Here is a 288,358-nt window from a genome sequence, read left to right as displayed (position 1 = left end):
CGAGACTAGGGTATGATTACTCTCTGTAGGCTACTAGAGAAAAATATTAAGTTTACTTTTGAGGTACCCAAACCTGGTAATATCTGGTAATATCTGGTGAGAAGTACTCCCATCTACTATCCACTGGAGCTGTATATAGACTGATGGGTATTGCTTTTTTGCCCTGACTAATTGAGCAGCTCCTGATATACCGATACTCTGCTGTATAAATATAGAGTAGTATTCAACAGAGTACACTCTCCTCCAAACTTAATATAGACTTTATTGAATCAACATACATTTGGACGGACACCATATGATTACATAGAGGCTATGTGGGTCTGTTATTAATTGTATATATTTATATAGGAACTAGGGGTGTTTGTTCCTAATTGCGTATACCTACCATTAGAGTCTATTAATAACAACTGTGGCCCCACGTCTATTAGCCGGGATATCCACAAAGCCCTCTATGTACGTAGGGCTAGGGTGCTTGAAATATCTGTCTTAGTATAGATTATAATATATACCGTATCCTAACTTAATACTATACTTCAGATATTTCCCTTGTCACCCCCATTACTATTGTGGAATACCCATACTGCATCCACCCAGTTTTTAATTCACTTATAATTTACACGAGTTTTTCACTATTTTTACACTATGTTTCTGTTTTGTCCGTAAGCGGCTTAATAAAGGGTATATCCCACAATTATTTTGACTTTAAGTTCTGAGATATCATTCTGTGGTATAGACACCCACCTGGTTCATCTTTGTGGGTGTTACTATCTCACTATTAGTCTTCTTTTTTAGGTAATTAACTCATTTACCATAGCCAGAGGTGATCAGTCTCCTTTTCCAATCTCTGGTAGTCCTTTTGTTCTCCCGTCTTGTAATGTATACACGGCTTTTCAAGTGAATTAACTACCCTTAATGTCCCTGTTCGGGCGCCAAATTGTTTTGGATCAAAGAAAACTTTTATTATTTGTCTATCTACACCTTCCAAATTGATTGATGAATGCGTGCACGCTTTCCCTAGAAGTAATTCACACCGGAGACAAAGTTTCTGATCAGTGAAATACGAAGGAATGCTTTATTCCCCAGAGGGGGGTCTCCTTCTTAAAGCAAAAATACGTCACAGTTTAAACATACAATATCAATTCAACAATTGGTTAACAGTCAAAAAGGGTCCCACCCTACAGGATGTGATGTCATCATTACAGAGCTCTTCCCCCCATATTCCAGCTCTGGCTTGGATACATAAAGAAAGGGGAAGTGAGTAGTTTCTTTGTTACTTTAACGGTGATTCTCCATTTTGTTGCACGTGGAATTGGCACAAAGGAAGTGGGGGAGGAGTTAGCAAAGGAGGCTACCTATTAACACAAGGATGTGTAACAGAATGTGTAACAAGAAACTTGCAGAGGAAATAATGACTGAACCATAAAGGGGGAAGGGAATATTTACTCTAGCAGCCAGTTTTAACATAGTGAACACAGAATAAATAGACATTAGTAAATATCTATTTTGGTTTAATTCTTCTGTCCACAACAAAACCAAACACAATCTCCCTCCTTCCTTGGCAGGGGAGTACTTAATAGCACTGGTAATTGGCAATCCTTTTCAGGTGAGTTAAATTAGGATTCAAACTCTGGAACTGGACTTCTCACCTGTAGGTTCCAAGCAACTTCCAAAATGTGGAGTGGAGCACTGGCCCACCCTACTCTCCAAGTACTCCACCCCAGGGCCCAAATATACACATATTTAAAGTGCAACATTCATTATAACATTACACATTTCCCTGGGGCTAATTACACAAAGTAGGAACCTTGCAAAATCTGGGGAGGTATATAGATTCCCTCCAGCACAATTCCTTGCTTTCGGTCACACATCCTCCCGCCCAGCTCAGACCTATTGGGTCGAGCGACCATGGACATTAGCGAGTGCATCCGCGAAAGACCATCTGCATTTCCCTGTTTACTCCCAGCCCTATGCTCTATGGAGAAATTATAGGGTTGCAAGCTAAGGAACCAGCGGGTTACTCTACTATTTTTCTCCCTGTTTTGGCTCATCCAAGTAAGGGGTGCATGGTCTCTCACTAGTCTGAATTTTCGTCCCAAGAGATAGTATTTAAGTGTGTCTACTGCCCACTTTATAGCCAGACACTCCTTCTCAACAATGGAATAGTTTCTTTCTTGGGGATTAAGCTTCCTGCTTAAATATAATATGGGGTGCTCCTCACCCTGAATTTCCTGAGAGAGAACAGCACCTAGTCCTACATCAGAGGCATCTGTCTGTAAAATAAATTCTTTAGAAAAATCAGGTGTTACCAACACTGGTTGGGCACAAATGGCTTCTTTAAGCTTTCTGAATGCTTGTTCAGTCTCTGGGGACCATTTTACCACTACTGGAGCATTAGCTTTAGTAAGGTCAGTTAATGGGCTTCCAATTGTAGCAAAATTGGATGTAAATCTCCTGTAATAGCCAATGAGGCCAAGAAATGTTCTCACCTGTTTCTTAGTCAGTGGCCTCGGCCAATTTCGTATGGCTTCAATTTTAGCAACTTGGGGTTTCACTAGTCCCCTACCAATAGAGTAGCCCAAATATTTTGCTTCCTCTAGGCCAATTGTACACTTATTGGGGTTAGCAGTTAAGCCAGCATTTTGTATTGAGTTAAGGACAGCCTGTACTTTTGGAAGGTGAGATTCCCAATCCTCACTGTGTACTACAACATCATCCAAGTATGCAGCTGCATAGCGCAAATGCGGCTTTAGTATTCTGTCCATCATTCTTTGGAATGTGGCAGGGGCACCATGCAAGCCAAAAGGCAAAACTCTGTACTGAAATAGGCCATCAGGAGTAGAAAATGCGGTCTTTTCTTTTGCTCGCTCTGTGAGTGGTACTTGCCAATAACCTTTGGTTAAATCTAGTGTAGTGAGGTACCGAGCTCTCCCAAGTCGTTCTACTAGCTCATCAACTCTAGGCATGGGGTATGCATCAAACTTAGAAATAGCATTCAGTTTGCGATAATCATTACAAAACCGTACTGTATTATCAGGCTTTGGTACCAGCACAATTGGACTGCTCCAGTCACTTTGTGACTCCTCAATGACTCCAAGATCTAACATTTTCTTAACCTCTGCTCTGATAGCTTCTCTGCGAGCCTCGGGTATTCTGTATGGTTTGAGATTGACCCTTTTTCCTGGTTCTGTCAAAATGTCATGTTTAATCACACTAGTCCTTCCTGGGACTGGGGAGAATACCTCTTTATTTAATCTAATAAACTCCTTAACTTCCCTTGTCTGGTGTATTGACAGGGTCTCTGAGATATTTACTTCGGGGTCAATATTACACTTATCAGGGAAGGTTGAAGCCTCTGTAGTAACCAGAACTTCCCTTTCTTTCCATGGTTTTAGCAAATTGACATGGTATATTTGCACTTCCTTTCTTCTACCTGGTTGCCTTACTTTATAATTTACCTCTCCTACTCTTTCAATAATCTCATATGGCCCATGCCAAGTTGCCAGGAATTTGTTCTCTACTGTGGGAACCAGGACTAATACTCTGTCTCCTGGTTGAAATACTCGAATTCTAGCATTCTTATTATAGCTATTCTGCTAATTTTGTTGAGCCTTTTGCATGTGTTCTCTGACTATTGGCATAATGGCTTCAATACGTTCCTGCATCTGAGTTATGTGTTCTATTACACTGCGATGTGGGTTTGCTTCTTGTTCCCAAGTTTCCTTTGCTATGTCAAGTAATCCCCTGGGGTGTCTGCCATATAATAATTCAAAAGGTGAGAAACCCGTAGAAGCTTGGGGTACTTCTCTAATGGCAAACATTAAATAGGGCAATAGAAAGTCCCAGTTTTTCCCATCTTTATCAGTTACTTTGCGCAGCATAGCTTTTAACGTTTTATTAAATCGCTCAACCAAACCATCGGTTTGTGGGTGATAAACAGAGGTTTTGAGGTGTCTAATGTGAAGGAGCTTGCAGAGTTCCTTTGTAACCTTGGACATGAATGGAGTACCCTGATCTGATAGGATCTCCTTGGGAATCCCAACCCGGCTAAACATCATCATTAACTCTTTAGCAATGGACTTTGCTGAGGTTGTGCGCATAGGTATTGCCTCAGGGTAACGGGTAGCATAGTCTAGTACTACTAATATATACTGATGCTCCCTACTGGATTTTACCAGAGGACCCACAAAATCCATAGCAATACGTTCAAAAGGCACTTCAATAACAGGCAAGGGTACTAAAGGGCTACGGTAAGCCGTAAAGGGCACAGTGACCTGACATTCAGGGCATGACGAACAGTAGTTCTTGATAGCTGCGATTACTCCAGGCCAATAAAATCCCCTCAAAACACGCGCTCTTGTTTTGTCAACCCCTAGGTGACCCCCCAAAACATGGCTATGTGCAAGGTTTAACACAGTGCGCCAATAGGCTTGTGGTACTAACAGCTGCTTTGTAATAAGGGACTCTTTTTTCTCAACTCTGTACAACAGATCATTATCCACTTCAAAATAAGGGTAAGTAAGAGAATTCCCTGGATTGACAGGGGATCCATTCCTTATAGAAATATTATTCCTGGCTACCAATAATGTTGGGTCAGACCACTGTGCACTTCTGAAGTTACCAGGCCTAACCTCTAAATCAGCTAACTCTATATCTGGTTCAGAGCTTCTAGAAGGTCCCGCATTAGTTTGTTCTGGGTTTTCACCAACTAATGTTTTTATAGGGGAATGCTGCATATTGTTAGGCTCATCATCATGATCTCTCTCATCTGCCAGAGTATTTGCAAAAGGAAATTCATCATTCTGTTCACCTGATGGGTTTTCAAAACATGCCCATAGGTCTAGAAAATGGGGAAAATCCCTTCCAATAATCATCTCATGTGCCAGTTTTGGTACCAGCCCCACTCTGCAGTTTACAGTACCACACTGGGTTTTAACAAGTATATCTGCAGTAGGGTAGTTATGTATATCCCCGTGCACACAAGCAATATCAACTTTTCCAGAGTTAACAATATGAGTATCCTGTAATAAGGATTGGTCTAGAAGGGTAACCATACTCCCTGAATCTAGCAATGCCTGTATATTTTTTCCCTCCACATTCACGGTACACCCAGGGTGACTATTCAAATAACCATTTTTTTCCACAGAACATACAACCTGTGAATAAAGTGCAATTCCTTCCCAATTATTACCAAAATTACACTCCATTGGTTCAACTTTTTCAGGACAGTCTTTTGCAATATGTCCAAAGTTTCTGCATTTAAAGCATTTTATACCATAATTAGTACTTTTTGATTCATTTGTAGGCTCTTCCCACCTCCCAAAGTCTTTTTCTCTTTTAACAATGTCTCTTGGGTAATAAAACCCTGTTCTCTCATCAAAAGACCCCTTTTCCCTGGAACAGTCTTACCAGATTTGCTGGGGCTGTAGGTTTTCAGATTCTTGGGTCTCTCTTGGCCAGGAGGTTGAAGCAGTTCTCCCGCTGCTATATACCGTTCAACCAATTCAACCAATTGGTCTGCTGTTTGGGGATTGCTCTGACTGACCCACCGACGAAGTCCAATAGGTAAGCCTCTTAGGAATCTTTCCATCACCAGTTGCTCCACAATGCGGCTGGGTGAGTTGATCTCTGGCTGCAACCATTTTCTGGCAAGGTGCATCAAGTCAAACATCTGTGAACGAATCGCTTTATCCAGGCTGTAAGTCCACGAATGAAATCTCTGGGCACGGACGGCTGTTGTCACCCCCAGGCGTGCCAGTATTTCTGCTTTCAGCTTCTTGTAGTCACTGGCTTCCGCTGGTTCCAGATCATAGTATGCTTTCTGGGATTCACCAGTAAGAAATGGTGCTAGCAGACTTGCCCATTCCACTTCCGGCCAACCTTCTCGCTCAGCGGTTCGCTCAAATGCCATCAGGTAGGCCTCTACATCATCTGTGGATACCATCTTTTGCAAGTAGTGACTCACTCTGATCACCTTTGGACATTGTGGTGATTCTGTGGCATCCCTGGCCAGCCTTTGTGATAGACTCTGGATCTCCTGCTGTATGACACATGTGGCATGCTGCTGCTCCTCTCTGAGCAATTGATGAGCTGCTGCCTGTGTTGCTTCAACTTGCTTGAATAAAGCATCTGTATTTTCCTTTTGAGCCAGTACAAGCTGCTGCAGTATTGAAATGCTCTCTTGCTGTATTGCATTCGTCTCTGCAGTCCTCCTGTTTGTCTCTTGCTGTACAGCAGTGGACTGGAGCAAAGCTTTCATGACATCCTCCATTTTCTCAGCAGTCTCTTTCTTCCTACTTACAGACTTTGCCGTGTGCTGCCCGCATTCTCCACCATATGTGACAAAAGTACTCCTTTCCCTTGGTACCTTGTCCTGGGATTGGGGTGTTACACAGTCTTTTCAGGCTTTAGAGACACTTCACACGCTGGATGAGGTCAATTAACTTGCTCTTTTATTGAGGTTCCAAAATAAATGCACAGTAAGGTATAAAGGTAACAAAAATATATAAAACAAAAGCCTTGCTCTTCTGAGCACTAACTAAACAAAATAATCAGCTAACTGGGTTGGATGGCTTGTCCATTTCCCAACATAAACATAAGCATAAACAACCTTACTGTTTCAGGGTTTTCAGCTCTCTGTTTCCACTCACAGAAACCAAACACAATCTCCCTCCTTCCTTGGCAGGGGAGTACTTAATAGCACTGGTAATTGGCAATCCTTTTCAGGTGAGTTAAATTAGGATTCAAACTCTGGAACTGGACTTCTCACCTGTAGGTTCCAAGCAACTTCCAAAATGTGGAGTGGAGCACTGGCCCACCCTACTCTCCAAGTACTCCACCCCAGGGCCCAAATATACACATATTTAAAGTGCAACATTCATTATAACATTACACATTTCCCTGGGGCTAATTACACAAAGTAGGAACCTTGCAAAATCTGGGGAGGTATATAGATTCCCTCCAGCACAATTCCTTGCTTTCGGTCACAATATATATATGAGAGAGAGAGAGAAATAGATAGATGGATAGCTAGATAGATAGATGTAGATAAATATAACACAAAGCTCTATAGGTATTTATGAGTTTGTCTGTCTCTTTATATTTATTTATAATAAACTGGTGATGACACGATATGATAATATGGTGAGAAAATGTTTGTGTGTTGGATGTATGTTCTAGTGTCTGAATGCTGTATATGTAGTGTAACTTAGGTTGAGTACTTCTTGGGCAGGCAGTGTGGGCGTGTCATTGCTGATTCTCATAGAGAATCACTGGAGCATGGCCATTGGTGGACAGGCATTGTGGGCATGTCATTTCTGATTCTCATAGAGAATCACTGGAGCATGGCCATTGGTGGACAGTCATTGTGGGCATGTCATTACTGATTCCCATAGAGAATCACTGGAGCATGGCCATTGGCGGACAGTCATTGTGGGCATGTCATTACTGATTCTCATAGAGAATCACTGGAGCATGGCCATTGGTGGACAGTCATTGTGGGCGTGTCATTACTGATTCCTATAGAGAATCACCTGAGCATGGCCATTGGTGGACAATCATGGTGGGCATGTCATTACTGATTTTCATAGAGAATCACTGGAGCATGGCCATTGGTGGACAGTCATGGTGGGCATGTCATTACTGATTTTCATAGAGAATCACTGGAGCATGGCCATTGGTGGACAGTCATTGTGGGCATGTCATTACTGATTTTCATAGAGAATCACTGGAACATGGCCACTGGTGGACAGTCATTGTGGGCATGTCATTACTGATTTTCATAGAGAATCACTGGAGCATGGCCATTGGTGGACAGTCATTGTGGGCATGTCATTACTGATTTTCATAGAGAATCACTGGAACATGGCCACTGGTGGACAGTCATTGTGGGCATGTCATTACTGATTTTCATAGAGAATCACTGGAGCATGGCCATGACATGAAATCTCATGAGGAGTAGCAGAAAATCTGATCACAGTAAAGATTAAAACAGGTACTTCACATAAAAATGTCAAATTGAAAAACAGGTACTTCTACTTGACAAGGGCCAAACATTGATTGCTAGACAACTAGCTTAGATCATCTATAAAGTGGCAAGTCTTGTGGGACATCCCTGGTATGCAGTGGCTCGTACCTACCAAAAGTGGTGCAAGAATGGACAGCCAGTGAACCAGTATCAGGGTCATGGGCGCCCAAGGCTCATCGATGCACATGAGGAGTGAAGGATAGCTCGCCTAGTCCGATCACACAGAAGAGATATTGTAGCTCAAATTGCTGAAAAACATAATGCTGGCCATAATAGAAAGGTGTCATAACACACAGCGCATTCCAGTAGCCACAGACCAGTCATAGTGCCCATGATGACCCGTGTCCACCGCTGAAAGCTCTTTCACTGGAGACGTGAACATCAGAAGTGGACCACAGTGAAGAAGGTTGCCTGGTCTGATGAATCACGCTTTCTTTTAGATCAGGTGCGTGTTTCTCATTTATCTGAAAAAGAGATGGAAGCAAGATGCACTGTGGGAACAAGGCAGGTCAGCGGAGGCAACGTTCTGCTGGGAATCCTTGGGTCCCTGGCATTCATGGGTATATTACTTTGACACGTATCACCTACCTAGAGGTTGTTGCAGACCATGTACACCCATTCAAGTCAATGGTGTTCCCCGATGTCAGTGGCTTTTTTCATCAGGGTAAGGCACCCTGCCTCACTGCAAAATCATGTTCTCCACAGACAGTCATGCATTTCTGGGTGGGCATGACATTGTGATACTCTATGCGTTTTGTCCTAAAGGTAACTTTGTCAAGACAATACATTATTTTCTTTCTCAGTTTTCTGGTTTATCAACTCTTTTTGTAAATTTTTTTGGTTTCATGTGTGTTTTTCTGCCAACATACCACTACTTTTTGTTTGATGGGGATTACTGTCTCTAGAGGTGTGGTGCGGCCATAGGTGCAAGATTGGCCCAATGCTATGACAATATTTTTATGGGTTGGTGGGATAACATCCACGTCTCTAATGATGCATATCCCTTTGGACGTTGTTTTACTTTTTTTCTGCTACATAAATGATTTGATTTTCATGTGAAGTGATGTGGAATATGAGGCTAGAGAATTTGTCAGTTATCTGAAGCGTCATCTTTGTAACCAGGATTTTATTTGAGTTTGGGATAAAGTATAAATCTCATATTTGGACTTCAAACTAAAGGTGACATTTAGTCAGAGAGGATTATCACTAAGTTTTTTGTAAACCTTTTTCGGGCAATATGCTTTTAACAACAGACTTCTGTTATCCTAGCCTCTTGTTTAATGGCATCCACAAGAGACAGTTTATCCATTTAAAGAGAAACTTTTAGAGAGAGGAGAATTACCAGAGTGAGGCCTTGAGCCTTGTACGTCGTTTTGAGGCTAGAGGGTATGATAAGAGAATTGTTTTTTGGTCTAAGAGACTTTTTTACGCCAAGAAGGTGGGATGGAACATCAGCAACAGTGCTTCAAAGCAGAAAAGTTTAAATTGTTATTATGATGCATGGGGAGTTCAGTCACCTAAACCATTGACAGGTCCTATAGCATTAGGAATACACATTTTGTATTCCTAACGCTGTAATGTTCCTTTTTTTTAAAAAATAAACGCACATGTGGAACCCATTATTTTACCATCACTACAGTGTGCCGGAACTCTGTACTTTACACCTTTACATCCTTACATAGACAATGTTGGTAAACATTAAAAATTCCCACCTCTAATGATGTTGCTACATGACACCTTTAAGAAGAAGAATTTAATCCGTGAGCCAAACTGCTTGCCATTTCCCCATTCCTAATAAATTTAAAAACGTACTTTCAACAAACTTATCTAATCCGTAAGTAGCACCACTAAAAAGTACAAGTACATTGAGCTTTATTAACTTACTATTGTTGTTTTTTTTTTCTAAAATCTCACAATCTAGTACCTCCTACATTAAAACTGAAAATCTACTGGCTGAGGTTACCTACCTACTGAGAACGTAAATTGTAAGGCTCGTAGAGAAGTCTCATTGAAATGTAAGTACCATTTGTAGGGTTGTCGATTCTGAGATAAGCTGGTTTTGAGCTTTTACACTCTTTATATAATTTTTTATTCATATAATTTCATCCAGTATGCCATGTTACATCTAGCGTACTTTGCTTTTTAATCCAAATCACTTCATTTAAGCCTTCTTAAAAACCTATCTCCATATATTGTAGTCCCTGTTTTCTATCACTCTCTACTGCCACATTCAATGAGGAATCCATGCAATGTTGGTTATAACATATATGTGTAGTATATAATGTTTATACTTAGTAATTAATACAACATTTTTTTTATATCTATCTACTTTTCAATTTCATATTTTCATTTTAAGGGATAATTTTTACATATATACTAGACAGCTGTACAATATTCTACTCATCCACATATCACTATGGTTCTGAATTATTCACACTTGACTAGATTTTTCATCGTACACTATGTAACTGCGGTTTCCCCTGCATTTTCATTCAAAATAAATTATCTCAGATCTTCGTATTTTCAGATGCTCTTGGAATCTCACGGTTGAATTTGCAAGCATTGGGTTATAAATATAGCTGAGCAGGAACAGAATGTGACTCAACCTTAGAATATGTAATGATTTGATTTTGAAATGTCCTCAGCTCAGCAGTAGGTCTCCAGATTACATGCAGTTATCATAACACAGGTATCCCCTGCAGTTTTATCACTTCCCAGAGGGGAGTCTTCCAGCAAATGACAAGGTGATAGGATTGAAGTTATCAGTGTAGGTATATAATAAGATACAGGGGCTCTGACGAACCAGATTGGAGATTTATTAACTCATCAAAGCAAATGCAACTTTGTTATTACAAGTTAAAATAAGTTTATTTCCTTATGACACATCATGCCCTATGTGTAGTTTGCAAAAGAAAAGAAGGTTCAGGCACTCTAAGACTTCAAAAAGGCACATTTATTGCAACCCGAATGTCCAACAGCAACATTTCGACCAGAACGGTCTTTTTCAAATTCTGCTCGAAAAATTACTGCTGAACATTTAGGTTCCAACACATTTGCCTTTCTGAAGTCGTGGAGCTCCTGGACCTTCTGTTCTTTTGCAAACTGTATCTAGGGACTTGGTGCTGGTCCCTGATTTAGTTGCACTCAAGTCCCTTCAAATGGATGAGGGCACGAACTGGTTTGGCTTTTGATGCCCCAGGTGTAGAGCTCATCAGCCTCCCACAACTGCCCCATACACAACCACACAAAGGATATTTAATCTATCAGAAAAAAATAATAGACTTGTACATAGTGAACAAAAATCAGTTCTTCCAAATTACGAATTGCTGAAATTCTTTTTTTCAGTATCCAAAAATTTGGGAATGCAATCTGGGCAGCCAATTTGGTGCTTATTACTGTGCTGACTTACAGAATCGCCATACACAATATCAGCCATTTTTCCAATGCCATCTCAGAGCTTCCAAAAATATATATCTGGATTAAAAAAAAAAAATTGAAAGTGAGAGAACTTTTTTAATGGGAACAGGAGTCATTTTACGTTGAAAATAGTGTTTTTTCCCCCAAAATAGTATTTTTTCCTCCAAAATTTAATGAAAATAGTATTATGAAATACCGTATATACTCGAGTATAAGCCGAGTTTTTCAGCACATTTTTTGTGCTGAAAAACCCCAACTTGGCTTATACTCGAGTCAATGTCTGTATTATGGCAATTTGCATTGCCATAATACAGACTGGGGCTGTGGGGGCTGTCAGAGAGTTTACTTACCTCTCCTGCAGCTCCTGTCAGCTTCCTCCTCCTCCGCGCCGTCCGTTCAGCACCTCGGTCAGCTCCCACTGTAAGTCTCGCGATGTGAAAAAAAAGTTTAAAGGCATATCACCAAATTTCTTGGCCAGCACTTTTCGTGCAATGTCTTCTGAATATATAGATGCTGATGCCAGCAATTTTCATGCTCACATGGCGGTGTAATTATACAGGATCTTCTGGTCTAAACAGATATAAATCCAAGCAAATAGAATACTATCGGTAGACGCAGCTTCGATCCCTCTGCCACTGGAGGATTTAGAGGAGTTCTGATGACTGTTATATTTCAGGGAAAGTATTTTTATTTTTTTAACTGTGTGTTTTTACATGTTTGTTTTTTTTAGTGTTTTAGACTATAGAAACCCATGATTAATCAATCAGGAATCCTGTAGCATATGAATTATACATACTAAAGGACAGCATTTTCGTACACTGCCGTTTAACATGATAACTTTATCACGGCTATTCATTAAAGTGTGAATTTAAAGTGAATTTAAAATTTAAGATCAAAATAGCCGAACAGGAAACATTCTCTAAGTCAGCTATGCTTTCAGTTTGGCTACTTTGCCCTTGGATTTGAAATTCACCAGGATTTCAACTTGAATTATCACTTTATGTGAATAACCCTGTATGCGTGTTTAGGATATAGATATGCTTTCATGAGGCATGACAGCCCCCGGTCGCTATGTGATGCCCTACATCAGTGGTTCCCAAACTAGTCCTCATGGCCCACCAACAGTTTAGGATTTATGTATTTCCCTCTTTTATTCCAATGGAGATACTAACAAAACCTGGACTGTTGGTGGGTCTTGAGGACTGGTTTGGGAAACGCTGCCCTACATTATTTGTTTTCATTTCTCTTGAGGGTGGAACGCAAGATGCGTTCCAGGTGCCGCACGCGCATGCGCGGCATGGGGGTCGCGCAATCTTTGGTATATTCATAGTTGGATGCATTGTGGGATCCACACACTGCTAACATCCTCATTAAATGAAGGATGTTTTCCGAGCGCCGCCAGCGCATGCGTGCTAATTCAGACACGCCATCTTTGCCCCATCGAGGTGTGGTACGCACATTGCGTTCCACATGCTAGCTTTACCTGTCAGGGATAAGGTAAGCGTCTGTTGTTTTGCTTAATCAGTAGGGGGTCCTTTCCACGAGCTGTGGTTATTTATTTAATACATTCGGTTTTGTCTATTTTTGTCATACATTTTCCTTCTTCTGTAGCAGCAATATTTTATGGATAGCAGGAACTGCTATAAGTTTTTTGTTTTTTTTCCATGTATTCTGACTAGTATATGCTCATTCATCTAAATATGTGTATTCTGAAATCTGTCACTCTCTCTCATTCTGTAATCTTCTCTGTCAATGTATATATATACTTTATTCCAGATATATATACACACAATCGGTCCATACATATATACTTTTTGTATACTGGTTTCCTTGGCAACCATGATCATGTGATTATGATTGGGAGGATCCCAATCATTGTGGGTGGACACCCATTACACTCAGGTGTTTATAATTTATTTTTGGGTGTATAAGCGTGTTTTCTAGCCTTTTAGAATAGGCTCCCTTGATAAAGGCACTTTTTCTGATACGTTGGGGGCTCTTTGGTTGATTTTCTCCCTCTTCTCACTATTTCTGATTTTGTTTGGTTTTATGGTATGTATTACTAGCCGGGTTGTTTTGTTTAGGTATCTGTTTGACTTTGCATTAGTAATAGTACTATTGTATACTTTTTGGATGGAACTGCAGAGCATCCTGTATATTTCTTATACTATGATTGTGATATTTATGCTATGATTTTCAGATATGCATTGTGGGTTACCTGTTACTGTGGATCCAATTAATAGTGTTTTTTTTTTTGTTTTTTTTTTATTATGATTGTGCTCCTTATTCATTAGTATTATCAGGAAATAGATATGGCCAGTCGATGTGAGGCTCTGGCCATGCTGCTTCCTAAAGTGGGCAATGTTAAAGATCAATTTATTGTTTGGGGATCCTCATGAAATGGAGCTGAGCATATTTTTTACAATACATTAAAAATAATAGGTCACTTCTGGACTGGAGTGTCCCTTTAATATGTAACAATTGGAAAGTCTTATCCACAAGGAACATTGTTAAACAAATTGCAAAAATGCCCCCACCCACTGGCATTAGAGACACAGCAACCCTAAATTATAGCATAGATCTCTATACAGAATTCAAAATTATGTGGAATTAGTGGATATCATAATAGATTGAATTTTGTGAGTATTCAAGACACAATAAAACATTGCTTTATGCACATTTTGGAGTGGGTTTGAAACCTTATTTTTTTTTGTACTACAAAACAAAAACAAAAAAGTCAAACTACCTCTCTATCCATTTACGTGGTAGAAGTTTTGTTCTGGGAGTACTGAGACTAGGAAAGTAACGCCACTAGACAGTGGCGTCTCCAGCATTCATATTTAGGGGGGGGGGCACATGGGTAGCCAGGGACAGAAGTAGGGGGGCAATTACAAAACACACACACACACACACACACACACGTGGAGAACATTTAAAAGTTAACAACATTCCGATTTCCGGCACCTGGTTAAATATGCTAAAGTCTGCTTTAGATATGCAATTGTAACAATATCTCATGATGCCAGAATTGTTACAAAACTAGTTTATTTTTTTTATTTTTATTTTTTTTAAATATGTATTTTTAAAATAATTTATAACATGCAATTTGAAGGGAATTTAAATTAACACGTCTATATAAATATTTCACATACATAGAAAATGGTCACTTAACAGTGTATTCTTTACACTACAGTTTAAGCATTTTAAAGTGACACAAAGTTATATTTTGAAATGCTAACTCAAATGAATTTTTCCTGTAAGAAGAGCAGATTTAGCTCTACTTCCATGAACAACTAAAAATGGTTGGCACTAAAGTTTGTGCCCTGACCTATAGTTGGTGAATACTATACCAACACAAACTAAAATGACTTGTTTCATTCTCATGCTCACAATATGGAATCCTGGTTACATACATATCATTTACTCAAAAGCTGCAATTAAAGTTCACGTTACTTACAGTAGTAGTGCCACTGTCTGGAGTGTCTGCTCCGCTCACTCAGTCCCTCTGCACATTGCACTCTCAGGTAGGTAAGGTTTCACACCTTATGTGGGGCCGCACTGCAAACTGTCTGCAATCTCTGGTAAGTAAGGTGACACTGTCTGCAATCTCAGGAGTAAGTGCCACTGTCATACATCTCACTGTCTGCATTCAGGAGTAAGTAACCTTTGTCACACTCACACCACTCACTGTAATCAGTGCAATTAATTCACTTTTCTCAGAACCTAGATGTGGCAGAGGCCGTCGGCCTCAATACCTGCTCCTCTCTGCTTGCTCTGTTCTGCCTCCTTTGCTCTTGCTCCTCTATGTTTGCTCTGCTCCTCTTTGCTTGCTCTGCTCTGCCTCCTCTCTGCATGCTGTGCTTCTATTTGCATGCTCTGCTCCGCTCCTCTCTGCTTGCTCTGCTCCGCTACTCTCGACTTGCTCTGCTTCTCTCTGCTTGCTCTGCTCCACTCCTCTCTGCTTGCTCTGCTACTCTCTGCTTGCTCTGCTACTCTCGACTTGCTCTGCTTCTCTCTGCTTGCTCTGCAGTGCTGCTCTCTACTCTGCCTCCTCTCTGCTTGCTCTGCTCTGCCTCCTCTCTGTATGCTGTGCTTCTATTTGCATGGTCTGCTTTTACTCCTCTCTGCTTGCTCTGCTCCGCTACTCTCGACTTGCTCTGCTTTCTCTACTTGCTCTGCTCCGCTCCTCTCTACTTGCTCTGCTCCGCTCCTATCTGTTTGCTCTGCTCCTCTCGACTTGCTCTGCTTCTCTCTGCTTGCTCTGCTCCTCTCTACTTGCTCTGCGCTGCCTCTTCTCTGCTTGTTCTGCTCCTCTCTGTTTGCTCTGCTCCTGCACACATATTGCCTAATACATACACACACACTGCCTAATACATCCATCCATACATTTATACACACATATTGCCTGATACATACACACTCATACACACACACTGCCTAATACATCCATCCATACATTTATACACACATATTGCCTGATACATACACACCCAAACACACACACTGCCTAATACATCCATCCATACATTTATACACACATATTGCCTGATGCATACATCTATACACATATATTGCCTAATACATAGATCCATAAACGCACACTGCCTAATACATACATCCATACACACATACTGCCAAATGCCAGACATTCCAAGTCTCCCGGTAGTTCAGGGAGACTCTCGCATGTTGAATGCGGTTCCCTGACACCCGCAGATCATACACAATATCCCGGAAATCACACACACAATCAAATAACTTCTGTGCATGTCAATATGTGTGTGTATCTGTGTATCTGAATGTATGTGCCAGTGTGCGTTTCAATGTGTGTGTCAGTGTGTATGTGCCAGAGTCTGTGTATGTGCCAGTACACATATCTGTGTGTCTGTGTGTGTTGGTGGAGGGAGGCGGAGTGACCGCACATGTGCACGGGGGTGGCGTAGTAACTTGTGAAGCCACCTCCCTGAAATGCATTTTTGCATGTTGGGATGTCTGTAATACATACATTTTACATGAAATATATAATTTCTAGCTGTGATAATATTTTCATTCATTTGGTGGGATTTTATTTATAATATTGTGGGATTTAATTTATAGTAATGGGTTTACGTTAATTAATGTTACAGTGAACCTGTCTGACAGGTTCACTGTAAGAAAAAAAAATGTCATTATAATCTATCAAATGTATTATAAATATAATTGGTCACATAGTCACTCGCACACAATGTCAATTACACACTCTAACATACACTCTTACTGAAGTATACACACGTCACACACTCTCACTAACACACATTTATTAAGTATATACACAATGTCACTGACACACTCTCACTAACACACTATTATTAAGTATACACACACTGACACACACTGACACATTATTATTACGTATACACACGACATCACTGACACACACTATTAAGTATACACACAATGTCACACACTCCCACTAATACTCACTATTAAGTATACACACACACACAATGTCTCACACTCTCACTAACACACACTATTCAGTATACACACACACACAATGTCTCACACTCTCACTAAGACACACTATTCAGTATACACACACACAATGTCTCACACTCTCACTAACACTCCCTATTCAGTATACACACACACACACAATGTCTCACACTCTCACTAAGACACACTATTCAGTATACACACACACACACAATGTCTCACACTCTCACTAAGACACACTATTCAGTATACACACACACAATGTCTCACACTCTCACTAAGACACACTATTCAGTATACACACACACAATGTCTCACACTCTCACTAACAGACACTATTCAGTATACACACAATGTCTCACATTCTCACTAACACACACTATTCAGTACACACACACACAATGTCTCACACTCTCACTAACACACACTATTCAGTACACACACACACACAATGTCTCACACTCTCACTTACACACACTATTCAGTATACACACACACACACAATGTCTCACACTCTCACTAACACACACTATTCAGTACACACACACACACAATGTCTCACACTCTCACTTACACACACTATTCAGTATACACACACACACACAATGTCTCACACTCTCACTAACACACACTATTCAGTATACACACACACACAATGTCTCACACTCTCACTAACACACACTCTTACTGAACTATACACACACAATGTCACCCACACCAGTTTAGTCACACTTTATACACACACACAAACATACACAAAATCAGCCCCCTTGGGCTCCATGTGGGCCATACCTGTGCTAGGGCTGTGGAGGAGGAACCATTCTCATTTTACTGCTTGCTGGGCTCCCTCCATGTCATTGAGAGCCCAGCCCCTGAGCAGATGGATCCTGCAGGCAGGGGAATCCCCCTACCTGTAAACACGGACAGACACTGGAGGGAGGCGGGGGCAGGAAGCAGGCTGTGCTCACTGTGCACTGCCATCCTGCTCCCCCTAGCAGAAACAAAGGTGAGACTTCCTGCAGGATGGAGCATGGTTCCTCCTCCACAGCACTAGAAGTCTCCCCTTCAGTGAGCACAGCCTGCTTCCTGCTCCCATCTCCCTCCAGTGTATGGTCATGTTTACAGGCAGGGGGATACCCCTGCCTGCAGGATCCATCTGCTCAGGGGCTGGGCTCTCAGTAACATGAAGGGAGCCCAGCGAGCAGTAATTTCACTTTCAATTGGGGGGGCACAAAAGGGGGCACAGCCTGATCTAGGGGAGGGGGGGGCATTCCTCCTGAATCTTCACTATCTGGCTAGATCCTGTCATGTGGCCCGTTCTTACCTCCGCGCGACTGGTTGAGATTCCCTTGCTGATGGCAGTACTTACATCCAGCGTACTTACAGACACCAGCTGATACGCGGACGAGCTACTTAAATACCCTTTGGGCAGCAGTCAGCAGATGAGGACTTCATCTGAACAATAGGGGTGGAAATGTCACTGTCTATTCCACTGCTACCATCTAAGGCCAGAGAATGGTTCCTCAATAATAATACATAGGTGAAGACATGCCAGTGGGCAATGGGTAGTGGGTAGTGGGTATGGTATATATGAGGGGGCATGCCCGTTTCCCCCCAGTCCCCACCCACATGCAGAAAGGGGCTAACTGTCTGACATCAACAGGAGAAGCTTACTTGGTACTTCAGGACAGGACTAGAACACTAGGAATTATGTGAATTAGTTGTAGGACGTGGGAATGGTTTGGCTGTCTGTATTAATTTTATAATTGAAGTCTTTGCCTCCAGGTTCATGGCACGTAGTAAAGGCCAAATTTAAATAAAACAAATATAAATGGTGTATATAAAATCTAAAAATAAAAAAAATAAATATGCTTGAAAATGATTGAAATATGATAACACGTAGAAGCTATGGCAGATATGTGCTGCTCCATTAAGGACCATTAGCTTTATTTCCATGGGGCATGGGTGCGAAATGAGTAGCACTATATTTGCTCACTTCCTGCTGAATATGTGATACTTACAGATAACGTCATTCCAAATAAAAATAGTCTGTTCAGTGTCCCTTGGCTTAAAGAAAGGTCTGTTATCAATGCTGCCATCTATTGATATACATTATGGGCAGGCTCGGATTGGTCATCAGGCCATTGGGCAAACAGGGCAAACAAGCCCTAATTATGGGTATGACATTTTGCCCACAATGCATTTCACTATTATTGTAGTTTTCTTAATCACATGCTCCCCTTGTTACCTAGCTTTTTTCTTCTCGCAATTATTTGTCATGGAAACCATCTTAGTCCTAAGCAAGGGGATATGAAATTAAAGTTACCATGGAAATGGCACAGATGATTTAGATATCTATATGTGTAGAAGCGTAAAAAAGCATTTCATTATGCTGATGCAATTAATATATTTGTTAAAATATTTTACAGGTGAGATGATTTTACGTATTAATATACAAACTACTCAAAAAGCTTTTCTTTATGTTTTGGTTACTTAATGTGGGCTAGTTAGTCATTTTAATTAGTACTAGTTATCCAATATTGCAAGAGTTGCCAAGATACTCCCAGGTAGCATGTAAAATAATCTGAACACACCCAATTCAGTCCTGCTTGTATCTTTATATATTTTTTTTATATTAAATGACATGTTTGTTTTACCTGAAGTTTTGTTACACAACAGCTGGATTGTCAGGAATAGTTTGTTTCCTGCTTTCCCAGAGGTTGCAAAATAGAATATACACACATCGACACACACAGACACATACAAACACACACACTCACACTTACACATGCACTGACTTGCGAGGGCTCCCTTCCAAGCTTCAGTCATGACACCTGCATGGGCACTGCTGCCAATATTAATCCTTTCCATTTTGCCATCACCTTCATTAATATGCAGTGTGAGGTTCTGAGAAAAGCTAGACACCTTGAGTTTTATTCGATAAAACACCAGATTATAGTGAGCTAAAACCTGAATTCAAATTTTAGGCTAACGCAGCCAAGCTAGTACTATAACTGAGTTTGTGAATATTTCCAAATAAGCTATTGTTGCCTAACTTTTGTCAGGGCGTTTTTTATTCACTAGAATTGGTTGTTTAGTAAATAAATAACTTTTTCTCTGTCTCTTTCCCAAAACCATTGCTCACATATTTTAGTAAGTAGAAAAGAAAATATTTAATGGAAGCAACTGCAAGCCATGTCTGCAGACCAGGAGGCGCGTGGCTCCAATCTATCTTTAAAAAGACGGTTAAATGCATAGGGTTTTTTACTTATGTTTAGACAGGGCTAATGCGAGGTGGCAAAAAAGATAGATGGGATTCTCCTCCAAGGGTGAATTTGATATAATTGATTAGTTGATATGATATATTTGCTTAAGACCCTCTCGAAACTCCACCCTAACTCATTTTATATCCAACCCTTAAAGGGACACTATAGTCACCTGAACAACTTCAGCTTAATGAGGTTGTTCAGGTGAGTGCTACAGCTACCCGGAGCCTTTTTCTTGTAAGCACTGTATTTTCTGAGAAAATGCAGTGTTTACATTGGAAGCTTGGAACACCTCTTGTTGCAGTCAATCAGACGGCCACCAGAGGGACTTCCGAGTTCAGAGGCCCTAAAAAGGCCTCTCGTCCGATGCATTCTGGGTGAATGCATCAGACGGGCTATCAGCACACAAAGCACTGTGAACGCGCTTTGTGTGCTGACAGCCTGTCAGCACTGCTGTGGGCGTGGCTTCAGCTGACAGCTTCAGCTTCAGCTGACAGCTGAAGCCCGAACCCACAGGGGCGCTTACGGTCCACAATAGTGGTTGAAGGGGGGGGAGACCTACTCTCCTCCCCCCCCCCCGGCCCCCACCGCTGTGCGGCGGGTGGGGGCCCTAAAATTATCAATAAGGGGGGGGACCTATTGTCCCCCCCCGGCCCCCACCCCTGAGCGGTGGGTGGGGGCCCTAAAATTATCGATAAGGGGGGGGATCTACTGTCCCCCCCCGGCCCCCACCCCTGTGCGGCGGGTGGGGGCCCTAAAATTATCAATAAGGGGGGACCTACTGTCCCCCCCCGGCCCCCACCCCTGTGCGGCGGGTGGGGGCCCTAAAATTATCAATAAGGGGGGGACCTATTGTCCCCCCCCGGCCCCCACCCCTGAGCGGTGGGTGGGGGCCCTAAAATTATCAATAAGGGGGGGACCTATTGTCCCCCCCGGCCCCCACCCCTGTGCGGCGGGTGGGGGCCCTAAAATTATCAATAAGGGGGGGACCTATTGTCCCCCCCCGGCCCCCACCCCTGAGCGGTGGGTGGGGGCCCTAAAATTATCAATAAGGGGGGGACCTATTGTCCCCCCCGGCCCCCACCCCTGTGCGGCGGGTGGGGGCCCTAAAATTATCAATAAGGGGGGGACCTATTGTCCCCCCCGGCACCCATCCCTGTGCGGCGGGTGGGGGCCCTAAAATTATCAATAAGGGGGGGACCTATTGTCCCCCCCCCGGCCCCCACCCCTGAGCGGTGGGTGGGGGCCCTAAAATTATCGATAAGGGGGGGGGACCTACTGTCCCCCCCGGCCCCCACCCCTGTGCGGCGGGTGGGGGCCCTAAAATTATCAATAAGGGGGGACCTATTGTCCCCCCCCGGCCCCCACCCCTGAGCGGTGGGTGGGGGCCCTAAAATTATCGATAAGGGGGGGGGACCTACTGTCCCCCCCCGGCCCCCACCCCTGTGCGGCGGGTGGGGGCCCTAAAATTATCAATAAGGGGGGGACCTATTGTCCCCCCCCGGCCCCCACCCCTGAGCGGTGGGTGGGGGCCCTAAAATTATCAATAAGGGGGGGACCTACTGTCCCCCCCCGGCCCCCACCCCTGTGCGGCGGGTGGGGGCCCTAAAATTATCAATAAGGGGGGGACCTATTGTCCCCCCCCGGCCCCCACCCCTGAGCGGTGGGTGGGGGCCCTAAAATTATCAATAAGGGGGGGACCTATTGTCCCCCCCGGCCCCCACCCCTGTGCGGCGGGTGGGGGCCCTAAAATTATCAATAAGGGGGGGACCTATTGTCCCCCCCGGCACCCATCCCTGTGCGGCGGGTGGGGGCCCTAAAATTATCAATAAGGGGGGGACCTATTGTCCCCCCCCGGCCCCCACCCCTGAGCGGTGGGTGGGGGCCCTAAAATTATCAATAAGGGGGGGACCTATTGTCCCCCCCGGCCCCCACCCCTGTGCGGTGGGTGGGGGCCCTAAAATTATCAATAAGGGGGGGACCTATTGTCCCCCCCCGGCCCCCACCCCTGAGCGGTGGGTGGGGGCCCTAAAATTATCAATAAGGGGGGGACCTATTGTCCCCCCCGGCCCCCACCCCTGTGCGGCGGGTGGGGGCCCTAAAATTATCAATAAGGGGGGGACCTATTGTCCCCCCCGGCACCCATCCCTGTGCGGCGGGTGGGGGCCCTAAAATTATCAATAAGGGGGGGACCTATTGTCCCCCCCCGGCCCCCACCCCTGAGCGGTGGGTGGGGGCCCTAAAATTATCGATAAGGGGGGGGGACCTACTGTCCCCCCCGGCCCCCACCCCTGTGCGGCGGGTGGGGGCCCTAAAATTATCAATAAGGGGGGACCTATTGTCCCCCCCCGGCCCCCACCCCTGAGCGGTGGGTGGGGGCCCTAAAATTATCGATAAGGGGGGGGATCTACTGTCCCCCCCCGGCCCCCACCCCTGTGCGGCGGGTGGGGGCCCTAAAATTATCAATAAGGGGGGACCTACTGTCCCCCCCCGGCCCCCACCCCTGTGCGGCGGGTGGGGGCCCTAAAATTATCAATAAGGGGGGGACCTATTGTCCCCCCCCGGCCCCCACCCCTGAGCGGTGGGTGGGGGCCCTAAAATTATCAATAAGGGGGGGACCTATTGTCCCCCCCGGCCCCCACCCCTGTGCGGCGGGTGGGGGCCCTAAAATTATCAATAAGGGGGGGACCTATTGTCCCCCCCCGGCCCCCACCCCTGAGCGGTGGGTGGGGGCCCTAAAATTATCAATAAGGGGGGGACCTATTGTCCCCCCCGGCCCCCACCCCTGTGCGGCGGGTGGGGGCCCTAAAATTATCAATAAGGGGGGGACCTATTGTCCCCCCCGGCACCCATCCCTGTGCGGCGGGTGGGGGCCCTAAAATTATCAATAAGGGGGGGACCTATTGTCCCCCCCCCGGCCCCCACCCCTGAGCGGTGGGTGGGGGCCCTAAAATTATCGATAAGGGGGGGGGACCTACTGTCCCCCCCGGCCCCCACCCCTGTGCGGCGGGTGGGGGCCCTAAAATTATCAATAAGGGGGGACCTATTGTCCCCCCCCGGCCCCCACCCCTGAGCGGTGGGTGGGGGCCCTAAAATTATCGATAAGGGGGGGGGACCTACTGTCCCCCCCCGGCCCCCACCCCTGTGCGGCGGGTGGGGGCCCTAAAATTATCAATAAGGGGGGGACCTATTGTCCCCCCCCGGCCCCCACCCCTGAGCGGTGGGTGGGGGCCCTAAAATTATCAATAAGGGGGGGACCTACTGTCCCCCCCCGGCCCCCACCCCTGTGCGGCGGGTGGGGGCCCTAAAATTATCAATAAGGGGGGGACCTATTGTCCCCCCCCGGCCCCCACCCCTGAGCGGTGGGTGGGGGCCCTAAAATTATCAATAAGGGGGGGACCTATTGTCCCCCCCGGCCCCCACCCCTGTGCGGCGGGTGGGGGCCCTAAAATTATCAATAAGGGGGGGACCTATTGTCCCCCCCGGCACCCATCCCTGTGCGGCGGGTGGGGGCCCTAAAATTATCAATAAGGGGGGGACCTATTGTCCCCCCCCGGCCCCCACCCCTGAGCGGTGGGTGGGGGCCCTAAAATTATCAATAAGGGGGGGACCTATTGTCCCCCCCGGCCCCCACCCCTGTGCGGTGGGTGGGGGCCCTAAAATTATCAATAAGGGGGGGACCTATTGTCCCCCCCCGGCCCCCACCCCTGAGCGGTGGGTGGGGGCCCTAAAATTATCAATAAGGGGGGGACCTATTGTCCCCCCCGGCCCCCACCCCTGTGCGGCGGGTGGGGGCCCTAAAATTATCAATAAGGGGGGGACCTATTGTCCCCCCCGGCACCCATCCCTGTGCGGCGGGTGGGGGCCCTAAAATTATCAATAAGGGGGGGACCTATTGTCCCCCCCCCGGCCCCCACCCCTGAGCGGTGGGTGGGGGCCCTAAAATTATCGATAAGGGGGGGGGACCTACTGTCCCCCCCGGCCCCCACCCCTGTGCGGCGGGTGGGGGCCCTAAAATTATCAATAAGGGGGGACCTATTGTCCCCCCCCGGCCCCCACCCCTGAGCGGTGGGTGGGGGCCCTAAAATTATCGATAAGGGGGGGGACCTACTGTCCCCCCCGGCCCCCACCCCTGTGCGGCGGGTGGGGGCCCTAAAATTATCAATAAGGGGGGACCTATTGTCCCCCCCCGGCCCCCACCCCTGAGCGGTGGGTGGGGGCCCTAAAATTATCGATAAGGGGGGGGGACCTACTGTCCCCCCCCGGCCCCCACCCCTGTGCGGCGGGTGGGGGCCCTAAAATTATCAATAAGGGGGGGACCTACTGTCCCCCCCCGGCCCCCACCCCTGTGCGGCGGGTGGGGGCCCTAAAATTATCAATAAGGGGGGGACCTATTGTCCCCCCCCGGCCCCCACCCCTGAGCGGTGGGTGGGGGCCCTAAAATTATCAATAAGGGGGGGACCTATTGTCCCCCCCGGCCCCCACCCCTGTGCGGCGGGTGGGGGCCCTAAAATTATCAATAAGGGGGGGACCTATTGTCCCCCCCGGCACCCATCCCTGTGCGGCGGGTGGGGGCCCTAAAATTATCAATAAGGGGGGGACCTATTGTCCCCCCCCCCGGCCCCCACCCCTGAGCGGTGGGTGGGGGCCCTAAAATTATCGATAAGGGGGGGGGACATACTGTCCCCCCCGGCCCCCACCCCTGTGCGGCGGGTGGGGGCCCTAAAATTATCAATAAGGGGGGACCTATTGTCCCCCCCCGGCCCCCACCCCTGAGCGGTGGGTGGGGGCCCTAAAATTATCGATAAGGGGGGGGACCTACTGTCCCCCCCGGCCCCCACCCCTGTGCGGCGGGTGGGGGCCCTAAAATTATCAATAAGGGGGGACCTACTGTCCCCCCCGGCCCCCACCCCTGAGCGGTGGGTGGGGGCCCTAAATACAAAGGGGGGGGGGACCCTAGTTAACCCTCCCCCCCCCCCCCCCCAAAAAAGGTAAAAAAAAACTTACCATTCGATGTTTTCTTTCTTCTAAAATCTTCTTTCTTCAGCCCAAAAAAGGCCAAATAAAAATCCATAATAACCGACGCAATTAAAAAAAAAAAAAAAAAAAAAACGAGCGCAAAAAAAAATAATCCATCTTCACCCATGGAGGGCTCCGCGCAGACTGAGCTCCGCAGGGCGGGGGAAGGCTTATAAAGCCTTGCCCCGCCCTGCAATTATGCTAAGAACACTCAGATTGGTGGGTTTAAGCCAATCAGAGTGCTCTGTGTCATTTTACAAGCGTGGGAAAATTCCAAAGAACTTTCCCACGCTTGTAAAATGACACAGAGCACTGTGATTGGATGGCTTGAAATCCATCCAATCACAGTGCTCTGTGTCATTTTACAAGCGTGGGAAAATTCCAAAGAACTTTCCCACGCTTGTAAAATGACACAGAGCACTCTGATTGGCTTAAACCCACCAATCAGAGTGTTCTTAGCATAATTGCAGGGCGGGGCAAGGCTTTATAAGCCTTCCCCCGCCCTGCGGAGCTCGGTCTGCGCGGAGCCCTCCATGGGTGAAGATGGATTATTATTTTTTGCGCTCGTTTTTTTTTTTTTTTTTTTTTTTTAATTGCGTCGGTTATTATGGATTTTTATTTGTCCTTTTTTGGGGCTGAAGAAAGAAGATTTTAGAAGAAAGAAAACATCGAATGGTAAGTTGATTTTATCTCATTTTTTCTTTTTTACAGGTTTTTAGTTAATGGTCCCCCCTCATTATTTTTAGGGTGAGGGGGGTAGGTAGGGAGATTTTTTTTTTGGGGGGGGGGAGGGTTAACTAGGGTCCCCCCCCCCCTTTGTATTTAGGGCCCCCACCCACCGCTCAGGGGTGGGGGCCGGGGGGGACAATAGGTCCCCCCCCTTATTGATAATTTTAGGGCCCCCACCCACCGCTCAGGGGTGGGGGCCGGGGGGGGACAGTAGGTCCCCCCCCTTATTGATAATTTTAGGGCCCCCACCCGCCGCTCAGGGGTGGGGGCCGGGGGGGGGACAGTAAGTCCCCCCCCTCATTGATAATTTTAGGGCCCCCACCCGCCGCACAGGGGTGGGGGCCGGGGGGGACAGTAGGTCCCCCCCTTATTGATAATTGTAGGGCCCCCACCCGCCGCTCAGGGGTGGGGGCGGGGGGGGGGGGACAGTAGGTCCCCCCCTCATTGATCATTTTAGGGCCCCCACCCGCCGCTCAGGGGTGGGGGCCGGGGGGGGCAGTAAGTCCCCCCCCTCATTGATAATTTTAGGGCCCCCACCCGCCGCACAGGGGTGGGGGCCGGGGGGGACAGTAGGTCCCCCCCTTATTGATAATTGTAGGGCCCCCACCCGCCGCTCAGGGGTGGGGGCCGGGGGAGACAGTAGGTCCCCCCCTCATTGATCATTTTAGGGCCCCCACCCGCCGCTCAGGGGTGGGGGCCGGGGGGGGCAGTAAGTCCCCCCTCATTGATCATTTTAGGGCCCCCACCCGCCGCTCAGGGGTGGGGGCCGGGGGGGGCAGTAAGTCCCCCCCCTCATTGATAATTTTAGGGCCCCCACCCGCCGCACAGGGGTGGGGGCCGGGGGGGACAGTAGGTCCCCCCCTTATTGATAATTGTAGGGCCCCCACCCGCCGCACAGGGGTGGGGGCCGGGGGGGGACAGTAGGTCCCCCCCTCATTGATCATTTTAGGGCCCCCACCCGCCGCTCAGGGGTGGGGGCCGGGGGGGGACAGTAGGTCCCCCCCTCATTGATCATTTTAGGGCCCCCACCCGCCGCACAGGGGTGGGGGCCGGGGGGGGACAGTAGGTCCCCCCCTCATTGATAATTTTAGGGCCCCCACCCGCCGCACAGGGGTGGGGGCCGGGGGGGACAGTAGGTCCCCCCCTTATTGATAATTTTAGGGCCCCCACCCGCCGCTCAGGGGTGGGGGCTGGGGGGGGCAGTAGGTCCCCCCCCCTCATTGATAATTTTAGGGCCCCCACCCGCCGCACAGGGGTGGGGGCCAGGGGGCACAGTGGGTCCCCCCCTTCTTGATAATTGTAGGGCCCCCACCCGCCGCACAGGGGTGGGGGCCGGGGGGGGACAGTAGGTCCCCCCCTCATTGATCATTTTAGGGCCCCCACCCGCCGCTCAGGGGTGGGGGCCGGGGGGGGACAGTAGGTCCCCCCCTCATTGATAATTTTAGGGCCCCCACCCGCCGCACAGGGGTGGGGGCCGGGGGGGGACAGTAGGTCCCCCCCTTATTGATAATTTTAGGGCCCCCACCCGCCGCTCAGGGGCATTCAATGCCGCTCTATGAAGAACGCGATTGGTGCAGCGCGAAGCCGTCCCATTGGGCCCCGCGATTTCGTCATTTTGACAAAAAAGGGGGCGCGGCCGAGCGGGGAGCTCGGCGCTGGAACGGAGGTAAGTTTTTAATGTAACAACACCGATTTTTTTTTTTTAATGAATGAAAGTTCATATAAAAGCAAGAAGGAAGGCTGGGGGAACCTGTCTTTCTTGCTTTTATATGGTGACTATAGAGTCCCTTTAACCGTTGACATATATGAATCACTGTAACGGATCACCTGGCACCCCGACTTGGTACCTCCGTTAATGGATGCTCCTAGTGCTTCCTGAGGACTCCAAGCACTCTGGCAGACACCACAATCACCGAATCCGAGAAACCTTTTAAATTCTCCCAAGAATATGAATGCTGTAGACCATTGAATAGGAACCATACGAATAGGCTTGTACTCCTAGCAGTCAACTGGAACAGCACTCAATAAATCCTTCCCCCCAATAATGAGACGACACATCACTTTGAGGGTAAAACAGGAACTCTGGACTGGCTCATCCAGCCTGGCTTTTATTACACTAATCCACATACAGGCCACACCCAGGGGGAGGCATAAAATAACCAATCACATACATGGTTCAGCCCACACATCCCCTCCCCTCAGATAACATTAAACTCAATTATCCGGTACACTTTTTCAGCCAAGTTCTGGATGTACCCCAAAACCCGGGGGTACACCTTTAAATCCAGCATCGCTGGATAGCCCTTATTCAGGGGGACAACATATCCAAAATTCAGGTAATTCGGATGAATGGTTCGTGAGATATGGGGTTCCAAAGATTTGACCGACCGCATGGGTAAAGTATCCGAAAACAGTTCCATGCATTTTGGCCCTGCGGTCGGTCACAAACAAGGGAATGAAAACAGGCGAATTGCCTGTGTTATAGAGCCTGGAGAGGGTTTGAATGAATTCCCTTGTTTATGGGGGTCTTTCTACCGAACGGCGGGTCATTCGGTAGTTTCCATACGAATTTCTGGAAGTATGGAGGTCTCAGCGGTGTTTGCCTAGTCAAGTGTCCGATTTTAGTTCCAGACACTCGACGGCAAAACACCGCTGTTCGGTAGTTTAAGATGGCCGCCGCCACGTGTTTGTTTCCCGAATGGCGGCCACCCAGAGGACAAAGACCACACTGCACTGATTGCCAATTACCTGTTTGCAACATTGTTGCAAACGGTAATTGGAGGCACACTCATTCCTGGGTGGTCTGGTTGTTCGGTAGTTTCACTCAATATACTGAATGGAGTGATTCTACCGAACAATCAGATGAATGTTGCATACAAATCACCCAGGATACACTTAACACATCTATAAATACATATATAATATTACAGGCAGTACACTCGAATATGCTTCACAGTCTTAAAGGGACAGTAGTCCCAAAAGTCCCAATATGTCCATAGATGCTGTTAAAAGGGCCAGTAGCAGCAATATACAGTACAATATGCCCCAAATAACCCAGGGGCCATAGTCAGTAGGTAGGAGGCTAGCAAACAGGCTTCTCCAGGGCCCAGTGGCGAGGTTGGTTTCGCCACATTTCTCCCCTTTTCCAAACAGACTAACAGGGTACCTGACCTCTTGCCGGTCAGTGCCCTTGTTAGTCCAGCAGCCCACCCACAAAACAGAAACAGCAGTACAGCCCACCCACAATAAATGGTTACTACACCTGAGTAATGGAAAAACTTGTCCAGGTCCAGGTGCCTCACCCCGGCTGTGTGGGGGACTGGTAGGCTGTTTTGGTGGGTTGCTGAGTGGGCAGAGACCAGCGGTACTCTGCCCTGGTGCCAGCACTACTACAGGAGTAGTCTGGTTGGAGCCTGGTTGCTGGAGACCGACTGTCTCCCCTTTAGCTGCGCAGCTCTGCTGCTGGAGACCGACTGTCTCCCCTTTAGTTACACAGCTCTGCTGCTGGAGACAGACTGTCTCCCCTTTGGCTAAACAGCCCTGTTGTGGGGGGGCAGGACCGACCGTCCCTACCCCCTGTGCTGGAAGTGCAGAGACCACGGTCCCATCTGCACAGGTGTGGGGCTTACAGTCTCCCCCTGGTACATTAAGCTGCCGCTGGGGAGAGGTGGTAACCAGCTCCTCTCCCATTAGAACACTCTGCCCATTGATGATCCGCCGCTGGGGAGAGGTGGTAACAATCTCCTCTCCCATGCCTACTTTCAGTCTTTGTGGAGGGAGACCGACTGTCTCTCCTCCCAATTCAGTGTCCTGCTGCTGGGGAATAGAGACTGGGCTCTCTATTCCCAAAAAATCACGCTGCTGCTGGGGGGTAGGACCAACTACCTCTGCCCCCTGTAACTCAGCCTTCCGCTGGGGAGGGAGGACGCTGCTCTCCTCTCCCTGCACTTCACACTGCCTTCCCGGCATATCACTCTGCTGCTGGGGGGTAGGACCAACTACCTCTGCCCCCTGTAACTCAGCCTGCCGCTGGGGAATGGAGACTGGGCTCCCAATTCCCTGCAATTCACACTGCCGCTGGGGAATGGAGACTGGGCTCCCAATTCCCAACAAATCACACTGCCGCTGGGGAGGGAGGACGGCCCCTTCAGCTCCCTGTAACTCACACTGCCGCTGGGGATCTGGGCCGACTGCCCAGCATCCCTGTAGGGCCGGTAGAGAGACCGCAGTCCCATCTCCACCTGCCATCGGTGGGTCTTCCCAGGACCAATCCGCGAGGCCCCTCAACATTTGTGAGTAAGGGCCACCTGCTTCCCCACCTGGCAACTCTGGCTGCTGCTGGGGATCTGGGCCGGCTGCCCAGCATCCCGGTGGAGTGACCTTGGTCCCATCTCTACCTGCCTGTTGTGGTTTCTCACAGGACCAGTCTATGAGGACCCCCACTTCGGGTTCCTCCCGCCGCCTCAGGGAAAGACGGCTAACCTCCTCGGATGCAGCCTCTACCCGGCTGCTGTAACGCTCCTGCTGCTGAGCATACTTCCTCTCCTTCGCCAACCGGAATTCTCGGTCCAGCCTTGTGTTTCGCTCAGCCATGACCTGGTTCCAGATCACCCGGCGTGTCTCCATGGGTATATCATCCCCATACTCAGCCACTCGCTGCCTCACCTCGGCCAGCCAATCATCTCCAGAGCCAGAACCTTCCATACTTGTCTGCTCCCAGGGGCGCTGCACGACTGCTAGCGTTGCCCTCAATTTGTAAATCCAAACAGTGTCTCTGAGCTGCTTTACCTCACACTAGGACGCCATCCCACCGCTGCCACCAATGTAACGGATCACCTGGCACCCCGACTTGGTACCTCCGTTAATGGATGCTCCTAGTGCTTCCTGAGGACTCCAAGCACTCTGGCAGACACCACAATCACCGAATCCGAGAAACCTTTTAAATTCTCCCAAGAATATGAATGCTGTAGACCATTGAATAGGAACCATACGAATAGGCTTGTACTCCTAGCAGTCAACTGGAACAGCACTCAATAAATCCTTCCCCCCAATAATGAGACGACACATCACTTTGAGGGTAAAACAGGAACTCTGGACTGGCTCATCCAGCCTGGCTTTTATTACACTAATCCACATACAGGCCACACCCAGGGGGAGGCATAAAATAACCAATCACATACATGGTTCAGCCCACACATCCCCTCCCCTCAGATAACATTAAACTCAATTATCCGGTACACTTTTTCAGCCAAGTTCTGGATGTACCCCAAAACCCGGGGGTACACCTTTAAATCCAGCATCGCTGGATAGCCCTTATTCAGGGGGACAACATATCCAAAATTCAGGTAATTCGGATGAATGGTTCGTGAGATATGGGGTTCCAAAGATTTGACCGACCGCATGGGTAAAGTATCCGAAAACAGTTCCATGCATTTTGGCCCTGCGGTCGGTCACAAACAAGGGAATGAAAACAGGCGAATTGCCTGTGTTATAGAGCCTGGAGAGGGTTTGAATGAATTCCCTTGTTTATGGGGGTCTTTCTACCGAACGGCGGGTCATTCGGTAGTTTCCATACGAATTTCTGGAAGTATGGAGGTCTCAGCGGTGTTTGCCTAGTCAAGTGTCCGATTTTAGTTCCAGACACTCGACGGCAAAACACCGCTGTTCGGTAGTTTAAGATGGCCGCCGCCACGTGTTTGTTTCCCGAATGGCGGCCACCCAGAGGACAAAGACCACACTGCACTGATTGCCAATTACCTGTTTGCAACATTGTTGCAAACGGTAATTGGAGGCACACTCATTCCTGGGTGGTCTGGTTGTTCGGTAGTTTCACTCAATATACTGAATGGAGTGATTCTACCGAACAATCAGATGAATGTTGCATACAAATCACCCAGGATACACTTAACACATCTATAAATACATATATAATATTACAGGCAGTACACTCGAATATGCTTCACAGTCTTAAAGGGACAGTAGTCCCAAAAGTCCCAATATGTCCATAGATGCTGTTAAAAGGGCCAGTAGCAGCAATATACAGTACAATATGCCCCAAATAACCCAGGGGCCATAGTCAGTAGGTAGGAGGCTAGCAAACAGGCTTCTCCAGGGCCCAGTGGCGAGGTTGGTTTCGCCACAATCACATTATTCATAATAACACAGTATTTAACCAGGAGAGGTACATTCAGATTATTTTGGTTTCCAAGTACATCCTGGGGATGTTACTAGTGCCCAGCATCCAGTTTATGTTACTATTACCCAATTTAAAATCTTTGAATGAATTTAGAACATTGTATATACTTAAATTTATAATCCCCACACTTGCTGTATTAACGCCACACCACTCTGTATTAAACCTGTACCTGTAATATTGTACATGTATTGCAACTACTGCAATACCCCTACAATGTTCTATGTAATTACCTGTAAATATAGTGCATAAAAATGGCAGTCACAAATTTTTATTTTTGAGGTTTTCTCTCTAAAAATGACAGAGGAATCAGGGTTATAAATGATAATTTTTAAATTACAAAGTAGTCATTTCAGGACCACATTCAGGACTTCAGCCCTTGGGATTACATATTTCACATTGTTATACAACACTATAAATTATAGTTACATCAGATTGAACAGTGCAACATAACACTACAATATACATTACACAAACATTCTATTTGTTCCAATTTTTGCAGAACTCATTTTTATTCATTGGACGTTCAGGTACATACAAATAACTTTTATTTATCTGTGCATTCGCATTCAGTGGTCAATTATGGAGTCATTTTTACAAGACGTACATAATTGTTTCTGCCGTAAGGGTGGAATTCACTGTTATCTTGAATGTCACTTTGCTTCCTTGACAATGTCTCTAGAATTTCTGAATTACTTCAACTGTCATTTGTGATAAATATTCTGAAGTGTTATATTCTATGCATGTTAGAAAAATAGTTTTATAGTTGTCCTGGAGCGTTGTTTAAAACACCTGAAATAGCTGACTGCTAATGGAGTAAGACACACTCAGCCCGAGCTCCTAGGCCCCAACCTGTAAAGCCCCGATGTATCAGCGCTCCACAGCTGCAAAAGCCACCTAATTATTGGGAAAAACAAGCGGCAAACCACTACGAGCCTGTCCAGTGCGACCCCGCTGAGACAACAGCCCAGCCCGATGGACGAGTTCCTCTCCATGCCGCATGGCCTCCGAGACACCGGAGACACTGGCGCGTCGGCCCCTGATTCCCCGGGTACCAGCATGGCAGACTCGATCCGGGACACAGCCGCCCCCGAAGCCCTCTCCCAAATATCCGCAGACATTGGCGCGATATCCGCAAGCATGATGACCCGCAAGGATAAAGGTGAAATGGTGGCAGAGCTGAGGGCCATAATAAGGGAGGAGATTGCAGCGGTACGCACCGACCTCACAGCCCTGGAGCAGCGGGTGGACGACCTGGAGACAGACAGCCTGCAAAACGTGCAATGCCAGCAGGCCACAGTTCTGGCGACCACGAGGCAAGGTAATATCCTCCTTGATCTCCGCCGTCAGGTCGAAGACCTTGACAACCGTGGGCGGCAAAACAACATCAGGATAAGGGGACTACCGGAGGTGGAGGGAGAGGTACCACAGGAACTCCTCGCAGGTCTGTTTGCGCAACTGCTTGGAGATGCTGCTCCAAGCGATTTTGGCATTGAAAGGGCTCATAGAGCATTGCGTGCACCTAGACGAGACGGCCTACCAAGAGATATAATATGTGCCCTGATGTCATTCCCGCTAAAAGAAACCTTAATGCAGGCAGCTAGAACCCAACAGCACATAACTTACATGGACGCACAGGTCTCCCTCTTTCAAGACCTGTCCACGATCCCCCTGGATGCCCGTCGGGCCCTGAGACCGCTTACCCGACTATTGCAAGAGAAGAGGATCCCATATGAGTGGGGATTCCCATTCAGCCTTCAGGCCCTAGTGGGGAACGTATGGCACATCATCCGCTGGCCAAATGACGTGCCATGGTTTCTCCGGTCGGCCAACCTACCTGCTGTCACGGTGCCAAACTGGATCTTGGAGGGCCCCCCGGCACGAGCAGCAGGCCCATCAGAGGTGGCACACAAGCTACACCCAGAACCCAGGCCACAAAGACGCAGAGGAGGCCCTGAAAGCCCTGTGGAGTAACTGCTATCACGAAGCACCGGTCCATGAACATCCGGGATGAAGCAGGCCAAGCCGGTGCAGTGCTCAGCGGAATCCAGACTCTGCAGACCAATGCCTCACAACTAACCCGACAGCATCAAAACAGGGGTATGTACTGTCATGAACTGCCACCAGATAGCCATAGTTGGGGGGTAAGGGCAGACAGTAGGTAGGTGGGGAGGGAACGGGCTCCATATTCTGGAGTCAATCAGGGGAAGTGTCCCAACTAGATGGCCCAACTATCACGGGATGAGCATGGGGGAATCCCTCAGGTTGGGTGGGAAGAACAGCCAGACGTGGATGGGTCTTTGTGTCAGCAACCCAGGGACCTAACACAGGCCAAGGACAACAGGCCAGGCGAACTGATGCTAAAAAACTCAGATCGGGGTCGGGTGGGAAATCGCAGGGTGGCTGAGGTCTACCGGCAGGCGGGTGGGGAGGGTCGGGAGAAAGCTGGGAACTGGTACCGGGTATGGCCTGTCTAGCAGGCAGTTTTTTCTGAATAAAGTTTAATGTTTAAAAGTTGACGCACACCAGGGCCCCCCTGGACCAGAGGGCAACCAACCACAGACTGCACCCTGCCACACTATAACCGCCAAACAGACACACTACAAAACATGAGCTACGAAGGTAGAGCAGGCATCATAGCGAGAGAAAACCTGGCCGAGGGGCTAATAAAATAACGACGGAGATTGCCACTCTGACGTAACAGCATGGGCAGGCACACAATACTTAGCCAGGAATACAATACACAGCACAATTGAGATAACGTATCCCCAGGAGACGGAAACACGCCTCAGATGAGAGAACCCACGGAACACTGACCTGAACCACCCCAGTATACACAACACGCACTAGGGGATAGGGACAAAGACAGGATATGCGAATGCCGCCCAGCGGGAGACAAACTTAACCGAACCTCCGGATAGCCCGTGGAAGCCCGGGCCCGGACATAAAGTTGGAAGACCGGGGAGGAGGGAGCCGCAGGAGACACTAACCGTAGCAAATGCCGGACTAGGGCGCACAAACAAAACTAGAGCAGCGAACTAAATAACAGGGCACAACACGCCACATCGCACTGGGAAGGCATGGGCAACTTGTGCCCTCCCAAAAACTGAACACGCACTGTTAGGACAACAACACTCACACCAAGCATTTTGTGTGCCGACGGAGGGGAGTGAGTACCGATCACTACAAAACCTGACACCACCACTACTGTAAGTGACACCACAGGACCCCACTGAGACAGACCCACACTGTAAATACAACCGGTGTTCCAGACGTTGGGAATATAAACCCGACACAGGAACAACAGCACCCGGTACAGGGTCGACGTCACACCCATACACCCGACGGGTCAGATAGACCCTACACCACAACGCGACTATCAGACCTCCCTATACCCATCGGCGCCCCATACCCCAAAACCGGTGCCGCTGCGGGGGCGCCTCCTCGTCGGGATGGCAGCCACACAGGGATTTGTCCCGACCCAACTGACGTATTGGTCTAACAATGTCCAGGGACTCAATGCACCTGAAAAGCGGTCGCACCTGACAAGGAGACTATAGGCCGCAAGAGCGTCCGTGGCGTTCCTGCAGGAGACGCATCTCAGAGGGGGTGACGCACCCAAGCTGGAGAACCGACGATTCCCACAAGGATTTTACGCAAATCACCCACACGCTAAAAAAGCGGGAGTGGCGATTCTCTTTGCCCAGACAACACCATTCCATCTCACGGCATCCCAGGTGGACCCCAACGGCAGATATATTTTCTTAAAAGGCACCATCGCGGAACACACCTACACTTTTGTGTGCCTTTATGGCCCAAATAGAAAACAACACACCTTCTTATCCCGGACACTAGCCAAATTGGGGGAATTTAGAGAGGGCCTCCTGGTCCTGGCGGGTGATCTAAACATACCACTGGACCCGCGCATAGACACCTCCAGAGGTCGGACTGCGGTCCCCGCACACTGTATACGAGCGGCACAACGATCCTTACAAAAACTAGGATTAGTGGACTGTTGGAGGGCATGCAACCCAGAAGAGCGAGACTACACCCACTACTCAGCAGTCCACGCACATTATAGCCGCATTGACTATATATTCCTGACACAAGAATATTTAAACCTCCTACACGAGGCACAAATAGGCATAATGGACCACACGGACCACGCGCCACTGCTGATCTGCACAAGCTCCCCACTATACAAACCACGTGAAAAACAATGGAAACTAAACAAATCCTTATTGGACGACCTGGAACTTACGACGACAGCAGCCCAAATCCTGACTGAATACTTCACAACTAACGAAAATCCAGATACGGCACCATTAATGCTCTGGGAAGCACACAAATGCGTCATCCAGGGCCACTTTGTCGCTGTGCGCACTAAACGCAAAAAAGACCGAACAATCCACATCTCAAACTTAACAAAACAAATAGCCGAACTTGAAGGGGAACACAAGAAGGACCTTGACGAGGGCACATATCTACACCTAACGGAGGCACGTCAGGAACTGAGAGCCATACTGTCACAAGGCATACTACACACCGCAAGGAAAGCATCCAGATATTATTACGAGCACTAACAAAAGTGGTAGAATGCTAGCGAGGATGCTACAGGAGAGACGAACAGCACGACCCGTTCACAAGATACGCACAAGCAGAGGAGACATCACACTACTCCCAGATGGCATACTGACCGCGTTCCAGGCATACTACGCTGAGCTGTATGACCAGACACGATGCCGAGGGGACCGGGAGGAGAGGCAACACCGGGAGCGGATCACCACATACCTTCAAAGCCATGTTGCCCGAAAGCTCACCCCAGAACAGGAAGCAGACCTAGAACTACCTCTAACAATCGAGGAACTAGCTGGAGCACTGAAATCAACAAAAGCACACAGGGCCCCAGGTCCGGATGGACTGCCCGCCTCATACTTATGCTCCTTCAAAGATATCCTACTACCACGACTCCTGACCAGCGTTAACTCAATACGAGAGGGAGGCCGATACCATGAAGACACCCTGAGAGCGACAGTCACAATCATACCAAAGGACGGCAAAGATCCAACAAACTGTGCCAGCTATAGGCCCATCTCGTTGTTGAATGCGGACCTGAAACTTTTCGCTAAAGTGTTGGCACTCAGGATGGCCCGGACGCTTCCGGATCTGATACACCCAGACCAGGTCGGATTCGTTCCTGGGAGGGAAGCCAGGGACAACACTATACGGGCCCTCAACACCATCCATGTCGCCAACACTGGCAAAAAGGAAATGGTGCTGCTATCCACTGACGCCGAAAAAGCGTTTGACAGGGTGGATTGGATCTATGTCGGAAACCTTGAGACACATGGGATACGGACCACACCTGCGGAACTGGGTGGCTGCACTATACACCTCGCCTACAGCACGCATACGGGTAAATGGAGCACTAACTAGCTCGTTTAACATCTGCAAGGCACACGCCAGTGCTGCCCCCTGTCCCCACTCCTGTTTGCCCTCACTCTGGAACCCTTCCTAGAGGTGGTGGGACGGGACATGGGTATTACGGGGTGCCGCGTGGGAGGGAGAGAGCACTGTGTAGCGGCATATGCCGATGACATGCTCTTTTTCCTAGAGCAGCCCAGAACATCTATTCCAAACCTCCTAGAAGCATTCCGGCAATACAAGGGGATATCCAACATGAAACTCACCCTGGATAAATCCGAGACGATAATGCTCATGCGAGACACAGCCCTCCAATGACATATCCAAACGCAATTCCCCTTCAAGATATGCACAACCAAACTACATTACCTTGGGGTGTGGCTCCCGAAGGACTTAAAGGGACACTATAGTCACCTGAACAACTTTAGCTTACTGAAGCAGTTTTGATGTGTAGAACATGCCCCTGCAGCCTCACTGCTCAATCCTCTGCCATTTAGGAGTTAAATCCCTTTGTTTATGAACCCTAGTCACACCTCCCTGCATGTGACTTGCACAACCTTCCATAAACACTTCCTGTAAAGAGAGCCCTATTTAGGCTTTCTTTGTTGCAAGTTCTGTTTAATTAAGATTTTCCTATCCCCTGCTATGTTAATAGCTTGCTAGACCCTGCAAGAGCCTCCTGTATGTGATTAAAGTTCAATTTAGAGATTGAGATACAATTATTTAAGGTAAATTACATCTGTTTGAAAGTGAAACCAGTTGTTTTTTTTTCATGCAGGCTCTGTCAATCATAGCCAGGGGAGGTGTGGCTAGGGCTGCATAAAAAGAAACAAAGTGATTTAACTCCTAAATGACAGTGAATTGAGCAGTGAAATTGCAGGGGAATGATCTATACACTAAAACTGCTTTATTTAGCTAAAGTAATTTAGGTGACTATAGTGTTCCTTTAACGCAAATCTACCAAATGAATTTCGCGCCCTTACTCGCAACCCTGCAACAGGACATAAAACGCTGGACAACTCAATATATATCATGGTTTGGCCGTATAAACGCCATAAAGATGAATGCTATGCCCCGAATGCTATACTTGTTCCAGACGCTACCCACAAGTCTCCCGCGAGCGTTCTTCCAGACACTAACGACAACCATTCGCTAGTTCGTCTGGAATCAGAAACCAGCGCGCATTCGGAAGACGACCCTAGAACGCCCAAGGAGCAAAGGAGGCATGGGACTGCCGTCAATTTTCACGTACTATCAGGCAACACACCTGCACAGATTGGTCGACTAGCCCCAACACAAAGCAGAGGGTGAACTTGGAAAAACAACAAGCCCAGGGAAGGATCCCCACCATACTGTGGCTGGGGGAAGCAACGTACAAGGGACTGAGTACGGGGAACCCGATGATAGATGCCACATTGAGGGTATGGTGTGGGATTCGCTATTCCAAGAAGCTCACATCATCGCCCAACCCGCTCACGCCAATAACTCATAACCCAAAGCTGGCTGGGGGATTGAAACCTGCCGACCTAAAGAATTTCGGAGCAACGGACTGGGTTCACATACACCAGTGGTGCAACGGAACGACTCTCAAGTCCCTGGCAACGTTAATGCAAGAACGCAGACCTAGCAGCCTAGACGAATTCCGCTACCACCAAGTGAAAACCTACATTGCCACTATAACAGGCAAGGCCCACCTACATCGCCCATTGTTTCACCTGGAACAATTATGCGCGACTAGACAGCACCTTACGCATGGGGTCTCGCACCTATATTCCAAACTACAAAACAACGGTGACAAGAGCCCGTTAGGCTTTACGGAAAGATGGGAAAGAGAGACGGGGACAGAACTCACGGAACCCGAATGGCTTAAAATCTTCCAGCTGACGCACAAAGGGACCATAAGCACAAAGTTTCAGGAATGCAATTATAAAATACTGACGGGCTGGTACAGGACACCAGACATCCTCCGTCATGTACACGAATCAATCCCTGGCGAGTGTTGGAGATGCGGCACAGAGGAGGGCACCGGCATCCACATTTGATGGACGTGCTCCCCTATCGAACCATATCGGCGAAGAATACATCAGACGATCAAGGACATCACGGGAACAGACATCCCCTTCCAACTGCTGCCAATGCTGCTCAACCACACGCACACACCCCTGAAGATATATAAACAGGGCCTTATCATACACCTGCTCACTGCGGCAAAGTCGCTCATCCCACTACTATGGAAGAGCACAGCAGCACCCACCCTACAACAATGGGTAGAGAGAGTGGAAATGATTTAAATGATGACAGCCTCCCTGCAGGGACGTTTGGAAAAATGCACCCTGACATCGTTTCCGTGGATGGAATATACGTCACAAGGAGCAGCGAGAGACACCACGGCGGGGTCCGGGGGTGCACCTGCACCGGCACAACCACCCCGACAGACAGATGAACGACCTGATACGAATAACTCCCCCAGACACAACTGACCCATTCGCCCCCCCACCCCACAACTCCCAAGACTATAAAAGACCCAGGGAGACGCACCCCCCCCCGAAGGCACCCACACCAACCCTCAACACTACATTGGGAGAAAACAGGCCGCAGGCCGACTCAAAGGAAGAAGGTAACTGGCGTAGGGAGGCCAAGAAAAACGGGGGGGAAAAACACCAAGGCAATGAACAAACAGACACACGTGAAGTAGAATTACAGAGCATAACAAAGACACTGGGAGACAGGTACCGTCTTCACACCTGACACGCGGCTCCACGGCCGACGAGAGACGATTACTGCCCAAGATACCCCGAAATAGACAACTCCCAGACAGGCCTAGGAAAGCCAGAACCGACGAGGTTGACGGACACACCGCACAATACGCATTTACATGCTGGACTTACGACACAACAAACCGCAAACGACCAAGATGTGGTCGCCCTGACAATTAGAGATAACTACAATACATCTTTCTGGAAAAAATTGACACACTGCAACACATACGTAGCACAAACCAAATAGCCCACCGCGACAACATAAACTGTACACTAACCTAACCTACCCCATACCTACAAATGAAAACACTAAGGTCACCATTAAACCACGAATACGCCAACCGCAGACCCTGACGAAACTCAGCTGTAGCAAAAAAGGGCCTGAACACTACTGACATTACACCGGTAATGCAGGCCGATATCAAAATTCAACGACACACAGTTTGAGAGCCTAACAAAAAATGAACCTTACTGTCCTCGCGGATGTACAATCATAAATAAGGACCGTTAACAAAAAAAAACTAAAAAAAAAGGGTCACCAGGAGGCTCTGACTGTAACTCAGTGGGCTTTCACAAGAGATAAGATAGACCACGGCTCCAACCAACATAGCACAGTTTAATAACACACCTAGAACAGTTGTTCATTTTGTTTGAGCCCCCACTATGAGCACCTTGTTGTAATATCTAATGGTTTGACTGTGAATGTTGTTGTCGCAATTACAGACTTCGCTAATGTTGTACTAAATCGATAATATGTATACCATAACATGAAAAAAGAAAAATAAAGAATGTAAAAAAAAACACCTGAAATAAGGATAATATAAAAAAAGAAAAATATATATTTTAAAAAAACTAAGTTAGTGAAAGCTGTTTTATATGCTACAAATAAAATCTTACATTATAACCAGCAATATTACTAGACAAATTATTAAAATTATTAAAATCGAATAAAGAGCCAAAATATTCACAGGTGCTTCTTATTAACTAAATAAATAAGGAATAATTTTGTAAACTAAAAGACAATTACTTTGTAAGGTTCTTATAGGAATGTTATATTTTTAATTTAGAGCTGTATTTATACCTCAGCATAGTAGGCACCTGCCTAAAGGTGCATGCCCAAAAGGAGAGCTACAGGTCTCTACTGGTAAAAAGCCACCCCAGTCGCCCAAGGTGTGTAAATCAAGCCTGCGTAAATCTGTGCAGTAATTGCTGTGTTAAGTCTGAACAAGAAGTGATATTTGTATGGCCCTGTCCCCTCAGACTTAACAAAGTGACCTCCGACTCTGGATTCTTTTTAACAAGTTTTTTTTCTGGAGGAATTTTTGCTTACATGCTCTCATAATGTATACCGGACCCTTTAAAGGACCACTCTAGGCACCCAGACCACTTCAGCTTAATGAAGTGGTCTGGGTGCCAGGTCCTTCTAGGGTTAACCCATTTTTTCATAAACATAGCAGTTTCAGAGAAACTGCTATGTTTATGAATGGGTTAAGCCTTCCCCCTATGTCCTCTAGTGGCTGTCTCATTGACAGCCGCTAGAGGCGCTTGTGTGCTTCTCACTGTGATTTTCACAGTGAGAGCACGCCAGCGTCCATAGGAAAGCATTGTGAATGCTTTCCTATGTGACCGGCTGAATGCGCGCGCAGCTCTTGCCGCGCGTGCGCATTCAGCCGACGGGGAGGAGAAGAGGAGGATCGGAGGAGGAGAGCAGGAGGAGATCTCTCCGCCCAGCGCTGGAAAAAGGTAAGATTTAACCCCTTTCCCCTTTCCAGAGCCGGGCGGGAGGGGGTCCCCGAGGGTGGGGGCACCCTCAGGGCACTCTAGTGCCAGGAAAACGAGTATGCTTTCCTGGCACTAGAGTGGTCCTTTAATGTAGCTTTGCTGTATGTTATTTTATAATTAATGCACATAAAGCAGCCATATGTATAATTGGTCAGACATACGGTGTGCTTGCAATTTAAAGGTCTAAAATAAAATCCCAGTGCACAGTTTTGAGATGCTGTTTGCTGTCAGCATCATGAATGTACACTTGATTATTATTATTATGTTATTTATATAGCGCCATCAAATTCCACAGCGCTTTACAATGGGTGGACGAACAGACATGTAGTTGTAACCAGACAAGTTGGACATATAGGAACAGAGAGGTTGAGGGCCCTGATCAATGAGCTTACATGCTAGAGGGAGTGAGGTAAAATGACACAAAAAGGTAAGGATAGTTTTAAACTAGTGACAGTTGAGGAAGAGGAATCAGTCAGGAGCTATTAACAGTTCAATTGATACGCTTTTATGAAGAAGTGGGTTTTTAACGATTTTTTGAAGGAGTGGAGACTGGGTGAGCATCTGTGAAGAAAATTTACTTTATTTCAACATTTTCTTCTGTATTCGTGTGTGTTCTCCATTTGCTGTATAAATATTGGTTATTAGTTCAGCAGTTTGAAACTACCGAATACCGACCACCCTCCTGGCTTGTTAAGTTCAAAAGTACCGTCGATTAAGTGTTCCTTGGGTGGCCGCTGATCGTATAGCCGAATGCCACGTGGAAAAGAAAATGGCGGCCATCTTGTTCGCACGAGGGGAGTCAGCGGGACTTGGTTGTTGAGTGTCTGGAACTAAAATCGGACACTCGACCTCACGAACCACCGCTGAAACTACCGAACACCAGCTTCTCCCACTTACCGAACAGCCAGAAGAGCGGCATTCGGTAGTTATGTTCGTGCAGATAAGGGGAACAATCGCTGCTATGAGCCAGGATGATCTATTCGGTATTTTGCTCGCTTTTCACCTTTTTCCTAATTGACCGACCGCACACGCTGAATTTGTGGAACTGTTTTGGGCAGGAGCCTCGTGTGTGGTCGGTAAAACATGACCTCCACACTTTTCAAGAACCCCTGAACCGATCTGGGTGAAATTTAGATATGTTTGTGGGGATACCTTGTGGGGAAAGGGGTGTTCTAACTTTTGGGGAAAATGTGTGCCCTTTGCCTGGAGATAATTGATTTATTCCTTAACTTATCTCAATATCTCCCAGGCAGAGGGAAGGCGTGTATTAGTGAAATACTGCATAATGATTGGTTAATGTATTTGTTTGCTGTGGGAGGTCCTCTTGCAGGAGGATTTCTCATAAAAGCCAGCCTGTTTTCAATAAAGATCATTCCTGTTAAAGCCTTCATGAAGTCTAGGCTCATGTTTGGGGAATATTCTATTTGCTGGGGAGAATCCTCTTGGAAGCTGTATTCATCTCTACTATTCCTCTACTCCCTGCTGTAGCTATAATCACTTAGGCTCAGCTGTTGGGAAAGGAATAGAAGACCGCAGTACCATAACCACTGCAGGTCTTAACAGCATCTAACGGAGGAGAGAAGCGAGTTCCACAGGAACGGTGCAGCTCTCGAGAAATCTTGAAGGCGAGCATCAGAGGTGGGAGTACGGACAGAAGATAGACATAAGTCTTCAGCATATCGTAAGGGCCTAGACGGGACATATTTGTGTATAAGGAAGGATAGATAGGTGGGAGCAGCAATATTTAGAGATTTGAAAGCAAGAACCAGAATTTTAAATTGAGCTCTATATCTTATAGGAAGCCAAGGTAGGGACTGACAGAAGGGTGAGGCGTGGGAGGTGCGGGCGGACAGGAAGATATGCCCTCGTATAGCATTAGATATAAGATTATCCCCTAGAGCTATATTAGACAAAGAAAAGACTAACAAGGTGTCTTGCAGTATTTATTTTAGTACAGTATATTATAGTATTGCATAGTAGTAGTATGAATTTAAGGCAAGGCCACTGATTTTTCACCTAGGAATGGGTCAAACTAATGTGAATGTAAATGGCTTGGTCAACTACCAATAGTTTAAAATCCACTGTTCTAGGAAAAGCTGGCTATAGAGAAAAAGCAAGGCAGGATTATCCATGATGTGACCATGGGCTTCCACCTAGTATTGAGAGCTTAGAAATGGGCCACACAACCAAATATTTGCTGGGTCCCACTCACCATAACTATGTGAATGATGGAAAACTGCCCTCACACCAGTTTACTGCCTGGGACCCTGTGGGATCTTGACTGCTGACTAACCACCAAACCCCACTCCCGTTGCCCCAATAAAACACATGAGACTTTAGTATGTTGGATAAGGGCAACGGTCACAGCTTTATTCATTAACAAATGCAAGCAACTTCTTAAACATTGTCATCTGTTGGGATGCTTCACCAAAAGACAGATATATCCTTTTGAACCATGAGTCCGGTGCAGCCTTCCCCCGCCATCAGCTCTCATAGTGGTGTTTTCATCATAGTGGTGCTGCTTTAGAGACCTAGATTTAAACAAAATATGTATATCATAAAATGTAACACTTAGAAGAGTCTAAATGACTGTATGATTTAAAAAAAAAAACACACACACTTTAGTGTTTGGAATAAAAAAATGTATTCCTAACACTAAAGTGTTCCTCTGCCCCTGCGGTGCTCCACGTTCATGAAATGATTAAAAAAAACTCTTTCATTCACTTACTTGATTCCTTACGCTCTTTCTCCTATGACATCGGCCGATGGGGGGACCTACTGCGCAAGCATGGCATGTATTAGGCCTTCCCCACAGGAAAGCATTGAATTCAAGCTTTCCTATGTGGTGTTGCCTGATGCTGTTATGTTTGATAAAGATTTCTAATATTAGTGACACTTTTTGTCAAAATGTGAGCATTTAAAAATCTCAGAGCTTCAGTAAGCCTCTCCAAAATAGCTGCACATTGTCTATCAAATATACAGCAGTGGTCTACAAATTGTTTTAGACCAAGGGACACTGCAAAGGGAGAAAAAGCTCCAGGTCACAACCGGTTCTTCACTTCATCAGCAGTTTACTTTTCATGAAGGCTTCATGGAGAGGTATGCACATTGACTTAATAGTTTTATTTAATTGCCAATTGAAGATTTAAAAACTAAATGTAAATGGTTGCATTACGTGCCTGAAGTCAATGGGACAGGCACACTGGTTGAAAGCCACGGCTTTACGGAATTGTTAGTGCCAAATCTGCAGAGCAGTCCATGTTGGTAGGGTTATTAGGGATCATATAGTGAGGTTAATTTGAAAGCTCATTGGCTTTTAGTTGGTGAAACTCACAGTTGCTTTTGTCCAATATAACTCTGGAAAAAAGAAACATGAAAAAATCAACGCTGTCTGAGTACCTAAGCAAATCAAGAAGTGTGGATAGGTAACGGAGTGGTAAATATTTGAACAGAGACGTTTGATGATGTAGCAGTCAAGATAAAGTGGAGAAGCGAGAGAAACACGGGCAGATAGAATGAAGACAGGATATATCACCCGAAGCTGAGTAGATTGAAGAATCACAATGCGCAGGCAACAAATGGTTTAGATGAAGAGGGTCACATAGTGTGTGTAGGCAGGAATGGAAAGGAAAACATGAAGAAGGTGGAATGTTACGTATGCTATAAAGAACAGATAATTAAAATCAATAGCATTTGAAAGAAATAACAAAACTGAGAAGAGGTCACAGAGTAATAAAGATGGAGTGAAGAACAAAAAAGAGAGAGACAATAGATAGATAAGTAGATAGAAAGGCAGACAGACAGACATAATGTCTTCATAACATGAAGATTCCAAGGTTGTCTACTCAAAAGGATTAATTACTGTGATAATAAAACATTATTTGATAGCACTAAATAAATATATATATCTTAATATATATCTTAATAAACAGCAGTATAATCTATTGAGCAACCATCCAGTTTAGTACAAATTTAGATGCATGTAGTTTCTTTTCCTTGCAAAATTATTCGCAAAATACGTCATTGTCTCTATGGCAACATTAACTGGCATCTTTTGTCTTCGATTATAAATTACATCAAACATGCCTAAAGGCTTAAGCTAATGTTGTGCAGGTAACGAATCCATGAATTGTTCAGTTTAACCCCAGTGTGCGTGTACGATATGCTCTGAAATGTCCTACATTGAATAATAGAAGTGGAATGTTGAAAATGCATTAAACAAATATCAGTTTCACTAATTTAATATTCCGATGGACTCATTAACCTCAGATTGATGAAAAGCTGCTCGTTCTATAAATAGCGACAGAAAATTGTTACTTAATCGACTGCTGTCTGAAAAGCCGTATGTACAATACCAAATCAGCCCTAAGCAATGATCTACTAATTATTGCACAGAATGTAATGTGCTGTCAGGAAGCCTTGATGGGAAATTGACTTAACCCTTTGAGTGCCAGAGGTGGTGCAATTCTTAACTTTTCTTTTTTTTATTAACCTTCCGTTACTCTAGAGCTAAATCATTTTAATGAGGGAAGGTTAAAGCAACCCACTACGCATTTTTTTCCCAGCTGGCAAATGTAGATAATTATGGAACAAGTAATTTTTTTTGCATACCAAAAAAAAAAAAAAAAAAAAAAGTGCGCAGGATACACATATTTGTATTATCCTACATTCGTGACTTTTTGCCACTTTTCAGGTTAATTACTAAAGGGATTCTATAGTGGCAGGAAAACAAAGTCGTTATTCTGGCACTATAGGTTTCTACACTACCCCCTCCCTCACGTTTCCCCCCTCCCACGGCGCTGAAGGGGTTAAAACCCCTTCAGTCACTTACAGTCTAGTGGCAGACAGCCACTAGAGGAGGAGTTAACCCAAGCAGGAAATTATTGCAGTTTCTCAGAGCATTGTACCAATTTAATGAGCTGGGTGCCTACAGTCAGTGGTATCTCCAGGATTCATACTTAGGGGAGCATATAAGGGGCCAGTGACAAAAGGATGGGGGCAGTTATAAAACGTGTGTGTATATATATATATGTGTGTGTGTGTGTGTGTGTGTGTGCATACATGTATGTATGTGTGTGTATATATATATATATATATATATTTGTGGTCGGTTAATATCGTATTGTGATTGGAATTGAGTCGGTGCGATGTGCCAGAACCGACGTAGGGGGTAGGCCTGTAAAAGAGGGCCCCCCGAATGGATTGTATAAGAGGGAGAGGTGGGTGGGGTGAACAGCGTGCGTACGGCAAGGTAGGAAGGGGGGAGTAGCGTTTATATAGTAACGCTAACTCCTCCCACAAATACAGGCCTTCGGCCTTAAACGTGTGGTCAGTTAATATCGTATTGTGAAATACCTTGTGATTGGAATTAAGTTGGTGTGATGTGCCAGAACCGACGTAGGGGTAGGCCTGTAAAAGAGGGCAAAAGGAAATGCAAGAAAACACACTTATTGCAATATAATTATCCCATAAGATTCGTTTGCCTTACCTCTTATCCGTTAGAAATGTTTCTGTATAACGTTGCTGATTCCAATGACTAATTATTATGTATACCGGCGTACTACTACTGGATGCTGTACTTGTTGATAGGATGTTCTAAATAGGAGCCAGAGGTCTCAACCTAATCTAATGCAAGGAGTATTAATGTAGAACCACATTAAGAAGTAGTTAGCGGAATATTTATTAGATCAATTGTCTTGATTGTCTGGTTTGAATATTGTCGTGACATGAGGTAGTGTCTGTGCCTTTGTATGAGGGTTTGACTGAAAGGTGGCCAAAAAATGTAGAAAAGACTACAAGTTGTAGAAAGAGAAGAGACTGGAATGGGTTAACTAAAAGAAGTGCTCCCAAAAGCAGTCTCTATACCCTTAATCAAACTGCTCCACCAGTATGAAGCAACAAATTGCTAGTCATAAAGCAAAAATAGAACTAAAGAAATTACATTTTAATAACCCCTCTTAGGGGAACAACATGTATATATAACCAATGTGAAAAGTTTGTAAACCGTAATGAAAACAAAAACTTAAAAAATCTAAAATAGGTACATCTGCGATATAGGCAGTAGTTACACTCAATATTAGGTGGCCACTAGATATGACTGTGTCAACAGCTTCTTTGTTACAAAGTATTTGTGAACCAGCAACATAGAATATGAGGTATGAACGAAACAGAAAAGAAAAACAATGTATCTTGCTTAATAGATTGATGTGCATATAATTGCACGTATGAAAATGATCTAAAGAGGATAGCCCCAGCAGGTATATACACTGTATTTATTTCAGCTCTTGACAAAGGCGCACGTGGGCGCCGAAACAGGCGTTCAGCAAATCTTAGTACACTATGTACTCTACTTAGGAATCTGCTTCTTTTTAATTATTTGATTAAGATTGGGGGGTTTCCTTTTTCATCTATTATTTAGGACGACTATATTTAGCTTTTTGCTTTCATAGACAGCCGTTTATTATACCTTCTAGTTTTCCTAGTATAGATAGGCAGAAACGGTGTAGTGCATCGATACTTGGTACACTTTTCTACTTAGTATCTTTTTCATTCATTCAGCACCCGGTACCTAGACTAAATGTTGGTTCTATTTTCACTTTATTCAATTCTCCTTGCAGTGTAGCATTAAGAGTGACTTAGTATTTTCATTTATTTTGTCCGGCCGGACCAATTATACCATTAGTCTCTCTTTCTCAGCAAGGCATTTTTCAGTCGTGCCTACCATTGGGGTACTTATGGAGCATACTAATCAGGGTTTATTATTATTTTTCTGACCACTTACTACCCCTAAGGCTCCTGCCACCAACTCTATGCACGATCGATTTTGGAGCTCCCCAATAAATTACAGTGTATATACCTGCTGGGGCTATCCTCATTAGATAATTTTCATATGTGCAATTATATGCACATCAATCTATTAAGCAAGATACATTGTTTTTCTTTTCTGTTTTGTTCATACATCATATTCTATGTTGCTGGTCCACAGATACTTTGTAACAAAGAAGCTGTTGACACACAGTCATCTCTAGTGGCCGCCTAATATTGAGTGTAATTACTGCCTATATCGCAGATTAGCAGATGTACCTATTTTAGATGTTTTTAAGTTTTTGTTTTCATTACGGTTTACACACTTTTCACATTGGTTATATATACATATTGTTCCCCTAAGTTATTAAAATTTAATTTTTTTTTGTTCTATTTTTGCTTCATGACTAGCAATTTGTTGCTTCATACTGGTGGAGCAGTTTGATTAGGGTATAGAGACTGCTTTTGGGAGCACTTCTTTCAATTAACCCATTCCAGTCTCTTCTCTTTCTATAATTACTTTTGGGTTATGCCCTCAATACCCTGCAACCAATACACCCTCAGTGATTGATTTTTTTGATCATTCATTTTGGTTGTACTTTTCTTAAGACTAGAAGTTGATCAGTATGCCTGTGGATGTTGTGTTCCACTGAGTCTAGGAAGAATGTCACGACTCGTCGTATGTATCTTAGTGCAAACGAATAATGCTATAGGTGATAACTTGTTGTCGAGCCCCAATAGCCGGGTGACCAGATGGGGATGCTGAAATGCGGATTATGCTCGGGTGTTGTCAGTTGGGTGAGGTGACAAGTGAGGCCCTGCTAGTTGCCAAGCGGCTGGTGAGAGGCTCTACCTATGATTTGGGCGTGGGGCTCAAGCCACTAGCGTGGTGGCGGGGTGGCGGCCTCTCGGTGACAGTAAAAGATCCAAAACGTGTGGCCGTGTCAGGTGAGGCCCTAACTATAAACCCGATAGGTGGGTGAATGTGAGGCTCTAACTATGATTTGGCCTGAGGGGCGAAAATCTCTGTGTTGAGATTGAGGAGTTTGCCTCGCGGACCAGCTACGTTGTACAGCTAAGGCCAGCTCCTAACCCTAGATAGCCAGTTCTCTGACCCTAGACGGTGGCTTGATAAGGGGGTAATGTAACGTGCTTGGCAAACCCAAGTTGTGGTTAATGATAGGTACCTGGAGACTCCCAGTCGGAGAAAGAGAAAAAGAAGGGAGGGAAAGGAACTGTGGTCGAGGGAAAGTATAGTGCAGTTCTTGGAGATATAGCTGATAGTACAGTATCCTTAGACCCTGAGGGTGCTGAAGATTCTCGTGATGGCTGCTATGAATTCCTGAAGGGAGATGTAGGAAGGCGTTGTGCCAAGAAAGCGTGATAGTACCTGACGGAGAGAGGAGGGTGAAATTAGCAAGGTAGTGAGTAATAGGTCGAATGTTATGGATAGTGAGTTTGAATGAACGTATGACGAGTTGTTGAGTGAAGCAATATGCAACAAAAGTAATTTGCAAAACTAATGTATAATTTTTTTTATATTAACCTTTTGGGCTGCTTGGAGGTACAGGTGATTTCAATTAGGAAACTGCAGTCTGAGTCAGACAATAGGCAGCTGTTGAGGAGAATAGCTCTCAACATATTCAGGCAGCCACATTATACTCCAACTAACTGTTAATATAACTCGAACATAAGGCTTATCACACTCAGTGCCTTACATGGTGCTGATTGTGATGGGAGTGGTGATCCATGTGGATAGCGCAGGACCCAAACGGGTAATGAAGCATATGCTGTATGCGCAAGGCATTTTTTTTTCTTTTTTAAATAATTCACAGGAATTAGATCATCCAGTGAATTACAGCATCCTAATCTAAATATAGAAATATAAACGTATATATCTCTAGCTACCTCATTAAAATGAATCCCACACGTTTGATAAGGGACTCAATATGAAGGGGTTAAGAGGTAAATGGACTTTATAATTATTAATCAGGCAGGGTGAAGCTAACTTGTGACAGCTTGTGTAAATGAATATTGTAACGGCGTTTGCCTGTTCTAATTCGTTCAAGTGTTTTAGTTCGTGTGAACAAAAAGAGGGGGAAAGAAAAGAAAAAAAAGTATAATTTGATTGAAAATTGTCGAACGGCAAATAGCCCGAACGCGGCTGCTTGCCAATTACCTTGGCGTTCCTATGTTTGCACGAAAGGAGGAACGGGGAGGATGCCAGGAAAAATACACAAAATTCACAATCCAGCGCACTCACTTATTTACTAAACAATGATTTCAAATCTTAAAAATAAGGATGTAAAAATAAAAAAACGTGATGAAATAACAGAAATCCATCTTTGCCCCGTAAGACCTGGGGACTGTGTGTGTAAGAGTTATGAGAGCACATAGCGAAGCCAACATGTCAAGTCCTTGTTACTCTTCATGTATTAATATCTTATCTGTGTTAAAAAAAATACAAGATTTTGCATTGCTGGTGTGATAGATTTTGACAAGATGACTGTCGTAAAATAAAATGCAGTTGCTGTTAACCTACAGTGTTAGTGGGAGTTTTTAAGTGTCTCTTCCATCAATTTACATTGGAATTTCCTCATGGGACAATGTGTCAAATGTGATTTCTGACGCTGTGGCAAGCAGTGACTTCAAATACGTCCACATAAAGCAAATATTTTTGACACATGGGCCATTTCCTTAAAATGATTTGACTTTAAAGACTAATTGTAGAGTGTGCTATTGTAGTATGCCTATAATCTTAATTTTAGTATTGACAGGAGGCAAATATTTTGCTTAACTCCCTTTACCTTACATCCATAGCAGCACAGATCAATAAAAAAAACCAATAACAAATCAAAGTGGAGAAAAGGTAATATAAGACTCTGTCAGTATAAACACCTCCTCTTTTTGTGGTGCACAAAAAAGGTAATGTAATAAACAGAGTAAAAAATAAACATTAATGACATCAAAGGTATCTGTTGAACTAGACAACACGTCATAGAACAAGGATCGAAAAGAACTTGTAAAATCGATCTTCAACCAGACGATAATGAAGATCACCCTGAAACAAAAAAGAAATATGTGAAGCTTCTCTGAATTCACGATAGTTAATCATAGTAGTATCAAATCAATATAATAAGCAAGTTGCATAAAAGTATAACAAATCGTAAATATACTGATATAACAATTAACGCTAGTACTAATATAATAAGCACATCCTAAAAAAAGGACATTCCATTAAAAACCTAATACACATCGCAACAATAAAAACCTAACAAAATAATGAAATATAAAAACATAATGTAGAGAAAGACATAACAGGGAAAGAAAGAAGCCTTCCAAGCGCGGGAAGTGAAGGAAAATCACTTCCTTTCATTAATAAAATTAAGATTAAGCAGTGGACTAGGAAGCACCTCTAGTGGCCGTCTGAGTGACAGTGTTCCTAGGCAGCAATGTAAACACTGCAGTTTCTCTGAAAAGGCAGCATTAACAGTGCACAGCCTGCAGGGATAAGTTATAGATGCCATGACTTTCATTACACTTTATATTAAACTGTAGTGGTTCTGCTGACTTAATAAGAGGTCTTTCTCTCCCCTGTTAATTAACTCTCCAGCATAGACTCCTGTGCTGAAGTCCTACGTTACAGGGAGAGCAGGAGACACAGGCTCAAGATGAGTCCCCCAAGCCCCTTTCACATGTCTCCTTACGCTGGTCCCTTTGACTCTTTCCCCACCAGTGGCGGATCCAGGGGGGGGGCAACGGGGCAATTGCCCCCCCCGAGATTCTCCCCTGCCGGCTAATGCAGGGCTGACATTGCCCAAGTGCCAGCCCTGCATTGTGCCTGCAAACCGGGGAGGGAGATGAGTGATCTCCCTCCCCGGTCCGCAGGCACATTACTGACAGCCGACCGGCAGGGGAGGGAGAGAGGACCCGGGAGCTGTTACCAGCCGCTCCTCCGGGTCCTCCTCTCGCGAGATTTGGAGCGTTGCCGCGGTTACCACGGCAACGCTCCAAATCTCGCGAGAGTGAACTCTAGCCCTGGAGCGCGGGCTAGAGTTCACTCCTACCACTGGGACCACCAATGAACCCCACTGGACCACCAGGGAACGAAAGATGTCCCCCCTCCTCCCAGTAAAGGTAAGAAGGGAGGGGGGACATAAAGTATATATTAATTTTTAATTAAATGTAAAAAAAAAAAAAACACACACATTAAAAAAAAAGCCCCCCCCCATCCTTTTTCTACACACACATTGCCCCAGCCCCCCATACACACACACATTGCCCCTGCCCCCATACACACACACATTGCCCCTGCCCCCCATACACACACACACACACACATTGCCCCTGCCCCCCATACACACACACATTGCCCCTGTCCCCCATACACACACACATTGCCCCTGCCCCCCATACACACACACACACACACATTGCCCCTGCCCCCCATACACACACACATTGCCCCTGTCCCCCATACACACACACATTGCCCCTGCCCCCCATACACACACACACACACACATTGCCCCTGCCCCCCATACACACACACATTGCCCCTGTCCCCCATACACACACACATTGCCCCTGCCCCCCATACACACACACACACACACATTGCCCCTGCCCCCCATACACACACACACACACATTGCCCCTGCCCCCCATACACACACACATTGCCCCTGTCCCCCATACACACACACATTGCCCCTGCCCCCCATACACACACACACACACAGCCCCTGCCCCCCATACACACACATTGCCCCTGCCCCCCATACACACACACATTGCCCCTGCCTCCCATACACACACACATTGCCCCTGCCCCCCATATACACACACATTGCCCCTGCCCCCCATACACACACACACATTGCCCCTGCCCCCCATAAACACATTGCCCCCATATACACATACACTGCCCCCCATACACACACTGCCCCCACACACATACATTGTCACACACACACACTGCACCCCTGACATATACTGCCGCCCTCACGTACACACTGCAACCTTCACACACACACTGCTAATACACTGTCCCCCCCACACACACACACTGCACCACTCACACATTGCACCACTCACACATACCACTGCTCCTCTGCCCTACTACAGCCCCATTTCCCAGAGGACCTCAGGTAAGTTGTCAAACAGTTCTTAAACAGTTTGACTACTTACTCTGGGAGGGGGTCTTGGCATTATTGGCACTATAACCACTACACTGAGCTGTAGTGGTTATTGTGTCTGCATTATTTATTTAAATAATCTACAAGTGCCCCTCCCGAGATCAGGCTCTGGATCCGCCACTGTTCCCCACAGCACCTCTCTGTATCTCATTCACCCCTTTCCCAGTGCTACTGTGTGTCTCTTGTTTGCCTTCCTCTGCCGCTCTGTTTGTCTTTTGTTCCAAAATAAGGTTCTGTGTAGGGCAAAAAACTGTCCTTGAATACAGTTGCAAATACAATCTGAACATGGAGAATTCATGAGGTTGTTTTTTTCCTCTAATATGTATAATGTAGGTATACTGTTGCTTCTGGCAGCAAGGGGATTGCACCATCTTTCATCTTTGATGTTTAGTTATTGTGCTGGCACATGTGTGCAGGAAAACAGCCCATTTTGCAAAGCACAGAACCACATAACCTTAGAATATATAGCAATCATTTTTACATCCATCAATGTTTTGGAAAGTAGCAATTTAGAAATGGAAAAACTAATTGGACACTGTTCAAATCATATATATATATATATATATATATATATATATATATATATATATATATATATATATATATATATATATATATTACATTAAAATTATAAAGTTATTTGAGAAAGATGGTTCTACTAAATGTTACTTTATGGCTTTCTCTGTCCGTTTGCCATCTTCATTGTTTGGTTTCTGTTAAAAACTGGGGAGATAACTAAGCTAAATAACTTTTGAGATAAGATAGATAAATCTTAGGAACATACATCCATCCCTATTAGTAAAATCTGTAACTTTTATAGGGCACTGCCCTAGATTCTGCTTGTAGAACCTTCGACAAACAAGTTCCTTTCGTCCACATTTCGTATGTCCTCCATCACAGTCCTGCTTCTTCTCCCTTTATCTCAGCACTACTTCATCTCTCCCTTTATCAGTACTCTTCATATATCCTTCATATTTCCCGTCCATGCACAAGTCTAGGAAAAACTAAAGTAATCTACAAGATGAAGTATAGCATATGTGGCGAAACCAACCTCGCCACTGGGCCTGTTTGCCCGCCTCCTGCCTGCTGACTATGGCCCCTGGGAGATTTGGCCCTTTAAATACAGTATTTAGGCATATTGTATTTTATTATGCTGCTGCTGGCCCTTTAAGAACCATCTGGGGACATACTGTGACTTTTGGGAACAATGTCCCTTTAAGATGGTGTCCCCAGACTTATTTAGGACAATGCTCCTTTAAGACTTTGTCCCCAGTGACCCCAGACTGTTAATATACTGTGTTCCTGGCTTTCGCCCACTTGGTTCAGTAAATGGGGCTTACTGAACCAAGTACTACACAGGCGGACCACCCAGAAGTGGAAGTGTGCAGGCAATTTACCTCCCAGGCTGGGAGCCTGCTGTAGGTAAATTGCCGACCGCTGGGGGGCCGCAGTTTGTGTAAACGAACACGTGGCGGCGGCCATCTTTATTTCAGCTGAAGTTTTACCTTTTCCAGACTTCAATACATTCGACAGTTCGAACACCGTTCGACAGTTCATTTGACAGTTCATTCAAAAGTTCGACAGTTCGAATGGTTGTCGTTCGTCTGTTTTAACTGACTTTAACATGGGAAATAGACTGACCACACAGCCTGATTCTCTGAAACTCTTTTGGGCATGAAAATGTGCTTGCGGTCGGTCAAATAAGACTTTCCCTTAACTTTTTAACCCCTGAACCGATTGCCCTGATTTTTGAGTATGTGTATATTTCAAGCATGCCTGTTCTGAGAATGTATGTTTTATGTGAATGGCATTTATATCTTGGAAGTTATTAATATTTTGTAAAAACTGTATTTCTCTGCCTGTGATAACTATATTAACCATTGTGTTCAGTAATCATATCACAGTAAGAGGGGAGGATTTTGTGTGGGAGTGTCTGTGTGTATTGTACGGGTTGATTGGTTGAATTTCAAAACCATGTGGGCAGTACTATGTTTATGGATTGTGAATAAAAGAGGCTGTATGTGCCAGTACAGTCAGTTCTGCTTGACCCTCAAACGAAGTGTTGTCTCGTCATTGGGGGAATTGGATGGTATGGTGATTGCCAGGAGTGTAAGCTGATTGTATGCTTTTCCTGTCCAGCGGTTTACAGCATTCATCTGTTTGAGAGCATCCGTATGCCTCGCCGGTTCGGTGATTGTGGTGTCTGCTAGAGTGCTTGGAACCCTCAGGAAGCGCTAGGAGCATCCTTCAATGGCGGTACCCAGTCAGGGTTCCAGGTGATCCGTTACAGCGTAGATATTTTTAAAAATTGTGAAAGTAACCTTCTCAAAAAATCAGATCCTGATACATCAAGATCAATTAATAAGAAGAATTGGTTGGAGAAAAGACAGAACTATGAATTATCGACTCAATGATCTCATTAATTTTTGTACACATAAAAAAATACTTTAGTGCTTACAAAAACATGAACATGAGGCATATTGGAATTGGCCTCTCTATAAAGTTTTTTCATGTTTGGTGTCAGCCTTCTTGTGTTGTAATGCCACAATAAATATTAAGTATTCATCTATGGAGAAAAGCTTCAAACATTGTCCCTATTCAGAGTTAAAATTCATTGTATGGCATAGACATTGCTAGGGGATCCTTGATAGTTAAAGCTGCAAGGTTTGGATTTGGGCTTAAGCCCCAGATATTTCTGGAACCTAAGAACACCTGAGGCAGACACACTTGCTAAAATAATTCTCTTTGCATGGGGGGCCCAACATAAATATCATATAAAGTCATGTTTAGCAAATTTAAAAAGGAGCAGTTTGAAATCAAAGTGCTAAGGGTGTTTGAATGAATTTGAACCTTTATTACTATCCAACTTACTCCAAGTGTGACATTTAGCCTTCAGGTTTGCTCCAGTGCTGACGAAATAAATATGGTCTGTATAATGACATCTTTCAAATAAGAGTACAAAACAAAAAAGGATCAAAACAGAGATTTGCAAATTGCTGTACTGTAACTCTCCCAATCCAAGTGACAGAATGAACAAATGAAAATGTAAATCGGGGGCGTGTCTGGCTTCCGGTGAGAGCGGACGCATGGCATAGGAGCTCCGCCGATATCCCGACCTTAAGCGCATAATTGCACGGCATTCAGCGACTACTTAAGCGAAACCCTCTACCCTGGATTCACCGGAGTATTCTGCCACCCTAACATGGCTCCTCCTAAGCAGATAAAGTTGTCGGACATGACAAAATCGAAAAAAACGGACCGTCGCAGAGAAGTCCAAGATGGCGACGATGCATCCAACTTCTCTGATGGACCTTCAGACTGCGAGCAGAGTTCTAAATATTCTGAAGCTCCGATAACGGAACGCAGTCTTCATAAAATGTTACAAGAGCTCAGAACTACCATTAATGCAGATTTTCATCGAATTAACAGCGATCTGAGAAAGGAAATTTCTAACATCGGTGACAGAACAAACCATCTGGAAAATAAAACTGATGAGCTCTGTTTGGCACATAATGAAGTGGTGGACAAAGTTCAGAAATTGTCAGAAGAAAACTCTTTATTAAAAGACAAGCTTGCGGACATGGAGGATAGGTCTAGAAGGCAAAATATCAGATTCAGGGGAATACCGGAGGATGTTACTCAAGCTGCATTACCAGCTTACATTTTATCTATATGCAAAGCCCTGGTCTCGGGCCTACCTGATTCCGCGTGGGCTTATGACCGCATGCACAGACTCCCAAAACCTGCTCGTCTATCTAATGAAGTCCCTAGGGATGTCATCGTAAGATTTCATTATTTTGCACATAAGGACACCCTACTAGCAGCGGCGAGGAAAACCACACCTCTTCCAGAACCGCATCAAGAGATTGCCCTTTTTGCTGACTTATCAGCAGCCACGATGGAAAAAAGAAGAGGATTTATAACAGTGACTAAAACGCTACGGAACAACAACGTGGCTTACAAATGGGGATATCCCACGAAATTGATCATATGGCGACAGGGCCGCAACCATATAGCGATTGACCCGGCGGAAGGTATGAAGTTGATCGTATCCTGGGGACTATGGTCTGAGACCCCTCATCCCCAAAATGTATCGAACAATGCCTCCCCAAGAAAACTTCAAGCAGATTGGCAAATGGCGAAATCACCAGCCGCCACTCCATGACCCTTTTTGCTCACGTGTGTCTACACATGGACATGTTGATAAGTACCCTTTGTGTAATGCGTTAATTATGTACTTGAGTATATTGCTTCATTATGTTGTTATACGCCTGCATATCACATAACGGGTCAGAGATAATGTTAGTGTAAGCTCTGTAAATTTTATGGCGTATTACTGTGCCATCATGTAATATGCTAATATTGACATGGTATATATAGGTTTCGGGAGGGGATGCACACTAACTGGCTAGCAGTCATGATTGACATGTACACTGTAACTACGGGAGCCCTTCCTTGTTCCCTTCTGTTGGAAGTACCCGATGTGGTTGTCTTGTATGTGACTTGTATTACCGGTCCCCCGGAATACCTTTCTTAATTCTGACTTTAGAATAATTTGATTTGTGAAGCATAGGGTACAGGAGGATAATTTTTTTTTTTTCTGATGCCTAGTAATAGCCCTCATAAGGTACGGAGAACATGTCTGTCCGTAATAACGTATAATGGTTGCTTAAAGTTTCCTTAGTAGAATGGAAGCTGTATGAGCATTAAACCCTGATACAATCTATTCCTTCCAGTGAGGGAGAAGATTTACACTTCATGTATATGGGTATACTGCAATTTGTGGGGTATTTCCTCTCCGGTGCTAGGGCTCTGGTTCCGGGGATCGTTATACTGCCGTGAACTGAAAGATCACTACCAATACAGACACACGCATCCTGAATGAGCAGCCATGATATACGAGGCACTCAGATAACTATGCCGAATGCTGCTATTGCCACTCGGCGTAACAGTATAATACATACATGCATGAAGAAACATATCCTGCGTACTATATACATTTTTTTTTTATTTTCTCTTTCTTTCTATTTTTATTATCACGGTTGGGATAACAATATCACCCGTTTAATGCGAGGGTACCACTATACCATTCCCGTGGAATGTTCAACGTGCAATTGTATTAGGCAGCAATTATAAGGTGACATAGGTCGGGTGGAGCCCAAAATCCCCCCCTAGGTCGTCATGGGATATGTTCTTGCATATCCTGTGGAGGACGGTTTAAGTGAAACCCATCATGGGTTTCCAATGTTTATACTTATGTTATTGTTAATGTTTTTACCCCTTTGGTTTCCTCCCTCATGCCCTCCCCCACCCTTTCCTTTTCCATGTAAGAGCACTTTTGATAGCACAGCACCGAAACCTCTCATGAGCCTTGAGAATACCTACGGCATAGGAAATATTGAGTGTATTTCTGTTTCAATTTGTATCCATTGCTTCCAAATTGGGCGATGCTGCACACCTCTAATGATGCTCTACGCTTGGTACCGTGTTAAGATGCCACGATTGTCCATATTCCCACTCTCTATAAGAAATTAATGCCGCCTAACACACTACAAATCCTCTCCCTTAATGTAAAGGGTCTCAATAGCCCCTACAAGCGTAAGCAACTGTTGAGGGACATGCACAAAGCAAAAACAGCGATTGTCTGTGTCCAAGAGACGCACCTCGCGAAACATAACCCCCCTCAGATTCGCTCTTCACTGTATCCACAAGTGTATCATGCTTATTCACCAAACAAGTCCAAGGGTGTGGCGATTTTTTTTCACAAAGATTGGCTTTATACAGCCTATAAACAACTCACTACTCCAGATGGACGTTTATTAATTTTAGTAGGCGAACTCAATGGTATTCAATTAACTGTGGTGTCGCTATACGCTCCTAATGAGGCCCAATTTTCGTTTCTCAACAAAGCTATCAGGAAAATAAATTCCGTCAAACAGGGCCATGTTATCATTTGTGGAGATTGCAACTGTACCCTTGCACCCTCTCTGGACATACAACGCGTTAACAATAAACCTCCCAATAAATTATCTATTCACTATAGTAAGCTATTCTCTAAACTTCTCTTTGAACAAGATCTATTTGATACTTGGAGGAATTTATTCCCAACAGCACGGAATTATACATATTTCTCACAGGTCCATTTAACATATTCTCGTATTGACCTATGCTTAGTGGATAAGCAAACCCTCCCACATCTTCTGGACCATTCCATTGGGCTTCGGACATGGTCCGATCATGCCCCAATCCTGATCACACTAGCAGTACCACATCCTACATCGGGGAGAGGTAAATGGCGCCTGAATGAAACTTTACTTGACAATACGGTAAACATTCAATACATTTCCACGGTTCTGGATGATTATTTTACTGTTAATTCCACGACAGATACCACAGTTGAAACTCAATGGCTGGCTCATAAAGCAGTTGTCAGGGGCCACTTTATTAAATTGGGTTCCATAGCTAAAAAGAGTTATGTATCTAAGGAGTCCGCACTTCGCCAAACCTTTCAGAAACTAGAGGATTCCAACAAATTATCCCCATCTAGGGCAATCACACGTCAAATCACCAAAGTACAGCAAGATATTCATCTTCTTCAAACACAATCTTATATCATTCAAGCGCGTAAAACTCGACAAACATTTTACATCTCAGGTAATAAGGCAGGTAAAATATTGGCTAGCCAACTGAAAGCGAAATATCTACAAACCAAAATTCCATATTTATACTCCAAAGATCACGTAAGAATCTATAATCCGGACAAAATCGTAGAAGAACTAGCCAGCTTCTATGAAGACCTTTATAATCTTAGCGATAGCTCACACACTACAACCCCTACAACATCAGACATATCACAATATTTATCTCGAATCGTACTCCCTAAAATATCATCACATCATAGCAGTGTTTTAGATGCCCCCTTCACTGAGATCGAAGTGGCTAATACTATCAAGTCATTACCAAAACATAAAGCACCTGGACCTGACGGCCTCTCTAATTATTACTATTTAACAATGGCTTCACATCTAACACCACACCTTACAAAATTATTTAATACAATTAGATCAACAGGTAAATTCCCGCAAGAGATGCTGGAGGCCTACATTATTACATTGCCTAAACCAAATAAACCACCAACAATATGCAGTAACCTTAGGCCAATTTCGCTACTTAATGCCGATGTTAAGTTGTACGCCAAGCTGCTTGCCAACAGGATCCGCCCCCTGTTGTCCGAGTTAGTCTCGGAGGAGCAGGCGGGTTTTGTTCCTGGCAGGCAGGTTGGGGATAACACCAGATACTGTATGGACTTGATTGATTGGGTCAACTCTAGGGGCGCATCGGGTGCCTTGTTGGCTTTGGATGCGGAGAAGGCATTCGATCGCCTCAATTGGAGTTATATGTCCGCAACTTTGACGGCCTTTGGTTTCTCCAATTCTTTCCTTACTAGCATCATGGCCTTATACTCCGCCCCGTCTGCCAGGGTGTTTAGTTCTGGTTTCGCATCTAGGAACTTTCGCATTACTAATGGCACGAGACAAGGGTGTCCCTTGTCGCCTTTAATATTCATTTTATGTTTAGAACCCCTAGTTAGGACGATAAAGCTCGATACGGCATTACCCGGCGTTATTACTCCAGCGGGAGAAAAAAAGTTAGCACTTTTTGCAGACGATGTAATCATTTTTCTAGCCAATCCATCTGCATCCATTCCGCATCTATTACACACACTGACCACATATGGAGGCGTCTCCTATTATAAAAATAACGTGAACAAAACCCAGATATTACCTATAAGACTTGATACACCTATGTTGAGTGAACTGAAAAATACATACCATTTCACATGGCAGTCTAAAGCAATCTCATACCTTGGCATCAAACTGACACACTCTAAATCCCTAATTATTAAGGAAAATCATATAGCGGTATTACATAAAATTTCCAAACAAATGGAGTCTTGGGCCACTCACCATACATCATGGTTTGGCAGAATAAACTCTGTCAAGATGATGATTTTACCACACATACTATATTTGTTCAGGACGATACCTATCGCTTTACCCAATTCGCTTATTAAACGGTTCCAAGGGGTGATTAACGCTCATATTTGGAAGAAAAAACCCCCACGAGTCTCCTTCCACTCCCTATGGCATCCACACAAGAAGGGTGGCCTTAATGTTCCTAACATCCTGTTCTACTATAAAGCAACCCTGCTGTCGCAAGGCCTCAATGTTATATTGGGCAGTCACAAACCAGTATGGATGGAACTAGAATCCGCATGTGGAGGTTCGCATTCTCTCTACAATGCACTATGGTCATCCACCCCATTAACATCAACCTCCTCGCTCCCGGCATCACACTATCTTACAAAATCTTGGTCCGCGTGGAATGTAGCCCTGTGGCCAAGAACAGAATTACTGTACCTCGCACCATTGTCAGCCCTGACTGCACTTTCTCCCGATCTCCACACATCTAGATGGTCGTCCCTAGGAATCACTCATGTACATCAAATGTTTAGCCCAGATGGCATCCATCCTTTCCCAATATTGCAGGAACGTTATAATTTGCCTTCAAAAGACATTTTCATGTATTTGCGTGTCAAAAATATATTGGCATCACAATCGATAAGGTTCATCGATCCACTGTCACTTAGCAAGTTAGGAGCACATTGTTACCATGCCAGATTAAGTCGTCCTTCCTGCAAAACTCTATCCCTGTGTTATCTGCTGTTGTCTACTAACCACGACTCCCCCAAGCTACCATATATGAAACAGTGGGAGACATCGTTGGGAATTTCCCCAACACTTTTAGAATGGGAACAAGCCATTACATACACTAAAAAATCCTCGAACTGTGTTATACTTTGGGAAGCCTACTTTAAAGTGTTAATGAGATGGTATTTGGTTCCGTCCAGGATTCACAAAATATACCCCTTATCTTCACCAACCTGCTGGCGTTGCAATGCTGATGTGGGTTCCATAGATCATATATTTTGGCATTGTCCAAACTTGCAAAACTTTTGGAAGGCCATACAATCAACCATTCGGGCATTAAGTGGGATTACTCTTCCGCTATCTCCGGAGATTTATCTACTCCATATTATCCCAAACTTACGTGACATACCGTCAAGAAATGCAGTGTTAAACATTTTAGTGGGTGCAAAAATTAGCATTGCATCCCATTGGAAAGAAGTTATATCTCCCTCACTGAAGGATGTTCTACACAGGGTGCAGGACATATATCACCATGAACTTGAGTGGGCGAAAGGGGGAAATAATGCACACTTTTCGCATACATGGCAAAACTGGGAGTCCTTTGTAGATTCTCAGGCTCTGCTGTAATTACGTTGCACTTGGAGTTATAGGTCGGGTGGGATGCAACTCAGGGACTAAAATTCGCAAGGTATTCCACATTCAGTAGGTTATTTTAATGTAAGTTGCTCTGATATTCTCCCAGGCTTTTTCTAGCCCATACACAACACTTATGTAAATGACTATGCTATACCATATTGTAGCGCAAATCACCACGTATTAAACTGTGACTATCGCTCACCCCCACCTCCCATTCCTCCCCTTTTCTGTCCCTAGGGGTGTTTATGTCTTTTTTAACTCTTATTTTATGCTAATGTTTATAATATGTTGTTCTTATCCATGATTAGTATATGGTTCACAGCTACTGGCTACAGCAGCAGGAGAGCGTGGGTGGTATGGTCACAATCCTACCTATGAGAATCTTAAGACCATGGTCACAGCTCAGTTAATTCTCTGTAGCACCACAATACCAAGCAGCTGGATGACCACCTCGTTTATCAGTGGTCCAGAAATGTACCCACAGTGGACTTTCATTTTCATTATTTTTATTTATTTTAAATTTTTAGCATTGATACTCGCTCTCCTGGTGCTGTGTACTGTGTAATAGATGCATACGTCATGCAGATACTTAAGATGTGGAAGTGGTTGGCGGTTTAAAGCAGCTGTGTCCACAACATTGTACCAGATGTCTAGCTCTCAAGGATATGATAGCAATATTTCTACATGGGTATCCTCATATATTTCTAAGGCGTTAGACGGTTGTGTTCCCATGCAGATGGTAAATATATACAGTCCTGTACTTACGTGATAAAACAGCACTGGCACTGTACATGTTATCACCATATACTGTGTACTACTTTGTGTATTACTTTGGACTATTCTGAACAATATTGTAATGCAATGTATGTTAAGTTGACTCTGTATTGTCACTTTTTTACAAAACAATAAAAAACTATATATTGAAAAAAAAAAAAAAAAAAAAATGTAAATCTTCAATATTAAAGTGTTGATGAATTAATTCATATTTGCTCTCGACTCTGTCACATAATCCAGATACATTTACAAACTGAGGCATAAATGACATTGAAAAAAATTCAGTTTATGCATTTTACTAAGGCATTCTGAAAGCAAACTTCTGTATTGCTCAGGGATTTGGTGAGAATAAACAATGTGATTCAAATTATTATTAAAATTTTATTAACCTGACTATTTATTAAGGGAACTATAAATAAATTGTTTTTTTTAATTTGTAATTTTAGTGGTAGATAAAACAGTATATTAATCTTTACTCCTGAAAAGGGTAGAGATAATTAACTTAGTGGTGGTTCCTCCGGAACCTTGAGACATATGATGCCCGCGTCAAGTTAAGATTTGTCTGTTGGGGGAAAGCATAGAGGAGAAGAGAAAAAAGACGGACTGGGGAAGACTTTAACCCCTTAAGGACACATGACATGTGTGACACATCATGATTCCCTTTTATTCCAGAAGTTTGGTCCTTAAGGGGTTAAAGGACTTCCTAAACGACAGGAGGTTGGTGGAACCGAGGAAAGGATTGCATTGCATGTGCGTATGGGGAGATTACTGTGACTTTGAATGGAATTCACCAAATATTACTTCTTATTTTGACCATCGAATTGGATGAGAAGCAAAAAAGAGAGAACAAACAAAACACAATCACAATAGACATTTGCAAATTGCTGTACTGTAACTCTACCAATCCAAGTGACAGTATGAACAAATGAAAGCTTATTCACTCACTCAAAAGCATTTAATCTCTTAAAGATTTGAATGGTGAATGATTGTTCACTCTCCCTGGGGCACTCAAAAAGTTGACACTTTTTGACATAGCAGGTTGACAAATTATTTACCCATGAAATGAAAAAAAATCAAACACATGTAAAATGCATTAATGAACCAAAAATTTTCAGTTTTATTTATTTTTAGCAAATGATTACATTCATATAATGTCCCCACACCCATGTGTTTAAATATTTGTTTAGTGCATGTCAGGTCATGAGGCCCATATGTTATGTTACAGTAATAAAAATTATAGCCGTTGATAATAAAAATAAAATAAAGAGGTTATACACTTAGGCATGATTTTGTGTTCAATGTATAATATTGTATATACTATTCACTACATTGATAAGTATATCATGATATCCATTTTTTCTTAATATCCATGAGCTTAAACCACAGCCATAGTCTATCTAGCCTTAAAGGGTTGCCAAAGATGAGTTTACAATAATACCTGGGGTAGACTGGATAATGGTAAGTAAAGACATATATAGATATACTGCATATCTATATATCATATCTATATATATATATATATATATATATATATATATATATATATGTATATATATATATACATACATACACACTCACACACACATACAATAAGCATAAAAAGATAATATGTACGACTATATAACTGATTTAATGACATATAGTTTTTGCAACTTCTGGAACAAGTACAGACAATTGATTCTCTGCAAGTTTTCATATTCCATGGAACTCACACTTGTTTATCTAGTTGTTGGCATTTTTTCTAAGTTGCATAAATACAAATATATAACATGATGAAATAGCATTAACAATTTGGCACAGTTATTCGAGAAAGTGTTTATTTTAGAAGTTATCAACCAGCTAAACACACATTTTTTTGGGTCTGGAAAAATAAAATGCTACCAACATTTAAAAACAAGGGAAGACATCCAGATTTTTGTTTTAAAATAAAGCATGTGAGTGATTACCTAATTTAGATTATAATTATTAACAGGTTTAAAATGATAATAGGTTTATGGATAGAGATGAGCAAACTGGTTTGTACAAATTTTGAAACAGCCATTTTCTATTTTATTTTATGGAACGTCTTTTCCAGTTTTTCAGTTTTTATGTGCTTTCTTTTGGGATTTGTTCACTCACATCAACCAAAAGGAAAACTGATCAGAAGGTTTCAGATTCCATTTTTAGTTTTGTGATTTTGTAACCATTAACATCTTTAAGGGTCAAATGAAAGTTCTTCCATAAACTGTACATTTGTGCCCATTTGTACTATATCTAAAACCGAACCGTAAGAGGTTTGCTCATCTCTATTTATTGTCAAAATGTTGAAAGGTCATAATATAAGAATGTACATATTTCTGGATTGAGTCAATAGTCAACATACGTAGGGCCTCTCCGAGTTTCTGGTATTTGGGCATTAGCAGCCTTACAATAAAAAGTTAAAATCCGAGACCCATTTATCTGTGAATTTCTTTCATTCGGGGAATTGCATAGACCTTTAGCACTGAAACCGAACCCTACATATATTTTATTTCAAAGTATTTTCACCCATAGTTGCAATAAATAGGGATGAGACAGTGACTCTTATAAGACTAATAGTGGAAGAGATATCGATACGTCCTGTATATATGTATCTTGTTTCTAAATAGTGCATTCCACATTCAGTATACTTAATACACATTTGGTATACCACAGTTATGGTGTCTAGTCTACTGCTAAAAATAATCATTGCTTTAAATCTCCAGTGTGAGCGACCACCTAAACAACTTATCAGAAGATTTAAATTATTATAAAATTATCCATCATTATTAGCCTGCTCCTCCGCTTTCTTGCTGGAAATAATAGAGTTAGGATGGGGATAACCCATAGAAGGTTTTCTCATTTATCGCTAAACTTCCCTTCACTGAACTAAAATTGCCCCAACTTTTTAAACTTACAACTTCTAAAACAAATTTCACTCAACATAAAGCACAAGTAATACTCAACTTTGATAAATATAGAAATTAAATGTGAAAAGTAGGTTACAGCTACACTTATTCCAGGTCAATGCGTTGGTCATCCTTATTATGGCATCTGAGAGGAAGGTGACATATTGCTTATGTAACATTGACCCATTAATATAAACAATCAAATATTTACTTTTAATGTTAATAATCAAATATTTACTCACATAGTTGAAAAGTTAGGAAAATGACTGTGTGTGAAAGCTAGGTTCAATATTGCGTCAATGAAGGCTAGAAAGTCAAGATAATAACTTATGGGTTTTCATACTGTCTTGAATTAGAGGAAATCTCTCCCTGAGAAATCTCTGTTCATCATTTCTGCACTAGAATATTATTTTTGGGAGGATTTCTTAAACTTCCCATTCCAAGAAGACCATGGTACAAGTTTTAGTAACATTCTTGACTTACCTTGGTTTGCGTAATAATAGACCAGAGAGTGGTAGAGGAGTTTATTCTCGAAAAAGCAAGTTTGTGGAATTGAATGCAGAATTGCAAAACTTAAGTCAGACAAAATATATCCAGGTTGGCACAACGTGCCATAAATCCCTGTATAGTTGATAAATATTTCAAAATGAAATCCCTGGGCTATAACTTTATAAGCCTGCAGAAGAAATGCTACGGAAAGAGTTAGCAGCAACATCTGAAATCAGTGATACCTGCTAGCAGGTGTTTATGCAATCTAAAGGTTGCCCTGGTCATCGGAATCGATAACGCCCCATTATGCATGTACTCTAGCTTGCCCTAATATTACCCTTTTGGGGTGGCAGCTGAAAGCAGTAAAGTGCGATTTGTTGTTTGAGCAATGAAAGGAAATACATTTAAAGACTTTTACACTATAATATATTAGTAACATTGTTCAGCATCTGTAAGACCTCCAGAAAGCTAAATAAACCAAACACTCAGTGGGTTCCAAAATTAAGAAGAAAAAAAAAAGGAATACTCTAAACTGGAAAAGGGACCAGCAAAGGCCTAAGTGCAGTGGCATGCAGAGTACTCCTACCCCTTCCTTCAATCCAAGATTTCTAGGAGTAAGAGGATGACTAATTATTACCTAGTTGCAATAAAGGAAGATGATGCTGACTCCCACAGTCCTAACATTGATAGTATCATGGTGTCTCCAAGCACACAGATCCTTTCAAAAAGACCATGCAACCATCTATCCTAATTTAAGTAAAAGTTCCAAAATCTGGGGTTTGGTTGTAGATGGCATGGAGTTTGAAGATCCTTGTTCACCTAAACGTTGTGTTCTGCTAAGAAACAGGAAAGTCAAGAGGTCAAGATAGACAATAGAGAGAGTGTTCAAAGTACTCTGACCCTTTTGGACAAAGGGAGAATGTAATCAACTCCCTGTTTGATCCCGAAGGTAGAGCAATAACTTGTTGATGTCTACGACTGCTGAAGGGACTGCCATTGTAAAAAATGGCATTGAAAAAAAGTCTATTACATTTTTTAATGTCTTGTAAAACTTTTGTTGATGCTAACCAGCACTGGTTATCTTCTGGTTTACCTTAAATTAGTGGAAAAGGTAGTAGACTGTGCATTTGTAGTGTTTACTGTGCATTCGTACACAGTGAGAATATGGGTGTTAAATGCCACAGCAAAAATAAAAATATAATGGATTGCAAGCCAAAATAAATGTGTGTTTTAACACCAAGACTTCATTCTTCCCCATTCTCATGAAAGTTTGACGTGACAATATTATAAAGTAGATTAAAAGGTTTGCAACAGTTAATTTCGTACCTAGTAAGTAATTACATTGTTAAATGATTCAAAATTAATAATAGTTAAATGCTTCACCATGAATAAAACTAATCAGAATTCCTACAATATGGTTAGTTTTAGTTATTGATAAATTGGTACAAGAGAGCACACACACACACACACACACACATATATATATATATATATATATATATATATATATATATATATATAGGTGATCGTTCACATGGCTGCATTATCATGGCTTGTACAGTATGTTAAATGAATTATATTCACATCAGGAAGCAAGGTAATATAAATATTTGATTAGATACCAGTGAAAATTGTTTTGGAAAGCACAATGTTCTACTGAAGAATAAAATGTCTTTACTACTCGTTATATACATATCTGTTACTGATCCGGATTATATATATATATATATATATATATATATATATATATATATATATATATATATATCTCAACATGTGAATATAAATGGTTTAAAATGTTGTCTTTTCTATTCTAATATAGCAGTATTTAAAAATTACATTCAGGTGCTATGGTGGGAATAGGGCAGTTGGTTCTGTCATGTACACTCTGCAGCGTGAGGTCATACATGTTACTAAGTACATTAAAATCTGGAACGTGATGAAAGTTCACTGGAGGACTGAAACATTGACAAAGCTTATAGTATGTAAATACAAATAATTTTTACTTATTGAACACAAGTCCACTCAGTGCTCTTCATCGGTTTATATGTATTTTTGTATATATATATATATTTTTTGATCCATGGCCTTATAGATTATGAATTTGCTGTTAAAATAAAAAATAAAATAAAAAAAACAGCAAAAATGGTTTAGTTCCTTATTGAAAACTGAGATTTATAGTATGGCTGGATAACACTTTATAAATGATACAAAACAATGATCTAATTACTTTCTAAATCAGTTGGAATATTCTTAATGTTTAGTCATTGATCATGATTCTACTGCAAGATTACACATCGTGATGAGTATACACAGTTATGTAACTACGTGATCTTCATTTCACTGTGGAATTGTTTATTAAATCTTGATCAGGTAGACCGCATTCAGATTTCGTGAATAATTGTGGCGTTCACAGGCGGATGAGTAAATCATGTGTACATAACAGATGAGGTCTAAAATAGCTAGTCCATTTTCATTCCTCATCGTCCTACAGAAGAGGTTATGAATTTAATCGATGAGTTGATGTTCTACGAGAATGGGATTTTGGCTTTTCGATGATCATTCATTAACAAATGGAAACATCTGAAAATAAATCATAACCTTTTCTGTCGCAGTTTGTTCTCTATGTCATAAATACTTATATGATCTAAACAATGATCACCCACTTTTTTTGAAAACAAATCAGAAAATTATTATTATTATTGCCGACGCAGAGCTCTTAACTGTTGTGTTCTTCTTAATGCAGTTAAACAGAAAGATTCTCTGCACCCCTATCGTGACCCAGATATGGGTTTGTGCTTCTTTGAAGAGTCTTTGATCTGCAGAAGGTTTCATACACTCGTTTCCCTAAGATACATAGTGCCGATGTTGTACGACACCTTTCTCATTCTAACAGATGTTAAGGAGTGCTTTGGCTGTTTTTGACTATTCTTGTCCTCTAGGAAATAACAAATCCCAGCAATTTCCTTTGGAAAGTTTTCTGGAAGATCCTCACGTGAGCGGGGTTCGAAGTGAAAATTTTCTTCCCCCTTTAAAAGTCTGGAAGAATAATAAAAAAAAAGCATGTTTTTATTAACAGCACTAAGAACTAAGAACAATTCAGAAATATTAAATAATGAGCGAGGCTTGTTAAGCTTGGAACAAAGAGAAACATCAGAGGAAAGGATGACAAAATAAACCCCACTGGGAGAAAGTTAGAGAGGTTATCATTAAAACAATATGCATATAGAATTATTACGGATCACCTAGTTTCAACGGATATTCCCAGCAACACACACATTTTATGCAACGTTGGACTCAAAGTAATCTTTACAATTAAATCAGTGTAGTGTTTATGTGGTCTAACTCACTGTGGTCTACTCAACTGTGAATTGTGATGGCTTAAGTTTTAAATCAAAACTAAAATACTGATCTTCTAAATGACCACTATTTAACCACTTAGTGGCATACCCCTCCTCAGATGCTTACCCATAAACCCAATCAATCTCACTCTCCCAGACCCTATGCCCATGCCTAATAGTCCAGTGTTTAGCAGCACACATGTTTAAATTACGCCATCAATGCAGATATAGACACCCCATGGATATATTATTGTGGAGTCACCAGTTCACAGTGGTATTAAAGGAGCACTCACTATAGCATCTGAGCATCTAAATTAAGTTGTTATGGTGCCAGGAGGCCCCCGGGCAATCTCTTACTTTAAGAGGTTAAACATTTCTCTCACAGTTTAATTTCAAAGAATGCCTTCAGTGCCTTCATCTCCAAGTCCCCCTGACAGCATCCAGGTTCAGGCGCCTCTGATTGGCTAGATGCTGATGCTCTAAGCCATTATTCCCCATTCATAAAAAAGGTGTGCTGTAGATCGGCTCTAGAGGCAACCTTTGTGGTTAAACCGTTCAAACCTATTAAGGTAAGAGAGTGCCTGGTAGCCTACTGGGACCATAGCAACTTCATTTAGATGAAGTTGTTATGGTGCATGAACTGTTCCCTTAAATGTTTTTTTGTTTTTTTTTGGGGGGGGGGGGGTTACATTTTTACATACACATTGTAATTTAGCTCATCATTGCATATATTTGATGTGTGACAAATTAATAATCTCCCAAACTGCACTCAAACTCAGGAGCTACAACAATCCCACCCCAATAACACCTTTCCCAGATGTATGTGACAACACAAACCCAAATTAAAAGTCTGCCTGTTTCAGGTCTGTTTTTGGTCACATTTTGAGTCATTTTAGCAGAAACACAAATTATAACTACTCCATAAATATAAATCTTACATCTCAGGTTCTATTTGGAGCATGGAACCTTATTGAATAGCCATGTCTGAAGTTCCAACATATCAATGACACGGGGCACACTGCTCTGCAGCAGACTCATGTTAGTGGTAATACGATCCAACTGTAAAGACTAGGTGGATTGTAACTCCTATCATTATATCAGGCAAAGTCTGGCTGAGAATTATGGGAGTTGGTCCACGCAGGTATTTCCTAATGCTTAGCTTCCCATATAATCCTTGGACAACCTTAACCTAAATTCCCTAACCTTCTGCCTTTACCAGAAGGATTCCTCAGGGTCTGTAAATGTTGCCATCAGCACAGAGAATCCCAGTATACACTCCGCACAGTGCTCTGTGAGTACACTGTAATGTGTGATAACAGCATAAAAGAGTATATTTCACTCCCTGCTATTGACTTATACCATGGCAGGCTGTCAGAACATTCATATCTTATCATACACAGCGATTGGTGCAAAGTAAGATGCAAAACCCAGCACAAACCATTCTCTGTTTTGGGCAATCAAGCTGGAAGTTGTAATTCTCCCCCACATTGGATGCTCACTGATAGCACTGCTAAGTAGTGTTTGAAAACAGAACATCATAGACAGTAATTTAAAAGGCTTACTTTGAGTGATGGTACTCAATTCACACCAAACCTGTAGTTAGTAAAGCCACTATCATTATGAAGATTAATATCATATATTCATATATTGTTTTATGCAAAGAAATTTTTACTGGCATATTGTATATGGACCACTTTTGTGGGCACAGTAGTCTGATATACACCTTACAAATTATTTTCTGAAACTAGTGGGCAGAAAATTGTATATATTTGTTTTTCCCATAGAAAAAGCCCCGCTTCGCCCTTTAATGACCAACCAAATGTTCCACATTGCTGTTATTACAATCTGGCCCCTTAAGATCTTTTACCAGCCTGAAATATCCTGACTATTTGTATTATTAACGCCAGAGCCCTTCGGTTGTTAGCGAAGTTGGTCGTTTTATTTTGGAATAGGATCCATTAAGGATTCACAAGGAGCACTAACAGGGTGATACACTAAAGTGAGAATTGTCTAAAATTCTAAGTGAGTTTCAAACTGAAGGTCAAAATAGTCAAAAAAAAAAAAAAAGGGTCAGCTATACTTCCAGTTCTACTGATGTGGCCTTAAATTTGAAATTCACTTAAAATTTTCGAACAATTCTAAATAACACTAATTGTTATGATGCCATACACTGTCTTTGGTTCTTATGGGGTTAAAGAGGTATTTATACTCACACAGTCTGTTCACCTGATTTAAATAAAGACATTGGTGTATTAAACTAGTATTCAATATTCTGTTATTAGTTTAACTATTGTATTTAGGAATGAAGCCCCATACTGTCTCATATGTTTCTGCTGTTTGGTAAGGGAAAGGTATGTTTGGATTTGAATCCATTAGCATTTTTTTCTCTATGAATAATGCATTGCCCTTTTTATTATTTAATTTTTGTTTGTCGCACATTTACTATGCGTGTTTTTCATTGCTGAATGATCTGATACACACATCTGTAAACAGATGGGATAAATATGCCGCCACTCATTATAAGCACACTGCGTCTATAAAAGACTGAAAGTTGGTAATTTTGTAGCAAAAAAATTTTTTATTCATTCATAAAACTGAAACGAACAAAAAAATTAATTGCTTGCACAAAATGTTGCCCAACAAGCAATTCATTCTTCTTTTCATTAGTTTAATTTGTATTTGTTTATTCGTTATTTGGACACCTTTTTCTGGAGGGGAATCTGGTAAGTCAAAAAAATTAATGAAGTCAAAAAAGTATAGGAAAAAATCTGTGTCTCTTTAATTTTGTAATAGGTTTCAGTTCTGCAGGGCCTCTCCTCCCTCGTTGGTAGCTGTCTGGAGAAACTTACTTAAAACGGCACTGTCATAGACACATCAGTTTTTCTTTTAACGCCCCTCCTGACTGCAATACATTTTATTGTCCCCTCGTCATCCCCTAGGCCTCGATTTTACCTTTTTTGAATCTAGATCCTGAGCATGGCCATCTTTGTGTAGGCAGATGAAAACCCAGCTATTTTCTAAGCACTGTTGACCTAATTGTAGCTTGTACCAGTAGAAAAAAAAACAAACCTTTGGAACTCAACTTGATACATCAAGAGGCATCAGATTCAAGTCTGTAAATCTGCCCTGAATTGTTGACTAATTCAGAGGAAATTTCATTGCAATTCATCTATTGATAAATAGGAAAATGTCTACAATCCTCATACCATGATATTTAATTTTTCATCCAACTGGCATATAAGAAAAGTATACGAATTCAAGGACAATTGCTGAATTGTCACCTGAATTGTAATGAGTGAGGAGACATTGTAATTGAGTGAGGAGACATTGTAAAGAGTTTTTTTTTTATATTTTAAATCTAGGTTAACTACCGTGAACAAATTATACAATGTATCCGCTCATTTAGCTCTTAGAGTTTGAGAGATTTCCCAAAAGAGCAGAATAGCTTATTAAATAAATTAAAATAAAATCACAAAACATTTAGATGTCTTTTGATGGCAATCACCATTTACAATTGTCTTCAGTGTCTCCTTCTGAGATGGGAATTGTGCCCCCTGTAGGTATAGCCAGGGGCGTATTAGCCGCGAGGCAAACAAGGCATTTGCCTTGGGCGGCATTTTCCAGGGGGCGGCAAAAAAAGCCGCCCCCAAATGCCCAAGGCAAATGCCTTGCGGCTAACAGACATGCCGGCGGGCTGCTGGGCGATCGGGCGGGCGGCCGGCCGGCCGGCGAGGGAGCACTTCCCCTGAGCTGTCTGCTCAGCTCCCTCGCCAGCCGCAGAGTGAGGCTGGGAGGCGGAGCCGGAATATGACGTCATATTCCGGCTCCCAGCCTCACTCTGAGGCGCGCGAGGGAGCTGAGCAGACAGCTCAGGGGAAGTGCTCCCTCGCCGGCCGGCCGGCCGCCATGCAGTGCCACCTGATCGCCCAGCAGCCACTGGACCACCAGGGACGAAGAGACACCCCCCCTCCCCAGCATTCCCAAAGGTAAGGAGGCTGGGGGGGGGGGGGGGGTTAATAAAAAAAAAAACGTGTTAAAAATAAATATAAAAAAATGTGTTAAAAATAAATTTAAAAAAAATGTGTTAAAAATAAATTTAAAAAAAAATGTGTTAAAAATAAATAAAACAAAAGTGTTAAAAAAAATGTGTTAATGTGGGTGGGTGAGTGTGTGTCTGTGTCTGTTAGTGTGTGTGTCTGTTAGTGTGTGTGTCTGTTAGTGTGTGTCTGTGTCTGTTAGTGTGTGTGTGTGTGTCTGTTAGTGTGTGTGTCTGTTAGTGTGTGTGTCTGTTAGTGTGTGTGTCTGACTGTGTGTGTCTGACTGTGTGTGTATGTTAGTGAGTGTGTGTGTCTGTTAGTGTGTGTGTCTGTTAGTGTTTCTGTCTGTTAGTGTTTGTGTCTGTGTCTGTTAGTGTGTGTCTGTTAGTGTGTGTGTCTGTGTCTGACTGTGTGTGTATGTTAGTGAGTGTGTATGTTAGTGAGTGTGTGTGTCTGCTAGTGAGTGAGTGTGTGTCTGTTAGTGAGTGTGTTTGTCTGTTACTGAGTGTGAGTGTGTCTGTTAGTGTGTGTGTGTGTTTCTGTTAGCTAGTGTATGCGTATCTGTCAGTGAATGTGTGTGTGTGTATTTAGTATGCGGGGCGGGGGGAAAGGTTGGGTGGGGGTGGCGCGGGAGGAGGGGGGGCGCGGGGGGAGGGGGGGCGTCTGAGTTTTGTCCTGCCTAGGGCAGCACAAAACCAGGATACACCACTGGGTATAGCACACTTGCTACTGGTTTGAGGCATAATTCTAAACATCTGTAATGGTGTACATTATGTTAAGACACTGACTTCATTCCAAGTGCACAAATCCATCCATATAGAGAGTTATTACTGGTAACTACAGAATAGCAGAAAGATATTATACCGCAGGTACATTTTTTTTACAAAAGTTTCCAGTAAGAGACATTTCCGGCGAGATAATGTTTATGTTATGACGCTCAGAAATAATAGATACTGTTTAACCCAATTCACAACCAACATGTGTATTCATTTTTGATTGGCTTGGTTTGTAATGCAAATGTCTATGCATGTTGGCAGAGTGACTATATAAACTCCCTATGTGAAACTTGATGCTCCCAGTGTACTTACGCTAAGCCCCATGCACCCCAGTTCTAAGTGTATGTGTCTCTTTTACCCATGCCCCAGAGTGTTTCTTTCCTCAAGCATGCCTGGTATATGTGTCTCTTTCCCCCAGCCCCCACTGTCTCTCCTTTCAACAAGCCCTCAATGTATGTGCCTCTTTCTCACAGCCTCCAGTGTGTGTCTCTCTCTCCCAGCCCCCACTGTATGTGTCTCTCTCTTAACCCAGTCCCCAGTGTATGTGTCTCTTTCCTCGGGCCCCCATGTGTGTGTGTCTCTCTTAAACCAGCCCCCAGTGTGTGTCTCTTTCTCCCAACCCCCAGTGTGTGTGTGTGTTTGTGTGTGTCACTCTTCACCCAACCCCCAGTGTGTGTGTGTGTCTCTTTCCCCAACCCCCAGTGTGTGTCTCTCTCTTCACCCAGCCCCCAGTGTGTGTGACTCTTTCCTCCAGTCCCCGCGCATTCTGGCGCAGGCTGGCATGGCGCCTGCACATTCCAGCCGAAATCAAGCGTGACACTCACCCCTCACCGCAACCACGAGGAGGGCACAAAATGGCCGGCGCAAAGCGACCACAGCAAAGCAAACTTTCCTGTCCACCCCAACAAGCCCGACCGCAATCTCGCTTCACCACTCGGAGTAACAAATCTCCTTCTGGGCAGGGAAGCATACCGGAACAAAATCCGACCCACCGTCCACACACCCAAAGGAGCATCGGGAGAGCAAGGCTCCAGAGGGTCCACGGTCCCCCCACGTATGGGAAAGGGACCCGAGGACACAGGGAAGTGCCCTCCACTACAACCCGGGCTGGAGGATCCGAGCAGGTACAGCCCCATCATGACAGCCGGTCGGGACGGAACCGACCAAGGAGTCCCCGCAATACACCCACAGCACCCCGGAGATCACTTACCCAAGAGACTGTACTACTCTGCAAGCAGTCGACCATAGCAGCTCCCAGCCAGACACCTGCATCACCTGCAACACCCACGCACAAGCGGGGCATCGGCTGAACGGGCCACACTGGTGAGGCTCCAACCCTCCAATGCGAGGAGAGGGCAGGTCAGAGGACTGACACGCGAGCTATGCATACTCAGAAGCCGGGACTTTCTCCTGCAGACACCGCTGACCAGGTCTTGCCTAGTATGCACCCCTCAGATGCATCTGAACTAATGCTACCTTCTGTTAGTTTATATTTTAGGTTTGCATATATTACATGTTTAGTTAATGACAGTTTGTCGCTGACTTAATGCCATGCCTACAAGGAACCGTGTTTCAGCCAGCTAGGCAGGGTAAAAACCGACCTAATTGCATGTTAGAATTAAAGCTTGTTGATAGACCGAAGCAGGGTGACTCTACCGTAACCCAACTCAGTGGATGGGCGATGCTAGCGATCAATCAGAATGTTTCTGTACCTATAGTATGTTGTTAGCCTATGTTTTCCATTCCTAATAGCCTAAACACCTACAGCATAAAGCGTCTAGACATAGCTATGTAAACTTAGGGATATAACTGTTCAAGCCTGTTTATAGCTTAAATACACTACTGATAATAATGCTTGAAGAACATATCTCCTAATGCTGATACTTGCTAGAATGACTTACCACGACTTACCATGTTTTAAAAATGTTAAAAATGTGCTTACACTCCAATGCCACATATGTAGAAACCTGCGATATTGCTGAGATTATGTTTGCTGTTGTGGCAACGTATATCATCTTGTCAAACCATGCACAAAAAAAAAAAAAAAAATTCCAAAAAAAAAAGTCATTAGTATTCATGTTTTTAAAGAAGGGTATAATTATCCATAATTTGAGCAATTGTTGGAGTCTCACAGCTGAAGGGCACACTATTGAAAGCAGAGTCTTCTAGAACTGTTGTTTCTCTTTGAATAATAATAAATAAAATAAATCGGATAATCTCACAAGCTTGTTTTTCATTTAAATTAATAGGCTATGTGTGTTGATTCTTCATTTTTAATGACATACAAGTGCCAAAATACCATAAATACCAGTTTCTGGGCTTTTGTATTACACGTCCAAAGACAGGTGACATTTAAATAACAAAAATTAAACTATGCCATGGTAACGATCTATAGTATTAAATATTTTAAATATAAACAGAGCAGTCAACATTCTGAGCTTTATATTATAACACATTAGCCATACCATTAACATTCCAATTTAAAGTCTGTAGTATTCTTGACGTGCATATCCAATATAAAATCAGAAACATTATCTTGCAAATTTTGTAGAGGGTTTTTTTTCTTTTTGCGATTATTACGTCAATATTACAATATATTTCACAGGAGAGCAGCACTATTGCAATGCAATAGCTGGGCAAACTGAGCTAATGGCACTCTTACTGGGCACCGTCGGTTTTGGGCAGTCAAGATTAAGGCTGCATTATGTAAGGCACTGAGTATAAAATGAGCTATGATTTGAAACTGTAAGAAATTTGATCTCTGTCAAATGAGTCTCACTTTTCTGTAAAGCTTGGAGATGTAGGGGAATGTATTGTCTTTGTCCAATGTTTGTAATCTTTTTGTTGCAGAAAAATGTTCTGGTAGAACAAGGCCGCTGTTTCTCAGCAGTCATGGTTGTGTCATTTCCAAGACAAATCGGTGAAAAGTACACAGATGGAAATGTGTGCACACTTTTGATGCCTAGATCATAACGTAAAAAAAAAAAACGTCTGACTCTAAAAAACATGAATAAATATCATGATCTTATACTTTATTTACTTTTTATGTCACCAGTGTCTTTTTTAACAGACTCTAAATTGGACTAAAAGTTTTTTTCGTTTAAATAAATAGTATAATTTTTTTATTTGAAATATGGTATGGACAGCTAACACATTAATATAGGATAACAGAGCAATAGGTTGAAGTTGAGTTTTGTCACTCTGCACAATTTTAAGTTTTAATTTGTCAGTTCAACATTTACCGAAATATTGGGGGACAGACAATTGGAGACTATATATTTTTTTCCTATCTTGCAGTATTCCCAAAAATGATTAAAACCATTTAAATGAATGGTTGAAATAATTAATACAAGGATCAATAAAAAATAAATAAATAAGTATATACAATAACAGTAAACTTGGGATGGAGGTGGGGGTGGGGGGGTAAGGAGACTCAGGTTTTTTTTTTGGGGGGGGGGAATAAACAAGATAACACAAAATATTTATGATGACAAGAGTACCAAGACCTGAAATATAGAAGCACTAGCAAAATTATATAAGGCAGGTACATGTCTGAAATAAAAAAAAAAATAAATAAATAAATAATAAATACATATTTTTTTATAAATAAATGGTAATTTTTAATTGCAACCCTAAGAAAGCTTTGCAGATGAATCTTCCAAAAAGTAGTTCTCTGTATGTAATGACCACACACTGTAAGTATAGTTTACACTAAACTTCTGTGATATGGAGTGCATTGCAGCCTGCAAAGAATGTATGCAATGCTCTCAAACTGATTCATGTTCTATGATTCACCACTGGCATTTCTCCTAAAAATGTAGTGGAAGGATGGGGGATAGAGGCATTTGAAATTGATCTGCAGAAATTGAGACAGATTTTAGCCCTAGTAGAGAAGTAATGAGTAAAACCATTACTGGAGCAAAGAAGATGGTAAGCTGACATGTATGGACTAAATTCACTTTTTCTTTTTTTTATTTTGTCACCTAAAATAAATATCATTTATGACCCAGCTATGTACACTAGACAAAAGCCAGCTTGCCTAAATATTGTTTCATTGTTTCACCACCAGTGTAGAATCCAAACAGTCTACAGGGCTGTTTTCAAGAGTGATGCTTAGCTACGTCCTCTTACACCCTCTTTATTACAGAACTTTATCTCAACACTTGAAAAGAGAACATGAACAGGAAAAAAAATCCTGATATTTTGTACTGTAGGCAGTGGTATGTAATTGCTGCAGCTGGAACTGAAAGGGCATTTTGGCATCCGTGCAGTGGCGTAGCGTGGGTTGTCAGCACCCGGGGCAAGGCAAGTAATTTGCGCCCCCTAACCCGTAGATTTTAGCACTCGAGTCTCTTCCACTAGATTAGTTAAAGAAACCCTTACCCCCCAAGCACATGTATTGTTTGTTATGAAAATACTTATGTAATTAAAGTAAAATGCCCTCCCACCCGCGCCACCCCCACCCAACCCTTCCCCCGCCTTCTAAATACACACACACACACATTCGCTGACAGATACGCATACACTAGCTAACAGAAACACACACACTAACACACACACACGCACTGACACACACACGCACTGACACACACTAACAGACACACACACTAACAGACACACTCTAACAGACACACACACACTAACAGACACACACACACACACTAACAGATACACACACACACTAACAGATACACACACACACACACTAACAGACATACATACACACACACACTAACAGACATACATACACACACACACACTAACAGACATACATACACACACACACTAACAGACATACATACACACACACTCTAACAGACACACACTCTAACAGACACACACACACTAACAGACACACACACACACTAACAGATACACACACACACACACTAACAGACATACATACACACACACACACTAACATACATACATACACACACACTAACAGACATACATACATACACACACACTAACAGATACACACACACACACACACACACACACTAACATATACACACACACTAACAGATACACACACACACACAGACATACATACACACACTAACAGACAGACATACATACACACACACACACACACACTATCAGACACACACACACTAGCAGACACACACACACACACACACTAACAGACACATACACACACTAACAGACACATACACACTAACAGATACACACACACTAACAGATACACACACACACTAACAGACTTACATACACACACTAACAGACATACATACACACACTAACAGACATACATACACACACTAACAGACACACACACACTCTAACAGACACACACACACTAACAGACACACACACACTAACAGACACACACACACATGCATACACACACACACTAACAGACACATACACACACTAACAGACAGACATACATACACACACATTTTTAACACATATTTTTTTTTAAATGTAACCCCCCCCAGCATCCTTACCTTTGGAAATGCTGGGGGGGAAGGGGGTTCTCTTCCTCCCTGGTGGTCCAGTGGCTGCTGGGCGGGCGGCAGGCTGGCGAGGGAGAACTTCCCCTGAGCTGTCTGCTCAGCTCCCTCGTCATATTCCGGCTCCCAGCCTCACTCTACGACGCGCGAGGGAGCTGAGCAGACAGCTCAGGGGAAGTGCTCCCTCGCCGGCCGCCCACCAATGCCGCCCGCCCAGCCTAGCAGCCCGCCGGCATGTCTGTTAGCCGCAAGGCTAACAAGACATTTGCCTTGGGCATTTGGCGGCGGCTTTTTTTGCCGCCCCCTGGAAAATGGCGCCCAAGGCAAATGCCTTGTTTGCCTCGCGGCTAATACGCCCCTGGCGCCCCCCCAGATGTTGTGCCCAGTGCGGCCGGCCCCCCCTGCACCCCCCACGCTACGCCTCTGCATCCGTGTACCTAGTGCATCTTACGTAATGGATACAAATGTGTATACACACACACACTCTCTCTCTTGCATTATACACAAATATACACACTTGGCTTTGTATTTAATTAAACGATAGACCAATATCTCCCAAGTGTCCCTATTTGGGAGGGTCAGTCCCAATTTTGAGCCCAAATCCATCTGTTTCTATTTACTATCCTAATGTCCCTCTTTTCTAGGAGCTCCATATTGTTTGTGTGTCTGAGTGTATAACAGAGCTCCACAGCAATAATGCTCACAGTAATGTGTGTTTAAAGTGCAATGAATGTGTTTAGAAGTCAGCCTGTTTAAATAAATAATAAGTAATATAAATAAAAATATATTTTAAATTTATTATATGCCCTGAGAATACATGCTAGGCATAGAAAAACATTCTCAATGTATCCTCCATTCTAAAGAATTGAATGGGCACTGCTGCTGATTCTTGTAATATCACATTAGCCCACATGGTCTGACATTGAAATTGAAACTCAGGCAGGTTAACAGCAATTGACAGGTAACACATTCTGTCTATTAAAGCTGCTCTTCACTCTACAGTTTGTTAAATATTACTAACATCTTTAGTCCTTGTATCCCAATCCACATTTGAATATCATCGTATCCCCTATCTTGTCAGAGAAAAAAAAATCCAGCTTTCTCCAGACATTAAAATGCTCAAACACATGGGTGCCAATTTAGTCTTAAGATTGAAGCACTGGTGCCGTCTAAAAGCAATACCAGCAATAAAGTATTATAGGTAAAAAAAATGTTATTTAGGTACTGCCTAATATTTAAATATGAAAAAATGCACATATTTATTTTTCTTAACCCCTTCAGGACGGAGTCAATAGTGCACGTTCTGATCAAAACAAAACGTAAACAAAAACTGGAATTTGCGCTATATGTCTGTTCACCCGTAGTTCCCCTCTTTCAAATTATGTGCACCCACACTTATTATATATCATTTTGTTCAGGAGAAACAGGGCTTTAATCTATCATTAACTATTCATATATGGAACATCATTTATTATGAATAAAAGTAAAAAAAAATTGAGAAAATAAGATTTTTTTTTAAATTTGCATTTCCGTCTGACATTTTAACTGTGAATGTCATAATACTGTTAGGTTTTACTGCAAAAAAAATGCACATATTTGTAATCAGCGATGTCTCACGAGTACAACAGTACCCCCCATTAACAGGTTTTATGTTGTTTTGGAAAGTTACAGGGTCAAATATAGAACATTACATTTTCAAATTGAAATTTGCCCGATTGGTAATGTTACCTTTGAGACGGTGTGGTAGCCCAGGAATGAGAATTACTCCCATAATGGCATACCATTTGAAAAAGTAGACAAGCCAAGGTATTGAAAGTGGAGTATGTTTAGTCTTTTTTAGTAGCCACTTAGTCACAAACACTGGCCAAAGTTAGCGTTAATATTTGTTTTTGTGTGAAAAAAGCAAAAAACGAATATTTGGCCAGTGTTTGTGACTAAGTGGCTACTAAGAAAGACTGGACATACCCCACTTGCAATACCTCGGGTTGTCTACTTTTGCAAATGGTATGCCATCATGGGGGTAATTCTCATTCCTGGGCTACCATACTCTCTCAAAGGCAACATAACCAATCTGGCAAATTTCAATGTGAAAAAAATGAAATGCAAGCCTTATATGTGACTCTCTAACTTTCCAAAACACCATAAAACCTGTACATGGGGGGTACTGTTATTCTCAGGAGACTTCGCTAAACACAAATATTAGTGTTTTAAAACAGTAAAACATATTACAACAATAATATAGACCATAAAAGTGCAGTTTGCTTGTAAAAAATGCAAAAAACGTCACTTTTACTTAAAATATCATTGTTGTAATACAATTTACCAGTTTGAAACATGAATATTTGAGTTCAGCGAAGTCTCCCGAGTAAAACAGTACCCCCTATGTACAGGTTTTATGGTGTCTTAGAGAGTTACAGGGTCAAATATAGTGCTTGCGAATTAAATTCTCTGCACTTTCTCCCTGTGTTGTCAGGCATGTCAATCAAATTTTAATTAATCAAATCACATAATTACGTTAAAAGATTATTTAAATATACATGTAGAATTTTAATATATATGCTTTTATAGGTATTTAAATTCTACGTGTATACTAATGTAATCTTTTATGTAATTATATGTATTAATCTATATATATATATTTTTGCGGTTATTTGTATTTTATATATATATAGATATATATAGAATGTCATTCTAAGTGTATTTTGTTACCGATATATATATATTAATAACAAAATACAGTTAGAATGAAATTACATATGCATATATAATTTATATTAAATTTTGTTTCAATATTTTATTTATTTATTTTATTATTTTATTTATTTATTATTTTAATTATACGTATTTATATATAATATATATATGTACATCTATTATATATATAATATATATACATATTATATATATGTAACGTCATTCTAAGTGTATTTTAATATTAATATATATACTTATATTAATATTAAAATACACTTTGTATGACGTTACATATATATAATATGTATATATATTATATATATAATATTTATACATATTATATATATATAAAAATATATTTAATTTATTTTTACACTTGTCTTTTATTTATTTTTTATACTTCCCACCAGCAGGGGGACTGTCTGATATTTCAAACAGTCCCCCTGCTGGCAGATCCACAGCCAGCTATAGAGGGCCATGTGATCGCTCTTTGAGAGCGATCACATGGCCCCCGGGGGCCTGATTTGCCGTGGGAGGGCTGCCTGGGCTGTGAGGCAGTCCTCCCGAAGCGGATCGCGGCGGAGGTAAGTACATCTTACCTCCTGGGGCTGCAAGCCGTTACGGCGTGCTATGCCGTCATAACGGCTTTAAAGCCCACTTAACCCGTGACGGCATAGCACGCCGTAACGGCGTTAAGGGGTTAACAGACATTTTAAACGTGTTCTACATACCATTTTCTTAGTTTATTGGATTCATTGCCCTGGCGTTATGCCAAGATTTTTGTTTTTATGATGGCATGAATTTTTTTATAACAAGTAAAATATCAGACAATAGACAAGCTTGATGCACTATTGTTTTCTTTTATCTGCTGTCTAAATGATGTCTTACTAAAATTTAGGATAATGAGAAATTGTTCCTTAAGTGCAACAATCAGCAGTGAAATTAGATTGGTTTCCATGGTGATTGTTCTACTTTTGGAACCTTAGTTCTAAATTTAACATAATGAAATACAGAAATGAACACTTCTGTTTACGGAGAGAGAAGTACTTACTGGTACGTCGTTGGGCTAATGTTGATGCGACGTGGATGGCTTCCGGACTCAAACTTGCTTGCCAAAGTGACATTGTTACCAAACAGACAATATCGTGGCATTCTCACACCAACAACCCCGGTAAGGACAGAGCCAGAATGAATTCCTATCCTCATCTGAAGGACAAGAAAAAAAAGTTTTAAGTAAAAAAATAAAAATAAAATGCAACCGATTTACATTGTAACTGTAAGATAAGTGAGTATCTCCATACTAAGAAACAAATACATTCAAGAATTGTTAAAAAAAATATTTCTGCAGTACAAATTCTATAGATTATTACGTTGATAATGTGATATGTGCCTGGTCTGGCTATTCAGATGAGTGACATGATGATCTTGTATGCTGTGGCACATTAGCCCAATAGGTACAGTTGTCAGTCGGTTATTATTATATTATTATTTATTATGTTATTATTTATATAGCCCCAACAAATTCCGCAGAGCTTTACAATGGGTGGATGAACAAAGATGTAGTTGTAACCAGACAAGTTGGACACACAGGAACAGAGGGGTTGAAGGCCATGCTCAATGAGCTTACATGCTAGAGGGAGTGGGGTGAAGTGACACAAAAGGTAAGGATAGTATTAGACTAGTACTGCAAGAGAGGAATCAGTCGGGAGATATTAACAGTTTCATTGATAAGCTTTTAAGAGGAAATGGGTTTTTAATGATTTTTTAAAGGAATGGAGACTGTGTGAGAATCTAACGGAGGAGGGAAGTGAGTTCCACAGAAACGGTGCAGTCCTCGAGAAGTCTTGAAGGCGAGCATCAGAGGTGGGAGTACGGACAGAAGATAGACGTAAGTCTTCAGCAGAGTGTAAGGGCCTAGACGGGACATACTTGTTTATTAGGGAGGATAGATAGGTGGAAGCAGCATTATGTAGAGATTTAAAAGCAAGAACCAGAATTTTAAATTGAGCCCTATATCTTACAGGAAGCCAAGGTAGGGACTGACAGAAGGGTGAGGTGTGGGAGGACAGGAAGATGAGCCTCGCCGCCGCATTCATTATGGACTGTAATGGCGCAAGTTGGGAGCACATAAGACCACTGAGAAGCGGATTACCATAGCCAAGGCGAGAAAGGACAGTGGAATGGACCAGCACCTTAGTCACATCTGGCGTTAAGTAGGGTCAGATGCGCGTAATGTTTTTGAGATGGAAGTGGCAGGATTTGGCGATAGACTGAGGTGTGAAGCAGAGGTCTGAGTCAAAGAGAACACATAGGCAGCGATCCTGCATGGTGGAGCTTATGGTAGCACCGTTGACTTGGAGGGAATCAGACACAGGAGTAGCAACACTTGAGAGAGGAAAGACCAGAATTTCAGTTTTGTTCAAGTTGAGTTTAAGGAAGTGGGCAGCCAGTTAGAAATAGCAGAGAGGCAGTCGGAGACACTAGTCAAGTGGGACTGGGAGAGATCAGGAGAGGACAGGTAGATTTATGTGTCATCACAAAAACCCATCTGCCATCTGGTAGCACTTTAATATGGCAAATAATTTACCCAATAAGTAATTGAGTGCTGTTTTATGCAATCTTGGATATATTCCCCTAGTCTGGCTATTGCTGCTGACACGTTTTGCAAAGTTAAGGCTGCAAAACAGTTATCAGTCAACCAAAGAAACTCTGTAACATTTGCAAACCATGACTTTGATTTTATATATATTTTTCCTTTATCTACGGAAGTCACCATGAAAGACTATGGGAATTTTTGCAGATTCATTATTTGAAATATTTTTCCAACCGTTTGGGATCATTTGAAAAGCTTATCCCCCAAAAATTAAATTGACGCCATTGCAAGAGATATCCGAGGGTTCACTGATATAATAATATTGTAACTTTATGAATCAGTAATTCATATTTAAATAGCGACTCTAAGCAACACAAACATTGCAAATTTCTGTAGTGTTGCCCCTTTAAGCGCTACATCTCTCTATAGTGAATATGGTGCAATGAGTTCTTGTGTCTACATTTCTGTCAAACAATTTTTTGCTCCTTTTGCCAAAAGTCAGGCTCTTTCAAAAACACAAGACTGATTCGTCAGCATCCATTCAGACAACGCAGAAATTAAACTTCTGCATTATCTGCTAAAAGCAGTGATGGACTTCCATTTCTGGTCTACCCCGATCACCTAAACTGGTCTGATTTCAGTAGTCTAGACAAGATTATACTCACTCGGAAAAAAGGAATATTTTTATAAATCTCCCAAGTTTTTATCCACTAATAGAAATCAAAGAAGAGGGAAGCTAAGTTCTTAAAACGATTAAGCACCATAGCAACTAAAAAAATCAGCAGGGAAAATTCCATTCCATTGTGATGTCTCTGACTGTAGAATTTTGCATTTATTTTTATTAACACCATTTACATTTTCTTCCTCGTGTATGCAATCCTCCTTTTATTGGGTAGAAACTTCTAAAAGGGAAGCAATCGCCATGGAAATCACAGGAGGTAAAAGGAACATTCTACTGGTTTCCATGTTGATTGCCCCATGTTCATAATTTTGCTCCATGTATCTATTAGTGGCACTTTCAGAACCTTTCCCACCAGTATGTGAGCAGGGGATAGCTAATCTGGAAAACGATTCTGGAGGTTACATGTTCTAGTGGGAGATACTTGTGTGTGACTCTATTCAGTGTAGAATGTTTTGGAATATTTCAAAGGTATTATTATATTCATAAATCCAAAAAAAAAAAAAAAAAACCCACAGTGCTCTGGCATTAAATATTAAATGTCAGTGACAGCGAAAAGTTAATAGAAAACTTGTTCCACTTGACACCAGAAGTAATGTTTTCAGCTTAAACTTTAATGTGTAAAACTTAAAGCCGTCTACACAGGAAAAATGCAACCAGGATGATATTTATTTATTGCAGACGAATGGATCATGGCCTTAAAGGGAAACTCCAGTGCCAGAAAAACGATCCGTTTTTCTGGCACTGGAGGGTCCCTCTCCCTCCCACCCACCAATCCCCGGTTACTGAAGGGGTAAAAACCCCTTCAGTCACTTACCTGGGACAGCGGCGATGTCCCTCGCCGCTGTCTCCGCCTCCGCGACGCTCCTCCTAGTGATTACGTTGGCCGGTGGGCGAGACTAATCTCGCTAAACGGCCGAGGAGACCTAATGCGCATGCGCGGAAATGCCGCGCATGCGCATTACGTCTCCCCATAGGAAAGCATTGAAAAATCATTTCAATGCTTTCCTATGGGGTTTTGAGCGACGCTGGAGGTCCTCACACAGCGTGAGGACGTCCAGCGACGCTCTAGCACAGGAAACCTGTGCTAGAAACAAGGAAGTGACCTCTAGTGGCTGTCTAATAGACAGCCACTAGAGGTGGAGTTAACCCTGCAATGTAAATATTGCAGTTTATGAAAAACTGCAATAATTACACTTGCAGGGTTAAGGGTAGTGGGAGTTGGCACCCAGACCACTCCAATGAGTAGAAGTGGTCTGGGTGCCTGGAGTGTCCCTTTAAATTTTTAATGAACACATCAGTTATTAGTACAGCTTGATGCCAAATGGACAAGATGGTATTTAACCATGTATTGATATATTATAATTAAATTGAGTCCACTTGAGGTTAGCAAACTTGATATCACAATGGTAAAGGTATAATGATGAGGGACACAGTACCTGTTCTCTTTCATTTGAATCTCATAATTGTCAAGGATTATCCTACTTTCTAGCATCGAACACTAAAGAAATTGCATTAAAATACATAGTTATTTCAGGTTTATCCCCTTCCTGAGTCATTGTTTGCCCTCAATGCATATACAAAGATTATACCAAATGTAATGAATAGATTGTTTAGCTGCCAGTCCACAAAATTCTGCATTGACAAAATAACACATCCTTTTGGTATACTGTATATAGATTTTACAGCAAACGCTGATGCCAGCCATTGATTATGGGGATGTAGTATATGCACCTGCACCGCAAACTCACCTTAATAAACTCAATACATTGTATAACTCATTCTGACGACTTGTGCTACAATGTAATTACAGGACCCACCATTGTGACATGCTAAAATAACTAAACTGGATGTTGCTGGAATCCAGACGCACCCTTCATCTTTCCAGCCTTGTGTTCAAGAGCTTTTCTGGGAAGCTCCCACCCTACCTGAGCAGAATGCTCTCCTTGGCTGTTCCCACCTCCTATAATCTCCGATCCAGTGCCAGTACTTTATTTAGTCTTCCACAATACAAGGCTCGATCCTCCTTTTCCTACAGAGCACTGCAATTATGGAACGACCTTCTGCACGCTTTCAAATCTTCCCCCAGTCTAAAATCCTTTAAGAGATCCCTCTCTACATACCTCAAAACAGAATGCACCTGTCATGCTTGATTATATATTTCCTTCCTGTTCTATGTTAAGTTTTGAATATATTGTGTATTAATATTGTTTTTGTATTTTATTGTACCCTAATGTATCAACGCAATGTTTTGTGGACCCAGGACATACTTGAAAACGAGAGAAATCTCAATGTATCTTTCCTGGTAAAATATTTTATAAATAAATAAACCTAAAGAACTTCTTTTATAGTGAATGTATACGTATTTAGCGGACAATGCTAACTGTCTCAGATAAAATGGCAAAAGACTTCAAAGACAAAAAAACAAAAGATGAATTGAAAAAAATTACACAGAGTAATTACAAACGGTTATTACAAATGAATAACATAACATATACTATAGAAGTCTTAAAACCAGGGCAATGAAAATGCATCCTGCCAGGTATACTAGTTTGACTTTATTATTAAATTCTCCATGAACTAATATAAAATGCATCATCAGCCTTAATATCTAGCATTGAATATAGGCGATGGAAAATATATTGGTTTTGAGTTGGTGTCACATATTCATCCACTTATAGAAATGTGGTTAATTACATTTACTGTCCACACAGGAAAAGTTGTGCCGAGCAGCAACCTAATCCACAGAAGGGTTAATGCTGAGCGGCAATTGTGCAAATAAAACCTGGTGTCACGTATTCATCCGCTTATAGAAATGTGGTTAATGACATTTACTGTCCACACAGGAAAAGTTGTGCCGAGCCGCAACCTAGTCCACAGAAGGGTTCATGCTGAGCAGCAATTATGCAAATTAAACCTGGTAACTGACTTTGGGGTCAAAGGCCGGTTACAGCCTATCAGATCTAGAGGAGGGGTATTTAGGCCCAGTTCTCATCCTGCTCAGTGCCCTGTCGTGGTTTCCCTTGTGGTTGTCTGAGAGCGCACGTTCCTGTTATTAGTTTTCTACCTGGTTTTTGACTTTGGCTTTGCTTATTGACTTCTCTGTATTCTGGTATCCTGACTCCTGGCTTTCCTCATCGCTGCGTCCCTTTCTGTGTTCCCTGACCTCAGCTAGTATTCTGACTATTCTATGTACGTTAAATCCGGCCATTCTAAGGACCGGTAATACGTTACTTATTTGTCATCCGTGCTATACAGTTCTAAGTGCTGGAGCAAACAGTAATCTTGACAGTTGGATACTACAATATCCAGATCTAAACAGCACATAATAGTGTCTTGAATAGATTTTTTTTCTTCTAAAAAGTCAAATAATTGATTTCTTGCTGAGAGAAGAATGTTCAACTAAAACCTCAAGTTTTGCCTTTCAGCATTTGAAGCACTCAATCTAATTTTAACACTTACAGCATTCTTTATTTTAATGAATAGTGTATTCATTTTCAAAGATTATTACAGTACAATAGATATATAAAATATAAATATAAGATCATCAGTGAAATATCATTAGGTCCTCTGGAGTAGATGGACATGGTCATTGAGCAAGTGTAATTCAGACATGAAACACGTAAGATTATTTTCCTGACATTATTCATGGCAGCATTTACTCATGGGTTAGCTCCTCCCCTCACAGCAGAAAGGACAGGAAATAGAACTCTGAAACTGGTATATATAGATCCTCCCCCTTCCCATCAGGCAGTCTTTTTTCCTGTCCTTCACAGCAGTTTGGAAGGAGTCTGCTTATGCAGGCCTAGAATTTTTATTTTATGCTCACCAGGCAATATTTTTGTAGCCATGCCAGGGTTCAGCCTCTAAGCCCTGAAGACCCAGCAGCGCACTATTGTTAATACTGCAAACCTGGGTACCCCCTTTAGTGACCGGGGGTCGGACCCAACCTCTCTCTCTCTCTGGAGTGATGACAGCGGTCCACTGCAAACATGAGGTCCAGCCGAGTCTAAGCCTTTACCCCTGAAGACCCAGCAAACAGCACATCTATAAGAGTTGCCAGCCTGGGTACCTCCTTCAGCAATCAGGAGTCTGGTCTATCTCTCTCCCTGAGGGGATGACAGCTGTCCACTGCATACATGAGGCCCAGCCGAGTCTAAGCCGTTATCCTTGAAGATCCAGTAAACAGCACTTCCATAAGGTGACTACCTGGGTATTCCTTTTCTATGTGTTCCACCTTGTATGGGATTGGTTAAACCTCCTCCCACTGGTGATGATGGACGGCATATGGGGTACAGATGGAAGCCTATAGATTAAACAGTTTAGGCTGTCAGTTGATCAAATCCCCATTTTGCCACTGAAACACAGGCCTGCAGCGGTTCAGGTAAGTGCATTAGTAATTTAGATTCAAACTAGTATAGGCACCTGGGTCTCTGTTCTTTCAGTCCCTCCCAGCTGCTTACATTAGGCTTCCTTCTAACAAATAGGTCACATTTAGGAGGTTTGTGTGGTGAGCATTTAGGTAAGTTTATACATGAAAGGATGCTTGGTGCAAAAGAGTGCTGATAATGCAAGAAGGCATTGTGAAAAAAAGAGTGCTTATGATGCAGTGAGGCATTGTGAAAAAGAGTGCTAATAATGGATATCCTGGCTGTATTAAGTCTGCTGGAATTTCACAGTCCTGAAGACAAATATCCAAGGTAAGAGAACTTTCCTGGGTGACTGATTGAAGTACACACATGTATATGATAGGTTTTAAATACCTAACTCTAAGTCCACACACACTTGTTTCTATCAAGATATGTGGCATTGATTGCTGTTATCTGTGCATTATCGCAAATAAGCAGGCTTTTCCAGAAAGTGGAAGTATATACTGCATATGAGACCACGGGCCTCAGTATCCATACATAATCTGGTGGTGGTACAGCATCGGTATGTTTTCACTTTATGCTCTAACGTATGAACAGAGTGTGTCCAGTATATGCTCCATGTATGGGTTACTATAAGGACACTGCCTCAGTATATGTATCCACTATATGCTCTATGTAGGAGCAGTGGTGTATCCTGGTTTTGTGCTGCCCTAGGCAGGACAAAACTCAGGCGCCCCCCCTCCCCCCGCGCCACCCCCACCCAACCTTTCCCCCCCCGCCCCGCATTCTAAATACACACACACACACTCGCTAACAGAAACACACACACACTAACAGACACACACACACTAACAGACACACACACACAGACACACACACACACAGACACACACACACACAGACACACACACTAACAGACACTAACAGACACACTAACAGACACACACACACACACTAACAGACACAAACACTGACACAGACACACACTAACAGACACAGACACACACTCACCCACCCACATTAACCCTTTTTTTTTTAATTTATTTTTAACACATTTTTTTTTTAACACATTTATTTTTTATTTTTTTTTAACACGTTTTTTTTTAAATTTATTTCTAACACTTTTTTTTAAATTAATATTTAACACATTTTTTTTTTTTTAATTTCCCCCCCCCCCCTCCGCGCCTCTTCCTCCCTGGTGGTCCAGTGGCTGCTGGGCGATCGGGCGGCACTGCCGGGCGGGCGGGCGGCTGGCCGGCGAGGGAGCACTTCCCCTGAGCTGTCTGCTCAGCTCCCTCGCCGGCCTCAGAGTGAGGCTGGGAGACGGAATATGACGTCATATTCCGGCTCCGCCTCCCAGCCTCACTCTGCGGCTGGCGAGGGAGCTGAGCAGACAGCTCAGGGGAAGTGCTCCCTCGCCGGCCAGACGCCCGCCCGCCAGGCAGTGCCGCCCGATCGCCCAGCAGCCCGCCGGCATGTCTGTTAGCCGCAAGGCTAACAAGACATTTGCCTTGGGCATTTGGGGGCGGCTTTTTTTGCCACCCCCTGGAAAATGCCGCCCAAGGCAAATGCCTTGTTTGCCTCGCGGCTAATACGCCCCTGTGTAGGAGTTACTAGGATACTGCCTCAGTATATGTATCCGCTATATGGTCTATATAAGAGTTACTGTGAGTACACCGCCTCAGTATAAGTATCCTCTATATGATATACATAGGAGTTTCTATTGAGACACAGCCTCAGTATATGTATCCACTATATGCTCTGTGTGAGTTTCTATGGGGACAGCCTCAGTATATGTATCCATTATAGGCTCTATGTATGAGTTACAATGAGGACGCTGCCTCAGTTTATGTATACACTATATGCTCTATGTGGGAGTTAATGTGAGGACACAGCCTCAGTATTGGTATCCACTATAGGATATATATATGAGTTACTATGGAGACACAGCCTCAGTTTATGTATACACTATATGCTCTGTGTGAGTTACTGTGAGGACACAGCCTCAGTATTGGTATCCACTATAGGATATATATATATATATGAGTTACTATGGAGACACAGCCTCAGTGTATGTACCCACTGTACCCACTATAGGCTCTGTGTATGAGTTACTATGAGGACACAGCCTCAGTATATATATCCACTATATTGTCTATGTATGAGTTGATCGTAAGTATCTGCCTCAGTTTGTGTTCATTTGCTCTGAAAACGGAGCCTCAGTATATGTCCTCTACATGCTCTATATGCAAGTTGGTGTGGACATTGCTTCAATGGATCTGTTCACTATATGCTTGCTATATTAGTGGAAACACAACATATGTGAATTATATAAGACACATCCTCTATGAGTCCACTCTAATAATGGTTCTATGTGTAGGTTATTAGTCACAACCTCAGTATATATGAGTGGTATAATATGTGCATGAAGTTCTGTTGAAAACACAGCCTCAATTTATCTCACTCATATAATTTTAATATGGGTGCAGGCACATTGTCACTGTATATAGCAAAGGTAGGCTATGTATGATTACTGTTTAAACAGACTCAGTATATGTAACTGATATATATGTGCATAGGGTGCTGTTAAGAAACATCCACAATGTATGTGTTTCATATAATCTTATGCAGGTTGGTATTATTATATAACCCCAATTTATTCACAGCCTTGGTAGATTTAATATATACAAATGATCTAAGGTCTGTTTTGCGCTGAAATGTAATACAGCCCAATTCTAGCAAATGCACTGTTGTACTGGGTGAGTAACTAGTGTCTACTGTGGATTCTCTATTTCAGTTTTTTAACCCCTTCAGGACCGGCCTGTTTTTGCGATGTTTGTACGTTAAGGACCAGAGCAGTTTTAACACTTTTGTGGTGTTTGTGTTTAGCTGTAATTTTCCGCTCTCTCATTTACGGTTCCCATACAAGTTATATATTGTTTTTTTCACGACAAGAAGGGCTTTCTTTACATACCAGTATTTATATTATGTCATATATTGTATTTAAAAAAAATAATGAAATATGGTGAAAAATAAAAAAAAAACATGTTTTTGGACTTTTACTTGAAAAATCTTTTACTTATCTACAAAAGCTAATGAAAAAAACTGCTAAATAGATTCAAAATTTTGTCCCGAGTTTAAAAACACCCAGTGTTTATATGCTTTATTGGTTTTTTTTGCAAGTTATAGGCCTATAAATACAAGTAGGAAATTGCTGTTTCAATATATATATATATTTTATATGTATCAATAGTGACATTGTTACACCGTTATCTGTCATAAATCCCCGAAACACACCTAACATGTACATATTTTTTAAAGTAGACAACCCAGGGTATTTAAAATGGGGTATGTCCAGTCTTTTTTAGTAGCCACCTAGTCACAAACACTGGCCAAAGTTAGCATTTATATTTGTTTGTGTGTTAAAAATGCAAAAACCGCTAACTTTGGCCGGTGTTTGTGACTAAGTGGCTACTAAAAAAGGCTGAACATACCCCATTTGCAATACCTTGGGTTGTCTTCTTTTGTAAATGGTATGCCATCATGGGGCTAATTCTCATTCCTTGGCTACCATACGCTGTCAAAGGCAACCTAACCAATCTGACAAATTTCAATAAAAAAAAAAAAAGTAAAATCAAGCCTTATATTTGACCCTGTAACTTTCACAAACACTATAAAACCTCTACATGTGGGGTACTGTTATACTCAGGAGACTTCGCTGAACACAAATATTAGTGTATCAGAACAGTAAAATATATCACAGCAATAATATCCTCAGTGAAAGAGCTGTTTGTGTGTGAAAAATGCAAAAAACTTCACTTTCACTGACAATATCATCGCTGTGATATGTTTTACTGTTTTGAAACACTAATATTTGTGTTCAGCGAAGTCTCCCGAGTAAAACAGTACCCCCATGTACAGGATTTAGGGTGTCATAGAAAGTTACAGGGTTAAGCACAGTGCTAGCAAATTAAATTATCTGGACTTTTGGCCTGGGTTGGCAGGCAGGTCCCTCAAATTGCAATCATTAAAATTACTTAATTAGGTAAAAATATTACATAAATATGCACGTAGAATTTTAATATATATACATATTTATATATTTGACGTCTACGTGTATATTTATGAAATTATTAATGTAATTTTGTATGTGGACATATGTATATTTCGTATTATTTTTATTTATTTATTTATACATAGATATATATATCATTACATTCTAAGTGTATTTTGATATAAATATATATATATCAATATCAAAATACTGTTAGAATAAAATTGAATATATATATATAATTTTTTTTTAATTATTAAAAATTATTTTTATTTTTTGTTATTTATTTTTATTAACATATTATTTGTATTTTATAATAATATATATATACCATATATAGTTATTATATATATTGTATATATTCGTGTTTAATTTAAATATAAGTGTATTTTTATATTAATATACGTATATATAAATATAAAAATACACTTAGTGTGACATTATATATATGATACATATACATATATTATATATATAGATATAATACATGTATATATATCATATATATATACACATATTATAATTTGTTTTACACTGATTGTTTTTTTTTTTTACTTTATTTTATGATTTTACACTTGCAGGGAGACTGCCTGTCAGCACAGACAGTCCCCCTGCAGGCAGATACAAAGACCCCTATTGCGGTCATGTGATCGAGTGATCACATGGCCGTGGGGTCCTGATCTGCCGAGGGGGGACTGCCCGGGCAGACAGGCAGTCCCCCTGGACCGGGAGGAGAGCTGATCGCCGCCGTGGGACCGACGGCGATCAGGTAAGTAGCCCAAAACCGTTATGACGGTTCAGGACCGTCAGCGGTCCAAACGCACGTTTTACCGCTGACGGTCCTGAACCGTCAGCGGTCCTGAAGGGGTTAATGAAGTAGATAAGGAAACATGCTGCTTTTTGGCTTTGTATTAGATTCCTTCTACCACAGGTGTTTCAGGATAAGCAATTAACACATTTTACCACTTCAGACGGATTGCAGGTGTTTCTGAACCTGTCTGAGTGAGTGCCTCTCCCAGGAGAGGAGACCTGGATTTCCAAAATGGAGCATGGTACTGTTTAACAAATGTAAGGCCTTTTTGTGTGCACTCCTATGTATTTATACATGAGACCATTTCTCAAAAGTTTTTCTATTGCCTGTTATCCTTTCCTCTCTTATTAAGATAGGGAATGTTTTTGTTTTTCAATTTTGGTGGCAGTGTTTAACCCCTTAACACCGCAGCCAAATGTACAAGTTGTGAACGAAACAAAATGTAAACAAAACCTGGCATTTGCGCTATATGTCTGTCAAACCGTAATTCACCTCTTTCATATTAAATGCACCCCCCCTTATTATATATCATTTTATTCAGGGGAAACAGGGCTTTCATTTAATATCAAATATTTAGCTATGAAACATAATTTAATATGAAAAACATGGGAGAAAATAATAAGATTTTTTTGATTTTTTTAGTTCTACATGACATTTTAACTGTCAATGTCATAATACTGTTTGCTTTAACTGCAATAAAATACACATATTTGTATTCAGCAAAGTCTTACGTGTAAAACAGTACCCCCTATGTACAGGTTTTATGGTGTTTTGGGAAGTTACAGGGTCAAATATAGCGTGTTACATTTGAAATTGAAATTTGTCAGATTGGTTACGTTGCCTTTGAGACTGTATAGTAGCCCAGGAAATAAATTTACACCCATAATGGCATACCATTTGCAATAGTAGACGACCCAAGGTATTGCAAATGGGGTATGTCCAGTCTTTTTTAGTAGCCATTTGGTCACAAACACTGGCCAAAGTTAGCGTTAGTATTTGTTTGTGTGTGAAAAATGCAAAAAACGCCAATTTTGGCCAGTGTTTGTGACTAAGTGGCTACTAAAAAAGACTGGACATACCCCATTTGCAATACCTTGGGTTGTCTACTATTGCAAATAGTATGTCATCATAGGGGTAATCTTCATTCTTGGGCTACCATAGGGTCATAAAGGCAACGTAAGCAATCTGGCGAATTTTAATGTGAAAAAAATGAAACACAAGCCTTATATTTGACGCTGTAATTTTTGAAAACACCATAAAACCTGTACATGAGGGGTACTGTTGTACTCGGGAGACTTCGCTGAACACAAATATTTGTGTTTCAAAACAGTAAAAAGTATTGCAGCAGTAATATCGTCCGTGTAAGTGCTGTTTGTGCGTGAAAAATGCAAAAAACGTCACTTTTACTGGCGATATCATCGTTGTAATACATTTTACTGTTTTGAAACACTAATATTTGTGTTCAGCGAAGTCTCCCGAGTAAAACAGTACCCCCCATGTACAGGTTTTATGGTGTCTTGGAAAGTTATAGGGTTAAATATAGTGCTAGCAAATTAAATTCCTTATACTTTCGGCATGGGTTGTCAGGCAGGTCCCGCTAATTGTAATTAATTAGGATACCTAATTATGTAAAATTATTACATAAATATATGTGTAGAATTAATATATGTATATATATACATATGTGTATATATACGTGTATATATATATATATATATATATATTTTAAAATATTTTTATTTATATATAGGTATATATATAGTGATATATACGTATATATTTATGTATATAGATATATATATTATTTTGTTCTACGTGTATTTTGATATAAATATATATATATTAATATCACAATACAGTTAGAACGAAATAAAACACATCTATATATTTTTTAATATTTTTTTTTAATTATTTTTTTTATTTAATTTTTTTACGTATTTACATATTTTTTTATATTATTTATAAATATATATATAACAATAATTATATATATATTTAATCAGTATCAGTCTACGTGTAATTTGATATTAATATATATATATAATTATATATATATATTAATATTAAAATACACCTAGACGGTGTATGTGTATGTGTGTGTATATGTGTATATATATACTTAGATCATATATATATATGATCTAAGTATATATATATTTTTTTTTTTACACTTTTAACTTTATTTTATTTTATTTTCAGCCAGCAGGGGGACCAACTGTCATTACAGTTGGTCCCCCTGCTGGCAATGCCTGAGCCAGCTATACCGGCCATGTGATTGTGAGGTCCTCGCAAGGACCTCACTCTCACATGACCGGGAGGGACCGGAGGAGGCAGATCTGCCGCGGGGGGGCTCCCTGGGAGTCCCCCCAACCGCGATCGCCGGCGTGGGACCACCGGCGACCGGGTAAGTTAAAAAAAAACGGCGGGCGTATATTTACGTCCTGCGGCGTTTAGAGCCGCTTTTAAAAGGACGTAAATATACGTCCGCCAGACTTAAGGGGTTAACCTTCAGATATATGCTGTTACTGATGCACAGCTTAGTAGTTCATGCTGGTTGCAGGAGCACAAATTGGGCTATTAATCGTTCTCATAAGTAGGTAACTCTGAAACCATTACCTGATTTAAAAGCTGTTCATATTGGCTTGTTTCTCTCCTGGTCTTAACTTTAGTATCATTTTAATTTTCCGCAAACTTCTACTCTGAAGAATTCACTACTTCTGGTCTGGTTTGTGAATTTTATTCAGTTTTTTGCTCAATTCTCTGGAATTGGTTTAACATATTCTTTAGAACTGAGTACATTTCCTTAAAACATACCGTATATACTCGAGTATAAGCCGACCCGAATATAAGCCGAGGCCCCTAATTCTACCCCAAAAAACTGGGAAAACTTATTGACTCGAGTATAAGACTAGGGTGGGAAATGCAGCAGCTACTGGTAAATCTCTAAATAAAATTAGATCCTAAAAAAATTATATTAATTGAATATTTATTTGCAGTGTGTGTATGAATGCAGTGTGTGTGTGTATGAATGCAGTGTGTGTGTGTATGAATGCAGTGTGTGTGTGTATGAATGCAGTGTGTGTGTGTGTATGAGTGCAGTGTGTGTGTGTATGAGTGCAGTGTGTGTGTATGAGTGCAGTGTGTGTGTGTATGAATGCAGTGTGTGTGTGTGTGTGTATGAATGCGGTGTGTGTATATGAGTGCAGTGTGTATGAGTGCAGTGTGTATGAGTGCAGTGTGTGTGTGTGTATGAATGGTGTGTGTATGAGTGCAGTGTGTGTGTATGAGTGCAGTGTGTGTGTATGAGTGCAGTGTGCTTGTGTGTATTAGTGCAGTGTGTATGAATGCAGTGTTTGAGTGTGTGATGCAGAGCCTTGGTGGGGGTGGGCATTTTTATTATTTTTTTATTATTTTAATACTAATTGTTTTTTTTGTTATATTATTTTTTTTTAAATTATTATTATTTTTTTATTATTTTTTAATATTTTGTTCATTATTATTATTATTAATACTTTTATTAAATTTTTATTATTATTATTAATATCTCTATTATTATTTTCGTCCCCCCTCCCTGCTTGCTAGCTGGCCAGGGAGGGGGGCTCCTTCCCTGGTGGTCCAGTGTCATTGGCAGTTCAGTGGGGGGGGAGAGGGGTGCTGGCAGAGCTGTACTTACCTTTCCTGCAGCTCCTGTCAGCTCTCTCCTCCTCCGCGCCGTCCGTGCAGCTCCCTCTGTCAGCTCACACTGTAAGTCTCGCGAGAGCCGTGGCTCTCGCGAGATTTACACTGGGAGCTGACCGAGGTGCTGAACGGACGGTGCGGAGGAGGAGAGAGCTGACAGGAGCTGCAGGAAAGGTAAGTACAGCTCTGCCAGCACCCCTCTCCCCCAGTCTGTATTATGGCAATGCAAATTGCCATAATACAGACTATTGACTCGAGTATAAGCCGAGTTCCGGTTTTTCAGCACAAAAAATGTGCTGAAAAACTCTGCTTATACTCGAGTATATACGGTAATCTTTATAATTTGGAGAATGTACTAATTTTTTTATGCAGTATTCTCTTTTATCCCTTGGGGACCTGAGAGTTTGGCAATCCCTTTAGGATATGTCAGGGGTGGCATGCATTTGGTTCGTAAGGAATTAATGTCCAGAAATTTCTGACAAGATTCCCCTGCTGTGAAGGGGAATATTATAATTTCCTTTCTGCAATTAAAGGTATTCTTTTCAGCTCATATGATCCAGGTAAGTTTTCGATACTTGGTATTGCAAGTATTTTAATTGACACTGGGAGGTCTTTCTAGTCCAATGGGCCATTCTACCAGGTTTACTATTTCTGGTGAAATTCACCTGCTACCAGAACAAGAGAGGTAACCCCTTAACAGGTGACTCCATTACGGTCCTCTCTTCTGATATTCATGGGGATTCTTCTAGGGGTCCTTATATGTTGAATTTGCAACCAATGTATGGCTTTAAGTGGTTGATTCATCCTACATAAAATAATGTAATGCAGCTTGTTGATGACAAACATTTGACTGATATGTTTTTACATGGTCTCTGTACCTAGATTGGTATAAGTTATGGTCACTTCTAACATTGCATTGATTTCATACTTGTGGATTATATACTTGTATTGGTGTTGATATCTTACAGATAATACAAACTGCTTATTATCACCATAGGCTCTGCCACTAGTATTTCATCACTATATGAAGATAAGGTAAGAGCAAGTAAGCGGTTGTTTATTCTCATAAGGATAACTGAATATCTTCTACTATCCTGCTTATTATGTGTCGGTTGCCATAATGGATCATGTGCCTCTGGTTACCACCTTCTCATCAGTATCCTGCCAGTTGCATATCTCCTACTTATGTTACACAACTGTCTCTAATAAATTTGATTATACTGTTTGGCATAATCTGTACTATTTACAATATGTTTCTTTGAATGTAGGTACTGACGTGATTGATCCTTGACTAATCTGTATATGATTCTTCTTGCCTTTGCCTAGTAATGTCATTGGTTTATACCTCTCCTGTGACTGATCATTACTGTATCAATTCATCCACGGTGTGAGGTATTGTTGTGAGCCTGATTTATTCGTTATTGCAGTGTTTTATTAACACTTATTTCTCTACTAGGCTCTGCCTCTTTCTGACAGGCAGGTATTGATTTGTTTCCTGTATCCACAGGTAAGTAGTTCACAAGGCAAGAGGAAGCAGTGTGAACCGTCCTTAATAATTACATCCGGGAAGTAATTGGATTCTCAGTGTAATTCTCCCCGTGTTGAAAAGCATGGTGTGTTGTTCTCATCCAACATTCTGTTATGCCTTTGTCAAGGTTCTGATCTGATGAGGTCATCAATTTGGTTTTAAATTTTATATCAAAATGGCATTATCCTTATCTAACTTAGGCTATCATGGCCTTAAGTCCTTTCGGACTCTATCATTATTCAGGATATTTCAAATATTGAATGCCAGGAGGTTGCTGACCTGGCAGCCTCTAGGTTAATTTACTTGTCTGAGCAGAATGTATGACAATATCCTATGGATGTCTTGTTTGGCTTTTTTAAAGTCTTCTAAGATTTATGCAGCTCAAGAATGGTTTTATAGCTATTAGCTGCTTTTGAACTCTGTCCCTCCCTCTATATATATTGCTTGGGTATTCCCCATGAGTAAATGCTGCCATGAATAATGTCAGGAAAAAAGGAAAATTTGCTTCATACTTACCGTAATTTTCTTTTTCTGATCATTATTCATGGCAGCATTACGGTCCCACCCATATACTATAAGATGTGATGCTAGTTACTAAGACTGCCTGATGGGAAGGGGGAGGATCTATATATACCAGTTTCAGAGTTCTATTTCCGGTCCTTTCTGCTGTGAGGGGAGGAGCTAACCCATGAGTAAATGCTGCCATGAATAATGATCAGAAAAAGAAAATTACGGTAAGTATGAAGCAAATTTTCCTTTTTCTCTCTACTCTTGTTTACCTTCACATCAATGAAGACATGTTGATTTTATGAAGGAATAATAACTTGTATTTGCTTCTGTACACCAAATTGAGGTTGGAGTGTTCATTGTTTCATTTAATGTGGTTTGATTGTCCCATTGTGTCACGGCACAACTCACAGCTCCAGCATCCCAGTCAGGTTCTCTGCTGTGCTGTCCACCAAGGGGCTTTAGTTTCTGTTTGCATTATTCTGCTTCCTGACCCCTTGCCTGGATTAAGCAGTGCTGATCCACCTGTAGCCCTTTTCCAATTAGGGTCAGCTGCATCTAATTTGCAGGCTGTAAAAGCCAGCCCTGCCTGAAAGCTAGTATCTGGTCATTTTGCCTGTTTGGTGTTTCCTGCTGGATCTTTGATTTGCTACTGATTGATTTCCTGGACTCTGATCTCTGCCTGATTTACCAACTTTGTTACTCTGCTGCCAGCCCTGACTTCTGCTTCTCGACTGACCCTGCCTTTGGATTTTCCCTTAATCTGTACTGTGTTTTGCATTTTGCCTGCTTCCTGTGCCATCTCCTGCAACTGGGCTCCAACTCCTGGTAAACTGTGTAAGTCCCCTGGTGACTGTTACACATTGTTCTACCTTGCTTAAAGGAGGAGACTTCATGCCAAGACCTCTTTGGTCCATGGACAGGAAGGATTTTGGTCCCAATGTTAACATATTCTGGAGCACTTAAAGTCACAAGACTTCTTAATTAAAGAGACACTATAGGCACCCAGACCACTTCAGCTCATTAAAGTGATCTGGGTGCAGTGTCCCAGGTGCCCTGACCCTGCAAAGGTAATTATTGCAAATTTTAATAAACGTCAATAATTACCTTTGTGGGTAAACTCCACCACTAGTGGTTGTCTGACAGACAGCCACTAGAGGGACTTCTGGGTCATTAGCGACTTTTAGTACATGAGGACATCCAGCGTCATGTAAAACCCCATAGGAAAGCATTGTATAATGCTTTCTTATGCGGGAAGTACTAATGCGAGCATGGCCACTGCTGCACGTGAGCATTAGGTCTCTCTTGCTGGCTGACGTTGGTGGGGGAGGAGCGTAGACAGAGCCTGAGCCACTGCCGAGGGACATCAGCAATGGAATCAAGTAAGTGACAGAAGCGTTTCTAAACCACAGGGGGGAGGTGTGATGGAGGGGGGCACTATAGTGCCAGGAAATTGAGTTTCTGGTACTATAATTTGCCTTTAAGCAGAATCCTCAAAGAGTTACACAGTAGCCACATACCCATGTAAAATGAATGCTTTATATTATGCAAATTAAAGGTACAGTAGATAGTAGGATTTGCTTTTGTTTCAGAATTAAAATTCTCATTGCTTTCAATGGATTTTTTTTTTTTTACTGAAGCGAGAAAATATAGCAAAGCTATTGGTCGAAAACGTCTAAACAAACTCGGATCATTACATAGATTACATCACCATTGCATAGTCACATAGCTAGGGATTTGGTATTCTTTGGTATTCTCGGCACTGCACATAGCTAGGAATTTGGTATTCTCGGCAATGCACGCAAGACCTGAGTTTTGTTTTTACATGGGATGTTCTAGTTCTAGTTCTATTTTGTCTAGAGTTGCTTTTAAAAAAAATAAAAAAATAAAAATGTTTCTATATTATAAAAAAGCCTATCTCTGTGAGTAAAAAGATGAAGCTAGAAAAAATAACAAACACATCAATTATAGAGAGCAGGGAATAAGTATTTAATGTTCGCAGGTCTCCCAAAAGAAGGTTATTAGAAGATAAATTGGTGATGTGATTTAAGACATTTTATATCAGCACTGCTTTTAGATAACAGAGAAAACACAATTAATGAATGGAAATGCTTGGCAAAACGGCTCACAAAAATCACTGGACAGAGAACGATACAAAAACAATATACCAAGAAAATAAATTGGAATGTCTGCAATATCTGACGTTGCATGTCCCTTGGTGCTCAGTACAATTTTTAAATAAAAATAAAATAATAATAGTCAGAATATCAGCATAATTTTTGCAAAGAGCAATCATTGAATAGTTTTGTAATTTTTGCTCCTGTCTTTCATGTAATATAGTTTTACTTGCATAATTCGTGTAAAAATATGTTCATATCGCATGTGGCAAAATCCTTTGATACCAGAAGAGCAAAAAATCGATGAAGTAATAATTTTTTCCATAATTCACCTGTTTTCATGCATTTTATTCAACAGTGAGTCTCAACTTTGTCTGTTTTTGCTGTCGTTTCATATTTATTTATGTACCTAATGTGAAAAATAAAGAGAGCTACTGTTTTGTTAACATGAAGATTAAGTACTAAGATTTAATACTTCTGATTGTTAGGACAGCGTGATACCTACAAAGACTTTATTCTGTGAGTTTTAATATTTACATATGTGACTCACCACTTGTATATTAAGATTCTCATGTACCTTATCTTAAAAAAATATATATTCTAATGATGATAAAATGGTTTTTCATGTATTACCATATAAATACTTTCAACAAGGTATATATGTCACCCAACACCTCTGACAACACTTTGCCATAACTTACGATGAAGTCTGTAGTATTAGATGCTACTTCCCTACTTCACCTTCCGCTCGCCTCTCTATCCCTTTTTTTTTATCACCTATTCTTTTCAAAGGCACAAAAAGTTCACAAAGTCACAACATTCATTGCTAGAATTGTTTGTACATAGTTAATATTTTCCTTATGAAATTGCTTGTTATGAAACTCTTTTGTTAAGGCTTATGTCCCATGGCCTTTATTGTCTATATAATTATCATATGTCCAAATGTATCAGTTGAAAACGTGAAAAATTCATAAGAAAAAAAAAAAAAAGAAAAAAAAAAAAAGATTGTTGAATTGTTTTCGCTTCAGTAGCTCACATGCTGATTAACTCATCTGACTTAGGAATGGATGTAATTCGCTTGTGAATATGATATTGCGGGAGAGGAGCAGAGGGGACTGAAAATGAGCATTTGTCTCCTCTGCTGCCAATCAAGAAAGGATCTGAATAAATGCAAGTAGATAATAGCTTTAAAAAAATCTTTGAAAGTTCTCAGTGAATACTCTTCTAGCAACCTATTTTATTACCCCTATTTATACCTTTTGTGTCACCATATCCCACTCCCTCTAGCATGTAAGCTCATTGAGCAGGGCCCTCAACCACTCTATTCCTGTGCGTCTTTTTGTCTGGTTACAATTAAATGTCTGTTAGTCCACCCATTGTACAGCGATACGTAATTTGCTGACACTATATAATTAATAAATTAATAATAATAGCTGCCTGTGAGTGTAAATCCTACCAATCTCAGGACTTGTATGCCTCATAGCAGGAAACCTGGATTCAGCCCTAGCCATAGTATTGACGACACATGTATTAAGAGAACATAATGTAATCTCAAAATTCAATATGACTCTTCACATTATGTTGTGTGTGTGTGTGTGTGTGTGTGTATATATATATATATATATATATATATATATTGTGTGTGTGAAAACACAAACACATTTTCCGTATCTACTATAAAAAAGATGAAATACAAGTATTTCTTATTTCATTTTTACATAGCAGTAATCCTTGACCTGATTTAACATGCCAGAAAATTTGCAATATAATTCTAGAGAACACATTTATTGTTACCTATTTAAACAAACATCAGAGCAAGGAAATGTCGAGATAGTTGCTTAGTAACAATTTTTCAGTGACATTTAAAACTTTATTCTAAATCTCCAATAAATATCTGGTATTTGTCAAACATGTTTTTGTTTTTTCTTGTGTCGTTAGAATGAATTCTTTCACATAAAAGGAAAGTTATTCTGTTAAAAAAAATGTGATGTAATATATTTAAAGACAAATCTGTAAGCTACAATCTTTTTGTAGAAAATAGTAAAGGCATTGTACTAGTGGGAATTTGCAGCCTCTACATATTTAAATATATAGCTAGTTTAGGTTATGTTTCTTAGATAAAATAGAACACGTTTTAGATCTGGTAAACTACTGAGTAAGGAGTTGCAATATTCAAATCAAGTAAGTGTTTCCGAACCAACTCTTCAAGGCTCATCCTTGTATTTAGACACTTCTAAATTTGGCTAGAATGGGGATACTGGGTACTGTTGGTGGGACTTTGTGAGTTAATTATGTACTACTGTTTTGAATTTTATCTTTATTTAATTATATCCAAATATAGTTGCATATAAATACGTAATCAATAATCAACACAGTAAAAGAGGAGACTCTATTTAAAAGAATAAAAACTACCACAAAAAGAGGACAAAGTCTTAAATTAGAGGGTCAAAGGTTTAAAATAATTTCAGGAATTATTACTTTACTAAGAGGGTAGTGGGTGCATGGAATAGCCTTCCAGCTGAAGTGGTAGAGGTTAACACAGTGACGGAGTTTAAGCATGAGTGGCATTTAAGATAGGGTCAGGGACTAATTAAATACAAATAAATATAGAAAAAGTCATGAATAATCAACAATCATATCTAGCCTTACACCACTCTGGCTGAAGTAAGCATCGAAGCCGTACTAAATATCTAACCTCACATTACACAGGTTCGAACTTTCTCAAGTATTAATATGAAGCCCTACATCACAATGGTTGACTTCCACCCCTATGCAGGTTAGAACATGAGAATAGCCTCGTACTACCATCGCTAGGTGTCACCAGTGATGATCTAAACCACAAGATATTAGCATATTGAAAACTATATTGTTAACCTATCCACCGCTAAGAAGGTCAACCAAAAAGGGCTACATGTTTAAATATTGTATAAAGCTACATAAGCACGCATGTGATGTTCAGGCACAGTTTGTTTTTGTACTACAAAATATTACCTTAAATGTGGCACCTTATCCTTAAAAAGTATTTTAGGTTTACTTATCCTTTCATGACACAGTTAATTTATATTTTTCTTAGCAGCTTAGTCAATTAAATATGTCTGTTTTCTGACGACTAATTAAAAGTAAATTAGAATGTGCAGAAAAGCTCTTTGCTAATTCCCCTTTTGTCTAATGACTGCTCGTAGCAAAAGGTGTGAATAGCAGCTTGAACAGATCAGTCTATTTCTTGATCCTGTTTGAATTGTTTTGGTTTTTAACTTTAAGCTTTTTATTGGAGGTAAGATTATTGCGCTTAATATGTTAACACCTTCGGTACCTGAGTTCCAGGTTATCAAAAAGACTTACGTTTCTAAAAACATAGCCATACTCAAACCAAATTCCAGTAAATGCCCTGAATCCTAAAAGTTTACCAAGCGAGGACACAAGGAGGAAAACAGCAGACAGTGCTTCAATCAACATTTTCATTAGTATCTACATGCTGTTGTGCTTGCTGCATTTATGTTTGTGTTCTGTACCTAGCCATATGTGTAGTGTAAGTACTTCTTCCTCACCATATATGCATTATTTGTAACTTATTTCATTTTTGTTTTCATCTCCTCCCCTCCTGTACATGGCTCCAAATTTGACCGTGTTTATATTCCTTGTAACCCTCTTCCCACTCCTGTCATGTTCCTACCACCACCTTCTTAAGCACCACAAACTGAGAACCAAATTCTTATGCATCATGGCCTGCTTTGTTGCTGTAATTTATCTGCTGAGTGCTGGTGGAGAGTGTTAAAATCAAGCCCTCCAACCCCCACCCCACAAAAGTATAAAACTCTACAATTGCAATACTACCAAAGTAAGATTATGTCCAAATTCCTATTACTCATGTTACTTGCCCTTGAAAATAATGTAGAGTCTAACCCTGGTCCCCCAACAGATTCCATTCCTAGCCTTCTAGCTAAAAAAAGCCTCTCCTTTGTGCACTGTAATATCTGCAGCTTACTACCAAAAATCGATGCACTGCAAGCATGGTGTTCACATTACAAGCCCCAAATCATTGTGCTTTCTGAATCCTGGCAAACCGCAAAAATACCTGACTCTGCCATTGCAATACATGGGTATTCATGCCATAGAAATGACAGAGCAAAAAGAGGAGGTGGCATTGTAATTTATGTTGAAAATCCCATAAAGTTCATCCCCTTACAAAACTTTAGCCCTCCTGCCCCCTTTGATTTCCTTTCTGACACAATTGAGATCCTGTGCAGTAAATCAATCATTTGCAGGAATCTACCGCCCATCTAGCTCCCCAGTGCATTCCCTATCTGACATAGCCCATCTCCTTAGTGACCATAGCTCAAAACCTAAAAAGTGAACTGTTGGTCTTTGGAGATTTTAATATTAGTGATGTCGCGAACATAAAATTTTCCGTTCGCGAATGGCGAACGCGAACTTCCGCAAATGTTCGCGAACGGGCGAACCGGGCGAACCGCCATAGACTTCAATAGGCAGGCGAATTTTAAAACCCACAGGGACTCTTTCTGGCAACAATAGTGATGGAAAATTTGTTTCAAGGGGACTAACACCTGGACTGTGGCATGCCAGAGGGGGATCCATGGCAAAACCCATGGAAAATTACATAGTTGATGCAGAGTCTGGTTTTAATCCATAAAGGGCATAAATCACCTAACATTCCTAAATTGTTTGGAATAACGTGCTTTAAAACATCAGGTACGATGTTGTATCGATCAGGTAGTGTAAGGGTTACGCCCGCTTCACATTGACAGACCAAATTACCCGTTTAACGCACCGCAAACAACCGCAAACAGTCCATTTGCACAACCGCAGTCCATTTGCACAAGGTTGGATACCAAGGTAGCCATGTCCCATTCCTTTTCCTCACTGATGTCATTGAAGGTCTCTTCCTCCACCCAGCCACGTACAACACCAAGGGTCCCCGAAAGGTGACAACAAGCCCCCTGTATATTTGTTTTAAATGTACACTACTGTTACACCAGATATGATGCACTGGTGTGACACTGTGCCCTGGCAGGCCCTGAAACGCACACTCGTGATGGAAACTGACTGCTATTATATTACAGTCAAAGTTTTTTTTTATTTTTTTTTTAAATGCAAGCTATTGTGACACCAGATATGAGTGGTGGCACTGGGACCACCTTAAAAATATTGGATATCGCTAAAAATCATGATCACTATATACTTTCTCTACAAACCTCTAAAACGAACCAAACTACTCATCCATCCGCTATACCACTTTATCCCACCTAGAACTAGTGCCCAGTTAAAATACTTGACTCTTACTTACCCACACTCAGTCATGCCACACACATTTCACCACTACTCTCACTGAATCCCTCTGACTATGGCTAAATTCATCTTTTACATCAGGACACTACTCCTAAGATTGGGTTGTATCCATGTCTCGGGTCTTTCATTTAGAATAGGGGCAGCTTCGGTCTCCTTCAACACTGACACTTCAGTGCATATCATTAAAAGATTGGGCAGATGGAAATCCTCAGTCTACAACCGATATATTCCTCATCCGGAGAAAGAAATGAGGAAAGCTTTTAAAAGTTTGGCTTTGTAAATTTGATGCAATAAGTGTGTTTTTCTTTAATACCTTTTTACCCTATTTGCTTGAACCCGATTTACATATATTACTAATATGTTTCTGAACATATATATTATATTATTCACTCACTCACTCTCTGGGCCAGCCAGCAAGACATCATGCTGCCTAGGTCCAACAATAAATGACTATGGGGGATAATGTATAATAAACACAGGTTACTGGCTATGGGGGGATAATGTATAATAAACACAGGTTACTGGCTATGGGAGGGATAATGTATAATAAACACAGGTTACTGGCTATGGGAGGATACTGTATAATAAGCACAGGTTACTGGCTATGGGGGGGATAATGTATAATAAACACAGGTTACTGGCTATGGGAGGATAATGCATAATAAACACAGGTTACTGGCTATGGGGGATAATGTATAATAAACACAGGTTACTGGGTATGGAGGATAATGTATAATAAACCCAAACACAAAAACACACACCAAAAAAAAATGAATGCAGCTTCAGAATTAATCTAAATTGTATGCTGTCTAGGAGGTGGGAGGTTCTGGGAGGGAGGGTCTGCTGCTGATTGGCTGTAATGTGTCTGCTGACTGTGAGGTACAGGGTCAAAGTTTACTGAACGATGACGAATAGGGCGAGGACCGAACATCGCATATGTTCGCCATCCGTGGCGAACGCGAACACGCTATGTTCGCAAGGAACTATTCGACAGCGAACCGTTCGGGACATCACTATTTAATATTGATTGGCTGAATCCTAAAAATAATAGTTCTTGCACGCTGTTTAAGACTTTGCAGCTAACGCAATGAATCTCCTCCCCAAATTGCATAAACATTGAAAGCCATAACCATACCCTGCTCGATTGGATTCTCTCCACTTCTCCTGATAGAATCCAGGAGGTAGGTGTTCTCCCTAAAAGTTTCAGTGACCACTGCTTAGTGTATTGTGTGCGCTAAAAAAGGCTACTAAATCCTCTCCCAAGGTTAAAATCACCAGGTCCTTCAAAAAATGTAAATTGAATCTTGAATCCTTTCTAAATGACATCAAGAACCTCCGATGGCACAGATTAAACCTTATCCCAGATCTATACTGTGCAGTTGAATTATTTCAGTCTGAACTCCTACAAGTTTGGAATTTGCATGCCCCTCTGCGTAAGGTGAGAGTAAAAGGGGCACATATGAACTGGATCACAGCTGACCTCATTTAAATGTACCAGTTTCGGGATTCTTTGTGGTTAAAGTTCAAGCTGGCTCTATGAACAATCACTGTGCATGTAGACAACGGCAAAATATATGCACAAAACAAACAAAATTGGCCAAGGTCCAATATTTTTGTGAAAATCTGAACAATAACATATCAAACCCTAGAAATTTTTGGAAAATCATAAATAAATTACAAACTCCCCCAATCCACTCCCAGCCCTTCACTGTCAAAGTGGACAACCAAGCACTTCAACTTCCCTTAGATGTAGCAAATGCCTTTAACAATTATTTTGTCGGATGCTCCACCGCCCTGATTGCCAAACTAATAAATGACACACATCCTGAAACTACAAATGTGGATCAGGCCCCACTAAATTTGCAAAGACCCAATGGAGAGAAGTTCAATTGTAGACCTGTACTTATTAGAAACACCTTATGATCTAAAAATGAAAAATCAGTCTGGACCTGATCAAATCCTAGCAATGCTGTTGAAGCTCCGTGCGCTGACAATTGCTATTCCTGTTACAACCCTAATTAACGAATCCTTGTTGTCTGGATACATACCCAAAGTTTGGAAGACTGTGAGAGTAGTGCCTATCCATAAAAGTGGTGACACTACTTTTGTTTCTAACTATCGCCCAATATCATTGCTCCCAGTATTGTCAAAAATCTTAGAAAAATGCATCCATATGCAACTATGTGAGTATTACCAACAATCTAACTATCTGACCACTGATCAATCAGGTTTTTGCCCGAATCACTCTACTACAACTGACCTCTTAAAAGTTTGCAATGACATCCAAACTGGCATGGAACAAGGAGACCTAACTGGAGCTATATTCCTTGATTTTGCAAATGCCTTTGGCACAGTAGACCATGACATTCTACTGCACAAACTAAAAAACTCAGGTATTGGCGATCGTCCGCTAACCTGGTTTCGATTATATATATATATATATATATATATTGAAGCACCCACAATATGTCTCCATTTCTGACAGCGACACCCTCCCTCTCCCAGTCATGTGTGGTGTTCTCCAAGGTTCTATTCTCGGCCCCCTACTATTCACATTATTTATAAATGATCTGCCTAATGTCTGCAAATCTACACATGTACGCAGACAACACAGTAATCTATGCAAGCAAATCCGATCTACCACAGCTAGAGGCTGTGCTCCAAGACCAGTTCACAGAAGTAGAAAAGTGGATCACAAAAAACAAACTCTTAAACACTGACAAAACTGTCACAATGATCTTTGGAACAGTACCTAAATTACACAAATTACACAATTCCCATCTATCCGTCTAAACAAAATCAAATAGCACACTGACCGCAGTCCACTCTTTCAAATACTTGGGTATGTTGTTATACCCTGATCTATCTTTTGGCCTCCACATAGAAAAACTTGCATCTAAACTTTATCCAAAACTAGGTGCCCTGTACAGAAACAAATCCTGCCTAAGCCTTACAGTAAAGGAAAAGATTGCACACCAAATGCTGATGCCAGTCATTGATTATGGGGATGTAGTATATGCACCTGCACCGCAAACCCACCTTAATAAACTCAATCATCGCTTTGTGCTACAATGTACTTACAGGATCTACCACTGTGACATGCTAAAATAACTAAACTGACTCTCATTGGAATCCAGACGCACCCTTCATCTTTCCAGCCTTGATTTAAGAGCTTTTCTAGGAAGCTTCTACCCTACCTGAGCAAAATGATCTCCCTGGCTGTTCCCACCACCTATAACCTCCGATCCAGTGTCAGCACTTTATTTAGTCTACCTCAATACAAAAAGAAAGCGGCCCAATCCTCCTTTTCTTACAGAGCACCGCAATTATGGAACGACCTCCCCCACACTTTCACATCTGCCCCAGGCCTAAAGGCCTTTAAGAGATCCCTCTCTACATACCTCACAACAGAATGAACCTGTCATGGTTGATTATATATTTCCTACCTGTTCTATGTTAAATTGTGTATATATTGTGAATTAATATTGTTTTTGTAATATTGTACCCTATTGTATCAATGTAAAGTTTTGTGGACCCAGGACATAATTGAAAACTAGAGAAATCTCAATGTATTCTTCCTGGTAAAATATTTTATAAATAAATAAAGTCACCAGATTGGCCAAAACATTGTCTTTTTCTTTGAACTGCTAGATAATAGAACAAACATCACAAACATCAACCCTGCCTTGGTGATAGATAATGTTACCTAATTAGACCATTTAAATGACACATAAGCATTGTAACTACAATATCACATAGCAAAACCTATAACACGTACATGAAATGGTGCTTTTGACTTACTTTAGAGAAACAATTACCCACTGCACTGTCAGTACATTAGATGTTAGTTATATATCTGTCACCTGTTACTAACATCAGAGTACCTGTATGTGTATAACCTGAGGAAGTCTGTGATTGGACAGCCACAGAAAGTCTGTCACGGTTAAAAGGGGAGGACTTGCATAGACATTAGACAAAAGATTTGCAACTTTAGAAATTGGGTTTTAGATAAACACAACTAATTGGGGTTATTTCTAGTACATACTTAATAGTGACTTTTTATTTTATAATCTTCGGGCATTTGAGGGTCCTATCTATCATGAATGCCTGTCCTAATGTGTTTTATACCCCACCTCCTATAGACTGTAAGCTTGTTTGAGCAGGGTCCTCTTCAACCTATCGTTCCTGTAAGTTTTCTCGTAATTGTCCTATTTATAGTTAAATCCCCCCTCTCTTAATATTGTAAAGCGCTACGGAATCTGTTGGTGCTATATAAAAGGCAATAATAATAATATTAATAATAATATTATTAATAATAATAATGTAACCAATAAAAGCTGCTGAACTACATAGTGCCCATGCCTGTCTTTAGATATTTTATAAAATATCTGACATATTATTCTATATTATATTATTGTTATTAAGCTACTGCCCTCTGCTATTTGTTTAAACAAGAGATTCAAAATGGCATGTTCCTGATCAAACCGAACAACTCTCTGCCCTGAGCAATAATTATAATCAATAATAAGCCATAATGTGTATTTATTATACATATATATAACATATGATCATACATAGAATAGGACAAAAAAAAAATACAAAAAGTCTGCAGATATAAAAAATCAAGGCGAACATATTTTGAGATTAAAAAGAAAATGCTATTTTAAAAAAAATAATAATAATAAATGGAAACCTTGGGTCTTTTCATGCTGAGAAAACAAGCTTTACTGAAAAAAATATAAATATTTCAGCAGCCGCAGTTTATATATTTTGTCAAGATATGCTGAGTCTACCAAATGTTCTTGCCTTATTTTAGTTAATTTCAAATTATTATTATTTTTTTTAATAAGGCAGGTACATATATTTACTTAAATTTCATCATCTGTAAGTTAATGTAGTTTTGTTTTTTTCTTACTTGGAAAGTGATATTCTGGAAAAAAAATATACACTAGAAATAACTTAAGCATTGATTATTTTAGTAATGTGTTGGCACTTCTTCACACATACTGCAACTGGTGTACATTAAGAATATGTGAATTATATATAAATTGAAGTAGCACACCAATGGCTAGGTAGAAAATGCCAGCAATGAAAATGTTAGCAGCTTAAGTGCAGTTCTTCTCACCACATAATCCTTAAAGCAATTTGTGGTCAATTTTGTCCATTAGATGAACTGCGTATATATCAAAATAGGACCCATGAATGAACTGTATGCTTTCACTGACTGTTCGGATGGATAGATTTATGAAGAAACAGATAAATGGATCAATAGATAATTGGAGCTCTGCTTCACTCCTACTTGATATTTCCTATCCTAATGTTTCTAATACCCCACTTCCTATAGACTGTAAGCTCATTTGAGCAGGGTCCTCTTCAACCTATTATTCCTGTAAGTTTTCTTGTAATTGTCTTATTTATTGTTACATCCCCCCCCTCTCAAAATATTGTAAAGCGCTACGGAATCTGTTGGCGCTATATAAATGGCAATAATAATAATAATAATAATAATAATGAAGTTCTGCGGTTATATTTTACAATGCAACTCATCTAGAAACCAATTTAGTTTAAATCATAAACCACTCGACAACATATCTAAAGCCTGTTGCGAGATAGTTATTGCTAGCAGCAGAGACTCTTTAATCTATTTATTAACATACATATTTATTTACAAATGTATTATAGAATTAGGGGTAGGATTATGGGTTAAATTAGGGGTAGGATTGTGGGCAGGGTTGTAGGCAGATTTAGGTGCTAGATTAGAAGCAGGATTAAGGGCAAAGGTATACATGTGGGGTATCATTATCCTTTAGAATGTAGCAGAATACAAATTTAGGTTCTTTGTAGTAGTGGGGCCACAAATGTGGTCTGTAATTTTCCCCAAAATAAAACACATGCGTGAAAAACACAAACATTTTAATATAACTAACAGATTTAACCAAAAGTTGTGATACAATTGACAAGTGTCAGAATGCTAAAAAGCCTAGTTGCTGTACTCTCTACAAATGTATTTTTGTATTTTGTGGTTTTTGATTATGTGACTACTATAAAAGTTGTAATCTCAGCATTCAACATTTTGCTAAATTTTATCTTTAACATCATAATTTACTCCTTCTAATATTTGTTTTATACTTCTTAAAATATATTGAAATCCTTAACATATTGGACATTTTAACAATCAGGATTAATTAGAGAATGTATTTTGAGTTTGTTTTCTTGTTGCATTTGGTGTATAGGAATGTAAAACTGAGGATTTTATTTTTTTCATTTTTAAATAATTTATTCATTTTTAATATTGTGTTTTGTAACCATACAGGGTATCAAAAAAAGCCCTATTTCTCCTTTCAAATATATTTAATTCTTATGAGTGCTTTCAAACAGAAAAGGTGATATTGTGGTATAATGAAGGCTTTGATCACAAACACCAGTGAGGATCTGCTTACGTCCGTGATACCTACTGCTTTTATCACAGAAAAACATTGGCATTGCATTTGCCAGATTGCCTTTGAGAAAAAAAAAAGAGATACTTAATTGGCCATCTGAAATTGAATTTTTTATCAGACATATTTGGTTTGTGAAAAGCATGCAGTGTTTACATTTGTTGTCCTTTGTAGCCAGTTCTTAATCTATTCTACATAACAAATGTCCATCATCCATCCATTCCCACGTTTAGATTAGTGTAGGACCCACCGATATTGGCGTACTGTGAAGTAGTGGTGGGCTTAACACAATATGGCCATATGGTGGAACTGAATACCCATATTTTTTTTTTCTTGGTCAATTTTAAGTAGTCTTGTAAAATGTAAACTGTATTTTAATGTGTGCACTGTAACCTAATTTGTATTATGTATAATATAAAAAGGTGCCACAATGGAATCACTTGTAAAATAGTTTACATTACTTGTCAAAAACAGAAGTGTACTAACTTGACTGTATATGTACAATTTTGGCTACAATTTTTCAAAAAAGGAGGTATAAACATCGCTTTGGAAAGTATTTTATCAATGAACAGCATGGATGAAATATAAAATGTACCCTAATAGGTCTTCCATCAGGCGTGAGGACTTCCTCAGAGAGTTCCATCATCTTTAAAGCCATCAGAGCAATTGGTTTTGCATGGTTGCTGCTCTTCCTAAGAATTCCAGCGCACACACAATACGCATCTCCTATTGTTTCAACCTGTTGGGAAAAAAACAAGAGAAATGTATTATATAGAAATGTATCGATAATCAATGTTATTCACTTCACCTGTCAGTGGTGTTAATGTTGTGGCAGATCAGTATATATAAATTAACAATATTAACATATACATATATATATACACACACACACGCACACAAATTAATAGAAAATGCGGCTGCACGCACGGTCTTCAAGCAAAGTAGGATCTTTATTAGAGTTCCAGGGTGATCCACGCTTCAGTCCCATGCCGGGACTTTTGTTGAAGACCATGAGTGCAGCCCCATTTTCTATTAACTTGTATACAAATTTGTGCCTCTGGGACTGGCACCCGGCTATATTTTGAAATTGTTGATCCTGAGTTCAAGGAACAAACATCATTTTTATATACACACACATGTACACACTATATGATTTTATACGAAGGTCAGTAAATGTAAAAATCTACATTTTTATGAACAGACCTCGCACGGTTTGGCAAGTATGACACAGATAACAGCCAATACTGAAACTCAGATGCTATCTAGCTAAACACATTACAGAACCAATCTGTGGACACTGTGGCTTATCGTACTGCTGACTGTCAAGGAATATGTGAAAATATACTGCTATCCAAAAATGGAAACAGTTCCATTTAATACATGACTTCTGCTGAGCTAAGGTAGAATTTTAATTCCCATTGTAACAAGTATATCCCAGTGAATTTATAGTATATAGTTACTATATATTTATATTTTATATTAACCATATATTTTACAGTAGCCGACTTATTTTCATAGAGGGATAATCATTTGATCTTACATTCATGAACAGATCACAGACGAGCAAGCCATTACATTAATTAGAACTAGAATTAGGTTTATTGATCCCTTCTTTGCAAATAACCCCAATGTTATAAAAATCCGATGATGTCAGTGAATAACAATAAAGGTCCTTGTTAGCTGTCTCAGTGTTGAAACGTGAAATAATTAACTATAAATATAAGGGTACATTTTATTGGCACAACATTACAAACAAAAAGGACGGTTTGTTTGTTTCATGATTCAGATTTCCACCTGCGATTCATCAAGATGATGAGGGGACAGTCATTGACAGGGTTATTCAATAAAAAGTGAGCGTTCAAAGTGAATTTCAAAGGTAAGGCAAGAGTAGCTGAACTGACAGCAGAGCAATTGTTCCAGTTCGGTTACTTTGACCTGAAATGTGAAATTCACTTTGAATTATCACCATAGTGAATAACCCCATATTGTTTGTATTCACAGACCAAGTGAGAAGCGACAAATAGTAGGAAAAAAGGAGAAGCAGTAAAATTATCTGTATTTGTTATACATTAATAAATACACAACATATAAATATAGATTTATTTTTGTTTCTCCTTTTTATCCCCTCCGATTGGTTACTTCTTGTCATTATATCTGTTATGCAAACTGGAGGGAAATATGTGGCACCTCCCTATTTTGCATTTTTAAAGTTCCTTTCCTTCATCCTTTACCCACCCATCCCTCCATCCATTACTAGGCTCAGAATGTGCAATTTGAGCCAGTGCAATGGTCCAATCAAATGGTTCTCTATGAGAAGCATTTGACTGTAACTCGAGCGGGTAGCAGTGACGTTGGGCCGAGGTGTGGAAACCAGCCCGGGGAACTTTGCCTGGTGCTGGATTCCAGGTATTGCAGGATTATGGGGGATTATAGCATGCACATACTAAGGAGAAAATAGAAGTATGACCTGGCACTGGAAGCTGGAAGCACATCTTCCCTTATGATGTCAAAGGGGGGTGGTCATGGCTGAAACACATTTTTGCAAATCATTGCAGCAACACTATATGGAAAAAAAAAAATGATGGGACACCTGACCCACCAACAGCGACTTTTATAATATTGCATTCTAAATACATAGACATTAATATGTAGTTTGTCCCCCCTTTGCAGCTATAACAGTTGTACTTTTCAGGGAAGGTTTTGCACAAGATTTTGGAGAGTTTGTTTTTGAATTTTAGCTATTCATCCAGTAGACCCTTTGTGAGGTCAAGAAGTCCTGGCTTGCAATTCCGAAGGTCATGCTGGAATGTAAAAGGCCCTTTCCCAAACTGTCCCCACATAGCATTATCAAAAATGTCTTCGTATGCTGGAGCATTAAGATTCACGGGAAAAGGGCCTAGCCCAAGCCCAGAAAAACAGCCCTATACTATTATCCCTTTTACAGCCAACTTTACAGTTGGCACAATGCAGTCTGGCAGTTAATGTTGGCTGGCATCCGCCAAACCCAGACTCACTATCAGACTGTCAAACAGAGAAGCATGAATCATCACTCCACGGAACACATTTCTACTGCTCCAAAACCCGGTGGTGGAATGCTTTACACAACTCGATCCGACACTTGGCTTGGCATTGTACTTGTTGATGTGAGGCTTGCATGCAGCTACTCAGCCATGGAATCCCATTCAATGAAGCTCCCACCACACAATTTATGTGCTGATATTAATGCCAGTGGAAGTTTGGAACTCTTCATCTACACACCATGAGCCTCAGCCCCCAACCTTCACCATGCTCTCTGCTTCAACTTTCCAATATTACCACTTACATTTGACCCTTAGGATATTTAACTTGTTGCAAAGGTGGCATCCTATCACAGTACCACGCATAAATTCACTGACCTCTTCAGAATGACCCATTTTTTTCACAATTTTTTCACAAATGTTTGTAAGTACGGACTGCATGGCTAAGTGCTAGATTTTACACACCTGTGGCAATGGGTCTGATTGAAACACCTGAATTCAATAATTAAAAGGTGTGGACAGACCACTACAACCCCTAGAAGGGTAGTTATAGTGCGAGTGTAGACAACCTTCGGAACTCCAGAAGTTGTGTATTACATCTCCCCTAATGCTCTTATTATGGGAGATGTAGTCCACAAAATCTGGAGTGCCAAAGGTTGCCTAGCCCTGCTATAGTTTTTAGAGTGTCCTTCAAATGAACATAACTTTGCACATACACTTTGCTTTTCCCAACTTCATATGTTGTTAGCAGAGCTGCAGATAAAGTGATTTAACCTGAGTATCCTTTTCTTTTTAATTGCTAATTGCACAGTGTGCCTTAGCATTTATTTTGCAGAAAGAGCGATTGTGCCTTGTGTGCACATTACGGAAAATTTGGACGGTCTGCTCATATTTAATGTTCCTTTAGATCAAGTAGTTTATAAATATGGCATCTGCTTTTGTGCAGAAATGAGCAGCTGCAGAGCACAGCATGAGAGACAAGGTCTTCCGAAAACGTCTCCCAAGCAGTTTTGTGAGTACGATGTAACATTTTTTTGCTCAACTCCAGCTGGCCACTAATATAACTTAACTTAATTAAAAAGCCAACACTTTATAGAAAGTAGCTTTTGGTTTGACAGAATTTGAGTTTTATCATCAACATGTTGTCTGCTGCTTCTATAACCAGCTTCCCAGGTCTATCAGAGGCATAGATACACACACACATTATTTGTAAATAACACAATTATATATATATATATCAAATTAAAAATGTTTATTTTTAATGATACTACACACACCTAAAACCCTTTAGCTTGCTGAAGTGCCTAATATGTGAAGAGTGTATCATCTTTTTTGCAGTTTACAAAAAGTGTAGATTTCAATAGAAATTGGCCCTTTTCTAAATTAAGGGGATACTATAGGCATCAAGACAACTTTAGCTTAAATAAGCAGTTTGGGTGTATATATTTATTTATTTCTGTTTATTTATTTGTTTATTTTAGCTTAATGAAGCAGTTTTGGTGTACAGATTGCCACACACACGGCTTTCAATCATACAACCAGTCCTGTTAGTCCCTGATAGCAAAACTGGAGCAAAACTCAAGAGACATGAAATTGCTCAGAGCACCTGCCTTGTAAAGACTTCTCATTGGACTGCATTGTAAAATCTGGGATTGGGCAGCCACAGAAAGTCGGGGCTGAGGAAAAAGGTGAGGGCTTACAAATGCTGCAGCTTTTGCAAGTTGTTTTTTTTATTAGATATACCCCAATAGAAAATACATAATTACAGGAACCATGGCTGCATGATTTCCTTCGTGGTACATCTACTAAATTGTTAAAATAAAAAAAACCTTTTTCCATTTATGTGTTCCTTTAAATGCAGATGAAATCAGTCAGTTTGCCTTGGCGGTCTCTGACATGCCGAAACTAGGCAAACAATGTCTGTCTGTCTCCTAGATTGTAAGCTCGTCTCCTTGATTGTTAGCTCATTACATCTTGTATCTGTCATCATCAACAAATACAATGTGGCTCATTTCATGTAGCGCATACACAATTAAAATTAAACATTAAGAATAATTATGGCTGCTGTTTGACCATTCAAGGAAGATGTGTCAGGGACTGGTGGCTGAGTTGCTGGATTCTGGAATGTTGTTTCTTAGCTGTAGGAGACATCTGCTCATCTAATTTCCTTAAAGTAGTGAAAGATTGAAAGTAAAATACTTACTGTAGCAACGAGGGCACAGGAGGTGAGAAAGCTGAAATAACTATGCAGCCCATTTAGGGTGGGATTTTTCAGATAAGCAGTTAGAAGAATAAATGTGAAGGTATGTCTGGATTCAAGAGTTTAAATAAATAGTTTAGTTATTTTAATTAATTACAATGATGGTCAATACAGTTACATAATTTCTTAATTTCTTCTTTTATACTATTTTCTGCCCGGAAGATTTCAACTCTTGCAGGGTTTATTTACTGAAGTGAGAATTCAAAGTGAATTTTAAATTTAAGGCCGGAGAAGCTGAACTGAAAGCATAGCCGATCACGAGATATATTCCAGTTTGGCTCTTTCCATCTTAATTTAGAAATTTACTTTGCATTCTTTAACTTTAGGATATAACTATGTTGTGCCAAAACTGTGCTCCGTTACAAAGGATGTATGAAGGATGTATTCTGAAACATATTGCTTCTTTGTGCTGATTTGCATATCTAGCAGAGCAGCCTGGGAAGACTGTGGAATAGTAATTTTTTTTATATATTTTCTTGGCTTTGCTATGGAGGAGACAGACTTTTCCCATACAGTCAACATGTTAAACACCACCCACGGTTTTCATCGTTAATGCACAAGTGTGAAGCAAAGTATATGGTGGGATACACGTCAACGTAAGTAACATAGCAGTTTTATATAATAAGTTTAAAACCATATTAGTAAAAAGTAAATTAAAATATAAAAATGGATCCAACCAGGGGGGGTTATTCACTTGCCATGTAAATGTGATGAATTCAAGGTTGAACTCTAAAGCTTTGTGTGACTATAGTGTAGCTCGAGAATACTTTCAATCATTTTGTCTAAATTTAGCAATTTAGTTTTAGATTCACTACAAATAGGGTTTTTAGTGAATAAACCTCAACATCTTAAATCCAGTCTCTGATCATCAATAGATTCTGAAGCATCACAAGCCACATATTCATGGCTATTTTTGTAAATGATTATGTAATGTGTCAGTGCTTTATGAAGTGTCATAAAAACCTTCAAGAAAGGCTATAACTCACTGTTTCTGTTCCCATGGCAAAATGTTTTAAAATAGCCTGAGATATGAATCAACTCTTTATTTTCCACTGTCCTTTGAAAATTGTATTATACATAACATATGTATTAGACTTGTGTAATTTGTCCGAGTTTAGGCCAATTTGGCAGTTCAGCTGAACATACAGATGTATAACCGAATAAATGACTAGCATGATGGCCGGACATGTTCATTTAATTCAGTATTCAGAGTTCTACCAAGTGATGATTGATAGGGAAAAAAATATTGATGGCCATTAAATGTTGATTTTATTCATAGGTGAAATGATGAGACTTGTAGAGAGAAAAAAAAAAGAAGCAGTAAAAAAAAATCTATATTTATATATTATATAATTAATAAAAATAATACTTCAAATGTAATATATAAATAAAGAATGTTACTGCTCCTCCACTTTTTCCTTCTTTTGGTTACTATTTGCTCACTTGATCAGTCAACCAAATGGTTAAAAAACTTGCCTATTAGTGTACTGAAAAACATAAACATAATATTTATATTACATACAGAATCTAGCACACTAACTAAATACCAGCTTTAAAGCATTAAAAATGTAATATATTTTTTAAAACACCTGAAGTAGGCAAAAGTAATGGGGGTTTAGTTACATTATATGATCATATATTGCATAAGCCCACCACAACGTCAATGTACCCCATTCTTGGTAGGTTCTACTCTAGCAGCCTGCTCTTATCTAGGCCTGCTCTTATGACTTGGGAAATCCTTCCTCCTGGGTCTCTCAGCAGGTCAAGGCAAAATAGGGGTGTGGAATGCGGCACCTGTGACAGGTAGAGGTGCAACACCGAGGTAGTGGCCTGGATTCCCAAATATATATATATATATATATATATATATATATGTATATATATATATATACATATATATATACATGGTCATACACAGGAATATTTCATGGCGGGGCATAATTGTAATTACATCCATGCTTTGCCCCTTTTTGCAGGACCGGACTGGGGAAAGAAAGCAGCCCTAGAAAAAAAATGTATGCCAGCCCCATAAGTCATTGTGCCATATATATTGTGTGTGTGTGTGTGTGTATATATACACACATGCTGATGAGTTGCATTAACAACTAAACAGCTGTCCATGATTGGTTCACTGGCTTTGCTCCTCTTCCTGAGTTGTGTTTCAAAGCTGTTGTATACAGCAGACACATACTTCAAGGAATCCATGTATAAAGTGGAATTAGGAGGCAAAAATGTGGTTCTTTGCTGAGCTCATTTGAATATGCCTACCCAGAATCCCTTGCAGTAGGGAGAGCACTGTTAAAGTGAGATTTCTGTTGAAAAAGCAAGTCTTATGGCTTGACTGGTGTGTGTATTTGTGTTTAGCAATGTTTTATATATATATATATATATATATATATATATATATATATATATATATATATATATATATATATATATATATATAAAAACGAGAGAATATTCTTGCACTCCAACAAAACAAAGCAATGGTACCTGGTGCTCTGGTAGCAAAAATTATAAATATCCAAAAAAATACCGGCACTCCAGGAATTCTCAGTAATACAAGTTTTCTTTAATTCAGTTCAGGACGTCAACGTTTCAGCTCCTCATGGAGCTTTCATCAGGACAACTTAAACAATGAAACAAGCAAGCTTATATAGGGAGAATCTAAATTAGTGTACTTACATATTCAGGTGTTACCCCTCCATACATAACCGGTTTGCCCATATGCTATAGGTCCAGTCTCAATATGTGAGTATAGGACTATTTCCTTTACCCCTAATCTTACTCTGCCCCAATCAATGTCCGGTTATGTCTATTATTTTTACTAGGCACTGCTGTAGTCCCTTACCTTATAGTTTCATTGTACATTGTATATACTAGCACTTCTTTGCATTTCTCACCAGTTGCACATTTGACATATGTTAACGTTTTTATTATTTCACTTTAGCATAGAGGCAGAGCACCATATAATAACAGATATACTTCGGCCTCAGTAGCAGGCAATTGTTTCTCCCTAGATATATTGTTATAATTATGCTTATACCATACACTACAGGCATATATATAGCCTTTTACCAGTAAGAACACACAGACTCTAAGTGATCGTAGACCACGATATTCACAGATTGCTACACAGTATAGTTTTCACGAGATATTTGAGGCTATGACCTCACCACTCACTTAAGATATGATATACACATTATCGGTTTGTATATATGCCACATATATGTTTTCCCAATATCTCCTAAATATTATCAACTATCCGCTACTGCTCGTATAACAATTCTCTTGTTTACCCTCCTCTCCCGACTGTCCACGGTCCGGTTGCCACGGCAACACATATACACACTGAAGGGCTTGGGAGGTTTGACTCATGCCGCAGTCCGTAAGTGAAGGGTTTGACTAAAGTGACGATGGTGTCCCTGGTTGCCCGGCAACGACATACGGTGAATCAGATACCTCGGATCCGATCATGTGGGTCAGGTACCCGGAAGTGTGTTGATGCGGAGGCAGCTGTGATCCGTTCGATGGCGGGAATGGAGGGGTAACACCTGAATATGTAAGTACACTAATTTAGATTCTCCCTATATAAGCTTGCTTGTTTCATTGTTTAAGTTGTCCTGATGAAAGCTGAAACGTTGACGTCCTGAACTGAATTAAAGAAAACTTGTATTACTGAGAATTCCTGGAGTGCCGGTATTTTTTTGGATATTTATATATATATATATATATATATATATACACATACATATATATATATATATATATATATATAAAAAAATTCTAAATCTCTGGCACTCTTCCCCAAAAACAATTTCAAGTACTTCAAAATTCGACCAAGGTGCTTCTCTGTGCACATATATAATCCAAGAAATGAGAGCACTCACTGGCTTTAAATAAATCTTGTATTAAATATTAAGCAAACAAATCAACGTTTCGACCGTCAAGCGGTCTTTATCAAGATGCATCTTGATAAAGACCGCTTGACGGTCGGAATGTTGATTTGTTTGCTTAATATTTTTTTTTTTTTGTAAATCTTTTATTGTCAAAGGTTTTGTTCAATGTCATCAAAACTTATTAGTCACAGTATCGTGGACACGCAGGTCCATTATTCGAATAAACATGTGTCTGATTTGTGTGTTATGTGTTTTTATGCTCCAAGTCATTTTAAAAGCTATACTACTTTCTATCCATGTATGTGCCGGTGTCTTCCGGCTTTCGGTCATGTCGGTATAAGCAGTAAGGGGGAGGTTGGGATACAGGTGCGCGGGAGGGTGTGGGGGGTAGGGAGAGAGGGGTGTGGGAGAGGGAAGGGGGAGATGGATGTGGAGAGAGAAGGTACACTCCGGATCTCCCGTCTTTGCGCACCCGCCGCCCCTGATTGTCAAGGCCCGAGTCCAGAGATCGAGCCATCGCCTGTGACCGTATTCGTCCTCTCTCTGTGCAAGCCTCATTGTTATCCATCTAATGGCTCCTGGAGGTGTACATGAACCAGGGTGTCCATGCCTCTGCGTGTTTGGTGGCCCTGCCAAGGAGAGCTGCATGTATCGCCTCTGCTCCCTGGATGTCTTCTACCCTGCGTATCCATTCTTCCCTATGCGGTGTTTCTGTTTTCTTCCAGTATATGGGTATGAGCGACTTGGCCGCATTCAATAGATGTCGTAGGATCGATTTCTTATATCTGGATATTGGCATTGGCGACACGTGGAGCAGTGCTAGTTCAGGCGTCCATTCAATCCCGTCTCCCAAGATCTCTCGTATTTCCTCTCTGATCATCTCCCAGTATGGGGTGATCAAGCTGCATTCCCACCATATGTGGATCGTCGTGCCCTGTTCGGACATGCATCTCCAGCACAGTGGTGAGGTTTATGGGTATATTTTATGGAGGATCGAGGGTGTTCTATACCAAGAGGTCAGCAGTTTATAATTTGTTTCCTGAAATTGTGAACTGATGGTGCTTTTATGATGCCAGAGCAATGCTTTGTCCCATTGTTGTCGTGTGAGTGACTTAGCTAGGAGTGTCTCCCATTTGCAGCGGAATGTGTTATGTTCAGTTAGGTGCCCATTCAGGAGGTATTGATATAGTGTGGAGATCGTTTTGTCGAGTTCAATTGCATTCATGCAACTTTCCTCGAACCACGTAAGTTCTCGGGTTAGACGATCTCTGTTGCAGAGCGTGCTATGGAAATGTTTTACTTGTAGGTATCGGAGCGTTAGTTGTAGAGAGCATGGTCTACCATTTAGTATCGATTCCAGGGGGCGGATCTCTCCGTGTTGTAAAACCGTGTGTATGGGTACATGGCCTCGTCCTTCCGAGAATGGGCCAGTCTGTGTGAGAATTCCTCCCCCTATTTTGCTGTTGTAAGTAATAGGCAGTAATGGGCTCGGTGTTGGTGATATGTGTTTTTGTTCCCTTAGGGGTCTCCAGCCACGCAGTGTCTGTGCTATTGGGCCGTCTTCCGCGTCTCTTGCCAGGATGCCTGGGCCTTGTGTGTCCCATATGGTGGAGTGTAGGGCCGCGTTATTCCCTTCAGCGTTCAAAGACACCCATTGTTTCTGCTCTGTTTTCGAATGCCAGTTGAGGATACGTTGTAAAATTGTTGCCTGGTAATATTTCTTGAAGTCAGGTAAGGCGAGTCCCCCGCAGGCAGAGTGTTTCGTGTTTGAGCCTTGAGCGTTCGCCCCTCCATACGTATCTGAGGACTGCAGATTTTAGTGTTTTGAAGAATGAGGGTGGTATGGTGATTGGAATGGTCTGGAACGGGTAGAGAAGGCGTGGTAGGAGATTCATTTTGAGGACCGCCACTCGGCCGTGCCAGGAGATGTGTGGGTATGACCACCTGACTAGGTCCCTGAGTAGCGTCTTCAACAGGGGGGCGTAGTTGTGGTGATATAGGTCTTTCGGGTCAGGTGTTATCCATATGCCCAGGTACTTCATTTTGTTGGTACACCACGTAAACGGGAACGACGTCTCCAGTGCTGTATATTCCTCCCCTGGTGTCGTAACATTCAACACTTCGCATTTGGAGTGGTTGAGTTTGAATCCCGAGATCAAGCTGAATTTATCGAATTCTGCCATTAGGCATGGTAGTGTGATTCTCGGGTTGCTAACGAAGAAGAGGAGATCGTCCGCATATGCGGCCACTTTGTGAATTCCTCCCTGCCACGGGAATCCCTGCACATCTCGATTTTGGCGAATTGTTTGTAGGAGGGGCTCTAGAGTGATGGCGAAGAGTAGCGGGGATAGGGGACACCCCTGTCGCGTGCCATTTGATATTGGGAAGTCAGCCGTGAGTGCCCCATTAACCCTAACTGCGGCTCTGGGATTGTTGTAGAGAGCTTTGATCCATGTGAGGAAGTTTTGCCCTATGCCCATTTCCTGTAGTGTAGCTATCATGTATGGCCACTGTACCCGATCAAACGCCTTCTCGGCATCCGTGGAGAGGAGGAGGAGGCGTTTTTGTGCCTTCTTCGCTAGGTGTTGAATTGCGAATAGTCTTAACGTACTATCCCTCGCTTCCCGCCCTGGGATAAACCCTGTTTGGTCCACGTGAATCAGGCCCGGTAGTGGAGCTTGGAGCCTGTTGGATAGTACTTTTGTTAATAGTTTAGTATCCACGTTGAGAAGGGAGATTGGGCGGTAATTACTGCAGTACATCGGGTCCTTGCCAGGTTTAGGTAGGACTGCTATCGTTGCCGCTAGGGATTCAGCTCCGAATGTTTTTCCTTCTGTTATCGCATTGACAGCTTTAGTTAGCCAGGGTAATAGTAACGTTGTGTAGGTTTTATAGTATGACGTGGGGAATCCGTCCGGTCCCGGTGCCTTCCCCGTTTTTGTCCGTTTCAGGGCTGCTGCTATTTCCTCTTCCGTAATCAGTTCGTCTAGGGCGGCTGTTGTTTCTTCTTGTAACTTTTGTAGCCCTGCGTTGCGCAAATATGTCTGGGTCCTGGCGTCAGTGATGTCCCCGCCTTCCATGTGATTCTGGGTTCGTAAATTATATAGCTTATGGTAGTATGTCCTAAATTCTTCAGCTATTTCCGTTGGGTGGATTGATGTGGTGCCCGAGGATAATCGTAGTTTGCGGACCTGTGTTCGGGGGGTGTTGTCCTTGAGCAGTCTAGCGAGGTATTTCCCTCCTTTGTTGGCGTGGGTGTAGAAAAACCCTTTGGATCGTTGAATAGAGAGTAGGTATCGCTTCATTAGTAGTTCTTTGAGTAGTCGTCTAGCTTGTATTAGCTCTCTGTGAGTGGTTACCATTTGGGATCTTTTGTGTTGGGCTTCCAGGGTGGCGATTTGTCGGTAAAGATCAGCCATCTCTCGTTGTGCTTCTTTTTTCTTTTGGGATGCAATACGAATGAGTGAGCCTCGGATTACACACTTATGCGCTTCCCATATCGAGATTGGGGATATGGTCGCCACTCCGTTGTCCTGGAAGTAATTGACCAGGTCCTGCGAGATCTTTTCCTTCGTGCCTGGGTCTTGGAGCAGTGCGTCATTAAGCCTAAAGAGTGGAGATGCAAGCGTGACCTTGACCGCCCCATGGTCCGACCATGTAGCCGGCTCAATTTCGGTGGATAGAAGGTGCGGGAGCCCGATTTGTTTAGTGAATATGTAGTCGATTCGAGAGTATCGACCGTGTATCGCCGAGTAATGGGTATAATCTTTTGTGTCAGGGTGCAGGGCCCTCCAGCAGTCCACCAGGTCCATGTCGCTCAGTGACTGTTTAATTTGGCGAATGTTGCGTTGTGGAATACAGCTGTGACCTGTTGAGGAGTCCAAGATTGGATCCATGGGCACGTTGAAGTCTCCCCCAAGAAGTAATGTGCCCTCCGCGAAGTCCTGTAGTTTAGTTAATGTGTTTCTGAGAAATTGGGCTTGTTTTCTATTTGGTGCGTATATGGAAGCGAAGGTGTACATTTTGCTCAGTATGTGTCCTTTCAGAAACAGATATCTACCTTGGGGGTCGTGTATGACAGCCAATTCTTGGAATTCCAATTTTGCTGCCAGGAGGATGGCTACTCCGGCTTTGCGTTGTAGCGGGTGGTTACAAAGATAGGTATTTGGGTACGTTTTATTCTGGAGTTTCGGGGCAGCTTCTGCCCGAAAGTGTGTTTCTTGGATTAGTGCTACTGAAATGCGTTTCTTCCTCAGATCACGCAGTAGGTGGGCTCTGCGCTCCGGGATGTTGAGTCCCCTGCAATTGAGTGTGAGGATGGTGATGGGATCTGGTTGATATGCCATGGTCACTTCTGTCCCAGGTGTCTTCCCTCTGACGATTTATCAAGAGCTCTTCTCTCCCACTCCCCGGTATGGCTCTGGTGACAGCCCAATCCCCTGCCCCGGCCCGACAGGTGGTGGAGGGGACTCAGGACGGGTGTGCACCAGTAGCTCCGGGATGTGTCTACGAGCGTATAGGGGTTGGGGAGGGTGGGTGTAGGTTCAGGTGTTGAGGGGGGGGGGGTTGAGGTAGGTATAAAAGGTGGGTTGGGAGAGGTAGATAGGGATTAGTGCCCTTGGATGAGGGCGTCGCCACTGGGGTAGAGGATGGTCTCCCAGTCGTGTTCTACCCTCTGGTAGAGGGGTTCCCGTGCTACGGTGGAGTACCCTAAGGGTCCGTCTCAGTTACCAGACTGGGATGCAGTCCCCTCGTGAGTTCCACCATCCAAAACAGTGCGCGGGTATGGGTTGAGGTACGTAGCCTAGGTACCTATCGAGGATATGTCGTCTAAGTCTGTTTGTGGGTCGTGTCCGGTCTCCACCTCGCCCATGAGCGCTTAAGGGTTGCAAATTTATTAGCATTCCATAGTTAATTAATATACGTTAACAGTGAACAGTACGGCATAACAAGCCGCGTATAAAAAAAGAACAATAAACATTTGCCCGGTATCCCCGTTCCCCTCTTCCCTAGTCCCCCCCTGTCCCACCGTCTCCATCACATATGTGTGAGTAACTGTACCCGTATATGAGGCCCACTGTATTAGTGTGTGAGTTAGGTCTCACCGAGCCCTGTATTGTGTTGGGTAGGAATTTCGCTGGTCGGGGATGTCGAGAGAAGGGTGCAGCAGCCACTGGTTCTGCAACGGGTGTAGGGCCGAGTGCGTGCGTGGGCACAAGCGTATGTATGTGTTCGATCGCCCCCTCCCACCCCCCCAGCGCCTAGCGCGTGGGGTGAGGGGAGGGGGGGGCCGCGGTATGTGTGCTTGAGAATAGATGCGTATAGATGTGCGTCTGCCTGTGTCCTAGTCCCATGTGTTATGCATAGCTGAATTGGGTGTCCCCCAAGGTGCTCTCTTTTCCCCTTCCCCCCCCCCACAACCCCCGGTACAGCTCCCGTCCCCCAACCCTCGGGGTCTGGGCGTTTATGACTATGCGTATGTCCGGGCTCAGGTCTTCCCATCACCCCTCCGTTGTCCCATGCTGTCGGACACCAACTAACCGGCCGTGGCCAGTGTGTTAGCAGGGATATGTACCCCGTGTGTGTGTGCGGTTAGGTGTGTGTGTCCTTGTCCTGGGTGCTTGCATGCGGATGGTGTGTGAGCTTACCCCCGTTTCAGCCCTCCCTCTTCCCTCCCATAGCCCGCCACTCGTCCCAAATTCCCCAGTCCGTACAACCCAGTTACTAGCGTTCATAGGTGCATTCCATTGCCCGCTGCCCCCTTAATCCTGGGCTGCGACGATGAGCAGCCTGGGCAGTATTCCGTCCGGATTAACGTGGGTTCGGGTGTTTCAGAACCATATCTTAAGCTGCAGGTGCTTCTCGTTAATCCCCTCCGCCCCCCCTCCGCCCCCCCCTCCGCCCCCCCAACCCACGGGATGCATTTAGCGGGCTGCTTCTTTTCTCTTAGCGTATTGAAGCATTAGTGATCCGCCTAAAGTTCATGATGGGAGAGATCTCTTTCGGGTGCTAGTTCTGTTTAAGATTCGGTGAAGTCTCCATCCATCTGTCCCCCACCCTCCCAAGGCGGTTCATGGTAGCCCACCCGTCCCCCAGCCCCCCGGGGTGTGGAGAGGCCCACCGGATTAGTGGGGGTTGTAATTGGTACCCCTGCTCCGGGCCAGCATCCCCAAGGTTGTCGGGCTCTGCATGACAGTGGTTGTGCAGTGTCCACCGAGTTTCCCCTGGGTTGGCAAGATGGTGGAGTAAGTGCCACGTTCCTTCATGAGGTGGGGGTGGAGGCCCAACTTTTCACCCATATGCTGGTGTGTAGGGAACTGGAGATCTGCGTGTGAGCAAGTTACTGCCTGTCCCTCTCCCGTTGCCCCCCTCCCCAAAGTGTCTCAGCGATTCTCACCCACAAAATAATCTCGATGTTGGTGGGGACAGTCCGTGGGATTTGTGGCTATAACGGAGTGGGGCAGGTAAGGTTTCTAAGTCTCGAAGGGACTGTGCGGGTAGGGGATGCAGGCTTACCTACTCCGCTTGGTTGCCCCAGTCAGGGCGGCGTCTCGGTGGGGGTCCCGGAGGGGAGTCCCCTCTGCGTCTTCGGGGTATCCATTGCGGTCTGGGTCTCTGGCCTGGCAGGTCCAGAATCCAGTTTGTGACAGGTACAGGCGGCAGGTTCAGCTCTTCCAGGAGGCGCGCGATTTCGTCTGGGCCTTTGGCGGTGATCCAGCCATCCCAATGGCGAACTTGAAGGGCAAATGGAAATCCCCACTTGTAAGGGATGCTGCGTTCTCGGAGGAGGGTGGTGACCGGGCGGAGTGCCCGTCTCGCGTCCAGTGTCATGGGGGAGAGGTCATTGTACACGGAGACCTGAGCACCCATGTAAGGCCACGTGGGTTTTGTTCTAGCTTTGCGCATAATTGCCTCTTTGATTGGGAATGAGTGCAGGCAACATATTAAGTCCCGGGGTCCGTCTTCTGGCATGCGTGGTCGCAGGGCCCGGTGGGCTCTATCGAATTTGTAGCGTGGGGGGGCCTCAGCTTGCAGAATGCTGTTGAATAATGCAGAGAGCAGCTCTTCGGCCTTTTCCTCCCCATCTGTCTCAGGGACCCCGCGGACCCTAATATTGCAGCGTCTCCCCCTGTTGTCCATATCTTCCACAGCGCGCCTCATGGTGAGTAAAAGCTCTCCTTGTCGAGAGATTGCCGTGTTGGTTGCTGTGAGCCTGTCCGTTTGTGTTTCAATGGAGGCTTCCAGGGACTGGATGCGGCCCGCATGGACTTCGGTGCGGATTCCCGCGATTTCTGCCCTTAGTGCATCTTGAATCGCGGTGGTGTGTGAGAGTAGGTCGGCTTTAGTTGCCATAGATGCCGCTATCAGACGCAGTTCTTCTCCTATTCGGTCTAGGGCTGACGGTTCCGTCGAGACCGTCGAGGTCGTCGAGGCCGGTGATGGCGATGTGGGACTTGTCGGTTCGGCCTCGTTGTCCGCTCCCCTTTGAGGGTGTATGAAGCCGTCCATCAGTCCTTGTTGGGGTTTCGGGGGTGCCCCCCTCGGGGTCTGGGGGTGATCTGAGCGGCGGTTACGGCCCATTTGGTGGCTTCTGCTTATTTTGGAGTGCTTTACAAGGGCTTGGTAGAGCGGAGCACTGTGTTTAGGCGTCCATCTTGGTCAGCATCCAGGCCACGCCCCCTGTTTGCTTAATATTTAATACAACCCCTTAATGACACATGACCTGTGTGACATGTCATGATTCCCTTTTATTCCAGAAGTTTGGTCCTTAAGGGGTTAAAGCCAGTGAGTGCTCTCATTTCTTGGATTATATATATATATATATATATATATATATATATATTGTGTGTGTGGTGTGTGTGTAGGTATTTATATGTATGTGTGTATATGCAATGTATGATCATTTAATGTAACTAAACCCCCATTATTTTTTGCCTAGATTAGGTGTTTTTAATACAACTAGCAAAATCTGTCCGCACCAAAGTAGCTGTTTAGTAGATAAGGGAGTGCGCTGGATTTTCATTTTTACTGTACTTATTGGCCCCCAGCAGCACCCCATTTAAGCATGTTCAGGTGAGTGCAGCCAGCCCCTTGTTTTTTATTTATATATATATATATATATATATATATATATATATATATATAAGATCCACATGAAATAGGCTGCTCTCCGGGCTTAAAAGATTCAAATTTTATTTAAAGTTGATTAAAATTGCGACCAACGTTTCGGTCCCCGCTCGGGACCTTCTTCAGGGTCAATTTTCAACAGGACAATCCAATTTTCAATCCAGGACAAAATTGACCCTGAAGAAGGTCCCGAGCGGGGACCGAAACGTTGGTCGCAATTTTAATCAACTTTAAATAAAATTTGAATCTTTTAAGCCCGGAGAGCAGCCTATTTCATGTGGATCTTATCTGTTTTGGAGCTTTGGTCTGGCGCCCGGCATTGGCTTAGGATAAACGTGAGTGCTGGGGATTTCAAGTATTTTTATATATATATATATATATATATATATATATATATATATATATATTGTTTGTATGTTTATTATTCTGTCAGTGTAAAAAAATTAATTATACAGTAAGCATAATCACATGCAGATACAGACAATCACACTGACACAAGCACATTGATGCATAGGCTTATGGACAGGCAATCTCATTGATACATATAAGCTCATTGATATAAAAAGACAAGCTCACTGAAACACACAAATAGGCTCCCTGACAGAAAATCTGTCACGTATTCATCCGCACATAAAAATGTGGTTAATGGCATTTACCGTCCTCACAGGAAAGGTTGTGCTGAGCAGCATTACTGTCCTGACAGGAAACGTTGTGCCAAGCAGCAATCATGCACATGGAAACATGGTAATTGCTTTTTGGGGTCAAAAGCCAGTCATGGCCAATCAGATCCACAGGAGGGTTTGGGCTGAGCAGCAATCATGCACATGGAAACCTGGTAATTGCTTTTGGGGTTCAAAGGCCGGTTACAGCCAATTGGATCCACAGGAGGTGTATTTAAACCCAATTCTCCTTTTGGTTTCATCCTGATCCGAGACTGCGTTCCTGATCTTGATTTTGTGGTATTTGACTTTGGCTTAGTTTTGACTTCCCTGAATTCTGGTATCCTTGACTTTTGGCTTTCCTTCATCGTTGTGTCTGATTCTGTGTTCCTGACCTCGGCAAGTATTTTGACTCTTCTTGGATACATTCATTGGTATACAAACACTAACTTACTACCAAGCTTACTGTGACACACAAGCTCACTACAGACAAGCTAGCTAACACACACATACAAGCTCTCTCACAAGCAGGTATACACACACACACACAATCACACAAAATCACAATCATGGGCTGAAGCCTACGTGTCACAAAAGACTGTGGGAGACTGGGGGCACTTGCTGGTGAAGTCTTCATATTCTGACCTCTTCACTCCAGCGAGGTCAGCAGTTTGAGTGTGGGGGCGGAGCATGTGGGGGGAGGGCTTAAGTGCGGGAGATGGGGGCCAAGCATAGATGCACTGAATTGCTGGGGATTAGGAAGGGAGCCTCACAGTGCTCCCTCTGGTCCCCTGGCAGCCTAAATGCTACCAAAACTATTTAAATTACACATTAGGGCTTCCTGCCAGGGGCAGGGTAAAAAATCCAGTGGGGGGGTTAAGTACACCCCCTTCACCACCTGCGGATGCCCATGTGTATATATATATATATAGAAGCAAGGAGGTTGCCCTCGCCTAAACATCCATACATAATAAGCAAGGTTAGGATTCAGGAGATGGAGGGGCATTTATATTATTTGATAATTTGTAATTACAGTTTTAAACTAAGAATTGTATGTTTCCGATGGTAGGGGAGCTCTACTGGAAAAAGCTGCAGAAAACTCACTTCAGTTAAAAAAATGTTTGTAGGGATTTTAGGTGATAATACACACGTACCCAGAAAACCCAGTAGAGTACAAGAACAAGAACGTCTGTGTTATTAACAAAATGTACAACTTGTACAAAAAAAGGCTAAATTATACCTTAAATTCCTATTTAAGAGAGATATGTAACTTATTACTAAAAACATATTATTAAAGGAACATTTTTTTCATTAATAGATATACGCTGATATTGTATTGGAAATCTATACAGTAAGTCTTGAATTATTTTGTCAGCAAAACCGGTACACACTATATGAATTGCATTATATCAGATTATATTATATTTTTATCTTGGTCAACTACATCTTTAGCTGAAGCCAGACAAATGAGCTATAATTTCCATTTATAACAGAATTAATCAGTAAAATATCATGGGCAAATCACTATATATCACTATAACATACTAAGGGGTAAGGAATGGTAGGATCTGTAGTTTATCAATCACCATAACCACTACAGTATGATAGTAGGAGTATTTTGGTGCCACGGGGAACATTGTTTCACAACGGTTTCCCCTCTTACCATGCCCTGCTGGACACCAGGTCTCTGATGAAGGCAGCTGACCACTCAGCCAACGAAAGAATGTCCAGGTACTGAAATTTGCTCAGAACCGACTTATATTCACATAGCGATATTACAAAAAAAATATAACAGTCTTGGTGAATGAACAAAAAAAGAAAAAAAAGAATGAAAAAGAAAACTGATTAAGAGCCACCTTGTTCACCAACGGCTGGATCTGTAGAAGTAAGGAGAACCTAAGGTAGTCACATTAATTCATGTTTAAATTAATTGAAGGTCAAATAATTATGAACTTTAATCTGTAACAAATTATAATAAATGTATAATAAATCAGACACATTAAAAACATCTTATTGGAATATTTGTTATGTTAAAAATAGTTGCTACAAAACAAAAATAGTAGCATAGTTATTTATATGCAAAGAACATCGTTTACATAATTGTTAAACTTCCAAAGGAAAAAAGCATACCATTCTCACTCAACGTGCATTTTTATGTTTTCATATGATTGTTTACTTTTAACTTCCAATAAATCTGTAACAAATTTGCGAACCTGCCCTTCAGAGAATCTCAGACAACCAAGTTATCTGAAATGACAATCATTTATATTATATTAGCTTACCACGGCTGTAGGGTTCTACTGCAGGTATGACACTTGTAAAATAAATCAGAGAGTACGTATAATTTGTACTGTGAATGCAATTTAGATAGATTTTTAGTTTTATATATGAAATGTGTCCGAAGGGGATTGAATGACATACAAGTGACACTTCAGACAGATTCAATTCAGGATCACAGTACGAAAAGCTATTAGAGGTGCAGGGATCAAGAAGGACAATACATTAACAACTGAACATTTCAGAAATAAACATATCAACACATCAATGCTCATAAATATATATCTATTCAAAACACAGCACGATAAAAGCCACTAAAGAAGGAAGAGATGATACTAGAGGTCGTTTGGAAGCTTCAATATGTTTTTGTATGAAACGCAGATCCACCGTTACAATTTGCAGGGCCTTGAGAACGACAACTGTTTAGCGCCTCGGCCATAAAAACACATGCATGACTAGTGACACATACATAAGTAAACACAAACATTTATACACACAGGCATACAGAATTATCTTTGCACATCCTACCACACCCACACACAATTAGCAAAACAATCACACGTTATAACACATACACAGACATTAGAAAAAGACAGAAAAGTATGGAACCTAAGGTTCCTAAGTGGAAGAGTTATAAATGTAAAGGGAATCCCTACCTTTAATAATCCTAAGGGTATAGGTAAATAAAAAGACAGGAGGGAAGATTAGGGTAAGAGGATTAGCTGTGTAAAAACACATACAATTCCAAACAACCACTAGACAGAGAGATTCCAAACCTAATATGGTAAGGTTAAACACCTCTAAACTGAAGGGTTGTAAAAATGGGTAGGAGGAAAATTGAGGAGGAGAAGGCTACTACACCTCCTTGGAGGGGAGAAACAAAAATCCCCCAAAACCCAAAAATGAGAGCGTAACCTCCTTCTGGTGGAGAAAAAGAAAATCCCCGAAATCAATTTAACAAAAAAGTAACCCCCAATCTCTGAAAAAAAGAGGGTACTAATGCTATTACCTCGGCACTGTGAAAAACCACAAGTGCCTACCTTATTACCCTACTGCCTTCCTGTCTAAGATAGCTTAAAAACGAATTAAATTAAACTGAAAATTAAATCCATAAGTGCTACCTAAGTGAACACACAAAAAAACCAAATAGTTAAATAAATGAGAACTCGACGCGCGTTTCAGCGTGCTAACACGCCGTCATCAGGAGTGATAAACCTCTACCTGTCTCCATGCTCGTTTATATAGGGATTGTTGCAATCAACTTGGAACACTTTACCTCTGTGTGTAGTTCCTGCGTGCGCATCCGATCCTCTGATTGGTCAGAGGATACCCTTGTTGATTGGGCTATGTATCACGTGATCGGGATATTTGACGGGTGCACACGTGGGAGCGCATGGGGGAGTGGTCTGGTCATGTCACATGGTGACACGCTTATCCATCATGATAAGACCACCCACATACCCTCCCATTGGTGCACACGTAAGGGCAGACGGTCGCATACTGGGGGAGTGATTTAAATCGCGTCATATAGTGACGCCGCTGTCAATCATTTGGAGTCTTCCCTTTTGCGGCTAGATCTATCATGATCACCGGACGGTGACTCCACCCCCCTCCTGTGCTTGGTCCCAATCTTACTGTATCCCAGATGATCGGGGCTCTATACAGAAGATCCCGAAATGTGCCCTTTTAAACATGACCCAAGGCAGTGTTCAGTCACTATAGTATCAATCTTACAGATAGGGTGTTATACAGAGGGTCCTGAAGTGTCCCCTTTAGTATGACCCGAAGTAGTGTCTAACTACTATAGTATTAAACTTACAATTAGGATATTATACAAAGGGTCTTAAATGTGCAGTTTTGGTATGACACAAAGCAGTGTGGATTGCACCCTAGCATAAAGAGGGAGAGGGAAAGAAACTTAGTGATGGAGATATTTAAGAGTAAGGGCACAGCTTATCAGTCTCTTTGCCTTTCAGGCTGATGGGTGACAACACCTATAAAATCCTGAGGCTGTCAGATTTACTGATCCCCATACACAATCCCACACCACAGTACACAGTAATATGCATCTAAATAACAGTGACTATATACAAGTGTTCAACCTAATATGTACAAAGGACTTGTAAGAGATGTCCCTAATTGTATATTACATCCAAAGAGAGAGTAATCACAAAAAAGCAGTGAATGAAAACCCCTCATTCAATCCTGCGGGAGAAAGAGTCTTTAATCTATAGATCCAGTACGACTCACGTTGACGCAATTTTGTGTCCCAATCACCTTTTCTTTGGGTCTGAGGAATATGCTCAATTCCCATAAACCTCAGTTTTTTAGAGGAATTTGAGTGATGTATTCTTAGGTGCCGGGATATAGGAGTTTCTAAGGGTCGCCTGACTGAGTTAACGTGTTCCCTGATCCGTAGTTTAAAGGGTCTAAATGTTTTGCCCACGTACTTAATGCCGCATGAACAGATGAGTAAATAAATCACCCCTTCTGTTCTGCAGTTGAAAAATGACCGAACAGGGAACACCTCTGTATTATTGCTGTCACTGAATTCTTTGGAATTCCTTTCCATGAATTCACACGCACTACAGTGCCCGCATTTATACGACCCTTTCGGTAGGTAGTTATGACGTTCCATTTTTCTGGGTGCCAGATGACTCTGTACCAGGGTATCTCTGAAATTTCTCCCCCTCCTCGCTGTAACTGATGGGAAGGGGGTAATTACATGCTTCAGGTGTGGGTCAGATTTAAGGATCGGCCAATAGCGCTTGAGTGTATCCATCATGTAATCCCACCCAGCGTCGAATGTGGCGATACATCTAATCAGTTTCTTGTCTTCTACTGATTGTATCTTCTCATCAGTAAGAAGTGTATCCCTGTCAGTCTTAATGGCTCTAGCATAAGCTCTACGTAAGACCCTATTTGGGTACCCCTTGTCCTTAAACGCCCGCCTTAATTCCCAAGCTTTAGTCTTAAAGTCTTCCGTAGATGAGCAGTTACGTCTCAATCGAAGGTACTGGCCGATTGGGATGCCAGCCTTGAGTGGTTTTGGGTGGTAACTAGTCCAATTAAGGAGACTGTTTGTAGCAGTTTGTTTTTTAAACAAAGTTGTTTGTACCCGTCCCCCTTCCTTGATCGTGATAGTAATATCAAGGAAGTTGATTTGGTTACCACCTATCTCGCTGGTAAATCTTAGGTCAAAGTCGTTTGTGTTCAGGATTTTGACAAAATCCTCAAAATCCTTAATAGACCCCGTCCACACAATTAGGACGTCGTCGATGTACCTTTTCCAGAATGCTACTGACTTTGAATACTTCCCTAAGTGTGGCACCTTAAGGGTTTGATTCTCCCAAGTTCCCAAGTAAAGGTTAGCATAGGAAGGGGCACACGAGGTCCCCATGGCTGTCCCTTTAATTTGTTGGTAAATGGTGCCATTGAACAGAAAGACATTTTTAGTCAGTACCATTCTGAGTACATCCGAGACAAAATTGACATAGAGGTTTGAGGACTGAAGTTCTTGTTGTAAAATTGCTTTGATATTATCAATGCCCTTCTGGTGTGGTATAGAGCTATACAGCGATTCCACGTCCAGACTGCATAGCACTGCTTGCTCTGGTATGGATATGTCCTTCAAGAAATTTAGCATTTGCTTAGTATCCCTTATGTGAGAGGGTAATCTTGACACTATAGGGGACAAGATTTTGTCTAAGTATATACTCAGGTTTTGGGTCAGGTTGCCACATCCTGACACGATTGGTCTACCTGATGGATTAACTAAAGACTTGTGAACTTTAGGTAGGCTATAGAACGTGGAGAGTACTGGCTGTTTAACAAACATGAAGTCAAATTCATTCTTGGTAATTAGTTTGTCTACTAGGGCCTGGTTCAGCAGGGTTTTAATCTCGATAGAGTATTGTGGAGTAGGATCGTGACTAAGAACCTGATAGGTTTCCCTATCGCCCAAAAGGCTCTGTGCCATTTGGATATAGTTAGGCCGATCCATGAGCACTATATTCCCACCCTTGTCGGATGGTTTGATTACCACATCAACATTCTCATTCAGTTGTTTGCATGCCAATTTTTCCTCTCTAGTGAGGTTACCACATATTTTAAGGTTCTGATCTCCCAAATCTACTTTTTCAACATCTCTACACACCATCTCCAAAAAGACTTCAATATTCTTATAGTCTTTCAGATGGGGAGTAAATCTGCTCTTAGGTGCGAGATGTGTGTTCGGGACATTATTTACAGGGTCATTAGAGTCGAGTAGTTCAATCAAAGTGTCCAAGCAGTCCATGTCTGTGATTGTAAGTCCTAAGTTTTGTGCTTGTACTTCTTTTTTATGTGTGTGGTACTTGTGTAGAGCTAGTTTGCGGGCAAACAAGTGCAAGTCCTTCGTCCACATGAACTTATTAAAGGGAGGGGTCGGTACAAAGGACAGACCTTTGGAAAGTATTTTGGTTTGTATGTCGGTTAGGCTCAGGGAAGATAGGTTTATAACTCTTAAGTCACCACCCACTAACGTCGGTATTGTCTCTGGCCCCTGCCTCTCTGTGATTGTCTCGTTCGCGGGCGTTGGACTTCGTCCGCCTGTCTCAGCCCTAAAAAATCAACCCCTTTTCTTAATATGCTTTTTGGTGCCGCTGGTAGAGAACTACTGGTTACACCGTCCCCTTCATTATCTGTTGACTCGTATTCCGATGTACTGAAATGATCTGAGTCAATTCTAGTTCTCCTTTTCGTCTGACGGTAAACTTTCCCCGTTTCAAAATCTGAGGTATCTCTTACAAATTTATTGTGTTTTTTAATTTTAATTTGATGCGAGAATTTATCCAAGTTAGACTTCAGCTTTATTTCTAGATTTTGGAACTGGGGTTCATCTTTAAACCTTTGAATGTTCTCTATTTCATCATCTAGGTTTTTTTGAATTTTAGCTAGATGTACGGTCTCATATTTACATATAATCGACATAAAGGTGTTTGAGCATTTAGCTGCTGCGTTCTCCCATTCCTGGCTGAAACCTTCTATTTCAATATGCCTAGAGGGTGGGACAAGAACTCTCAATCCTCTAGGTATAATATTCTTAGCGATATACGTCTCTAGAGTAGAAATTTCCCAGCTAGTTTTGATTTGCTGTTTAAAGACCTTGGTTAGTTTGTTAAAACCACTCTGTATATCCACAGGGGGTAGCGTTTTGGGCGGGGAGTTAGTAGAAAAAATGGATTCTGCATCTGAGCACCATTGTTTGTGGTCTACTTTATTTGTAAGGAATCCTGCCATAGATATGAAGTGGGGTTTAGTAAATAAATTGCTTGACTCTCTGTTGAAAGGATGTATAGGGCTAGAAACGGTGCATAACACCTGTATAAAGTAAAAATAATAAAGAGTTGGTAAAGCCCTAATAACTCTTCCCTACTGGGGAATAACCCACGATAATAATTAGAAAAAGACAGAAAAGTATGGAACCTAAGGTTCCTAAGTGGAAGAGTTATAAATGTAAAGGGAATCCCTACCTTTAATAATCCTAAGGGTATAGGTAAATAAAAAGACAGGAGGGAAGATTAGGGTAAGAGGATTAGCTGTGTAAAAACACATACAATTCCAAACAACCACTAGACAGAGAGATTCCAAACCTAATATGGTAAGGTTAAACACCTCTAAACTGAAGGGTTGTAAAAATGGGTAGGAGGAAAATTGAGGAGGAGAAGGCTACTACACCTCCTTGGAGGGGAGAAACAAAAATCCCCCAAAACCCAAAAATGAGAGCGTAACCTCCTTCTGGTGGAGAAAAAGAAAATCCCCGAAATCAATTTAACAAAAAAGTAACCCCCAATCTCTGAAAAAAAGAGGGTACTAATGCTATTACCTCGGCACTGTGAAAAACCACAAGTGCCTACCTTATTACCCTACTGCCTTCCTGTCTAAGATAGCTTAAAAACGAATTAAATTAAACTGAAAATTAAATCCATAAGTGCTACCTAAGTGAACACACAAAAAAACCAAATAGTTAAATAAATGAGAACTCGACGCGCGTTTCAGCGTGCTAACACGCCGTCATCAGGAGTGATAAACCTCTACCTGTCTCCATGCTCGTTTATATAGGGATTGTTGCAATCAACTTGGAACACTTTACCTCTGTGTGTAGTTCCTGCGTGCGCATCCGATCCTCTGATTGGTCAGAGGATACCCTTGTTGATTGGGCTATGTATCACGTGATCAAGTTTACCGTCAGACGAAAAGGAGAACTAGAATTGACTCAGATCATTTCAGTACATCGGAATACGAGTCAACAGATAATGAAGGGGACGGTGTAACCAGTAGTTCTCTACCAGCGGCACCAAAAAGCATATTAAGAAAAGGGGTTGATTTTTTAGGGCTGAGACAGGCGGACGAAGTCCAACGCCCGCGAACGAGACAATCACAGAGAGGCAGGGGCCAGAGACAATACCGACGTTAGTGGGTGGTGACTTAAGAGTTATAAACCTATCTTCCCTGAGCCTAACCGACATACAAACCAAAATACTTTCCAAAGGTCTGTCCTTTGTACCGACCCCTCCCTTTAATAAGTTCATGTGGACGAAGGACTTGCACTTGTTTGCCCGCAAACTAGCTCTACACAAGTACCACACACATAAAAAAGAAGTACAAGCACAAAACTTAGGACTTACAATCACAGACATGGACTGCTTGGACACTTTGATTGAACTACTCGACTCTAATGACCCTGTAAATAATGTCCCGAACACACATCTCGCACCTAAGAGCAGATTTACTCCCCATCTGAAAGACTATAAGAATATTGAAGTCTTTTTGGAGATGGTGTGTAGAGATGTTGAAAAAGTAGATTTGGGAGATCAGAACCTTAAAATATGTGGTAACCTCACTAGAGAGGAAAAATTGGCATGCAAACAACTGAATGAGAATGTTGATGTGGTAATCAAACCATCCGACAAGGGTGGGAATATAGTGCTCATGGATCGGCCTAACTATATCCAAATGGCACAGAGCCTTTTGGGCGATAGGGAAACCTATCAGGTTCTTAGTCACGATCCTACTCCACAATACTCTATCGAGATTAAAACCCTGCTGAACCAGGCCCTAGTAGACAAACTAATTACCAAGAATGAATTTGACTTCATGTTTGTTAAACAGCCAGTACTCTCCACGTTCTATAGCCTACCTAAAGTTCACAAGTCTTTAGTTAATCCATCAGGTAGACCAATCGTGTCAGGATGTGGCAACCTGACCCAAACCTGAGTATATACTTAGACAAAATCTTGTCCCCTATAGTGTCAAGATTACCCTCTCACATAAGGGATACTAAGCAAATGCTAAATTTCTTGAAGGACATATCCATACCAGAGCAAGCAGTGCTATGCAGTCTGGACGTGGAATCGCTGTATAGCTCTATACCACACCAGAAGGGCATTGATAATATCAAAGCAATTTTACAACAAGAACTTCAGTCCTCAAACCTCTATGTCAATTTTGTCTCGGATGTACTCAGAATGGTACTGACTAAAAATGTCTTTCTGTTCAATGGCACCATTTACCAACAAATTAAAGGGACAGCCATGGGGACCTCGTGTGCCCCTTCCTATGCTAACCTTTACTTGGGAACTTGGGAGAATCAAACCCTTAAGGTGCCACACTTAGGGAAGTATTCAAAGTCAGTAGCATTCTGGAAAAGGTACATCGACGACGTCCTAATTGTGTGGACGGGGTCTATTAAGGATTTTGAGGATTTTGTCAAAATCCTGAACACAAACGACTTTGACCTAAGATTTACCAGCGAGATAGGTGGTAACCAAATCAACTTCCTTGATATTACTATCACGATCAAGGAAGGGGGACGGGTACAAACAACTTTGTTTTAAAAAACAAACTGCTACAAACAGTCTCCTTAATTGGACTAGTTACCACCCAAAACCACTCAAGGCTGGCATCCCAATCGGCCAGTACCTTCGATTGAGACGTAACTGCTCATCTACGGAAGACTTTAAGACTAAAGCTTGGGAATTAAGGCGGGCGTTTAAGGACAAGGGGTACCCAAATAGGGTCTTACGTAGAGCTTATGCTAGAGCCATTAAGACTGACAGGGATACACTTCTTACTGATGAGAAGATACAATCAGTAGAAGACAAGAAACTGATTAGATGTATCGCCACATTCGACGCTGGGTGGGATTACATGATGGATACACTCAAGCGCTATTGGCCGATCCTTAAATCTGACCCACACCTGAAGCATGTAATTACCCCCTTCCCATCAGTTACAGCGAGGAGGGGGAGAAATTTCAGAGATACCCTGGTACAGAGTCATCTGGCACCCAGAAAAATGGAACGTCATAACTACCTACCGAAAGGGTCGTATAAATGCGGGCACTGTAGTGCGTGTGAATTCATGGAAAGGAATTCCAAAGAATTCAGTGACAGCAATAATACAGAGGTGTTCCCTGTTCGGTCATTTTTCAACTGCAGAACAGAAGGGGTGATTTATTTACTCATCTGTTCATGCGGCATTAAGTACGTGGGCAAAACATTTAGACCCTTTAAACTACGGATCAGGGAACACGTTAACTCAGTCAGGCGACCCTTAGAAACTCCTATATCCCGGCACCTAAGAATACATCACTCAAATTCCTCTAAAAAACTGAGGTTTATGGGAATTGAGCATATTCCTCAGACCCAAAGAAAAGGTGATTGGGACACAAAATTGCGTCAACGTGAGTCGTACTGGATCTATAGATTAAAGACTCTTTCTCCCGCAGGATTGAATGAGGGGTTTTCATTCACTGCTTTTTTGTGATTACTCTCTCTTTGGATGTAATATACAATTAGGGACATCTCTTACAAGTCCTTTGTACATATTAGGTTGAACACTTGTATATAGTCACTGTTATTTAGATGCATATTACTGTGTACTGTGGTGTGGGATTGTGTATGGGGATCAGTAAATCTGACAGCCTCAGGATTTTATAGGTGTTGTCACCCATCAGCCTGAAAGGCAAAGAGACTGATAAGCTGTGCCCTTACTCTTAAATATCTCCATCACTAAGTTTCTTTCCCTCTCCCTCTTTATGCTAGGGTGCAATCCACACTGCTTTGTGTCATACCAAAACTGCACATTTAAGACCCTTTGTATAATATCCTAATTGTAAGTTTAATACTATAGTAGTTAGACACTACTTCGGGTCATACTAAAGGGGACACTTCAGGACCCTCTGTATAACACCCTATCTGTAAGATTGATACTATAGTGACTGAACACTGCCTTGGGTCATGTTTAAAAGGGCACATTTCGGGATCTTCTGTATAGAGCCCCGATCATCTGGGATACAGTAAGATTGGGACCAAGCACAGGAGGGGGGTGGAGTCACCGTCCGGTGATCATGATAGATCTAGCCGCAAAAGGGAAGACTCCAAATGATTGACAGCGGCGTCACTATATGACGCGATTTAAATCACTCCCCCAGTATGCGACCGTCTGCCCTTACGTGTGCACCAATGGGAGGGTATGTGGGTGGTCTTATCATGATGGATAAGCGTGTCACCATGTGACATGACCAGACCACTCCCCCATGCGCTCCCACGTGTGCACCCGTCAAATATCCCGATCACGTGATACATAGCCCAATCAACAAGGGTATCCTCTGACCAATCAGAGGATCGGATGCGCACGCAGGAACTACACACAGAGGTAAAGTGTTCCAAGTTGATTGCAACAATCCCTATATAAACGAGCATGGAGACAGGTAGAGGTTTATCACTCCTGATGACGGCGTGTTAGCACGCTGAAACGCGCGTCGAGTTCTCATTTATTTAACTATTTGGTTTTTTTGTGTGTTCACTTAGGTAGCACTTATGGATTTAATTTTCAGTTTAATTTAATTCGTTTTTAAGCTATCTTAGACAGGAAGGCAGTAGGGTAATAAGGTAGGCACTTGTGGTTTTTCACAGTGCCGAGGTAATAGCATTAGTACCCTCTTTTTTTCAGAGATTGGGGGTTACTTTTTTGTTAAATTGATTTCGGGGATTTTCTTTTTCTCCACCAGAAGGAGGTTACGCTCTCATTTTTGGGTTTTGGGGGATTTTTGTTTCTCCCCTCCAAGGAGGTGTAGTAGCCTTCTCCTCCTCAATTTTCCTCCTACCCATTTTTACAACCCTTCAGTTTAGAGGTGTTTAACCTTACCATATTAGGTTTGGAATCTCTCTGTCTAGTGGTTGTTTGGAATTGTATGTGTTTTTACACAGCTAATCCTCTTACCCTAATCTTCCCTCCTGTCTTTTTATTTACCTATACCCTTAGGATTATTAAAGGTAGGGATTCCCTTTACATTTATAACTCTTCCACTTAGGAACCTTAGGTTCCATACTTTTCTGTCTTTTTCTAATTATTATCGTGGGTTATTCCCCAGTAGGGAAGAGTTATTAGGGCTTTACCAACTCTTTATTATTTTTACTTTATACAGGTGTTATGCACCGTTTCTAGCCCTATACATCCTTTCAACAGAGAGTCAAGCAATTTATTTACTAAACCCCACTTCATATCTATGGCAGGATTCCTTACAAATAAAGTAGACCACAAACAATGGTGCTCAGATGCAGAATCCATTTTTTCTACTAACTCCCCGCCCAAAACGCTACCCCCTGTGGATATACAGAGTGGTTTTAACAAACTAACCAAGGTCTTTAAACAGCAAATCAAAACTAGCTGGGAAATTTCTACTCTAGAGACGTATATCGCTAAGAATATTATACCTAGAGGATTGAGAGTTCTTGTCCCACCCTCTAGGCATATTGAAATAGAAGGTTTCAGCCAGGAATGGGAGAACGCAGCAGCTAAATGCTCAAACACCTTTATGTCGATTATATGTAAATATGAGACCGTACATCTAGCTAAAATTCAAAAAAACCTAGATGATGAAATAGAGAACATTCAAAGGTTTAAAGATGAACCCCAGTTCCAAAATCTAGAAATAAAGCTGAAGTCTAACTTGGATAAATTCTCGCATCAAATTAAAATTAAAAAACACAATAAATTTGTAAGAGATACCTCAGATTTTGAAACGGGGAAAGTTTACCGTCAGACGAAAAGGAGAACTAGAATTGACTCAGATCATTTCAGTACATCGGAATACGAGTCAACAGATAATGAAGGGGACGGTGTAACCAGTAGTTCTCTACCAGCGGCACCAAAAAGCATATTAAGAAAAGGGGTTGATTTTTTAGGGCTGAGACAGGCGGACGAAGTCCAACGCCCGCGAACGAGACAATCACAGAGAGGCAGGGGCCAGAGACAATACCGACGTTAGTGGGTGGTGACTTAAGAGTTATAAACCTATCTTCCCTGAGCCTAACCGACATACAAACCAAAATACTTTCCAAAGGTCTGTCCTTTGTACCGACCCCTCCCTTTAATAAGTTCATGTGGACGAAGGACTTGCACTTGTTTGCCCGCAAACTAGCTCTACACAAGTACCACACACATAAAAAAGAAGTACAAGCACAAAACTTAGGACTTACAATCACAGACATGGACTGCTTGGACACTTTGATTGAACTACTCGACTCTAATGACCCTGTAAATAATGTCCCGAACACACATCTCGCACCTAAGAGCAGATTTACTCCCCATCTGAAAGACTATAAGAATATTGAAGTCTTTTTGGAGATGGTGTGTAGAGATGTTGAAAAAGTAGATTTGGGAGATCAGAACCTTAAAATATGTGGTAACCTCACTAGAGAGGAAAAATTGGCATGCAAACAACTGAATGAGAATGTTGATGTGGTAATCAAACCATCCGACAAGGGTGGGAATATAGTGCTCATGGATCGGCCTAACTATATCCAAATGGCACAGAGCCTTTTGGGCGATAGGGAAACCTATCAGGTTCTTAGTCACGATCCTACTCCACAATACTCTATCGAGATTAAAACCCTGCTGAACCAGGCCCTAGTAGACAAACTAATTACCAAGAATGAATTTGACTTCATGTTTGTTAAACAGCCAGTACTCTCCACGTTCTATAGCCTACCTAAAGTTCACAAGTCTTTAGTTAATCCATCAGGTAGACCAATCGTGTCAGGATGTGGCAACCTGACCCAAAACCTGAGTATATACTTAGACAAAATCTTGTCCCCTATAGTGTCAAGATTACCCTCTCACATAAGGGATACTAAGCAAATGCTAAATTTCTTGAAGGACATATCCATACCAGAGCAAGCAGTGCTATGCAGTCTGGACGTGGAATCGCTGTATAGCTCTATACCACACCAGAAGGGCATTGATAATATCAAAGCAATTTTACAACAAGAACTTCAGTCCTCAAACCTCTATGTCAATTTTGTCTCGGATGTACTCAGAATGGTACTGACTAAAAATGTCTTTCTGTTCAATGGCACCATTTACCAACAAATTAAAGGGACAGCCATGGGGACCTCGTGTGCCCCTTCCTATGCTAACCTTTACTTGGGAACTTGGGAGAATCAAACCCTTAAGGTGCCACACTTAGGGAAGTATTCAAAGTCAGTAGCATTCTGGAAAAGGTACATCGACGACGTCCTAATTGTGTGGACGGGGTCTATTAAGGATTTTGAGGATTTTGTCAAAATCCTGAACACAAACGACTTTGACCTAAGATTTACCAGCGAGATAGGTGGTAACCAAATCAACTTCCTTGATATTACTATCACGATCAAGGAAGGGGGACGGGTACAAACAACTTTGTTTAAAAAACAAACTGCTACAAACAGTCTCCTTAATTGGACTAGTTACCACCCAAAACCACTCAAGGCTGGCATCCCAATCGGCCAGTACCTTCGATTGAGACGTAACTGCTCATCTACGGAAGACTTTAAGACTAAAGCTTGGGAATTAAGGCGGGCGTTTAAGGACAAGGGGTACCCAAATAGGGTCTTACGTAGAGCTTATGCTAGAGCCATTAAGACTGACAGGGATACACTTCTTACTGATGAGAAGATACAATCAGTAGAAGACAAGAAACTGATTAGATGTATCGCCACATTCGACGCTGGGTGGGATTACATGATGGATACACTCAAGCGCTATTGGCCGATCCTTAAATCTGACCCACACCTGAAGCATGTAATTACCCCCTTCCCATCAGTTACAGCGAGGAGGGGGAGAAATTTCAGAGATACCCTGGTACAGAGTCATCTGGCACCCAGAAAAATGGAACGTCATAACTACCTACCGAAAGGGTCGTATAAATGCGGGCACTGTAGTGCGTGTGAATTCATGGAAAGGAATTCCAAAGAATTCAGTGACAGCAATAATACAGAGGTGTTCCCTGTTCGGTCATTTTTCAACTGCAGAACAGAAGGGGTGATTTATTTACTCATCTGTTCATGCGGCATTAAGTACGTGGGCAAAACATTTAGACCCTTTAAACTACGGATCAGGGAACACGTTAACTCAGTCAGGCGACCCTTAGAAACTCCTATATCCCGGCACCTAAGAATACATCACTCAAATTCCTCTAAAAAACTGAGGTTTATGGGAATTGAGCATATTCCTCAGACCCAAAGAAAAGGTGATTGGGACACAAAATTGCGTCAACGTGAGTCGTACTGGATCTATAGATTAAAGACTCTTTCTCCCGCAGGATTGAATGAGGGGTTTTCATTCACTGCTTTTTTGTGATTACTCTCTCTTTGGATGTAATATACAATTAGGGACATCTCTTACAAGTCCTTTGTACATATTAGGTTGAACACTTGTATATAGTCACTGTTATTTAGATGCATATTACTGTGTACTGTGGTGTGGGATTGTGTATGGGGATCAGTAAATCTGACAGCCTCAGGATTTTATAGGTGTTGTCACCCATCAGCCTGAAAGGCAAAGAGACTGATAAGCTGTGCCCTTACTCTTAAATATCTCCATCACTAAGTTTCTTTCCCTCTCCCTCTTTATGCTAGGGTGCAATCCACACTGCTTTGTGTCATACCAAAACTGCACATTTAAGACCCTTTGTATAATATCCTAATTGTAAGTTTAATACTATAGTAGTTAGACACTACTTCGGGTCATACTAAAGGGGACACTTCAGGACCCTCTGTATAACACCCTATCTGTAAGATTGATACTATAGTGACTGAACACTGCCTTGGGTCATGTTTAAAAGGGCACATTTCGGGATCTTCTGTATAGAGCCCCGATCATCTGGGATACAGTAAGATTGGGACCAAGCACAGGAGGGGGGTGGAGTCACCGTCCGGTGATCATGATAGATCTAGCCGCAAAAGGGAAGACTCCAAATGATTGACAGCGGCGTCACTATATGACGCGATTTAAATCACTCCCCCAGTATGCGACCGTCTGCCCTTACGTGTGCACCAATGGGAGGGTATGTGGGTGGTCTTATCATGATGGATAAGCGTGTCACCATGTGACATGACCAGACCACTCCCCCATGCGCTCCCACGTGTGCACCCGTCAAATATCCCGATCACGTGATACATAGCCCAATCAACAAGGGTATCCTCTGACCAATCAGAGGATCGGATGCGCACGCAGGAACTACACACAGAGGTAAAGTGTTCCAAGTTGATTGCAACAATCCCTATATAAACGAGCATGGAGACAGGTAGAGGTTTATCACTCCTGATGACGGCGTGTTAGCACGCTGAAACGCGCGTCGAGTTCTCATTTATTTAACTATTTGGTTTTTTTGTGTGTTCACTTAGGTAGCACTTATGGATTTAATTTTCAGTTTAATTTAATTCGTTTTTAAGCTATCTTAGACAGGAAGGCAGTAGGGTAATAAGGTAGGCACTTGTGGTTTTTCACAGTGCCGAGGTAATAGCATTAGTACCCTCTTTTTTTTTTTTTTTCAGAGATTGGGGGTTACTTTTTTGTTAAATTGATTTCGGGGATTTTCTTTTTCTCCACCAGAAGGAGGTTACGCTCTCATTTTTGGGTTTTGGGGGATTTTTGTTTCTCCCCTCCAAGGAGGTGTAGTAGCCTTCTCCTCCTCAATTTTCCTCCTACCCATTTTTACAACCCTTCAGTTTAGAGGTGTTTAACCTTACCATATTAGGTTTGGAATCTCTCTGTCTAGTGGTTGTTTGGAATTGTATGTGTTTTTACACAGCTAATCCTCTTACCCTAATCTTCCCTCCTGTCTTTTTATTTACCTATACCCTTAGGATTATTAAAGGTAGGGATTCCCTTTACATTTATAACTCTTCCACTTAGGAACCTTAGGTTCCATACTTTTCTGTCTTTTTCTAATTATTATCGTGGGTTATTCCCCAGTAGGGAAGAGTTATTAGGGCTTTACCAACTCTTTATTATTTTTACATACACAGACATACTCTTGCATACAGATGCTCTTACACATAACTATATCCTGGCACATGTAACAGCACACAATAAACACGCACAACACATTAACACTTAAAGACACTCTCTAACAGTAATGTAGAAAATACACAAACATTCATGTAGACATATGCTAGCACACATCCAAAGACATGCACTAGCACACATCCAGAAACACACACAATCTCACACATACACAAACACCCGATACAAACCAGTTATAATTGTATTCTCTCTCTTTCTCCTTACAGTACTCAGAGAGGCATGGAGGGTTCTCTATGCTGTCCTTGGTAACTAGTATTGAGGGAGCATGACTTTGGTGCCCAGCTGCTCCAGGTCAGCCTGCTGAACATCAGGCATGCAACAGTTGCTGGACACCAGTTGCATGTCTTAGCAATGTTACTGTGTGCAGGCGCATAATTCCACAGAATAGTGCTTATATGTTACGTTGACCCTCTTCTGAAACATGTGCCATTAGCAGCCTTTCCATTGGACCCTGCTATTGTATTTCTCCAACTTCCTCCATTCCTGATCCTATACTTCTTCAGCAGTTAATAGACTCCAACGAATTGCCCCCGGACAAGACCTTTGACCCAGATCTGACTACTCGTCATCTTTAGTTCTTTCTGGCTAAAACAGTTCTGATTCTTCAGTGTCCTGACACTCGTTAGTGCTACAATTTCATTTTATAGCAGTTCACAATGCAGAAAAGAAAAGTGGCTTAAATTAGGATTTGAGAATATTTAGCAAAATGCCTGAATTTAACAGGTCTATCATGGCTCCCCATTAATCACTTCTCAGAAATAGCATGCACCTATAAACACTTCACTTAACTTGTGCCATCCAGTTCCTTAAAGTCACACCTCTTATAACTTGATTGGTTGAAATATTTTAATACAGGATATCATTTTATATTTTTCTTGTGTTGACCTCTGCTCACTAAGCTGTGCGTTGCCCATCTAAAACTCAATACAATCTCAACATAAATCCCCCCGGAATGACTAAAGTGCTATATTTTCCCAGGATTAGATTTGGTGAAGCAGCATCATCTAGTCAACTCGTCCCACCATGTACATCATTCGGTGTTTGCAGTAAATTGTAAAGTGCAGGAAATCCAGTGAGATAAATTCATGTTCTTAAGTCATCTAAAACGGGGAATTTAAATTACAGCAGAAGTTACAGATTTGTCTGTATGTTTTCATTAATGTGCTGATATCCTGCCAAGAATTTATGTGGGATATGGAAAATGGTGTCTAATAATACAAAAAAATACTACATAATATTTCAATCCATTAATACTAGGTTTCTTCATGGGCAATGTGGGGCAATGTGTCACTCCAACCCTTTTTTAGAGCATATTTGATTGTAAAATACCCTATTGCCCACCTCCAACCCCCTTTTTAAGTAAAATACCCGGTAAAATCAAGATAAAACCTGGAATCCAGCGCCAAGCAAAGCTCCACTCACCTTCCTCATCAGATCGGGCGTCACTTCTCTCCCCATGGTCCAATCAAATGCTTCTCATAGAACCTCCAGGCTCAGAGAGCATGTGTATGAACTGAACCAGTGTGGAGAGGAGGAGAGGGAATGGGAGGTGGACAGGCAGGGAGAGAATGAGGTGAATATTTTAAATAAAGAACTAACTCACAATGCAGGGAGGTGTGGAAAGAGCACAATAAGGGAGGGAGGGAGAGAGGGAGCGAGGGGAGGTTTAGACTTCCCCTTGCAGGTAGAAGCCGCTCATTATGTCTGTCGTCAGTACGTGTTGAACACAGTTGTGATTTTTGAGTGCAACTGACCTCGGCACAAACCTGCAAATATCTCTGTATGTGCAGTGGTTCAAGCTGAAACCCTGGCCATACAAATTCCTTCTAAAAGCAGAAGTGATCAGGGAGGTTGGGATAACCCTTCAACATAATTCATTTGGAATCTTGTTTTACATTTTACAATTGATGTATATATTTCACACTTGAAGGATTATTTGTAAGCATGTGAATAGTTATGAATTCAAAATAAAAGTAAACATTTGGGTACAAATAGCCAAATTAGAAAAAAATCTTCAAAACAACAATGTTTCCATTTTTGTTATGTCCCACAATTTAAAATTAATTTTGAATTTTCAACAATTCCCACTTGTGAATAACTTGAGAATAACCATGTCACCAATTTTGTAACACGCTATTGATATTAGCTAAGATCTCATCTTTGATCAAAATTGCAGTAACGCACTCCTTAGTGGTATTGTATGTGAAGCTGCAACATTAATCATCATTGTTTGTAAAAGTGGACAGTAGAACTGTCTACATGTCCTTATCTTTATTAACCTAATAACTGTTTTGTTTTTATTTTCAATAAAATTTAATGGACTAAATTCATTTGAACCCTAGTTAGATTCTTTCAGCCAGCATAACTAACACTATACCAGTGAATTCATGTGGAAAACTAAACTCAGCTGTTTTCTACTGAGTTATATGAATAGACTATTCAATTTCAAATATGTTTTCCATCAAAATGCATATTTATTACACTCTTTTGTCTATCACTTATTTTTTTTTCTTTATATCTTTCCCTTAACTCCCACATAAAATATTCCGTAACAAAATAAATGAAGGGAAAACAATATGTAAAAAAATCAATTAAGGAAAACAAAAACGATATGTTATATCAGTGAAACCAACAAAATTAGTTAACCCCTTAAGGACCAAACTTCTGGAATAAAAGGGAATCATGACATGTCACACATGTCACACATGTCATGTGTCCTTAAGGGGTTAAACAATAACATTTAATATAAAGTGCATAAGCAATCAGTGTACTGAGGAGAGACAGCACAGCTAATCTTTCAAATTCCCCAAAAAAGGACAATACAAACAGTGTAAGTATAATAATTAACCCCTCAACTTTACAAATAGCCATTAATGCAACTGAATTACAGAACATTTTTTGTGCACTTGCTTTAAGAAAACTGCTATTCTCGTTAGTGGAGTATTTTCTAAAAACTGAGATTTCAATGGGACCACTGAATCCAAATCACTTAGTATTGAAGTAACATGAATTATTCAACAGTGGAGATTTGGGAAGCAGGGATTAGAGCATCATTAAAATAAATGTATCTATTACATTCTGCTAGAATTTACTGTGCATGAAGATTCTAGTCCACAAAACCAACTTGAGAACATTGGCCTATATACATAATGTATGGTTAAATATGTAAATTCCCCTCCCCTCCAGTCCCCCCCCCCCCCCCCCCAAAAAAAAATAGAGAAAAAAAATGCTATCTGCACTACATATATTTTAATGATGCAAAACTGCTAACTAGATGTATTTCTGGAGAGATATTAATGTGGCCTCTAGTGCCCTTTCTAAAACATTTAATCTACCACAATACCTTACTACAACCCTGTATCACTGAGTTTCGAACATGCCTAAAAGGGACACATGTTGCGGTGCTGTACGTCAGATTAGTAATAAGGCATATGCTTCTGATGCTTAGAGATCATTTGCAGATACTTTTCTGGACCCTGACCTTCAGAAAGACAAGTATGATAATTGTATTAGTGTAGTCAGTAATTCATATAATATTAGCTTATTGGAACCATTAAGAGCAGGGGTTCCAAACCCAGTCCTCCAGGACCCGCTGCCAATCCAGGATTGAGGGATTACCCTGTTGTGTCTAAATTGTGTTTTTGTTTTTTTTCTTTCTAAAATCACTTTAGTTTAGACACAACTGGGTAAGCCCTAAATCCTGGACTGGAAGGGGGTACTTAAGGACTGTGTTGGGAACCACAGGTTTACAGTATGAAACTTATCAGTAAAGCTTGATAATTATATTGTAAATACTATCTATCTATCTATCTATCTAGATTCCCAGTCTCTCCACTCTGCCGGTGACCTTCTCCTGTCCGCTATTTGTACCCCTACTGCTAACTCACATATTAGCAGGACCTCGAGGGAAGCTCTGTTCCTTTGGAACAGTCTCCCACCCACCATCAGGCTCTCCCCTAGTCTTCAATAGTTTAAAGGGACACTATAGTCACCAGAACAACTACAGCTTTTTGCAGTTGTTCTGGTGAGTATAGTCAGTCCCTGTAGTCTCTTTGCAGTAAAAACTGCTTTCCAATGGGAAAGCATTGTGATTGGCTGAGATCATCACTTCTGATGATGTTAGCCAAGGAGGCAGATCAGGAGCAGCACCAGCAGATTGGAATAAAGGTACGATTTTACTATATCTGGACAATGGGGGGGGGGGGGCAGGTGGGCTAGGTAGTATTTTTTACACCATAGTAACATGTATTCCTGACCCTATAGTGTTCCTTTAAGAAGTCCTTCAAGATCCATTTCTTCAGCATCCCAGCATGGCCTCCCAGCATAGCTTCTATTTTAAAATCTGTCTCTTGTTCTCTCTTACAGGGTCACACTCCACTCTCACCTTCCAGTTCTGCTACTTTCCCACCTTGTCGTTTGGTTGCTATCCCAAATTTCTAGCCCTATTGTGTTTTTTTATGCCCCACCTCCTTTAGATTGTAAGCTCATTTGAGCAGGGTTCTCATCAACCTATTGTTACTATAATATTGTGTGTGTCTCATTTATTGTTACATTTTATCCTTTTCTAAAGTTGTAAAGCATTGTGGAATAAATGTATGCCAAATATGCCAAAATAATAAAAATAAAAATCTTGCTACACTTAAAAGAAACACCAAACAAAATAGCAAGTTCATTACATAAATAACCCTAAATATCAGATGTCAGTTGAAAAATGAATAGTTAGATAAAACACATGGGATTTTCTGAGATAATCACATTGTTCCATTACAATTTCAGCTTAAGTTGTATTGGCTATCATTTACAACACATTAATATATTAACCTATGCATTCTAGCTGACCATTCAACCATTTTGTTGTTTTTTTTCAGCTTGTTTTTATAGTATTTTGTATTCTTTGAAAGTACATCGTGTCTTGGCATTGTATTGTCATGAAGAGTCTGCCATTTTTTTTATTTAAGGAGACTGTGTACGCTCTCTTAGCACTATGCATCAATTTACCCCTTCAACCCTCAACATTCACTGGATACTTCTAAACTTTGTCTTTTACAAAGATCAATACAAAAGCACTGTCTTTTTGCTGATACCCATGCAATGTAATTAAATTGCATAATGTTACATGTGTACAATTCTCCTTCATATCATTTTCCACCTTAAATGACCGAGTTGAGCAATACTGTCTCACAAAACGACAGAAGTTACGACATGACTTGTACAGCTAATGCTACATGACACATTGTTTGTGATATAAAGTGTGCCAAAAAAAATGTGCACATTATTGTTTGCTAATTTATCCTGCTATAAACTGGAATTACTTGACAGATCCACCAAAATAACTTATCACGCCTGTTCATCTAGATAAGCCTTCTCTTGAAAGGGTCCATGTTTTTTGGATTTAAAGCTTAACGGTTTCCCTAAGAGCCTAATTAAGTAGGATAACTCTCACTGTACCGAAGGGCATTTTATACAACTTAATGATTTTGAATGCTATCAAGCTCTGGAGTATTCTGGGAAATGTGAACTACTCCTTCCTTTTATGATTATGTATTCCTTAATAAAAAAAAGGGCTAAATGCAATATTTATAGCATGTGTAGACAAATAATGTGAAAAATATTGATGCCCTGTATTTAAATAATTAATTCTTGCTAGCTAATTAGTCTTGATTCTTTTTAAGGAGTATTTGGTAAACGCAAATCACATTTATACGGCAGATTAAACAGTTTTATCATACAAGTTTTAGAACCGAAATTATTAAATTGTGAGAAACATACATTTAGCTGCGCTCTATTATATATATTTTACTTTACTTTGAGAAATGTATTCTGTATTAGATGATGGATGTGGTCTACGGTAGCATCCATCATCAATGGTTCCCAAACAAGTCCTCATGGCTCACCAACAATCCAGGATTTATGTTTTTCCCTTTTTTATTCCAGTGGAGATACTGACAAAACCTGTACTGTTGCTGGGTCGTGAGGACTGGTTTAGTGACCACTGGTCTACATGCTGACTGTGTACATGTATTTCTGTAACGTAGTTAAATTTTGAGGATTTGTAATGTTTTTAATCATTGTCCAGTTTGATTATATACCTTCCACTTTGTACCAATAGAATAAAAATAGTGACATACTTACATAGTTACATAATTACATAGCTGAAAAGAGACTTGCGTCCATCAAGTTCAGCCTTCCTTGCATATGTTTTTGCTGTTAATCCAAAAGAAGGGCTTCCAATTTAGCAACAAACTAGGAAAAAATTCCTTCTTGACCCCAAAATAGCAGTCAGATGTCTCCTTGGATCAAGCAGCTATTACCCCACTAATTAGAAATTATATCCTTGTATGTTATGTTTTTGCAAGTATTTATCCAATTGCAGTTACCTATTACTTTTTAAGAATAAATAATAATAATAATAATAATAATAATGGCAGCTATTGATACGATTTATAAAGCATGACAGAATAGTACAGGGCTACATATTGGGAGAGATATGGTAAAGAAAACCTACTTAGAATTGTTTTAGCAATAACTATGTCTAAACTCATTGCTGCCAGGAATCTAGCATTAGAAGACCAGTATGAATTGTAATCACACCTGTTTGATTACTTGGTTGAAATTTCTTTTTTCTACAAATCATAGTCAAACCACTTGAAAATATGTAATTGTCTCTATATTATACTTCAATCAGTGCAAGGCCAGAGTTAGCAAACACACATACACATATATATTTATATATATATATATACAGTAACCCCCATCCCTATCAAATCTCGAACCCGTCTCTATATAAACAGGGTTGGGGAGAGCTCTCTATGCATATACATAATATATTTAGCATTGTACCAAGGTTAGAAAGATATGGTCTAAGCTATTCACGAGATAACAGTTCCCATTTGATTCTGTTTCCCTCTCCTCCACATTGATATGGCCCATACGGCAAGAAAATTACTTTTGGTTCCAAAATCAACTTAAGCACATCTTGAGCCTGTAGGATATAAGATATAGAATTGGTTTCTTAATATTCACTGTCTAAAATCGACAAACATCCAGCACTCTTTGATAAGTAAAGAGATTCCTTTATTGGCACCCAAAAAGTAAAAAATGTTCGACAGAAACTCTGTCTTTATTAAGCTGATTGCAAAAATGCAAGCCATGCATATTTATACCCATCTCATTGAACATGTGATGCATGTCTTACATATACAACCCTATTTACCAGAATTGTATATGGTGTAAAAATTCAGTTTGTCCGAATCGATTTGTACAAAAAAAAACCAAAATAATTTTTGGTCAATTCGGAATTCATCCATGTGGCATTTCGTCCATGCAATCTTTTTGGAAAAACTCTTTAGATAAATTAAATTGGTGTAAATGTGCACTATCAGTGTACGGCAAAATAGATCTGTTATGTATTATTATCATTAATATTATTATTTTTATTATTATATTTATTATATATTTATTAATTTTATATTATATTTATTAAATATATAAAATATAAATAGATTATTATGTAACTGCTCATCCTTTTTTCCTCTATTGGTCACTTGATCTGTAAATAAAATAAACATTTAGTGGCTTTTTCCTAACCATCAATCAACTTTTTTTCCCTCCCATTAATCATGTTTTTGATGGGAAAATGTTGTCCTTTGTTTGTTTAATTTATTGCATGATTCAGCCATATGGTGATTCTGAAGTTAGAAATCTGGATGACTCACTAATTTGGGAAATGGTAATTTCTTTTGAAACCGAATGCACAAGACTCCAATTTAGACTAATCACCGTCTGTCTGTATTGATTGGATCTACTATTAGTTTCTTTAATTGTTCTGAATTTTCATATACCATAAGTATTTTCTACAAAAAAATGTTGCAGGTAATATACAGGGGCTTATAAATGTTAGTGCTATAACCAGAAACAATTTTTTGACTGCACAGGCATGAGACAACTTTATTTATTGAATTTTTCTATAAATCTAATTTGTTTCGAACCAGTGGTAAAATTATTTAATCTGTGACACAGACAGATTATGCTGAGTATTCCATTTGTTGATTTTTTTTTTATCTCATCAATGGCATTAAGCTGGCAATTAAATTAATTAAATCTTCCACGTACTATTTTCAATTACCATTGTTATCCCCAGTACTTGCTAAAATCTACTAAACACGGTGTATGTATTGAAATAGAGAATAAGTCTGGAGCTATTCAATCTTGATATTCTTCTCATCATGTTAAAACTCTACCCATGATACTGTGCTACACTACACGCACCCCCTGCCCCAATGAGCACTAAGTTATAGGCTAGTGACTGAACGTTAAAAATGATATACATAAAAGCAAATTTGCATATCAGTTATAATGTGTGTATCACCCATGGGACTGAGCGTAGCTGTAGACTATGGAATGTATTCTTTTGATCATGGAGTATCCTGATGGATTAGTAAATAGACTATAGATCTTTTTAAGTGGAGAAATATAATGGGATATTCGTGGAACCTGCGTTGAACATGGGCTTACACATTTGCCCTTTCCTATGCACATACAGTTACACTGTAGGCATTATAACACGTTAATCTTATTGTATTGGTTATAGTGCTTGGAGTCCCCTGGCACTGTTCCTCTATACAGTGTTAAACTATTTCCTAACAGTTTTACACTAAATCAGGATCACTGTATGCCCACAGTTTATTCACCCCCTCCCCCTCCCCCGTGGAGATATATCTAAGGCAGAGATGTCACTCTTATTTTGCCATACCAATTCATACCAGCAATGTCTAACTTTGATAGTCTTATAGCAGTCAGCTGACACTCTCGGACGGTCATGGAAGCTCATTGCTGCTTGGGCTAATGCTCCCAACAGCAAAGAGGGGGCAGAATGCTGGGCACTATCGTTTTGCACAATTGACACAATTATTCATTAAAGTGAGAATTCAAAGTGAATTTCAAATTTAATGTCAAAATACCTGAACAGAAAAAAATAAATCTTTAAGTCAGCCATGCCTGCGGTTCTACTACTCTGACCTTTAATTTAAAATTCACTTTGAATTCTCACTTTTGTAAATAGCCCTGTAAATGGAAGAATGGAGCCTGGGGACTAGAGTGCCCTTTTAATACGTTATAATGTACATGGAAATATATAGTTAGCTCTGAATTGGGATCACTTGTTTATTACATTTTTATAACTATTGGGATCGCTTGTTTATTACATTTTTATAACTATACAGTTGACATTCTGACTTCATAAGGTCAGAGAAAATGTCAATATACTTATCCACTATTCAATGGTGATTTGACAACTGACATCCACAATTTAGGACAATTTTGTCCAAAAGCTAAGTTGAATCTGATATATCTTGGAAAAATGCTACTTCTAAAATTAGATATATTTTATAACTCAATATTTTAGCCAAATTGTATTCCTGGTGTGTTCCAGGTAAAGTTGCTTTTGACAGATACAAAGGGTTATTGCGGTTTATTTACAAGGACGTTTATCAGCTACAACTTTGCAGCGAAAAATGTATAGTGTATAATCTAGCATTGACAAACACGGAACGCTGTTTAAGTTTCCATGGCAACTTTGCCTTTCAACTACTTAAAATTCTCACACTTAAAAATGTTAATTTCAATGCACTCCATAATGCAATTTTTAAATTAATGTTTAAAGTGATGTTCGTTTAATATTTTGACAATTAAACGTTCTAGACATAATTTTTATAACCCTGAGTTTTTAACTTGGCATAGCTCTGAAATGTTTTTAAATTGAACGTTAGCAGTTTTATGTAATTTTTAGGGTTTTGTTAATTCTCTCTTCCTGCCTCTCTTCCTTCTTATTGAGCGACATGATGCATGATTTGACAGGACATTAGCAGTTCTATTGCAGAGACAACACCAGAGGCTAGGAGGTCCATTCTCTGTTGATTTTTAGTCCCAATACTTTCATATTATTTCCTTTCTTAATTTGCTGCAGCAGTTAAGTGACGACTTTTAGATGCCTGTTTGTTGTTAATAGTTAATGAACCTATTTAGCATCATTTAAAAAAAAAAGAAATAATATTTACGTTTCCATAGCAACAATCTATTTCAACCTCACATTGTAGTCATACCACAAAAATTAGATTTTTTTTTATTAGAAATGACCATGAATATTGTTCTCATAGATTGTACATTTAACATATGATGTATATTGTTTAAATACTCTCTAGATTTTATACTGCACCTTTTCATTTTTTATTTATTGGGATGGGGAGGGTGAGACAATCGCTTTCTCTATATTCCACATGGGCAGTTGGAACGCAGTTGCTTAACTGCTCATTTCCTAAGTCTGTACTGTGGGAGGTGAATTATTTAATGCATATGGAGATATTCCCAAAAATAAACCAGATGGCTTAGCTTTGAATGAGACAGTTGCCTCACTCTGCAGACTAGAAAAAGTAAGTTAATATAATTTTCTTTTTCATATTTACCTGCTTCTTTTTTATTATGCTTTCCACGCCCACATCTAACCAATCAGTGTCCTATCCCTAGGAATGCTGGAAAAGTGCATGCCTGACAGATTTACACATGTGGAGTTGGAGATCTCTTCTCCTTGCAACATCATGCAGAGGGAGATCTGGTGTTGCATAATGTTTCTAACTTTAGTGGACTGGTCTGAAACTAAAATAGTTGGGGGTTAGGAGGGGAAGCTGAAGAAACTCCCCTAGCTGAGAGGTGTGCCCAACAATACAATCTGACCACGTTTATAGTAAGTTTATAAACATTTATTATGTACTTTTCCACATTTTTCTTGCATTATTTTGGTTCGTATATTTAAAAGTTTTAGCATGCTGGTTTAAAAATAATAACTTTTAAGTGATGCATGTCCCTTTAAGGAATGTTCTTCAATCCTTCTCTCTTTTACAGAAATCATCATCTTCCAGGACATACGATTAACATAAGAGAAAGGGGGCATTCTTGACTCCTCCAGGTTATTAGGGTGTTTCTGGAATATTTAATTGTTTTGTTTTACATTACTTTTTAACAACGTGTCTGCTGGGATCTTATGCTACAAATATTTATGCTCACTCATTTATTTCTAACTTCAGTTTGCTGCCTTGTGAGGCATTGAATTAAAATCTCGAAATCTGCTCCTGAACTGACCAGTTAAAAATAATTTACAATTTGGCTATCAATAAATAGCCTGACTACATTTTCTTGTTTTATTCTTCCACAGACTCAAACTGAATTAGCAAATTGTAGGATAATAAATACATTTGGTCGAGAATTGCTTTTAATAAATATACAAACGAAATTTTTTAATCAAAGTGAACTATGATTGTTAATTTTGTTATTTGTGTGCAAATTCAGAACTTCAAAAAATACTCTTAGAATCACAAAATTTAGCATGATGTATATTTTTCAAGGTGCAACCAATTTCTGGTGTACATGGACAGCATCCTTCCAAGCAGAAATCAATAACATATGGGGGAATGGGAGACTTATACCGTACTGTTATATGACTAAAATTTACACAATGATTTTCCAGCCTTTCGGCAACCTTGGCTATCATAGAATGCTGTCTTAAAGTGATAATAATGCATCAATTCCTTTATTTACAAAACAGAGAATTTCCGTAAAACCAAAATCAGGACATTTTTCACCTAAAATAGCTGAGTTTGGAAAATACTCATCCAATGCATATTATATGTATTCAGTTGTTGCATGAATTTTGCAAATCCATATTATGTGAAAATCTCTGTAATGGTGTCAGGCTGTTGGGGTTCACACCTTAGACTGCAATACAAAACTAACTTTAAATTATCTATAAAAAATGTATGTTACGAAACTTCACAGCAGTTTTATTTATTGATTGATTTTATTTATATTTGTTTATTTAAATAAAACTCTGGGCAAGGCAGTTAAATTATATTGACCCCTGCAGTGACAGGAGTATATGCACTGTTGAAGATATCTCCAAGCATGCATTTACTCATATAGCATTTCAATGCAGAAGCTTTATGGTCGATGATATCACCATGGACAAGAAATGTTGGAAATCAGTATATTTACTTATCTTTACTGAACTTTTAGCCCACACCATCTCCTTAAATAGCATTGCCTAATGCAAGGCCTTCACCACTCCAAATAATGTGGACAACATCTCCCCCGATGCATTGCCAGCATTATGGGAGATGAAGTCCACAACATCTGAGGTGCCAAATGTTGCCTACCCCTTTCTTAAGGTGAAGAACCAAGGAATTGTAACTTTAAGAGAAGGAAGTAATTCTTCAGAATTCTATACAAGTGTGGCCCAAAAAGTGTTCATCCACTAAGACCCCTGGTAGCCACCTCAGAGTCTGGCTGCAAAATATTGATTTTGTAACCAACCAAGACTGAAGGGTCACACTGTGCATTCTTTACCCAGGTTTCTCTTCTGTGGTAATGAGATTCATTTCACCCTGATAGAACGACAATTTTAAATTTTTAAGATGATATGCCATGTTTTTACACATGCCTTACATGTTTTTTTTTTTCGTTATTTATAATTTTCATTTAGTTTGCTCCATTATTGTCTAGATGGATATAGGAAGTGAGGGGTTGATAATTATTCTCACTGAAAGATTTATATGCAGCATATGTTCTTAACTATACCCTTCATCTTCCTTCATCTTTATTTTCTGACAACTTTATACTCTAATAATCTGTCCATAGATACACCATTGAGCATCATGGTCTCTATGAGGAATATTTCTTAATTTATTTCCAAATTGCACTTCTAGATTTATTACATTATATATGGACTGTATATTTTTCTCTCTGTCTATTATCAATGTTTTCTTTTTTCTTGAAATGCATTATTGGTTATAAGAGTTTTTACCTATATACAACCAATTGGGACTATATATAGCCACTTAATAAGACCTCTTAAATTGAGGATTCTTTTGATAATTCGATAAGTTGAGGTATCTTAAATATGGAATGCCTTTTGTAATATCAGGGACAGTAATTAAGTGTTTTTTGCTAGTATCATAGAATTAATTTGGTTAGTGTTGTGGGTGTCTAATGAGCCAGATCAAATAAAGCTCAGAATAGATACCCTACATTTTTTCATCATATCTAGTATATACTCGAGTATAAGCCGAGTTTTTCAGCAAATTTTTTGTGCTGAAAAACCCCAACTCGACTTATACTCGAGTCAATGTCTGTATTATGGCAATTTAGATTGCCATAATACAGACAATGGGGCTGTGTAGGAGGGGGGCTGGCAGAGAGCATTTACTTACCTCTCCTGCAGCTCCTGTCAGCTCCCTTCTCCTCCGCGCCGGTCCGGTCAGCTCCCTCTGAAAGTCCCAGTGTAAGTCTCGTGAGAGCCGCGGGGTCATAGTACGGCCGCAAGACTTACACTGGGATTTGCAGAGGGAGCTGACCGGACCGGCGCGGAGGAGAAGATAGCTGACAGGAGCTGCAGGAGAGGTAAGCGCTCTCTGCCAGCCCCCCTCCACTGAACTGCCAATTCCACTGGACCACCAGGGAGTGAGAGCCCCCCTCCCTGCCATGTATCAAGCAGGTAGGGGGGACGAAAAAATAAATACAAATTTAAATAATAAAACATTAATAATAATAATAATAATAATAATAATAAAAAATAAATATTAATATAACAAAAAAATGAATATTAAAATTATAATAATTAAAAAAATTATAATAAAAATGCCCACCCCCCACCAAGGCTCTGCATCACACTCTGCATCACATTCATACACACACACACTGCATTCATACACACACACACATTGCACGCATACACACACACTGCATTCATACACACACACACTGCATTCATACACACACACACTGCATTCACACACACACTGAATTCATACACACACACACTGCATTCAAACACACACTGAATTCATACACACACACACTGAATTCACACACACACTGCATTCATACACACACACTGCATTCATATACACACTGCATTCATACACACACACTGCATTCATTATATACACACACTGTAAATAAATATTCAATTAATATAATTTTTTTAGGATCTAATTTTATTTAGAAATTTACCAGTAGCTGCTGCATTTCCCACCCTAGTCTTATACTCGAGTCAATACGTTTTCCCAGTTTTTGGGGTAAAATTAGGGGCCTCGGCTTATATTCGGGTCGGCTTATACTCGAGTATATACGGTATATAATATCTATGCATATTGGAGCAACTTGATATGGTTCTTATCTTTTAAATCCTTACTTATTGGGACATTTATGGATATATAGTTAATCTTTATTTTAATAGACTACTTCATATTTCCAGGTAACACAGCGAGTCACAGATGTTTTAGACTTTGTGACAAGCAATATTTGGTTCTTTTCTATATAGGTTCTGGGGTTAGGCCCCTTGAGACCCCTGGAGTCTCTTTTTGGTACTTCGAGTGGCTGGCCACTGCTGGAACACCATCTCAAGTGTTTGGTGCTCAGCAGTGACTAGTTATCGTGTATATATACTTTTGTGATAAATAATTTCAAAAGTTTTTCTGACAGAAGTGCATAATTTAGAAAGTTTGTAAATCGAGGCCTAAATGTCATCTGCAAGTATGATCACCTGGCTCCCCATATATATTGGAAGATCAGTGCTTGGCAAGTTACAAATTCAACTCACATGAATACAAACTGAATTTTCAACTATGAAATACAATTGATAAAGCAACAGCTTAGAGGCTAATATATCTCTAGATCACCATAAAATATTTCAGTATATGCGTCATATTCCATGACTGTGTGAAGCTGACCATGTATAATAAATTTAGAGACTGGATGAAAAACGACGTAATGTAAGGTCACTATCTAAGAGTTTCCAGGTTACTATCATTGTGAAGAAAAGAGTTAGGCTATACAAAGAATACGTATACCATTAAAAACAAAATATATATTGGATTTAAAATATAAATAATATAGAATGGTACCTTATATATGTCCAGGAATCCACACTGGTAATCAAACCTAGTGTAGAGTTCGTTCAGCATGCTAATCACTTGCATTGGCGTACACTGGGCGCAGATAGCGGTAAACCCCACAATGTCTGAAAAAAGCATTGTGACGTCATCAAACTTCCTAGCCTGAACTGACTTTCCTTCCCACAACTGCTGTGCCACATCTCCTGGGAAAATAGAACAGAGAAGATCCACAGTCTTCTTTTTCTCTTCCTCCAAGGCTTGGTGTGTCCTTTCTAATGTTGCTTTCAATTTATCCATTCGTTTCTTTAGACCGTCTTGAGCTTTGGCTTGCTCGCCAACCAGTATAACATCACGGGTTGCATCGTGGATAGGTATATCTGAAAGATGCAAGCCTCGGCCCATCAGTTCATCCAGTTTGTCCACACGAGGGGAACCCAAAAACAGAACAGAATTGGACTCAGGGACATGGATCATTTGTCCTTTAACTTCCATTATCTGCAAAAAAAATAAAGGACAATTATTATATATAATAGTATGAGTACTATACCCATCAGTGTACTCTAGTGTACTAAACTGTATTATAAAAAGAAAACCCTCAATTAGATTTGCAATCAGCTAAAAGAACATTGAAGCAAATTATAACAAATATAATTTCAATTAGTATGGTTGCTGATTTAGACTTAGAATTTTACAAAGTCACATTATGCATTATGAAATAAGTACAATAAGTTGTACTGACCATTTATAACTTTAAGATTAGGAATCTGGGGGGGAGAAAAGACGGTGTGACAGGAATTACCCTGGGCTGCGAAGGCAAGACAGTTCCGGGTTTACTGTTTTAATGTATGTCAAACCCCTTGAGAATGGGGAAATTTTGGGGCAGGTTTGAGTTTGGGAAGGGTGCCATGGCAAATTCATGGGGAACTCTTTTTCTCAGCTTCACTGTCCCGTCATATGTCTAAGTCACCTTGTACTTATTGGGGGCATAGTGGGACCGGGACACATAGGATGGCCTGCCCTGATTAGACATCCATAGACAATCTGTTGTAAGGGCTCCATGTACCTGACAGGGACAAACTTTGTAACTCTGTGGAAATGCGAACGGATAAGAACTTTGACACAACCCTCTGAAACTTTAATTGGAGGTAGCTCAGACTCCCAGGGATGGATCACGGCGCTATTTGGCCAGTTTGGGCTCTCAGGGATGAGCTATCTGGGGATAACACATGTGTGGGGTTTTGTGATGTTTATAAGAATGTTTTGTGGGTTATTCTGTTAAGGTGCCATGTTGTCTGGAAGTTTATTAAATTAATGGTACTTTATCTAGTTATCTCCCAGGCACAGAGGTATGTGGGTGTTATTTCCATTGTTTTAGTTAACTACCACTGAAGGGTGTCTGTGTATAAATATGAACTAAATAAAGTGTTTGTTTTTACCCTTCATGAAGTCTTGACTGATGTTTAAGTGAGCTGCTACAGATTGAAAATAAGAGGGATAAGAACAGGGGACACTTCTTGGCTCCATAAGCCCTAAATTCTAACACACAGATCTAATATCTCCTCATCAACCCACTCCATTATTAGACATACTGTTAACTCACGGAGCTGCTTCAGACATTTTTGGATATCTCACCGCAATGGAAAGACTAATAAGCATACTTACTTTTTATTTTTTTGTAAATTCCCTGATAATGTTTTATTTCACTGCCATGCCTCTAAATGTCCAACTTCTTCCAATGGAGAGGAATAACTAAAAGGGTTACATCATGCACCATAATCACTTCATTGATTTTAATTGGTCACAACTGGTCCAATCTGGCTAATGTCAATTCTTAGATTTCTCATATTTATATGCACAGAATATTAACTGTGATAACTGTGAGCACTAAGCTGGCACTCTCAGACAGTGAATAGCCAGCAGGATAGGCATCAGACTTCTGTAACTCTGCAGAAGCCGGATGTCATTAAACCTTCTTCAAGGAAACCATGTAAGAGGGCAAACCACTGCTTTAAGGAGACCCAGTGCCTGGTGAAGACCCATGTAAGAAGACAAACCATTGCAGGCTATTGGTTGTGATGCTTGGAGTAACCCTTTAAAGATATATTGTGATGATCAGTAGATCACCTTGAACATCATATCAAGATGTTACAAATGCAGTTTGCCATTATAAAAAAGAAAGATATTGAAAGTGGAATGATCCTTGACTTTGTTAGAGGGGAAGGATAAAATGACAGTTGTAGCACTCTCTGTAAACGAGAGGGACTGATGGAGCCCTGAAAAGAGAAATTAGTTTCTGTGCTGAGGGAAGACCAGTGCTGGAGCAAAGTAGTTAGGTAGGGTTTTAAAATTGTATTTTGTACTATTCTGCATTTCAAAATAATGTGAAGAAACTTCATAAAGGGGCTGTATGCAAGGGGTTAGTGAAAAAGCCAGTTACTGAAAAGTGCAACAATATTTTTACCTTAAAATATTCTTAGTTTCAAAACATTTGAACCGGAATGCTTATTATTTTTGTATTTAACGTTCAACTATGCATTACTATTTTCATGTGTATTTTAAGTAATATTCCACATGCTCAAGGAATGGGGGTGGAAATAGACAAATGCGGAGAATACATTACAAATCAAGATACTGCATACATTATACAAATGAAAGTCTTGCTAGTTTCTATGGCAATGTAGATTTTTAAGTACTGACTCATACGTTATATATTTATTTTCCCACCAAAAATGTATTTTATGAGGGACATAAATTATTGCAGATCTGAATGATGTTCGATACACTTTCTTCTTCCTGCCATTGTTAAATGCAGTATATCTTTTTCCCCTAACACTACAATGATTTAAATAGAACTAGAATATGATCTATATGTATGTAGTTCGTGAGAACTATACATTTAGGTGTATTGAAAACTATTAAAATAGGCCTCCCATGATTTCAGCAAACCAGTCACGATTTTGGGTCCTGTCCCGCCGTCCAACTTCAGTAACCCAGTGTCTCGTATCTGGTGACACCAGGGAACTGTCCCCGGGTAGCACAGAGCGAGTGCATTATTAGATGTGCTCGCAATGTGCAGTGAACATTAAGACCATGCAGGGAGAGCTACAGCAGCTCTCCCTGCATGGTTCTGAAGGCTGTGGACAATCAAATAGCTTGTCAGTAGGGGGAACCTCACTTTTGCCAGGAATGCCCGCCGCCCACCCCTTATGGTGGTTGCTAGTGAAGTAGGTTGTGTCATTGATAATGCCCATTCTGGGCCCCACCCACCCATTCACGATAATCCCGACAAGATTACTGTATGTTAACATTGTCAACTGAGTTCAGACCTGGTGTAATTCATAAATAAGACAAAGGGAGTTTTACTCATAGCACCAATAACGGTCACTGAACTTCCCATAGATATCTGGCCAAACGTTACTGTCCTAGGAAGCCACACTTTGTAGCAGGTAAATTTGTATCCACCGTAAAGGCCATATGTATACGGAAACATCTACCCTTTGTGTTCTTTCCTCCAAGCTATACATGTTAAGATCCTTTAACCTTTCTTTCTAAGAACCTTTAAGTAAGAACCTTTAAGTTTTATTTGAATATCTATTTGTTTTCAGAAGGCTGTGCCCATGGCTCATTGAGCTCATCCCTAGCTACAGAAAAATGATTGTATTTTTCGGAGAGCACAAACGACACTTACTTGCTGAGAATAATTCCCTTTGTTTTCTGTCTTGTATCACAAGAGAGCATGCACATGTTTGTGATGCAAAGCAAATAAAATGTATTCGCATCTAGTATGTGCTCTCTCTGATGCATTTCAAAGATTTTAGGACAAGTTACTTTTTAAATACTTTTACTTCTTAGAGGTTGATCTCTGGATAATATTATCATGTATTAAATATTTAGTTTTGAAGCATTGGCCAAGCATTTGCAACTTCTGAATTATTGAAAAATATGCAATTAACGCTCATTGAAAAATAGACAACGGGTTAATAGCCAGTCCTGTGGGTTAGCAGTGAGTAAATTAAAACACGTTTTATCTCATGTATGTTGTCTCTGTGTGTCCATCAGACTGGTCCCACATATTAGGAAAGTCCAGGTCCACAAACAGGTTCACTCTGCATGAAAGATAGAGAGCCCAAAAATGTATATTTTAGCTTAATATCCAATATCACTGAGGTAGAGAACACATCTTGCTTTGCAAACAAGAATGTTGTTCATTCCGTACAGGAACACTGGAAGCACCACGACCACTTCAGAGGGCTGTAGTGGTTTTAGTGCTGGGAATGTTCCGATGCCCCATCATTGTAAGTAGTCATAGTAGTAGGAGTCAGGCAGCAGCACGCCTGGCACTATAACCACTAAAGCATGTAGTAGTAGTTATAGTGCTTGGAGAGTTCCATTGATAAATCATAAAATTCACTGATTTTGAATCCAGGCTTGTGGGGTGAAATATGGATGTCTTTCTTTTATTTTTATTGCCCTGTTTATCTAATGTATTGAAAGCTATACTGTTAATGGGCCCCTCCAGAATGAGTTTTTATTTGAAAACAAAAATCACTGTTTACTAGATGTACCCCCAATAAATACACACCTCCCATTTTTCCCACGAAAAGACTTTGTTATCCTGAGAGTAGGGACATTGAAGGGAGGGAGGTAAAGGGGTAGGGCAATGATGCATCTGTGTCACTAGCTCCACCCCAAGGGAAGGGGGGGGGGGGTGCTTGAAAATGGAGTGGATCCATTTGAATTAATGGGAGGTCAGCTGGTGTGAATGCCCGCCAGGCTGTCTGTCCATCGTACACTGAGGGCAGGACATGCAAGGAGGACTGTTTCAGTGCTTTCCGAAGGGTCCTAGTGCCCTAATTATAGCGTGAGAGTGTCTATTGATTTGCTTGTGCTATGATTGTTGAGGACAGTTCTCCGGTGTCCCCAAAAGTAGGAACTAAGGCAGGACGGCAAGACAGGACCCCAAAATTTGAACTGTCCTGCCAAGTTTTGGACAGTTGGGAGGCATGCCTCACTGCCTGTGTTTTCAAAACAGCAGCTTATTGCAACAGTGGCTGCACCCATGGTATCTGTGGCCATTAGATGTGGTATTAAACATTAGAACAGGGCACTGGCAATTTAAATCTCTGCATAGATTGGAGAAATCTGCACAGCAGTCACCAGCCATCACACAATGCTGGTACTGTGCAGGGAATACTTCAATGCTGCATGATTGTGCACATCACAAGTTCCTTTTCTTCTCATACTTGGATTTTACGGGGACACTTTAGAAAAATAAATGTTAATCAAAGAGAAGTCAATAATATATTGTTTCCCTAATTTTATTGTGATTTTTGAAATCATGTACTCGGGGCCGGATTTAGATGAAGAGGCCCTAGGCTATTCCACTTATGAGGCCCTTTCACCTCCCATTTTTAAGTTTGTAAATTACATGAGAGACAGTAAACTACATCATTACTGTGATATATATCAATATGTTAAATGAAACATGTTGTGATTGGTACTAACCTTTATAAAAAATGTGGCACGGATAATAAATTTAAAAAAAAGTCGAGATGAGGAGAGGGAGGGGTGATTGTGAGAGGGAGGGGGGTAATGAGGAGAGGGGGGTGATTGTGAGAGGGAGTGGGGTAATGAGGAGAAGGGGGTGATTGTGAGAGGGAGGGGGGTGATGAGGAGAGGGGGGGGAAATTACCTTTAATTCCCTGGTGGTCCAGTGGGGGCTGCCTGGTGGTCCGGTGGGGTCCCTGGTGGTCCGGTGGCCCTCATTTCCAGTCTGCAGCTCCACAGAGCTGCAGACCATGGATCTCGCGAGACCCAATCAGAGCGTTGCCGTGGTAACCCGCGGCAACGCTCTGATTGGGCAGTGCACGCAAGATCCATGGTCTGCAGCTCTGCACATTGCGGAGCTGCAGACCGCCGGTCTCGGTGATCGCTGCGGCAGGAGGGGCATTGCAGTCTGCCCCGGGCACCCCCCTAGTAAGTGGCACCCGGGGTGGACCGCCTCCCCCCGCCCTCCCCTTAGTACGCCACTGGTCATATCATATGCGTAGAATTTCTCCTTATTTTCGGTTCAGTGTTTTAGTGTTCACTGTTTTTAGAATAGTGTAATTTTAATTTTGCTAACAAATTGAATGTAGGCCCCTCTTGATCTTGAGGCCCTAGGCTGAAGCCTAGTTAGCCTATAGGAAAATCCGGCCCTGCATGTACTAGATGAACTATTCAATTTTTATCTTTACATTTTTTTAAAGCCAAATTGCCTGGAAATTCATAGCTGAATGGTTATATCCATTTTATTTTCCTGATTTCCTAAAACTTTGTTGCTAGGTGATTTCCATAGTGGCAAAGATTGTGGGCAGCTCTACAAGGTATCCTTCAGTGTCTACCGTGCACCGGCATGCCAGGATTTGTCTAATGCCACTTGTGTCATTCACATAGGACACAAAGTTGGAGAAGATTTGTAGTGGTTTGGATAGTATAGTATAGAAAATAGATATTGATCCAGGCACTCAAGGATAAAATCCAAAATAGCAGCTTTATTTAGAGCTTAACAAAAGCAATGTTTCGACCCAGCCTGGTCTTTGTCAAACTTAACAAAGACCCTGCTGGGTCAAAACATTGCTGTTGTTTTGCTCTAACTAAAGCTGCTATTTTGGCTTTTATCCTTGAGTGCCTGGATCAATATTTATTTTCTATATCTGGAAGCGAGACCTGGCCGTCCTCGGGTCCTAAGCACCCTGGAAGCCTGTAGAGTGTGGTATCCATTATCTTTTCTTCTGGGTAGTATAGTATGACTTACATGGCTTGAACATCCAACTCACCTCCTTGTAAATGGTCAATGGAAATCCATCCCATGGAGAGAGTCTAGGCCTTCTGCGTTTCCAAATTTTACAATATATAGTGCAACAAATGTCCCCTCTCTTGGGGACAATGAGACATCACATTCACAGGTCTCAGGTGTGTGCAGAGGGGGCAATGCTTCCATCTACTGTATGACAAAGGACATAGGTTCCCACACCCTGAATAAAGGGTGGTCATTTAAACCTAAGATATGGTCTACATGCACGTAGAAGCTGGGGATAAAACAAGGATTTCCCCAGGATAGTTATGAGTCATCTACTTATTTCCTTCAGGTTAGCATGCAGTGGCTGGTCATTTACAGAACTACTCTTTTGCTTTTCATTGCTGTTCTGTGTGGCAGCAATGTGTCTGTTCCCCTTTGATCGGCAGCATCCATCATACTGCTATAACAGTTCTTTTGGAATCTTTTGACTTTAAAGAGTTAAGTTTAGAACTACAAATTTTAAAAATATAATTTTTTTCGGAACAGAAAGATAGTGCACATTATAAATATTTCGATCTAACCCAATAACCTTGAATTTCGTACTGTATGCATTGTAATTTACCTTGCACCGATTAACGTCATTCTAATTTAAAACACCTACATTACACCTATCCAATTCCAATATAAGTACCTTTGTGATAGGCACAGGTGTTAATGAACTTCATATGAAGACCTTTTTCAATACATAATAACTTTTGCATCATATGTCTCCTTTGCCAATATTTTTAGAAAAAGAACTTAGTGCTAGATCAGCAATGCCTTATTTATCATTCAATATAGCAATACATCTTAAAATAAAAATAATATAACATTCAAATAATTTTGAATAAAAATAAAACAACATTCAAACTAACTTATTTGCGTGCCAACTATCTATTACTGATAGATGTATGGGGGTACATAAAATGACTTTATATTAACTCCCTACAAATATCCAAGTTCCCTAAAGAGACTCACTAGATACTAAGTGCTAGTAAATTCTAACCAAATGTATATATTCTTAATTTACTTCTGGGGCATGCAGTCAGTGTTTGACTCCTCCATATGTTCAGAATTTTTTTTTTTGCTTCCCAACCTGTCTAATACTGTTGTCTTTCCAGATTACAATTTTTTGCTGCTTGACCTGACTCTGGGAAAGTAGGATGTGCTTAGATAATGCAAGCCCAGGGTAGGGAACATTTGGCACTCGAGATGTTCTGGACTACATCTCCCCTGATGCTTTGCCAGTACTATGGCTGTAAGAGAACTGATTGTGTATAAACCACAACATCTCGAGTGCCGAAGGTTGCCTACCCTTGGTCTATGCAACACTACAGTATTCTGCTCCCAAAAAACAGTTATCTGAGCTTCAGAGATAGAGGTTATCACTTGAAGGAAATGCATGAATTTATAAATTGTAATGGCAATATGATACAATAGTATCACAATTATAAAAATTCAAGTTGTCTGCCAATAATAATACAATAGCTTTAGTTATAAAAATTAGCATTATATATGCACAGTGAGTCAAACTTCAATTCTAATAATTTTCACAGTGTGCACAGTGACTGCAATCTCCAAAGGAAGTTAAAACCAATTCTTAGGCTCATCCGCTCTTATACGAATTGCAGAAGTGCAAACGGCTGAAATTTTCAAGATAAGGATGGCTGCCATAATCACTGGGTTCGCTGAAGGCTCACATTGCTTTTGGATTATTAGGCATTTAGAATTGATACTGATTGCAAAAAAGGCCAAATAAGAGACAACATCAAGCATTGTGCTTGAATCAACAGTTGAAATAAGGAAGTGAGCTGATTCTTTTCAATAAAATATAGCACCTGGAGCTGTCCGACGTGCTATAATCCACAAAGAAATATTCTATCTACAGTCAAGAAAAACAAAAATCTGATGCTCACACTATAAACTAAATATACACAAAAGTAAATCTCATCATTAAAGGGTCCAGAACCAGTACAGGTTAAAATTGATGTTCTGGGGTTTATAGTCTGTTACTGCAGGTTGAGCAATGTAAACGCTGTCTTTTCTGAGAAAATGCAGTGTTAACCCCTTAAGACCGCAGCCAAATGTACAAGTTGTGAACAAAACAAAACGTAAACAAAACCTGGCATTTGCACTATATGTCTGTCCAACCGTAATTCACCTCTTTATATTAAATGCACCCACACTTATTATATATCATTTTATTCAGGGGAAACAGGGCTTTCGTTTAACATCAAATATTTAGGTATGGAACATAATTTAATATGAAAAAAATATAAAAAAAATTGGAGAAAATAAGAATCTTTTTATTTCTTCGTGACATTTTAACTGTGAATGTCAAAATACTGTTTGCTTTTACTGCAATACAATACACATATTTGTATTCAGCGATGTCTCACGTGTAAAACAGTACCCCCTATGTACAGGTTTTATGGTGTTTTGGGAAGTTACAGAGTGAAATATAGAATGTTACATATTTCAGTTTTTTCACATTGAAATTTGCCAGATTGGTTACGTTGCCTTTGAGACCATATGGTAGCCCAGGAATAAGAATTACCCCCATGATGGCATACCATTTGCAAAAGGTATTGCAAATGGAGAATGTCCAGTCTTTTTTAGTAGCCACTTGGTCACAAACACTGGCCAAAGTTAGTGTTAATATTTGAAAATGCAAAAAACTAATTTGAATGCAAATTTTGGTCAGTGTTTGTGACCACGTGGCTACTAAAAAACTGAACATACCCTATTTACAATACCCTGGGTTGTCTACTATTGCAAATGGTATGCCATCATGGGGGTAATTTTCATTCCTGGGCTACCATACGGTCTCAAAGGCAACCTGGCGAATATTTATGTGAAAAAACTGAAATGCAAGCCTTAAATTTGAATGTAACTTTTGAAAACACCATAAAACCTGTACATGAGGGGTACTGTTATACTCAGGAGACGTCGCTGAACACAAATATTAGTGTTTCAAAACAGTAAAAGGTATCACAACAATTATATTGTCAGTGTAAGTGCCATTTGTGTGTGAAAAATGCAAATAATGTCACTGTCACTGACGATATCGTCATTGTAATATATTTTACTGTTTTGAAACACTAATATTTGTGTTCATCGAAGTCTTACGAGTAAAACAGTACCCCCCATTTACAGGTTTTATGGTGTCTTGGAAAGTTACAGGGCTAAATATAGTGCTAGAAAATTAAATTCCCTAAACTTTCGGCCTGGGTTGTCAGGCAGGCCCTGCAAATTGTAATTAATAAAATCACCTAATTATGTAAAATTATTACATAAATATATACGTAGAATTATATATATATATATATATATATATATATGTGTGTGTATATATATATATATATATATATATATATGTGTGTATATATATATATATATATATATGTATATAATTTTTTTAATTATTTTATTTATATATAGGTATATAGTGATATATACGTATATACTTATGTATATAGATATATATATATTATTTCGTTCTAAATGTATTTTGATATCAATATATATATATTAATTTTAAAATACAGTTAGAACGAAATTACGCATGTATATATATTTTTTATCTATTTATTTTTTATTTTTTTTATTTTATTTTTTAACGTATGTATATATTTATTTATTTTTTATTATATATAAATATATATATAATGAAAATTATATATATATTTAATCGATATTATTGTACGTGTATTTTGATATTTATATATATATATATATATATTTATGTATATATTAATATTAAAATACACGTAGACAGTGTATGTATATTTATGTGTATGTGTGTATATAAGTAAATATATATATACTTAGATCATATATATAATAAATATATATATGATCTAAGTATATATATAATGTTATTTTACACTGTATTAAAAATGTTTTATTTTTTTCAGACAGCAGGGGGAGTACCTGTCATTACAGGCACTCCCCCTGCTGGCATTGCCTTGGACGGCTATGCCGTCCAAAGAGCTTACAGTCTATAGGAGGTGGGGAATAAAACACAATAGGACAGGGGATAGCAATTAAACAAGGTGGGAGTGAAGCAGAGCTGGAGGAGAGAGTAGAGTGCTGCCCTTTAGGAGAGAGCAAGGGACAGGTATGTGAGGTAGAGGCCCCTCTTTGAGGTCAAAAGCTTTCCTAAAGAGGCACTTTTTAAAAGATTGAAGACTATGGGAGAGTCTGATGGTGGTAGGCAGGTTATTCCAAAAGAAGAGAGCCACCCGCGAGAAGTCCGGCAAACGTGACTTGGGGTGTGAGCAGCGCCCAGGAAAAAGTAATGGGCAGAGTGGAGAGACCGAGAAGGGGCATACCTATGGATCTGTGAAGAGATGTAAGAGGGGCTAGAATTGTTCAATGCTTTATAGGAATATATTAGTTCTTTGAATTGACTCATTTAGGATACAGGAAGCCAATGTAAGGACTGACAGAGGGATGAGGTGTAAGAGGACCGACTGGAGAGGAAAATCAGTCTGGCGGCACCATTCATTACATACTGTACAATACGGCTTCTGGGAAGACATACTAGGAGATGGTTACAATAATCCAAGCGATAAATTACTAGATCATGGACAAGCTTCTTAGTAGCATCTTGCGTAAGAAAGGGGAGGATGCGGGCAATGGTTTTATGGTGGAATCTACAGGATTTGTTAGCAGACTGGATGTGAGGCTCAAAGTTGAGGTCAGAATCAAGTATAATGCCAAGACAATTCGCCTGCAAGGATGGGTTGATGTTGGTACCACTTACTTGAAGGGAGAGCAAAAGAGGAGGATCAGCAGGGCTCGAGTCCTGCAGGAACGCGTGGGAACGGCGTTCCTGCACTTTTTCCACAGCAGGAACGCCGTTCCCATTACTAGTCCTGCAGGACCCAGGGCTGGCACAAGCGGCTGCCAGAGCAGGGGGAGCACAAATCCGAATCCCCTGCCTCTGACTGGGGACTCGGATTTTTAAACTCACCTCTCTCCCTGCAGTCAGTGGAGTCGTCCGGCCTCTCCTGAAAATGTCAGGAGGAGGGGGCGTGACTTTCTCTGCTCTTCTCACAGGACAGCTGGGGAGCAGAGGAAGTCACGCCCCCTCCTCCTGACATTATCAGGAGAGGCCGGCTTACTCCACTGACTGCAGGCTGCAGGTTCCAGATCCTGTCCCACCCCTCCTGGCCCAAGGTAAGCCTCTGGGAGGGGGGAAGGCACTTTAGTGTTTTTTTTGTTTGTTTTTTATCCCTTTCCTGAGTCCCTGTCCCCCTCCTCAGTCCCTGTCCCCCTATTTAAGGCCCTGCCCCCCTCCTCAGTTCCTGCCCCCCTCCTCAGTCCCTGTCTCCCTCCTTAGTCCCTTTCCCCAGTCCCTGTCCCCCTCCTTAATCTCTGTCTCCCTCCTTAGTCCCTTTCCCCAGTCCCTGTCCCCCTCCTCAATCCCTGTCTCCCTCCTTAGTCCCTTTCCCCAGTCCCTGTCCCCCTCCTCAAGCCCTATCCCCTTACTCAGTCCCTGTCCCCATCCTCAGGCCTGTCCCTTTCCTGAGTCCCTGTCCCCCTATTTAAGGCCCTGCCCCCCTCCTCAGGCCCTGTCCCCCTTCCTCAGTCCCTGTCCCTTTCCTGAGTCCCTATCCCCCTCCTCAGTCCCTGTCCCCCTTTTTAAGGCCCTGTCCCCCTTCCTCAGTTCCTGCCCCCTCCTCAGGCCCTGCCCCCTTCCTCAGTCCCTGTCCCTTTCCTGAGTCCCTATCCCCCTCCTCAGTCCCTGTCCCTTTCCTGAGTCCCTATCCCCCTCCTCAGTCCCTGTCCCCCTTTTTAAGGCCCTGTCCCCCTTCCTCAGTTCCTGCCCCCCTCCTCAGGCCCTGTCCCCCTTCCTCAGTCCCTGTCCCTTTCCTGAGTCCCTGTCCCCCTCCTCAGTCCCTGTCCCCCTATTTAAGGCCCTGTCCCCCTCCTCAGTTCCTGCCCCCCTCCTCAGTCCCAGTCTCCCTCCTCAGTCCCTGTCTCCCTCCTCAGTCCCTGTCTCCCTCCTCAGTTCCTGTCTCCCTCCTTAGTCCCTGTCCCCCTCCTCAAGCCCTGTTCCCTTACTCAGTCCCTGTCCCCCTCCTCAGTCCCTGCCCCCATCCTCAGGCCCTGTCCCTTTCCTGATTCCCTGTCCCCCTATTTAAGGCCCTGTTCCCCTTCCTCAGTTCCTGCCCCCCTCCTCAGTCCCTGTCTCCCTCCTCAGTCCCTGTCTCCCTCCTCAGTTCCTGTCTCCCTCCTTAGTCCCTGTCCCTTTCCCCAGTCCCTGTCCCCCTCCTCAAGCCCTGTTCCCTTACTCAGTCCCTGTCCCCCTCCACAGTCCCTGCCCCCATCCTCAGGCCCTGTCCCCATACTCAGGCCCTGTTCCTTTCCTGAGTCCCTGTCCCCCTATTTAAGGCCCTGTTCCCCTTCCTCAGTTCCTGCCCCCCTCCTCAGTCCCTGTCTCCCTCCTCAGTCCCTGTCTCCCTCCTAAGTCCCTGTCTCCCTCCTTAGTCCCTGCCCCCCTCCTCAGCCCCTGCTCCCTTCATCAGTCCCTGCCCCCCTCCTCAGCCCCTTGTCCCCCTCCTCAGCCCCTGTCCCCCTCCTCAGCCCATGTCCCTTTCCTCAGCCCATGGCCCCTTCCTCAACCCATGTTCCCCCCCTCCTCCTAAGCTCCTGTCCCTTTGCCACAGCACTGTCACCTTACTTAGCCCCTGTCCCCCCCCCCTCAGCCCCTGTCCCCCTCCTCAGCCCCTGTCCACCTTACTCAGCCCCTGTCCACCTTACTCAGCCCCGTGCTCTTACTCAGTCCCTGTCCACCTTACTCAGCCCTGTGCTCTTACTCAGCCCCTGCATACAAGCATCAGCCCCTGTCCCCCTCCTCAGTCCCTGTGCCCTTCCTCAGCCCCTGCCCCTCTTCCTCAGCCCCTGCCCCTCTTCCTCAGCCCCTGCCCCTCTTCCTCAGCCCCTGCCCCTCTTCCTCAGCCCCTGTCCCTCTTCCTCAGCCCCTGTCCCTCTTCCTCAGCCCCTGTCCCTCTTCCTCAGCCCCTGTCCCCCTTCCTCAGCCCCTGTCCCCCTTCCTCAGCACCTGTCCCACTTCCTCAGCCCCTGTCCCTCTCCTCAGCCCATGCCTCCCTCCTCAGCCCCTGCCCCCTTCGTCAGCCCCTCAGTTCCTGTCCCTTTCCTCAGCCCCTCAGTTCCTGTCCCTTTCCTCAGTTCCTGTCCCTTTCCTCAGCCCCTATCCCTTACCTCAGCCCATGTCCCCTTCCTCAGCCCCGTCCCCTTACTCAGCCCCTGCATACAAGCGTATCATTTTTTTGGGGTGGGGGGGGGGGGGCGGGGAGTGGATCTTGGGTCAGTTCCTGCACTTTTTTTACCCAGGACTTGACCCCTGAGGATCAGTATTAGGAGGAGGAAAGACAAGGAGCTCAGTTTTAGAGTTTCAAAAAGCGGGAGGACATCCAGTCAGAGATGAACAAAAACAAGCAGTGACACATTGCTGGATGGCAGAGGAGATGTCTGGGGAGGAGAGATATATCTGGGTGTCATCGGCATACAGGTGGTAGTGGAATCCAAATGAGGTAATAAGTTTGCCAAGAGAGGCAGCATAAAGAGAAAATAGAAGGGAACAAAGGACAGAGCCTTGGGGGACTCCAACCGAGACAGGACGAGGGGAGGCGGTATCATTAGAAAAGGAGACACTGAATGAACATTGAGAGAGATAGGAGGAAAACCACGAGAGGAGAGTGTCACAGAGACCGATTGATTGAATAGTTTGAAGAAAGAGAACACCATCAACAGTGTCAAAGGCAGCAGAAATGTCAAGAAGAATTAGCATGGAGTAGTGGCCTTTGGGTTTAGCTTTGATTAGGTTGTTAGTATAGTTGACATAGAATACATTAAAATGGCCTTTCACTTAAAAAAAGATATATATATATATATATATATATATATATATATTTAATGTTTTGTTCATGTACAGTTCTAGAGATATCAATTACATTGCGTAGAAACAAAATCTAATTCTTCCCTGTGGATTTTGCCGGCACCAGTATTAATTTTACTTGCTCACTCACCATCTTTGCATACTTTATTCAAAAGAATAATATATGTTTCCCGGTAGCACAAATAAATGGTGATGAAAAAGCATGCAAATTGTGTTGGAAAAGACATTCCCAGTAATGTAAGCAGTGATATATTTTTCATTTTTCTGTCCTGGGTGTATGGGTGTGTTTTGTTTGCATGTGTACCAATATGAACATTTTTGTGTCTGGACAGAGTTAGATTATATGGCATAGGCAGCCACCTAGGACCCCGGCTCAGACATGGACACAGTGTTGACTTTGATTTTGAGAGGCCGCCGTTCATGAGCCAGCAGGGAGATTAGCACTCTCTCACTACATGATGAGAGCATGTAGTTTGCAAGTCTGTCAGTTGCTGATCACTTTAAGAGATCTGTTTCTGTCTTGGCACTAACCAATGACTCAGCGTGCCAGAGTCTGTGTTTTCTCAGTCATTGACCAGACACTAGGACCTTGAGGGAGCTCTTAAAGAGTTCAGCACCCAACAGAAGTGCACCACATGCTCCCTCGTCAAACCACCAGAGATCATGCTTTTCAGAATGCCCTCCGCTGGACTATCAGGGATCCTCTAATATCCCCACCAGACCACCCGAGATTCTAACCCCCTTTTCCTATAGAGGTAAGTAGGGTGGGGGCACCATTTATTTTTGATACATGGAACACTCAGCCATCACACATACAACCAGGCTCCCCACCCACACAAAAATAACCCACTAAACACTCTCTCACACACACAACAGTTATCTGATACACACAACACTCAGCTGTCCTCACACACAAACGGTATCCCGTGTCCCAGAGTCCAAATCAGACATTCTGCCTCAGACCCTGGGCAATCTTAACCCCTTAAGGACACATGACATGTGTGACATGTCATGATTCCATTCTATTCCAGAAGTTTGGTCCTTAAGGTGTTAATCCAGTTCCGTGTCTGGCACAAATATTTCGGTTGCACTGCAAGAATCAAAATCAATAATAAAAATAAAAGTTTGTGATTTTGTTTATAAAATGTACTCATATCTTTGCAAGAAGCAAAGAAAGAAGGAACAAATAAAATGTACTTCTGAAACACAATATAATACTCAGAGGGCTTCAAATGTTTCAAGATAAAACCCTGGGTTACCCACCCAATCACACCAAAGTTAAAGCCAATCAATTTCTATTCAGCATGCTTTCTATTTATTGTATATATTGGCGTTTTGTCTTGCTTCAAACATTTTCTTTTTTGTATCATGTTAAATGCTTAGAATATCAAGGCTTACAATAATGTTGCTACATGACAACCTATTATCACAGGAAGAAAAGGTAATAATTAAATAGGATGGGTAAAACAACAAACGTACATGCTCTGCCTAATTATTTCCTTCTCTTAGTGCCGGAAATAATTCAGATGGCATGTAGATAATTGAAGCATTACTGCAGGTCAAGATAAATTGTAATTATCATCAAAAGCAGATGAACATTTTATAGAAGCCCACACATACTTTCATTGTTTAATATCCGTGTCCATTGTATGCAGCCTGTGAAATATTATAGTGTAATTCAATATAATTACAAACAGATAATATTTTAGTATATATTTAGTATAGATAGAAATTTAGTAAGATAAAAGCTATTAAAACACAAATAATTATTTATAGAATTAAACAATAATCCATGAGCCTCAATTTTTTTGACCTAAGTTGGGTAAATTGGCCATCAAACAACCAAAACTTGATGTGTGATAAATAAATCCCTTTGTACTGTGTGCTAGTTTGGCAGCAAGATTAGGACACATAATCCAAGCAGAGATATGATAATCCACATTTCAGCTATGATGTCAATAACAGTAACTTATATTTCACAAGGTTGGATACCAAGCTAGCCATGTCACGTTCTTTGTCCTCACTGATGTCATTGAAGGTCTCTCTTCCTCCACCCAGCCACGTACAACACCAAGGGTCCCCGAAAGGTGACAACAAGCCCCCTGGGACGCCTGCTGTGTTTGGTCTTCCACCTCCTCAAAGCCACCTTCCTCCTCTGACTCCTCTTCTTCAGACTCCTCTCTCTGCGTTGCCTCTCTCTGCATTATTATAAGGTGTGTTAAGTAGTACTATTCCTATCAGTTTAATCCCTGTTACGTCCCCTATCAGGAGACGTGTATATGGCATCGGTTTTAGGAACCGGGAGATGGAAAAAGATGCTTGGTCGGTCCTCCTACTTCAAATTTGGGGCACTGTGCATGCAATCTAATGTGCCACCAGATAGGAGTGGTGTGTTAAGTAGTACTATTCTTATCAGTTTAATCCCTGTTTCGTCCCCTATCAGGGAACGTGTATATAAGGCATCGATTTTAGGAAACGGGAGATGGAAAAAGATGCTTGGTCGGTCCTCCTACTTCAAATTTGGGGCACTGCGCATGCAATCTAATGTGCCACCAGATAGGAGTGGTGTGTTAAGTAGTACTATTCTTATCAGTTTAATCCCTGTTACGTCCCTCTCATCAGGCCTTTTTTAGTCGAATGTATCGCCCACTGTCAGTCCCTTCGGGATCCATCCCTCATTCATCTTAATAAAGGTGAGGTAATCTAGACTTTTTTGACCTTGGCGACTTCTCTTCTCAGTGACAATACCTCCTGCTGCACTGAAGGTCCTTTCTGACAGGACAATTGAAGCGGGGCAGGCCAGAAGTTCTATCGCAAATTGGGATAGCTCAAGCCACAGGTCAACCCAGCACACCTAGTAGTCAAGGGGTTCATCGCTCCTCAGAGTGTCGATATCTGCAGTTAAGGCAAGGTAGTCTGCTACCTGTCGGTCGAGTCGTTCTCTGAGGGTGGACCCCGAAGGGCTGTGGCGATGCGTAGGACTTTAAAAGCTCCGCATGTCCTCCATCAACCACACATCTGTAAAGTGTCCTGTCCTTGCCGGCGTGGTCGTGGGAGGAGGAGGATTACTTTCACCTCTTCCCCTGTTAGATTCCCGTTGTGCTGTGACATCACCCTTATACGCTGTGTAAAGCATACTTTTTAATAGATTTTTATTGATCAAGCGCCTCACTGGCATGTTGTTTCGCCGCTGGATATCAGAAAAGTGCGCCATGGCCGTGTAGGAACGCCTGAAATGGCCACACACCTTCCTGGCCTGCTTAAGGACGTCCTGTAAGCCTTGGGTACTTATGCACAAAGCGTTGTACGATCAGATTACACACATGTGCCATGCACGGCACATGTGTCAACTTGCCCAAATGCAATGCCGCCAACAAATTTCTTCCGTTGTCTCAAACCACTTTGCCGATCTCCAGTTGGTGCGGAGTCAGCCACTGATCCACCTGTGCATTCAGGGTGGACAGGAGTGCTGGTCCGGTGTGACTCTCTACTTTCATGCAAGTCAACCCCAAGACGGCGTGACACTGCCGTATCCGGGATGTGGAACAGTACCTGGGGAGCTGGGGGGTGCCGTTGATGTGGAGCAAGACACAGCAGCAGAAGAGGACTCAGCCAAGGAGGTTATGGAAGAGGATGGAGTAGGAGAAGTAGAGGAGGTGGCAGCAGGCCTGCCTGCAAGTTGTGGCGGTGTCACCAACTCCTCTGCAGAGCCACGCATTCCATGCTTGGCAGCCGTCAGCAGGTTTACCCAATGCGCAGTGTAGGTGATATACCTGCCCTGACCATGCTTTGCAGACCAGGTATCAGTGGTCAGATGGACCCTTGCCCCAACACTGTGTGCCAGACATGCCATTACTTTCTTTTGCACAATCGAGTACAGGTTGGGGATTGCCTTTTGTGCAAAGAAATTTCAGCCGGGTACCTTCCACTGGGCTGTCCCAATAGCTACAAATTTTTTGAATGCCTCAGACTCCACCAGCTTGTATGATAAAAGCTGGCGGGCTAAGAGTTCAGTCAAGCCAGCAGACGCCGGACAAGGGGGTGACTTTGTGACATTGGCTTCTTACGCTCAAACATGTCCTTGACAGACACCTGGCATTGGGCAGATGAGCAGGAACTGCTCAAAGCGAGAGACAGAGGGGCGGATGGTTGAGAGGGGGCAAGGAGGACAGCAGTGGTTAACGTGGCTGAAGATGCTGGACCAGGAGGAGGATGGCGGCTTTGAGTTTGTGTGCTGCTTGTACTCATGTGTTGATCCAATAGGCGTTTGTGATGTGCAATCATGTGCCTTCACAAAGCAGGTGGGTGTTGGACTTCCCACGACTCAGTTTATTTTGGCACAGGTTGCAAATGGCATGCTGTTGTCAGAGGCAGACACACAAAAAAAATGCCACACTGCTGAGCTCTGCAATGACGGCATTCTTTTGGTGGCAACAGCATGCGCTGATTGGCGTGCTGTCTGGCTGACCCCGGGTGCCGATGCATGCTGTCTGACTGTGCCACTAGCTCCTTGCGACGACCTCCCCCTGCTTCCAACTCGTCTCCTCCTCTCTGTCTCCCCATCTGAACGTTCCCCCTGTTCTTCTTCTCTTCTAGCGGGCACCCACGTGACATCCACGGACGCATCGTCATCATCAACCGCTTCACTTGTATCTGACAACTCAGCAAAGGAAGCAGCAGTGGGTACAACATCATCATCATCACACCGTACGTCCATGTGTGTAATGCTGCCTGACTGAGACATATCCCTGTTATCTACATCCTCTGGCAATAATGGTTGCACATCACTAATTTCTTCCAACTGATGTGTAAATAACTCCTCTGACAGATCAAGTGAAGCGGCTGTGGTGCTCGTGTTGGTGGTGGCGGAAGGCGGGCGGGTAACTTGAGAGGTGCCCGAAGCTAAGCTGGAGGAGGATGGTGTGTCAAGGTTCCAAGCGGAAGCTGTAGAAGATTGGGTGTCCTGTGTTAGCCAGTCAACTATGTCCTCAGAACTTTTCAAGTTCAGGGTAAGTGGCCTCTGAACACTGTGCATTATTCTAGGGCCAAAGGGAATCACAGCACCATTACCACGACGGCCCCTGCAGGGTGGCCTGCCTCTGCCTGTCATTTTTTTTTTGATTAGTGGTACTATGCGTGCAAGCTTCTGTGACAACAGATATGAGTGGCACTGTGCAGTGCCAGAAGTTGGCAGAGTATACGCTGTAGGCCTGACACACACGCTTGCAGACAACTAACTACTATTCAATCTATTACAGTCAAAATTCCATTTTTTTTTTAAATGTACACTACTGTTACACCAGATATGAGTTGCACTGGTGTGACACTGTGCCCTGGCAGGCCCTGAAACGCACACTCGTGACTAAACTGACTGCTATTATATTACAGTCAAAAAAGTGTGTGAGTGGTGGCACTGGGCAAGTGGGCACAGTATATGCTGTGAGCCTGACACACAGGCTGGCAGGCAGGCAACTGCAATTACATTACACAGAAAAAAAAAGCAGACTGATGTTCTAGCCCTAAAAAGGGCTTTTGGGGGTGCTGTCCTTAAAGCAGAGATCAGGTGAGTCCTTCAGGACTGTAGTGGACACTGAATACACTAGCCTAGCTATCAATTTCCCTATCTAATCAGCAGCAGCTAGACTGTCCCTCCTCTCACTAAGAATGCAGCTTCACAATTAATGTAAAATGGATGCTGTCCAGGAGGTGGGAGGGTTTGGGAGGGAGGGTCTGCTGCTGATTGACTGGAATGTGTCTGCTGACTGTGAGGTACAGGGTCAAATTTTACTCAATGAAGACGAATAGGGGGCGGATCAAACAGCGCATATGTTCGCCATCCGTGGCGAACGCGAACAAGCGATATTCGCCAGCGAACAATTCGGGACATCACTAAAGGATAGTATTAGACTAGTGACAGTTGCAAGAGAGGAATCATTTTTTTTTTTTTTTTTTATCTTTATTTGTGCTGTGCATAAAATTAACATGTAAGCTTGCCATGCCACGACAGCAGTAACAAGCAGCGTGAAACAGACAATACAAAGTATGAGCATGGCATTTAAAGAGACTACACATTTTTGTGTTAACAATGATAGGCTAGTAAGAGTTACGTCAGTAGATAGTTAATGTGATATAGCATTTAGATCAGGCTATATGTACTGATTAGGACTCACTTTAAGTTATAAGTAACAAGAGTATATAAATACTAAATAAACCACTAGTATATGCTTCGCCTGTAATTCAATTGCACAAAGAAAAGGTAGGCAGTGACATATTTAAAAAACATGCCTTGAGGAGCCAGAGAAAAGGAAAACTAAACGAAAATATTACCACTGGTGTCTGGGTAAAGCCTTCTGGAACCAAAGTCAACCTGCGACTGAGGTGCCTTGAGCATGTTAGGTAAAGCATAACTTTGTTCTCTACAGTTAGAGTAAACGTGTAAAATATGGCAAATGGCTTTTGAACTCAGAGGGGACTCATAATGCACGAACATAATGCACGCTCAGCCTACTCCGCTAATTGGCAAGCTTACGGTGTACACTGGGAGATCATAGAGGATAATTGTCCCGTTCACAGGTTGGTGCTGTATGGACTGCCGGGCTGTCTTGCGGCAAAGGAGACTCAGTCGCCCGGCAGGAATTCCACGCTTGGGTATGGTTCCCGTCCGGCCCCTGGCCTTTGAGAGAGCCTGCACTGGTCGAGGGGTTGAACCCTGCGAGCGAGGTCGACCCTGTTTGGGTTGAGGCTTAGGTAGCGGCTGCCGGCAGTGCTGCACTTCCGGGATTGAGGTGCTGTCCGCTTCTTCTTCCTCCTCCTTCTTGCTTTCGGAGCCTTGTCACAGCCATGTAAAGCCGGCTGTGGGTTAAAGACTCTTCTAGGGTTTGTCAGTGTGGAGCTTGCTGTAGCTGCACTCTCTGCTCTTTGGGCCACTGTAGCCCAGAATTGAGACCAAAAGCGCTCGAAAGCCTGCTCTATCCGTGCCTCGTGGAAGGCCCAGGTTGTTGCAGCGGCCATCTTGTAAAGTTAGTCACGGTTATTAGATCTCACAGGTTTTACCGCGTTTGTGTTCTCAGCGGCTGTTTTCCACTTCCGCAGGTCGGTTCACCAGTGGGGACCGGGATATCCCCCATCGGTCCAGAGGGGGGGGGGGACAGGGCGCAGAGATAAAGCAGGAGCTGCGTGAGGTGGAGGAGCGGCCGTCCCCACCACCCCAATGCAGCAGGCTTCGGACACTGGCAGTGCTAGTATCACACAGCCTGTCTTTTTAGACGTGTTCACCCTGCTTACCTCGCATGGGCAAGTAGCCAGGGCAGGATTGCTGTTGGGGATTGGGTTAATACCCCTGATTTGTGGTCAAATCCAAGCTTTTTGTGAAGGAGCTCTAGCGGTACACGTCTGCCTCGGTCAGCTGTCAGGCCCCGCCCCCAAGGAATCATTTTTTAATTGTCTCATCTATTGTTGAATGTCCCCCTTTCTAACATTATAAAGCACTGCGGAATAAGTTGGCGCTATATAAATGGTGATAATAGTAATAATAATCTGAACAAAGTCTTGGGCAGAGGGAAAACGTCTTTTCTGCCATCATTAGCATATGAGATTTTAGGAGCATTTTTTTTGCAATAGACATAGGTGTAGGTAACATAGGTGAAATAGATACAAGTGCAGTGTACAAAACTACACTTAAACAATAAGATTCTGCAGAAAATTATACATGTGTACTTCAGTCTCTACCACATGCATGCTGTGTATAAATATATAATAATAATAATATATTGCATTTATCCATGACTCACTTTCTACATCCTTCCATCTTATAGGAATGGTCCAGGAAGGTGTGACATTATTATAGTTAAAATGACGTTTTAATCAATGTAATCTTTATTGAAAACCACATTGACAGGGGCACTCCAGACGGGAATAGACCAATTATATGCTATATACCTTACAATTTGCAAAACCAACCAATCCAAAATAACAAAAGATTTTTAAAGTAAGGACTGACGGAGCATAATAGGAATATAGGCAAAAACCATCTACTTTAAAAAGGCAAGCCTTGTACCCTCAGGCATGGCTTTGTCATTATTTGTTCTTCCCCAGCTATGATACAGTCTCTGCCTCACCAGATATGTCAATATACCTTCCTTAATAGTTGTATCATGGTTTCTACCATCCGACCATTTACCTCTCTTCCCACCAAGCTTTACCCAGTAGTTACGTCTGTCTTCTATTCTTTCAGTCGTGGCCAAAACCTTATTTTGGAGCCCTCTATCCCTCAGATATGTCCATACTTGGAGTGCTGGGCTTATCAGTATGCAACATCCAGGATGTCTATCTACTCCTTTGAAGGTTCAGAAAAGCAGCCAGCCACATTGTACCTCCCTCTTTGCAGATGAAGGAGGCAGCAAAGTGTGGATGGCCAGTGTAAGAAAGTGTTTCCCAAGTATTCCCGATTTGCATTTCTGCGACAGAGAAATATTATAAAATATGGATTTAATTGCGGGAGCAGTGACAGCTGCAATTCTTAATGTCTAAGTGAAGGGCACCCTGTGTACCCATCTCAGTGCCTGACACAGAGGCTAGCTAAATAAAATGGTAAAATGGTTATAGCACATTATTTAAAAGTAAGGAGTTAAAGAGCATGGGAACCCCAAAAAATCTGGGGGGATAGCATTTTTACTCGCCGGGTATATTCTTATCCCATAAACTAGTTGTTTATCCCATTGTACAGCGCTACGGAATTTGCAGTCGCTATATAAATGATTAAATAATAACATTAAAGGGTCACTACAGGGAAGGGGTTTTACTTACCCGGATACAGCGCCGGGATCCTCCTGATTAGAACCACCCCTACCCTTCCCATGAATATTAGAACCACCCATACCCCTTCCATGCACAAAAGAACCCCACCTACCCCTTCCACGCATATTAACCCCCTACCCCTTCCATGCATATTAGTACCCCCTAACCCCTTCCATGCATATTAGAACCCACCCTACCCCTTCCATTCATATTAGTACTCCCCTAACCCCTTCCAATAATTTTTGTACCTCCCCCTCCTCCCATCCATATTAGTAGCCCCCCTAAACCCTTCCAATTATTTTTCTACCTACCCCTCTCCCCTTATCCTTATTAGTAGCCCCCTAACCCTTTCCAATTATTTTTCTGCCATGTTAACTAACGCCAGTGCTGGAGTGCCGCTGTGTTTACATTAAAAGGCCTGCAGGGACAGGCTATAGACACCAGAACCACTACATTAAGCTGCAGTGCTTCTGGGGACTATAGTGTTTCTTTAATGTGAGGTAAATTAGAGATTAGTGCCACGAATAATATGCTAGATTGCCTACTTACAACCAGATAAGGATGATGATGGGCTCTAGCTGCAGTCTGGCTCCACTGGTCTGGTGTAGAACAGGCTCTCTGGAGGCTGTTTGTAACTGTGGTCACAAAAATCAATGTTCTGGGAGAACGGGAAGCAGCTCCATTTTTTGGGGGCCCTTTACACAGCTCAAGGTCTGGGTCCCAGGGTCCACCTTCATGTTCCACCAATGAGTTTGTTCACAGGGGGTGGAGTGTGTAGGGGATGTCCTGATATGTGTGTAAGGAATGCATTGTGTGAATCTGTGTCTGTATGTGTAAGGGCTGCAAGTTGTGTTTCTGTGTATGTACGGGATGCAGTGTGTGCATCTGTAAGGGGTGCTTTGAGTGTGTGTACAGGGTGCATTGAGTGTGTGTAAGGAATGCATTGTGTGTTTCTGTGTGTGTAAGGGTTGCATGATTGTGTGATTGTGTATGTGTGTGTGTGCACGGGGTGTATTGAGTGTGTGTAAGGAATGCATTGTGTGTTTCTGTGTGTGTAAGGGTTGCATGACTGTGTGAGTGTGTCCCCCTCCCTTGTCACTCTCTTTCTCCCCCTCCCTCCCTCCCTCCCTTGCCACTCTCTTTCTCCCCCTCCCTCCCTTGTCACTCTCTTTCTCCCCCTCCCTCCCTTGTCACTCTCTTTCTCCCTCCCTTGTCACTCTCTTTCTCCCCCTCCCTCCCTCCCTCCCTCCCTTGTCACTCTCTTTCTCCCCCTCCCTCCCTCGTCACTCTCTTTCTCCCCCTCCCTTATCACTCTCTTTCTCCCCCTCCCTCCCTTGTCACTCTCTTTCTCACCCTCCCTCCCTCCCTTGTCACTCTCTTTTTTTCTCCCCCCCCCTCCCTTGTCACTCTCTTTTTTCTCCCCCCCCTCCCTTGTCACTCTCTTTTTTCTCCCCCCCCCCTCCCTCCCTCCCTCCCTACTCTCTTCCTCCCCCCTCCCCTACCTCTGTTGTAGCGTGGCCGAGCCCTGTATGGTCCGCGGGTACAGGGAGATTTTGTTTCCTGTACCCGGCTGGACTAACAGGAAGTGCACACTCAGTGTGCACTTCCTGTTAGTCCGGCCGGGTACAGGAGACAGATGCTCCCTGTACCCGCGGACCATACAGGGCTCGGCCATGCTACAGTGAGGGAGTGACAGGAGGGAGCGCTGAACGCTTCCCTCCTGTCAGCCCCTCTCCTCATGCTGCACCCGGGCGGTGCACCCTCATGGACGCAGCAGCCCGGGCAAAGCTGCAGCCACCTGAGGCTCTCTACAGAGGATTTCCCCATAACCTGTCCCCCCCGCATGATTTGCTGGGGGGGATGCGTTCCCCCCATCCCCCCGGTTCCTACGCCCATGTTAAAGAGCCTTATTTTTGTGCAAATTCTGATGAATTAATTCACTAGCCCTCTTCAAAATGTAACTTGGCAAACCAGGAAACTCACGTTTTTGTCTATAGAGTCTGAACTGTTGAACATGTTCTAACCCAGCATTGAAGAAGTTGAAGTGGAGGAGTGAGGGGCTGTGTGGAACATTTCAATGTCCTCTGTGTACAAGTTCAGTTCTGCTTGGATCAAGGGTTTTTGCATTTTACAGATGCAAAGTATTAGTTGAATTCTAACTCCCAGAAACCTTTCCTGCACTTCCTTATCATAGAAACATAGAAACATAGAATGGGATGGCAGAGAACCATTCGGCCCATCTAGTCTGCCAAATTTTCTAAATACTTTCATTAGTCCCTGGCCTTATCTTATAGTTAGGATAGCCTTATGCCTATCCCACGCATGCTTAAACTCCTTTACTGTGTTAACCTCTACCACTTCAGCTGGAAGCCTATTACATGCATCCACTACCCTCTCAGTAAAGTAATACTTTACTGATATTGTTTTTAAACCTTTTGCCCTCTAACTTAAAACTATGTCCTCTTGTTGTGGTAGTTTTTCTTCTTTTAAATAAAGTCCCCTCCTTTACTGTGTTGATTCCCTTTATGTATTTAAATGTTTCTATCATATCCCCCCTGTCTCATCTTTCCTCCAAACTATACATGTTAAGATCATTTAACCTTTCCTCGTACAATTGTATGAATAAGCAATACAGGTGAAGAGGAAAGGAGAGAAAAGGACTGTACTCATATTCCCGAGACTAGCAAAAAGGAAAAAGTTTAGAACGAGGTAGGTAAAACAAGACCAAACAATACAAACTTGGGTATGCAACAAATACATGATTATTTGTTTAAAACAAAAGCTAAAAATGCAAAGTTGTTTTGGTGCCTGCAATCCTTTTATTATGAAAAGAGGCAGGGAGATTGTTAATATATTGTTGGTAAAAAAAAAAACAAGTGTTTAACATCTGCATGCTACTAATGCCTGCGTCCGCCGCTGATGATGGTTACAAGTAAGTTACACCGGTTTGAAAATTGGACAAAACAGCATGTTTTTCAATTAATTGAAATAGCAACATGAGGGCACTATCAAAGGTTTGCTCATTTGATTAGTGCATGCAGACATCATTTATAATAGTCTGAGCAAGTTGTTCTGAAAGGGATCATTGTTTAGTAGATATACTCTAAATGAAAATAGGCATGCTCGTAAGTATGCTTTTTTTTCATTTGGGGTAAATCTAGAAACAGCTTTCAAAAGTTGCAATTATCTTGTCTGCTGGCTTTGAAAGCCCTCCCCTTCTACTACAGCCCAGGCTTTAAATGGCTGTCCAATCACAGACTTCCCAATACAGCTCAGTTCTTTGCAAGGTGCTCTGGGCAATTACTGCCTCTTGAGTTTAGCTCCACTGAGCTAACCAAACCAGGAAGTATCAGTTGTCTGGTTGACACCGAGGGGGTGTAACAAGGGTAATTTCTTAAAGTGTACATTTCAATTGAAATTGTCACTTTCTGTAAAATGAAAAAAAAAGAGGACACACTTTCACACAAAACTATTCAGCATTTTTAGCAAGCTAAAGTGCTTTAGGAACCCAAAGTGCAACTTTAAGGATTTACTTACTAATCCTCAAATTTGAAAACTTCAGGTAAAAATAGCCAGGTTGAACAAAATATCCAAGAAAGCTATAGTTACAGCTTAGCCCATGTGTATTTTTATTTTAATTCACCATAATTTCATGTTCAGTGAAACCCCTTGTTGGTTATTTACACATTTTGTTGTCAGGCCACATTTCACACATATTTATTAAAAACGTCATACACCACAGCTGTAGGCAGGCTTTAGTGCTGAAACATATTTGAATATGGAATATATGTATTGCTGACTTATAGGATGCACTTTGACTGCAGTCAGTACCTTGTCTTTACCTCTCTACACCTAGATGATGCAGGTGTAAATTTTAGTCAGATAATAACAGGTGGTACTTTGTATCATCTAGTATGGAAACCAGATGTTACTTAGCGTTTCTTGTCTCATATCAGTCTTTATGGGGGAACATTAAACATTATTGCAGCTGCTAGTTTCCAGTTGTTTCAAATGACATTTTGGAGTTCAGAAACAGCCAATAATGGATACATTTAGCAGCAGCCATTTTAACGTTTGTGGGCTTGTTACAAACTGATCTGTTTTACCGCATGACTCTGCAATCTTGTTTTATAAAAGCACCAAATTCATGAGAGACCTGCACTTTTATGAGGTGGATTTTAGCTACAGTGGGGACATTCTCCCAGCGCTCAACTGATTTTAACACTTTCAGTGCCAAAATGCAGGGGCAGAACTCTACAGAGTTTAAGGAGCACTCCAATTACAAAGAAAATGTATGCATTTTTTTTTAATTGTAGTATTGCTTTAATTTGAGGCATCCTCGTGTTAAAAGCTGCTTATTTGTGTTCTACAGATAACTACTGAATTGCATTAACAGTAACAATTTTATAAATATGTTGATATCACTGTCCAGCATTATAAAGCCTCATAATGGATAAAATAGCATGAGAATTGGTTATCTAAAAAAAAAAACAATCTTATTCTTCAATTTGTATATTAACTAACTTAGCTATCAATCATTGTGTGTCCACTTCTACCATATATAGGCCTTAATTTAGTATGTTTTTAAATAAGCTTTTAAAATGATTTCATATTTTTGGATAATCATTTAAAATATTTTTTTTCAAAGAATCTAAAAATATATCACACACGAAAAAATGTCAAAATATTACAACATTAAAATACTTTTCATATGTTTAACTTGTTTTAAAAGTCTTAATCAAATATATTAAATTATTTGAATAGCTTATGCAGCAATGACCTTGATTTAATAAGCTTTTCAAATGATTCAATACTGTTAGATAGACTTTCCAAATTATTTATACCATTAGACTTAATCGTGACTTTTCTAGATACATCATCAGTATCGAATCATTTGGAAAATGTATTAAATCAATGCCAATATTAAACTAAGGGCCTAACCCGGGTCATCCATATTATTATTATTACTATTAATAAGTGCCAAATGTTCACAGCACCGTATAATAGTTGGACTAATAAACAAATATTGGACGACAAGTTGGATATCCAAGAACAGAATATGGTAAGAGCCCTGCTCAAACTTACAGTCTAAAGGAAATCTTTCAAATGTATAAGGGTAAGACTTCCAATTCAACTATATTCTAAAAGGGTATTCTTAGTATCATTATCACTACATGCTTTGCAGTGTTCGTGGTGCTGGTAAGCTCCCCCATGAAAGCTTAACAGGCATTCACAAAAGGATTTCTGCAGAAAATGCAATTCTGGTACAGAGTTCTAAAAGTGAATCAATCAGCAAGAATAGTCTGCTGGTTTCCATGACGATGTCTACACTTTTAGAACCTTAGTGAATAACTGATTTTGTGTGCTTGCTCGTAGTGTGTACATGCTGCTGTAGTGCTTGACATGATTAGCCTATAGGTTTGGAGGTTGCTATTGTCTCTGTGAACTAACTTGCAATTTATGCAAAAAGAGGGATTGCTTTTTTGTTGCACTGCAGTGTGTGCAATTCTATATCTGTGGCAATAACGACGACTCTCGTTTGGGAAGCCAAAGCTGAACTTAGTGTATCTGTGAAGTTATGTTTTTGGGGTTAAATCCACATAGCTGGCAAAGATTTATTTGTGTCAAACGAAATCGCCGCATTGTGCTTTGATTATTCTTTCAGCAGTTGGGTAATTATTTATAGAATAGAAGTAGCTTGTTTTTTCCATTTCTGAACAAATATTGCAATACAGTAGCTTTGTTATCGCAGAACATTCCTCTATTAGTTCAAACTGATTCAATTTAAGATACCATCAGCTGCAGCATAATTATATTTTACAAATCCAGGAGAGGTAGACCGTCATATTGAACGTGCCAAGGCATATTAAGCTAATGCAGTTCATGTTATTTTTGTGAGGCACTGGCCCAGACAGTGGGACACTAATTGATCAACATAGACAAGGTCACTGACAGAGAAAGGAAAAAAAGGACATTACAAGAAAAAAGATGCCCGTGCAACGCCTATGTGACATTTTTAAATAGTAACATAATTGACAGCTAACCCCGTAAACATAGATCTTTGCAAACAAGATTTCCCATGATGCTTAGCAAGCCTTCGAAGGAGCGATGGCCAATGCTAACCTCTTTTTGCAGTTCAACTCATTCAACCTAAAATGTAAAATCTACTTTGTACTTTAACAGTTCTCACTTTAGTGCCAGATAGACTGACTGGTAGTGCAACAGACATCCCTGCTTCCAATTATATTACTAGTATTTAAATTACAATGGGATTTTTTTTTTAATGGGGTTTAACTTGTTTTGGGAACATACTATAAATAAAGGAACAATCTCATTGGTTTCCATGAGATCTATAAACATTAGTCTCATAGATTTCTCCTGAACTCCCACTGTTTTCCTAAAATATTTGGTCTATATATTTTGTTAATAAACTCAGTGAGTAATATAATTCTATAAATAAGTTATCATTAATAGTGTTTTTTTTAATATATATATATATAAATACATGCATAGCTAATTATGTTATGATGTTATGATTTTCCAATCAAGAGCACGATTAGAAAAATCAGTTGGACAGGGCAGTCTGTCACTGTAATTACTGGGATAATTGCTTGTTAGATAAACAGTGTAATTGGAAATAGCTTTTATTTATCTCCTAGAATCTGTACATGTGAAATATAGAAATTATTAAGGAAATAACTTAAATAGTACACAGCAATAGTGTGTATAAATGGCTTTGCAGACACACTTAAAAATAAAAATTATGTAATTGTACACCATTTTTAAATTTAATTATTTGATCATCCTTTCTAAAAAAAAAAAATATTTTGAAAATGAAGAGCTTTAGACGGTATACAGAGTGTTTTATCTTGGCATATTTCACACAGGGTCTGATATGATAAAAAATGTATTTTTATCACATATTAAAAAAAAGAGATAAACAATAATGGTCAAACAGGGCCGAACTGGGAAAAAATTCAGCCCGGGCATTTAAAGGCAGGACAGCCCAGTTGGAGGAGAAAGGGACAGAGAGGGGCCATGCCATACAGGGCCGGGCTGGCCCACCGGGACACCGGGAAATTTCCCGGTGGGCCGGCACACTAGTGTGCACCAGCCCGGGCCGCAATTACAGGGTGACCGGCAGGAGGGGATGCGCTCCCCTCCTGCCGGTCACAGAATGTAGCGTGGCCGGGCAGGCAGACCGGGTAGGGTAGGGGCAGTGGCACAGGGCCAGCCTCTTCTCCTTGGGGGGCCCCCCGAGGCTGGCCCTGCTAACACCCGGCGGGCAGGCAGGCTGGCCGGTGCGCGAGGGAGCACTCTCCCCTGAGTGCTTCCTCTTCAGCTCCCTCGCGCACCGCACTGATACCGGAGCCGGAAGATGACGTCATCTTCCGGCGCCGGTATCAGTACGCGGCGCGCGAGGGAGCTGAAGAGGAAGCACTCAGGGGAGAGTGCTCCCTCGCGCACCGGCCAGCCTGCCTGCCCGCCGGGTGACCGGCCCCCCAGGAGCCCAGCAGCACCACTGGACCCCAGGGAATCCCCTCAGCACTCCAAAAGGTAAGGAGTCTGGGGGAATTAAATAAAAAAAAAATGTGTTAGTGTGTGTGTGTGTTAGTGTTAGTGTATGTGTGTGTGTGTGTGTGTTAGTGTTACTGTGAGTGTTAGTGTGTGTGTGTGTTAGTGTTACTGTGAGTGTTAGTGTGTGTGTGTGTGTGTGTGTTAGTGTTACTGTGAGTGTTAGTGTGTGTGTGTGTTAGTGTTACTGTGAGTGTTAGTGTGTGTGTGTGTTAGTGTTACTGTGAGTGTTAGTGTGTGTGTGTGTTAGTGTTACTGTGAGTGTTAGTGTGTGTGTGTGTTAGTGTTACTCTGAGTGTTAGTGTGTGTGTGTGTGTTAGTTTTACTCTGAGTGTTAGTGTGTGTGTGTTAGTGTTACTCTGAGTGTTAGTGTGTGTGTGTGTTAGTGTTACTCTGAGTGTTAGTGTGTGTGTGTTAGTGTTACTGTGAGTGTTAGTGTGTGTGTGTGTTAGTGTTACTCTGAGTGTTAGTGTGTGTGTGTTAGTGTTACTGTGAGTGTTAGTGTTACTGTGTGTTAGTGTGTGTGTTAGTGTTAGTGTGTGTGTTAGTGTTACTGTGTGTGTTAGTGTGTGTGTTAGTGTTACTGTGAGTGTTACTATGAGTGTTAGTGTTAGTGTCAGTGAGTGTGTTTCTGCTAGTGAGTGTCAGTGAGTGTGTTACTGTGTGTGTCTGTTACTGAGTGTGTTTGTGTTAGTGAGTCTGTTTGACGTCTGTTAGTGAGTGTGTGTTTGTCAGTGAGAGTGTATGTTTTGTAAGTGAGTGTGTATGTATGTCTGTCGCTGAGTGTGTCTCTGTCAGTAAATGTGTGTGTCTGTTAGCTAGTGTGTATGCGTCTGTTCGTGAGAGTGTGTGTGTGTCTTCAGCACTTACCTTTCTCCAGCGCCGGACTCCCTTGGCGCTGGGGATCCCTCCGCCGCTCAGCTCCGAATGCGCATGAACGGCAAGAGCCGTGCGCGCATTCAAACCGCCCATAGGAAAGCATTACTCAATGCTTTCCTATGGACGTTCAGTGTCTTAGAATCGCGGAAGCTCCTCTAGCGGCTGTCAGTGAGACAGCCGCTAGAGGCTGGATTAACCCTCAGTGAAACATAGCAGTTTCTCTGAAACTGCTATGCTTTTAGCTGCATGGTTAAAACTAGAGGGACCTGACACCCATACCACTTCATTGAGCTGATGTGATCTGGGTGTCTGTAGTGGTCCTTTAACCCCTTAAGGACATGTCATGATTCCCTTTTATTACAGAAGTTTGGTCCTTAAGAGGTTAAGTGTGTGTGCATCTGCATGCTCTGGTGTACATACCGCGGTCGCAGGGGTCGCAACCCCTGCGACCAGGTGCCCCTAACCCCTGCGACCAGGTGCCCGCCGCCATGTGTTGCGGCCCCGGCCTGCGCAGAGTAAGCGTGCGGGGGGGGGGCAGGGATCAATTTTCGCACCGGGGCCCCATAGGTCATGTGTACACCACTGGGTAGGGGAGCTTCTGTTCCCCTACCCGGTCTGACAGGAACCTGCAAGCGAGAACGCTCCTCCCGCGAGCAGGCATATTGGAGCGTTGCCGTGCGTTACCATGGCAACGCTCCGATCTGCCTGCTGTTCTCGCGGGAGAAGAGCGAAGTCAGCCTGCATCCAGAGGAGCTGCAGGCTGAACAGCACGCGCCACCACTGGACCACCAGGGATTGAAAAGTTCCCCCTCTCCCCTGGGCCCTGACCAAAGGTAAAGGGGGAGGGGATTAAAAAAAGGTTTTTTTATATAAATATATCAATGCTATAACCCACCCCCATACACACACTACACTCCTCCCCCCACCAACAGCACCCCTCCACACACACAGAACCCCCCCCCCCACACACAGAACACCTTCACGCACACAGAACTTCTTCATGCACGCAGAACCCCTCCACACATAAAAAGCACCCCTTCACGCACACAGCACCCCTTCACGCACACAGCACCCCTCCATGCACAAACGATTTCGTTTATGTTTGAGTGATAGTTTTCAGTTTTTTTCCCGCTTCCATATCTGCGCACTATGCTGGCGCAATGCATTACGGGGCTGGTATGGATTTTTTTTCCAGGGCTGCTTTTCATTCCCAGTCCGGCCCTGATGCCATATCATCACCAATGACATGCACACCACCTCAAAGTGAGCATGTTAGTTTGCTGTCTCTCGAAGGCATCTCATATGTAGAGCTGAAGAGCTCTCACATGAGAACAATGCCTTGTGCTTGTTTTACACATTACAGCTCAGTGTTTACTGGTGACTTGTCCCTGGTGTCCCTATAAGGGAGATACCAGACGTCAAAAGTGGGACATGGCTAATAATGGGTGCATCTGTTGAGAGGCTGTCTGTGGTGATGTATGTGGTTGGAGGCTGATTGTGGGATTGCATGTACTATGTGTGGCTAGGAACTGTAGTGTGTATGTGTTTCCAAGGGCTGTAAAGTGTGTGTGTGTGTCTAGGGGCTGTAGACATTGTGTGTATGTCTGTCTGTCTAGTGGTTGTAGAAAGAGACAGAGAAAGCATGTGTGTGTATTTGTCTATGGGGTGTAGTGTTTCTAGAGGTTGTAGTTTGTATGTATGTCTATAGGGGCTGTTGTGTGCATGCATGAGGTGTAGAGCACTCCATAAATCTATGGTGAAGTACACAAACTGACCTACAGCCTTACTAGCATGAAGGAATGGTAATACTGATTGGATTGTCCTGCTAAACGTAAATTAAGAGGAAATTACAAAGGCAAGCCTGTATCAGCTGCTTGAAGGGTTCCCTCCTGTCATGGATAAATAAGCTTTTCCTTCAGCATGACAATCATATGGGTGATTTTGTTAGCCTGCTGTTTTGACATGTTCCTGAAATGAAACTCAACAAAATGTTCAAGAGTGGAGTGGTGGAAACACTCCCAGTCCTTGGATGATGGGGACTGGAAGTTTGCCTGTCCCTATCGCCTAGTGGCACTATATTAACACCACCTGGCTTTGGCTAAAAGTGGAAGTAATGCAGGAGGTATGAATGGTGGTAGTTGGTTGCACCAAATTAGATACAGTACCAGTGGACCGTCTACCTGCCCTATTACTTTCTGTTTTGTTTTCTTCCCTCCAAACAGAAAATGGTGTTCATACCAGCACTAGTGAGATTACTCATGCCTTGCCACATAATTTCAATTGCAAATTGACTTCTTGGAAACACTCACAGTAATCCCAAACTTTAATGTGGCGCAATACATTAACCTCAACCCTTTGCCTAGTGGCTAATGAAGATGTGGGTGTTTAATAATTGATGGGAGTGGAAGTTGTCATAACACTAACCTCTACACTAGCACTTATTTGACTATTGCTAATGGGAATGGAGATGGTGGTGGTAATAATGGTAATATGACTAGTCAAGCTACTTGAGGCACTGGCAGCAGATAATGCTCCAAAAGCTGCATAAATCCCGCCGCTCAAGTCTATGTGTATATATATATGGTCAGTCCTTGATCCTACTAGTAAAGTACCCTACTAGTATCCTACTAGTACTGTACCATCAATAGGAGCAGTAACTGGCCATATATATATACATAGACTCAAGGGGAGGGATTTATACTGCTTTTCCCTGCCTTGGAATTGTTTATATGCTTTTATTTTTATTTTATTTTATTGTTTTATGTTTTTTTTTTTTATTACATTGATTGTCTCTGAAGAAATCCTATTTGCTTGGGACGAAACACATAGGACCATTTGTATCTTGTATTTTATTTTCTATTCACATTTTTTTATATTTTATTCTTGTTATAAATAATAAATTTTATCCTGACTTGGGATATGCCCTGAGCCCTGCCTTCTACATTGGTGAAGTGATTAACATCAGGAGTGGAGAAGCCCTTGATTAGCCCCTCATAATTCCAAGGGGAGCACCCTAAGGCGATATATACGTCTTTATTCCATGAGTGCAATGTTGTCAGCCTGTTTACATGTATTTCATACTGTATTGCACTATTATAGTCTTTGTTTTGTAGGTTTACAGCGGTATAGTTTGTTTTCTATATATTTTTGAATTTACCAAACTGAATATGATTTTGTGCTACTTTTAGATAAGGGTTGGGCTAACATGTCTTCAGGCTTCCCCTCAATAAATCTGAATATCAGCTAGATTTAAGAAAATAATAAATATCTATCAAACTGAATGAAAACATAAGCACATTTTAGTTTAGGGGTGCTAACCCATCTTCATGCATCCAAAAATGACATGTTAGAACTAACAACATAAACACTATCCTGATCTATCAGAAATAATAATAACAAGGTATTTAACCAGGAAAGGTACATTCAGATTACAATATCATCCTGATTTATTTTTATTTGGTGGGTGGCAGTCCCCTCATGAAATAAGTCATAAATTGGGAACTGGGTTAGATCTAATGGAAACATATATGATTATAACATATCTAATAATTAGCTACCGGCCTAAACTTTTGTATGTCTGTCTGTCTAGCCGTTGTAGAAAAAGAGAGAGAGGAAGATAACAATGCAATGTTATATGCAGACCGTGATAGGTCAACTGACCAATCTTGTAACTCTGTCTCTAGCTGTAGACAATTTTGTTATAAAGAGCAGCTTAATGACTGCTGGAGCATCAAACACCCAACTGTGAAAGACTTTTCTTTTTACTCGGCATCTAAGTCAGATTCTATAGTGGACATACTTGTTCTACCAAACCGGTTTCTGCATAGTATCTGTGAAGAAATGACTCTATTATCCGGCATTTCTGCATATTTCTTGCTTTTTCTGTTTATTTTCATTCGGCAGATGGGACTGCCGAACAAAGACCACCCCTGGCTCACTTAACTTCAAAGCCAGCATCACTTTCACCCTCTACGTGTGCGGTCAGCGTTCGTACTGCAGAGAAAACCGCGGCCATCTTTTTTTCGTCAAACAAAGGCAGCGGGACTTGGTCGTCGAGTGTCTGGAACTAAAATCAGACACTCGACTGCCCGAACACCGGTCTCAATCATACGAACGCTGGAACTATTGATACCGATTAGCTAGAAGAGCGCTATTCGATACAAATGTGCACACGAATGAGGGGAACAATCGCTGCTAGGAGCCAGGGGAATCCATTCGGTACTTTTATTAATTTTCCCCCTTTTTCTAAAGTGACCGGCAAAACCACACGAACCTCTGGAACTATTTTGGGCAGCCCACCCACGGTGAACCGGTCACAAAGGACTTCCATGGTTTTTGCGAACCCCTGAACCGATCTGGGTGAAATGTGGATATGTTGGTCACCCAGATCGGGGCTATCAGGGGACATAGAATTTGTGGGGATAACCCATGTAGAAAGGGGTGTTCCAGAAATTGGGGAAAATAGTGATTTTTCAGCCTGGAGATAATTAGGTTGTTACTGTATCAGACCTGATTATCTCCAGGACTAGGGGAGGGAATTATCTGTTTGTGTTGGGTGTGTTTTATACTTTTACTGTGCAGGATTGGATAAATGTTACTCCTCCCTGTGGGATGTCCCCTTGCATGGGGACCTGCATAAAAAGCCATGTATGTGAATAAAAGTTAGTTCTACTTGTATCCTGATCCTGGACTCTGACTGTTATTTGGAATTCGTATGCTTTACCAAGGGAATTATCTTGTGAAGCTGTTGTATTTCGTATGGATTTCGTTTCCTGTAACTACCGAACCGAGGTCTCTCTTCATTAGACTCTGACATTTCGGGAGGAAACTACCGAAAGAGGTTTGGCTAGACTTGGTTTCCTTACAGTATCGTGCTCTAGTATGAGGTTTCTTTATATGGTCCAACCATACCCTGCAAGTACTTACCTACTCTTCCCCACTCTATACCCTCCATCCTTCTACCAACCCCACAAAATGTCCAGAACATTGTCTCTCACGTTTGTGAAGCTATTGAACAGTACTTTCTGGATAATGCAACTCCTGATATATCCCTTTCTACTGTTTGGGAAGTGCATAAAGGTGTGGTGCCTGGATGTCAATACGTCTTGATGCCAAACAAAAAAGTTAAGAATCCAACAGGTGCATGCTCTCATGTAAGAGATCCATTGTTGGAGATAGCCAATAAAGCTAAAAGGCTTTTTATACTCAATTAGCAGCTAAACAAAATCTAAATGATAGATTTTACTTAATATACAATCTAAACACAAATTATGAATTACTAAATGCACATAGTTTGCTCAAAGTAACAAATGTGGGCATCTGCTGGGTCACGGTCTCTATAACACCTAGAAGGTTAAATTTGTTTCCATAATTAAGAATTAGCAATGGAAAATATCACAGTTAGTGGAAGGTATCTATTATACCATTCATGAAATATATATCTTGATAGATGAACCCCCTTCACCTATAGATATACAGGTATTTGTCCTCTAGAATACATTGCACTTTACCACATAGTCTTTGGATGAACCTTTATATAGTGAAGAATTTAAGTTAGCAGTCAAAGCATTACCATTAAGTAAGAGCCCTGTGCTTGATACCTTTTCTGCTAAATATTATAAAACATTTTTGGAGACTCTTGCCAAGCGTTTTCTTGCTGTCATTAATTATCTCAATGACATATCTGTCTTGCTCTCATCAGCTTTAGTAGCTACTATTACACTCCTTTCAAAACCTGGTAAGAATCCTTTAATTTGTGGCAGTTATTGGCCAATTTCACTAATATTGATTCGCAAAAATACTGGACTACATCTACTCCATTGGAGGATGGTGGACGAGCTAGCATGTCCTGCTCAATCTGTGAGGCGACAGGGTAATAAGACTAAACTGTTGAACCTAATTCATTACCCTAAATTATCTCATTCTCAAGCTATTCTTTTATCAACAGATGCAGAGAAAGCCTTTGACAAAGTTGAGTAGTCTATACTATTTGCCACTTTGCAGGCTTGCATGTGTGGTCCACAATGGTTGTACACAAGCTGACTATTCTACACCATTTGTAAGGACTCCCATTAATAAACACATGTTCCCTTCTGCTTTTAATTAGAATGGTACAAGACAGTACTGCCCATTGTTACCTCTATTGTTAATACTTACAATGGTACATTTCCTTGTAGCCTTAGAACCAATTCACAAATTAAAGGATTGCGAGTCTCTGACAATTAATTCCAGGCTTTTATTGTTCATCCTTACCTCGCCTACTTACAGAATTATCATTATATAACAAAGTTTGCAACTTTCAAGTTAATTTTAAAAGTGAGATTCTTCATACTAATCTTCCAGACTATTTTGCTCACTCCCACATGAGTTCCTCATATCTTCCAGAGACAATATCGCTATTTGTTAACTAAAGTTTCCACAACAGATTAAGGCAATCGAACAAGATCTCCCTCACTTTTTTGTGACTATGCAGAATCCATATTGAAAATAAATGAATTACATAATTTGTTATATTTATTACACACTTTCCCTATATTCTTCTAACTAGACCTTTTTCAATATTACTCACAAATTGTTCACCCAATTTATTTGGTCCTATATGGTTATTCTCCAGTCTCACTTGATTTAAATTCAGTGGAGGCTTGGGACTGCCCTATTTAGAAACAATTGTATGCACTACAGCAGTCCTTTTTGGAGGTTCCTTTGTGTACATTACCATGGCAATACTTGTGTAATAATGGGAACCTCACTATCCTACCTGCACTCTATACCGGGGGACAGGTGGAGGGATTTTACACAATCTCCTCTCCTTTCTTCGCAACCATCCCCCATTTTATCCCATCCCTTAAACATAATCCATTATTCAGCATATTTACTGCATCCTACCTCCCACTGAATTCTGTAATTTCAGATACGCAGCCAGTATATGAGTACTTCCAGTTAATTCACTCTATAAACCCTCTAGACTATCTATTTACTTTCTAGACTATACACAAGGATTCTGATTGTGCAAATCAGAAACCCACTTCTCCTTCCTATAACGTATTCTTTAGAAAACAGAGATTTTTACTACACTACGTATATTTGCTACCATATGGTTTGGCTCAATAGATACCACTGGTCATAATTGGTGGTCTTGCACCATTATTGAGAGATTTTGAAAGCAGATTTGAGCACTCATAAAACGTATCACTCAATTTTATATTCTTTTTATACCTGCCACAGGTCTATTTTATTTACGTTCACTATATACATTTATATTCTCCCCTGCATCTGCAAACTGTGGCAAATCATTTAATTCCAGCTTTTTGGAAGAAAGCCAAAGCTCCTTCTATTAGACACTGACTGGATTTTAAAATGTAGAATCCATTAGAGTCATTGAAGAGATACATTTTAAATGATATAACCACTATCACGCCTATTCAGCTATTTGGTCAAACTGAAAAAAATATTTTAATATTGAATTAATTATCTGATTCTCCTTTTTATAATTAGTGGTTTTATCCTCTTCTCGTCTACATTGTGTGGTTATATTGGTCAGTGTCTTCCTTTTCTTTAGAGCATTTTATGGTAATTCATGTTTTTGTCATTTTTATTTTATGTTGCCATGCCTAATAGATGTATGATATTAATTTTACAAAACATTAACCTACACTGTTTTTTACACAACTTGATTTAGAGGCTGGTAAACAACCTTGAATTTGGTGACATGTTTGTATCTACTTCCTGGACTTAAAGGAACACTATAGGGTCAGGAATATAAACATGTATTCTTGATCCAGTAGTGTTAAAAACACTATTTAGGTGGCCAGTCCCCTTCCCCCTTTAAAATCTGTAAAACTCACCTTTATTCCAGTGCTGTGCAGGTTTGATGGTGCTGGCTAATCCCCCACCCAGTCTCCTTGGCTGACATAATCAGAATTGACGATCTCAGCCAATCCAATACTTTCGTATGGGAAGACATTGGATTGGCTAAGATTGTCAATTCTGATGATCTCAGCCAAGGAGGTGGGGTGGGGCAGAGTCAATCTCAGTCCTGGCCAATCAGTATTTTTTCATAGAGATGCACTGATGCAGAGCATGCAGAGCATGGAGATGCTGAATGTCAGTGCTGGACATTGTACAGCACTGACCCAGGAAGCACCTCTAGTGGCTGTCTGAGTGATAGCCACTGGAGATGTCCCATGTTACACTGCCTTTTCTCCAGAATAACTACATTAAGCTGTAATTGTTCTGGTGACTATAGTGTCCCATTGAGGTATACATTGTACTGATGCTAAAAAAACAACGTGTAACCGATAATCTAAAGATACAGACAGATCCCTGAATTCTCCAGGGTTAATTTATTAACCCTCTTAGTCTGAATCTGCCTACTTTTACCTACCAGCACAACGAATCAAGAAAAAACAAGTACATTCATGTTCAATTCATGGTGTATATTGGTATCCGTGGTGATTGCTCCTGATTTTGTGTTTTGTGCCAGAATAGCACCTGCTTTGTGATTATAAACATGGCATATATATTCTAGCACAGTTTAAGATGTCAATATGGCTGTCTGAATTAACGTAGGACAATGAAATAAATGGTTATACTTTTACAGAGCATTTTTTGCTATGTGATTACCCAAAAAATCTGAATGCATGAAATATCTTTCCAAGCATTTAAACACCTCTTAACCTTGTAAAATGCATTTGTTTTGAACGTATCTACAAAGACTTTTTCTAAAGGTTAAATTACTCTGTACTTGAAGAATTCTCTCCAATTTGACACTAAATTGAAGCCTCTTTCATTATATTCCTCAATCGGCTTAAGTCACCAATGTTCCCAAATGCTTTTATTCAGCATATAAAAGACTTATATGTGTAATATAACAAGAAACCATGAAATAACATAATAAATTGTAAACGTTTCAATGAAAGCTGTGTCTATTTTGTTTGCCAAATAGCCGTTTTTATCATTTAAATACAAAATATGGTAAAGAAGCATTGGTTCTATTTAATCTTTTCTTTGGGATCAATTATTAAAACATAAAGGGGTATATTAGCTAATTATTCTGGTTAGTTAGCATTGGTTTAAAACTGTTCCTGGGTAACATTGTATCTTAAGTGGCTACTCACAAAGCAAAATGAAACATTCTGTGATTAAGCAATCCATTTATTAGCAACCAGAGACTAATTTTAATGGCAACTGGCATCCAAAAAGGAGATATTTTATTATTTTTGTTATTCGCCGTTTGTGTATTGCATGTGTTTTGGTAATACAGGTATTAAAGAGATTTTACAGATGTCTTTGATAAGTCTAAGGTGGAGTCTAAGCACTAGCACACATATAACCCCTTTCCAGAGTTAATTCAACCTCTCTGTGCCAAAAGAATTGCCAAAACTTCACCAAATTAATAATTTCAAAGCAGTGGGATAGATTAACAAAGTGCTCTCCTCGCTGCCCTAGTGTATACGGAAATGATAGAATAGCAATAGTACATGATTCTAACATCCTGCAGGGTAGTTCTGTTATGTACTCAGGAATACAGCTTGCAGTGACGTATTGTGGCCTAGGCCTGGGGAAGCAACAATGACACAGGTGGCAGGATTCCATCTTTTTTCAATTAAACTGGTGTTGAATTAAACCTGGCAATCTGTGTCTTGTCTCATTGAGGAAACAGGCAGCAGGTGCTGAGTGATGTGCTAGAACTCAATGATTGTTATAAAGCTGGCTGCCCACAGGAAACAGGAAGGAGACTGTGAGAGTGACTGTTTAATTTGTGACAGTACCACGTTAAAGCACCATAATTAGAGTTAAGCACATAATGGGGGTATTGCTATGAACGTTAGGTTTTAATGCAATGGGTGAAGGGTTAATACGGCATGACCAAATGCAGGGGTCAATGCAGCAGGTGCAGAGTTTATTTTAAAATGTGGTGTCTCAATGTAATGTTTATTGAACATGTCAGGGTTTAGGGCCAGACTTAGGATATGGTGTTTAGTGTGCTATAGGATTTGCATAGTAAATATATGTGGGAATCACCCTAATATATATCCTTGGGCTGAAGCCCCTGGTGTTTTTGCCACCAACAAACGCCCCTGTATGTGTGTACGTGATAGACCTAAATACACCACTGTCCAGCTACTGATAGTTTTATTTCTGTTAAAGCTCTGATACACATTTCTAAAAGGTTTTTTTTTTTTTTGAGAGCACTGATAAATATATACTTTAACTCATGGCTTAAATTGTCAAGTCCTCTATCTCTAACTAGTCCATAAAGGAACACTATAGTGATCAGAACAACTACAGCTTATTGTAGTTGTTCTGGTGTCTATGGTCAGCCCCTGCAGGCTTTGTGCTTGTAAACACTGTCTTTTCAGAGAAATTACAGCCGTGAAACACCTCCAGTGGCCACTCCTCAGATGGCCACTACAGGTGCTTCCTGGGCTCACAGTGTGCAGCAGTGCCGTTCAGCGTCTCTACGCTCTGCATGGAGACACCAAACTATTGAATCAATGCATCTCTATGAGGACATGCTGATTGGCCAGGGTGGTGTTTGGTCCCGCCCATATCCTGCCTCTTTGGAAAGCATAATTGTGATTGGCTGTGATCATCAATTCTGATGATGTCAGCAAAGGAAGTGGATCAGGGTTGGGCCAGCACTGGCATATCTGCTCGGCGCTGTAAAAAAGGTAAATTTTTAAAATTATTTAAGGGGGCCAAGGGAGGACTAGGGACCTTTTAATGACCCTTTATAAAAAAAATTACACTATAGGGTCAAGAATACATTTGTATTCCTGACCCTATAGTGTTCCTTAAAACTTTACATGCCACTGCAGACCTAGAGAGTCCTGCTTTAAAAATGACTCTAAGAAGTTTTATTGCTTTAGGATAAGCAGCATAAGCAGCAAAGAACTGTTTTTCCGCACAAATGAAAACATTCTCATGACGTGCTTTTACCAGCCCCTGGTGAATACTGGTATCTCTTGGCTGTAATGTGTGATCTGCACTTCAAATAGGTCCATATCAGTGTAGATCTGCACACCTACATGAATCAGAGCTGTGGTCTTGGTAGACTAGTGGTACCTCTTCGATTCTCAAGAAAGCACATTGACCTGCACTCACTGAAGGTGCAGACCACAAGTTCCTTATAAACTCATGAGATGTCAGGCTAGTCAGAAAGACTTTTTGATCTCTCCACCAGCCTGTGATCTCCAGGTTAAATCCTAATTCACCTTACAGTAGTCCTGTCTGTATAACATAACTCTGCATGCTAAATATAATTACAAGTTGGTGTATGATTATTGTGTAAATAATATATACATGTAAGACATGTGCATGTGGTAAAAAAAAATAATCTGTAGTGAGTAAATAAAAATATAAAAATCTGCATTTTTTTGGTCTAACTAGAATCTATAGCTGCAGTAGACATACAATATATTCATATGAAACACTACAGTAATCTTTCTTTTGACTTTTTTAAGAAATTTGACACCTTTTTTTCCTCCTATACTATGAACAGATTTCTATTACTATTTTATCAATAACTATTCTATTAATGTATATTAGTTCTTTAAGGTCCCTTTTCTGAAAAGCAGCATCTATGCTCATGTGTCACAATGTATCAGGGATGATGATCTTATACGTTAAGTGTCAGCCGGATGCCATGGCTCATCTACACAGAAAATGATTCATAATCTTGTTGTACATTTATTTATTTTTCTTAGGATGATAGTACTAAAAGAATGACAGACGATTTCTAAGTAAGTACTGTAACGATAAATGTTCCCAAAATGATTATCCACAATCTCAATATCTACTGAAGACATTTAATAATGGAATATTCTTATATCATCTACACTTTACGATAGGCCTCTGGGTTCTAGTTAAAAAAAATCTAAATGTTTAAAATTACCCTCCCCAAAATTCTTACCTTGTCTTTATTTTCAGACCCTGACGTATCTGTTGTATTCCTTATGACAAATGGAGTTGACAGTCTCAAAAGAACTTGTTCAAAGGTACAGATGACTTTTGGGGATACTATTTCAAAACTGTCGTGAAACTTCATGGTTTTGTGAACTTCACATTTTATCAGCTTTCGAAGTCCTTCCCCAAGTTGCAGGATTAGCATACTCGAATCAAACATCAAGTGAAAGGGAAATGCCATACAAAATGTATTGATGCTTATCCTCAAGTCTGATGGGATCTGGGATGATCTATGTAGAGGTATTTTTGTGATATTGGAATTATCACATTCTTTAATTTGAAAGGTAAGTGAGTTGCAGTTCCCAGGACTTGTGATTTCAGGGCACAGCTTTTCATTGACATTGTTTATTTGTTCCACTTCGACCTTTAACTGGTAGATCTTCTTTCCTACTGCTTTTATCATACCAAGCATGGCGAATTCTACAATATGATGGAGGTGAACACAACGTAGAATTAAGGTCCCATCAGCAAGCTCTTTGCATAGGAAAGAAGGAGATTCAAGGGTCACCTGTCTTCCAATGGAAGTCCTAATGTGTTCCAACAAAGCATCAAAGCCATTGAAGAAGTCATGAAGAGTTCCTCCCACAGCTCGAAGAACTCTTTCATTTTCCTCGAAACATGAACTGAAAAACTCTTCACCAAACCGTTCTTGCAATTCTTCAAGTTTCAGCCCTGAAAGGATTAACAATAAATCTCTTGACAAAAAAAAACAAACAAACAAACAAACTCACTAGTTGATCAAAGATTAATATAAATATAACTTCAAGTAATTAAATTACATTTCTGATTATTATTGTTTATAAAAATAAAAAAAAGCTATACTACTTAGATTAGATGCTGCTTTGATTAAAAATACAATAAAGATAAGATAAATGAGTTATATCATTCCAGACCAGTATTATCAAACCCCAAACCTAGGATTTTTGGAATTCACCATTTTTTTTCCCATAGGACTACTGATAAAACTTGAACGTTGGTGTACCTTGAGGATGCTGTTTTGAAACACTGGTGTACACATACCTTTAAATATTTCAAGTAGATACTCAAAATCTTATTTTTTTTTTTTAACATTCAATACCAGATAACTGCCAGAATTATTTTGCCAAAAACACAAAACAAAACAAAAACAAAAACAGATAAATGGTAACGACAATGCAAAATAATTCATGTTAGCTAACCAATTATATCAATGCATTCAAAAATAAAACATGTATGTTTAGGGTATATATTTCTTGGTAAATGCCATTACCAATGTTTGATACTTTGAAAATATTGGTATTAGTAATAAAGATGAATACATAAGTAATGAATGCTAGGCTAGCAGGAGAACAGTAATGAAATCATGTATTTTTGTTCTGTTCACTGAACTCTATTATATTAGTTACATCAGATTATCAAGTTGAATGTGACAATATTCCAGACACAGGGTTAACCAGCAATTAGTCATCATAACAGTGACACTATCACAACACTTACTGACTCATATATTGTTCATGTTGTCAAATACAATGTGTTTTTTTTATATATATTCAAAAAAAATTGGATGTACATGTATTGCTGAATGATACTGGGAATATGATATACTTATTCCAATGACACATGACTGAGTTTTATTGCAGCTCAGCTCTATAATGTACCTATTCGCATTATATATTATTGTTAGTTTTATTCACGTTCAGCTCTGTGATAAATCTATTCACACTATACACACAGCAAAGTATAGGGTAGCCCGTTTTATAGTGTTGTGAGGATGTTCACCAATGTGATAACAGAGTAAAGCATTTTTTTATTTAACCCCTTAAGGACCAAACTTCTGGAATAAAAGGGAATCATGCCATGTCACACATGTCATGTGTCCTTAAGGGGTTAAAGGGGAGCTGTAGTAAAGATTGGCCAAGGACGATAAATGGTCTAAGAAATAAGTTAAAGAAAGGCTGGAAAAAAAAAACAGGGTGTGATGGTAAGGATGGATATCTCCCTATTTGGGAGACGCTGTGATAACGTTTGAGGCCTAGCTTTTATGTACACCCTGTCTAGATATGTAAATCATTAATAAACTGCCAAAACCGTCAGCAGATCTACTAAATTTTTATCAGTCATGTGTACCCCATAATTTCCCTTTAAACTGTGATTAAATAAATAGTGTTATCTGCTTCCTTCATTTAGGTGCCTCTTATCTCTGTATGGTCACATTTAACCCCTTAAGGACACATGACATGTGTGACACGTCATGATTCCCTTTTATTCCAGAAGTTTGGTCCTTAAGGGGTTAAAGGAATCCTATAGTGACAGGAAAACAAAGACGTTTTTCTGGCACTAGGGTTAGGGTTAATAGATCCCCTCTCCCTCGCGCCCCCCTTCCCGTGGCGCTGAAGGGGTAAAACCCCTGCCGACAGGGGAGACCTAATGCCACGCGCGCATTAGACCTCCCCATTGGAAAGCATTATTTAATGCTTTTCTATGAGGAAAATCTGACGCTGGAAGTCTGTGAGGACGTCCAGCATCAGTTAATTGACCTAAAGTCCATTTGAATTCTGGAAGCCCTCTAGTGGCTAAGTGCAAAACGGTCACAGCACCCAGACTACATCAATTAGCTGAAGTGGTCTGGGTGCCTACAGTGTCCCTTTAAGGAACTAGACATTTAAGACATTTATACTGCACAAATACAAAAGCATGAACAAAAATAATTATTTAGTAGATATACCCTCAATGAAAGAAACATGCACGCACTTAATTACGCAATTTTCACTTGGGATATATCTAAAAACAGCTTGTCTCTTGTCTGCAGCCTTTGCAATCCATCCCTTCAAAAAGAGCCCAGACTTTTCAAAGCAACTCAAAGATAAGACTTTGCAAGGCCGGTGCTCTGGGTAATTGCCTCCCTCTCAATTTTAACTCTATTGAGTTAAAGGGACACTATAGTCACCAGAACAACTGTAGCTTAATGTAGTTGTTCTGCTGTCTATAGCCTGTCCCTGCAAGGTTTTTGATGTAAACACTGCCTTTTTCAGAGAAAAGGCAGTATTTAAATTACTGTCTAGGAACACCTCTAGTGGCAGTCACTCAGACGGCCTTTAGAGGTGCTTCCTGGGTCAGTGTTACAGTGTTAATGTTCAGCATCATCACGCTCTGCATTGAGGCATTGAACGTTCCTCATAGAGATGCATTGAGATGCACTTACTGGCGCTTATTGTCATGGTGCAGTGTTTTGCCGCACATGCGCGATGGCTTTGCAATGTTTTCCCATAGGAAAGCATTGGATTGGCTGAAATCAGTCAATTTGATGATCTGAGCCAAAAGGGCAGAGTGGGGCAGGACAGCCACAAGGAGACCTACACAACGCTAAAAGAATAAAATCCCCTTTTTCATCTGTGCTAAGTGGGGAGATAATCATCTAAATGGCCATTTAGACCTATGGTGTCAGTAATATATGTTTTTTAAACACCCTGGCAATAACAGGACCAGTTATCTGACTGACAGCCAGGGGGGTTTAACCAGGGTCATATATATAAGTGACCAATTCTATTGAAATCTGTACTACTTGCATAACACAGAAAAGAGGGGACACTCTTCACACATGAAGTATTTCATCACGATAAAGTGCTTTAGAGGTTTCAGAGTGTTCCTTTAAAGGACCACTCCACAACCCAAAAGCACTTCAGCTTGCTGAAGAGCGTTATGGGCGAGGAGTAGCATAGTTTAACCCAGGGGTCAAGTCCTGGGGAAAAAAAGTGTGGGAACTCACCCAGTCTGAGAAACTGCAATAATTACACTTGCAGGTTTAACCCCTTAAGGACACATGACATGTGTGACGTGTCATGATTCCCTTTTATTCCAGAAGTTTGGTCCTTAAGGGGTTAAAGGAAATGGGAAACTGCACCCAGACCACTTCAATGAGCTGAAGTTGTCTGGGTGCCTTTAGTGTCCCTTTAAGCACACTCTCTGACAGACACACACACATTCACTGACACAAACTGGCAGATACACACTGACAGTAACACACACACTCAATGACAAACACACACATTCACTGACACATATTCATTGGCAGAGAGACACACACAAACACACTGACAGACACACACTAATAGTCACACACACACTAAATGACAAACAGACTCTCACTGATTTGACAGACACTCACAACATACACTAACAGAAGCACATACACACAAATATACACATGCATACACTAACAGAAGCACATACACTCATTCACACACACGTACATACGCTAACAGACGTAAATACACTCACACACACACACACTGACACAAACACACACATACACTAACAGACATAAACTAACAGACATACACACATACATACACTAACAGACATACACTGACATACACACACACATACACTTACAGACATACACACACACATACATACACTAACAGATATACACAGGCATACACTAACAGACATACACACACACACACACACACTAACAGACAAACACACACACACACACACAGACATACATACACACAGACATACACAAACAAACATATATACAAATTATTAATATTATTAAAATTAACATTTAGGGAAAGCTGGCATGGATGAGTCCCTGAGGTCCGGTGGGGCTGCAGTGAGGCAGGCGGCTGTCTCCCTGTCACATGCGGTTCTCTCTGCTTTGCTCCCTCGTGCGGGCAGTCTACTGATGCCGGGAGCCGGAGTATGACGTCATATTCCTGCTCCCGGCATCAGCAAATGGCACGTGAGGAAGCAGAGAGAACATAGCTCCCTCGCCGCATGTGACAGGGAAACAGCCGCCTACCGGCAGGGTCCATCAGATGGCCCCCCTAAGACAGGAAGAAAACATTTGGGGGCGGCATTTTTTGCCGCCCCCTGATTAGTGCCTGCAGGGGAAATGGTGTTCCTGCTGTGAAAAAAGTTCAGGAACGCCGTTGCCACACATTCCTGCCGGACTTGAGCCCTGGTTTAACCCTAGTATATAAAAGTGATGATTTCTATGAGAAATCAGAACTTTTATAAATTATCTAGGGAACACCCCCCTGGCTGTCAATTAAACAGCCAGAGAGGATTCCTTCCTACTTCCGTTAGCTCCCCATAGCCAGACCTGACCTCAGCTCCAGACCTCAGACCAGACGTGTGTTGATACGTGCACATATAGCCAATTCAGAGGTTTCTCAATGAGGTTATTTTCCTGTGAAGAGACTGCAAGGGGAGGGCTTGCTATGGCTGCAGTTCATAAGATCTGCAGCCTTGGCAAGCTATTTTAAGATATACCCCCAATGACTACATGCATGAAAATTCATACATGTATTAATTGAGGGTATATCTACTAAAAAGTGATTTCTTCCTTTAAGAGTGGGGTAGTGTTATGGTAAGTTGGGCTAGAAGGGCTAACAGAGCTATTTACTAAAGTATTTCAAAAATTCTAAGTGAATTTCAGATTTTAGAAAACATAGCTGACGTGGAGATTTAACCCCTTAAGGACCAAACTTCTGGAATAAAAGGGAATCATGACATGTCACACATGTCATGTGTCCTTAAGGGGTTAAAGTTCTATTTAAATTCACATCAGTTTACATTTTAGTGAATAAACCTGTGAGTATTATAGATGAAAATCTGGTCTGTAACAGGGGGACTAGGTTCATCTTGTGAAGAAACAAACCAGTCAAAACATAAGGCAATTTGGCTGAACAGAGAACTCAACTGAAGCTGAACAGAAGTGCAAATTCAGTTGAAATAATTCAATTTGCTCTTGATGAACATCCAAATGGAGTAAAACAAGCAAATCAGTAACTGCAGTAATGCCTTTTTAATCACCAAAAAATACAATTTGTGTAATCCCTTTACTAATGTGCTTGTCGTGTTCTAAAATACATTGTTTGAACTTCAAAACATGACATTTCTGATATTCATAATTTCACTCCCATGTTTTACAAGGAGTTTCAATCTGTCCGTTACTGACACAGAACCTTTTGATTCCGATGCCAAGTAAACATGTTAAATTTAAAATAAAAATCAACCTGTTTTGAAGAACAAATTTGCCTAATAACCTCATTCACTTTTTTCCCCCCACCTAGGGGACATAATGGGTGCATTGATGTTGATTTTTACTCAGTGTATATTCAATACACCGTATCATATCATCAGAAAAGTCTCTCTGGACACTCTCTTTGAAGTGCTTTAAAATGCTTTTTTTTATTGTTTCCAGACATTTGAACAAGCAACCTGTTTCAAACCGATTAGCACCTGCTGGCAAATAAAACAAAAAGCTATTTTATCAAGGGACATTTTAGCTGATGTCCGCAATCATCTATGGCACTTTAAACCATTTCATGGCTGAATAATGCGAAGTAGGCACTCCATCTAAATTTTCTTTCTTTTTTTTTTTTTTTGGTTCCTCTGATGCATTTTAAATAATAGAGATTTCTTCCTTAGTGGCAAAGTCACTGAATCTTAATTTAATCCTAAATAAATATACTGTGCTTTCAATAACACAGAAGTGAAAGGCATGGTCATTTGTTGGGCTATGTACAAATATAATAAGAGGGCAGCACCTGCTTGTGTGCACATAAAATGTAAAGGAATCCTAAACCAGGGGTGTCCAAAAGGTATAGCCCCAGATGATGTAGAACTACAACTCCCATGATTCTTTGCATGTTTTTGCATGCCTTTAGACAAGGTGTCATGGAAGTTGAAGTTTGGAAACATCTTAGGATCTACCTTTTGGTCGCCCCTGTCCTAAACCATATGCTTTGATTAGTTAAACTGACTTCAATCAAGTAGCATATTGTTATCATTACTGGGATTTGTATAGCACCAACTTATTCCATAGCACTTTATAATGTTATAAAGACAGGGATTAAACAACAAATGAGACAAGTGGTTATAAATATGGGCAAGAACGTTAGATCAGGATAACACACTTCATGCACTGCCAATCAGCTTGAAGATCTGACCTCTATCCTGGTCACGGTGGAAATAAATGGTAGTTTTAAATGGCCAGTTTGAGCTCCAAAATCACTTCACCTTAATGGAGTGATTTTGGGGCATAGACAGGGCTGGCGCAAGTCTAAGGCTCATACTCTGCCGAAATGGTCATTGTATGGGGGAAGAGGACAAGCAGCGAGGGAGCTCTGTCTATATGGGCTCTGGCTGCAAAGCTCCCACATGTGCACTGTGGTGATTCCAGAAGCCAGGGAGGTGGCATCCCTCCAGCCCCAGCATCAGTAAAGGGCATGCTTGGGAGCTGTGCAGTAATAGCACAAAGATAAGAGCTGCACAACTTGAGCCCAGGGAGAGGATCCACTCCAGCTCTCCCATAAAATTCATTTATCAGTGTGTGTGAGAGAATGTGTATCTGTGTGAGAATGTGTATGAGTATATGTATAAACAATGTGGATGAGAATGTGTGTGAATAATTTTTTGGGGGGAGGGGGTGTGCGCTTACCAAATTCTACGCATTAAAACTAGATGCGTGACTTTTGTTGGAAGCAAGTGTGCACTGCACTTTACCAAGCGTCACCAACACTGGAATGACGCATCTTAGTCCTTTCGTTTGTGTTTGCATTAATTGACGCGACGCTGGAGTAGTATAAGTTTCTGTTTACATCGTCTAATGTCACGAATGACGCCAAGGATGGAGTGAGGCAGCCTGAGAATGCATGACAGTATCACATTTGCTACTGCTTGATTGGACACTGTAAGCACCAAAACCACAACGTCTCAATTTCTTGGACAATGTGAAACTAGCTGTTTCTGAAGGAAGCACCTAAAGCGACTGTCAGACATGTGGGTGTCATTACGCACAGCATGATGCTGAATCAATAGAAGCCATACATGTTCCATGGGTACTCAATACTTCTCTATGATAAGCATCGTCACAGTCTCGATAATCGCACAGTAGATAGATCGGGAAGGAGAGGAGAGTGCCTGGATAACAGATCATTTTACCTGTGTTTTTACATTTTCTTCATACCCAAAAGCAGGCTCAGTAATCTAACTAAAACAAAAACACTCTATAATTTATTAAAAAAAACTGAAAGTATGTATTTATAATGTTAGAATGTTTCTTTAACCTGTCACAGTTGTCGGTTAAAGTAATGCTACTTTAAAACCAATCTCATCTTTCCCCTATCTCCCAACCACTTCTAAGCTGATTGGTTCTGATTGAGGAGCTCCGGAATACTTCATTACTAGCACTTTGGCATATGCGGCGAGAGACATCTGTCTTCTCTCTTTTCTGATCATCCTCTGGCGAATATCAAGATGTTTGCAATCCTCAAAAGCCCCAAAGATTATCAAAACATTTATAGTACATTGGCACGTATGCATTCTAGTGAAGGCAAGCTTAAAGGAACACTATAGTCACCAAAGCAACTTTAACTTAACAAAACAATTTGGGTGTGTAGACTTAAATTACTTTTGTTTCTGTTTATGCAGTCTTAGCCACACCTTCCATGGCTGTGACTCATATAGCTTGCATGAAAAATGGTTTTATTTTCAATCAGATGTATCTTTAAAAGTGTTTTTTTATCTCCTGCTCTGTAAATTGAACATTAATTGCATACTGGAGGCTCCTGCAGGATCTAGCAAGCTACTAACAGAGTAGGAGATAAGAAATTCTAAATTAAACAGAACTTTTTGTAAATAGTAGAGAACTCTTTACATGAAGTGTTTAGGAAGGCTGTGTAAGTCACATGCAGGGAGTTGTGCCTAGGCTGCATAAACAAAGTGATTTAACTCCTAAATGGCAGAGAATCGAGCAGTGAGACTGCAGGGGCATGATCAATACACCAAAACTGCTTCATTAACCTAAGCTGTTTTGGGGACTATAGTGTCCCTTTAAGAACCACCTGGAGGAGGGTTCTCCTGTGCTGCACCTGTCAATCAGTCTTCACCATACACTGTTATTAACATAAATTTAATGACACAGCACTCTTTCTAATGCTGATTTTTTTTTTCAGCATGGCTCAACCAGCATTTCACTGCAAACATTTTATAAGTAATATTTTAAATACAAGTCATTCTATTTGAGGTCAAATCATATTCAATAGACAATACTAATCTGTACCAAGCATGAGTTATTTTTCTATTTTTTATTTAGCATCTTTATTTGTGTAAGTTGTAGCATATTTCTCTGTTTTGAGAAGTAAGAAACAGTCCTTTTATCTATCCACTCCCTACTATGTGCGCAACAAAGTGGCACTCTCTATGTATGAATTCTTAAGTGTTAAGCCATGAAGCAAGATTGGCAGATGCAATCTGTACTTTTGTAGCTTTGAAAGCTAAAATTAAGTAGTGCTCTCAGTCAAGAAAATAACCATGGGACTTGCTGACCAGTGACCTTACAGCAGTTGAGCCCACTCTAACCCACTAAGAAGCATTTTCTCAATTTTTCTGAAAAAAAAATAGTAATAAATAAATAAATAAATAAAGCAGACAGCTTGTTGTGAACAAATTCGTGTTAGGTACAGCTTATCTCAGACAGAGACAAGCCGTATTATAGCATTCATTCAACTTTGATGAAGCAAAGTTAAAATAGTCGATTCTAAGGACTAATTTGCTAAACAGGACAGATCCTGATAAATTGTTTGCACAATGTTAGAATTTCACCCCTCCTAATGATCATACATTGGTAACATGCAAAGCAGTGTTCTCATACAATACAGGGACCCAAAGGGTTCCATGTGTAGAAGAAGGAATACAAAATGACTTTTTTTCACAGCCGATCTCCTGTTTGCGATTGTGAATACATTCCACTCATTACCACGTATTATTCACGCCTGTGATCTGGAGTTTAAAATCTGGAACTGGATATTAAAATTCGTAGTAATTAACATGGGAGAACACCTCGCTCTATGGCAAATGATAATCACAACACTCTGCACATGGAGTTATCCTCCAATAATTGTTTTAGGTAGATAGAACATTCTCAGAGATAAATATTGCCTTATCTCCTCTATTTTCTGTAACTCCGCCATAGCATGGTTTACTTACTCTTCACAGTCCTAAGTCCTTAAACCTCAGTTTCATCTATTAGCACTTGTGCGCGTGAATATTCTAACGTGTCTGTGAGTGTATATTCTAATATGTGTCTGTGAGTTTATATTTTAATATGTGTCTGTGTCTGTCTATGCTAATATATGTCTGTGTCTATTTATATGGAGGGTGAATCTTTATGTGTGTGCATTTGTGACCTAAGGTGTGTACCTGGGCTAAAGTGTGTGCTTTTGTGTGTTTGTGTGCTGGTGTGTGTCTATGTGCATATCTTTGCTTGTGTGTCCATGAATGTGTGCACCTCTATGCTATTGTGTGTCTTTAAATATTTGTTTAGGTTGCTCTTTAGGCTGGTCGTGCATGTGTTTGAGTGGCCTATATAAGTATCACTAACCATGTATGTATTTGTATGAAAAAGAACCAAACTGTTTGACCGAAGGCCACACAAATTTCTTATTTTTGGTTGTTGTTTGTTTTGTTTGTTTTTTGTGAAAGGGATTAAATCACATTTATCAAGACTTGCTCTTTGCAGATTTTTTTACTTGATCGTCTCATATTAAATGAAATCTAGTATTTAATATACACACCGAGTATGTTAGCTGTACACTGCAGAATTCCTGCAACATCTTCCCCGTCTTCATTTCCAGCATAAGAACATCTGATTGAAGCATTATGCAGGTTCCTCTCTGCATCCCTATACCTTAAAACAAAGAAATCATGTATTACACGCAAGATTACCAATATCATAAATCTTTACTGTACAAATTGCTGAAGCCTTCTGTGCTGTTCCAACTTATTACATTGTCAGCTAGATCACAACTATGACAAATTATATCACAAACAACTAGTAAGTGTCACCATGAGAATTCACAGCTTGCATCCCAAGCAGTCATTTAGTTTTCTATAATTAAAGGGTTACTATAATGCTTTTGAGAGGGGGGAACAACCAGGTGCAATATGTCCTACTGTGCATTATGGAGAAGGTCCCCCTCTCAATTTGTTTTTTTTACTGACCTTAAAGCCTACTCTGGGTGAAGCTCCCAGACTTGTATTTCTGTGCCCTCTCTGGACGTCACTGGTGCTGCGCTTGTTCCAATCACAGTCTTCTCATAGAAAAGCCTGTGATTAGACCAATTGGCCTGCTCGGAGTGCATGCGTGTGCTCTGGGCTGGCGAGAGGAGGGTAGAAGGTGGAGGGAGGGAGTGGAGAGATTTATTTTTAAAAATACATAGAAGTGATGGAGGAGGCAGGAGGGAACACAGAGGAATTGCCCACAGGGAAATAGGTGCCTTAAGATCTGTAGGCGGTATGCAGTGCGTGCTTACAACGGACATTAAAAATGCACAGAATTGACACAGAACTTGGTTGCTAGGTGTACAGTAGGCAGGGCCGGACTGGCCCACCGGGAAATTTCCCGGTGGGCCGTCGGCACCTGGGGCCAGGGTGACCTGCGGCCGCAGGGAGAACTTGAAAGGCGGCCGCAGGGGAAGCTCTTCATGAGGCCGCTGGGGGAGCAGGCTCTTCTGGGGGAGCAGGCTGTTCTGTCTCTGCTCCCCCTCCCTCGCGCGCTAGAAAGAGACCGGGGCCGGAATATGAAGAGCTTCCCCTGTGGCCGCCTTTCAAGTTCTCCCTGCGGCCGCCAGCGCAGCTATCAGTCTGCCCACCCACAGGTACCAAAAAGTATGTATGTCAGTGGGAGTGTGTGTGTGTCATGCTGTGTGTGTGTCTGTCTGCCATGCTGTGTGTGTGTGTCTGTGTCATGTTGTGTGTGTGTCTGTGTCATGCTGTGTGTGTGTCTGTATCATGCTGTGTGTCTGTCTGTGTCATGCTGTGTGTCTGTCTGTGTCATGCTGTGTGTCTGTCTGTGTCACGCTGTGTGTGTCTGTGTCATGCTGTGTGTCTGTCTGTGTCATGCTGTGTGTGTTTGTGTGTGTCTGTATCATGCTGTGTGTCTGTCTGTGTCATGCTGTGTGTGTCGGTATCATGCTGTGTGTGTGTGTGTGTGTCTGTCTGTGTCATGCTGTGTGTGTCTGTGTCATGCTGTGTGTGTCTGTGTCATGCTGTGTGTCTGTGTCATGCTGTGTGTGTCTGTCATGCTGTGTGTGTCTGTCATGTTGTGTGTGTGTGTCATGCTGTGTGTGTGTGTCTGTCTGTGTCATGCTGTGTGTGTCTGTTTGTGTCATGCTGTGTGTGTGTGTCTGTCTGTCTGTGTCGTGTGTCTGTGTCACGGTGTGTCTGTATCATGGTGTGAGTGTGTGTGTGTGTATGTCATGCTGTGGGTGTGTGTCTGTCTGTGCCATGCTGTGTGTGTGTCTCTGTGTCATGCGGTGTGTGTGTGTGTCTGTGTCATGCTGTGTGTCTGTCTGTGTCGTGCTGTGTATGTATGTGTCATGCTGTGTATGTCTGTTTGTGTCATGCTCTGTGTGTGTGTGTGTGTCTGTCTGTGTCATGGTGTGTCTGTGTCACGGTGTGTCTGTATCATGGTGTGTGTCTGTCATGATGTGTGTGTGTGTCTGTCATGGTGTGTGTGTGTCTGTCTGTGTCATGCTGTGTGTGTGTGTCTGTGTCATGCAGTGTGTGTGTGTGTGTGTGTCTGTGTCATGTGGTGTGTCTGTGTCATGCCGTGTGTCTGTCTGTGTCATGCAGTGTGTGTGTGTGTCTGTGTCATGCTGTGTGTCTGTGTCATGCTGTGTGTCTGTGTCATGCTGTGTGTGTGTCTGTCTGTGTTACGCTGTGTGTGTGTGTCTGTATGTGTCATGCTGTGTCTGTCTGTGTCGTCTGTGTCACGGTGTGTCTGTATCATGGTGTGTGTGTCTGTCATGGTGTGTGTGTGTGTGTGTGTCTGTCATGGTGTTTGTGTGTGTGTCTGTCATGGTGTGTGTCTGTCATGGTGTGTGTGTCAGTCGTGGTGTGTGTGTGTGTGTGTGTGTCAGTCGTGGTGTCTGTGTGTGTTTTTAAAAATAGTGTTTTACTCACCTTTTTTTTTTCCCAACGTCGTGCTGGTCTCTGCCTCTATGACTGAGATCATCAAGCTTGATGATCTCAGCCAATCCGCACTGACACAGGATGCGCCTCTAGTGACCGTCTGAGTTTCTGTCACTAGAGGTGTCACTAGGAAGCAATGTAAACACTGCCTTTTCTCTGCAAAGTCAGTGTTTACATTCAAAAGCCTGCAGGGACAGGCTATAGACACCAGAACCACTACATTAAGCTGTGTGTGTGTGTGTGCGCCTGCTGGTGAGCTTGCTTGCTTGCATGTTTATGTGTGTGTGTGTGTGTGTGTGTGTGTGTGCCTGCTAGTGAGTGAGCTTGTGTTTTTATGTCAATGAGCTTATGTATATTAGTGAAATTGTTTGTCTATGAGGCTGTGTATCAGTGAGCTTGTGTGTGTCAGTGAGATTGTCTGTGTCTGCATGTGAGTATGCTTACTGTATAATTAAATGTTTTACTCTGAAAGGACCAATATATTATATTAGAAAAAGCTATACATATATATATATATATATATATATATATATATATATATATATATATATATATATATTACTCTATTATCTGGGGTGGCAAGACATATCCTTACATATTACATGCGACAATATATGGCGCAATGACTTATGGGGCTGGCATAGATTTTTTTTTCCAGGGCTGCTTTGTATCCCCAGTCCGGCCCTGACAGTAGGGGTTTCAGCAAGTATCGCAAATCATAAGATAAAAATGGACAGTTACCCTGCTTACGTGTTCTTGCAGATTTTCTGCAGGCACTTTTGGGGAATGCAAATTCTCAAAATGATACCAGAATTTAAACATCATATCTGTATGTGTGCATGATGCAAAAAACAGGCATCTTTATAATTTAAATATGAATATATGGATAAGGCATCTAATATATTTCATGTCCACTGAATTATTTTAGTTGCTTTAGTTAGTATCTGAGTAGGTTAAAAAATATAATATACTTGACTAGCACAGGAAGAAAAATAGAATTACAACAATTATATTTCACTATAGGTATTATTAATTCTGTGGAAAAACTGATTGTCTTTGACTAAATGAAGGCACAATTTATCCATTAGTACAAATTTTAAATCAGTGCTGTTTAGTTTGGCATTTCAGCATTTTCTGCAACTACAACTAATAGATATTTCAAAGTGTTACATTTAATTGGATTATATGTGTTTATTCATATTAAAGGAACACTCTAAACACTCTAACAATGTCATCTCATTGAACTGGGTATAGTGCCTGGATTCTGTAGGTACCATCCCTCCATTTAATGTTAAACCATTTTTGAATGTTTTAACACTGAATGAGGTTCCCTGACCATAGACAACCTAGCCCTCACTATAGGAATGGTTAACGCAAAGGACCACTATTAATACCAGCTATGATTGGCTGTGATAGATTAAGAGCAGTCAGCTGACACACCCAATTACTGCCAACCATTGATGCTCAGCCTAATGCTTCCTTATCAAGCTTAGCAGTGCAACGGGGACTCTCATTTAGCATCAAACCATTTAAAACAGTTAAACACTGAATGGAAGGATGTTGCCAGGAGACCCCAAGCATCTTTCAATAAGATGAAGTGATTACAGTGGTTAGAAAATCCATTTAAGTAGCTATTTAATGCCTATGCAGCAGAGCTCCAATACTCGAACAGGGTATCTCCTGCAGAACCTCTCTTCGAATCCTGCAAAGTAGTTGTTGAATTATAGCAGCCCACCTAAACATCAGTGATGTTGCATCTTGATCACATGTCCGTACTAGAATTGCCACCCAGTTAAAGATTTGACTGGCCACAGCTGAGATTCAATCTGAGAAATGGCCATCCTGAGTTACTGCGGTTCCAAGGAGCACTGTCCATCATATTTAGGTGACCGGGTTGTCCGATTTAAGAATACTTGGGCTAGAAGTGTCTGCTGAGTGGGATAAGGAGCCATAGCCAGGTGATTGTTCTTTTAGGCTGATTTTATACAGTTTCTTCACAGCCTATTAAGAACCACTTATATAATAATTGTTACATTTTGGACTATGTCAATAATGCTTACATTTTGATCACATGTATCTAAAATATATGGGAAAACTCCAGAAAATCCTGAAGTTTAACCCCTTAAGGACACATGACATGTGTGGCATGTCATGATTCCCTTTTATTCCAGAAGTTTGGTCCTTAAGGGGTTAAATCAAACAGAAGGCTGCCATTTCTTTATTTCCATAAATATTTTTTTAGCTTACTGATTATTACTGAATTCTATTAACTTTGATTGAAAAAGCCAATCAGAAAACGGATTTGATTTCAACAAAGTGAATTTGTTTTTTATTTTTCTCTTTGTCACATAATTGCTACACAAACATTTGAGTTTGTCTCCGCAAAGTGTTTCACTAAGTATTCATATTAACATTGCTGGATGCCTGACCTTTCTTAGTGACGTTAAACAGCAAAAGGAAAAATACAGGAAACTGAATTTGTTTTTTTAGATGATATTTTGTGCAGAAAGCGTTACATCAAAGTATCTTTAAGGACAGATTCGTGCTGGTTTTCGTTGACCATTGAAAAAGGACTCAGTGTTTCATTTGGCAATTAAGATAATATTACACAATGCCATCCTTTCAGTCACCTAATGAAATGTTTAGTCAAGCAGGTGACAGGCTGATTTAAATCTTTAGTGTTCTGAAGGTTCATAGAGACGTTGTGGATTAATCTTTTTTTTCCCAAGTCACAGCAAATGGATGTGAAAATGAATGTTTGTACCCTTCTGTGATGTTTTATTTTCTCATTCATCTCTTCAAAATTATTATTTTTTTTGTCTGCAATGGTCTGTCAATTTATCTCCAATAGGCTTTTACTCTCTGTGTTTCCCCACATAAAAAGATTACAGCTCAGTACAGTAAATTGACTGTACAGATGTAACTTAATTTTGTAGGTCACTGAATGTACGGATCATTATAATTTTCCTATTCGTGATGATTTAATTACATTTGTAATAACGCAGATGAGGCTTTTTTTTAACCCTCCAGTTAACACTACACATGTACATATTTTCTATCCAATAAAAAAAAAAGCTGCAAAAAAGCATATAGCTGAATCTCTGGTTTTAAATACTGTCTATCACTGGATTCTTCTAGTAATCAGATCTCTGAGCAAAGAACTCAAAGTAAAAATACAGGCTACAATTACTGATCTTGTTTGAGACATAGACACCTAAGGATATAGTTAGATCAATGCCCTATTAAGGAGTAACGACAGCCTTTGACTTCAAAACAGCTTCGGTCCTTCCTAAAATGCAAGTCCGCAACTGTATGTAGTAGCATATTGCACCATTCAAAAAGAAAACAACCAATTTTGGAAGGATGAAGCAAGTGAAAATTAACTTCATACTGTGTACACCAGGCCTTTTGATAAGTGTTTATATTAAGGTCTGCTTTTTAGGGCATTTGGGAAAGATATACTACTTAATTGTGGTGTACATGAAACAACTTGGCTTGAAGTAAGTATGGTGGCATTATGAGGGAACAGTGCTTATACCATAAGGGTAAGGGTCCTTTAAAATATGAGCTCATATTCCTTGGACACTTATCCAACAACCTATAGCAATTACTGGACCTGATGAATTCTACAAAATGGCTCCCACTAACCATATGATCCTGCTTTGTGTTTAACAGTCACGAGTTATTACAGGTTGGTGGCCTCTTTGAGGTTTCTCTAAATATAAAACTATCCACATGTAGAAATTACTCCCAGACTATATTATATTAATTATTGACAGGTCACTAACATTGTTTTTATTTATTTTGCATTTTTGCTCATTATACCAGGAATCTTTGAGAATGAACCTTGAATACACATGGTTTCCATATAGAAGACTTCCCAAAACAATGCTGTTAAGACTGAGTCATGTTGATGTTAATTCAATTCTGTTCTAACTGATAGACCCCTTTTATAACTCACATATACTGCCAAAGGACAGTCACCCTAACATGAATAGCAGCTATATGTTAGGGATGTAAAAATTCTAAAACAAATCTACTTGTGCCAAGGAACGGGTAGTCCAATGTATTTGTCCTGACAAACAAAATAATTTCAATTGCAAAGATTGGGTCCCTTGTCTACATTTGACAGTGCTTTAACTGTGCGTCTATTGAGCATGAGAAAGAAGAGTCAACCTAATTTACTATTAAATAAAATAGTATGTTGGTCTTTGAAAAAGATCTAAAATTAAAAATAATGATCTTGTTCACATTGTCTGCTCATAAGAGAATTACATCCTATACGTATTGGATAAATGTCTAAACAAAGCAGAAGCCATAAAACAATGTTTATTGACTTATCTCATACCGCTAACCATTGAAGGAATATTTGATAACATTGAAGATTTGTTAAATGTATAGTCAGTAATTAAAGCATGTATTTAATAATACATGGAATAATGAAATGCATGTCTGGAATTTGAAAGATAATAGGAACATCATCAAACTGACAAACACGCAGCTTTCTCTGGTATCTAGTCAATATAAGGTTTTTTTATTTTGATTATCCTTGTTTTTTTATGAAACTATTTTAGAGGTTTTTTTTTTTATCCATCTGTTGTTTGTAGCTAATCAATCATACAAACATTATCATGAGATAATGTTTGTATTTCGAGATGAGCATATCATGAAAGCAAGCTGTCTATTGTGGACTGTGGACTGTGTACAGTACATCATTATATTCTTATATTGAAGGGAAGGACATTCAGATAATGTCCTCATTAGCCTTTCAATTTAATAAAACTCTGGTACCCTTGAGTTTAGCTATAGTTTCCTGGTTAGATCGGTATCAATTTTTTTATACATTCCGTGGAGACTTAACACCTGGAAGGAAGATTAAAAATGATTAAACATCATAATTTATGTCTTACCATGGATTAATCCTGATATGAAAATAATTGTATCTTTGCAGAATCTTTTGAATTCTGAAGGCTGTTCATTTTTGCAAAATGATAAATAATTGTGAGGGACTATACGATAATGAAACTGAATATTTATATGCCCTTATACAATACTAGCTTTTTAGTTAGTTGAGATAAAGTGATGATGATTATTATTTTTATTGTCATTTATATACCTCCAACTTATATTGCAGCACTTTACAATATTATAAAAATGGGGAAATTTAACAATAAATTTGAAAATTAGAACATGTTACATGAATAATAGGTTGATGAGATCCCTGCTCAAACAAGCTTACAGTCTAGAGGTGGTTGGGTGTAAAAACACAATAAGAAGGACATCGAGGGGGATAACAACCAAATGGCAAAATTGGAAAGTAGTAGAAGGTGAGAGTGGAGTGTGGCTCTTTAGGAGAGAGCAAGATGTAGGTTTGTGAAATAGAAGTTACTTTGAAGACCAGACGAGAGTCTGATGGGAGTAGACAGGCTGTTCCAAAATTAAAAGGAGCCACCCGCGAGAAGTCCTGCAAGCGTGAGTTAGCAGCAAGGGTGCGAGCAGCAGACAGGAGAAGATCACCGGCAGAGCAGAGAGCCTGAGAAGGGGTGTACCTACGAATTAGTTCAGAAATATAACAGGGGCTAGAGTTTTTTAGAGCTTTATAGGTAAAAGTAAGTATTTTAAATTTACTTCTATAGGATACAGGAACCCAGTGTAAGTATTGACAGAGGGGCGAGGTGTGAGAGGAGCGACAGGAAGGAGAAATCAGCCTGGCAGCAGCATTCATTGCAGACTGTAGCAAGGCAGTAGGGTTTTGTAGAGACCAATTAGGAGAGAATTACAGTAATCAATGCGAGAAATACTAGAGCTTGAATAACAAGCTCCTTAACAGCATCTTGCATAAGAAAAGGGCGGACCGTACGTGGGCAATGTTTTTAAGGTGAATTTGGCAGGATTTGGTAACAGACTGGACATGAGGTGTAAAGGTGAGGGTAGAATCAAAGATAACAATAAGACAGCAAGTTTGTAAGGACGAGCTAATGCGGGTACCATCAACTTGCAAGGAGAGCGAAAGAGGATGATTTGTGTGATGAGGAAGAATGATAAGAAGTTCAGTTTTAGAAGATTGAGTTCCAAAAAGGGGGAAGGGCATCCAATCAGAGATGGAAGAAAGGCAAGTGGTGACATGTTCTAGAACAGCGGGGGAGAGATCAAGGTAGGAGAGATGTATCTGAGTGTCATTGTCATACAGATGGTAGCAGAAACCAAAGGAATTAATATGTTTGCCAAGAGAGACAGTATAAAGAGAAACCAAAAGGGGACCAAAAACAAAGCACTGGGGACTCCAACTGAGACAGGACAAAATGCTACCTCTGCATAAGGCTTTGCCTGCAGGACTTGGTAGCTCTGAGTCCTGGGTGCAAACTTATGAGTGCCGTTGTTGAAAACTGTTCAGAGATTTTTATTGTAAGCTTTTTACTTTACTTTTTCTCTTTCATTATTGTGCCTCGGACATTTCTATAGGCCTTATCTCTCTTTTATCTCTGCTGGCCTTTAAGAAATGCCCATAAAGACTAAAAACAAAAATGTGACATGCTACAAATTGCCTTTTCTTGGGATTTGTATAGTGTCCCTTTGATGAAGCTAGAATATTACATTTTGTGTGAAAAAGGTTCTGACAGCAATACTGTTCACCTCTACTGCTCATAAGGGGGATCTATTATATTTTTGATCTTCAATAAAGTTAAAAAAAATTTTTTATTGGGGTTTTATTTTCAGACCTTCTACATAGAGAATCATCTGTTTTATTTATTTAAAAAATCTGCATTGTATTCTTACGCGAGATAATGGCAAGCAAAGTTGGAACAATGGTACTGCCAAAGACAACAGTTTCATTGGCTAAGTAGAATTTTCAATTAAAGAAATTCTCTAGTGATTGGAAAACAAACCATTTTTCCTGGCACTGAAGAATCCTGGAGTGCCCCCCTGCCTCCTGCCCCCTGGCCCCTCATCCCACGTCGCTGAAGGGGTTAAATCCCCTTCCAACACTTACCGGAATCCAGCGCTGATGTCCCTTGGTGCTCGGTCAGGCTCCACCCACACTCATCCCCGCCAACGTCCACTGGTGGGGGAGACCTAATGCGCATGCGCAGCAATGCTTTCCTATGGGGATTCCAGCGACGCTGGAGGTCCTCATGCATAGCGTGAGGACATCCAGCGTCATTTAGATGTCAAAAGTCATCTAAGAAGCCGTAGGTCCCTCTGGTAGACAGCCACTAGAGGAGGACTTAACCCTACAAGGTAATTATTGCAGTTTATAAAAATTGCAATATTACACTTGCAGGGTTAAGGGTGATCGGAGTTGGCACCCAGACCACTTCAATGGGCTGAAGTTCTCTGGGTGCCTACAGTGTCCCTTTAAACCCCACCACTACCAGTTACTAAATTAGTTGAATTTTATTTAAATATAACAAGTTTTACTCTAAAAGGATGTACTAAATTTAAAGAAATACACAACCATTTCTTCAAGTATAGTTTTCAAATTCTGAAATTCCAAAATGTATGGAAACACGTTACCAGGGATGCTTTCTGTAGTAAAAAGTGCATTGTTGGAATACATCAATATATCTTAGTTCTATTCCTTTACAACTCCTTTGCAACCACTCACATTTCAAATTTACATAAAATTACACAGGTGAGAAACTCCACGTTTTTGCATTATGGGCAATCAATGAGACAGATTGGTCCAAGACATAAATCTCAATCGTGTTATAAATAGATGCTCTTATTATTAATTGTGCTTTGTTTCTGTTTCTGTATTGCTCTTGTGCAATATACTACCTTCAAGCTATGCTACATTCATGAAAAAATACTACACGTGTAGAAAATATTAGGCATATGGAGTCAAATCAAGTATGCATGCAACTTCATCTAACATAATCCAGTAGGATTGACATCGCTACAAGTGTGTGAGACAGCAAAATAATTGTAAAATTACTAAAAACACCACACTTCTTTAACCATTATTTATTTAGTAATTTCCTTCTCAGTTGAACACAATTCAGTGTTTAGTGAGAAGACTCGTAAAAAGGGGCACCCCTTCCCCCCCCTTATCGGTAGTCCAACTGGGGTTTGCAGACTGCGGCTCCCTACCTCCTCTTCTAACACCGGAGAGCCTGAGGTTCCTAAGCACCTGATGCTCACATCAAGTGAGCTTGGCCCTGCATTGCAGCGTTGAGTTCAGGAGATCTAGTGGAACTTATTGCTTTGGAACTTCCAACTCTCCAGCGTTAGTAGTGCAGGACGGAAGAAGTAAGTGACAAATATCATAAAAGCTAGGACCAGGGAGCTACTGAAGGGACAGTTGGAGTCAGAAGATTATGCTGCTATCCTTTGAGAGCAGATGCTTGTGAGTGCCTACTACTGATTGCTGGAAGTATCAGTGTGCCATTCTTATTAACCTTAACCAGGGTAGCCCTATCCCACCACATTAATGACCTCAACACGTACTTTATCCATACCCCCTTAAGACGCACAGGCGAAACTGCAATACAAATACTTATTTCCACTATTGGCATGAACTGAAACACTGTTACAGATATTATTCTGCTGTATGAGTTGGACATTCTAGCACAGCAGAATACAGTAATACTTAATATCAATCTGTGATATTAAAGTAAATGAATAATTGGCTAGGGCAGTATTTGTGAAACAGTTCAAAAAGTGAACATTAAACACTATCACTTATGAGAAAAAATAGTGTTAAGATTTAACCATTTTTGTTTATTTGCTTAAATTGCCATCATTGTATTCTACATACCTGTGTTACCATTTATCTCACCTTAATAGCTCACTTAAGTATTTTATAAGGCTGAGTATATTTTATATTTAATACTTAGACATCTGTTTATACCAAGTAACTATATTACCATAAAGATTGAGAAGAATCAATAATATCATCTGCAGGGAAATGGTAGATACACACATATCTAAAGTTGGGATTGGCACCATGAACAGATGTTTTATATCAGTATGACCATCTGTCCTAAATATAACATCTTGCATTTATTACGTAAGCTAGTTTTAGATGAAAGGCATTCAAGGTGAGAGAACATAGCTTGTAGGTCCTTTAATAACTTCAGCTGTAGATGCAATTTTGTATTCCTAGGTCAGTTTTAGTCTGGCAGCTCAAGTCAGTGGAACCATGAGTAATGACATAATATTCTGTGACAATACTGAGAGTCAAGGTCAATGACTTTTTCTGTCATTTACTATCTCTGGAACTGGGAGGTCATCAGAAGCCTTCGGGCCAAAGATTAGGCCTAGAGGCTTGCTGCTAAAAATGGACTGGCAGAGGAAATAAACCCTTCTAAATTAGGTAGTCACATGCTCCAATCTGCATGTAACCTGCAGATTTCAGAGAAAACAATACATTGACAACATCAAGCCTTATGCCCTATTGCTGCCTGTTTTTTAACCCCATCCAGTCACAGTTATTGCAGTCATGGTGGGAGCCTGGGATTAGAATGGAAGTCAAGAATTCAGGAATTCAAGAATGTTAACCTTAAAGGACCACTATAGGCACCTAGACCACTTCAGCTCAATGAAGTGGTCTGGGTGCCAGGTCCATCTAGTGTTAACCCTGCAGCTGTAAACATAGCAGTGTCAGAGAAACTGCTATGTTTACATTAGGGTTAATCCTTCTAGTGGCTTTCTCATTGGGGGACCCACAGACCCTATAGAGTCAGGAAAACAAGTTTGTTTCCCTGGCACTATAGTGGTCATTTAACTGTAGTCTAATCATACACCCTTCACCTGGCGCAAGTGAATCTAATCTAATTATCATTGGTCTGGCTTCAATATTGGGGTTGAAGAATGAGAAGGATGACCGCAGATAGGGGGAGCTCCATGTGTTTTTTACAAATTGTCAGTGGATCCCTTCAATAGAGTACTGAGTATAGGTTGGAATCTAGACAACAGGGTCTGCTATCTAGAGGAGATAAAATGCAAACGACAAGGAAGAGAACTAACAAACAGAGAGCAGTGACTAAACTGCAGAAGAGTTGGACTGGCAGATATAGAACAGAAATGAAATACTGAGCATGGGGACAAAGACACAGGGTTAGATATAGAGGGGCAGCAACATATTGGAGAAGAAATAGAGTTTGCATATGTGAACCTGACAAGGAAAGAGGAGAAAGGGAGATCCGACAGGAGTACAAGAGGGACATGAGGAATGCAACTCATAAAAAAACTATTGCTATTAAACAATACAATGAGTTTGTTCAATGTTATACTCTTATTCTTAGCACATCAAGAGTTATTTGTCTTTGTACAATCGTAGAACCATTGACATGATTGTTTAGCAAAACATGTATTTTTAAAGATTCGATGAAGCCGGCAGTTTTTTCCACTAGCTCAAACTGAATTATCAATTTCATTATTTGGTTTACTGCTGGGGTACTAATCTTCGTTCTTTGTGATTGCATACATTCAGTGAATGAGCCTCGACATATAGTTTTAAGCAGATACATGTGTCAGAGTGTAGTCAAGCATAGGTACCAGAGTTCTACTGGAATGTGTCCCAGTGTCTACATATTGTGGCTCGATACAGAAAGCACATAGTACCACGGCCATGCCAACAACATGGAAATTCAAGCCAGACATCTCTCAGAATCCTCATGTGGCACAGCACATTTGCTACATCACAAACAAAACTCTTTATTTAATTAATGTTTCGCCTACATTAAAATTGACGTTTCACGTTACATCTTTGGGGGGGAGGGGGGGGGGGGGCGGTTTGTCTTTTTATTTGTATTTTTCCCAAAAGTTTTTTTTTACAACATTTTAAATTAGAAAGGCTAGGGTTTGTTTGTCTTCTTTTATCAAAAAATACACTACACTTTTCTCAAACACAACTGGACTGTGATAATGATTAAATGGGTGTATTCCTCTACCATCAAATGATAACCTGGTCAATTATTCTTGTTTCAAACTATAAAGCATTCTTTTTTCCAGATACAAATAGCAATGAAAAAATAAATAGTGCCTTTAACAATTTGACATTGACAGTATGATAGTTAAACAGAACATCTAAGCTTTTTAGATTTCAACAATAATACTTCAAAGTCGCCTGAGAGAATGACTTTGCCAGAAGGATAATTCACACCTCGTTTTACAAAGCCTAAAGAAATTGATCCCTAAAGCCAGATTTCTTTTTCATTTCTATTTCTTTTTATATAGCTTATAGGTTGGCTTTTTAAATGTACCTTTTGGCTTTTACATGCTAAGCATTTTTATCACCTGCCCTGTGAGTTAAATGTCCTGTTAAAACAACAACTAACAAACTGCAAAACTGCATTTAACTAACACAAATCATTGTAAATTAGAGCTGACGCTTTCTGTGCTTAATTACTCTTGTCTGATAATATTAATTTCTATAAATCCATATTCATTATTAAATAATGAGTATGTGACACCAGGCTATTGCAACAGTTGCTAAAGGTAATTCAATTCAGGAACTGGCCACTATGTCCATTCTCATCAGCAATGCCTGTATTTACAGAGATCTCGTAGTTAGATCTGATAGAGGGCATTCAGTTTAAGAACAAGAAATGTTTTCCCTTTTTGATATATCATGTGGTCTAACTACATTCTACCAGTGCCTCACATGCACTAGACCACACACTAACCATCTACATTTTTTTAGTACTGTAGGTGTAGATTGTAACAATATATTCAGTGATTCAACCTGTCCACTCGTTGTGACACTTTGCAGCATTCTTGCCGCATAACTGACTCTGGACACTGTAGTCTTGCATCATTTCATGACTCTCCATGTCCTCTCCTCTATACTGCGTCATTCCTGCAACTCTATAATTGCACATTCTACGGTTGCAGGAGTGACGCCTAGTTATATCAACACTTCTGTTTCTTTAGTGCCCTGTCATGGTTTCCCTTGTGATGACTGAGTATATTTTCTATACTGCCCGTTTTGGCACATTGTCTCAGATGGTTTTGATATTCCTGAGTTCGGTGCTCCCTCTATATTGGCTTGTTTCCTGTTCTAGTGATCCTCTGTATTCCTGACCTTGGCTTATATCTAGATAAACGTTACCTTCGTTATATTGCTCCTTTTACAATGTTAAGCCCGGACACCTCTACATGCCAGTAATACACCCTACCCCAGTTTCTGTGTCTGATTGACCTAGGTTTGAGTGCTGGGACACCGTTTGTCTTAACACAGATTCACCTATCTCCCTTTTGGAATATGAAAATCTTAATTGCCTGGACACCTGTCTGTGGCTTTAGCCTCACTCGTATCACGTACAGCAAAGTTGTCCTTATCACTGCGGCAGGTGCTACTTGATTTTTCATTTGATAGTTGCAAAGAGGACTGCGTTATACCACATTATACCTACTCAAACAATATTACTTTTGTCTTTCCCAATCTCATCCAATTTGACTTTTAACTTTTTTTTTCTAGACTTCGGTATAGTGGCATCTTATAGCGATAAATCAGCTTTTCATGTTGTTAAATGCCCATGCTAATATTTCCCAATTCATAATACGTAGATCAAAGATCAGATGTAATTTTTTTTTTACCCAACAAGTTTTACTATGTAACACTGCAAGATAAGGACTTTTAACTTGTTGTGCAAGAGGAACTTTCTACTAAAGACTCGAACCCAGGCACTCTCAGGTTAGCAGCTGCACCACAGGACACAGGGGTTAAATTGCAGGTATGTACTCGGAGAGTAATTGCAACACAGGAAAGTATGTTTCAAAATGACTCTGATTCATTGCGCATTCACATGTCGCATATATAGGTCAAACAGGAGAAGCTCTAAAACATATGAAAAGTTATTATTATATGCTAAATGGTTTATGCATGATACGATTGTCAACAGAAAGAAAAGCCAAGGACATGCTGGTCTGTAACAGTTTCTTCTTTGCGATTAGCCGGATGTACAGACATAGGGAGGGAGACAAAAAGGGGAAACTTACATTTCAACACAAACCCCTTAAAAAAAAAAATTCTGAGCATTTATATGATTCTAAGGAATGTACATTTAATAAATATAGTTTATGCTTCCAAGGAACAGAATCTCAACATGTTCAACATTATCATCCATTGTTTCCTACCCCAGCTCTGCATTACATTAAAAGGGAAACTCTAAGCACCAAAACTGCTAACTCTTTATGCAGTAGTTTTGGTTTCAAATTTAAGGCCAAAAATGCGGATCTGGAAACATAGCTGGCATGGAGAATTTTCCCAGTTTAGCTATTTTAGCCCTAGCTTTAATAATTCACTTTGAATTACAGCTCTAGTGAATAACCCGAGAGCCTTGCTTTCACACCTGGACAGGAAAGTTACTATAATGTGGACATCCCAGCCTTAAATGTGAGCAATTACAATGTAGACAACTGCCTACCGGCCCTTGTGTTATAGGTTTGCCTAACCCAACTACACATGTGCATTTTCTACTTTGTGGATATATTCTAATGTACTTTTTATTTTGCTATATTGATTATATGTTTGTTTTTTTGTTTTGTTTTGTTTTTGTTTTGTTTTTTTAAAAGAAGAAGTAAGAGAGGTATTTCCTAATTCCCCACCAAGTAAGCAACAAAGAGCTGGATTTTTGGCTGGAGACCGAGGCACCTAGAAAATAGGGGCCTACAAATGCCTGAAATGTAAAATTTGGCCTTGAATGTGAGCAAGAGAAGTTCTACGTCAGGTAGATTGCAACATATCTATACTTTATGTTATATAGATTACGTTTAAATGTAGTGACTAACCAACATACTGACCGGTACTTTGCCTACAGATTTTACATTTCCAGTCTCAAACAATGCATGGAAACACGTCTGATAATGCATGCAAGGCTTATCTCTTCGTTGTAGCGAGCCCCAGAAGATCACACACCACTCACAAATTCCCTATTCACTTTGTAGTTTATACCTCCGATGATATAGAAATGCTAGCTTGCTTCTTGAAATGAAATCATTTAGTGTTACGGCTAGTGCTATGTATAAATGAAAGTCAGGTCATGTTATCAGGCTATATTTATATAAGTGCATGATAACCATCTGTAAAAACACCAAAGTAATAATATTAAGTATTAGCGTGCTTGTCCTTACCCGATCACTTGATGCTCATAATGTTGCAATGTTCTCTGTAAGGTCTGCTGCACGGTCTGAGGCTGCGTGATAAAGACCAAACGAGAAATTAGTCCATGCAAATAGATTACATTTACACATGCATTTGAAGCTAGAAATTAGTTTTGCATAATCGCAGGACCCTCATTTTAGAGAGTATGAAATAATTTAACTTCTTCCTCTTCCCAAAAACAAAACAACACAAATCCTTAGACCGAGCAAAGAGACCAACCCATAGCTCACCAGATGTTGTGAAATTATGATTCTTTGCTAATCTTGGCCAGCAACATACCTTGAGAGCCATAGATTGATAATAAAAAGATATATGAGCCTTCCTTATTCCCTGGCTATTCACCTGTGTGAGAATATGGCTTATAAATCTTTTCTAATATAGTTTCATGTTTCATACCAGTTTTGTAACAAGTTTGTAACCTTTTTTATTTAATTTTTTGCTAGGTCCCATTTATTGTAGGTGACATTAGTCTGACAACCCATTCTTTAATGGCAATATTCAAAACCCATTTTACAACTGAAATAAATTAAATGCTTTCAAAGTCTCCTTTTCACCGGGGGCGGCTGTACCCCTTCAGTAAACATGTTATTGTGGACGGTTACCTGGAGTCTGACTTATATAATGTGTTTCTTTTGACCTATAAGTCTTTTACGTAGAAAATAAATGCTATTCAGTATTTTACAATGGTATGCAAACTGATATATTATAAATATTGAAAACAATCTGTTCTAATATATTGACTTTAAACGGGGCAGTAAGACATTAAAGATGTTGCTCTTTAAAATGTTATGATTAAACATTCTGCAAAAATGTCTCTCTATAGAGTTAATGTTACAATAAATTGTTGTCCCCTGCATTGGTGGGTGTAAAACTAAAATTGGAAAATGAACTGTGGACGGACTTCATGCAACCGAACAATAATCTTAAACCTAATCTGGATTCCCTGTTGTCAATTTCTCCTATAACAGGGTCCTTTGTAACCCCTGGTCTATCAGTCACTGTTGTGCAGATATGTGCAGCATGTTTTACACTCTGATAAATTGCATGTGGCGATTTGAACAAAAACTCCCAGCTCTGTTTATCTACCACGTGCAAGTGGGAATGTCTAACCTTTCTAAGAAAGAACTACTACTAGGAGATTAAGGGGATTGTTTAGTTGACAGATTGTATCTATTTTTTTCTCATGTATGTCTTATGTCCTCTCCTGCTGCTGAGGAACTTAAATCCCCTTCAACCTCTGCCAACCAGTGATTTACTCGTTTTACACAACAGTAAATAAACACTGATGCATAGTGATCCTCTTACATACTATCTTTCTGTATCAGAATGTAAAACAGGTAATATCCTGGTGTCCTGGCTTCGAAAACATGCAATATGCCTTACATTCTTCTATATTATAAGTACAAACAATATAATAAAAAAAAGTTCACCAAAAAAGTAAAATATAATAAAGCATTATTTATTATTAAATAATAGGTTCTTAATAAGTAGGATTTATCTATTTATTTATTTATTAAATACTCACTTCTCAAGTATAACATAGCTCCACAGCAATACTACTCACAGTAATGTTAATCCACATTAAATGTGTGTTTAGAAATTAGTCTAAACTACATTGTTCTTGTTCTAAATTACATTTTAGCTACATAAATTGTTATTAATAAGTCTACTACAATTTCTTAGGAATTGAAGTATCGCTTTTTTGTCTATCTGTTAGGAGTGCGTGTGTAATGAGAGTGTGCAGATGTGGCACATTGTGTATGTGTGTAATCAGAGTTGTGTGGAGTGGAATGTGCATGCAGGGAGTTGGTCTGAGTGCTGTGTGTGCATTGGGAATTGTGAACATGAGAGTGTGAGTGGCAGCATGTACAGTTGTATTCAAAATTATTCAATCCCCATTAAAAAAAACAACCAGGCATATAGTCAAAATGTGCAGACTTTCAGATGTATTTAATGAAAATTCAAACAAAAGCAATTGAAATAGCTCAACACAATGAATACTTCAAGTGGTTTAGCCAAATTCAACTGAAAATACAACTTATACTGACTTCTCCAGTCTCAAAATTATTTAACCACCTGAATAGAATTCCTTACAACAGCACAAATATGCAAAACATGTGTTGTCTCAAGCACACCTGATGAAACTAACTAATTAGCTGCACCAGGTGTGCTTGAGCTGGAACACATGAAATACCTAGACTGACTAGAGGTTTGTTGAGTGTCACGTTTGACTGCATGTTAAAAATATGGCAGAGTCAAAATAATGGTCCACAAAGCTAAGAGAAGAGATCCTCGCTCTTCCTTCCCAAACAAGGAACAGGTTACAAAAAGATAACGAAGGCACTGAATGATCCTAGAGACACCTTTGGAGGCATCGTTTGCAAGTTAAAAGTTCAAGAAACTACACTAACTGAACAAGGCAGAAAAAAGGTATTAACTGCTGCAACCAGATTTCTGAGAAGCCAAGTTGTGAAAAACCCTCAAGAGACAGCAAAAGACCTGCAGCAAGACTTGGTGGCAAAAGGCATAAAGTTTAAGTGAGCACAATAAGGTGCTCCATGCCCGAACTGTAAGACGTAACCACTATTGACCCAAAAGCGCAAGAAATATCAGCTCCAATATGCTCAAAATCACTTAAAGAAGCAGAGAAGTTTGGGGAATCTGTTCTGTGGAGCGATGAAACAAAAATTGAACATTTTGGGCCAATAGATCAGTGGTATGTCTGGAGGAAGAAGAATGAAGCATATGCTGAAAAGAACACTCTGGCTACAATTAAGCACTGGAAACCTGCAGTGTGTGGAAGGCAAGATAGATTCATTGAAGTATCAGGAAATCCTAGGAGAAAATGGCATGCCATCTGTGAGAAGGCTGAAGCCTGGGTCTCATAGGACCTTCCAACAATAACCCCAAGCATACCTCAAATTCCACCAAGGCTTTGTTGCAGAAGAAACCTTGGAAAATTCTAAAGTGGAGGTCATTGCTCATGAGTAGTGGGCTAAGATTCCTCAGGAATGCTGCCAGAAGCTGGTGTCTTGCTATGCATCTAATTTGCAGCAGGTCATAACAGCAAAAAGGTACTAACGATGCTTGCCATGAAGTGGTTGAAACAATTTGAGATTGGAGAAGTCATTATAAGTTGCATTTTCATTTGAATTTGTGGAAACCACTTGAAGCATTTGTTCTGTTGAGTTATTTCAATTGCTTTTGTTTAATTTGTTCAATGCAAACAGCTATAAAGTCTGTAAGATTTGACAATAAAACTGTGACAAAAGTGTAGGAAATATTATTCCATATCCCTTTCTTTGCATCAATTTTGCCTTTTGAATTTTACATTGAGGTTTAGTGAATAACCCTAACATTTTGCATGAAGTCCCACTGAATCACAAGGATGTTGCTACTTTGTGATTCAATACGTGTTTGTAATCTGCATTAAGACAGAATGATGAGTTGTGCATCACCTGATATAATTCTTATAGCAGAATGACCTGATATAATTCTTATAGCAGAATGCCATGGTAGTCATAGAGTTTATTGACTGATCATTTAAAGGCAAGGCATATTGAACACCTGCCAATGCTGTCTTCTTCTGTCATGACAGATACAAGTGCATGTAACGGGTGCTAGTATGGAGCGTGATCTGTGCAATATGTTGTGGTTGGCTATGTGCCCTGCGTATTAAAAGGTGCCAGGTTGTACAGAGATGGTCTCATGTGGGTTAAAGAAGCTGTACATAAAGAGGAGAGGGGGGAGTGGGGTAGGGGAGAATTAGATTAGTAGCGCGCCAATAAGTACCAACTACTGGGACATCTAAATCGTTGACTAAAGTGTGTTAACTGCGTCCCCATTGTATCATATGGTGTTCTTTATCTGAAGAACCTGTTACTAGGTAGCTTACGACCTATAAAACATGAGTATATAACAACACTTCAATACCATTAAGAGTAAACTAGGTTTTTGTTTCGTGGGCAGGTAAAGTAATGCTTCAGTTCCAGGCCCTGGGAGACCTAGGCAGGGTGAAGGTGATGGCAGTTGCCCAGGTAGTCAGTTCATGTAAGTGGTTGAAGTGTCAGCTCTCAGTGTAAATGACTCTACAGTGGCCAGATCACAGGTTCCTCCATGGGCTTGAGCAGGTTGCATTGGGGCCAGCTGTGTCTTAAAGGAACATTATAGTCACGAGAACAACTACCTTATTGTATTTGTTCTGGTGAGTATCATTATTACCTTCAGGCTTTTTGCAGTAAACACTGTATTTTCAGAGAAAATGCAGTGTTTACATTACAGCCTAGGGATACCTTCATTGGCCACTCCTCACATGGCTGCCAGATGTGCTTTCTGGGGCAGTGCTGCACACTGTGCTGCACTGCCATTCAGTATATCCACCCTATGCATGGAGACACTGAACTTTCTTCATAGAGATGCATTGATTCAATGCATCTCTACGAGGACATACTGATTGGCCAGGGCTGTGTTTGCCAGTCCTATGGGAAAGCATTGAGCCAGTCCTATGGGAAAGCATTGTGATTGGGTCAGAGAATCACCTCTGATTATGCCAGCCAAACAGGCAGATTAGTGGCAGAGGCAGAAGCTGCAGACTTGAATAAGTAGTATTTTACTATATTTAGGGAGGTACGAGGTGCCAGGGGGGCTACAGTGTGGTTTGTATGTGACTCTATAGTGTTCCTTTAAGTGACTAAGCCTATTAGTGTGCTTTTTTGAAGTATCTAGAAAACCACTGGTTTATAGTCTATCTTTAGTATTTTTTTTTTTAAATTGAATGTTAATGGTGAGTCATCATTTTTCACTTTTCAAAATGAGTATAATGTATCTTTTGATTGGAATATTAAGTTCATTTGCTGTGATGATATGCTATACCAGACATTTCAAGAGGAACAAAAAGCTGCCTTGCGTTTGTATTATCTGTCACGACTGGCAATCTTGTCTTTATTTCGTACCAGCTTTTGACTCATAATTGTTATTTTATCAATTTAAAAGATAATTCATTTAACAATAGTACTAAATGTTTAGATAAGAGATGTGTGGATAGGTAATAATCACCAATTTTTAATCCACATAGGGAATAAAACCCACTGCACACATTTCTTGCCAATTACTATAAATTCCTGTGCCCTAGAATCATGTCCTAGCAGATCTGGATTTACAACATTATTTTATTTATTTTCTCTGAATGCTGAAATATAATACAATGCTTAATAACGTAATAACAATTCCATCTCCTATGGAAACTTCGATACAAGGTCACATCAAGGTTTCGACTGAGCTAGTAATTCATGGACTGTAGTGATATAAATCAGTAATATGATGTGACCTGTAACCTTTGTATGCTTGTTATCCAGCAAATTCATGCAATTAATGCTCAGATATACATCTGTAAGGAAGTAAAGAGTTAAATTGGGTGATACGGACCATTGTGTAAAATATAGATGGATGTGTAAAAAAACAAAAATAGTCCCATTTAGGCTGCATATGCAGTTAAGTGGATTATTGGATTATTATGAATTAATGGAAAATTATTAAATAGAATGCAAAAAGCATAGTACAATGTTTATAAAATATTTATGGTTATAATTTAGACATGCAGTACAAATGAAAGGTAAGAATAATGAGACAGCACAGAAAGCTGTGTATATTGCATGGGTATCTTGAGACATGAACATTAAATGACACTGGATGACTACGTGGCTTTCCTTAAAGCTTGATAATTCTCTGTCTTGTGAATTAAAGATCTGGATTCAAGAAGGCAACATTTTAGAGGCATTGAAATATACGATCAAATATAATACCAAAATAGGTTAAAAAATGTTTTAAAATACCGTCTTTCCATCCCATGTAATTTAATTCTAGAGGAACAATCCCAGTACAACAGCACCCTCCCTCACAACTCTATCAGGCAATCATATTCTTGCCGAAATCGAAATTAACCAAGTTAAGCTTAGTGTACTTCGTGTAATCCTATAACTTCTATATGCCTTTAAATATACAAAAAAATACATATGTGGTTAGCATTGCTTTCGTTCGGCTTCCTCCCAGTCAGCTCCTCCTTCTAAATATATAGCTCCAGATTTACAGCTCATGTGTCAGTTTTCATACCATTTCCATGGCCCCTCAATGGACCTGTAATGGTAAAAGTGGATGTACTGAAAACTATGGAGGTATAACTGATGCTATAAAACTGGTCATCACATAATTTATCCTTTTATGTTTTTGTTACACCTGGATCCTGTATAGATGCTAAGAAGAGCAGTTCTGTGTTCTAATCATTGGCTTATTTGGTGCCTTTTAACTACTTTAAAAATACTGCAAAATATATTTTCTGATGCAAAAGAGCTTTTGGATGAATTCATGAAGACATGATAATGGCATGACTGGGTTAATATATATTTGATGTGTTGCAATGCGAGAGTTGAAAATATTCTAGTTTATTTTACCTTAAAGACTTTTAGAGACTTGTTATTTATACAAGGTTTGCTGATATAAAGAGATATGTAATAGGCTACAAAGACTGTTTAGCCTTGAAGAAATAACATCTCACCGACCTTCCTTTTGTTCTTTGTCTTGGTTGCAATCTGTCACGCACTAATGGCAATCCAGGTCCATAAAAAGTATTTCTGTGTGTATGTATATTCAGAGAGAAATGCTATACATCCATGATGACAATCTGATGTGAACATCTAATCAACGCTATCTTGCTTTTATACAGAAAAACATACATTTGCTCCATTTACCAATACTGTTATTACCAAGAATAAAACCCTCAGAACGAATTTGAAAGAATCTGTGAATTTTCTGATCTGCAACATGAATAACAACTGTGTAACTGTTGTTGTTTCACCTCCATCCTCATCCCAACAATTTCAGTAATGATAGAAGCACTACCATTATCAGTTTTGTTTTCCTACATCTTAGAAGATTGAAGAATAACGTCTCTGGGAGAAGGATATTAAAGTTGAGATGTTAAAAGAGAACCTTAGAGGACCAAAGAGGACCTTAACAACTCTTACATATTTGCATCTGGTTCATCACTGGTTTAGTGGCGTGGGATCACTGTTGGTGCCTTTAAGAGGTAGACACGGTTAAGGTGCCTTTTAGATGTGCACACTCTCCTCAAAAAAAACGTGCATACATTTGGCGTGTTTAAAGCAGAGACCCAGATAAATATCAGATCACAATCAGTGTTAACCCTTTAACTCAGGATTAGATCTGGGGACTCCCAGCACCTTAACCACTACAGTAAGCTGATGTTCCTATGGTTTATAGATTGCTTCTCTAATGTGTCAGACACTTGCTCGTAAATTTAACTTATATAGGTCCAGGTGGTTTTACTATCAAACAAAAAAAATTGTTCATACAACTTAGCAGTAGAATTTTAAAATGGGTTACCCTGTTAGATTATTAAGGTACACTCTGTGCACCATAACAACTTCACTTGAAATAATTTGTTATGGTGCCAGGGGGCTCCTGGTGCTGGCATACCCAAAGTCCAGTATCCAGCACCCCATTTCTCTGCCCTTGTCCTTCCACTGTTGAGATTCTTAAAAGCAGAAGCCTTGACCAGTGGCGAGAGTGTTTAATGGCTGAGAGTGTCAGCTGATGCTCTAAGCCAATCATTAGCTGCCCATTCACAAAAAAGTTTGAGAAACACACATATTTTTATCAAGCTATTTTGTGAATGGGGAGTTACTGATTGACTTAAAAGCATCATCTAATGCTCTCAGCCAATTAGCAGTGCCCCTGACTGAGGCTTGCTCTTTTGGATTTTTGAGGTTAAACCATTCATGAACTGTTTAACCCCTAAAGGTTTGATAGCACAAAAACTCTCCTGGCACCATAACAACTTAATTCCCATTATGTTGTTATGGTGCCTGGAGTGTTCCTTTAACAAAAGAATTAGCAGTAAATGCAGACCACTGCACCCTTTTAAATTGAATTAATAATAAAATGTAAGTTGCAATGTTAGAAGAATGACCTTTGCCTCCAAAGCAAATTTCTTGCTTCAGTAATTAGAAAACATCGGCATGTCCTCAAGAATTCTCATGCCGAGATTGATAAATTAATGACACCATCATTACCATCATACAGAAATGGTAAAACTACAATAGACTAGTAGGAGAACATATCACTAGTGTCCAGAAAGCAAAGAGCTGAGATTGTTCTACTAGAATGGTTAATAACATGTTCCATTTGTACCATGTATAACATCGTAATAAGGAGGAAATCGCTCAGAAATATTGAAAGGTGAAAAAGAATTAACATTCAAATGTATTTGGGACATACAATGAACACAGAGGAATATTATCCATGTCTACAAACAATTGTCACCGTATAGGAGGGCAAGACATTGAAATATATGAATAAAGAGTCTTGTGATCTCTCCTTTTAAATGAGAATTTGTTATTGTAATCCTAATAGTATTGATCTCTTGTGGATATAAAATCAGTAGAGTGCACATTCAGAACATGTAATCATGTTAAGATAATGTAATCAAGAATTTACTTTGTAAATACTATATTAATTTAGGAAAGATTTCATAATCTCTCAAAAAGTATTAAGTAAGGAAATTCAAGGGAAGTTATTTTATTTATGTGGAAAACACCCATTGTCAATTTATGTTTACTAAATGTGCATTGCTGATAGACATTTTGATTAAATAGGTGGGTGTCAGCACCTCATAAGTTCTACAGTCAAAGTTGATTTCGATAACCACTTGTCAATGTATTGCATAGCACTCAGCAAGCACATTTTTTTTTTTTACTTATATCCCCTAGGTGATAAGGCAAATGTGTGGGTGAAAACATATTAACACTTACAGGGTTATTCACTAAACTCTGGACTTTGTACAAAATATGCTAAAAGGAATTAATTCCAACCACAAAAGCAATTCTCATATTAACTAGAACCAGATGCGGTTGAAATTTGTTCGGCCAAAGCGAATCTGCAGAAATTGCCTGGATGCATTTGGTATCTGGTCTAAAGTTGGTGCATTCGTGTACAAATCATTTACAAAGTATATGAATTTCCACAAAGCATCAATTTTAAGCCGAATAGGGTTTTAATGCATCCAGCAGTAGGCATATTCACAAATTATCATTTGCTTGCTTTTATTAAAGCAAATTATAGTTTTAAGTACTGTTTGTTCAAATAGTTAAGCTTGAGTTACTTTTGTGGCAGTTGGTTATCAGTCACATTAAAAAAGGAGATAAATAAATGCAAAGCCTTTGGGGCTCCTAATGATGTATTTTTTTAAAACTTGTGACTGGGCAGCTGTCTGTGGCGTTGTTGGCACCATCTATTCAAAGGGATCGCTAAAGGGGAAGATTTCATTGTTACCCCTTAATCCCATGAAATATTGAAATAAAGGTGTCAATTACATAATTAGTGACAGTGTCAATTTCCTGCATTATGTTTTGGGTTTGTTATATAGCACAGTGTGAGGGTATTTCTGTAGAGCAGGTGTAGATTCGAAAAAAAATGTTGGTTTACATATAACTTTGAATTATAGCCCATTATGTTATACCTGCTACGATATGGACTCAAATTGACACAGTCGTTCTTCTGAGGCCATAAAACTTGCTCTGCTCAAGATGTCCGCTTCAAGGATGTAGTCCAATACAGCCTTAGAATCAGGGATACTATCCCAGGTCTCTGAGATCTTCCCGGGAGGATCACAATAAGCATTCACCAAGATCTACAGTCCCAAAATGAGCACACAGACCTTGTGGAAACTAAGAACGTTGTAAAGCACATATAGAGGTTGTTGGCAAACATCTCCCTGGAGGTGAACCACCAGACACTATTACAAAAAGCAGCAGATGCTGAGAATCATGCACAGTACAAGAATGTGAAGTTGTGAGGGATCTTTAAAAGTATTATGCCAATCAACTTGCCAACATACCTTTTAACACTTTTATAGCCATCCCCCTGATTTTGATTAACTGCTGGACAGGGCTCCAGGAAGCTGGGTTCAGATATCAGAAGAAATGTGGTGGTGAGGTTTTATTTATTTGCATCCAATGAGGCCATGATGTCAGCACTGCGCAAGTTTCACAGTCTCCCAGACCCACACTCCAGTGTGTGTTTATATACTGATCTATCTGCTGCAACAATGGCTAAACACTTTGAATTCTTGGCCATCACCAAAATGTTCTGTAATCACAACATACAAGGTGGAGTTATCCCATTAAACTTAAAGCAGTGGATCAATCCGTCCAATTTACACCCTGCCAAAAGGACTGCAAATTTTTAATCCATGAAAAACAATTTCAGCTGAATATCTTAATCAAGCTCTCATTCTCTTAGTTTCAACCATCACGGAGGAAAACCATAAACCCAAGAGCAAAACTTTCAGGGAAAGTGGATCGTCTATAGCAGACCTCTGCTGTTCACCTATTTCTCATCAACCCACTTATAGAAGCGAACTGCTGCCCTACAGTACCACCTTATACCAGACAATTTGTCAACCTACATTCATTACAAATTGACAAATGATCAATATTCTTTACAAATAAAAAAAATGATGCCAAAATAGGAGAGGAAAAGCACACATAAAAAAAAAAAAGAATAAAATCCGAATATGTTTTGGAAATGATTGTGTCCTTAATCATAGAGCCATCTCCCTCGTTTCTGTTATGGTTTTATGTAATTTACTCCTTAATGCAAACATGTGGTCACTGAAGCATACCATCAATTTAACCTATTATTCACAAACATAAAGTAAATTTTAAACTAACTGCAGCATGTGCCCTCCTTATTACGGTGTGAATAGACAATATGTGTTAGCCATTTTGAGCCTGATACAGCCATTTTGTATGCTAGAATGCCATGTTTAAAATTACACCACTCTAAGAACATTAACAAGTAGGAATATGTTTTCCAGTTAAAATACTAAATATGTTAAATCAGATTTGAACTGACTGACGCTATATACCCTCATATAACCTTAGATAAACGTGTTTTCTCTTTTCATCTTGTGCCCATCTGCCACAACATTCGACTACAGTGTCTAATAACATCAAGGCTTATGTTTAGTCATAAACAGAGTATAAGAATAAACTCAATTATTAAACTGTAAATTGAGTGATATTTCACAGATACCATTAACAAATATATATCTAAAGATAGAGCATAATGTTTGCAGTGCAGTGTGATAAGTTTGCAATGATAAAATAATAAAGATATAAGAGTATTATTTAGTGATCAGAAATTAAGGAGTTTAACATTATACAACATCCGTAATTTATAAAAAAAATAAAATAACATATGATATGTGTCAGAACTCTGGAAGTTGGCAGATAACTTACTAACCCATGAATTGTCAGTATTATTTAAATTATGTGCCACTCATAGATATCTATTGACAATATACCTTTAAAAACCCTGTGCTTTTATCAATAAATTGACCAATTGTCAAATTCCACCAGAAAATATTGGTCAGTTTGATTATTCTTCAGTCAAATCAACAAGGGTCTATCCATAAATTGTTCAATTCTCCAGGAAAAAGGATGGTTGGTCAGTATAGATGTCCCGAACAGTTCGCCGGGAACTGTTCGCCTGCGAACATAGCTTGTTCGCGGTCGCCGCGGCGGGCGAACATATGCGATGTTCGGTCCGCCCCCTATTCGTCATGGAGGTGGGAGGGTCTGGGAGGGAGGGTCTGCTGCTGATTGGCTGGAATGTGTCTGCTGACTGTGAGGTACAGGGTCAAAGTTTACTCAATGATGACGAATTGGGAGCGGACCGAACATTGCATATGTTCGCCCGCCGCGGCGACCGCGAACAAGCTATGTTCGCCGGCTAACAGTTCCCGGCAAACTGTTCAGGACATCTCTATTGGTCAGCTGTAAAAGACCCAGACAGGAGAGAACCCTAACAATATGAGCCACAAAACTGGCCTTTATAATAATAGAGAACATCCTTTATTTCAATACATTGTTTCTTATGAGAACAAGATTGAATATATTTTTTTACATTTTCAGATTATTATGTGATCTCTAATTCTTTAAGAAGAGTCCCATCTGTTCTTTTTTATATATATATTTTAAATGTGAAGTAGATATATTCCATGAAATTCAAAAAAGCATATGATAACTATAATTTGATTTTATTTAACTGATGAGTAAAGGATAGACAGATTCATCCTAAATGTGCAAAAAAAATGTAAAGCATTTTCATCTTTTCAATTTTGAAATTACATATTCTAAAACAGGCTTCCCCAAACTCCAGATGTTGCTGAACTATAACTCCCATGATTCTACGAATTAAATAGATAGGCTGAGAATCATGGGACTTGTAGTTCAGCAACATCTGGAGGGCCGGAGTTTGGGGAAGCCTGTTCTAAAGCCATAAAATGCATTATTTAGGAATATTTTCACAAACAGAGAAGCATTTACAGTGAAATTTTATTCTGTTTAATTTCCAATTAACATGCTAAATCAGCAGGATACTCGTCAAAAGCTAATCAGGTGCATTATATGTATCATTCCCAATTTTCTAATAGATTACACAATTAATTAAATCTCAAATTAGTTTTATAATTGCATAAATAAACATAAAACTGCACTTACTAGGAGTAAAAACACAGAGGAGGTCTGGGAGAACACAAATTTTCTAAAATACCAATATTAGAGAAATGGTAACGGTCAAAATGTAAATAACAATTTCATAGGGTGTCTGTGGTTATCTCACCTCTGAAAGAGGTGATGTTCAATATATAAACTGAAAGATTTGGCCTTAATAAAATACTGTGAACAAAACAATAAATAAACACTATGCGAGAAAATAAACAAATAACACGTGAAAATGTGTTATCCCGGGTATACTTCACGAAAGCACCAAAAATATAAGAATTTAAAAAATGTGGGAAAAACGCAGTACACATATACAACATATATGAAATGGTTAAATCTAAACAAAGAATTATAAGAACTTGGAAAAATAAATATTGGATATTCCACTAAAGTGAAAAGGCATCTAAAAAAAGATAGCAAATACATAGCGAAATACAGTAATGAAAGGAACATTCTGGTGAGTATAAGGTAGAACACTCACAAACAAATGAGGGTTTCAGGCTCATCACCCTTCGAAGGGTACTGTAATAGAGATCTTCTGTAGGAAAAAATAGCCACAACAGTGAAGAAAAATAAAAAAAAATGAACATTTATTGTATTGTACGTACAAGAATATTAAATATATGGGCATATCTCCACCATTAGTAGTAATCCAGCAGAACAACAGGCCCAAAAAGTAAGCAGTATAAACCCCAATCCAATGAAAATAGCAGACAAAGTAGTAAATATATAATGGGTTTCGTCCTTGGACCAGAACATCTTCAGGGATGTGTAACTGTACCTTTCAGGGATCAGTATAAGGAGGCTCATCTTGATAAGTAAAGCAGTCCACCTGAGTTCGACGTGCATTTCAACCTGCGCCGGAAGTGCGTCATTGCAGTTCAGCTGAAATGCACGTTGGACTGCATCTCTTATAGCATAGCATAGCTTGATTTATCTGTATTCCCCTTGACTCACTACTGACATATTCTTTATCTTGTTTATACAGAATTTTCTAATTTAACCCCTTAGTGACCAGACCGTTTTTCAATTTTCTTACCATTAATTTTCCTCTTACTCATTTACTGTACCCACAGATATCATATACCGTTTTTCTTGCCATTAAACGGTCTTTCTAAAAAATACCATTCTTTTCATCATATCATATAATTTACTATAAAAAAATAATTAAATTTGACAGAAAACATTTTAAAAAACACACTTTTTCTAACTTTGACAACCAAAATCTTTTACGCATCTACAACTGCCAAAAAACACCCATGCTAAATAGTTTCCAAATGTTGTCCTGAGTTTAGAAATACTCAATGTTAACATGTTCTTAGCTGCTTTTTTGTAAGTTATAGGGCTATAAGTACAAGTAGGACATTGCTGTTTCAAAATATATATTTTTTAAATTTATAAATAGTGACATTGTAACACTGTTATCTGTCATAAAACTCTGAATCACACCTCACATGTACATATTTTTGTAAAGTAGACAACCCAGGATATTCAATGTAGGGTATGTCCAGTCCTTTTAAGTAGCCAGTTAGTCACAAACACTGGCCAAAGTTAGCATTTATATTTGTTTGTGTTTTACAAATACAAAAAAATGTATAGCAATATCATCGCTGTGATATGTTTTAATGTTTTAAAAAACTCATATTTGTGTTCAGCGAAGTCCCCCGACTATAATAATACCAAATAGGCCAAAGTTAGCATTATTATTTGATTTTTGCATTTTTTTAAAACAAAAACAGCACTTTTACTGGTGATATCATCGTTGTGATAAGTTTTACTTTTTAAAAGACTCATATTTGTGTTCAACAAAGTCTCCTGAGTATAAATATAACCCCCATGTAAAGGTTAACTATAGGGCTTGCCAATTAAATTCTCTGGACTGTCTGTCTGGGTTGTCAGGAAGGTCCCTCTAATTATAATTAATAAAATCAAATAATTATGTAAAATTAATAGTTACATATATATGTAGAATGTGTGTGTGTGTGTGTGTGTATAGATATATGTAAATATAAAAATAAATATTTTTTTTGTTTATATCATATATATGTATATATATATACATATAATATGTGTGTGTGTGTGTGTATATACATATATATACACACACACACACACTTTTATTTCTTATAAATGTATAATATATTATAAAATAATTAAAGCATTTTATAAGATATTATTGTTTTTTGTCGGACGTACCTAGTTTAAAAAGGGGTTAAAAATGAGACAGCCTTAGATAGGAGTTTATCCCTTTGTGTTTCTCAAACTCGAAATACTCATTACTCATGCTAAGCTACTCATGTTCACATATGAATATTTGGTTATCACTCCTTACAGTGTGTACTGTACTTCAATATATATATATATATATATATATTATTTTTTTTACAACTAAATTGTATCTATGACAGAGTCTGAAATATCAGCATAGAAGCATGAACACAAGTTTTATTAATACAGAATATGTAAAAACATAGATACAATAATTATATAGTCTGCTGATAGATACTAACAAGAAACCTATGGCATTTTAGTATTAAAGAATAATACAAATGCCAACAGAATATTAAATAAATGTTGGTATATGAACATAATATCCAAATACAGCAGGCAGACTTACTTAATATTTGTAATATACAGGGTTTTGCATAGTTCTATAGCAGCATCCCTGTAGTAATTTAAGACATTCACAGACCTCTGCTTACCTTCCAACCTCCATAAATGTTAGAAAGTGGCAATAGCACCTCTGACTTGAACTTTCATACTGTGAGAAAAAAAAAAGGCACTGCTATTTTCAGTCCTTCTGCAGAAAAGTAGAGGCAAAATGAAGTTGTTGAGATCATTTTTTTTTCTTTACTGGATGAGATACAACTTTAGACCTAAAACGCAGGTATATTGGACTTTATGGGCTAAATATATTTTTGTGCAGCTTTGCAATGCAAAGTGAAAGCTAATGAACGGACTAATGTTAATTAGGAGGGTTAAGTGTCATAAAAGATGATAAATTTCTCAGCTTACAAATACAGAAGCAAGACTACTGCTACTTTACACCCTGAAAGTATGACATCTGTTGATTTTGTTGTGTAACTGCCCTTCCTATGTTCTAAGCAGCTTCTATAAGAACAATCAGAGAACAGGCATGTAGCTTGCAAAAAAAGAATTGTCACCAAGGAAACACAACATTGTTATTCCAATCAAACTAGAGTGAAATTATTATTATTATTATTATTATTATTATTATTATTATTATTGCCATTTATATAGCGCCAACAGATTCCGTAGCGCTTTACAATAATATGAGAGGGGGGATTTAACTATAAATAGGACAATTACAAGAAAACTTACAGGAACGATAGGTTGAAGAGGGCCCTGCTCAAATGAGCTTACAGTCTATAGGAGGTGGGGTATAAAACATATTAGGACAGGAAATATTAATCGAATAAGGTGGGAGTGAAGCAGAGCTGGAGGAGAGATTAGAGTGCTGCCCTTTAGGAGAGAGCAAGAGACAGGTATGTAAGGCAAAGTTTACTCTGGGAGGCCATAATCTTTCCTAAAGAGAAGGTTTTAAGGCACTTCTTAAAAGATGCAAGACTAGGGGAGATTCTGATGGTGGTAGGCAGGCTATTCCATAGGAAGGAAGCCACCCGCGAGAAGTACTGCAAGCGTGAGTTGGCCATACGGGTGCGAGCAACAGACAGGAGAAGGTCACGGAAAGACCAAGAATGGGCAGATCTATGGATCTGTGAAGAGATGTAAGAGGGGCTAGAGATGTTCGATCGTATGTATCAGATCACTCGCAATAGGTGTCCATTTATGACAGCGACTCCCTCCCTCTCCCAGTCACATGTGGTGTTCCCCAAGGTTCCATTCTCGGCCCCCTACTATTTACATTTATAAATGATCTGCCTAATGTCTGCAAATACTCTAATGTACACATGTACGCAGATGACACAGTGATCTATGCGAGCAAATCCGATCTACAGCAGCTTGAGGCTGTGCTCCAAGACCAGTTTACAGAAGTAGAAAAGTGGATCGCAAAAAGCAAACTCTTCCTAAACACTGACAAAACTGTCACAATGATCTTTGGAACAGTACCTAAATTACACAATTCCCATCTACCCATCTAAACAAAATCAAATAACATACTGACCACAGTCCACTCTTTCAAATACTTGGGTATGTTGTTAGACCCCAATCTATCTTTTGGCCTCCACATAGAAAAGCTTGCATCTAAACGTTATCCAAAACTAGGTACCCTGTACAGAAACAAATCCTGCCTCAGCCCTACAGTAATGGAAAAGATTGTACAGCAAATGCTGATGCCAATCATTCATTATGGGGATGTAGTATATGCACCTGCACCGCAATCCCACATTAATAAACTCAATACATTGTATAACTCATTCTGCCGCTTTGTGCTACAATGTAATTACAGGACCCACCATTGTGACATGCTAAAAGAACTAAACTGTCTGTTGCTGGAATCCAGATGCATCCTTCATCTTTCCAGCCTTGTGTTTCAGAGCTTTTCTGGGAAGCTCCCGCCCTACCTGAGCAGAATGCTCTCCTCGGCTGTTCCCACTTCCTGTAACCTCCAATTCAGTACCAGCACTTTATTTAGTCTACCTCAATACAAAAAGAAAGCTGCCCGATCCTCTTTTTCCTACAGAGCACTGCAATTATGGAACACTTTGAAATCTTCCCCAAGCCTAAGGTCCTTTAAGAGATCCCTCTCTACATACCTCAAAAAATATTTAATAAATAAATAAAATTGCTATAGAGAAGATGAAGTAAATCGGCCCATAGTAGTTTAAATATAGATCCCAAGCTATTATAAATCTTGTTAATTAATCTGCATTTGACTACACACCAATTTTGAGAACATGTGAACATCCTTAACCCCTTCAATACTCAAATCAAATATAAACATTTGTTTTTTCATGCATTTTGTTTAATGAAATCTAGTAGATAAAAGCTCACTCCTTATCAGTTATAATCTTGTTATGGTTACCAGCCTGTAGAGGAACTATTTTCTCTGCTAGATGTTACTTTCAGAACGGAGGGACTGAGAAGAGTTCCCCGTAAAAACGGGGTCCTTAATCTCACTACCGCTACCCCCAGTCTTAGTATCAAAGCAGTAAGAACAAAGAAAATAACAGGGTGGAGTACCTAGCCAGGTAGCTCTTGGTTGTGTTGGGGTAGAGAAGTGACTTGGTACCAACAAGTCTCGGATGTTACGTCCCCGTCTAGCCGTAATATCAATGTGAGGGCCAAGAACCTGTTTGAGGTGGGTGTCATTCAGCAGTAAAGGCCAAAATCTGTCCAGTGACTTCCTAACCTCAGGCCAGCCAGCATCATATGTCGCGATCATGCGGATTTTGTCAGTTTCTCGGAAGCATTATTCAGATTTAACTAGAACACTGCAACTGGGTTGCTGTTTCCTGGCATGAATCAGTGACAGGTGGGCTGAGGTTCCAAGGGAAGCTAGACTAGCAACTATGTATCTCTACAAACTACACTCTGTCTAGAAACTTGATACACTAGTATTTTTTGTGATTGCTGTTACTACTTGCTTCCCAATAAGGTACCCAGCCACACTGGTTCGCCAGTTTACATTTACAGTCGCATCGTATCATCTTGTTTTTAACCCTCACAGAGTGGGGTGATCTAATAGGTGGTGTGTTTTTTGATATTATAGTTTTTTCTTTAAGTTGTTCTATTAAAGTTTTTGTTATTTTCTTTGTTCTTACTGCTTTGATACTAAGACTGGGGGTAGCGGTAGTGAGATTAAGGACCCCGTTTTTACGGGGAACTCTTCTCAGTCCCTCCGTTCTGATAATTATATATTCAGGGTTAAGCCCTATACTACCCCTGTAACCCCTTTTTGTACTACTGGTCGGAGTTTCGCACTTTGACCGATAGTTTCTATGCTAGATGTTACTTTCCACTGATATAATGGCTGTAAATATGCGGAAAATTTAAGCTCATACCCTGCTTCCAAACAGTGTAGGAAGTTTCAGTGGGTCATATTATTCCTACAGTCAGGAAGAGGGGAAGAATGAATAGATTCTACAATGTCTCTGTTAGCATTACATTAGCAGTCCAGAGATTGAGAAATATTTCTATAGCAGTTTTAAATACCTTTATTTTAGAAATACATCATGTAATTGTATTTACTGTATGTGGGGATTATGCTCAAATGCAGTCATTCTCTTTACATTCTGTTGACACATTTAGTACGCTGTACTGCTAGTAGTGCCCTTGGGGTCTTTGCAAATACCTAAAAGCAAGGTATTTGATCATTTTTAAGTGATAAACATTATATTTTTGCTCTCATACTAACATTTCAGACTGTGTGTAAAGGACACTGCATACTATCTAAAGCTTTTCATTTTCCAAATATTTTTTATATAAAGAATGAATAAGTGAAAAATAAAAATTGTGTAAATTTACTTAATTAAATTTGTTTTAAATGCTTACATTTGTCTGGAAAATCCCTGCAAAAAATACACAAAATTGCTCTGTTATATAATAATATGATATATTTATAGGCTTATAGGATTTTTTGAACAAAAAGTCTTCAGTAGTGAAGTGGTTAAGCAGTGTTGGACAGATTAGACAGAGTAGGTTAATAATCATTTGCCTAGACTCAACCACACAGCAGGAATGAGCACAGGAGGGACCGCACAACATGCCATATATTTAGTTGGATGTCAACCTGTGCCTTCCTATTAATGGTTAAAAATTATACAAATAAGGCAGATAGACGTGTGACTAATCCATTCAGAGAGTGATTTACTAAACTGTGAATTGTCAGGAATTTAGCAGAGAATAGAAAGATTAGTGCAATAGATAAAATTATCCAACTACGTTCTTTGTCCTCTGCGAGTCTGGCCTATAGTGTGTTCTTTTTAGTCAACCCTGACTTGATTTTCCCAAACGAAATCAGGAAAGAAAGTAATGAAAATTACCCTCTTTAAGAAAGATGAGTGTGATTGACACAAAACTTTCTTTGACGAAGTCTAGCATACAATTTCTAAGCATTTTTATGTTTTATAGAACAAGAAAAAACTCAACAGTTTAATTCTGGAACAGGAAGAGAGAATCGTAATCAACAGACATGAAGAAAACATCAGATTTAAAAGTATATAGAGGTATTTAACAGGAGTATCACAATCATTCTTATTGAAGAAGTTATCACTTCTGATAGTAGAACTAAAACATTGCCTAGCAACAGTTTCTTAGTACATCATTTTATATCATGCTTGCCGCAGAATCTCAGCTCCCTGGCTATTTATATCCTGTGCTGATAATGATAAAATATTATTTAGACGAGGGTAAAAAGCTAATGTAAATGTATGATACGATATCTGTGTTCTCAACTGGCAAACATAATACCTAAAAAAAGACATCCAATTTTTTAAAATGTTAACATAAGTTTAAGGCAATAGTTCCTGAATATACATTCAGTAATAAACTGAGCAAAACAGTGGGAAACGAAGGTAAAGGAGTCCTTTAATACACTGCCCAGAAACGCAATATCCATTAACACATTCAGTGCCATGGGAGTTTGCAAGAATTGCCTACATTTCATAGAATAAACAGGCTAATAAAAAATAAATTATAAAATCATTACAGGGTAGATCTACCGTAATTAACCACCTAATTTCCAGGACGGTACGAAAAGCTCCGAAGAACACGTGTTCTAAAAGAGTTAATTCTATTATTTCCATATGACCTGTTGCTCTACTGTTTTCCATTGTTATACGCATGTTGCTGTACAGTTATATCCTTTCTCTTATTATTAGTGTATAATAAGTGTATTCATAATCTCTAAAATGATCTACTATCCTGAATTTTTTAAGAATAAGTGGTATAGATATTGATAATATCTCAAAAATGACAATATTTTTTAAAATTATTTTTAATTATTTGACACAACAGCAATCAATAATTACAATTACTAATATTTATATAGATCACCGTGCAATAGGAAAGAAGACAAACATTTAATAAAAAAAAAAAAAAAAACATGTATAATGAATGGGAACATTAAGCAAAGACAAAAGTAGTAGTAATAAAAAATATATATTTTATTTTTAAGGTCCCACTGTTGGACTTAGCCAAACTGTCATCTGTTAAGAATTATTTTCTAACTTAATCCCAACACTGTTCTGGTTTGCCAGGAACTATGCTTCATTAAGCATTAAATCATTCCTAGCATTTTGCTAAGCATATTTTTTATGATGTATCCATGTGCCCTCTGATCCAGTAGTAGCGTTGATTGAAACTTGAGCATCAAGTTATATTCTTAGGGAAGGGACAGAAATATTTAAATGTTATATATGTAAATGTTGTTCATTATAGATCCATATGCCTTTAAGTTTACCCTTGCGGTGCCAAGCACATGTTATAAACATGCATAGAGACGACGTAATTAAACTGTGTCTCCTACAGCCTTGCATTTCCTTTTGATGAAAAAAATAAATAAAAATTAAAGTGATATCAATATAGTTTCCTGCTATGCAAATCACATTTATAGCACTCAAAATTAAAGGAACACTTCATGCACCATAGATCAATGTAGTAGTTATGGTGGCAGGAGCACCGTGCCTGCAGGGATAAGCCTCTGCTGGACTTGGATCAGGACACTTAACTGGAGCTCTGGCTGTCTGGCCGTAGTAGTGGATGCAGGGAGTGCTGCCCGGTGGGCCACAGGTAAGAATTCAAACCATTTTGTAACTACCTACACTGGGACAGCTGCAGGGCACTCCATGTAACCATAATCACTACACTGTGTCATAATGTTATGGTACTTGGTGTGTTTCTTTAACTTTAAAAACTGAGAAAATATATGTTACTGGCATGTATGCCCTATATAATTCCTTTTTGTGAGGTCTTGCTACTGCAGATACTTTTGCAGGACAAACTTCATGGCTACATCCTAGCATGCGGAGATAGAAGAGAACACAGTGAACTCTTGTTAAAAACACTGAGGTCATACTCTGCTAAAGCAACATGCAGTTCTCTACATAGTACATGTGCTACAACTGTCCATTTTGTTTATGGAACTTATACCCACATACTGCCTTTAGTTTCACATTCTGGGAACATTTTAGGCATTTACACCTTAGTGATGTCCTCGGGTTTCTGGCAAAACCCACAAGCATGGCATTTATAACCATTTGTATTTAGTTTACATTTGCCAAGAATGGTATTTCTATTTCCATGCTGATATTTCAAACCCTGTCCTAAAATACATGGTATATCGTGACAATATGATATAATATATGATGATCTTTTTGATGCTGACAATATTTATGTAATTGATAAACTAGTACAATTAAAAATAAAACTGTGTAAATATCAAGCCTATACATATAATTTCAAACCTATACATATAACTGTTATTGTATATTACATTTATTTGCTAGCTATACGTCACATTTTTCAAATAAATGTTATACTAAAAACATCTAAAAACACATGGATTTCAAGATCAGAGACAACATGGGTTTACTTCAGGGAGATCATGCCAAACTAATCTTATTGATTTTTTGATTGGGTAACTAAAATTATAGATCAGGGGGGTGCAGTAGACATTGCTTACCTAGATTTCAGTAAGGCTTTTGACACTGTTGCACATAGAAGGCTTATCAATAAACTGCAATCTTTGAGTTTGGATTCCAATATTGTTGAATGGGTAAGGCAGTGGCTGAGTGACAGGCAACAGAGGGTTGTAGTCAATGGAGTATATTCGAAGCTTGGGCTTGTCACCAGTGGGGTACCTCAGGGATCTGTACTTGGACCCATTCTCTTTAATATTTTTATTAGTGATATTGCAGAAGGTCTTGATGGTAAGGTGTGTCTTTTTGCGGATGATACTAAGATATGTAACAGGGTTGATGTTCCAGGAGGGATAAGCCAAATGGAAAATGATTTAGGTAAACTAGAAAAATGGTCAGAGTTGTGGCAACTGACATTTAATGTGGATAAGTGCAAGATAATGCATCTTGGACGTAAAAACCCAAGGGTAGAGTAAAGAATATTTGATAGAGTCCTAACCTCAACATCTGAGGAAAGGGATTTAGGGGTGATTATTTCTGATGACTTAAAGGTAGGCAGACAATGTAATAGAGCAGCAGGAAATGCTAGCAGAATGCTGGGTTGTATAGGGAGAGGTATTAGCAGTAGAAAGAGGGACGTGCTCATGCCATTGTACAGAACACTGGTGAGACCTCACTTGGAGTACTGTACACAGTACTGGAGACCCTATCTTCAGAAGGATATTGATACCTTAGAGAGAGTTCAAAGAAGGGCTACTAAACTGGTTCATGGATTGCAGGATAAAACTTACCAGGAAAGGTTAAAGGATCTTAACATGTATAGCTTGGAGGAAAGACGAGACAGGGGGGATATGATAGAAACATTTAAATACATAAAGGGAATCAACACAGTAAAGGAGGAGACTATATTTAAACGAAGAAAAACTACCACAACAAGAGGACATAGTCTTAAATTAGAGGGACAAAGGTTTAAAAATAATATCAGGAAGTATTACTTTACTGAGAGGGTAGTGGATGCATGGAATAGCCTTCCAGCTGAAGTGGTAGAGGTTAACACAGTAAAGGAGTTTAAGCATGCGTGGGATAGGCATAAGGCTATCCTAACTATAAGATAAGGCCAGAGACTAATGAAAGTATTTAGAAAACTGGGCAGACTAGATGGGCCGAATGGTTCTTATCTGCCGTCACATTCTATGTTTCTATGTTTCTATGTTTCTATACTAATAATTTTGATACTGAAGAGGTTAATAAGATGACCTTGCCACCTATATTGAGGAACACATTAGAGATTAGAACAATATAGAAGAATTTGCTAAAATATAGACTGCAGACTCCATTTGTTTCTTATTCCCTTGAAATATGTAATAATTATACCTGAATGAACTGACAGCCATTTATTTACAAGTATTTAACCAATCTCAAAGGATATTCATTCTAAAATGTACATTTATAAAATCTCTCCATGGAGTAATTTTGAATCCAAAGTAGATCTAATTTTGTAAAAGAAAATCAGAAAAAAATGGTTATTCAAGTCAGAAAAAAACTAATCAATTTAGGGAAGATCAAGTTTTCATTTTTTGTTATTAGAATCTAGTTTTCGATTTCCAACCAAGTTTTCTTTTTTTTTTCTTTTTTAGAATGTAGTTATCAATTGCCAACCTTGTCTTTAATGCTTTGCAGTTGGAAAATCTACACATCTCTAACCTATCGAAACAGAAAGAGAAAGGCATGTGTGCATCAGGCATGTATTGGTAAAAAATGTAGATTGCACTTTTTGAGCCACATTTTAGCCAACACAGTCCTAGGTATAATATTACTTAATCTATTAATACAGCTACTCTAGTATTCCAAACTAACATTTCTATAGAAATTCATGTCTACATGGAGTGTTTATGAGTGTTTTTGTTCACGTTGTTTTACAATTACAATGCAAAATGAAATAACGCAAACATCAAACCACTCAGAGCGTCCTGACTGCCAAGTTTATACAGATCCACATCTAATTGATTTTTATTTTTTTTTGCTCTCCTTAACCCAGTGTATTGGAACTTTTATGTCTTGGGACATGTGTCAGAACATCTTAGCAGTCTGCAAAGTCCTTTTTATTTAATAGATCTTGCATATTACGTGCTCATTTAGGAATACATATATTATACTATGTATGTACATACACTATATATTCTGCTGGATGTTTGGGAATTTGCATTCCACAAAACGCTAGCATATTACTCAAGAGCAGGAAATTTAATATGTTTTCATTTATCTCACAAATACACACCTATTTGCAATATTTTTTTCAGAACCTGACATTAGGATTGAAAGAAAAGGAATACAATGCTGATAAACAAAATTAATATACACATCATAAAACAAAATAAATATCTGTAAATGTACATGATTTACATTTTTAGATATTCCTATACAGCAATCGTTCTGTGTTTTTTGTTCTGAACTAATATCTTATACTAGCTTTGTCATATTCCAGATCAAACAAATGTTAAACTATGATATATTTATTTTTGAAGAGGGTTCAGCCAGGAATAGTTAATGGCTGTGTGACAATTTGGAGAGCGCTGCGCTGTGATGAATGATGTCTCCTGAGAATGACGTATAAAAAGTATTGGTTTTTTTTGTAAATATCCCATTTTTCTATAACAGTCCCCCAGGGATATCTGCTCACTAATTCTTGCGCAGAAGATGCATACTTGCAAAAACATAATGCTCAATTATATGATTTTTCAATGTAGGGTAATAGCTTCTTGATCCAAGGATAAATCTGACTGCCATTCTGGGGTCAAGAAGGAATTTGTTTCCTAGTTTGTTGCAAAATTGGAAGTGCTTCAAACTGTTTTTTTTTCCTTCTTTTGGATCGACAGCAAAAAAACAGATGCGAAAAAGGCTGAACTTGTTTGACACATCTCTTTTCAACCTATGTAACTATGTATACTAGTGAGTTAACACACAACAGTTTTACTAAGAACATTTCATATTTAAAGGATCATTATAGTGTCAGGAAAACAAAGCAATTTTCCTGACACTATAGTGCCTTGAGGGAGGGTGCTCCCACCCTCAGGGTCCCTCTCCCGTGGCGCTGAAGGACCCTTTCAGCAGCTTACCTTTATCCAGCACCGGGCTCCCTCGGGGCTGGTGACCACTCCACCACTGCCGACGTCAGCTCCCCCGTCCGACGTCACTGGAGCCGAATGGGAATGCGCGGCAAGTGCCGCACGCGCATTCAAAGTGTCCATAGGAAAGCATTTCTCAATGCTTTCCTATGGATGCTCTGCGCGATGGAGGCGAAATTCGCCTCCAGCGTCGCAGATGTTCCGCTAGTGGATGTCCGGAAGACAGCCACTAGAGACTGGATTGGCCCCAACTTTAAACATAGCAGTTTCTCCAAAACTGCTATATTTGCATCTGAAGGATTAAAACCTGAGGGACCTGGCACCCAGACCACTTCATTGAGCTGAAGTGGACTGGGTGACTATAGTGTCCCTTTAAAGAGGAATATCATATAGTAACCTTTAGCAGCAGTTGATTGAAACTCCAATCAACAAAGTCCAGAGACACGTTAAGATGTCAGGATCATTACTGCCACATTGCCCAGAGATACATAATGTTAATTGTTTAATTACATTGTCATTAGAAAAGTCCTAAATATCTGGCCCCACAGGCATGATCTTGACATGTCTAATCAAATCCTTCAGCAGCCTTCTTTCAAATTGGCTTATAACACTTCTACCCTAAGGCTATTCTATATATCTATGTGCAAGTGGGTTTGGAGATTGTTTCGTATATACCATATACAATGTAAATGAAATAAACACCTTGAATACTATCTTTTGATGTTACTAGGATGTGAATATTGCTGCTCCATCACTTGTGTGATATTGCCCAATCAATAGAAAAAAAATAAAAAACAGAAATGAAAAATAAATTAGAAAAGTGTACGTATTTTTTTTTTACCAATTTAGAATTTAACTTTACAGATACTCAATGCCCAGCTACAACCCTGGACCAAGCATATTCAGTCACATACTTATCTGTTTTAATGTTTTCTTTGCACTTTTTGACTAAAATCCTGTGATCTGTAAGCAAAATTTTGATCTGTTAAAAATAAAGAATTATTCCTTTTCACTTATTTTTAATATATCTTGTATCCACAGCATTTTGTAAAATAGGTAGCTGGTTTCGCCCATGTCCATTATGTAGTGGTATAAGCTGAGAATATCAAATATTATGCACTTCGGAGTCTTCAGTTGAACACGTTTTGCACATTTTGTTGTTTGTTTGCTTTTTAACTCTTTGACCGTGTTTCTAGATATTTTTATTTTTCCAGCAAGCTGAAAACGATTGAATGAGCTAACTACAGCTGAATCATCAAAATATTTGAATTATGTAAAACTGCACCAATTTAAAGGATAATGCTTCATTTAAATTGATGCAGTATTACATAATTCAAATTATTTAATCCATGGAAACTAAACCAGTAGAGAAAGAAAATAAAATGAATGCCATAACAGCACTAATAGCTGACTGATTCCCTTGGTGGAGAAATTAAGAAACAACTAGGTTCTCAGAATGCTTGTGTGCGGGTTTGAGAACATCTCGTACTATAATACACTGGTATTTACAGAATGAACCAAAAAATCAGGAGAGGAGTCCAAAGCATTCCAAAGCACACGGTCATCTGGCACACAAGGAGTTAAACTTGCTGCCTTTATTGGGAAGTGACAAGGAAAATGCTAGTGTAGCTATATTTAGACCATCCCTGAAAACTGACAATAGACAGCATTTGGTTTGACTCATTGGCCATATCCTGCCAGTTGATGATAACTATTGCTCTAAGTCTACAAGGGTAGTTAACCCTTTGGCAATCCAGATTTCTAAGACTACATCTCCCGTGACCCTTTGCTAGCATAAGGGCGGTAGGAGCATTATGGGAGAAGGTCGCCTACCCGAAGGTTGTCTACCCCTAGGTCTAACACATGGATTGTCAAGAAGTAGATCCCCAGCTGTTGATAAATTGCCATGCAGCTACCCATGGCTCTAGGAATATGGCAACTTATCTATGTGGATCAGCATTGTGTGGAATATATTCCACAGCAGCTGCACCTCTAAAGGTTAGACAACACTAGTCTAGGACTGTGAGAGGTGAAAGAATATAGTGCAAAATATGAGAAATGTTATACACAAAGGTCATGATAGAAAATATAAAATATTTCAATATTAGGATTTTTTTAACTATACATATACAATGCATCTCAGTCATTCTTCATCGATATACGTAACTGACGGAGCATTTGCATTGTGCTTATCTGCAACATTTATTTTATAGTTTTCACTGGCTTCCATACAAATACTGCATTGTTCATGCAGTTCCCATCCACAGGCACATTAACACTGTGTACATTAACAATGGATGAGCAATAAGATGATATTGCTTTAAATATCATTCCTTTAATAGTTCATCATTGAGATTATACGAATTAAATCACAGAATCGTTCTAATACCAATCATTCTGGGAACTCTAATTTGTAAAAAAAAGTTGATGATATAATGAATCGAGACACCTTTACTAAACCGGGGAATTCAACTACTGTATTATATAGCTGTCAAAATGAATTTTTAGGTGAATACATAATATGATGGAGTGAATCCGGGGATCCCTACCCCAGAGAAATTAGGTATTAGAGTTCTTATATATCTGTGTTTAAGGTTTCAAAGCCTGTCTTTTCAATTGTAATTCACACGATAAGCACTAAATCCAATAACAGAAAAGTCATATCCAGTCCATTCTCCCTATATCTAGCTGTCCACCCACCTAATTCCCGAGTAAGCAAAGGACTACTCAAAATATTTAATTAGGACGGATGCAAATACTTTATAGTTTCAAATATTTTACAGAACCCTGTTCACAAGTCAGTCATATTATGAATGATTTTTTTATTTATAATTAGTACTATATTACCGAGAAAGGGTAGCTTGGTGATTTGCGTTTTTATATATATATACACACACAGTGCAATAGTATTGATATATTGATTTATAAAATACTAGGTAGGATCTAGTCATAGATTATGTTGTGAGACTGTTGGCTCTTTATTTGCAATCAAAGTCAATGGTTTTTAGGTTGTTTGTTGTTTACCAGCTCTATTGAAGTTATATCTCCCATGATTCCCTGCCATTTAGGACGCTATAAGGATTACGAGAGTTGCAGTGTAGGCATGACTGGAGAATTAGACCCTGGATTAACAAAGTCATGGCTGTCCAAACTTGGGGACCCAGCTGTTGCTGTAAAGCTGTTTGCATTATGCAAAACGTAAAGTAATGGTTATACAAGAGGGCCAGGGCTGGACACCTACAGTATTATTATACACCGACAACAAAGAGCCAAGTTACTTATCCTCTTATAATCTCCTTTCATTTCCTTGTGCGAAGTAGACAACAGAGAGGGGGGGGGGCAGAGATGCCATAGACTGCCCTGCTTTCTGTCCTGTCATCTACCCTTGATTGCAATCTCCAGACCCATATTGTGTTGGCCTTTGTATGCTGTCGATGCACATTCACAGGCTGTGCGACTTAAAGAATGACCTATTGCTCTCAGTAATAGCAGCTCTGTTCTGAGGCTCACATTTTTAGCTATCACCATGTCATTTCGGCTTATTGCAGTGTGTTAACAGAATGCAAAATCCATTGGCATTTACAGCCTATATTCCATACAACTACATTGTGTAACAAGATTAACACATTCATTTATCATACATGCAAAGGAGCCAGCATCCCCCTCTCCTGTGCCTTGCAATATAATGCTTGATGCTTTATTGGAGATATACATCCCCACCAGCATGCCATTCATTGCATCTACATATAGTTCATTTTACATCTTAACCCATTGTTGTCCTGCACATTTACATTCTTGCAGAATTGAGCAAGTGGCCCTGTTCTATCTGCTATAAAAGTAATTTCTGTTTTACGGTAATACTGACGCAGCCTCTAACCATTCAAGCAACTATAGTGAAGAATTCAAAATATTCACCGGCCATCCAGGGGTCAGTGTTTTATATATATATATATAGAGTTAATCTTTCTAAATTTTGTTTGGCTAAATCTTGGAATGGAGTTATATTCAATAGGTTATATCAGATTGGCATATGTATTTGAAATGATTGCTTGTTATCGATCAAAAGTCCATATACACATTAACTATTGCTATGTCTGTGAATAATGTATCATACAGTAAGTGTAGCTCGAGGTTACGCAGAATATATTGCCCCTTGTAATAGCGATCCCTCATCCAGACTCAGTTGCAGTATGTGTTCCTATAGAATTCTCCTCCTACACACTATACGTGTGACAAGGGACGACCCCTATACTGCAGCACACTGCATACAGCCAATATTCACATAACCTTGATCAATATGTTCTATATAGATTAAATGATGGTGACAAAAAATAGATATGTAGAATATGAGATAGATAGATAGATAAATAGATAGATAGATTGATAGATAGAAAGATAGATATAATGATAGATAGATACAGATAGATGGATAGATACAATGATAGATAGATAGATAGATAGATACAATGATAGATAGATGGATGGATGGATAGATAGATAGATAGATAGATAGATACAATGATAGATAGATATAGATAGATAGATGGATAGATAGATAGATAGATAGATAGATACAGATAAATACAAATAGATAGATGGATGGATAGATATATAGATAGATAGATAGATACAATGATCGATAGATATAGATAGATGCATGGTTAGATAGATAGATAGATACGGCTGTTTAAACCTATTAAAGTAAAAACATTATATATGGCCAAGCTGTTCACTTGGCACCCAATGCCATGGCACTAATGATCAACATATGTCTAATGACAGGCTGGCCAAGTGTCATTCATCTATAGTGTGTGTCATTCATTGGAGGGCTAGCTCGCCTTATTTCCACTAACTATGTCCGAAGGAATCTCCTTCATGCATTACTTGCTGTGCCCTCTCTCCCACATGCATTTTAGTTCTTGGACATTGGATACTAAATAACAACTTCACCCCAAGAGTCCATCCCTCTCTGTCGGAGAATGGAACTACTTTGAGATAAAAACATGCATCAATTTCTCATTTACCGTGGGAGCAGTCAGTTTCCGTATGCTCTCTCCCAAGGAATCCAAATTCACCCGTCTTCTCCTGGTTGGTCTCCTGGGTCCAGTGACCGGCTCTGGGTGTTTTTCTTGTGGCCCCGGGGGGCTCCTGCTGCCATTCCAACACAGCCTTGCTAAAGGACATTCTGATTCCTCTTCCGGGCTGGTTTCAAGGTAGTCAGACCCCAGCGAGCTGAACGATTCGGATGAGATTTTCCTCCTGGACATGCTGAGGCTTTTGGAAACACCATGAGATGCTCTGCAATGCAATGCTATTCTATATCAGGCTACGGACATTACACCTCATTGTGATGCTCCTGCTGAGGAGCTAAGTATTAGTCTGCTGTCAAAGTCCACCTTCTCATTTATATACAAGTACCGTGCTGTGACTGTCCTTCTGTGTGCCTTTTAACACTCCCTGTGCATTCCTTTGTTTATGCTTCCCTTCCTTTCATTTGCTATTACGTTCTTTGCAGCAGTGGTACTGGCAGACAGCTGAGCTGTGCACTGTGCATTAGTGAGGCTGCTTCTATTTCCCTCTGTGTTTTTAAAGCAGATGCACATCCCTCTCTCATCCTCTCGTCCTCTCTGCCTGCCAAAGCTGCTGCATTTCTCAACTGAGCTCAAACTGTCACGTGTTCTCCGTGGAAGGCTTTCTATCCTGTCAGGTTCCGAAGGCAATGACACACTTTCTCTAGATTCGAAAAAGAAGTGGAAAAGCCAACTCTTCCTCTGTCATCGGATCTGCGGAGAATATTGCTTAAAGCTTTTACTGAGGGAGGAGATAACCTCTCGAAAAGCTTTTCCTGTGAAAACAGTTAGTGCTCATTGTAGACGCTGCTAGGCTGATGACTGCTTCTTTTAAATCTGCCAGAGAGATTAAATCTTTAACAAAAATCACTGTGAACGGATAGAAAACCTGCTTCAGAGCTGACTACCAGCAACGTTGACAAATTCACAAAGCAACATAGATTGCAACATATTTTCTATTTTTTTCGTGTATAAATGCTGCTTTGCTGATGGAGCAGGCACAAAGTAAGCATGTATCCAAAGAGTGCACATATTCACTTTTTTGAAGATTTATAGGGTTATTTACTGAAGTGAGATTTCAAAGTGAATTTCAAAGATAAGACCAGAGCAGTCAAACTGGAAGCTTAGCTGTTGTGGTGTATTTTTCTAGTTTGGCTATTTTAGCCTAACATTGATTTCACCTTGAATTCTCACTTTATTGAATAACCATGACAGATTGAGCCGTCACCAATGCAAAGTAACCAGCTCACTGGGGCAGCAGCCTTAAGACAAGTCTGTCATTCCTAACTCTAACCTTAACACCGAATAGTAACACAAATAAAATGCATGTAGCTAAATCCAGCCATGCTCATTCAAGAGGATCACATGGACGTAGTCATTTCAAATGAACTATTTTGACACTCACCATTCTAGAATTTGTACAGTAACAGGTTACAGCACAGTGCACTGTAGTGGTTATGGTGCTTAGGAAGATTACTTAACTGAAAACTACGTTGCATTGGAAAAATAAAACAAATTCAGCTGTGTTTCCAATTATAGTCATTAAAGCTTCAATCTTACAATTTTTTTTTTTATTCGTCACATTCACTATTAATTGAATAAACCCCTGTATGCTGTTTAGTACTGCAGCATGTTGAGACCCCTGCCAGTCAATCTTCTGGCTCATGCACAGTATGTATATTAATAATAATGAGAGTTAGAATGTGCCCCTTGCGGCCAGCAATGGCAGTGCAAGGTTATTGTAAGCAGATTAGCAAAGCCACCAAATTATACATAATAGGTAGGAAACTAATATCACAGATACGGGTTATCCACTAAATATATAGAACTGGTAGTGGGGATAGGCACATCCTAAAAAGATAAAGTCGCAGGCAATATGTAACTTAAAATAAAATAAAAAGGCATGTAATCAACATTACTTATTTCCTTTGTTTATAAGGATCCTATTGTCAGTACCTTTAAATCTATTGGCCATTTGTTGAGGATTTTGTATCAAGTGGTACAATGTTCAGGATTGTCCCAACAAAGGGTAACATAGAAACATAGAAACATAGAATGTGACGGCAGATAAGAACCATTCGGCCCATCTAGTCTGCCCAATTTTCTAAATACTTTCATTAGTCCTTGGCCTTATCTTATAGTTAGGATAGCTTTATGCCTATCCCATGTATGCTTAAACTCCTTTACTGTGTTAACCTCTACCACTTCAGCTGGAAGGCTATTGCATGCATCCACTACCCTCTCAGTAAAGTAATACTTCCTGATATTCTTTTTAAACATTTGCCCCTCTAATTTAAGACTTTTTGTTGTGTCCTTTTGTTGTGGTAGTTTTTCTTCTTTTAAATATAGTATTCTCCTTGATTCCCTTTATGTATTTAAATGTTTCTATTATATCCCCCCTGTCTCGTCTTTCCTCCAAGCTATACATGTTAAGATCCTTTAACCTTTCCTGGTAAGTTTTATCCTGTAATCCATGAACCAGTGCATACAATACTCCAAGTGAGGTCTCACCAGTGTTCTGTACAATGGCATGAGCACTTCCCTCTTTCTACTGCTAATACCTCTCCCTATACAACCAAGCATTCTGCTAGCATTTCCTGCTGCTCTAATACATTATCTGCCTACCTTTAAGTCATCTGAAACAATTACTCCTAAATCCCTTTCCTCAGATGTAGGGCTTCGGACTCTATAAAATATTCTGTACTCTGCCCTTGGGTTTTTATGTCCAAGATGCATTATCTTGCACTTATCCACATTAAATGTCAGCTGCCACAACTCTGACCATTTTTCTAGTCTAACTAAATCATTTGCCATTTAGCTTATCCCTCCTGGAACATCAACCCTGCTGGCACGTAATTCTTGTTTGCGATATTTTCCCAAGGTGTTCAAGTGTGTTCACTCTCATTGGTTAAAAACATCTTGCTCATTTAAGAGCTGATGTAATTCTAGTTATATCTTTTTCCAAGTTGGCAAAGGTCATCACTGAATTAAAACATTTTTTTTAAGAGGTTTAACAAAAATACCAAAACAAGATGGTCTCTATCTCTGAGTGAATCAGAGGTGCCCAGCACTGGGAGTGATGAGTAAAATACAAATTATCAGATAGAATGCTGGCACACCACTGGTTCACCTAGCACAAATGCCTCTAAAAAATACAAAATATAAAAAAGTAATACCGCACTGAAAATTATATCAGATACTTAAATAGTTCTTTATTTTGTTCCCTAATCCACTGTAATTTGCCAAAAAAAATATTATATGGACTGACGGTACACTTAATTAAATGTAAGTTTACTGAAACAAGCTGATGAACCATCACCACAATATATGAAAGAAAAGAAAAGAGAAATGTATAAATAAATATATACAAAAAAAACACAGCAAATAATCTCCTGTAACTGTTGTGAAAACTCAACACAGGATGATGCCCTATGTATATGAGCCTACATCCATATCACTTTCTTCGAATATGAGCCTAAGACAACTGTGCAAGAGTACTCCGTTCCAAACTATGTAAACAAGAAAATGATTACTGCATCTGCTTGAATATTCAAAGCTTGGTTCTATCATTCAGCATATGTCGACATATATCGGCAAATATGTCCCAATTTGCAATAATGTTAAAGGATCACTATAGTGTCAGGAAAACAAAGCGGTTTTCCTGACATTATAGTGCTCTAAGGGTGCCCCCACCCTCAGGGTCCCCCTCCCGTGGCGTTGAAGGGGTTAAAACCCCTTCAGCCACTTACCTTAATTCGGCACTGGTGACCTCTCCTCCCCCACCGACGTCAGCTCCCAAATGGAGTGGAATGCGCATGCGCGGCAAGTGCCACGCGCGCATTCAAACAGTGCATAGGAAAGCATTTCTCAATGTGAATTTCGCATCCAACGTCGCAGAAGAGCCTCTAGGGGCTGTCAGGAAGACAGCCACTAGAGGTTGGACTAACCCTGCTATGTTTACGTCTGAAGGCTTAAAACCTAAAGGACCTGGCACCCAGACCACTTAATGGAGCTGAAGTGGTCTGGGTGACTATAGTGTCCCTTTAATAGTTACACTTGTCCTCAGCTGGTTTAGTAGTTCTTAAATTCTTGGAAAGGTCAAACAGAAAAAAAATCAAAAACATGAAGATATGAAAAAAGAAAAAAAATACCAAATAAATGGCAAAACATAAATAGTACTAGTCCAGCTTTTATGTGTCAGTATCTTAATGTATTTAGAGAATTAGTTGGGACTCAGACAATGATGATGTGGATATAGAATCCAGCAGGGAATTCCTTCAATCGATGTAGCATCCTGAAGACATTGATACAGTGGAGATGTGTATTTCTTTTAAATGGAGATTCTATCAGGCAACCGTGTTGCGTGCTTGGGACCCTCTTTGTCCGTTTAAAGGCCCTGGTTGCACAGAAAAACCTCTCAGTTCATATTAAAGTTTCCCCACATGGTGGGTCCCCCGAGGTATGCATCATCATCACTTAGCTCTCTTTTGCTATCCGGGAAGTCTACCGGAGTCCTAGGCTTCTGTCGGAGGAGTTGTCGCTGTCCTCCACTTGGCCCACCTACTGACGTTATACCATGTACACATAATGACATCAGCGAGTTTGAATGAATTTTATTCAGTACAAGACAGCAATGCACATATGAGTATTAATATGGCAGGGGCTACACTTGAACACTATTTTGAATGGGAGCATTTATAGAAATCTGGTTGTGTATCTCACCATGGGGAAAAGAGAGGTAAACTAGGGAAAAAAATGGAAGGGAGATCACTAGGGCATCAGGGATGCAATCAGTTAGTATTGAATAGGTGAGCTGAAAAGGAATAAAATACAAAATAGATCTTTAGATAAAAACTGAAAAAATACCAAGCATAAAAAACAAAGAATACAATGAAAACATGAGAAATATTTCCTTAGGGAAGAAATAAATAAAACACATATTATTAAAATATAACTGAAGATAAAGAAATACACTTTGCAACATGTCAAAAAAGGGTATAACATAAAACGTACACTGAAAAAATATGTAATACAAAAAGAAAAGTAAATGGAAAAATAAATACTTTTTATAGAAATTTCATCCATAGGAAAGTGTAGGTCGTTACTTGCCAATACTGTGATATATGAAATGTACTTGATGGATCAAAAGAGGGGAACCCAGATGATGGGGTCAAATGAAGGAGGTCACTGAACAATATGAGAGTTAAAGTACAGCACTATACATGAGAGGACAAAGGACAACATAAATAAATGTGCTCAAGTCATAGATGGATCTTTTAAAGATTTGGGAATCAGTATTTTGACCCACCTGCCCCTTCAGGTGCAAGGCTAAGGGACCCTAGTGTTCACTCTAAGTAATAAAATGTTTCAAGTCGTATTCCTCATTGAGTGCCATGTGTTGCAACGTTTCTAGGGTGATAATCCACCTTGTTTCTTTCTGCTTGCGGGGGGATTAGTTTACGACCCGAAACCTTGGTTAGTTCACACAAAGCTTAAATTGTATAGGTACTGGTAACACAAGAGGTACCACAAGTACCTCTCTGTAGTTCTGTCCTGACTCCCCTCGTTTGTTATGCTGTTTAATCCCTAATAGGTCTAATCGTCTTCCCTACATAGACCATGCCCACCACAGGGACACTTCAATATGTACACAACATGGTCTGAATTACACGTATAGAAATTATTTATTTTGTACTTTTTTCCAGTGTGAGGATGAATGAAATGATCCCCTTTGATCACAATGTTGCAGTATGATCATCCCAAGCAAGGAGATGTTCCATTATTCGGGTCTGAAAAAAAGTAACCTGCCTCTTTCTACTACCCATGTCAGATTTGACTAGAAAATCTGTAACATTTAAGGTGAAATAAACGGAATCCTTTCTGTTTTGTTACTATCAGTTACTGGATATAGTGCCTGTTCTCTAGTCAAACTATGAACCCTTCCCTTCTATGAACCAATGGTGAGGGTGGTTATCTCCTTTCTACAAACCTATTGGACATCCCATTCAGTCCCTAGTCAACCTGAATTTCCTGTGAGACTAGAGGGGAGAGCACCCTCCAAATGTGCAGGGTGAAAACTGTCATATGTCAATACGTTCTTTCTATCGCTGGTTTAGTTTATCCACAACCCTGGTGACTTGTACATCCAAAAACTGTAATATGTATTTAGCACGATTCAATGTGAACATGATATTGGGATCAAAATATTTCCAACTGGGTGTAACGGATCGCCTGGCACCCCGACTGGGTACCTCCGTTGAAGGATGCTCCTAGCGCTCCTGAGGACTTAAAGCACTTCACCAGACACCATAACCACTGTAGACTCCCACGAACCGCCGCAGCTTGGTTGGGGTCTCGCCACGCTACCCACTCTGGACCCAAGACCAGGGTCTAGCTTCCAGTAGATGGACCTCTCCGAATTCCAGAGAGCAGGTACAGGAACAAGCTCTTAGCAGAGCTCAGCGATTATACCCTGGGGAGTATAGTGATTATAGCAATCCCCAGAGTGTAGTTCTCCAATCCCCCAAACATGAGCCAAAACTTCATGAAGGTACAAGATGATCTCAGGTGCTAGCACACCCAGTCTGCTTTTATTTCCATCTTACACATATAAGACCGCCCACAGGGGCGGGGTAAAACAGCCAATAGCATAACGGTTACAACCCACAAGTTCCCTCCCCTCAGATAACCAGTTAACATAATTATACAGCCAGGAAAACTGCAGTTTTTATACATGTGCTATAACTTTAAATCCATACATCCAATCTTCCTAAAAACATATTTAGAATCAGCACACTTTAAACATAAACCCTTCCAAAAATCAGCCAAATCCCCCCAGTGGATCAAAAGTTAGCTGGAAGTCCTTTATGACCGACCGCAAGCACAATTTCCTGCCCAAAACAGTTCCATAGATTTGGGCTGTGCGGTCGGTCAATTTCATGCCGAAAAAACGACTAAGTCCCATTTCGAACGGGTCTCTGGAGCTGCAAGTTCCGTATGGGAGAAGGTAAGGGTCAGCGGTGTTCGGCAAAATGTGTAGCCGATTTCAGTTCCACAGAATCTTTAGCATACACCGCTGACCGCGTTCGACTGAACAAAGATGGCCGCCGCCACGTGCAATTAACCGGCAGTAACCTCATAGCCTGGGAGGTAAATTGCCTGCACACTTTAGCTTCTGGGTGGTCCGCCTGTGTGGTACTTGGTTCAGTAAGCCCTATTTACTGAACCAAGTGGGGGAAAGCCAGGAACAAGTTATTTTACAGGTCTGGGGACATAGTCTTAAAGGGGCATTGTTCAGCAAAGTCACAATATGTCCCCAGACGGTTCTTAAAGGGCCATACACACCAATAAAAGTCCATACGTTTTCAGGGGCCATAGTCTTAAAGGATATTGTTACCCAAAGTCTCAATATGTCCCCAGACAGTTCTTAAAGGGCCAGCAGCAGTACAATAAAATACCATTCACTGTGCTTAAAGGGCCAGCAGTCGCACAACAAAATACAACATGCCCCAAATAACCCAGGGGCCATAGTCAGCAGGCAGGAGTCGGGCAAACAGGCTTCTCCAGGGCCCAGTGGCGAGGTTGGTTTCGCCACACTGGGCTTTAGTGCCACCCTAACACACGAAAATGACCCTCTTCCATGCTAGACAGTGAGTAAAGAGTTTAAGATTATAGATGCCTGGTTCTTCCAAGCGCTTCATGTAGATGCTCACATCTGTTGGGGCAACATTTGAGCCCATAGCATTCCCCTTGATTTATTTGTTACCAAAGAGGAAATACATTTCTGTCAATATAAGTCTTAACAGAGCTATTGTGTATTCTCTAGTGTCCCTGCACGGTCCCATATTCTCGTCCTGCTGCAGTGTCCAGTCCACTGCCTGTAATCCTGCTTCATGATCTATCAAGGTGTAAAGAGATTGTACATCTAAAGACAACAACCAAAAATCCTCTGTATTTAGTCTACTGAATGCTTCAACTTTTTTTTTTTTTTTGTTTTTTTTTTTTTTGTTGTGCATATGGGTTACAACATTGCTTGCATAGCCACAATAGCTGTCACAAGCTCTACGTCACATTAACATGGCATATATATATCTGCACATTTTATTTTAGTACACTATGACATGCTAGGTTAATTATGCATTGAACTTCGAATAACAGGAGAAGGTACATGTATGCTTATAATGTAGTTTGCAATCTTATGTTATGTCGATAGGTAGGAAATAAGATTAACACGTTTTATTCACAGGTTACAGACTGAGGGTGAAGACCCAGAAGAGAATTATATCTACTGATACATTAGTTTGCAAGTCAAGTAAATGTCGGTTATGACAGGTAATTTAGGCCGGTCTAGGGTAAGTGAGCCTATAACATTAGAACAGGAGAGACTAGAACCCGCTGAGTTAGCCCTGTGCTGCCAATATTTATCATTATATGTTTCTAGCTTGCTTAAATCCGGTTAGGTCTCATGTTGAATGGGCCCTTGCTCTGACACATATAAAAATTAAAATTAAAATTACAGCAGCGCTAGAAAGTTGCTGGGTGCAGTTATAAATGTGGAACACGCAAGCATGGGTCCCCGTTGTACATTACTGTATGGTTGCTAACATGGGTGTATAGGGGTCCCTGCGTATATGCAGCAAAATCAGGAGAGGTGGAGAAGTAATTAGAAAAAAGTGATAAAAGAAAAAGGAAAAAGTAAGGAGACACGGGCTCTGCTTTACGTAATGTCAGTCACAGTCAGCCAATGCCGCTCGGCGGTCTTTTGCCTGGTTCCCGTTGCTCTGCTTTCCTGCCCTGGTGTGTCCAGTCGCCGATTGAGGAGGGTGAGTTAATACCAGTGTAAGTCCCAGGTAGGAGGTTGTGCTGGTCTGTTGTCAGGGATCCGGCTCTCCGTGGCATGCAAAGTTCGATGTAGGGCTGGGGTCTGTATCCCGGCAGTTTTCCCTTCTGTGTTGCTGATGGCTTCGCTGGGCTCAGTGTTTTGTGCGCTGGTAGGGTACTTGCCACAGATGTGTGTTGCCGCGCCCTTTGAAGCTTGCGTGAAGTAGCGTGGAGTTTGGCGGTCGGTCGGGAGCTAGTCAGTGGTGCCCTCCCGCTCCGGGCCCGTTGTAGGGCCGGCATCTTGCGGCCGCGGACTCGGGGGCTATCAAAGGCCGAGTCCTTCCCTTTCGGGGTAGGTCTGGAGATCCTGGGGTTGAAGATGTGCCGCCTTCGGCGGATGGGTCTCCGCCTGCGTGGCCGATGCTCCGGGGTTGATCCCCTGGTGGCCCTAGGCCCAGATGGGCTGGTTTGGAGTGTCTTGGGCTGTGGTTGCACGGCTTCGCCCGAGGGCAGCCTGGTCCCGCTCCGGTCTGTGTCGCCATGTAGGCCCTCCGCACCTCCGCTCACTAGTAGCTGGGTTCGCTCAGCCTTATGTCGGGCCGCAATCTTAGCCCAGAAGGCCTCAAACAGTTTGTCTAGGCGGGTATTAAGGGAGTCAGGTGTGTTGGGGCTTCGTAGTGAAGGCCCCGTTTGTCCACGAGGTTGCTTGTCCGCCATTTTAATATCATGGATTGCTTGCAAGTTTGGTGCTGCTAGTTTCTTCTGGGTCTTGCCAGTCAAGGCGTGTGGGACCGGGATAACCCCCACCGGTCCGAAGGGGGGGGTAGTCGATTGCTGCGGGTGCTGCATGCGATTATGGGCTAGGAGAGCGGCCGCCTCTCCGTTGCCCTGCTTAGTATAGGCCCCAGTCCTCAGCTCGGTCATTCCTGCGAGTTTTCCGGGCATATAAGGTATCCCCTTGTTCGCCAGTGTCTGCAGAGTAAGAAGCGGTGAGTGAGGAGCCAGGTTAGTTAAGTTTGCCCCCGATTTTAGCAAGTTATCTGCTTGAGGCCTGGGAGCTCTTGTTTCATGCGACTGCACTGCTTCCCAGTCAGGCCACGCCCCCCGAATGCTTCAACTTTAAAAATGCTGTGGTGTCTTTGATGTACGATATCTGTTTAGGACCATATTTGATCAGAAATTTATCTAAAACCACAGCTGTGAATTGAAAAATGAATCCGTCCCACTGACTACGGGTCTCCCAAGGGTAAAGAGTGGATTCTTGTGAATCTTAAGGTGTAAAATACCAGAATAGTAGCATTTGATTTTACCATTTTAAGTACTTTATTTATTTTTTTGTGTAATCAAAATCATAGTGAGGATACAAACTGCCACTGCCCAACGAATTTCAGTTTCAGAGAAACTGCTATGTTTACATTAGGGTTAATCCAGCCTCTAGTGGCTGTCTCACTGACAGCCGCTAGAGGTGCTTCCGTGCTTCTCACTGTGAAAATCACAGTGAGAAGACGCTGGACGTCCATAGGAAAGCATTGAGAAAGGCTTTCCTATGGACTGTCTGAATGCGCATTCAGCGCTGACGTTGGGAGGAGGAGGAGAGTTCTCCAGTGCCGAGGGAGCCCGGTGCTGGAGAAAGGTAAGTGTTTGACCCCTTCAGCCCCCTTGAGCCCAGCGGGAGTGGGACCCTGAGGGTGGGAGGAACCTAAAGACCCTATAGTGCCAAGAAAACAAGCCTTTAAGAAACAGAGGAACTAGGTGCCCTTACTCTTTTGCACAAATACCTGAAACTCCAGACGTTTGATACTTACAACCCCCTCTCACAAGGATAAGAGGTATAAACAGATGGGAGGGGGCTTTTTCTGTAATTTTATAATTTGCCATAATGGATGAAATAACATACGCAGCCTGGCTGCAACATTGTTAAAGGGTTACTCCAACCACCATGACCACTTCAGTGATTTGAAGTGGTCATGGTGGTTGGAGTATGTATGTGCAGTTTTTCAGCTCCAAATTATTTTAATTGTGTGCTAAGGTCTAGTTGCACCCCAAGCACATGTGACTTAGCTATCCAAGAACTCTGTTATCATCATCATTAGAACTGTGTGATGCAAATACAATTATATGCACACACTTCAAATTGATTTCATATCTATAGGTCTTATATTTGTTCCCTCAGACCAAGATGCACACACAGACACAAACTTGTCCTTTGGAGAATCACAAACCTATTTCAAACAAGGTAGTCTTCAGGGCCAGCCCATCCATTGGCAGCAGTGGGACCACGACTCCTGTACACTGTAAAGTGACTGCTGTAAAGCCTGGGCCATCTATGCATATATACATATATATATAGCGAATACCGCTACATATAGATGCAGTCCTACCTTGTCCTGTGGAGAGGGGGCCCAGAAGGCTGATGTTGGGGGGGGGGAGGGGCAGCATTTCATCCTTCGTCCCAGGCAGCACGTCTGGGGTCGTCCCTGGTAGTCTTTAAGGATACATATTCCTGCAAGTTTTGTGGTATCAAAGTTAAATATATTCTAGTACTACTTCATTTAATACTTGGGTCTCCCATCTGTCAGCAGGGGACATGTTTAATGGTCCCCATGCTGGCCAATTGGATGTGACAAGCACAAAGTGAGTGCCATTGCATCCTTTTAAAATAGCGAGGCCAAATTTCAGATCCGACAAATAGAAAGCAATGTGCATTGTTATAATTACATAACACTATCGTAAACAATTAGTAGAATACAATATATCTATAAAGAATTAATATCAAATAAAATATTAATATGATAGAAGAAAAGTATCAATTAAGCAATACTGACAATATAAAACAAACAAAAAAATAAAATAGAGGTGGAAAATTGAAGGTAGGGTATATAAAGAAATTTACTTTAATATTAATACTTGAGATAATCATGTATAATATCTTATTCTAAAAAAAGCAATATATAACAGAAATATGTTAAACATCAAGAAGAAAATAAATAAACAATAAATAAAAATGTTTAAAATTATCCATGCAGAGAAAATAAATCCACCTATCTATAGTATTCTTTTTTTTATGTGTTTCTCTCCCTGATGCTGAAATATGACAGTATTCAGGATTGTTAGTGCTGTACATGCTACAGAAATAGTAAGGTGATGTCATCGTCAGTGATCTCAGTGCATGTTGCAGGGATACCCTGATGATGTCATCAGCAGAAATCATCTACTAACAGAAGATCTGCAAAGAATTCATACTGCATTTCAAGTATTTTTATTAAAATGTAACGAAACGGTATAATTTATAAACAAAGAGAGATGTGCATAATTAATTATTTAATTTAATCATTATAAAAAAAATCATGAAAAATTGCCATAACATTTTTTTTATTATATAACAGTTATGTTTGTTTGTGTACACACTGATCAGCCACAACATGAAATCCATCTGCCTAATATCGTGTAGGTCCTCCTTGTGCTGCCAATACAGCTCTGATATTGTAAGGCATGACTCCAAAAGACCTCGGAAAGTGTCTTGTGGTATTTAGTATCAAGACATTAGCAGCAGATCCTTCAGTCATGCAGGTTGCAAAGAGAGGCCTCCATGGATTGGATATGTTGATCCAGCACATCCCACAGATGCTCAATCTGATTGAGATCTGGGGAATTTGGGGAATTCTTTGTCCTGTTCCTCAAACCATTCCTGATCATTTTTTGCAGTGTGGCAAGATGGATTTTCCTGCTGAAAGAGACCACTGCCACCAGGTAATATCATTGCCATAAAGGGTTGCACCTGGACTGAAACACTCTCTAAGTAGTAGGTATGTGTCAAAGTAGCATTCACATGAATGCCAGGACCCAATGTTTCCCAGCAGACCATTGCTCAGAGGATAAAACTACCTACACCAGTCTGCATTTTTCCCATAGTGCATCCTGTTGCCATCTCTACCCAAGTAAACGATGCACATGCACCTGGCCATCCACCTTAAGGAAATGTGATTCATCAGACCAGGAAACCTTCTTCTATTGCTCTATGGTCCAGTTCTATGGTCAAGATCTCAGTTTCCCATTGAAAGTGCTTTCAGCAGTGGTCGGGGTCATCATGGGCACTCCACAACCCCTATCTAACCCTGCACACACACTAATGAAGATCAGGAAAAGGCAGACATTTTAAATAACTTTTTTTTCTCAGTTTATATTAAAGAGGATCTTATGGATCCATGCAGACAAATTGTAATTGGATGACTTAAGACAAGGTGCTACAGCAGCTAAAGCATGTAAACAAAGCTCCAGGGCCTGACAGTATTCACCCATGAGTACTTAAGGAGCTAAGTGTTGAAATAAGTGAACCTCTGTATTTAATCTTTCAAGATTATTTTCTTTCAGAAATTGTACCGGAGGATTGGAGGAAGGCAGATGTGGTTCCTATATTCAAAAACTGTTCAAAATCTTTGTCCATATTTGGACAATCAATTATCACACCTGGGTATAAGTATTTGTGTTTTTAGGGTATAATACAGCCTTTTTGTAACTATGACTTTAGATAGCACCTGAGGAAGACCTGTACCATGTCGAAACACGTTGTGTTTTTTTATTATTTGTTCTTTTAATACATATGGAATAAAAGTGTTTTTACAATTTACCATTTGGTTCCTGGTTCTTCTGCATACTTCATTGTTTCAATAAAGGCTCTACTACAACTTCCAGTTTTTCCAATGGTGGATGAAATGCTGTTACAGTTTAGAGCCATTCTTTAAGGACTCTGTAAAGTGTGAGTGTGACAATTTATTCCCATACTGTTATTTATATTTTACCAAATTACACTATGTTTTTTTCTTATTTATGTTATATAGGACTCTTTTATGCTTAAAAAGACCTACTACTTAATTGAAAAGGTAATTCATTTTAATCATTGTGTGCGCTTTTACACATTTTTTGGTATTTGGTTCAAAATCTTTGCCTGGAGATTATAGACCTGTGAGCTGAATTTCTGTGGCTGGGAAAGTATTTGAAGGGTTATTAAGGAATAATATTCAGGAATTCCTTGGGAGGTGCAATGTTATTAGCAATAATAAGCATGGTTTTATGAAACATAGGTCAGGTCAAACTAACCTAATTGCACTCTGCGAAGAAGAAAGCAGAAGTATAGATCAGGGTGTTGCAGTGGATGAGATCTACTGGGAATTTCCCAAGGTGTTTGATATGGTATTGGTTCCTCATAATAGGTTAATGTTCAAATTAAAATAAATTGTTCTAGATGAAAATTCTTGTTCTTGGGTGGAACAATGGCTTAAAAATAGAGCACAGAGAGTTGTCATAAATGGTACATTTTAAACTGGAGAAAAGTGGTAAGCGGTGTCCCTCAGGGTTCTGTTCTGGGACCACTTCTATTTAACATATTTATAAATGATCTTGAAATAGGTATTGAAAGCCGTGTTTCAGTGTTTGTAGATGACACAAAACTCTCTAAAAAAATACAATGTGAGCTGGATATTGCTTTGCTGTAGATGGATTTAGATAGATTTGGGGACTGTGCACTCAAATAGCAGATGAAACTTTATGTGGAAAAATGCAAAGTTATGCACTTTGGGTTAAAGGTTGCACGAGCAACTTATACCCTAAATGGTAGTGAATTGGGGATAATAACATACAAGAAGGATTTGGGAATTGTTATATAAAACAAACTAGGCAACAATGTGCAATGTCAATAAGCAGTGGCTAAGGCCAGTAAGGTATTGTCATGTATAAATAGGGGCATTAATTCTCAGGATGAAAATATAATTTAACCTCTTTATAAATCACTGGTAAGACCACGTCTTGAATATGCTGTGCAATTTTGGGCACCAGTTCTAAAGAAGGATATTATGGCACTAAGAAAAAGCTCAGAGGCGGACTACAAAATGGAGCATTTTAGTTATGAAGCGAGGGTAACAAATTTAAATCTCTTTAGTTTGGAAAACAGGCACCTCAGAGGGGATATGATAGCATTATACAAATATATTTTGGGCTATTACAAATCATTGTCTGTAAATCTGTTCATAAATAGGACTATACATAGGACAAGAGGTCATGCATGTAGACTGGAAGAAAGAAGATTTAGTCTAAGGCAAAGGAAAGGGTATTTTTTACATTAAGAACAAAAATGATGTGGAATTCTGTGTCTGAAGAGGTGGCTTTTTTCAGAGTCTATACAGGTGTATAAACAATAATTGGAAAAATGCATGCAAAAACATAATATACAGTGATATAATGTGTCACGGTTCTCACCGCGACATCCAGACAAGGTCGCCCCAGAAGTGCCCGATGAGGGACTTAAACCTGGGTACTCTGCAATCCTGGACCTGCTCTCTTGCCTCTGAGCCACTATACAGCTCTAGAAATTGCCTGAAGTATAATCTTGCCTTGTATCTAGCACTGGGGGCTGGACATTATTCTGTGGCTGCTCCAACATTCTCAGCACACCTGTGGCTAATCACCAATCAGCCAGGTATAAGACACTGCCTCTCCCTGAGGGCAGTGTCAGTTCATTGACTCTGGTTCAAGTATTGCTGTTTCGTGTTCCAGTGTGCTCCTGACCTTGGATTGTTATTTCGTTGTACCCTGACTTCTGGCATCCTCTGACCTCGGCTCTCTACTCGCTTATCCTGATTTCTGGCACCCACTGACCTCTGGCTTACCCATGACTATTCTCCTGGTTTATCCGTTTCTGTACTGTGACTTGGAACATTAACCTGCACAGCCCCCGTGCACAGACTCACAGGCCAGGTGAGTTCTTACCTGACCACCTTGGTCTGTGTTTAATTGCAAGGGTGAGCATATATCTGCGCTACAGACTCCCAAGCAAGGTAAGCCGTTACATAATGTTTAATTTGTGGGATAACAGCTGCTTGATCCAAGGAGATATCTGACTGCCATTCTGGGTTCAAGAAGGATTGTTTTTCCTAGTTTGTTGCACAATTATAAGCACTTTAGACTGGTTTTTTTTTTTGGGCTTCTTGTGGATCAACAGCAAAAATCAAATGTGAGAAAAGCTGAACTTGATAGATGCATGTCTCTTTTCAGCTATGTAACTATATAACTTTAGCCGGTATCACTCCACACAACCACTACAGCCCTTGTTCCCCACACACACATACATTTTACTTTATAGCACCTCATACACACATACAGACCCTCACACACATACTACAGTTTTTAGAGCCCCCACTCTAACACTACAGCCTCTATTATCCTTCCCATGCACAGTACAGCTCTTCTCGGCTTTCCACCCCATCCCGGGTCCAGAGAGAAGGCTATCTGCTACTACTGGATGAACCTTCCTTGTTGCATTCACATCGAGCTCATGTTTCTAGCCTCCAGAATGGGTATAGACTGACTGATGTGGACTGCTCCTAGCACTTGCCTTGCTCATGTGTGTCCTAATGCAGTGTCCGATGCAATGCCCACAGTTGGTTTTGTTTTATTTTACATTACTTGATGTGTTTCTTATACTTTTTTTGTTGTTGCTAGTCACATGTGCCTACACAGAACCATTATTTTTATTACTTTTCATACTATAGGTCCTACATTGTACGACCCTCTAAAGATGATGATAATTTTTCTGCCATTGTTATTTACTAGGCTTACATCGTTGTCAGTTAGTTTTTAGTTCCTACTTTCTCACTTGACTAAAATCTCTCTTAATTTGCAAAATGTAGATGTTTATCTACACCAGATGTGCTTGTGACATGTACTGCATCTGCTTATTATCGTTATGCTGGCATATACTGGTACTGTTTTCTGAGTGTCTTGTGCTACATTCTTAGTAAAAAAAAAGAAAAATAGATTTACACTGTGATCTTTGCTGAGAAGCTGGCAAAGCCTAACATCGATCACAGTTAGCTTGGGGTAAGGCAGGGAAACCCTATCAGGGTCTATCCAGATTGTGGCTGGTCTCCCTTCTTAAACCTTTTCTAAATAGATTTAAGGGACTCCCTGATGTAAGCAGGGATTTTACCCTACTCACATAACAATCTAGTTATATACATTTAAATGCCTATTTAAAGTACATTCTACAGGGCTGAGATTCAGTGCTGAATACAGCTCATCGGTCAGTCTGGGCCACTAAAAATCAGTTGATACCAAAACTGCAGGACATGTCAGTACTCCCTAATGGTGTTAAAGCCAAGTATAGCTAGGACGTATTGATACTACCCAACATCGTTAAAGTGCTAAATAAAAATATGTTGTTTATATTTCAGGTATTTTATGTTTTAGTTTTTTTTTTATTTCAAAACTGATTTCTCTCATTCTTTTGGAGTATGCAGGGATTTAAACTAAATTGAGTATTCAACGTGAATTTAAGACTGTAGCAGCCATATTGAAAGCATAACTTTGAGTGTTTCCAGTTGGGCTATTTTGATCTTAAAGTTGAAATTCACTTTGAATACACTTTGCATTCTCATTTTAGTAAATAACTCTGAAAGATTTCAATCTCCCAGGTACAGGCTATCACACACAGTTGTTTCTAAACCTGCATATTTTTTCACTGAACAAAATTATAAACGCAACACATTTGTTTTTGCCCCCATTTTGCCCCCATTTTAGAGTGGCCTTTTATTGTGGCCAGCCTAAGGCAATAATCATGCTGCCTAATCTGCATCTTGATATGCCACACCTGTGAGATGGATGGATTATTTCGGCAAAGGACAAGTGCTCACTAACACAGATTTAGACAGATTTGTGAACAATATTTGAGAGAAATAGGCCTTTTGTGTACATAGAAAAAGTCTTAGATCTTTGAGTTCAGCTCTTGAAATATTGGGGGCAAAAATAATTAATAAATTTGTTCAATGTAATTTACATTGTTAGTATATGTCATATACTTTTTTTTCTTATATAGAATCTGACTGTTCTTTTATTAAGTTATTTGCTGCGAATAGAGAATTTGAGGAACAAAGGCAGAGGTAATTTATTTCCCATGTGTGTGCTCACTTCTTTGGTGATTCAAACTAAGCTTCCAATAATATGTCTTTTTTTTAAAAAAAAATTCTGCATACCTAAAGTGAACACCGTTCCTGCTCTTCTTGACTGTTACACTGCAAACTCATACTTGAGATCCAGCCTAAAGAGAGAGTGAAAGTGAGGTTTACCAAGAAGGTTCTTTGGTTTCAACTTGAATCCCCTTAACTCTGTGCTCATCATCAGGCATTTGGGAAATATTCCATAAGACCACCTTTGGGTCAGTGCTGGTTTTCTTTCTGCAAAAAACTATGAAGTCTCTTTATAGGTTCCATCTTTACCTCTTTTTCGCACAAAGGAATGCAATTGCCACCTCGCACCTCTTATTCTGTGCAGAACTCTTTGTAAGTTAAACTTCAAGGCTGTTTTAGAAGTCATGGATGTTTGGGTGAGGGAGAGTAGAAATGAGGTTGACAATTGGAGGAAGCAATTGTAATTATTATTATTAGTAGTATATACGGGGGAATTTAACAACCAAAAAAGCCTATTACAGATTTTGACAGAGGTAATAGATTGATGAGGGCTACGTTCAAACAAGCTTACAATCTATAGGAAATTTCTAGAAAAAAATTGGTCTTTAAAAGTGCTTCCCCCTACCCACCATGCATTTAATGTTTCAGAGGACCATTATAAACGTATTATTCACTAAACTCCCAATTTATTTGCAAATTAAATCTGAATGGAAAAACTGGGGCAAAAAATTGCTGATCTGGAAAAATTCTCCAACTAAGCCATGGTCACAAGTTGGATATTTTTTGCCTTAGTTTCGGCATTCAGATTTAATTTTTGAAAATGTATAGTTTAATGAAAAGCACATGGCAATCAAAAGTGCTACATACTACATTTTAGACAAGCTTACTGTTTAACAGGTGCTTACTCATATGCCGATAAACCCCAGATTTTCTGAATATCCGCAATCTCCAACTCCTCCATTCTGAATACACGGGATTCTTAACGTTTGTTCCATTGATAGAACAAACGCTTTATATCCACATACAGACATTACTTCACTTTCTGGTGGCATAGGAATCTGTACTCCCAAAAATACCATCAGCATGGCTTACAAATACCCATGAGCATTGTATTTGATTATTTTATTCATTAATGTTGTTTACCCCTACTGTATAAGAGTAAAATGTAACATTTCTAATTCTATGTTAATTTTCAGGAGTGTTTCTGAAATATTGTGGATAATGATAAAACAAGCTATTTCAGCAAACAAGAAATAAATAAAGTTTCAAATTAGTTTTTTAGGTATTCCTGAACTGTAAATTGTACACAAACAAAACCACAGTTTAATCCTATTTTTTTGTTAGAATTATGTACTTTTATTCTATTTTTATGCTAACAAAAATGACTTGTTAGTGAAGAGGTTAACAAGGATGCTGAATTTGGCTACGTTATCCCCAATCCTTAAAGATGAAGAGCGATGTGTTGGCAAGAAAGATGTATATTGTTATTTACTGAGAATTCAAAGTGAATTTCATATTTAGGACCAGAGAAGTTTTACTGAAAGCATAGCTAACTTAGACTTCTGGCAATTTTGCCCATAAATTTTAAATTAGCTTTGCGTTCTCCCTTTAGTGAATAACTTTACGAGAGTGCATATAGACTCTTAACCAATGCCTGAAAGATGAGGATTTTTTTTAGGTCTAAGCTATTTGTAAACAATCCAATGTGAGAGTGTGTTAAAGCCCTCAAGCTGACAAATTGATTATAGATTTTTTTCACACAGAGTGATTGAAACAAACATCTTGAGTTTCTAAGCTCAGAACACAAGTTGACCTAGTGAATCAACCCCCACAAGAAACAATTGTTCTACGTGGTCCAAGATCCAATTCGTTTATGGTATCCAGAGATCAAATATTATGTTTTGCCTCGTTACTTTTATAAAGATATATTTATTAGTTTGTCAACTTGTCTAGATTATTTGTCCATTTTTGAAGGTATTATAAGAAATAACCATTCTGTTTTGTTGTTTTTTTTATGATTATTTTCTTTGAAATTCAGCCATCCATTCATATGTGTCTATGTCAGTAGGCATTCAGAAAAGATGTGGGGTTTGGATCTCATACCACCGTAGCACGGGATTAGAGCGACAATACAGTTTTCCGCTGCAGTCATTGCACACAGAGACTTCCATCCAGAAACTGTACTTCTATAATCAGTATGAGTTAAACAAAAATCTTGAAACGCTTTCTTGCAATAGGGAAAAAAAAATTCAAAACAATATTAGAAAGGGTAATAAGGCTTTAATGAATGTAAAGAACTGGAGGTTGGAAATGTATTCACATCCAGGAATTTTTTATTACAGAATATGCATTACATACATTTTAAAAAACTCTATAAGTGTAACAATTGAATCCAGTTAAATAAACATTTATAAAAAAGGAAAAATACATTTTGAAGGTAAGGTCAGTTGAATTTCCCTTCATATCAAATACTGCTGAATGTTTGTTTATTTCCAGCATATATTTCCATACTTGCAAGATATTTGGCCATAATTCCTATCTTAGTGCTTAACTCTTTAACTACCAATTTATTTTGGAATAAATGCCCTAAGCTCAATATTTCTTTAAAATAATGG

The 288,358-nt window shown here is 40.6% G+C and overlaps 1 protein-coding gene across 1 annotated transcript; it reads right to left on the bottom strand.

The window, feature by feature from the left end:
• Positions 1-69,702: 69,702 nt before the first annotated feature.
• Positions 69,703-268,641, bottom strand: GUCY1A2 (guanylate cyclase 1 soluble subunit alpha 2). Its single transcript, XM_063444920.1, has 8 exons — positions 267,922-268,641; positions 237,598-237,659; positions 221,121-221,233; positions 210,500-211,224; positions 166,595-167,080; positions 116,607-116,750; positions 84,982-85,136; positions 69,703-70,641 (listed from the first exon to the last, which is right to left on the bottom strand). The coding sequence occupies exons 1-8, from the start codon at positions 268,162-268,164 to the stop codon at positions 70,434-70,436; spliced, it is 2,136 nt and encodes a 711-aa protein (XP_063300990.1). The 5' UTR covers positions 268,165-268,641; the 3' UTR covers positions 69,703-70,433.
• Positions 268,642-288,358: the final 19,717 nt, after the last annotated feature.

Source organism: Pelobates fuscus, chromosome 1, assembly GCF_036172605.1.
Source record: "Pelobates fuscus isolate aPelFus1 chromosome 1, aPelFus1.pri, whole genome shotgun sequence".
Taxonomy (NCBI): domain Eukaryota; kingdom Metazoa; phylum Chordata; class Amphibia; order Anura; family Pelobatidae; genus Pelobates; species Pelobates fuscus.
Note: the sequence above shows the minus strand (reverse complement) of the source record. Positions and strands in the feature narration are given on the sequence as shown.

Coding starts and splice junctions, on each gene's coding strand:
- GUCY1A2 (XM_063444920.1), bottom strand. CDS start 268,164: ATGTCCAGGAGGAAAATCTCATCCGAATCGTTCAGCTCGCTGGGGTCT. Junction 85,137..116,606: donor CTGATGGAAGACCTATTAGG/GTACATTTTATA, acceptor CTTGTCCTTCAG/ATGAGGATAGGAATTCATTC. Junction 70,642..84,981: donor ATTAGCCCAACGACGTACCA/GTAAGTACTTCT, acceptor TTATTCTTCCAG/ACTTTTAAAGGGGGAAGAAA.